This window comes from Anas platyrhynchos, chromosome 5, assembly GCF_047663525.1.
Source record: "Anas platyrhynchos isolate ZD024472 breed Pekin duck chromosome 5, IASCAAS_PekinDuck_T2T, whole genome shotgun sequence".
NCBI classification, from domain to species: domain Eukaryota; kingdom Metazoa; phylum Chordata; class Aves; order Anseriformes; family Anatidae; genus Anas; species Anas platyrhynchos.
In genome coordinates this window covers 16535755-16823654 of record NC_092591.1, presented here as the reverse complement: position 1 = coordinate 16823654, position 287900 = coordinate 16535755, and the positions used below count along the sequence as shown (strand labels likewise).

At 41.7% G+C, this 287900-nt stretch overlaps 4 protein-coding genes across 10 annotated transcripts in view; 3 read left to right on the top strand and 1 right to left on the bottom strand.

The window, feature by feature from the left end:
- Positions 1-66232: 66232 nt before the first annotated feature.
- On the top strand, positions 66233-160901 carry SLC24A4 (solute carrier family 24 member 4). Of its 3 annotated transcripts, XM_038180274.2 has the most exons (18): positions 66233-66751; positions 68916-69026; positions 120532-120608; positions 121713-121787; positions 123843-123927; positions 125921-126024; positions 126794-126868; positions 128553-128578; positions 129037-129090; positions 130111-130253; positions 135157-135326; positions 137386-137530; positions 147605-147771; positions 150018-150132; positions 151957-152069; positions 152725-152790; positions 153363-153421; positions 154531-154689. In XM_038180274.2, exons 1-18 carry the CDS (start codon positions 66604-66606, stop codon positions 154547-154549), a joined length of 1752 nt encoding a protein of 583 aa, XP_038036202.2. In that variant the 5' UTR covers positions 66233-66603; the 3' UTR covers positions 154550-154689. The 3 variants fall into 3 exon arrangements, with proteins under 3 accessions (XP_038036202.2, XP_027315072.3, XP_027315070.3); XM_027459271.3 differs by lacking the exon at positions 153363-153421 and having other exon boundaries at positions 66236-66751; positions 130111-130196; positions 154531-160901; XM_027459269.3 differs by lacking the exon at positions 153363-153421 and having other exon boundaries at positions 66239-66751; positions 154531-160901.
- Positions 160902-163852: 2951 nt separating this feature from the next.
- Positions 163853-232391, top strand: RIN3 (Ras and Rab interactor 3). Its single transcript, XM_038179419.2, has 10 exons — positions 163853-164171; positions 182730-182916; positions 187310-187424; positions 204900-204972; positions 207874-207965; positions 212773-214260; positions 216612-216920; positions 226049-226180; positions 229027-229190; positions 231129-232391. Exons 1-10 carry the CDS (start codon positions 164125-164127, stop codon positions 231435-231437), a joined length of 2916 nt encoding a protein of 971 aa, XP_038035347.2. The 5' UTR covers positions 163853-164124; the 3' UTR covers positions 231438-232391.
- Positions 232392-237476: 5085 nt separating this feature from the next.
- LGMN (legumain) lies at positions 237477-263116 on the bottom strand. 2 transcript variants are annotated; one of them, XM_027459274.3, is made up of 14 exons: positions 262979-263116; positions 257596-257777; positions 249782-249879; positions 248840-248921; positions 247719-247804; positions 245805-245880; positions 245439-245501; positions 244475-244541; positions 242669-242787; positions 241913-242002; positions 241057-241254; positions 240160-240330; positions 238985-239052; positions 237477-238233 (listed from the first exon to the last, which is right to left on the bottom strand). In XM_027459274.3, exons 2-14 carry the CDS (start codon positions 257731-257733, stop codon positions 238194-238196), a joined length of 1296 nt encoding a protein of 431 aa, XP_027315075.1. In that variant the 5' UTR covers positions 257734-257777; positions 262979-263116; the 3' UTR covers positions 237477-238193. The 2 variants fall into 2 exon arrangements, with proteins under 2 accessions (XP_027315075.1, XP_071894464.1); XM_072038363.1 differs by lacking the exon at positions 262979-263116 and adding an exon at positions 261607-261630.
- A 10161-nt stretch (positions 263117-273277) lies between these two features.
- GOLGA5 (golgin A5) overlaps positions 273278-287900 on the top strand; it is a 17688-nt gene continuing 3065 nt past the window's right edge. Inside the window, exons 1-11 of one of the 4 annotated variants that reach the window (XM_027458426.3) lie at positions 273278-273416; positions 273917-274526; positions 277277-277498; positions 278500-278719; positions 279273-279396; positions 280194-280397; positions 281555-281725; positions 282378-282506; positions 284423-284521; positions 285567-285792; positions 287041-287146. In XM_027458426.3, coding sequence (XP_027314227.3) covers positions 273968-274526; positions 277277-277498; positions 278500-278719; positions 279273-279396; positions 280194-280397; positions 281555-281725; positions 282378-282506; positions 284423-284521; positions 285567-285792; positions 287041-287146 — 2060 coding nt within the window. In that variant the 5' untranslated portion in view covers positions 273278-273416; positions 273917-273967. The other 3 variants (XM_027458425.3, XM_072038362.1, XM_005021448.5) reach the window with 3 other exon arrangements.

The window sequence follows — 287900 nt, the reverse complement described above, 5'->3', positions numbered from 1 at the left end:
GGAAAGTGGAGTGTGTTGCTTGGGGAAAACACTGCAACCACTAACACTTTCAGAGACTTCAGCAAAAGAAATTTTAATGTAATGATCTGAAAAATGGTACAGTGTTCTGTTTCATGGATGTTACATGTTTTTGTAGTTTTAAAAAGTTGGTGGTGATGAAGATGATTAACAGTCAAATCTGCTATCCAGTAAACAATTTTAGGTCTTGATCTGAAAACTGTGTAAGGAACTGATGGAAGTTAAAAATCCATTGAAATTTATTTTTTAAAACACTTGATTTTTAAAAATACTTCAACCGGTTTTAGAACTTATCCTCTGAGACTTTCTGATTGTTATGACTCAAGGAGCAAAAAGTGCATCAGTAATACTCACTTGGTAAATGCAACTTGCTGTCGCATGCCTTTTTTGCTGTAAATGCAGACCAGGATAGTTAGCTAAGTCAATGTGAGCAGCACTAGTCTTAAAAAAAAATAAAAATACTTTTGAGGTCTGAAATACTTGCTTAATGTAGAAGGAAAATAGAGAAGCAATATTTTAAATACCCATTAATTGACAAGTATTTTGTCTTACATGTAGATAGAATGTGAAAGCTTGATAAATATGGGAGGTATGGGAGAACTATATTGTTTCATGCCATGTGCTGTAAATTATATTTTCCTTGCTAGGTTATATATTACCACTGTGATACAAAGTAAAATAAATTACAGCATTTCTGTAGAAGAACGTAGTAGAACTTCCAATAAGCCACAGATCTGTTTTCCTTGAAAAGAAGGGTCCGTAGAAGCTCAAAACGTTACAAACAAGCTAGTTCAGCATTTGAGCTGTAAGCAGTAATAACCTGCCTGTTGTTGCATAATCCTCTTAGGTGATGCAAGCTGGATTTGTGGTTCAGCAGCTGAATGATAATGAGCTAAGCATCTGCCAAAAAGCATAGTCTGTCACTGCAGGCTGGTATTCACAAATTTTAGTAATGAGCGCAGAGTTGATTTCAATAGCATACTTGTTTTCTCAGATATTACTCATTTTCAGTGCAGGTTTTCTGAAGTGCTGCAAACCTTTCCAAGAGGTATTTCTGTGGGAGTTCCAAACAATTTTGGAAAGATGGTAGTTTCAGTTTAAAAACAACAAACAAACAAACAAAAAAAAAACCAACGCATTTCTGTCTGATGCAGCCCAAGGTTGGTAGCAGTATCCTAAAATTGGGTTTGGAGAATTGCATAAGAAAATCAAAGGGGACGGTTTTTCATGTGGTAGTGGCTATGGCGCCCTTGCTGATATTTAAGGTGAGGTAAATAAAGCCTTGTATTTATTGTCAAAAAGCAAAGGCATAACTTCTGCAGCAAATTAACTATTCCATCTCCAGCGTGGAAAGGATTTTTTTTAGATACAATTGCAATTATTTCCTTTGTGGCTAATCAGATGTTAGAAATATTTAAGGTGTCAGTTACAAAGACTTAACTTTAAAACACATATATTAAGTGAGAGCTAGCTCTTGGAGTGTTCAGTTTCTTATGGATGACATCTTTGTTGGTACCTTCTCAGAGTTGTCATTTAACTCAGTTGGCCTTTCTGCGAGGAGCCTGGAGTAGTTGTCTCACCAGGTCTAAACCGTAAAATTGTGACGCCCAGCACAGTGACTTCCTTGGCCGGTTTACAGCTATGTAAATCAGAACAAAAACATGATCTAGCGTGAGCCAGCTTAAGTCGCTGAAAACGTGTCCTGCTAAGAAAAAAAATGTTTAATAGCTGAGAAATTGAAAGCTAAATTTTTATTAGGGCTTGTTTAAAGTTGTAGTTTTATGGAATGCCATTGCAGGTATTCTAATCTGCAGAAACTGCTGCTTCCTCTCATGATGTCTCTAGTTTAGCAGGAAGAACAATCAGCTGCAGGAGTTCCTAGTCAGGTTTCAGCGATAATACTTTCCTTGAAAAGTATTTTACAGTATTTGCCTCAAAGTTGATCTTTCTCTCCCCCCCCCCCCCCCCCTCTAAATCCAACCAGATAAGCTCGATAGCGTGTGCATCTCAGTGTTACTTGCAGTGTTTCTTAGAAATAATTCTGAAGAAGGGTGGGTAATCTCTTGTTATCTTTAGTAATACTCAAGTGGTTTAGAAAAATTGCACAAAGGATTTTGAAAGATTTTTGAAATAAATTGAATGTAGATAGAACTTGGTCGTCCATAGCACTCAGTAATTGTCACCTGTTTCTTTCCTCTATCAGTTAAGATGCAGTGGTAGAAAACAAGCCTTTAAGGGTCACTTTCTGATGACATTGTACAATGAGCTATTCAAGTTTTTTTGTTTGTTTTTTTTTTTTTTTTTTAAAAAAAAACAAACAACAGAGTTTAGCTAACTGGTCTGCTACAGATGCTTCAGGATGTGAACCTGAAAATGTTTTCATGATACAGATTCTCTTAAAAAAAGTGGGAGATAGAACATATGACAACATTGCCACCTATTTTGCAATTTTATTGCATGCCTGGGCAACGGTTGTAGCTTATCCAAGTAATTGTTTTTATTAGGACAATGTTGGCATCTTCTCCTGTTTCCAAGGAATGTGTTAATTCCTTGAGGTGGGGAACCCTGAGCATGGTGTGATCAATACTTGATACGTTTTGCTGCTCCTGAAGAAGCAGCACAGCTGGCGGAGCATATTGCCCGTCACCATGCCAGGCTTGGCACTTGAAAGTCCGCCAGATTGCTTCGTGCTGTTGGGCTAGCCACGGATCTATCGGCAGTGTGCAACGGCACGAAGGTAACAGGCATTTCGTTTTTTGCCTTGTGTAGGATCACAAGAGTTAATATTGCATTTGAAGAGAGTCCAGCCTACTTTGTGAACCTAGTAGGTATTTGCATTGCATTACTTGCTTAGGCCAGCCTCCATGCTGCAAGAATCTATAGATAAATTCTGGTTTTGATGTATTCTGGAAAAATATTCTGTTAACATCAAGGTTTGGAGTCACTCTGTATAGCCAGCTTTTCATGTTTTATGTAATTTTCTTATGCTTCAGTATTTCTTTCATAATCTCCCTGATTTTACTAATGCACAATATTGCAAATGCAGTATAAAACTAGTCAACAGACTTTAAATCATTTGTGTATCTCTAAACCTCTTATGCTGATTAAAAGTGTTAAGGCTATTAGTATTTTTTATGTAACTGGGTCTAAATTTAGTTTGTTAGAGTCAAAAACCACTCTGGTATTGCAAGCCATGATCCTAATCTGCTTCCTGGGAGTTGATGGCAACAGTTCTTCAGTTCAGCTTCTGTGTCTGTGAATCGATGAGTTGAGCAGTTAACATCGTGTTTGTCAAAGAAATTCATAGCGACTTTTCATAGTTCGCGTTTCTCTTCCAGAAGTGTCAAAATACTACTTTTGCTCTTGTATGAAATGGCATTTTAATTACTTCTTGTACTGTTTTCATTAGTTCTCGATGTTTTTGAAATGTGCTCTGAGTTTCGCTGTGCCCATAGGCTATTGCTGGGAGGAGGGGACTGCTGAAATTTTAGCTTGCGTTAAATTCTTCTGGTTCTTGTACAGAGCACACAAAGAAAACAAAATGCTATACGGGAAAAATTAGAAATTGTGTATAGTCCATACCTTCCAAACCTAATAGCTGAAAAGTATCGGAATGGCAGCCTCATCCTCTGAAAGTACACTTGTTTGTTCATTCTGTGTAGCCTGTTTGTACTGTTTTAACAGCTTAATTATAATTAGATTGCTTTTTACATAATGCCATCATAAATTAATGACCTTATTTCCTTTAATATTGTGTGTTGCCTTTGGTCAGTCAAGTTCTGTGGTACTAATAGCAAGTTCTATGTGTATGAGGAATTGCTGTAAAAAGCCAGCTTAAAAAATAAATAAATCTGTATTGGTAATCGAGATATTAAAATGTGTAGTGAAGTAAGTGGTCAGCTTTATGTTCAAGGCAACCATCAGAAAGATTGAATATTTGACTAGTAGTCTGTGGGTAGTTAGGGTCTGGCGGCCGGAAGATGTCGTGCTGTACGGAAAGGTGGAGCCCCTCCCTTGATGGACAGTAGCGTGTGGCCTGTGATGTAAGCAAGCGGAAGTGACGCTATGGGCCTCGGGTATATAAGCCCATGTGACTCGACAATAAAGGCCATTTGCCATCCACCACATTGGTGTCTGTGAGCCGATGGACCGAGCGGCCTGGGGTTGGTCGCCGTGCCGTTCCTGAACCAGGTCGCCGCTGCCCCCTGAAGGCAACAAGTGGTGCCGAAACCCGGGAAAACTCCTGATTCGGGTGAACGGCGGCCGGAGCGGCGGGACCAGCCCGGCGGGGAGGAAGCTCCCGGACCAACAAGGAAGATGGAAACCCTTGTGAAGGTCGTATCAAAGTTGTGGAAGCTGTGGGGTGGCTCGGCTGAGGAAGCCAGGGGTGCCGGTGGGGAACCAGAGCCTGGGGAAATCTGGGAGAGACCACGGCCATGTGTGCCCCAGTACGGTGCTGAACTAGAAGACGAAGAATCGGGTGAAGAAGCCTCCAGCGGGAACGGGGATGAAGCGTTAGGTTTTACTAACACGTGGAAATGCGAAAAAGAGAACGGTTGCGGGGACGACCGGGGAGGAGGTAGAAGCGTGAGAGAGGGGCAGAGAGCCGATCGGAACGGCCATCCGAGAAAACGCTCCTGTGGCGCAAACGCCTCGCTGAGCAGGCGGCGGGGCGAGCCACGAGGCAGGGAGCGGCCCGCCCGCAGGGGTGGGGGGCAGGGCCGGAACTCGATGGGAGGGGACCGGGACTCGGAGGTGAGCAGTCAGTCAAGCTCTGACTCCGGATCACATACCGATTCAAATTCGTAGGAGGAAATGGGGACAGATAGCAGAAATATCCCCATCCGAAATAAAGCTGCACCGCGAGGCAGAGAAATTCCTCTCACAGATTGGAGGAAAATTAAGATTGCGTGCACCATCTTGGCTCTATCGGCCGTGCTAGCGTTCCCGGTCTGGGTGACAGATGGGGGGCAGAGGGTTCACTCACCAACAAACCCTAAGGATGTACAAGCGATTGTTAAAGCTATTGTGGATAAAGGGCTTCGTTCTGCAATGGTCTCCACCCTCATAGATGGTGTTTTCAGGGGAGGCTACATGCTCCCGTTTGATATCAAACAAACTTGTAGACTGATCTTTGATGGGGGTGGGATGATCATTTTTAAAACGAGAATGGGGGGACAACTGTATGAGACAACTGGCCCAAGTAACTGGGACGGATCACACACTGTATGGCTCTAGCCTGCAGCGGCGAATGGGTACGGACCCAACAGTGATCACCCCCCAGGCGCAAGTCCAGGGCCTGAGGGCCCACGAAGGTATGGCAACTCGTGCGGCCAGAGAAGCTCCAAACAGCCAACGCCCCAACTTCAGAACAAAACTAATGAAAACTGAGTTTCTGTTCACAGGAACGGATCATCGGACACCCCTGTAATCTGTATACCCCGGCGATATGAGAAGACAATAAGTCAGCAAGCGTCCTGTTTAAGCCTGAGAGTTCCACACTGGCAGAATCCAGACACCAGCGAAGCGGCCTCCGTGGGTGGGGGGCTGCAATGCGTTTGTGTGATCTTATCTTTGGACCTTGTATACTAAATATGCTTGTGTTGTTTGTTAAAAGTTGGTTAGAGAAAGTTAACATTATGTTGGTAGAACACCAACAACTACTTTAAGAGTGTATTTACTCAGGGTTACCAGTTACCTCCTAGTTTTCTCCTGGTTATTGTGCCTTATGTTTTTCAGTTAAGTTACGATGTCTACATCTTAAGATTGTTATATTTTAGCTAATTTGGTTGTGCATAGGGAGGGGGGAGATGTGGGTAGTTAGGGTCTGGCGGCCGGAAGATGTCGTGCTGTACGGAAAGGTGGAGCCCCTCCCTTGATGGACAGTAGCGTGTGGCCTGTGATGTAAGCAAGCGGAAGTGACGCTATGGGCCTCGGGTATATAAGCCCATGTGACTCGACAATAAAGGCCATTTGCCATCCACCACATTGGTGTCTGTGAGCCGATGGACCGAGCGGCCTGGGGTTGGTCGCCGTGCCGTTCCTGAACCAGGTCGCCGCTGCCCCCTGAAGGCAACAGTAGTCTTGCTGCTACTTGTATATATGAGTGCCTTTAAGCTGGTATACAGAAATGAGTTATTCACAGAATTGCTTTTAATACAAAATTCAAGCTTATTTCTTTAATGCATGTGTGTATGATACCAGAAACAGCTAGAGGCAGCATGGTGTAACCTGTATATACAAGAGTTAACAGTTGTATATCTAACAGTACACAACTTGAGTGCTTCACACTGCTGGTAATTTCACTCCTACATTTGCAAGACTATTCAGCCGATTGTTTTTTAAGAAAGAAATAGCTTCCAAATTATATAGTTATTTCTTTGATCTGTGAATGGAATTTTTTTTTTGGTTGTCAGAACGTGTGCTCTAACAATTTTGAAATTGTTTTTGAAATAAGCTTCCTAGCTACTGGGGGAAGAGTTTTTCCTTAAAGTTGAGCAGCTTAAAGAAAGTAAGCATCTCCTTGAGGCTGGGGAAGGATATTTGCCTTGGTGCTCTTGGTTTGGAAGTAAGGTATAGATGTGGTGAACAAAGAGCCCTAGACAGTGTAGAAGGTAAGGAGAAATGACCAAAACTAATGACTTTTCAAGGGAGACGATGTTTTGCTTTGCTTGAGAGGGCTATGTATGTCTTGCCAACTCTTATCTATAAGTTAGGCATGGGTTTAAGGTTTGGGAGGGGAGACTTTTACTGGAAGATCTTTCAGTGTCTGCAAGCCTATCAGCTCAGGAGAAAAGCATGGTGTATTATGCTTTCCTACAAGACTTGTTGGACTAAGATATTTACTCTTTTATCTGCTGCATATGCTTTTTTTCATTAACTCTTGATAATAGCATTCTGTCACTTAATAATTCATTAGGTTGTTCAACCACTTGCAGTGTGATTAAAAATTTCCCTTAATTCCAGATTTCATATATAGTTGAGCTCCTAGATAATGAAAAATGCTGAAAAATTTTCCTTATATTAAGTGACTTTTCATGATGATGATCAGCCTTTTTTGAAAATCCTTGAGCTTCCTAAATTTGTTTAAAACAATAATAATTTCTTTAATGTATACTTCAGTAAACCTTAATTTCTTGTTGCGAGTGTTCTGCCATATTTTCTGTGTATTGTAGCTCTAAAATGGTAGATACATGGGTATTGCACTTTGGAAGTCTGCTGTCTACTTGTGTTTGTGCAAATGTAAAATCTCTCCCATCATCACTGCAGCTGCACCTTACTGCGCAGAGCTTTGACTTGCTTTCTGTCACTGATAAGAACTACTAAAGTGCAGTGCTGGTTTAGTTATTTGGAAAACTGTCAAGTGAGCTGCTTGTCTGTGATTCCAAGATCACTTTTGTCATTGCCTAGCTAATTCATAGCCCTGGAAGTGGTGACTAGCTCAGGACTCTGTGTGAACAGGTGAGAATTGGTGAGCAAGGCATCTTTAACGTCTAGTATGGTTGGACAAGTCTGCACCAGCAGAATGGTGGTGCCTCAAGGAAGACATGAGGGAAAAGAGGGAACTGGTGAAGACGGGCAGATCCCAATTTGATTGTCTAATTATGCTTACGTAGCATCTGCAGAAGAATTATTTTCTGGATCACCAGTTTTACGCTATTTGTGATCTATGTTTATAACACGCAGTGTAATTATCTCCTCCAGCACAGAGTGTTTTCTGTGTTGCATCTGTACAAGTCTTCTACTCTTTGATCTGCTACAGTGCTTGGGAGAAGAGAAATTACTCTTTTACTAACACAGGTATGTCATTTAGTTGAATAGGAGCCTAGGGTTCCTATGCTACCTATGGAAACTGGAGGATGTGTTTCAAAACACGAGAACCTGAGGTCTTTGCTCTGTATCCACTGGGTATCTTGCACCAGGTCCTGAGATCTTTGCACAATTCTCCCCCTTTAGGAGTGTCTGTTCACTGGTTGTTCACTGGTGGGATACAATGGATGAGTGGTGCTTTTGTATAGTAGAGGGACTAAGCTTGAGAGAAGAGTATATTAAAGCAGTACGCTTTATTTTTTTTATCCCAGTTTACAAGCCCATATATTCCGACTTTGTCAGGCACCTCAGTGAGTATTTGCAGGACACTGAGCAGCTACCCAAGACTTCTATAAAGCCTTTTACTCAGCAAACGATGCTTTGTTGTTTCTGCTTTGCTAGGCTTTTCAGCTTGTGGAAATGGCAGTTCTGAAATCAGGTGTAAATTAGGATGTATAGAGTCAGTAGCTCGGAGGGCTTGGTGGTTATGTCCCTAAACTTGTAGGGTATAGACTGCTGAATGAGAGAAGTTGCTGTTCTTCAGGGAAATGTGAATGCCTGTATGTGACTTGGCTGTACTGTATTTGAATTCTTCACTCCAATGGGATCTCTTAGGTTAATGGAAGTTACATGACTCTGCATTGCTGCTTATTCCTTAACCTTGTCTGATAAAACTAGTAGAAATCATGGAATAAACATCCCTGTGATCTAGTCAGAAAATCTCTTGCATAGAAGTCATGAAAGATTGTGTTGTGCCATGTTTGAACCATGAATTTTACTCCTAGAACATAACTGAGGGGAAAAAAACTATTGCTTTCTGTCTTGCTTCTGATGAAATGACATTCAGAACTGCTAAAACCAAGTCTTTTCAGAACATTGCATTCCTAGCGATAATGTGGAATTTTCTTTAGCTGTCTTGAATGATAAAAACATCAAGGATGTTACAGATTTTTGAGTACTCTTTGTCATATCCAGTAGCTATAAAAATAATTTATTTCACAATTCTCTTTGCTAGTTACTATTAGCCACATCAGTAAAGAATATTGTAGAAGACATTGTAGTTGGAGATGAAAAGTAATTTCTCTTGCAGCAGTCAGATGAAATTAGAAAAGAAGAGATGTTTGCACAGAAATTCTCTATGTTTAAAAAGAAATTCCAATACAAATGACTGCATGTTCAAGTCACTGCTTCAAATAAAATATTGGCAATTATTTTGTGTTTGTTGAAGACATTCACACACCTTCTGTTAATTTTTTTTTAATTTCTGTCTGTACTTAATGAAAAACTGTATATGCTGGAACTTAATTTCAGTTTACTGAAGGCAGATGTGCATGTCAGCATAATGAGCATTATTTAAAGATCTTTAAGGAGACAAGTGATTTGTATAGTGAGGTTATTTTTAGAAGGTCAACTTTAAAGGCAGGTTGATTTAATATTCCTGAAGCTTTGTTGGCATGATCTGTGCAACCTTTCTAATACTTACCAGTTTTTTAGAAGTGTGATTAAGTAAATATGTGCTACAATAACACAAAAGAGTTGGCTGCTGATTGTAACAGTTCAAATGACTAGACCTTTATATCACCAGTTACCTAATGTGAAGTTTATGTGGTGCAATCAGCTGAAACTGTGCAATGCCAAAACAAAATACTGACTTTTCTTTGGCTTTTATTCTAGCTATGATTTCATGCAACGCAAAGAAGAAAGGTGTTCTTTTAGTATCTTTCTGTATGTCCTATTAGTTGCATTTTGAAAGGACATTTCCAATACCCACTCTATACCCACCTGAAATAAAAAAAATATGGCTGATGTTACTGAACACCAGTCCTGTGTCATCAACTCATTTGTATGTACGTGACATCTGGTTGTGGTGTCTTGTCTGTTGTGTCTGTTTCACCAGGTACAGGCTCCTTTCCCACCTCTGTGCTGTGATATGTACAGCACTGTAATGCAAAGTCTGTGCTTGCAGGCGTGGGTGTGTGCGTTGTTCCAGCTGTGGACTGAGACTGGAGCAGGACATGAATGATGTATCTTCATGTATTCATAAAGAAGCTTCTTTGGAAAAGCAGGATGTATATGTCTCTGTGACCAGAATAAAGTCTATTTTCTCGAAAGCGCGTAATCTGGAGAGATGATATTTTTGTGTTTGAAATTGCATTCTGTGTCTGAACAAACTGTTGTCCTTTACAGTCTTCAAGTAGCTTAAAAACTTGCACCCACCTAAAAGGGTGTAAGTTTTTCCTTTTTAACTCCCCTTTATGCAGATATTTGAAACTTCCTGCAGCAAATGTTGATTTGCTTTCAGTATGTATGTTTTGAAAGCATGAATTCCTTAGCTTGTGTAAAACAAACAAAAGAATCCACAAAAAGGAATTGGACTGAAACAATTCTCATAGCAATAGCAACCTGGTTTCGGTATGTATGCTAAAACAAATGGAAATTTGCAGGAGAAAATAAAATATCCCAAAGATGTTCTCCTAGAAGAGAGGAACAAATCTGGAATAATTAGAGGATTTTCCACACTTTTTGTGTCAAAGACTGCTGAAATGCTATTCTACCTAACATTACTTCAGCATATTGACTTACCTGGTGATGTAGGAGCAAAGGTAGGTTGAGGTTTCCTTTTCAATATTAGTAGTAGTACTAGCAGCAGCAGCAGTAGTTGAGCTGTAACAATTTGAAGCTGTGAGATGTGGAGCACCTTGTGTCCCGGTAGCTGGGCTCTGGCAGAGGCCTGGTGGTGCACAGGGTTTCGGCGGCTTTGAATGGGGTGTCCAGTGGGTGGCAGCCATCCCCTGCCCCATGCTGGTGGCAGCCACCAGCTCAGGAATCAAAGGCAAGGATACAAAGATGCAGAGAGGCAATGGAAAAGCAAGAGGAAGGGAAGAGCCATGGGTGAAGCTGCTGCCACAGCACTGTGACCAGCTGCACTGCCCACGGGGCAAGCTGGGAAGGGCTGAGTGGAAATGGCCCTGGTCGTAGGAGGAGAGGAAGGGAAAAGCTGTTTATGTGAGTGTGCTCTTTGGTTTGACTTTTCCCAATACTCAGATCAGTGGTCAGAAGTCAGTGTTAACCGGCAGTAAATAAAATTAAGACAAGCTCCTTGAGCTAGGCCTTTGTGTCCCCTCAGCCCTGTGGAGGAAACCCTCTCAAGGCCCACTGATGTGAGGGAGGCGCAGAATTACAGGCTTGTGTCCATGTCTGAAATGGCACCTGCAGTTTATGTTTAGCAACATTATGGCTCCCATCAAGCAGCATATTTGCTATGAAACCTTCAAGAGGTATATGGGGTATATGATTTTTCCCCAGATAAATAAGTTGGACGGAACATAAAATTTCTTGAAAACAAACAGCTCTTAATTTAGCTGTGCTACTTGCGGTATGGTTAGGCAGGCAGGAGCCAGCTAACATCAAGAGCAACAGAGAAACTTGTCATTTAGGAACAGATACTATCAAAGCGTGAGCTGCAACCATATGTGGAACAAACATCTTTACTGTGTCAGGCGTGACTTCTATTTGCTCTTGTCGAGCTGAGCACCGCAGGGCACCAAGTGCTCCAGAGGGGAAGCATATGGAGAGGTTCTGGCGGAGGTCAGCCAGATCCTGACTAGGACAAAGGGCTGGAAGCCCAGAGTGAACACCCAAGGTTGAGTAGACACAGGGATTCTGATGAGAGTTGCAAGAGAAAAATCTCCTTTTCAGCTTTTGTTCAGAGCCTTGGACATGAGGGATCTACCTGCATTTCTGTGTGACCAGATCTGTGGGCTGGTGGGAGTTCTTTGTAATACGGTGTGCCTCACTGGCTGATTAGAATTGCATTATTTACTCTATTGTTAAATGTCAAAGTACATTAGCTGTGCATCTCTTGCATCTTTCATGATACTGATGCTTTTCTTTGGTATTTCCTTTGGCATATAAGCCATTATTAAACCTATTAGACAAAGAGCTAATATTTTCCTGGGATTGTGGATAGAGAGAAGAGTGTGTTTATGGGGGTGGGAGGCTTTAATCTGGCTGCTGGAAAGCCAGAACCTGTTCAGGGGGGACCTCATCCTGCAGGGAGGGGGATGGTGAATTGTGGGTGATGATGAAATGTGGGATGGTGCTGGCTATGCTGGTGTACACACACCCTGGTCTGAACAAAATTCCTTTTTTATCTTTTCTGTTAGCAAAGTAGATGCATCAGCTCCAATGTTCCCAAGAAGAAAGGGGAAGAATACCAGTCAGACAGGGAGAGAAAATATGGAGAAACTATGGATTTTTAGAGTGTATTAAATCATCTAGTCATGGCCATTGTAAATGGCCCGTACAAATCACCCATTTTGTTTCGCAACAGAAACAACTGCTTATGCCAATTACAAGAAGAAAAAGATTGTGGAAATCAACCTGATGGTTATAGTGATGGGATACAAGTGCATTTTTATTTCATGTTGTGGTTGGCATCTGAATGGACTCTTTTTCTCCCAATTTCTTTGCTTGCCTTCTTTTTGCTACAAGATTTTCAAATCGGGTATTCCTTCTGATGGAGCAAGTTTTCCAACCTTAGAGTGACAGTGTAGCAGATCATTTGCTGGGGACCAACATCCGTGTTACAGTAAGGTTAGAGTATAACTTTTGTCCCTGATTCCTACTGCCATAGCAGGGAATTAAAATTTGGTGAATAAATTCAATGAGGGTGTGAGCCCTTTTCCTGATACGTTATTATGTGATGGCTCATGTAGTATTAGTGATCCGATTGTACCTCAATTATGTGTTGATGTGTATAAAACTTTTCTTAATGAGCCTCAATTTCCTTTGAAAATGGTAGGGGATTGGAGAAAGGGGAAAAAAAGTGACCAAAAAAGTCAAACTTTCTTTGGCTCTGAAATCAGAAGCTTTAAACCTACAATGGCATACAGGGACATTGATGTCAGAGCATTTTCCCAGCTAAAAGCAAACACTTGTCCATTCACCCCTTGGGTAAGGGAAATTGTTAGGGAAAAAAATAAAAAAAAAAAATCATAAAAAATTGAAAAACAAGGCCGCACAGTGTGCGGAGAGTGGACTTAATTGGTTGCACTGGGAAATCATCAAGAAAAGTCCCTTCTTTTGATTTGACTCACTGCAGACTGTCTTTCTCAAGTTGTCACTTGGCTGTATGTGTGGTAGATTGAATGGCATCTGTTTCATTTTGCTGTAGAAATATGCCTGAACATATAACGTGAAGTGTTTGGTTGATTGCATTTTTTTTCTAGCGCAAGGTCTCCAGAGAATCATCCAATAAAAACTGGCAAGTGCTACTGTTAGGAATAAATGCAGAGCCCTTGAAATCAAATGAAGCTTACATGTAATTATAAAACCCACACAGAGATGGAAAACCAAAGCCAATTAGCAAATGCTATCATTTGCTTCTCTCTGGGAATTTAGCTTGCAGTCTCCACTCCTCTTTGTTAATGCTAAACATGAATGTAGACTTGATTGTTGGTAATGCTATCCCATTGTGCCTTAAGAAATAAGATGCTCCATGCTTCCATGTGCCTATTTTGAGACAGAGGTTCCCCAGATCCTCTTGTGGTGGGTTGACGCTGGCCAGCAGCTGAGCACCCACACATCTTGGTCAAAGCTCCAAGCATGGCACCCTAGGGTTTGCTATGAGGGAAGCAAACTCCATTCCAGCCAGACCCAGTACACATCATTTGGATACCATCTTTCAAAATTATGTCCTTCCTTGATAGAGGAATTAGGTGCTGCAAGTCTGATGACTGATGAAGATATTAACATTTCTGGCTATCTGCAGCAAGGTAAAATGAGGCTAGAGTGGAAAAAAAAAAAGTAAAGTACTGGAAAAGGAAAAAAAAAAAGTCAAAGAAAGAGTCAAAGTTAGCTTAACAGCTTTGTGGAAATAACTTACAAAATGGGCCTTAATCAAATGTCATGATGATTAATAAGAGACTTTCTTATAAGTTTCTAAGGATAAATCCAAAGAGATTAGGTAAGATATGAGCACTGAGAAGAGGGAAGGGCTCCTGTATTTATTGCTTAAAAATCAAGGTTGAATAGGAGGCAAAAAGAGAAAGGAGGGTGACGGAGGAAGAAGAAAGCTTACCTGATTAATTCTTCCTAATCATTCTGAAAGTGTGACAAAATATCTAATCAGAAAGGCATTGAAATACTGCCTAGGGAATGGGAGATAATTTTGTTGAGAGATCTAATACTAATTTTCATCTAAAGGTGGCACTAGCCCTTTGCAGTTGGAGTTTTTGTTGAGAGATGGGAAATGCAGATACCAAGAAGCCCTCAACTAATCCAACGCTTACCATTAATCCCAAACAAACCATCATTAGTATCTGGTTTTATCCTGATAAGTCCTTGCTGGATCGTGAATTATGTAACCTGTGTTTTATTAACACGTAATGGCAGCTTATTATCAGGCTGGTTATCTCAGAAAATGGGAGTGGGAAAATGCAAATGTGCTACTTTCTGTTCTTCATTGTTTGTTTGAGGGATTTTTCATCTTGAAGAAGTGAGCATATACTTCCTGATTGTTACATAAATAAAATTAAAACTCAGTGTATTGCCTGGCAAAAACAAACAAACAAACAAACAAAAAAAAACCTGTTTGGAATATTACTTAGACCTTTTCTATTTAGCCAGTATATAATGTTGATAAACATAACTTGAAAAATGGACTACAAAACCACTTCATGGTATGAAGGAACTTGATCTGATATTCAGGAACAAAAATACATACTTCAGTCTTTTCTATAAGTTCTCTTTCTTGTGCCCTCATATGTTGTTTCAGGCAGATTTAGTGGACATTGCATGAACAAGATAAAAACTCAGCGTGTAGAGTGTGACTCACTGTGATCAAGATGCTGGCCTTTTCTGGCAGGGCAGGAGTATCTGTGTATGTATATAGCTTATGTATAATATTTGTTTAAATGTAATATTTGTGTAAATATATAAATACATGCATATAAATACATATATAAGACTCTGTTTTTACCATCAGGCTTTACCTCTGCTATTGTTAGATCATCATAGCTACCGCAGCGGTATATAGCCATGAGAAAGGCGGTGAATCATACAGAACGCTAATGAAAGTGTTTTGCTGGTATCTTCAGGAAGTACAAGCTTAATCTGTCTACTGGGGAAGAAAAAAAAAAAGTATGCTAACAAAATCAAATCACTGAATGATTTTGGGGAAAAAAAAATCATGAACTAACACAGCATTATCTGAATTTTCCTGTGTCTGCTTTTGTCTTTGAGCATTGAATGTTCATTTAGTTTAGTTTGAAAAGCTCAGAACAAAAAGTAAAATTAGCTCTTTTCCTAATACTTCCAGTGGTTGAATGCATTTGGTGACAGGAAATGTGTGATAGGAGGCCTAGAAAATTGGGCATTCAGCACTCTGGGTAATTCAAAAAATCCTGATGTTGCATTTGATTCTCAAATTAACGAATCAAAGAATTTTTTCTACAAATAACTAATTTTGATTTGACCATAATATGCAGCAAAGCTTATAATGACCATTCTGTATCCTTTCAATCACAAGACACCTTTTTATTCATCTGAGCAACGTTTCCTAGCTATTTAACAATATTCAAAATACTGTTTTTTCTAAAAACGTATATTATTCCAGCATCTATCCCCTAGTGTGCTTGGACTTTTTGAACACATACCAGCTTGTTGTGCTGGTGTTAAATAGCACTGGGAGAGAAGCAGAAACATCAGATTGTGCTTAGAAGAAAGCAGTGTTAGTGACGGAGGTCTTGAGTATCAAGAATCCTGCAGGGCATGCTTGACTCTGCTATTGACTTGTTTAGATTTCAGTCATATCCCTTCTTCCTCTTTATCAATTGGAAAACGGAAAAGCAAGAGTGATAAAAATATGGCTAGCTTAAAGGAAAGGTTAAGTGATAATTTATTCAGCTGATAAACATCCACATTGTGACACTTCTGCTAATAAAGTGTGCTTGGCTCGGCAGCCGAAGGGATGATAATAGCCCATCATCTCTTGGAAATGAAATTACTCTGGAGGTAAGATGCAAAACGTTAACAGTGAAGGTAATTAACAATTGAGTGCAATAGCAGTTGACAGGGCAGTTTTCCCACTGGGTAGAATTTCAAATTGAACCTGAATATCTTGTGAAAGCCTGTTTCAACTCAGCCTCCTGTCTTGTAGATGGTGGATTTGAAACTGGAAGGACCATGTGAAATTCTGTGTGCTCAGTGCTTGCCATAAGGTAACGATAGTGTGGGGATCTCCCCTTAGCAGGGGACCAATCCTCAGTGCTTGTAGTGTAATTCAGGAGCCTTGGCCTGAGAGATACAAATAATCACTTGTTGCAACTATTTCACCCATTTTTATATCAAACTAGATAAACTAAGGTGGTGTGAATTGATCTTGTCTTTAAAAATATCCAATGCTCTTTGCTTTTTATATAAACTTTATTTTGCTTTTTTTTTTTAATTTTCTGATGTACATGGGTACAGGGAAGAATTAAAAACAGCACGGACGGTTAAACCCTTGCACCAGAGCACCGATCAAGTTCTGATCAGTTCATTCAGAAAGATTTATGGCTTAATCTTAAAGCACCAGGACCTGGCTGATTCTGGGGCCATACTGAGGAATCACCAAGGATATTCACATAGTTAAATTCCCTAATAAAGAAACTGCAGCCAGAGAATGTGAAGTCGGTTGGGGTGTTAGGTTGTTTCCAGCAGGTGGAGTTGGTGCCAGCAGCATGTTTGGATGGCAGTGAGCTTGAAGTCGCTGGCGGTATGCAGCACTCTTACATGGGTATGGATGAAAACAGTGTTGTCTCGTGCCAAGTCTTACCAAGGTCTCTGTGTGCCAATGTTTTGTTGTCCCAAAAATGTGGGGTTTCTTTTGGTTTTAAACAATTCAATAAGTGCCAGCAGGAAAAGTGCTAAAGTATGAGTTTATTCCTGCTTATCTCTTCTTTTCACTGTCCCAATACTACATGCATTGCAATAATGGAGAGGACATCCTATAAAACCCAGAATTCTCCTCCTCGACGGTTTTGGCCTTCTAGTAAAATACAGAAGACATTTTCTTGCTGGTATGGACTTCCAGACAGGTTCAGCAAATGGAACCCACCATCTTCTAAACTCACAACTTTCTACGGATGTTATTTCCATGGGCGTCATACCTATTATGTTTTTAGAGAGTTATGCCATACTCTGTTTTTTACTTTATTTCCTAAGTGTTAAGTTTTCTCTGCACTGGCTTTGACAAGTTGGAATAATGCTGCAGCTGGGAAGAACCCCAAGGTAAAACCCTCAGGGAGGATTGCAGAGCAGTGGCTGCTTTGTCAGCACCAGTGATGCGCATGGGCTGTGCTGGGCTGCAGGGAAGAGGTGAGAGCAGCACAGCCCCTGCAGCCGCTATCAACAGGAGGCGCGGTGCTATTGAGACCCTTACCGAGCAACACGTGCACGTGAAGTAGCAGGTGGTTGTCTGAGCCAAGTTAAGAAAGATGTGCCTAGGCACGTTAAATCCAACTCGAATAATCTTCATCAGTGAGGACAGCAGATTTATGTTTCTATGAACAGGCTGTGTCTGAAATAGCGGACAAGGCTCCCAGAAGGGATTTTCACAGGCTTTGGCAGGCGGCCTCCGGAGGGATTTTCACTGGGTGGGTGTTCCCAGAACAGATCGTTCACATTATTTTAAGGGAAAGTTAAGAAATGAAAGCATTTCCCCTCTAGTCCAAAACTTGGCCAAGTGTGAGACTGTTCCCTGTTGGGTTCCTGCTCTGCTGACCCGACTGCAAGATGCCCAACAACTGTAGATGAGGGGGGGGGAAATCTCTCACCATCTAATGCTGGCTGGCTCTGTGTAGGTGTCCAGGGGCTATGTGACTTCTGTATACCAATGTGCACATATTCTGATATACCAGTGAAGCTGAACTGGGTGATGCTGGAGGAATGCTGGGTGCCTTGTTCCCCCATCACAAGCTGGGTGTGCTACCACAAGTGTGCACACCCAGCTATCTTGAGAGCACGTATAAGAGCACTGAACAGTGACTCATCCCCAGGCCCGTCAGCACAACCTGTGCAGGAGGAAAAGAAATTCAGCCATGGCACCGTGCACAGAAGCAGCAGAAAGGGAGGGTGTGTGTCCAAATGCCACAGCCTCCCTCCCTCTAAACACGTGGGAAACTTCTTACCAGTGGCTGCTTTCCATGGCTCTGTCCCCAGCTGGACACCATTTTCTATGGTGACTATGGAGACAGAAGCTCCCAGCCAGCACCACCAAGCGTTCTTCCTGAAAGAGCCCTGCTCCTGCTGCATCTGCACGCCGTGGGTCCAGCTGGGGCTCTGAGTCTCTACTGTGCAAAATTGGATCTTGTCCTGGTGGGTCAATGCGATTGACCTGCCAGGCACTTTTCAGGATTGGTTCTGAAAACGCCGGTCTGGTGAGGCAACACAGACTGTGGGAAGCCAACAGAGTTTGGGAATTGTTAATGCTTTTCTTATGGGTCTGAGGGAATTTATGAAAGACTTCTTCAGCCTAAATCTGGTGGCTGCTTAATCCACTCTTGTCTATATGGTAAACGCAAACAGCCCCTGGAACAAACCCTTGTCATGTGGCTGAGCAGCAGATGGTGTGTGGCCCATGTCTGTAGCTCCCAACAGTGCAAGAGGTTCCCACTGCAGCATCTGAGAAAAATGCATCTTCTCTGAGCTGTGCATGGCTCTATTTTGTTATAGTTTTAGGAAACCTTGTTAGTTTCAGGAAAAAATAAAAAGTTTGTTGTTTTGTTTCTGTAAGGACTCTTGCTGTGCCATCTGCTGCCTTTTATTCTTGAACCTGGCAGGTGCTGCACAGCTAATCAACGATGAGTGCCTCTGCTTCACCAGTGGAGGTGAGGATCTGCAGCTACTCACCAGTGGTCCTGATGCCTCCTACCTGGAGAAGCACTGACAGGACTCCCCTGCTTCGTGAGAAGGGTGGAGAGAGTTTTTCATGCCGCATGGTCCATAATTTTGTCATTGCTCTCACCTCTGCTTTGAGGGTCTGGCACATATGTTGATGCTTAAAAATACAGTGAGCCTCAATGCCCTGCTGAGGGAAGCAGATTTGCGTACCTTGATGCTGGGGAATGCTGGTTTACACAAGTGCAGATGTTTTAACTCTTAAAGATTTGGAAAATGGGGTCCGGGAGGTTACACTTTATCCATGAGGACTGTTTGGTTCCACATGTCATGATCAGTGGACGTAAGGTGAGAGGGCTTCTGCCACTCTCGCACTCACGTTACCTGCGTTCGGTGTCACTGGCTGTGGCAGAACTACCCCAGGTTTGTAAGAGTGTGGGACACACGGGCTTCTGTTCTGCCCACAGTCACTCAGCGAGACTTGTACTTTAATTTAACCCATTTAAATCCTGATCAGAAACTTGGGAAGCAATGACAGGCCGCTGTGCTCTACCACCCACTGCTGTGGTTTCTCGCAGTAGTTTTATTCCCTGTTTATTTCAGGACAGAGTTAACTGCTGTTTAAGTGAGATTAGTTTTAAACACGTTGCTGGTTGGAGAATGCTTCTGGATAATCAGGTAAAAACAAAACAACTGTCAGGCTTCTGAGAACTGACTGACAGTCTCTCATAACAGTGGCTTTCCAAATGAAACATAGATTTTTAGTGAAGTGGAAATATTAGAAAGTGCCTGTACTTGAACAAAAACAACATTCAAGTTTATTTTTTAACAGTTGTCTTCCTATGTAGCAATTTTTTTTATTTTTTTATTTTTTGCTAGTTTGATCTAACCTTTATTAGCTTGTCTCCTAACCACTGTGTGGCCTAAGAAAACTTGCTGGACAGGCCAGAAACTGACAGAATGGTGCTATAGAATTTCTGTCCTTTAATTTTGCATGGTAGAAGCCTGATTCCCACTGTGTTATTTCAGTATGAGTCCATAGAAAATTGGCCTTATCCTCTGTTACATGTACTAGGAGAATCTTCTTAAAGGTACCCACATTAGGCGTTCATGTCAGGGTTGTCAAATACTTGGTTTGGATTCTTTTAAATCTGCATTTCAGTTTGTGAACATGCTGCCTAGGGAGGCTGTGTGATCTCCGAATTGGAGATTTTCAAGCCTCAGCTAGACAAAGCCACAGCCAAACGGCACCAGTGTTAAACACGGCCCTTCAGGTGAGAGATGAGCCTAAATGGCCAGAGGTCCCTTCTGACTGGCATTTCTGTTATTTTGAATCAGAATCACATTCATGAGCTTTTCCCACACTTGTGAAAACTTAATGCTTACTTTTACATGAAATCATGAAAAGATGAAGGATAACACCCTAATGTTGAGACCTAAAATAGCAAGCGTGGCAGTGCTAAAGAACAGTGGTGTCTAAGGTTCACTTCAAACTAACTTGAACACAGTCTCAGTAAGTTTCCAATTTGGCCTTGAGACCTAGCCCCCAAAAAAGATATTTTAGAAGCTTATTTTAGGAACATTGGACTTGACAAAGTGACTGACCTTCTTGAGTGGATCAGGTACAATAACAGAGATCCCTCACAGCTGCAGAACCTTAGGATTCAGCCCTGTAAGGATTTAGCAGGAATAATTCCCTGAGTAACATGGAGCTCCTATGAAATCCCTTGCTCTTTATGAAAGTACGTGGGAAAGTAAGGCTCTGGGCTATATAATGTGCTGCGGAATCACCGGCATAACAATTCTGATCAAAGCTGACACCTCCCATCTGTTTCTATATGCAGTCTGTTCAGCATAAATCATACACAGATGGTGTCGTGGTGTCAGCGTCTCACAGATCATGCTGCAGTCATTGGGTGTTAGCTAGGGCTCAGCTGATGCCTAACTTTGCCACTTTACCCTTAATTGTTGAGCGTGTTTCATCCATAGAAATAACCTTTCATCCATCTGAAGCCAACTGCGTGCTGGTTTCCATGGCGTGGGTGGCCAGAGAACAGGTTTTTCTACCAGCCAAGCTGTTCAGCTTCCAAAGCTGCCTGGCTGCAGTACCATTGTCAACAAGTTTTGCAGAGGATCAGGGGTTGGTAATGCATACCGACTCCCTTCAACCCATTTCCCATCTATGCCACCCACATAGCTCGATTCTCAGAGCAACACATGCTTTCACTCGTTCTTCTTACCAATTTGTTAGCTGGGGTAGCTTGTCATCTTGCTTTACTCCGCTTGATCCCACAGGGGAAGCAGGCCAGTGGAAGAACAGCCTATCTTCACCTAAAGAACCTCCCATTAGTCAAGGATTTTGAAGGATTGAATAATGATGATGTAGAGCTCAACCCTTATTATTTGTGACTACTGTTGAACATCTGGCATTTTAATAAGAGTTGTTTCTGGCTCAAAATCCAATCAGTTAAATTCTTCCTCTGATTTCTCCCTGAAGTTGCAGCTGAGTATGTTCAACTACATTTGAATGAGTAAAGTTCATTTTTCTCCTTTGTGGTTTCCTCTTTGGCTATATCAGGGACCAACTTTGAAATTCAGTCTCTCTGTCACTGTGATTTAGAGCCCAATCAGCAAAACTGGAGCAAGCTCCAAAATTCCTTAATTCTCCTTGAGATTATTGAGAACCAGAGTCTTGTCTATGTCTGGTTCAGAGAGAGGTTGTTGCATCAAAGCTTGGACGTAAGCCTGGACCCGATCTGCACAAGTGGCTGGGAATCATCTGCACCTCAGTTTTAATGAGACTTCTATCAGACGACTGGGCAACCACTTCTGGCAGTGCAGCTGCAGCTCTGTGGTGCTGAGCGACATTCACTATCGGCAGCTCTGGCCCCAGAGCCTGTGGCATGAGAAGGATTTTGTTCAATGCAGAACAAGTCTTCATTGGAAGAGACAAAACTTCAGGAAATTAATTCCTCACTTCAGCAGCAGCTTCAGCGCTTCCTGGGTTTCTCTAAAGCCTATGAGTAAAACACCCTGTGAGTGTCAACACCTGACTGTCTTGAAAATCAGTACAGCCAAAGTTCAGCTGCTGTCTTCTCGCTTTGACATGCATGTCAGCGTGCTCAGAAGTGAGGTACCACATCAGTGATTTATTTCAAATAAAGCAACAGCAGACAAAACTCCAAAGCAATTTTCAGCCTGAGTAATCACTGCAAATTTGCTCCAAATGTTGAACAGATGGAATCTGTATATGACTTCTCTGAGTATAAACACAAGCACCCTGTCATATTTCAATTGCTGATGTAACAACACAATGTGGCTCTTTCTAAAGGGAAAGTACATGAATTTGGGGGTCTGATTATTTGTTTTCTCAGTGCAGTGAAAGATCTGGTGTATTCACTTGCAAATAACACATGACAATTGCCAATTGGTTTCACTCCATCCAAATATTTGCTCAGCAAAGTGGTAATATGAGTTCTCTGCAAAAGGTGTATCCTTGATATCAAAACCCATTTATGCTTAATTTGGCTCTGCTGTTGCCATATTTGGTTACTTCCAACATGCAGAAGGGCAAAAAAACACGCTGTAGAAGTGGAAGGGGTATGTGTGTCTGTTCCTTGGTTCTCACCTCCTCCTTGGCTGAGTAGGAAGGAGGCATGGTGGTCCTGAAACAGGGCTCTCCTCCTGTTTCCTCACTTGCTCTGTGATCTTAGGAGAGTCTCTTGCCAATTTGTGCCTGTATGTGTAAACTGGGAATAGGTGCTTATCTTCTTTCTGCAAAATATTTTGAGATCTGTAGATGAAAAGTACACAAATTAATATTCTTACTGTTATGGCTTAAGATGGGGATTTCAAATGAGAAGAGTGAGGTTCTGTTCTTCCTCTGCCACCTGTGTGATCTTGGATAACCACTTGTAGCAAAGGAGAAATAAGGGGTAAGACCTTCCTTGTTCTTGAGGGAATGACTTGAGGCCCTGCAGGCTTTCTGTAGGTCATCTAGGACAAGTTGGCCTGTCCCTTCACAGTTATTCACCACGAAGGACCTGGGCTCTCCTCCCTGCTGCCTCCAGCAGGTGACTAGGACCTCACTTTCCTTATGAATGTGTGGAAACTCCATCACTATTCCCTCCCTTGTGGCCTGGCTTTAACCTCTCTATACTTTCTTGTTACTCTGAAGGTGCTAGGATGTTCCCTGTACCTTCTTCCCATGCACTGGTATGGGTTTCCCAGGGCTGTTTTCACCCCTCTAAGTGCATGGCATCACTACTCCTTCCCCCTCTGTCTGTTCTAGATCTGGGTGATGGGAGCCATCCCAAGCCCCTCTGCCTTGCTGTGTCTCCTGTGCACCAGGGCTTTCTTCAGAAAAGTTGCACTGCTGCAGATGAGTCCCTTGAGATTTTCCTGGAGCCTTTATCCCAACTCATTATGTACAAAAACCATCCTGAGCAGAAGAGGGACCTAGCATCCAGACAATTGCAGAAGCTGATTGCAGCATCTGCTAGAGCCTCATTAGTACCTTAGCTTTTGGATGTAGTTGAAGGATAGATTTGCTAGCTTCATTTGCTTCCAGCGAAAGCTGCTTTAGGCTTACACATGTAGCCAAGAACCTGAAGGAGGATTTAACATGGCAGGCCTACGTGTTAAAGTTTTACATAATGTTTAATAAGAAAACCAGCTGTCATTTGCTTTCAGTCTGACTGGATCTTCAGCAGTTTCCAGTACTTATGGCAAACTTCTTTGCTGCTGGAGTTGCCAAAGGTGTTAAAACCTCATGCACAGCATAATGTTTGGGAATGTGTGATCTTCTGAAAAGTGTGCAGGAATTTCCAGCTTCCGCTCTTTCTTTTTAGATCCTGCTAATATAATCTACATAAATACACAGACATGCACATTTTCATGCCTTAAGCTTCCTTCTACTTCTCTGTGTTAGCCTCCTCCTCTCCTCTTTAATAGATATTTTAAAAGAGTTTTAAGGCAACTCTTTGCCGTTGGCAGATTCTCATCAGCAGCCTCCACTCGATCCAGTTTTATCTGCCTGATTGTTTTTTGTTTTTATTTTAAACTCTCTTCCACCTTGTTCCCTTCACTAGAAAAGGAGAGGAGAGAAGAGGAAGGATGGCTACAGCTGTGTTCACAGCACAGGTCTCCCAGGGGACTTCTCTTGTGCTTGTGGAAATCAGTTCCTGGATTTTTTTTTTTTTTTTTTTTTTTTTTGCCATCACTGTCACCAAGTCCAGAAACTGGTCTATGAACTTGCTGACTCTGCTCCTGTGAGCTCAGGGTGATCTGATATTTATCACAGGGGCTCGCAGTCTCGCCTTTGAAATGTATCATACTGAAGAGCCATCAAAATGTTTATCAGTAATAGCAGTAACTGAGAAGTGTGTAGTCTTGGGGCTACAACGGTAATTGCAATACTTCTGCTTTGCCAAGTCTGTCCCGAGTGTGTGTCCTCTCTGACATGTGAGCAATTGCTTTCAAACACACAGATTGTCAGATTTTTGTTGCTCTGATTTTTTCTTTTCTTTTTTTTTTTTTCTGTTTTGCAGTGATGGGTGGTGTGTCACAGCTCACAAGTCACAGGATGGCCTCTTGATTCTCACATGATAAAGTAAAGGAAATCACTTTTCGTGCCCCAAAGCCCTGCTGGTCTTTGCTTGCTAGGTAACTTTTTTTCAGTTGTGTTCTGAGTGGCTGTAAGGAGCTTTGTAGGCCATGTCGCAGCTGTGCCTCAACATCTTTAACTGGAACCTCAACACCCTGAATACTCTCTGATCTTTGCTGGTTATTTCCATTTGACATGTTGCTGCTGTGAGTTGGGAACTGCTGAGTTTCATCCCACTGTCACTATTGACTGGATTTGATAACACTTTGCACTTTGATACAGCACCTTCCCAATGCTAAGCCAGGTAATTCTGCTAGTTGTGCAGAATTCAGTATATAAGAATTAAGTGAAAGCACATTCAAAGACAGTTATATTCTAAGTGGCAGAAAAAGATGCTTTTGTTTTCTCTCCACTCTTTGTTCTATTGTGGCTTTCTCCATCAAAAATGCAGATTTTGGAAAGTGAGGGTGATAAAATCTTGTGGAAACACTGGTCAGTGATATGTTCTGGGATAAGCTTTACTTTTGGACCTTGTGTAATGAGCTCTGTGGGGAAGGTAGTACTAAATGTCACTGTTTTAGAGCTTTATCTTTCCTCAATATCTCTGTCTGGAGGGGACTCTCCAGTATCATGAATCTAATTCATATGGCTTGCAACAGGAACAGACTGCTACCCTGCATGTCTTTCAGCAGAAGCTCTGCTCCTGAGGGACAGGGCATGCCTTGTGGGATTGATCTTGCTTAAGTTTTTAAGACCCAGGTCATGAGCAACATTTTTACCTCTCCACTGGTGCCACTGAGAAAGCCATCACTTTTTCTCTCCCAGTTTGGTATCAGATGGAAGAGGCTTTACTAAAGAGAAAGGGCATGCCGCTGGGGACCTGACCTTGGTCAGGATGTGATATTGTAGATGATGCTGAAAGAGAGCCTGACCAATTGAAATATCATGAGATCTGTGTGATGGTTCATAAGCTATCTGCTCATTAATCTGCGTGAAATTTAGGTAAAAAGGTCACATTGCATTTGATTGTATCACTCTTCTATGCTCACAGTACAGTTTTCCAAACCACATAAATTGCTCTGATTAAGTTTTGTCATATGAATACTATTTTGCACCATTGGCGCTTTTTAACTTTCTGCATGTTTTAAACTACTGCAAATTTTGAAATCCTGTCTATTTCATGGAGTTTCACCATTTGAATCCTTGGTTAAAAAATAGATTTTCCTTATACTTACACTTTTGAGAGATGAAGCTGTGCCAGTATGCCTTCACAGATCCTGAAAAAGGTAATTACAGAAATGGGAGTTGCATGTATGCACCAGGAACCTGGGGAGCTGTGGTGTTTTTAGCTGCAAATAGATACACAGCCTAGGAAAGTTTAGTGTGGTGACTCTTGTTAACAAAGGCATGTAGCACATTTCAACCATAGTGAGTGCTTTTCTTTCCTTTCTCATTATAATTGCTATTTTCAGTATTATTTTTTGTCACATCTTCTCAGATGAAACCCCCACTTAGTTTCTTGCTGGTCTCTACTCTCCACAAGTTTATGTGACAATCTTGGAGAAAGAGAGGCTGTAGTGGGGAGAACAGGACCTGGGTAAGTGCTGCTGGGTAAGTGCCAACTTAGACACAATGAGAATCTCTCTCTCTCTTTGTGAAAAATGCTAATTAAAAATATATATATAAAGATTGCTTTTTTTTTTTTTTTTTTTTTTTTTTTTCATTCTCAGCAACTGAACTTCTGGATTTTGTTTTTATTATTTGTTTATTTATTTATTTACTTTAGCCAAGTTTATCTGGATTTTGTCTTTCCAAGGGAAAAAAATATTTCAAAAGAGACGAGATTTACCCAGAGAAGTATTTGGCTGAAGCATACTGTCCAAAAAGTTTTGAAGGAAAAGTTATGGTCAGCTTCAGCCCTTATACTCATGAAGCAGCTGGTCTGAGCCCTAATATCGACTGGATGCAGACTGCAGCAAAAAGCCTTCTTCCAACATTTCTGAAGGCTGCTGGCCTTTCACACAGTATTTTTGTCTTGGTAGTTTCTAGCGTTTGGCAGCTTTGCACGTTACTGAAGCACCTCTCCTTTGCTGTACCTCACTAGTGCCATGAGTGCTGTATCTATAAAGGTAAGGAAACAATCTGCCTCGGAGGATGAAAACCCAAGGCCCAGACATCAGCTGAGGCTGAGTATTACTTGATGAAGGACTCTAGCATGCATTAATGTGGCCCACTACAGCTTTTGTGACTCTCAGAGTGTTGAAGTTCTGGCAAGTGTGAGAGCAGCCTCAGTGCTGCTCTGACTTGACCTGGCTCATGACTGCTCTCAGAAGCATGCTTACGCTGGTTCGATCTTCCCCAGGGGCTCTTCTGCAAGCATTTTTTCCCCGCAGGGCTTGTAACCCAGGCATTAACAGTGTTAAGAGTTTATCTCACTTCTCAACGTTACCTGGAGATTTTTCCATGCAAAGACAATGTGTACCTGCTTCTTGGCAGAGGTTTATGGCTTCCTTGTGGTGCTGGAGATGTGCACAGGTACTACTTTGAGAGTCAGGATCCAGTCTAGAGGATCTGGTAAGAGAGCCATGAGGCCAGCTTCTCTCCGTAGTAAGGAATTTATATTAATGTTTTTGTTTTCATCAAATATATGACTTAGAGTGAAAGGCCACACATGGTCTCTAGAAACACAATCCAGTCTTTGTTGAGTTGTGAGGTCACTGGTGAGGAAGGTCTTGCATTGCTGATTTCAGACGAGGACAATTTCTGCAACTGATCTTTGAATAGGTGAGCAGATCCTTTGCCAGGCACCCTAAACCACATTTCTGAATATTCAGGAACAAATTTAGTAGCTTGATATTTTTCCTAGCAAATGATGAATTATTTATGATAATTAAAGCAACTGTTTTAGTCCTCTTCCCCCATCATCTTTTTGTAAATCATTTCATTAATCCATCACATCTGCTGAGAGCATTAAAAAGTGAAAAAGGAAAATCTAAAACTCCACTGCACCCAAAACTCTGTTCTACCTCGCTGATTGTTCCCTCAGCCATTAGCTGCTTGGTGCCCCAGTTCAGCAGAGAGGGCCTCTGAAAAGATTTCTGTTGTTTTCCAGAAATCTTTCAGTAAGAACAACATCAAAAAGATGACAGGGAACATCCACATATATTATGCACTGTTAATAGCTGTACCCTCTGTTGGCCTTTTTAAAAGCGACACCAGGTGAAGAAATCTGTGACGACCTGCAACAGAGCAACCTACTTAGCTCTGCTTTGAGGTAGGCCTGTTCTTAAGTAAAGGCCTGCTCAAAACTTTTTACAAACTCTATTCAGCAACTTCTTTTTTTATATCACAGAGAAAGCGTTGGGTTTTGCAAATGTCCTGCTTGCCCGCAATTGCTTTTCAGATTATGGAAAATGGGGCTGTGTGAGAAACTCATTTGCTGTTCTCTGATTGCTTTTCACGTTTTGTCTGGACAAAATGTGTTTCCTTTGTAGGACCATATGTCCCAGCACATTCATGTCTGGCATGCTCCTGGCTCTGCATCATTCAGCTAAGAACCATCTCAGAAAAACAACCTGAAAAGATCATTTTAGATGCAAAATCAACCCTTTAGTTCTAGATAAGTCCTTTTCCACTGTAGGTAACTAACCTAATAGAGGTTTTAGGTGGATATTACAAAGGTGAGCCTCATTCCTTCCTTTAACAGTAGAAGCCAGGAGTGGCAGAGCTTCTACCTTGTTTGACTCAGTTACATGTCTGAAGTGGGATGGGTTGAATTCAGGTTACTGCCTCATGCCGTTAGTGCATCTATACTGGAGTTAAAAACAGCATCACAGAGCACAGGACCCACTTCATAAGCTGGAGGCTGCTCTTGTTATTCACAGTAGGGTTTGCAGCCTTATTTCCTGTCATCTCTCCAAGTTCCCTCTGAAAGCAGAACTAATGTCTTCCGGGCAAGCTTCTGCCTGGTGCTTATTGCCCTCTCCATGCTCTGTGGACTCCAGTGAACCGATTGCCCCATCTCCAACTGATGAAGATTTCCTATTACCCTAATTTTGCCAATAGGAAATTAAGGGAGGGAGAAATTAAGGGCAAAAATACCCATGAGCTTTGGGCTCTTTGGGTAGCAAGATTATCTACACTTTTAGGGTTAGTCCATCTTTTGCTGATACACATGCAGTCTGTTTCAGGGAAAGTGTTTGAGTGTGAGGCTCTGTGTCCAAATAGCTAAATAAAACAGCATTCAGTAGTGACCTTAAGCACTGGATAGTAATTATCCATATCACTTAATTCCTCCCTGCCATGGTTGGGCTATGCCAGCTGGCAGCCTGTGTGACTAAGGGAAGATGATTCCCCCGAGACCATCCATAGCAGGCAGGATGGAAGATGCTGCACAGCATCTGGCTCCCTCCTCAGCCCTCTGATGTGCTCCAGCAAGCCTTGCTTCCTCAAACTCTCCTGTATGCTCTTATACCGTGCTGCATGGCACACATTTCACACACATTTGCTCTAAAATTATCGCTCTGCTGATGGGGTGTATTTAAATCCCATAGTTCCAGACATTTTGAATTAAACACTATTCCCTGTCCCAATAATGTAAGACCACAAAACATCGACTTGGCCCCAGAGGAGATGCAAGGCCAAGTCTGTGCAGTGTGGATGTATGTGATCCTCTCTAGGTCTCCCGGCCTCAGTCTTGGTCCTGCTACTGTTGAGCATTATGGATGTAGGCAGAGAGGGGGTTTGGAGCCAGGTACCTCTGCTGGGAAGCGGCAGGTGATGGAGCTGCAGACTGTGTCTTGTGTCCGACCTGGAGCTGAGGAAGCTCCTGGTGGTTAGGACAAATGGGGAAGAGCCTCCTGGAGCACAGAGGCACTGGCAAAAGGCTCTTCTTTGGGCCAAGAGAAAAGCAGTTTTGTGATTTAGGCAAGCAGATGGTGTAGCCAAGAGGTAACATCCCAAAGGGAAAGCTGGAGCAGCCATTGCCTGTTGGGATGAGATCTGCACTGCTGGTCCACGTCTGCAGTCTAGCAAGAGTTGCGTGATTCATACGCTCTATTTTAGGTGTCTAAAAGATGTTTAGAGCTTAGTGAAGCAAAGCACATGCTACACAAAGTAGGTAGATAGTTACACTGAAATAAACGGCTTTCCTCTTTGTGCCAAGCTTTCTGGGGAATGTTGACAGCCTGAGCCTGTTTTGATTTTTTTTTTTTTAATTGCATTTGGTGCCAAAATTAAATGCAGCAGAAGTTATTTCTGATAATTATTTTTGATAATTTTCCTTCATGCAAGTCTGCAAGGCTTCTTCCTCACAGAAACAAAAGATGGGAAGTACTTATTGCTCTGTCAATTCAGTGGTTTGTGTTTCTCACAACTGCAGTTACACACTAGCAACAAGTTGCTACTGTTTTCTATTGTTATTTTTGGAACCTAAACATAAATGGTGCAATAGATGTAGAAGGGAAAAACTAGCCTACTGCTTCAGATTTGCAATGTTTTGAAACCAGTTCCTGAAGTCAGTAGCTCATGTGCTGGGCCCTGGCAATACCAGCAGGAACCGGGTACGTGTGCCTGCCTGCCTTGTGGGGAGCTAGCAGCAAATCTCAGCTGACAGGTCTCGCAAATAAGCCAGGCACAACATTTGTACCTCACAACCTGTACCAGCCCCAGCGCATCCATTTCATGTGACACACCAAAAGACATAAATCTGACATTTTTAGTAGTAAGCCATTAGCCCTAGGCTCTAATATTTGAAAATAATGGAGACTCTTGTCAACTAATGAATGCAAATTTGGGCCCTGTCAGCGGATCACTGAATGCTAATTCTTTATTCCTGGCTTTACCCCTGCAGTGCTGGGCAGCACTGAAGATCCATCTGTAACTGATTTAACCTTTGTGACTCTGTTTCCTTGTCTGCAAAATGGCACTGTGGGTGATCACATTTGCAGAGAAGATTGACTGATGAGAAGAACCAGATTACAGCTGGGGGAATGTGGGCAACCCCTTTCTTGTTCTTGTTTTGTAATGGCCTCTTTGTCCTTTCTTTTACATTTCACACTGGGTTCCTCCAAAGGAAACTAAATGGGAAGGGCCATAAGAGACAGCTTTGTACTCATGTGTTGAGTATCATCTGTCAGCTGACTCTAAAAGTGTTTTCACTCAGCCCAGTGGTAGGGTCAGCAAAACTCATCAGATGTGCCTTGCTCTCTTCATTGATGCAGCAGTTCATTCCCTCTGAATGTGGCCCATAATGTCAAAGCAAAAGCCATTGCCATTATTTTGCTTGTTTCATGAAATCTGAATGAGAATAATGTTTGTGACTTTCATTCAGAATCTGAATTCTGCTAGGTTCGCTCAACTGTTTCATCAGCATTGCTCAAATATTTTAGCAACTTCCTACTGAACCTCAAGACTATAATGAAACCTGAAACTGAGTAATTTATTTGCAAGCCTTCCAGACAATTCAGAAAATTATCTCCTCTTCAGAAATGCATCCTTCAGGAGCACGGAAAGTAATAGCTTTCCATCTCACTTGCAAAGAAGAATTAAATTTCATTTTTAGTTAGAATTTTACATATTCACATCCTTCCTCTTAAGGGAACTCAATTTGCTAATAACTACATAGCTAATAACTACAAAGCTTTTCAAGCCCCAGAAAGAAGGCAGAAAAGGCCGTAACAAGCAGACCTTTCCATAGGACATCATGGTTAGCTACATAACACAGACACTGCCCAGACTTTGTGCCTCACCTACAAGAACCCCTTACCCTGCTGGGCTAGCAAACAGCAGTGTCTGGCATTGTATATTTGTATTTATACAAACATCCACTAACAACTAAGCACTGCATCTACAGAACAATAGAGGGCCAAGACCCTGAGAGCAGCGAGGCAGAATTTTGATGCTCAGCCCCAAGCCCAGCAGGAGTGGGGTGCGTCTCTCTTTCCTCTCCTTGCTAAGCTCATTCTTAACCTGGAGGTTTCTGTTACTAAGGTGTTCTGCAGAAGCCTTCAAAAATTATTTTTGCTAGGGGTAAGCAGGAAAACTGCTGTGTTTAAGTGGAAGGCTGTACTGGGATGGAGTTAATTTTCTTCACGGCAGCCCATACAGATTGCTCAGAGGATTGGTCTGGTGGTGTATTGGGTGTAAGTGGCAAGGGTTTTGTACTGTGGGGGCTTCAGAGGTGGCTCCATGAGCAGATGTCTGGGTTTCTGCTGTGCCGGACACAAACTGTTCCAACTGGCTCCACACTGGGCCCGCTGTATGACACAGGTGAGACCTCAGCCAAGCTGGTCACAGGTCTGTAAGAACTTATTTAAGAAGGGGCAGAAAATGCCACAGAAAGGGGTAGAGGACAAAAAGAATGAGAACCTGCAGAGGGGACACTAAGATGGCGTGGAGGTGCTTCTGGTGCCAAAGCAGATCTCCACAGATCTGGCCAGGGAAAAGTGGGAGAAAGAAAGAGCAGCAGAGAGAAATCTCCAGGAGTGCTCTGGGTGAGGACAAGAGACTGGAGTGCAGCAGAGAAGTTGAGACTGGGAGAGTGAGCAGAAAAGGTGCTAGCCTAATGTCTGCCTCCTTGTTTCTTACTACCTGAATTAGTAATTAAACATCTATTTTAATTGCCAGCATATGAAGTTTATTTTTCCCAAGTCAAATTTATTTTGCCTATCACAGTGACTGATACGTGATCCCCCTGTCTTTATCTCATCCCATGATCTTTATTGTTCTTGGGTTTTTGCTTCTGTTTTTCTCTCTTGATGTTCTCCCTCTTCCTTCTGGGGGATGAGGAGAGAGTTGAGTGAGCAGCTGGGTGGGAGTTTGACTGTTGGCCAAGGCTAACCCACCAGCAGCAGCATCCTTGGAGCACATCCAAAATACAACTACAGAACAGTTTTCTGCCAGAATTTCTCCTCTTGTGACTGGAGTGTTCGCCTGTAGCATACACTCAGTGCCCTTCTCTGCTTAAACAGAGCCAAATTCTTACCTCTCTGTATTGGCTGTCTGCTGCTTTGACCTTCTGCCTTGCCTTGGAGCAGGGATCAGGATGTGGGACATCCCCTCAGCCACCTGTGCAATGAGTCTGCTCAGCAAGCCAAAGAGTTGTATTCCCTTTTTCTCTCACGGACTGTTCAAGTGAGTCTTTGGTTCAAGGGCTAATAAGGCAGGGAAATTATTTGGCAAAAAAAGTATTCTGTTTTCTAGGGACTAGAATTTCCTAAAGTGTCTTTGGCATGTAGCAAAGCTACAGACCTCAAAGAGATCATGTAGGCTTGCATCACTAAGTTCAAGTCCTCACTCCAAATCAGCCAAAAGTGGTGATATGAAATTGTCTAACCACTTAGAGGGATCTGTTTCTTTCTGGCTTTAAACAGCAAATCTCAGAAATGGGCTCACAGATGACATTTTAGACCAAACGTAACTGCAATTCTTCTTAACCTTCCTTGTTGGCTAGGTTCAGACAGCTCTTTGCTTGATTTGCCCATTTCCAGCAAAGTCAGCTCCACTTTCTACTGCTCAGTGGCATTATCTGGGGAGCCCCCAACACCCTACCCATGACTGCGTGGTCTGTCTGGTGCTGACTAATTGACTAATCTGTTCCCCTTTGGATTTAGCCCTTCAGTCCAAGTATCAAATTTGACTTCCTTGCGATTGACCCGAAGCTTAAAAGCAGGTTTCTAGAAAGATGAAACGTGCATGTGTTGTATCCTTTAACTTTGCATGTTACACTGGGACAGATTGGAGACTGCAGCCTCTGAGTTAACAGATCTGAGACAAACTTTTGCAGAGACATAACTGCATCTTCAGAGTTCCCTACAGGGTCTTCTTTCAGTACTAATCTCAACACAATCTTTTACAAAAGTCAGAAGTTTGTGTTCCTCTTAATCCTAACAAGACACTGCTATTCATGATGCATTTCAATACTCTGGTCGCTATCTGAGTATTGTCTCCTCATGGAGAAAGACAGATCTTTCTTGTATGACCAGCAGTCCTGGAAAATAAAGCAGACAAGGTCCACTAATTAACTACTTTTGCCATAGCTAGACTAGGAAATACCTCTACTTAATTAGCTTGATGGATTATAAAATTTACTCAAAATCACCCATAGAGGTGCACTTGGGTTCACGAAAAGGCTCTGTGTGTGTGGAAGATTTAAACTGAATCAGTTCCTCCTGCAGAGAAAACAGATGTAGTTGTTTTCTTCTCTGGGCAAACAAACCTGGCTGTAGCCTTATGAGGATATAAATCACTGTGAAGACTTTCTGGGAAACTCAGCAGTGTAGGCTGATATGGTATCAGCTTTGTGTCTACTTGATCAGCTGTGAAGACAAGCCTGGTGAGGATGTGGTCTTGTGCAACCTGAGACTTTGTTATTTTTAGGGGGCTGATTTTTTGACTTCTTCATGTCTTCATTCCAAGTTCCTAAGTTGAGTTTAATTGTTGACTGTAGACCATTAGTTGAAGTAGTAAGGGTCTGTTTTCTCTGTGTTTCCTCTGAGTCATGGGGAGTTGGACAATAAAGCAGCAAGCACTGGAAGAAATAACCAGAGTTTCAGCCTCATCAGATTAATTTTTGAAGTTGTCTTTTTAGAAGTTATCAAATATTCAGATACTAACAAAACCAATAAAATATATTTTAAACTATTGAGTTTTCTGTTCTTTCAACAGTAACAGCTCTCTGTACAGGTACAAACAAACAGAGAGATCGGATGAAAACCAGTGCAAACAAGAAAATTAAATTTCAGCCACTGGTGATTGATCAGATGAGCATGAACAGCTGGTCCATATCTGCTATTATTCCTTCTCAATAATAATACATCTGGCTGAAATATTTGTTCTCAGGTTTTCTGTATGGCTTGAGTCCTGTCTCTGGGAATGTGCAGTGCTGAGCAATGCAGCTGATTATCATTTTTTATTTTTTTTTTCTAATGAAAAAAAGGAAATCCTAAGCTGTCCTGATGGTGTATGTACATGTTCTGTTGTCCTCTTACCTGGCTCTGATCAGGCTATGTAAGGATCAACAAATACACCTGCTCTCGGCCTTTGGCCCAAACCTGTGTTCTGCTCTCTTTAATTTGGATATTTGGGAGAAACACAAAATCTCTGTGACATTAACTTGGTGAGTACTTTTAAGTTGAATTATTTTGAAAGGCAGAAGTAGGCTAGAACTGAAACCTCATGACTGAAATGCTATTTTCCTGGGTTGTGCCTTGCCTAAGGGTAACTTGGACCCACTGCATTTTCAGTTGATACTCAGAGAGTCAGAATTACAGCTGTGTTGCAGAAACACAGATCCAACATCACTGCTGGTAAGATTTCTCTTCTGTCTTCTTCATCTTGGTTGTTTGAGAACTTCTGTTATTGCCCTGCATATGTCAGATGATAATAAAAAAACATAATTCTCTGCCACATCCACATGAAGCATGTGGAGGATGTTTACTGCCCTTGGGCTGCAACAGTAATTATGTATCATATGGCAAAGAAAGAACCCTCTGGAGACTGGAATTTCCTCTAAAATACGAAGCCTCTGGCAATGCATGTCACCTTCTAACCATGTGCTAATCACATATGTATATATGAACTTCTGCCACATCCAAATTTTATTTGGATGTTTAAAAGATTGTATTAAAGCTTGTTCTGATTTAAGTATTAGTTCTTAGATGTTATTTCTGGCAGTCAGTGCTACAATTCTCACCAAACAAGGAAATGCTTTTGACCCAAAGTACAGATGTGGAAACTGCAGCAAAGAGTTCCTGTGTGGCTGCCAGCGGGAGGACTTGGTACATAAGAGGCAGCGGAAGGCCATGCAGATGTATGGCTGTGCAGGAACTGTCTACCCAAGCAGAGCTAATAGGTTTTTACCTGAGGTGTGGGGGAATTGCTGGTGCTTATATGGCTTGCAAAAGAGGAAACCAGGAGCTCTTGTTCTCTGCTCTGTTGCTCTACCTTGTAAACACAGCTTGAGGACCTGGATAGTGCAGAGCCGGGGTGATTTAAATTCATTATTTAAATAGATACAGCAACTATATTATTGAATATCAATGAACTGTTTATGTATGAACTTCCATTTGAAACATTACCCGTAATCAAATGCCAGGAGAAAAGGAGCCTTTGTGTTTTCATTGAGCTCCATTGTTTCATTTTATCTCACAGTAACTAACAGTTTCCCCATCTTATTTCCTTCGTATTGAGCCTAAGATCAAAGCAATAACTCTGATAAAAAAAAGCAATGAATTGTAATCAATTTAATAAACAGCAAAGGAAGTGCTTTGACTAAAAGAGAAGCTTTTAGCCACATCTCTGGCTACTCGCCTGTGCATGCTGGCTCTGCTCTGTGCTGCATGTCTCAGCTCCCCTTGGTCTCTCTGCCCTGCTCCGTCCCTGGGCAGCGCAGGGCCTGTCTCGCTGTTCTGCCAGTATCTGCTGCTTTTCCCACTCTAGGAGTGTCAGCAGCTTTAGTTTATTCAGCTCACACGAGAAAGGCCTAAATAAATACACCTTTGAGACTTTCCTGGAGCTGAGGGTAAACACCAGAAAAGCAGAGTTTTATTCACTCTTAATCTAAGCAGAACTTATCTAGTTCTTGGTACCCAGCATGGAACATTTCAGTTTATGACTTTTTTCACTTACCACTGCCTGCTCCAAAAGCAAGCAGTAAGTTGGTGCCTGTGCTCGGGCCATTTACTTCCTGGGGCTTTCACATACCAGGGCCACATTTCTGGAATTCCTCCTATAAAGCTCCAGTTATCTGCAAGCTTCTGATATTAACTATGTAGCAGGCATCAAACTTTACTTTTTGCAGACCAGTTAGGACAATAGAATCAGAAAATCCTGAGCTGGAAGAGATCCACAAGGATAATCGAATCCAACTTCTGGCTTTATGCAGGACCACCCAAAAACCAGACCCTATGTCTGAGAGTGTTGTTCAAATGCTTCTTGAACTCCAGCAGTCTCAGTGCCATGACCACTGACTGCCCTGAGCAGCCTGTCCCAGTGCCCGAGCACCCTCTGGGTGCAGAACCTTCCCCTAACCTCCAGCCTGACCCTCCCCTGTCCCAGCTCCATGCTGTACCCTCAGGTCCTGTCACTGTCCCCAGAGAGCAGAGCTCAGCAGCTGCCCCTCCGCTCCCCTTGTGAGGGAGCTGCAGGCCGCCATGAGGCCTCCCCTCAGCCTGCTCTGCTCGGGGCTGAGCAAACCAAGGGACCTCAGCTGCTTCTCATAAGTCTTGCTCTTCAGACCTTTCACTATCTCAGTTGCCCTCCTTTGGACATCCTCTCATAGTTTTATGCCCTTCTTATACAGTAGTGCCCAAAACTGCACACAGTGCTCGAGGCGTGGCCACACCAGAGCAGAGCAGGACAATCCCTTCCCTTGACTGGCTAGCAATGCCAAGCTTGATGCACTCCAGGGTACTTTTGGCCCTTTTGGCTGCCAGGGCACAGTATTGACTCATATTTGTTTTGCTGTTGACCAAAACACCCTAGATCCCTTTCCACGGGGCTGCTCTCCAGCCTCTCCTCCTCCAGTCTATACGTATACCCAGGGCTGGCCTGTCCCAGGTGCAGAGTCTGATACTTGCTCTTGTTGAACTTCATATGGTATATGATTGCCCAGTCCTCTACTTTGTCAAGATCTTTTTGCAAGGCATCTCTACCCTTGAGGGAGTCAACAGCTCCTCCCAATTTAATGCAATCCACAACCCTACTCAGTATGCATTCGAGTCCTGCATCCAAGTAATCTATGAACACATTAAAGAGAACTGGCCCTAAAATGGAGTCCTAGGGAACCACACTAGTAACTAGTAACTGGACAAGATATTGCTCTTGGGGAGGAGGCTGCTGTGAGCAAGGCAGACTGCAATTCACCAACTGCTCACATTGTGCTGCTGATCTGGAACACCCAGTAGGCAATGACTGGCAATTGTGTCAGCATTGCCTTCAAGACAGGACACAGCCGGTGCTGACTGGTTCTGCCTATTCACTTCTAAAAGCTATTTCTGATAGGTACAAGGCTGCAAGGAGGACCAGCACAGAAAAAGAGGGAAGAATAAAATAAATATGCAAGACAAATGCTTAGCTGTACAGAAACTTCCCTTGGAATTGGTGGTGCTGTCTGGTTTCCTCCTCTTTCTTTACCTGCCCTCAGCTTTTGTTAGGGGAGCGGAAGGGATGTACTGTGTGTCCTGCCTGTGCTCTGTTCTTTCCATTCCCTGAGGCAGTTCACAGTGCTCGATATACAGGAAAGTAGGAAGATGGGTCCTAGAAGGGGTTCTTCACAGAGAGAGTGGTTGTACACTGGAACAGGCTCCCCAGGGAAGTGGTCACTGCACCGAGCCTGACTGAATTTAAGAAGAGATTGGACTGTGCACTTAGTCACATGGTCTGAACTTTTGGGTAGACCTGTGCGGTGTCAAGAGTTGGACTTGATGATCCTTAAGGGTCCCTTCCAACTCAGGATATTCTATGATTCTATGATTCTATGAAGATGAGTTAAGTCTCATTGTGGGCATTCTTTCGATATCCCATGGGCAAGAAGACCTGTGCCACGGAAGGACAGGCACACGGGCAGAGTGGAACCATATTGCTGAGGTTTTCCTCTCAGGTTGTTCAAAGAGATGTAGGTCTGCAGTTTTGGTGCAGGTGTCTTTAGCAGCAATTTATGTTCAGGGCAGGAAGGCAAAAGAGTAGGTAGGAGGTATGAAACATCTCAGCCTCCCAAGAGGAGTATGACCACTCTGTTGCGATACTGCTGTTTGCTGGGCTGAAGCTGCTTGTCCCAGAGGTCTGTGCTTTGTGCAGAACACCTTCACAGAGCTACAGGTAGATGTGCTCTTTGTCATAGCCAATGCAAAATGCTGTACCAGTGTATGCATGTATATCCTGGTTACACAGGTAAAAATATATGTTCAAATGATGAGCACTTTTATTTCACAGCTTCAGAATCCCTGACAGAAGGCTGCCCTCAAAATTCATTCAGGACTCAAATCTGACTATCTATGGACCTCAACACTGTTTCTAGCAGTGAGTAAATGTGATGTTTTTACCTTTCTGGGCAGCTAAACTCCATCACAACTGCTCTCTTACTCCCCCTCCTCAGAAGGATGGGGGGGGGGGGAGCTCTTTTTATGAAGACGTCTGTCCTCCCAAACAACCACTAAATGCAGCGAGGCCCTGCTTCCCAGGAAGTGGCCGAACATCACTTGTTGCTGGGAAATAAAGAATAGATATATTTTTTTTTTCTCTGTGCTTCCAGGCAGCCTTTGCTTGCTTTTTTCCCTCTTCCTCTTCCCTTTAATTAAATTATCCTTATCTCAACCTGTGAGCCTTTTTTTTTTTTTCTTTCCAGCATACTTTCTTCTTCCCCTTTTCTTCTCAGCAGTTGTGGTGGAGCTTAGGTGCCCTGCAAGGTAAAACCACCATAGTAAAAAAAAATAAGAAAAGGAAAGGAACTTTTCAGTTTGGCCTCTTTTAAATTAGAACCATATTTATCAGGCCTCAGATATCTTTGGTACGAAAGCATGATTTTTACAGTTTTAAAATGATGAACTCTGACAAAAACATGGTAGGAAATGTCCTTATTACATATTCTCACACAATCTCAGGAGGACACTTGAGAATGATTATAATGATCTATGGAGCTTGTACTCAAAGGCAATAAATTATTTTGGTTCTTGAGCAGAGAGCAGCCAATATTGCATCCTCAAAGGAGGCCAAAGAAGTGTTTTAAATGCTGTCAGTGGTAGTTTTTAATCCACTCAGGACTTTGTTAGTGCTTGCATATTTTGTTAGATATTTAAATATTACAGTGATGAGCAGCAAGATAAAAACACAAAACAAAGTAGTAGTAATAGCTACTGCTGTAATAGATGTAGTTGGGTCAAGGACAGACTAAGTCCATTTACTAGAGGTAAATTGGTAAGAGTTTACACTCACCTGGACTTATTTGATCTAACAGACTTTTGTGGTGAGCTGCCACTAAGGCTCTCAGAAAGTAACTGTAGAGGTAGAAGCCCCATCTGCTTTGTGTTACAAGTAGGCATTTCAGAAAAGCTTATTGTTATCTGTACATGTTTCCATTGCACAAACAGGTCTCAGATGCACACAAGAAGCAAATGCCTTGTAAAGGGAGATTTTTTTCATTACATAGAAATCAGTTTTCAAAAAAGTATATAAATAACCAACAGAATATATTGAAGGGATAGGTAGTAATTATCCTATTCCTACCTCTTGGTTTTCATGCTGCAGTCTTCAAAACAGTTCTTAAATAAGAAGTATCTATTACCCCCAAGGTGAATTGGAAGTAGTCATGCTTTAAAAGCTGCCTAATTACATATTTAATCGTGAGGCTGGAACCTTTCTGTCTCTTGAATGATAAAGCTGCCTAAAGTACATATTGACACAAGATACAGTCTCTTAAGTAAATAAAAGACAGCTTAAACATTTTCACATTGGATATTTGCCAATGAGACCAGAATAACTCACAGGGGTCTCATGGAGAACGTAGTAATAGGATGGAAGGAGGAAAAACAGGAAATGAAAGCAGGAGACCCGAATGCAGAAAAAAAGATCTTTGTTCAACGGCCTGATCTAGCTATGCTTAATGAAGGAAAGTGTCTTACCAATGCTTCTGAATTGAATTCAGATTGGAGAATATTTGAGACAGATTTTGATACTGGTGTTACAGCTTTTAATCCGAAAGGTAGGCTGGTCTGACAAGGAAGTCAGTAACAGACTGCATGGGCTCAGCAAGGGGAAGCCATGCTTGAGCAACCCAATATGATTAAATGACTGGCTTGGTAGGTGAGGACTGAGAGCAATAGGTCTTGCCCACCTTGATTTCAGTAAGGCTTTTGATACTGTCTCCCTAAAGACGAGAAGAAGCTGATGATGGGCTGGATGAGTAGATAGTGAGGCAGCTTGAAAAATGACTGAATAGCCAGGCCCAGAGGGCAGTGATGAGTGGAACAGCCTGTTTGGAGGTAACTAGAGGCGTACCCCAGGGGCCAGTAGTAGGTCCAATCCTATTCAGCATCTTCATTAATGATATGGATGATGGGGCAGAGTTTATCCTCAGCAAGTTTGTGGATGACGCAAAGCTGGAAGGAGTGGCTGATGCACCAGAGGGTTGTGCTGTCATCCGGTGGGCACAAACTGGAACCCAGGAGATTCTGTCTGAACATCAGGAAACACATTTTTGCTGTGTGGGTGGTCAAGCAGTAGAACAAGTTGCCCAGAGAAGTTGTGGAGTCTCCATAAAGATATTTAGAGATATTCAAAAGCTGACTGGACATAGCCCTGAGCAGATGGTTCTAGGTGACCCTCACTGAACATGTGGGTTGGGCAAGAAGACCTCCAGAGATCCCTTCCAGCCTCAACCATTCTGTGATTCTGCGACCTTTTTCTGTAAGGTGACTGTGAAGGCAGAGAATGAGCTTGTAACTTGATTCAAATTTAAAATAAAGCATCTGTGCTGTAGCTAACTCAATGAGAACAATTTATTGGTGTATTTTTTTTTCCCCAGATCAAATAGTTTGAACTGGGTGCATTAAAGGAATCATATACCTGAGACTTTTGGGAGTGAAGCAGCCACCCACAGGAAGAAGAATGCCTAAAATTAGATGTGGCTGATGAACACAAGCATTTTTGTGTGCCAGATTACATGTTATGTAATCATGCTCATCCTTTGCCACCCACGACTTCCCCTGGAAGCACACCTTGGCTTGGGCAACATGAGAACAGCACTGGAGATCTTGCATCCTCCTTCTTCAAAAGGAAAATGTTTAAAGGAATTCAGCAAAGGGTGAATCTCAGCTGGAGCTTGGGGAGGTCCTATGATACAAGGTACAGCAGGGTACTGTGAGGCAGTCTTAGGGAGGGCAGAGCTGTGCACAGGCACTGAGTAGTTCTTTACAATATTACAGCTCTTCCGGACATGGCACTTGGACTGTCCTCTTCAAAGCACACTCTCCATAATTATATTTTTCACTCCAAAGCCGCATGGAGCTTTGGTATAGGAGTATAATCAATAACCTCTGTCTTTTCTGATGTTTGCTATCTGCTGTGACATGCTGTGTAATATGAAAGCTGCAAGTGTCTGCATCATTTCTACTTTAGCTTGGCACTGAATAATCTGATAAATATCTTAACTTGTTCAGTTGTCTTTAGTTTGTCTAAATGCTTCAATCTAGGCTGTGAATTATTTTACTTAGAGAGCATTCCTCCTTTATAAAACAGAGCACCCTGTATGTCTTCCTTCTTAAATGCCTTTACTATGAAATGGTCACAAACACTAAAGCAAATCAGCATGACATTGTGGAAATCATCAGGTGAATACTATTATTTCAAAGTTACTTTCAGATACTTTTCCTAACAATATCAGGGATATATTTCTTGTATTTGACAATGCACATCTTGCTGATAAGCCAGGTACTACTAATGAACGCACCCCGCATGTAAGTGACAATCAAGGAACAAAGGTCTTGGGAATGATTAACAATAAAAGCTAAAGATAACCGTTGACTTCAGATCAACCTGACCTTTACCAGAATGCATTTGGCTACAAAGACATGGAGTAACCCCTGTAATCCTTTAAGTGAGGTTACTTCAAACATAAAGAAGCCATAAAAATAGCACTTGAAATTTAAGAGGTTTACAGTGGCCAGCTCCCTAGACTAGGTGTTCTGAAGAAACATCAAAGAAAAATATCCGTTACACATGAAGCCTGCTTAGGCTCTGGAGGTCATTTAACACCTATAGCACAACTTTCAAGCTGTGAAAAATGCACTTCTCTTTGCTATCTTCTACACAACTGCTTACATCTCAGTTCCATCTCTCCCTCCCCTTCAATAAAAACAAAAGATCTTATACAACATTTAGGCAACTTTCTCTGCCTTCCTTTCTCTCCTGGGTGCTGTTGCACTCCACTGTAAATATGATCACCGCTCTGCTTTTTCACTTGAACATTCTGCTTTAACTATGTCAAATCCTAAAGCATATTCTATTTTGGGAGCAACCTAGCTTTTGGCATGCTTATATATCCAGTCCTCAGCAACCTGAAAGTAGAGTGATGGGTAGTGTCCAAGGCTGCAAATCAGCTTAGCTTGGTTGCAGATAGATATGAGAGAAACACGTGTCTAAAACTGCTTGTAATTTTCTCTTGCCAGGACTTCTTAGAGAGGAAAAATGAAGATCTTAACATATCCCATTGAAAATCTCTCTCATACAGGGTATCTACATCTTCTAAATATACTGTTCTGTTGCTGTTGGTGTAAAAAGAACAGGAAGAACAATTTATACCTTACTGCAATACAGCAAATTGGATTGTGGCTGCTAAGTTCAAGTGAAAGCTTCTTGTATATGAAGAGCTTACAACTATTTGGTTGGCAGAACGCCATATGATCTTATAATTAGAAGGGGACTTCTAGACAGTGACAATTCTTACTTCTCTGCTGGTTGCATGTTTGCAGGTGCAGAATCACAGAGGTACTGAAATGAATAGTAAGGGATGAACAGTGAGGAGGGAAGGCAGGGTGCCTCTGCTCGCTTGTCAGTGCTGCCACTGGCTCCGCATGTGACAGTTTTGTTATGGTAATTTCCAGTCTTATTTATTACCTTGATGTCAAAAGGCTCAGGAATGATGGACTAGGGTCCTAGTGTGGTGGGCACTCTGCAAACACAGAACAGAAGGCAATTTCTGAACCGAACCCCAAGCTTGCCAACTAGTAGTAAAATAAGATCCATCAGGATGCAGACAGATAAGTGGGAATACAGGGTGTCCAGTGGAAATGTTATGCTTAGTATCAGAGGCAGGAGGCTCCAGCTACCAACAGCCTAGCTAGCTGGTAGCGTTTTGGTGATATGATGACAAAAGAGAATTTAAGCATGTCTGTGGAACTTCATAGGGCTGCTATCTTATGTGAGGAATGAGATACAGAGAGAAAATGAGTATTTGGGTTCCAAATATGTAGTTCCTGACATGTGGTCTGGTTAGAGGCATGTGTTGATCCCACTGAGAATGAATACAGGATGAGCTAGGACAGGGTGGAAGGCTGAAGAGCTGAGGGTGAAGAGATGAGAAAGAAAAGACATTCCTGTAATTCTAGAGGAGGAGAAACTGAAGCATTAAGACAGAAGCACAGGAAAATGATTTTCTCAGAGGATTTTGAAAGAGACAGGTAGCTAGAAGGGATACTGGTAAAAGCAACCTGCCAGGCTGAGATGTAGCTGGGGCATGGGGACAGAAGATGAGACCCAGAGTGACAGGGGGAGGAGAATGGCAGTGTTATCCCAACCAAACAGGGAGGAAGGAGATGGGTTGGGAAAGACTAGCCCTGTTGATTTCAGGTTAGTGATCCCATATATTGGTAGGTACCAGAGAGAGAGAGTTGGATTTGCACACAGACAGGCCCAGGTGGGATAGACTAATTGATCTGTCAAATATCTACACACAGACAGCAAGTGAATTGCTTTGGCTAGTAACTGATGAGATTACCTGGGAGCAAGTGTTGAAGGACAGTAGACAGTTGAAGATGAAGCCCTGAGAAGGGGGCTCAGGTGTCTGCTGCTGCAGAGGATATGAAGGAGGAATAATTAAGGAGGGAAGGGGAGAATCAGGAATCACTGAAGCAAAGCTATGATGAAAAGCGTGGTCAGCAGAAGCAGGCAGGTTGCAGTGGAGAGGACTGTCTCAGAGTAGGTCCTAAGCTGTGCCTTGAGCCAGGCAGTTGGACATCCCAGTCCTGCCATATTTTTACCTCAGACACCCTCTCTTTCCTACCACACTAAGTTCTGCTGGACATGTTTTTAGCAGGAGCAGGCATCAGGCAAGGCCTTTTGCAGGCAGAGAGGAGGGCCTGTCCCCAAGACCTGAGCTCGGCCAGCCACAGCAGGCAGCAGAAGTTTTGTGGGAGTGATCACAACAAAGTCCTTGCACTCTTCTGCCAGCATCTGCTGGAAACAGACAGTGGAAGAAGAGAGGGAAGAGAGATGGAGAGTGCCCAAAACAGAGCTGCTTCCCGGCAAGTTTACCCACAGAAAGCAGCTGTTTTGACCAGGACCAAGGAGAAAGATGAGTGGGCAGAACTATTTGTGGAGAAGTGCTCCTGAAGTGCCACAGGACAACATGGGTATGGACAGAGGCTGAAAGGACAGGTTTGGGACCTTCAGTTTTAGTCCGAGTCCTGCTCCTGGTGTGGCTAGTGAGTCCTTTACCCTCCCTGCCATGCAGCTACCTGTTTATGGTAAATGCAGCAGTAACTGGATGGCATGAGGTTTAATTAATATATCTGCAGTGCTTAGAAATCTCTGCATGATTTCTCTGTTCTCAAAGTGCAAAATATTCTTCCCACTTTTCAGAATTTATTTTGGAAACTAGAGATTTTTTTCCTCTTCCAGGCTCCTGTTGTTGTTTCAGTTCAGGTAAAAAATAATAATAATAATAATAATAATAAAAATAAAACTAGCTCCATAAATTTCAAGAAACTTTACTAGTCTAAAGGAACAGTCTGAAGACCATGAGGTTGTGGGGGGATGAAGGTCTTTTCAATTTTCTTGCTGAAAGACACCTTAATCTAGGCAAACTTCTTACATGCATTAAGCCAATAGACTTTCAGTGGTTTCCCAGGTTACAGTTCATTAGTGTCTGTATCACAGAGAACCAGGAAGCACACTAAAATAAGGACACTGCAGATTTCATTGTTGCATGGTGCTAACAGAGAACTCGCTTCTTGCACAGGCGATTAGACAGGCCATGGTACTTCAAGTATTTTTAACTTGTGATCTGATGAGAGTTTTAGAAATAGGAGAGCTGACATAAAGGATCAGACGTAATTCCACAGTTTGGAGGATAAGGTGGTGCTCTTCCAAGCTGATGGCATCTATCAGCCCCTGTAATATAAATGATACCCACGGAGGGGGAGGATTAGTTTATTCAACACCCTGCTGGGTTTCTCTTTCTAGAGCCTGCACGCTGACAGGTTTTCTGACAACAGAAGGGGTATCTTCAGGCCTTGGAGACCTCTGGAAAACTGGTACTGTGGACATCAGTCGGGCTGAAACATCTACCAAAGTGTGGTCACAGAAAATAAATGCCCTTAGTGCTCTCACCAGCCCACCCCAAGAAAATACCTCATTCAGCTACACAGCAAACTTAATATGCCATTTGAAGGTCACAGGGAGATTGGGGAGGTTTTCTGCATTCTTGTGCATTCAGAGGACTCAATCCTGAAAGGTGCTTCCAGAGGGAAGCCCATGGGGTCTGTGCAGGGCTCCAGAGGTCTCAGTGGCCAACTTGCAGATGCAGTGATCCTGGCATACAGGCCATCTTCCAAGGACCAGGGCCACCAGTAATCAGTCTAGGTGGTGGCCTCTCATCTGCTACAGTCAGTGCCTGTCATACTGCCTAGTGCTGCTTCCTGGCTCTCTGTGCTCTCCTCCCTGGGTGCATCTCACCAGCTGTCTTGTTCTAGCTCCCTGGGGCATGCAATCTCAATGGTCAGTGTTTAACAGTGTCCAGCATTGTGGGAGCCTGGCTGTCAGAAGGTGTTCCTGGGCTCCAGCACAATATAACCCTACAGCAGCAGCAGTAACACAAAGAGGCAGGAAGGGACAGTGCACATTTTGTGCTTGACAGAGTTGCAAAAGAACTGCATAGTGAATATACACGAGGTAGCATGAGACCGACTTCAAAGACATTAATAAATAAGCTTCATAGTGATATTAAAAGCTACAGGGAAAAGGTGAGCTTGGAAAATGAAAACCGGTTTCCTCAACCCCTTTTCCAACTGCTCTGCAGAGGAGGAAAAAGGACCTTGGTAGAAACTAGAGTATGTTCCTCCCCCAGTTATTTTCCTGGCTTTGCTGATGGATAGCACAGCTCACTGAAGAGGTTATTGGTACATTCAAACATCAGTTACCTAAGCCTATTATTACTAGAATCTGTGGGCTAATTAATGCTTGCATCAGAAGTTAATGAAGGACAAGAATTCTTTACTGCTGATGGTCTCACTAAAATGACTGTCTGGAACACATGAAAAAGCTATTGTCAGTGGCAAATTACCATTACAGACAGCTACATGAATATAAATCTCTCAGAAAAGGTGACATGCTCTTTATTTTGTGGGTTTTAATCTGATAGTGTCCCTGTGGTCCCTGTGCAGCATCTCCCTGATCCACCCATGTGGCTCCTTGGTGGAACCCTGCTCGGTCCAATGTCTCATCATTCTGCAGTTCACGGGGAGCCCTGCATGTTTATCTGCCACCCATGATGTCTTCCTTGTCTCTTCTCAGCCCGATTTTTCTGTCATGACTCATATTATCTCTAAGCCAAATACCCAGATGTAATGCCAGCATTTTAGGCAACATTACTGTCGCTGTGTGTTCTCAGTACAGTCACTGCCTGCCGTAAGGATTTGTGCTGCACTCATCTCTGAAGTAGCAGTGCTGCTGTGTACCCCAGGCACAAACTACTTCTCTTTCAAAGGCAGAAAAAAAGTCACCACAGGAGGAGTGACTAACTCTGGATGAATCTAGAAGAAATAAAATGTCCATCAGCCATTAGCACAAACAAGCCCTGCCTGAAGGTTGCTTGATTTGGTTCTGGGGGCTTGAATAACTCCTTGGGAGACTTGGGATTCTTACTTAGCAAAGGGAACTTGAAGGCATTTTCACATTCCATTTTTTCAGCTGCACTGAGGGTTCTTCAGCTGTCTCAGAGGATTTGATTTAATGTGTTTTAATTTCCACATAAATTGTTCTCTCATACACCTGGTATGAGTCTTGGTGACTGAAAGGGACATCCTCACTTTGCTCCACAGCATGTCAGCCATGCTAGGAAGGCCTCAGAGAGGTAAGCCTCTCTGAGCAGGCACAGGCCGTGTGCCCTCCACCTGTGCAAGGTACTTCTGTACAGGGTTGCTAACTTGGGCTTTCATCTGGGTGGTAGCTTCATCCCTCTGATGGATGAGGGCCAGCAGGTCCTTGATCATGGACTTGAAGGTACTTTAACTCCTCTCTGGTATATCAGGCTGGATAGGAGTGTGCTTTAGAGCACAAACGTTGCTTGAATTCGGGTAAACTAAGACTAACAGGATAGGGTAGTATGAGGCTGGTCAACAGTACTAATATCTTCAGATGGGATTATATTTGCTACTCATTTTAGAAGAAATGTGCCATAGAAGCTAGATGTCACCAGAAGCTACTGCATTTTTAATTCCTTTTGTCCTCTCTAGAACATTTAGGGAATTGTTATATAAAACAGAATTTATTTTCTTCCAATAAAAAAATATAATTTTTGCTGAGTTCCACTTGACTGTTTGATGAAATTAATTTCACAATGGGTTGTGACTACCTGCCTGGCTGGGTGTGAGCTGTTTCTCATCCCATCAGGCTGTGGTTCTTCTGAGATTGCTACAAATCCCATGGAAGTCCATAAATCCTGATTTTTACCGTTAGACTTCAATTAGCTTAAAGTTGTATAAACCTGTCAGGGTAAAGGGAGCTCCTTGTTCAATTCTGTTTGCTCATTCTGTTTTGAGTGCATTCCTCTGGTGAAAACTTCCTTGACTTCGTAATGGCCGTGGTGCATCTGTACCACTGTAAAGCAGTCCGTTCTTGACATGCATTTCACAACCAAGTATTTAGTCATCCTGATACAGACAGGATAAGTGACTTGTCCAGGATCATGCAGGAAATATGGAGCTGAGCAAGGTACTAATGTGTGGTTTTCAATAGGCACTGTTCCTTATCGGAGAAGCTGCTGAAAGATTATGCATAAGAGTTTAGGGAATCCTACTTTCAGGCAGTAGTAGATAAGTGGACAGAGCAATTGGAGAAAAGACTGGCCTCCTGCATGGGCTGGGATGTCTCTCTATCTAAATACTGAACAGCACAAAAGAAAAGAAGGAAAAAAAAATACATATATATATATATCAAAGAAACCTAATTATAACAACACCATAGATTTTCTACCCCTGCAGGGCTGGACTTACGGGAGGATCAGTTTAGCAACACTGCTGTGTAGATAAAATGCAAATCAGAGCAAGATCAGCCACACCATAAGCTGAAATTGTTAAAACCTGTCACATGCTTTAACAGGAGCTTCAAACCAAGACAAACCGTATAAAATCCTAGTGATGCTTTAAAAACTGTTTCATCGTTCAAAAATGTCATAAATAAAAGGTTTCTTTTTGATAAAAGATCTGGAGAAACAATAGACCGGCATATCACAAAATAGTCAGCTCCTGGATTGTCACTTCTAAAAAGGTGAATGTGTCAGAAATGATAGGGACAAGATGAATGTGCTTGACTAAGGCTGTTCAGGGAGCTCACATTAACTTTACTAAGAGCCATAGACATGTACACGTGAGCACATTCATCTGCAAATGCAGAGCATATGTGGTGGAGAGACTGTGGTAATTGGTTTTCTCATGAAAAACAAGCAAAATACACTAATATTTGTGCAAATGCAAAGGCAAAAGGCAAAACAAACAGAATGTGAAAGAAAACATGAAGATATGATGGAGAGTGGAAAATGCTGGTGGAAAATGTCATGTGTATTGGGCCATATGCAGTAATTATGGAGCTTATAAATTAGTAAAATGAGAAACAAAAAAGCAGTGACTCCAAAGGTGAGATTATATCTAAATATATATATTATATACTATAAATATTATATATATGTGTAGTATGATATATAACACCTGCAAATTATTTAATGTGATATGATACGATACAATACGATGCCATACCATTCAATACGATGGAAAGTTAATAATTTGCAAACTCCTGACTGGCCTTAAATGCAGAGGTCAGGCAGTGATACACAAACAAAAGCAGCGGAATTTCAAAAGAGAGTTAACAACTTCTTCAAGATCAAAAAGAGAAACCGGAATTATCACCTAGCAAAAATGATTCATGTAATGGAGAGAAGAACATAGGGAGATAGATTTTGGACCACAGAGAGGATGAGTAGCTTTTACATCAAAGCCAAATAAAAGCTGTCTATTGGGAATGCTCAGAAAACCAATGTGAACTCAACAGAGCCATAGACATCAGGTTCCGTATTGCCAGCAAAATAAAATTCCCCGTGACGTGATGAAGGGTATCTTGCAATAGTGTGTTTCCATGTTAGATTCACACATCTAAGGACTGGGAGCAATTCTGAGCCCTTCAGCATTGCCACTAGGAACAGAAAATGGTTTTGGTGAATGTATTGGAGCTGCAACTCTGCTCCTTTTTACAATAAAGGGAGTGGGACAGACAACTGTTGTCTTATCTAGAGCAGCCTTCTAGCATGGAAAGACAGCAACTGAAGATGAACTATGCAAATAATACAGATACCACCTTCTTCTGAGGTTTCATGAGACCAGAGGGCTGAATACAAGATCTTCACAAGTCTAAACGAATCTCCATACCCAGGTCATTCTTTCAGAGAATATGTACAGAATATGTACCACTACAAACACAAGGCAAAAACATGAAGATGGAAGATGGTGGCATATTCATTCTCTTGAGATGTGAGCACCGGCTCTTAGACCTCTGCCAAACACAGGAGGGAGCGCCCAGCCCAGAACTGCAGAGGCAGACCCGGTGCTGGGGGTTTCCTGCAGTTTCAGGGGACACGCACACTCCTGCTACAAGTAGCTGCTCTGGAAACTACATGGCAGTAAAGCATGAAGGAGCTACTGTTCTAAACTGAGAGGAAAATGCTCTCTGTTGCTAAGGGAAGTCAGGGCTTAGTTAACTCTATTACTTTCATCACAGCTGATGCATATATATGGATATGGAATATGCCTCATGATACGCATTCATGGAATGATAGCTGTAAGAGTTTATTAAGTCCTTTCATATATAACCCCTTTCATAAACATAATCTTTATGTTTTGCTTTGCTATTTACATTCCAGTAGCTGCCATTCTTGACTAGAGCAGCAGGATGTGTTCCTTCCCTGGCTGTAGAGGCTGGATGCTCTCAGCAGCACAGCACACAGCTCAGTGCCAGCTGATGTAGGTTTTACCTGGTCTCTTATGCTTGTGACACTGGGCTGTCCTTCTTCCTGAAGCCATTCTTGACTTATCTGCAGAAAGACAGACAAAAATTCTCTTGCATTTTGTAACTATGCTACTTTTAGGTAACAATTTAGCTCTCTCTAGGCTAATGAAGTACCATTTGGTGTAGAGGAAAGTCCAAAGCACCACTATCATGATAACTCTGAGTATTTTTGGCTACTAGCCTTGGATTCTCACTCTGAGACAAAATGTACACACATCATAAATATAACTACAATGTAATGGCAACACTTGCCTTCTGCCTCCTTGGTACTGAGGAGTTTGAGACTTAAAATAGTGATGTGCTTGCAGTATGGGTAGTATTAGACAGATGGTGTGCTGTTCTCACTTTGTAAGCGTACAGCCCGTATTTCCACAGACCTACGTAGACGAGCACATATCACCTGCTGCCTGGTAGTATGTGAACACAAAAGGTTAACTTGCTAGGTGTACCCTGGTAATTAGAGAATTGTCAAGTGTTTCCTGCACTGCTGGGCTCATTGGTTCATGTAGTTAATTTCCTAGGGTTTGTTACGTATATTTTTATCTCTCTCTCTTTTTTTTTTTTTTTTTTTCTTTTTTCCATTTAATAATTCTTGCTGGAATGGAGAAATATAACAGAAACTGATGTGCATGTAAAAGAGACTTTCTGCTCCCTTTCTGTTTGTACATGCAACTTGGAAATTCTCGTTCCCCTCATGCATTGTAGTTGCTGCGTTAATTAGCAGCGTAGCCTATAAACGAGGTCCAGTTTTCAGGGGAATTGTTACATTCCCTTTGAGGTTTCTGCTAACACAGAGACTTATCTCTTAAGTGTCCTAGTTGGTTCTTTGTTACTCTATTTCATATTAAGAAGACAGTCAATTTTGTAAGTCATTCTCAATGGTGGCTGCAGTGATATCACTGTTTGGTTTAAGCACCTTTTCCCATTTAACTTTATTAGGCATGTATAACTTTCCGTCCCAACTGTGTAAGCTGTGTAACAATTGTTTGTTCCCTTTATTTGCAGCTGTGCTTGTAAAAATGTGATTTTTATTTCTTCATTTCTGAAATTTTACTTTTATTAAACTTTTGCTCTCTTAGATAAAATATGTAACAAACATTAGAGAGGTATGTGGGGAAATCTACCGTATAAACAAGCAGTTTCTTGTTCTGCAGATATGGGAAAACTCTTTGTTCAGGAAATTCCTCAGATATAGAAAGGGGAAGAAACTCTGCAGTTTCTCTCCACATGCATTCTATTGGTTTTGCTGGGGTTTCTCCAAAAGAAAAAAATATAATACCGGGAAATTACCCAGAAATGCATTGCCAGGGCTCCATAGAAAAGTTTTCTTTAATTCCCACTTCTCTAAAACAGTGTTGTTAGATAAGCCTCAGGAATGCTCAGAGCACTGAGAAAACATCGAGGCACATTACATTTGATTTTGTATGTTGCCCTATGTGCAAATTTATCTAATCAGATGGTGATTTCAGAAGCCTGGATCCATCACAGGTGTTAATATCGGCTGAGGTCTGCAGATTCTTTGCTTTCATCTTTCTCAGCTTGTGTGCAGCAATTTCCAAGTTGATCCAAAGCAGCTACTCTTCCTGGGGTAACTGTAAGGAAGAGTTGGATAATGATTATTGGGCAGAATTCATATATTACTCTTGTTCTTTTTGGCACTCTCTTCTCTTTTCTACAGCTTGTTATGTTGTAAGGAAAAGATTTGATTCCTATTAAGTCAGCAAAAAGAAATCCACTGATTTCTCCAGGAGCTAATACAGGTTCTGTGCCCTATTTTAGTCATGACCTCATCAGGGTCCTGATCACAGCATTTGGTGCACTAAAATAGTGTTCAGATGTTACTCACTGAAAAAGTTGCTGAACGTATGAATGAATCCTCAGTCTTATGTTCTTTGAAATGTTTATAATACAGGTCTGGGCATCATTTAAAGCTTCAATGTACTGCTGGCTAGCGAGAGCTTTTTGTGGTTGTGTGGTTGTGGTCACGTGTATGTGATGGTATGGACCAAAGGAAAATATCATCCATGTGAATGACTCTGAGTCCTGTGTATTCTGCAGCACACAGGTCTTGTTCTCTCTGCATCTTCTGTAGGAAAATATTTTAATTCCTACTAGAATTGCTACTGTGAGGCCACTTCTGGAGAAGCAGAACAACTGATAGAGATGAAGAGGCTGATGCCTCTGCCTTGAAGCTATTCTTTGTTTTCCTTTATTGTTGCACAGCCCGTCTAGTCCAACAAAGGTAAATAAGATATTTGAAAAGGTAAATGGTTTCTTTATACCTTTGCTTTCATAATCATAAAGGTCTCCTATACGAACTACTGAACAAAGCCCTTGCCTGTGACTAGTTTAAAGATACCTGCTATTATCTCTAATCTCTGACAAGTGGGCCTGTGGGAAAGAGTGAAAGAGAGTGATTTATGTGGTACTTCTTAAAACTGAAGGGCACTCACTGAGTTCATCCCAGGTTGCTTCCATCAGCCTCTGTGTAATTAACCCTCATTAATATCAGTGTGAGATTGAAATAGCCCTCCCTCCCAGTATTGTTATGGTAAATAGCATTTCAGATACTCTTAATTTGGGAGAAATGTTGGAAGCAATTAAGTTTCTTAGCACTACACTACAGCAGGAACTATGGGAGACATTGCATGAACACAGACGTGCATGACTGGTCAAAAATTAGTGTTTGCCTGGGGACTGACTGTGAATATAGATGCTCTCTGTGTGAGCAGCAGGAAGAAGGAGAATAATCATATGGAGAGGATGAGAAAAATGAAGAAACAGCTTGCCAGAGGGCATGAAGAGGGACACGGGGAAAGACTCTGGGGGTGGAAGGCTGGCCTGGCAGGTGAGTCAGTTGTGTAAGGAACTGACTGCCAGCGGCTTGGGGTTCTGATGTGATCAGTGGGACAAGATTTCACACAGTTCTGTAAGTAAATCTAGAAAGCCTCAAATGTAGATGAATGGCTGCATTCCTGAGCATGTGGAAGAAAAACAACAACAACAAAAACCAATGTACAATAGGAATAGGTAAGCTTTGTATAAATTTTAATAAAAAACTTGGTAAAATCTTTATAGTAAATTTTCCTGTGCATCAGTAAGCTACAATATTTGATACATCTGAAGTTAGCAGTGGATTTGGGTCCAGAATGAACTTCTGAAATGTTTGTGCATATGTGCATTTTGCTTTTTACTGGTCAAAACTTAATACACTAAATTCTTGAAGTCAAATGACATCAGTATAGCAGACAGCAGCAAGGTTTGGTAGGATCAGGATTCAAGAGACAAATGTATTTGAATGTAGTTTGTGTACTGAAATGGAAAGTTACTGAATTAAAATGTATAATTGCAAGGGTAATAAGATGAGAAAGGCGGCTTCCAGAAATAGAAAGATACACATATATATATTTAATTTGCCAACTTTCTCTCCTTAACTGCCATTGACAAACACATCCTTGAACAAACCCATGTTTTTCCTTTTGCTTAGAGGGCAAGGTCACAAAGACCCAAAATACATTCCTCTGCAATCCAGCCCCCACCCATCCTCTCCAAACCACAAAGGCCGGTGCTCAGTGATAATTTCTCAGTGTCTATTTCTCTTTTTCAGTTATGGTGAGAATGGCGTGACTAACCATGACAAAGTAAAATACAAGAATTACTTAGTTCCTAGTGTCAATGCTTTCGCGAGAAATACATTTCACCACTCACGGCATCAGAAATACTAACCCAGTCTCTGACACAACAACCCTCACTGCTACAGTGCTGTGTGAGGTTAGGCTGCTCAGCAGAAGTGCATATTCTTTAGCAGTCCATTAAACTTCAGAGACTTTAAGACTTCAGCTTTCTTCTGAGAAGACATGCAGTGGAGGGGAAAATGTCCAGATCATTCAGGAAAACAGCCTTGCCAAAATTCTCTGAGGATATGCCCTCCTGGAGAAGGTGGCTGGAGCTTCCTAGAAAGAAGTACTGGACAAGTCTGTAACCTTCCGAGCCTGGGTTCCCTAATGTCCACTGAAGGCTCCACTCTAAGCCATGTGCAAATTCAGACAAAATATGGATGCTTCTTTGATAGTGATTCCAGGTACTGGGTTTCTGTGGGGCAGGAAGGAACATCCTGGGCAGGGGGATAGTACCGGCCGCTGCTCCCAGGCTCGCACTGAATCACAAGGCTGCAGAGCTCACCCAGGTGGGTTTACACAGGCTTCATGAAAAGCATATAGTGGAGTTACCACTCCCCTATTTCTCAGTTCTGGATTTCCTTCTGTGCTGTTCTTCTGCATATTCCCCTGTAAAAGGTAATAATCTTGCATATAAATTTTAAAAGTAAAGAGTATGAGATAAACATATGTCTTCAGCAGCTCTTTAGCCTTTCTGTGCAACATTTTATCAATATCAAAACCCAGAACTGTAATTATACACCTGGAGAAAACTCTAGCCATAGTTTCAAAAAGAAAGTACTTTTGCCTGTATGGATTTTTAATGTAAATCAGATCAATTATCATTTCATAAGCAAATATGCATGGTCTTTTATAATACGTTAGCACCCAGGAAAAAATGTATGAAGCCTCACTGGGAGAAACTCCCTGTTAGCTGTACAGATCTTGAAGAAAAGACTAAGAAATTAGAAAAAAAAATTCATAGAGAGGCTGGATATTTATATAACAGGTACCACGACTCATTAGCTGCTCTAAATTGCCAAAAACAAGCAACCCACAAAACCAAGAAACTACTGAAGGATCAAACTTCTCCAAGTTTCAGGATTGGACCTAATCTCCAGCTACCTGGGATTAGAAGAAGCCTTCCTACTGAGATTCAACTTCTTCAGCCTATTTTTGCAACCTCTGGTACTATTTGGTGCTCAAAACACATGCTGGACTGGCCAGATTTTGTATTATTTTCCACCTGCAAATTCTCTTCCCATCTTTAATAAATTACATTCTTCAGTCCTTTGCATGGATGGATGGTCATTAATACTCCTACTAAGCCTGTACACACACATATATACGTACAGTGTGCAAATTACTTTCATTTTCAAAGACATTTACTTGACAGATCTATAGAATGATCTATTGAGACTTGATAGTGTGTTCATGTTGTAAGTAGTTCAAGAGTGAATGAAACTGCTTCAGCCTCCAGAATAAATATTGCATATGACCTAATATCAGATAGAAATTTGATTTCACTTCCTTAACATTCCTCAGGTAGCAAAACAGATAACGCTGAGAAGTTTAAGAAGACAGTAAAGCTAGAGCTAAAATATTTTATCTCCCTTTCCTCTGAGCCTGCTCCTCATTATGGTCTGAGACTGTAAAATGTTTAAATCACTAAATAGCACTAGATTTTTAGAAGCATGATGGCACCTTAGTATCCTTGAGTTCACCAGAGAGATCACAAGCATTAATACCAGCAATTTATTTTATCAAGGCAAAGAGAACAGATTTTCAGTGTTTTGGAATCTATAGTACTGATTTCTTATTATGGCTTTTTATAGCAGCCTGTAAGTAAGAAAAATAGCAGCTAGGACTGCTAGGACACTTACCTGCTTTAAGCAAGCCTTTGAAAACCACCTGTGAGCGCACCAATACATGATGCAACCCCTTCCACAAGGTTCAAAGCCAGAGGCACTGCATCAACAAACAGAAAACTGAGTCTGGATGAGGTGTAACTGTACTCACATTCGTTGGTTCAGATACCTGTTGAAACATGGGAAAAAAAAAAAAAGGATCAGACCTTGTGCGTCATTATTATTCTGAGAGTGACTTAAAGTATTTTTCTTTTTCCTGGAGGACTAGCTTGCTCAGAGACTTGATGATGAGCTGAAAGCTCTTTCTTCTCTGAGGAATTGGTCCAGGGTCCATCAGAGTCAGCAAGCAGCAACGCAGAAACACAAAGAAAAGCAGAAGGGTAGAGAGATTTTTCAGATAAGAGTTGAAATGGCTATTTGTTCATGAGGGGTACTTGACGTAAAGAGTAGTGACATATGTACTTACTAGCTTTCTGCCTGCCACAGGCAGTGCAGCAGTGCAAGCCCTGAAGGCTGGGGGCTGCTGCGTTCCCACCTCACGCAAGTGGGCACGACAGGACGTCTGCCCTGGCAGCCCCAGCACTTGGCAGGGACAGGCTGTGCTAGGCACGGAGCAGGAGGAGAGCAGGAGGCAGCCTCTCTCTGGAAGCTTCTGATCTGTTCTGGGGGACAGAAACAGCAAAAACAAAACTGTGCCCTTTCGTTCAGGTTTCATGGCTAAGCCACTGCCAAACCTCAGCACATTTTAAGGCTGGTTAAATCTTCCAGAATACTTGCTTTTCTTTTTTTTTTTTTCTTTTTTCTTTCTTTCTTTTTTTTTTTTTTTTTTTTTTTTTGATATAATTTATTAGAGCTTGGAAAGCTAAGATAGAAAATGCAGTTCAGTTACACAATAGCTAGCTATGTAACATTCACCACAATGATCTATTTCCAGCTTATCAACCATCTTGATAATTTAGGCAGGAATAGTATGATAGATTTCCAACAACAAGAAAAACAAATTGCATAAAACACAGCCTGTCTCTTCCCTTCCTTTGTACTGTCAATGCCAAGAGCATAACTAATTCTCTGAGACTCCTTCATCAGTCACAAGGCTAAATGCAGCTCAATACTTTCTTTTTTAAAGGATTGTGAAATGGACGGAAGATCAGTTTTCTCCAGATAAACATTTATTTATCCAGATAAACAGCTGTACTGTTATCCTTGTTCAAAGAGATTTGATATCCATTGATGGGCTTGAACATCATGGTCTGAATGGTCATGGAGAGCAACTAAATTTCAAGTCTCTGATGTTCTTTTTCTGGTCCTGTTCTGAACAGAACATTTTGTGTGGCATAGCTAAGCATATTGTTTCTGTGGTCAACTTGCCAATGTGTGAAGTGAATATGCTTTTCATTACTATTTTTATTTTTTTTAACTTATCGTGCTTAACACGTAATTGTAACATTGGATTTTCCTTTGTTACCTTCTCTACAGACAACACGTAGTTCGGTAAAGCTGCACAACCTCACCAGAGATGGCAGAGATTATTTTATGATGTGAGCACTGGCAAAGCCAGTTATTCCTTCCCATGCTTGAGAGAGGTGATTGTGGTACTTCAGGACATAGGGTGACAGACTGACAATGGCATGCTTTTGTATTTACCTGCAGGGTTGATTTAATACCCACTTCAGAGCATTGGGCATTGTGGCTTTGTGTGTTCATTTGTATAATTGGAAGGGGCATGCCATATCTAGCGGCACTTTTACTTCCACTAATGCTAATCTTCTTTTTCCCATAGCCTGATTAAACTTTGTGAGCACCTCAAATCACAACTCAGCGACGCTCACAGCCTGCTGCTAGCAGTAGGATGGATTTGTTTGAGGAACCTAGCATTGCTGACCCTTTACTATACCATTTCAGTTTCCTGACCTTGCTGATAAGAGGACTAGCACCGGTGGCCATCTCCAAGGAGCGGTGCTCTCTCCTATGCCAAAAAGGACCCAACAGACTTAAAATTCCGTACACGGCGACCTTGTTTCCCTGTAACAGGCAAAAAGGTTGCCTCTTGTCACTTGTAAGGAAGCAATAAGTAAAAGCACATGCTCAGCAGCAGCACAATTAATTATACATTTTTTAATTTCAAGTTCCCCCAAAGCACGTCTCTGGATGTAATGTTGGATGACTTTCCTTCATGTTCAGCTGCCTCCTCTCTCCACTGTTTCTATGGTAACACCTCTGAAACATTGCTCCTTTCCGAGGAGGTGAACTGCAGAGTGGCTGGAATATCCGAGTGCTTAAATATTTAAATGAAAACAACAAAAAAAGATGGTGGGGTGAGTCAGGCGTGACAGGTAGGTGACACCCACCATCGCTGCTATTAAAGCGGATGGGGGGGTAGCGCTCCTATGCTGTACTCCTACTACGAGCCGAAAAGAGCAGCCAGCGTGGAGGGGCCGGGCTCAGCATGGGCTGTCCTGGTGCTGAGCAGCAGCTGAGCACATTTATACCCAAGGCCAGCTGAAATAGCCTGCTGCCAGCCTTTGCAAGGAACTGGGAATGGCAAGGAAGTGAATTTGCAGGAGTGTCGTATTTGGATATATTTGCCAGTGATTAACATTTCTTGTTAAAATCAGGAATAATTACTAATTGTCTCAGTATTTGAGTGTGACGTCTGTTAACATGGAAATATTGCAAAAAGCAGTCCTGCCAATGCCTGAAAATACGCCAAAGTTCGCTCTGACCGTGACTTTTCATTGACTACAACAAACGTCGGTTATCTGGTTGGAGGAGGCTGTGCTGCAGACGTTGCAGCTTTGTAAGCTCAGAGGGGACTCTCGTGGAGGGCGTTCTTCCCGAAGTGCTGCAGCCACATCTGTCTCTCCCCTGCTACACCAACCCTTTTCAAATTCGCAGTGTAAGACTTGGTCTTCAAAGTGGACGTGGTGTTGCTCGTGTCCCCGTTTCAGCTTGTTTCACTCGCGCATCCGATCTACTTTGATTGAGGTTCCTTTGTCTGGCGCCCCGGAGGGCCGTGCCGAACGCATTTGCTCAGAACCTTCTCCCCTCTCTTGTTGTACCACAGCTCTTCCTTCCTTCCCTTAAATGCCTCCTTAGACAAACACCTTTCACATCACCAGCCTTCTGAACCAGCCTTCTCTGTTCTCCCCTCTCCTGTCTGATCGTAATGGGGAGCAAATTAACCCTCCTTTCTTGTCCCTTCCACAGAAGACAACATGAAGCAGCAATGAAATAAATGACCTGAATTCCTCATACAAAACACTCCATTGAACACTGTAGCTGCTCACTTGATTCCTCTGATTGCCATTCCCTCCAGACTATCGTTTTACATGATTTTATACACTGAATTTGTCTTCCCAGGGCAAGGTTGTTTTCTTCCTACTCATCTATAAGGGAGCATGATTTCTACTAGCTTTATAGAAATAAATGGCAATAATATTCCCCCTTCTGACTGACAGCTACATTTCCTCTTAGCTTTAACATAATAGATTTTCAATAGAATAAATTTTCCTTTTTGAAAATCTGTGGTCAGATGTGGGGGAAAATTCCCAGCACTCTGAGCTCTGCTCACTAACAGTTAAAAAAAGATGCCAGCCAAAGTAGGAGGTGTAAATTTTCTTAATGTTATTCACCATCATTTTATTTTAAAAGCTTTGATAGGCAGTCAAACAGCAGTTTCAGTATCAAGATGGAAATTAAGTTTCAGAGCAAGCCCACTCAACATTAGGGAGAGTTGCTATTGCCTCAGCAAAAGGGAGTGAACAGGCTGACCCGTCAGGGTTCCTCCAAGCATATGTTCCCCAAGCCTCCAAACACAGGCAGTTCTCACCTTTTCAATGTTGTGGTTTCAAGGACATCAGTTGCCAGGACATACATTCAGCACTTGCTTTTATAGAGTTAGAAGTCTGCATTTATTTATTTTACTGAGGATGCATGCCTACTTTTCTTTCCTTAATGATTTTGATGTACCAGTCTAATGAGGGAAAGGAGCTGCCCTGTTGAATCTTTCTCAGCTTCCCCAACAGGACTGGCACCAAACCTCTTCAGCCTCCAGGCTTTCAAGCACTGACATCAACTGAGGCTTTTTTGTGTGAGAATTCTCCACAGCTTCCTCCTGTGTATTCATAAGATCAGAGCAGTCTGTGGTTTGGGCTAAAACACATAGCTGATTTTTTTTTCTCACTGCCATGAATCAATTTTTGCTTAGTTAATGACCCTTCTTGTTCTGAGGGACTAGCAAAGGGGTTGGAAACAGATCCCGGCGGGTATGAAAGCTGCCGAAAAGCAGGGTGTGGGAAGGAGTTTCCTCAGTATTTGTTTTGAATTTCACTGTATTTCGCAAGCATAGAAAAAAATTCCAGAAAGAAAACAAAAGGTGAACGTTTTATGGAAGTGAATTTCGTTTGTTTTATATGGGAGAGGAACCCGATTACGGAGAACAAATAAAGGTGTTGTACAGTGATGGAAGAGAGTGCTGCAGCCAGCCCGCAGAGTTTGACCAGCCGGAATCACTCACGTTCAGCATGATGCCACCTAACTAGATTCCTCACAGTTACCGTCAGGCACGCTCAGATTTCCTCAGGCCTCTGGGAATAAGGTTTAGAGTCAATAATAGGCTCTAACCCACGTGTAGATTTAAGGGGAGACTTGAAGAGGAGCAAGTGCTGTTTACAGAGAGTGGAACAAATGAAAAGATTTACACGGTGCCTAGAAGGTCAAGAGGTGAGGCCCAAGGTCATGTGGAGCAAACAGAGAAAAAGAGTCAGGGAAGCAGAGAAATAGGCAGAAGAGAAAGTGACTCTGAGGGCAAAGAGGAACAGAAAATCACTGGCAAAATGTAAAGCCAGTAAAATCAGTTGAGGCTTGGATTTAGTGAAGGTAAGCAAGCCTGAGAAACTGAGAAAGACAGAAATGGTGTGTGTGCAGGGGAGGATATGCTGTGTAACAGAGTCCCTGTAATGTAACCCCCAGTTTGATACGGCTTTATGCATGCGCATGAGTTCTCCAAATCTGGCAAGCGTTTAAGCAGATGCCTATATCCCTGAGAAATCCAGTGGGCGTTAAATGTAGATGCTGTGATGAATTTGGAGGGCTCGGATGGTACAGATTTAAGGAGAAAAATACTGTTTTTTTTTTTTGTTTTTTTTTTTCCAACAAACCCTGCTTTTAAGCCAGATATTGATCAAAACCTTATGGGCAGAAGAGCAACAGATTGAGTCCTACCAATATGCAAATGTCTCTCATTCTCCTGCATGTAAATGCTAGGATCTGCCTTTTCCCGGGGTGTGGTGTGGCTGGCAGCTGACATCCTCACCCTGCTCATGTGCCCAGCCTCTATTGCTACATCTCTTGGTGTCTTTGCCAAGTTCAGTGTTGGATCTGAGGAGGAAAGCAGAGAAACAAAAATCTTTACTTGTGAGACATTTTGGTGGGTTTAGAGGTATGAATAGAGCCAACACACGTAAATTAAATGTGTTAACAGCATATGTGGGACATCAAGAGTCAAGTGATCTTATTCTGTTGTAGCTTAAAGTAGATCACATTAAGAGCCTAGATCTGGCTGGTACATTTTATTCTTCTTGTATAGCAAGATTATACGTAGCCGCAGGTCTCCTTCCTGGGCTTGTTTGAGGTTGTCTGTGGCAAGTAGGGTAAGAGGAACTCTTGCTCATCTCACCCCTGCATGCTGTGGGAGAATCCCTTTTCTGCCACTGAAACTCCCAGGTAAGGCCTGGGTAAGAATATGGCAGCTCGCTGAGTGCTGAGCGTGGGGTGTAGCCGCTGATGCTCATCAGAAATAGAAAGCAGCATTACCCGGGATTATTAAAGAAATCAGCAGTAGGAAGACTCCAAGTTATAAAATGACAAGGGAGGATTCGGGTGAGCTAGAGGAAGATGTGGTTCCTTATTATGATGTGAGACTGTCTTCTTTGTAGCTTTTAAATTCCGGTTCAAGGTTAAGTGATGTATAAGTGGAAGTAAAACAAAGGCCCAAGTAAAACTACAGAAATAACTCTGTATTAAGAAAAACTTCTGCTTTTGAAGTCTGCAAAAGTACAACATGGTAACACAGTGGGAACTGCATAGGGAAAATGGATGGGAGAGAACAATCTGAGAATGAGTAGAGAGATGTTGAGGCTGTTAGCACAGGGATGAGTCTGCTGATGGGTACCACAGTTGGAGTCCCTGTATAAATCCAGAAATAGCCCCAGCTCAGGACTTACCCATTGCAGAGACTCCCAACATTGGATCTGCTTTGTAACCTTTAGGTACAGTTCACCAAAGGACCTTTCACCAGTGCTTAAGGAGCTAACTGGATATTCCTGCTTGATGTATGATGGCCTGAGATAAAGTTCAACATTTAAATATGGATGTGCTAATGTTCACTTTTGTTTTGTCAAGTCATACTAGTGTGTGCTCCTTTTCTGAGGACCAGGTCCTAAACAAACACAGGATTGCTGCCTTTTTGACAGGAAGGTGGTTACTGACAGCACCAAGCTAAGGTGTTCTCAGTGTGTCCCTTGTATGAAACACCTCAAACAAACAGCAAGAGCAGGACCAGTCTCCTCTCTCACCAACTCCTTTTCCCCCCAGCTTCATTTTTATGGCTTTCAGGAGATTTTCAGCCTGTTTTTGAGGAAATTATGTTGGCTTTTCTTTGATACCATCTCTTGACCTTGGGAATACTGGGATGATACTGGGATTTTGGCTGTATCAGTTGGAAAACTGGCCTTGCCCAGGTTCCTAGGGCTGGCCGGGTGCCACTCATAAATGATCACCTTGCAGTCCCCAGAGCTTCTCAGCTGGTGCAGTCTCAGCTTTTCTGTGCTGCAACAGTCTTCATGGCAAACTAATAGCATCTCAGTTTCCAGCTACCCTGCTGTGCTGCTGCTGCTTTTCCTACTCCTTTTAGGGGGTGCCATAGAGAATTCATCCAAGCGTTATACTTCTCCTTTGACTCTCAGCAGCATCAATATTTTCTCCTTAGATGAGCTGATTTCATGGATCTCCTGTGAGACACTTCCCTAATTCAAAGCCTTTTGGCTGTTACTCAGTTCGTGATACTAATTGTGCTTGAGATGAAAAACAAGCAAATTTGGCAGTGATAGCTGAAGCTAGCATTAGTCGGTGCTGTTAGCGAGATATTTTAGTATGGGACATACATGAAAGTTAAATTATCACAATGGTAAGCACAATGACAAGAAAGACAGTTCCTTGTGTCTGGCTTTAAGCAGATAAATGCTATTTAATATTTTCTACCTCTGCACTTTGTTTTGATTATATTTCCCAAATACCTCTAATTTCCAACATGTAATTATTTCAGGAGTATTCCTAGATCTGGTCTGGAAAATATTTTATTCCAATTATAATGGAGACAGTGAGCATCTGGAATATCACCAAACCACTCACTGGAAAGGCGTCACTCAGAAAACCATGGGGGGCATCCTACTTTTTTTTTTTTAATAGCATTAATGGAAAGATCCCACTGAATTTATAGACAATTGTTCTTGTGGCAGTAAGAGATAATGACAATTTAAGATTTAAAAAATGAATATAAATGAATGTAATGACACCTTATACACAAAACATTTTCTTTTTTGCCTCTGACATTATCACCATTCATTCGTATGTAACATGGATGTCTCAAATCAGAATAAAGCATTGGGATATCATTCCAGTAATGACCTCCATGTGCTCCAACAGACTCTCAAGGTTTGGGTCCTGCCAGCTGATGGGGGAGAGGTAACTGGATCTGAACTCTGTAGCACATGTCTATCAGACATCCTGTGCAAAGAGTTACCTGATACATTCCAGAACAAACACCAAAATAAAAGTAATTTGGAAATTCTCTTCTTAAAGTTTAGCATTCAAGAGCAATTTTGAGGCTGCCCTGTGATCACCAGACTGATTAAAAATGCTAATCAGAAGCCTGTATGATTAGGAGATTAGTACAGTCTGAACTTTGATCTGCCTCATTTGTGTACAGAGAGAGAAGACAAAGACACACACACACACACACACACACAATTGCTTTGAGAACTGCTTTCATAGGTAGCAGGATTCCCAAAAGTCTCTTCTCCGTCTCTCTCTCTCTCTCTCTCTCCGTTTCTTGCTTTCAGTTCCTCACAGGGATAGCCCCAGGGTTCCTGTAGTCATTAGCTCTTACCTCCAAAACAGACAACTTTTTAACAGCCAGAAAAGAAAAAACAGCCTATGTCCAAAAAGGCAATATTATACTTGCATTCCTGTAACTGACCATGTGCTTTGATTTGACCCATGTGATTTTCATAGGACCTGATAGAATTGATGAAAATCCCTCACATGCGAAACTTAGGACCTCTAACAATATTTCAACACCATGCTCTTTGGGTCAACAACCTATAGACAGAAATATGGAATATCTGGGTGTCACAGCCTCGCCTCCAGACCCAAATTTACATCAATTCCAGGCAAACTTATCACTGTGTGTCTTAATGTCAGTAACTCTTCAGATTGGGAATGTTGTGGCTTTGATATGGAGCAAAAGGAAATGTTCTCAGTATAAAGAGCAAGTAAGAGAAAAAAATTGTTGAGCATAAAAATCACAGGCAACCTCAGTGAGCTGTGGGAAGAGATGCAACAACCAGGACAGCCTCTCCAAAGCCCATGGCCCTGATCTGCCTTATCAGTGAAGCAGATAATAAGCTTCTGACATGTGGATACTGAAAAAACAATGATCCTCAGCAATGCCTTCAGTGTCACCACCTTTATATTGCTAGACATAATCCTTGTGCAGAAGACTACATGCTTGTCAGCACCTCAACTCTTATTAACCACCAAGTAAGTGGATGGCAGCCTGATGTGCACATTGCCATTTCAGGTAGAAGCGGAGGCTTTAGTACTAGAAAAGAGGTAATAAAAAGCCACACAAAGAACTACCTCTCAGGCATTACGGCATGCAGTGGCATCTAACCATGCAGTGGCATCTCTACTGACATGGCTAACCAAAAACTTCAGTGGAGCCTAGAGGGTTCTGATGAAAAAAGTCTATTACAAATAATGGTCCTGAGCTAAAAATCTTCAGTTGCAGACAAGGTAACCTAAGTGAGAATAGCCTATTAGGTGTTAAAGGGCCCTTGGCTCTGCTGCCTAATTAGACTGTAGGTTCCTCTGGTCAGGGGTGGCTTTCATTATTCTGAGTTCAACTGTGAGATTTCCTACGTGGGCATAGAGAGAAATAACAGGACACAAGCCGACTTGTAATCTTCTCTACTGCCTTCCTCGTAGCAGTGTGCTGTTACTTCTGCTCTCTCAGCAGCTGTAAAGGGAATGAAAGACAAGGAGACCGCGGCGTGTCTTCGTGCCACTCTTCTAACACACACTTGTCTTCCTCCTTCAAGGTAAATCACTAAGTCAAAGGCCCATAAGAGCCTCGGTGCCCTTTCAGCCTGGACAGTTAAGGCTCCGATTTCTGTACCTGTGTGCGCACAGGCAAGCAACAAGGCTTAGAAACTGCTGCTCTTTGATTGTCCTGCTTGAGCAATCCCTTTGCATTGAGACAACCGGGCAGCCTTCTGCAGGAGTCTGGAGCAACTTCACATCAGGTCTGCACCACAGCACCCTCAGCACTCTGTGACTGCTTCTCTGGGGCAGAAATAACTCATAAAGAGAAACAAACAAACACATTAGCAGGAGGAAGGGGAAGCGCAGAGGATTAGTGATACCCTGTGTGTCAAGGTTTGCTGTTGTAGGGTATTTTTATTATTTTTGATTAGAACTGCATTAGAAATAACGCCAGACACCAAACGAAGCACTGAGGGAGATCCAAGAAGAAGATTGCGTGAGATCCAGGGGAAGCTCGTGAAACGCCGTGCGCTGTAATGCAGAGGCCGCACGGGGAAGCCCGGACGGGTTCGCGGTGGTGTGCCCGGGGTGGACACCCGCAGCTTTTCTGGGTGCCCCGAGGGGTGCAGAACCCGCGCTGCTCCCAGAAAGCCTCTGAGACGTTCTCGTTGGGTAACGGGGACCGCTGAATTAATGAAAATACCGAATTTTAGCCCCCCCAAAAAGAAAAAAATAAACCCTGGTTCGGGACAGCCCGGGACCGACCTCCGCTCCGCACAGGGCTCGTTCTGCCGGCCGCCCAGGTCAGGCGGGCACGGCGGGGAGCAGGCACTGCCGCCCGCAGCCCCCCAGAGTCCCGCTCCGCCGCAGGGGGCAGGATTAATTAATTTGGCCGCTTAATTACCCCCTCGGGGACGCGCGTTGCCATGGGCGCCCGGGCAGCACCCGGAAAGTTGCCGGGGAGAGGCGGGGAGGAGAGGGGCGGGCGGGAGCTGAGGGGCCGGGTGCCCGCTGCTCGCTCCGCTCCTTCTCCGAGGGCAGCAGGGGAGAAACTTCCGAGCCGTCCGGGCGGGCAGGGGCCGCCTGGATGCCGCCTCCCCCCGGCGCCGGCAGCGGGGCGGCCGCCGCTCCGCTCCCTCCTCCCCCGGCGGCCGCGGGGCGTGCGGGGCGCGGGGCTCGGCCCGGCCCCTGAGGGCGCCGCCTCGCCGCCGCCTCCCGCCTCAGCCGCCGCCGCCGCCCGCCCTCCCTTCGCCACCTGCCGCTCCCTGCCTCGCCGAGGCGCCGGGCAGCGGCTTCTCCCCATCGCCGCCGCCCGCCATGGAGCCGCCCGCGGGCCGCCGGCAGCCCTGAGCCCCGCTGTGCCCCGCCGGCCCCGCGCCGCCCGCCCCGAGCCCGCATGGAGCCGCCGCTCGCCCCGCCGAAGACGGCGCTGCCCGTGCTGAGGAAAGTTCGCAGGAGGCGGGAGATGCTGCTGCAGCAGCTGGGCTTCATCTGCGCCATCCTCTTCTTCGCCTGGTGCATGTCCAGCCTGCTCTCCAGGCTGGGTGAGTGGCCCGGCAGCGGGCACCGGAGGCTCGGCGCAGGGCAGGGGGCGGCGGGGTCGGGAGTGTGCGGCCGGGGGTGCCCCGGCTGCCTCCGGAGGGAGCCTGGGGCTGATATTGGGGTCTGGGGGGTTTGGGGCCGCTCAGCACGGAGCCCGGTCCTCCCCGGTCGCTCCTGGTCCCGCCGGCCGTGGCCACCTCGCCCCGCTGACCCCGAGCCCCCAGCAGCCGCGGCTGCCGCCTCTCCATCGCCTCTCTCCCACCCACCCCAAATCGCAGCGTGGGTTTGACCAGAAATTCGGTGTTTTAGGCAAGGAGCGGAGCTGACTTCGTGTTTTACAGAGTCCGTTGCACCCGCTGTGCGAGTGCCATGTCGGTGAAGTGATGCGTTTGTCATCTGCATCGCTCCCACTCGTGGGCTTTTGGTTTTGTTTTTCCACCTGCTGGCACGGTTTGGGCTATAAACCAGCTACTTCGGGCCCTTTTCCTGCAGCGTGCTTCGCATCCCCCAGCTGTGAAGCCTGAGGTTGCTGGGACACCTCTTGTACCCCTAGGTAGGACCGCCAGCCTTCCTTGAGGGTTTAATCAAAATCAAACCAAGCCCAGAGCCCATCTCTGCGTTTCATACAACCATTCGGATGGGCCACCTGCTTAAATTACAGTTGAAGGTAAATTGTGACCTTTAGGAAAAAAAAATCTAGTGGAACTTCTCATATTTTGTAATGCTCTTACCCGTAAATTATTACCTGTTTGAGATGTATCTGGGATGGCAACGAGCCATCCATACAAGAATTTAATGCCTTACACTATATTAGCATATAGCTTATCTTAAAACTTTCAGCATTTTTTAACTGAGGTTTCAGAATATACTCCTGCTTTATTTAGAACGGTTTGTCATGCCTGTGATTTTTTTTTTTTTCCCCTCGCAGTGGTGATATATTTTTGTAAATATACTGGTTTGTGAAGGCAGCGAGCTGGGTTATGGTTACGTTTAGATGGTTTGAGGTTTTTGTTCCAGATAAAGGTTTTCCAGACCTTTTTTGGGCTTGGGTGAAAAATGTCATGACTAATGAAAGTTTTTAATCTCTGTGGTTATCAGCTAAATCCCTGATAACCTAATTTTTGATGGTATGCTGCATCAGGCAGTTTTTTTTCTTTTCAGCCGGCTAATTTACAGTATATTGTATCCATAAACACTGACCATCTGTTCTTCGTGTTCCTTAGAACTGTGACAGCAGACTATTTTAGCAAATACTCTAGCCAAACTAACTTTCCCAAGCTAGATTTTTTTGTAACAGTCACTGTAGCAAACCACAAGCATTCCATGCTGACTGAGCATAAGTTGTAAGATCAGGCATGGAAGATTTCTTGTTATTAGAATATGTTCATTTGAAATAGCTCAGGTTGAAATGGAAGTGATTTAATTAAAGAAATTTGTTCTTCCTATGATTATTATAATTGTATGCCCCGCGTTATCACAAGTGCTCCTCATGCACTGTATTCAGTAAGTGCTATTGAGACTGCTTCAGGAATATGAGTTTAGGCAAAAGCTCCCCTGACTTTTGAAGATGTTTCTCTTTCTTAAGACCTGTGGGGCTTCACAGTGCTGTTATTTTTCATCTTCCTCAACAAATTATGCAGGGATTGATGTTATCATGTACACCCAACTGTACCGAAAAGACTGGCCCGTTAATTCAGATTAAGGCAAAATACAACTGCAACTTGTGAATATGCATTTTTATGTTTTAGAAGTCAGTGATGTAATATATGCAAGTGCAGATGACTAAGATTATTGCTCATGTCAGCATAGCTGGCCTGGTTTCATCTGTAGGATCTGCGAATGTTGAGTTTCAAGGGTACAGGTTTCAGCATTTGCTTGCTGCAGAATTATTTTTGGGTTGTGGGTCACAGCCAGGTACTCTGATAGCCAGAACATGCCGATGGCTCTGATACCACACCTTCACAGGCCCTTTTACCCTCTGTAGCTAGGAGCACCTGGCATACACATGTAGGCATGTGCTGCTGTGGCACCTTCATTTTGTCACCTTCACCTTCTGATGGTCTGTCCATGGTCCTGGCCAGCAGGGGCATACAGCCCAGTTAAAGTGATAAAGGAAAAGACTGGTGACAGCAGACCTCTAAAATAACCTCTTTGTATTTAATATAGGCCAAGAATCAGCTGTTGCAGACAGACATGTATTGTCAGAGACATGGAGGAATAGAAGATTAATGGCATCACCTAATGGGACACATGAAGGAAAGAACTGTACAGAGCCAGGTAAGATGAGAAAACTTTATGACGTCTTGTAAGCTCTTGAGATGTATTGTGCGAGGCGATCATGATGAAGCTGCAGGAAACAAAAGCGGAAGCTTTAAACAAATAGTAATAAAAGCGGGAAACTTTAAAAAAATAATAAAAGCACAACTATTCTATGTAGAGAGATCTTGTGTGTGTGTGTGCGTGCAATATAATATGATGACTTTATCTATCAAAAGTAAGAGTCAGTATTCAGATGTATGTATGTTTTGGGGTTGTTCTGAGACTTGTGTTGACAATCTGATTTCTCAAGTTTTGTTTCTTTTGGTTATTACTCCTCTCTAGCTGATGCTGTGTATATTGCAATGGTAATGAGAGAAGCACTCTTCTTGATACTATAGGTAGTGAAACATACAGTGTTTGAGATACCACCTGAGCACAGTAATTTGTACTCATTACCTCTGTGAATTTAATCATGCTTTGCTAGTTTAGTGATAAACTCTGTATTCAGAGTAGGAGTTCATATTTTGTGGAGGGGTATGAGGCAAGTAATATGGAAACCCTGAAACCCATTTTACTTCAAGTTATCTATTCTGGCCAGGGGATAATAATTGATTGAGAGCAGGGATAGATGACGCATTTTAATACCAATGTTAGTCCACAACACTTTCATCTTCCCATCTGTCTTTCCAGTGTATATTTCCTTTCTCTCTCTCCTTGCTTCTCTGTGGTTTGTGGTGTGTGGGAGATGAGACATTTTGCCAATGGCACTAGCCAAATTAATTTAAAGTTCAGATTTTTTTTTTTTTCTTTTGCAATATGACTCTTTGATCAACTAGGGGATGACAGCAGAGTCTGTACCTTCTTGCAAATAGTGACAGCGTGAGTTCTGGGATCCTTTCAGTCCCAGGCATTGAGGACTTTGGAGCAGCATTCCCTTCTCTCAGTTACATGTTTGTTATAATACTGAGGCAGCTATCGTATAGAGTCAGGGTTACTGCTGTGCTTATGCATTTTCTGAGAGGAATGGAAGAACATTGCTGAAAGTATGGGCATCCAAAAGCTTTAGCTCTATTGTCTTGATGTCCGAGGGCTTCTCTGTACTTCTGTTAAGAATTTGGTGAGTTAGTTTACTGATGTTTGCATCTGTAACCTTATGACATTGTTGGTTTATCTGTCAAAGTTGTTCACAGATGAGAAAGAAGAGATACAAGACACTTTGGAAAGACGCAATTATTCTTGAATATTCAATTGTTCTCTGCTATTGATGAATAGCCAGTTAATTCTATTCTTTCCCATTCCTATTACGTTTTCCTCTACATATGTGGATGTATCAATGTGATCATGTGTGGACACATACTTGGCGGCACACTCAAAGCCAAGCCAACAAAGACCACAAAGTTGCTGAAGTTGGATCAGAGAGATGACCCTTGAAGTTTTTGATGGGGATTTTCACTTGGAAATGAGAATTTATTTACAATGAAATGATGAAACTGTTAAGGGAAAACGTGTTTGTTGCATAAATTGCAATACTGTGAGCAGTGCTGACTTCTCCAGATGTTTGAAACAAATCATAGGATCATAGAATGGCTTGAGTTGAAGGAACCTTAAAGATCATCTAGTTCCATCCCACCTGCTGTGGGCATGCCCCATCCTATGGTTCAGCTCCCTCCGGTCCTTAAAAACTCTAAGGTCAGTTTAAGAATAACTGGGTTAAATAAATCCAGCTGGATCATTTAATTTACTTCAAATTCAGGTAGCTGAGGTGCACTTTTCAACCCCAAGAGCTGGACACATGGAAGCTGGGAGGCCCAAATATGCTTCAGACTTCTCATGTTTTTAGAAAACTATAATGAGACTTGTGTTAAATTTACAGTTTCTATTCACAATGTTGGAATATGTCTTTCTTTTTAATAAGTGTTTCTCCAGTTAGAACACAGATTTACAGATCAGACATGTCACAGGTTTACAATTGTGGCATTTTTAGTCACTTCCTGTTATTCTGTAGCTACGTACAGCTTATCTCTCTGGATCTTCTGCAGCTGAAGGGGGGATTGTTGCAAGAGTGGCTAGATGTAAGATAGCTACAAATAAGGGGAACATCTGAAAATATCTGAAACTGATGCTTGTTGGACAAGAACGGGTTTGTAAGAACCCATGTTTGTTATTGCTCAGTAGTAACTTCTGCAGATTTTTTTTTTTGGTTCCTATCTGGTAGCTGGAGATAGAGATTTGCAGTGTGATGAGAAGGTACAACGACCTAAAACCTATCAAAAAGGAACAAGTAGAATAGGTCTTCTCCATGATAATGCGGCTTGTGTAATCCTGTGACTACATTTGGGGAAAGTAGTCACAGGTTAAGTGACTTGGCGAAGAGAACAAGTGAAGTGAAAGGCTAAGAGGCTTGATTGAGATCACATGGAAAACTGGTGAGAAAATGTGGGTTTTCAGTTGGGCCAAGCAAACTTTCACTCATCCCAGAAAACCACCCTTCTAAATTTAATGAAAATCTCAGGAATGTGTTTAACATTTTAAATGTCTGGTTGTTTATTTTTTTAATTATTATTTTTATTTTTTCCATCTTAAGAACATATAGTTATTAGGCACATTTGCTATATGAATATGGTGTTCTGTATGGGCTCCCTTATAGGAAGTACTTATTCTTACCCAAGCCATTTTTGTATCTGCTTTAAGCACTAGGGGCTCTACAGATGCATGTGTGTGTGTGTGGTACATAGCAGTTTCCTTGTGTTAGGTGGATGTTTCTCTATATGTGTTTAGGATACAAGAACTTCATACCTCGGGGAACGCAAGTTCTTGCTGAGAGCCTGTTAATCCTTTGTGTCATTGCAGTGCTGTTGCTGCGCTCCCTTTTTATTAGCTTCCCACACAAGTCTGCAGCTTCACTTCTCTTTTCCCAAAGGCTTTCAACAAAGTTAATTTATTTACCACTTCATCCCCTTTTCTTGCTTACATGCAAATAAAAAAAATCCCCAGTTGTCAGAAGTTGCAGCTATAGAAGTTTATAAGACCATGAAAGCCTTTCAGTTCATGACAGTGGTAAGAAATGCTCATCCTTGGTTGAATACATCTTGGGGGGAAAAAAACTCCATAAGCCTCTGGTAGTAATGTTAGAAGCCCTTGGAAACTGCTGTCTGCTAGAAGCTCAGATGGCCTACGCTGTATGAGATTGTCTCATTTACAGGAGTAGATGATTTTGTATTGTGTTCTTCTGGAAATGTTATTAATACTTCTGAGGCTATTGTATCACAATTAAAAAAAAAAACAACAACCTTTGAAGTCTTTGCAATGTTGCTCTAAATAAGAACCCCAGTGCTCTGACAAAGGAAAGGAAAAAATGTTTTTGTGTGTGTGTCTTTGTATGTAAAGAAGGAAGGAGGATGGGGAGAAGGTAGCAATTTATTTGTTAGCAAAATAGAACTAGAGGGGAAAGGTTTGTCTGACATTAGGAGGCTAGAGGGACTGATATTCATGAATATCTTAAAGGATGCTACACACTTTTTCTGACGGTAACTGTTCTGCAGTCCTAGGCAGTTAAAGATCCTACTGATCCAATAAAGGCAATGAAAGAACTGCAGCTTGGCTGCAGGAAGGAGATGGAGCACTCGTGAACACCAAGCCAACCCCAGTTCTCATCCGGACTAGGACCAAAGTTAGTGTGCTGTACAGCAATTTTCCATTAAAGATTCTGGCCTGAAACTCCCTGTTGGAAGCTCCTCTGCCATGAAAGGGTACAGCTGGTGGTGGCCAGTGCCAGGACAGTGGGCACAAACTGGAAGGCAAAAGGCTCTGACCCTGACCCTTCAGCTGACCACTTAAAGTGATCAGAAAGGGAGAGTCGTTGTCATTAGTGTCTTCACAGATCTCGTTAGTTTGCAACCAATTTTCTTGCCTTACCCAAGCTCCCGGTTCCATCTGCCATCAGCTCACTAGCTTGTGGTGCCATCTGCCCAGCGAGTCAGATTTATAGCTTCCCTGCTCCTGTGGCTCGCCTCTTGTTTCACGATGTTCCCACTATCTCAGTGTCTTCCAGAACTCCGAGTAATGCTTTGAGAGCTCACCCCGTGAGCAGGGGTGACCAGGTGCTGCGGTGTTTGGAGCCACGTGGCTGTGCTGGATCGTGCTAGGCTAGTAACAACTGGTCTGGGCTCCTTTCCGTTGTGAATGTTTTCAAGTCATCTCTGTATACATCACAGAGAATACTTTAATGACTTGCTGTGATTTAGAAATTTCTGTTAGTCTTCTGACACTTGTCAGTGGGCTGCCTTGAAACTGGAAGAGTCTGTGGGCTTTCCTGTCCGGAGGTTTGTCAGCCACGGACAGTTCATGAGCTGCATTGATTTTAAGCAACCGGGGATTTGGTTCCAGCGTGCTCCTCCTATTGTTATCGGTGGGTAATGATGAATTGTGGGTTGGGGGAAAGGCAGAGGTTAGCATTTCATTCTGAGTCATGCTGCCTTTTTACTTTAGAATTAAAAGGCACATTGTAGCAATGCTTTCTGTTCCTGCAGCGAGAGAAAAAGAATCAGTCCTCTACAGCGAAATAAAGTGTGTTTCCCAGCAGCATGTGTGTAACTTGAGTTCAGAGTCAGGATCAAAAGTCATTAAGTCTGTGTATATTTTACACTGCTAGTTATTCAAACCTCAGGGACTCATGTAGAATGTGATGCATTGTAGAGAAACTCCAGAAGTCTCTACGTACCGTAGAGAATACAAGAGCCTGTTACTTTTTCTGCAAAAATCAATGATGGTGTTCTTGCTGACTAGAGGAGACAAGACTGACTCTTCCAAGTAATTTTCCAAAATGACAGAAAAAGCTGCTTTTTGTACAGTCATAGTCAAGACACTATAGGAAGCATTGTTTTCCCTCATTTTTTTTAATAAAAAGTAGTGCTTAGTTAGATGCATCATTCTCAATGTGTGGGATTTATGCCATTTTTTTCTTAATCCTTATAGACTCCTTAGTGTGTAAGATCATAAACTCTGTGTTAAGTGGTGATCTAAACATACTTTTATTGCTGGTGGAATATATCATTTTGTGCTATGTATTTTTTTTAAACAATGTGGTAATGTATATTTATTTTAAACAATTTGCTCATGATCTTCACTAGATCAAAATTCTATTTCTTAACAGAGATAAGTGCCTTAGACCCTCATTTTAAGGTGGTATTACTAATAATTTCACTGTAACCCCTTGTTTCACAAGCAGTCTAAATTGGTAAGCTCAACATGACCTGAAGGTTCTTTCACTGTGCATTCACACAGTGCCTAGCACAGCAAGACTACGTCTGACTGAGGTAATACAGACAATAACTGTGTTATTTGCAAATATTCCTCCCCAGCCTTTCATAATCAGTCAGACTTTTTCTCTGTCCTGATGCATAGAAAATGTGCAGCTGTCGTGGTATGACAGATTCACTGATAGTGCATACATTTTGACTTAAAATATTTCTTTATTCACATATCTTATGTGAATAAAGAAAGAACAGGAAATTTATCAGCCTTAAATATTCTAGTCTTGTGTTGGTCTAAAAGAAAATGAAAATGAGGAAAGTTGGTTTTTTTTTTTAAGAATCTTATTTGCTCATATGAATATGGTATTCAGATATATAGGTGCAATGTCCAGCAAATGTGTATGTACACGTGCACAGATGCATGTATTTATGCAGTGGAAGACTTACTAACCAGCTGGCATGTCACTTATTTCTGTAGCCAATTGTTGTATGCTTGTAAGGTTTCTTTGCTTTGTTTTTGTTTTGATTAAAAACAAAAAAAAGTTGCTAGACTCACTCTTGTCCCTGTAGATGCTGAGCAGTAAACTTTATTGATCGTGATCTCATTTGGATGGTTCCTGTTTGCAGGGGGAGATAGATGTGTGATGATTTGAAACCATTTTAAGTGGACGTGTTGAGGGCAAATGACAAACGTGTAATGGCAAGTTTTCCATGTGTGGCTCCCAGCATCTCCTGTTCAGAATTCACACCTACATTTAGGTTGAACTTCTCACACTCTTTGCCTGTCTTATTGATGTGAGCATTTGAAGGGCTGGCAGGTGGATGTCATTTAAGTTAATTAGGATTTTAATTTTTTTTTGTGAACCAGGTTAGGTTTGCTTTGTTTGAAGCCGAAATTTCAAAAATAGCCAACCTTCTCTCTGAGCTGTTCATTTTATAGCAGTGTATTAATACTGATATCCAAAAGAGTTGAAAGGAATGAGACGAACATCTCTCTGTGCTTGGCTTAACCTGCCTGTGGCATCCCCTGGAGAGCTGAGAACAGAAAGCGAACTCCAGGGTAATTTATCCATTTCCCCAGGTCTAGGCGCCAAATTTGCAGGAAGTAGTTTACCACACAGTAAATAAGTGTCTGACTAAAATGCCAGTAAGAGATGTAGAAAACAAGCGCAAATGAAGCAAAATGAAATACGATTTAATTTATTACTGTATATTCTTAAACCCAATTAAGACGTTACTTCCTATAATCTTTATTTCACTTGATTTAAACTTATTTACAGTTGGTTTTGCTCCAGTTAAAGCACACTGGATTATAGTTTTTACAAGGTGTGTCTTTGCTCTGAAACATAGAAGTAGGCTTGAAGTGAAGATGATGTTTGAGTAGAAGGTTGGATTAATCTGACCTCTGATAGGTCCCTTCCAGCCTCTATTTTCCTCTGATCTGGTACATTAACCAAATGAGCTACGTTTCACTTGGAACATATTTGAAATCCTGAATTGGAGATGTCAAAGTTAACAAGACTGGTGCAGCCATGTCTCCATGTTGTTGCTGAATATCCCACCCTTAAAGTGAGACTATTCGCGTGAATTTGGATCCGATTCTCACTTGTATGACCGTGCAGACAGACCTTTCTATGTGGAAATCTGCTCCATTTTCCACCCACAGAAAATCTTTCTGTTGGCACAAAAGGCATGTTTAAATTTACCCATCCTCATCTATGGCAATTTCCTTTTCACTCCTTACTTTTCACCTTACTGTCTCTGATGCCTTGCCACGTACTGCAGCTGAGACAGAAAGAGCTGCTCTCGTACTTTGTATCACGCACAACTGTCACCACACTTTGCTCTAGTCTTGGAGGAGACGGGGTGGAAAGGCATTGCAAATCAATCTGTGTGAGCATTAATCCATACCCTGGGGGCTGGTCTAGGGCAGCGTCTTTACGAGACACTGGATTGTTTGATGTTAAAACACTGGCTTTATTACTTGCTAGTGTAATTTAATTGACTGGAGAGAAAGAAAAGAGAATGTTTTTCATGGGAAGTTGTAAGTGGACACTAGCCATGCTTAGGTGGCAGTGCTTTGTAGACAATTTTAGGCTAGCTGACAAGTCCCATTGCAAGAACTTGCTTGAATTGCTTGTAATTTTGGCAGACTTAAAGCATTTGATGCTGATACAGTGAGTGTTTGCTTCATATGGATTGCTAGTTTAATAGGAAGTGTAAAAGACAAGTGTGAGTGCTTTTGTGTGGCCAGCTTGATAAATTTTAAACAGCCTTTAAGCTGTATGAAAAGCAACCAAACAAGCAACCCCATTTTCTTCCCTTCAAAGAGCCACTTGTTATGTTACTGATGCATACATAATTGTAGACTAAAACTCAAAATTACCAGCTTTGAATTTCTTCTGAGTCACTTTTGAGGCCATCTGAAGTTTCTGAAGCATCTACCTTTGAGTCTGAGTTTAGTCCCGTGAGTTGTAGAACACCATGGAGAGCAAAGATGCTGTCTCTGTGCTTTCAGCATCTCATGGTCCATAGCTTGGACCACACCACGTGGAGGATTCAGGTGAAACTGGACAAGAACAGAACTGGGCTGTGGGGAATTAGGTTGTAGAAAGGAACTGCAGGTAGAAAATAGTCACCAGAAGTTTCAAGAGGGATAGAGAAACTTGGGCTTTAGAGTTGAGTGGTAGGAAAACTAAGGTTATCCACAGCTGGAGAATGGAGTTAGAGGATAGGTGAAAGGGATGCAAAACCAAGAGTGGAAGGAGGCTGAATTTGGATAATGAACTGTGGGAGAATCCTGGCAATAGCAGGGCAAGGAGGCTGGCCCTGGGAACTAGTAAGTAGAGAAAGTGATAAAAGGGGTAAGAGAAATGAAAGTGCAGTGAGAAGTTTGGTTTAGGCTGGGCAAGGAGTCCAGAATAAAAAGCAACAGGAGGCTCTGAAAAGAGCTGGAGTTACAGAAGGGCTACGCTTTAGCATTGTGTTTGGCACATAAAACTGGAAACATTCACAGTTTATATGCATATATATATATATATATATATATATATATATATATATATATATAAAAATGGGTTGGGCATGCATTTTCAGAGCCTGTACTAGTGGGAGCACCTAGGTACAAAGCTATGTAGAAAGCTCCACCCAAACCAGACCTTCTTGAGCCTCAGTTCTGCCTCTGAACCTCAGCGTTTGTTTCAAGGGCCAAAATGACTGATTAAAAAATATACTTAGGCACAGTGCACAATTTCATTACAGTAAATTTTAAACTTTGTTCTACTAATATTTTTGACAAGGACCCTCATTAACTGAATTATTTTATCAGAAGTTACAGAATTTTCTTATACATTTCTGTCACCATATCCATTACTAGATGTGGTTATCCACCTTAGCAGGCTGAAAATATTCCATGAACCTGCTGACAATTAAACTGGCATCACTCCTGTTATGCAGCAAGGCAAACCCCTCAGGCAATAAAGAGTGATGGTTTCCTTTATTCTTTAAAGTTGACAGACATTGAAGACATTATAGCAGAAAACATATTAGCCTTAGAAAGTGTGAGTCAAATTCATTCCTGCTGGGACTCTGCTGATAAGGTGAAGTACAGCAGAGCAGACACTTCAGGTAGGATGCAGTCTATGTGTCTATCTGCTTGCTCAATTGTTTCCTTTTTTACCACATTAAGTTAATGGTTTAACGTTAATGACAGGTGCTGGATTAACGACTTTAAGAGAGTGACATTCTCTACCCGTGCAGGGGAGCGGTGGCCAACGTGCCTCCATCGTTCCTGCCAACACAAAAGATTTAGACTTCGCCTGTTCAGTTTCCACCCATGCTTGCTTTTTAGGCTATTCTCAGAGCTTGCTGACACCTGATGACTTTTTTTTCCTTGCATATGATGCAGTCACTTGTTCAGTGGGTTGAGGGTAACGTGACTGCATCCATTGTGCGGAGGGATTTGAACCTTTGAATAGAGAGATGTAGCGAGATGTAAAGATTCGCAGATGGTGGGAAATTTCTCAACTTTGGGAATGGCGAAGTTAAAATGGATGAAACTATGTTTAGAAGCTCAAAGAGGCTGAAATGGGAAAAAATAGATTTATTTTTTTTCATTTATTGTGAATCAGCATGTGCTTTGAATTTTGAGTTCCTAGCCCAAAATACAGAGAGAGGCATTGTTCGTTAAGGCATCTGGGAGCATATCTGCACTGCTGTATGCTGCCTTAACTCCACCGTGTCGCTGCAGCCATGGCAGCTACAGCAGAAGAGGTTCTGCCCTGCAGATCTGTTGCTGGATGGTGAGATACAGTTTCTGGGTCAATTCTCTGAACATAATTATTCTCTGGTGAGAATCATTTGTTTAAACACTTTCCATGCCTTCGTAAGGGTTGCATTCCTAGCCTGCTTGTGTTGCACTTCTCTAAATCTGTTGGCAGGATCTTTGGCTTCTGTTGTAGCCTAAAATTGTAAGGCTTTTACTCGCCTTAGGCTTTTCACAAGCCTTCCCCTTCCCTGTTGCTGCTAGCCTTCCTCTGCTTCCTTTACCTGCACTCAAACACTGAGATGAATTTCCAGTATCCGTTTGTCTTTTCTTACTGTCCTGGTGCTGCAAAGTATCAGTATGTAAAAGAATGTATCTGGAAGGCTGTAATTCTTTCCTTTTTTGAATCCCTGTTCACCAGCCATGAGTATCATGGTGCTCTCAGGAGATCAGCCTGCCAGGATTGGCTACACTGGGAACAAGCCAGAGCTGGCGTAGGAATTAGTCCTATTTTAGCCATATGCAGAGTTTACGGTGGAGGAAGAAGAGGAAGGTCCCTCTAGAGCTATAGTGTTGTCTGTATAATATAAAATGAACACCCCTGTTGCTTGCAGGCTGGAAAGAAAGGAGGTTCAGCAATGGTTTCTCAGCAATGTGAGCAAACCTGGGCTTGATTCAAAGGGTTTTGAATATTTCATTTTTGAATTTGGCTTGGGGAGCTTTGTATTGACTGGAGCTGACTTCTGAGGGTGGAACAAGAATAAGTAAAAGTAATTCAGATTTGAAGTGAGTTAGATTTTTATTTATTTATTTTTAATTCTGTATGTGTTTACGGTGGTTACTTCATCTACCAGGGTTGATTAGTGTGACAGCACCTGATAGGAGAGTTCTTACTTGGAAAGACTATCTGGGATCATCTCCAGAACTGCTTTAATCTGTGGATATTCAGGGCAACTAAGTTTAGTAAGTACTGCTTAGGTAATTAAAGGTTGGAGCTGGGCTGCTTTCTCTGCAAGACAACAGACTGGTAAAGGGAAGTTAGTCAACTCGATTTACTGTTACCTGCTGCACGGGGCACAGTCTGTTCCCACCCAACTCCAAGTTTGCTTTTCTAATGAGCTAAGGGGGGTTGATGGTAAAAATACCATTGTTCTTCATGTACTCTTGGAGGCTGCACAGCAAGCACAGTTTGCTGTTGAAAGATGTATTTATAACTGCTTTTGAAACAATGCAATCTTGACTTTAAAAATTTTGCTTTTAAAAATTGCAGACTGGCTAAAGAATAATTAGGTCTCTGCTAAACATCTACTTGTGAAATTCTCTTTACTTACCACCTGCTGCACTAGGTGGTACCTATAGATGATTGTAGAAGACTGATTTGTACATGCAGGAGAGAAGTTACATTGAAAAAACAACAGTTGCTGTGATTATACAAGCTCTTCTGGGCCTTAAAAAGAGCTGTGTTTCTACAAGCTCAGTGGCTTTTGAAATTGTTTACATTTTGTGGACATCATTAAATTATTTATAGAATATTTTGATGTTGTTGAACACTTTCAAAATTCAATGTTTTGTCTTCCATTCCTGGCCCTGCACGGTTGAATGCTACCTAAATGCCACTGGCAGCACTGGTCTTCTGGGATGAGATTGTGGATGGGATGGGAGTAGCGATGCATGTGTTATGTGCTTCTTAAGGAAAAATTGAGCCTCTTCACAACTAGAATCCTGCCCTTCCACCCAGTAACTGCTTCCAAGTGTTCTGGTCCTACCACGTTGCTGACTCCGGATCAGACTGTCAGAGCTGAGCACTGCTGAGCAGCTCTGAGGGGGAGAGATTGCACCTCTGCCAGGTACTCCTCACCTGGGACCCAGCTGTGATCTGTGGGTCAGTTCCAGCCTTCTTCAAAGGGTTTTCAGCTATGGAGACTAACTGAGCACATCTGAGGACTTGTGGAAGAGGTGAGGACCTCCTGCATCCAAAGCACAGGGTGGAAAATGGCTGTTTGACAGCCTTGGCTCTGTGCCTCTCTGAGCTACGGAGCTTAGCCTTGTGGCATCTCACTGTGCTCAGGCTGTGGTAGGGGATGATATCCCGTGATTTTGGAGGGTCTACAGTCTACAGACCTGACCTCAAACCAATGTCTTTTGTTACAAAAAATAGATTCTTATCCTTTATTTATTTATTTATTTATAGAAAGCTAGCTTCCATCTCTGTAGTAAATGAAGATGTTTTTCTGCTTGTCTCATTTGTCTTATTTACTGCCGAAGACCAGATTCAGGTTTTCAGCGTGGCAAGAGGACCAGGAAATTCTCAGTTCCAGCTGTGGCTGCAGCAATGACTGCTCTCTGTGATTCTGCCTATATTCCTTCACTCAACAAAGCAAATTTTTTTTTTCCTTCCCAGGGAGCAAAAAATTAATTGAATTCCAGTTGGGAAGCTAGATCCCTTTATCCCTTTTACAAATATTATCCAGTTAGCTTGGGCTCTGAACATGAAAAGCATCTTCATAATACTAAGCCTTTCTCTTCAGAGAGAAGGAAGATGATCCTGGATTCCCCAATGGCAGATTGACACCTACTTAGGTGCCATGTTATAGTGTCTGATTTAGAGTGAATCTAAACATGGTGTAGCTTGTCAGGGAAACGTTTATCTCTTTCCCTCAAATTATTCAGATCATTGCTCTGATATATATATACATATTTATTTATTTATTTATCCTAAAAATGTAATTTTACAAGCAGAAAAAGGAGGAAAGGTATCTTTAGTATGGGAAAAACAAATGGATTGTATGTTTTAGAATAGTGCATCAAATTAGGTATTTACAGGAGTAAAAAATTCAAAGTTTTACAATCATTATGTTTACAATGAGTGCATTTATATCTGGTAGTAATACATCTGTGTGTTAAAGACACAGTAGTCATTCTTTTATAAGGGTAATTACTAAAAAATGATCTTTCTCTTCTTAATGTAAACGGCATAGCAAACCCTTCCGTGACTTGCTATTTTAGTTGCAGAGTGACTTTATGCACTTAATCTTGGAGAGGCAACTTGGATCGTATTATTTAACAGCCATGGATGAAAGCCTCTTGCAATTATGAGATTAACCGGAGTTACACCATGTTTTGATTCCCCATGTGAATATGTGTGTGTTTTGATGGGACATGTGTCTGACTCCCCCCCTCTTTTTTTTTTTTTTCTCCTGTTTGCTTTAGAAAAGGACTCTGTTAGCTGAAACTCTTTCTTAGAATCTAAAAGGCTTAAATTCCACGTGTGCTCCTTCAGAGGCTGCTGTGAGTGCCAGGCAGCTTTACCACTGCAAAGTAACAGAAGCCAAGAATAGGAATTTGGCTTTGCTGGCTGGTGAGCTGCATGGTCTATGTTTTATGAGAAAATGCTTCAGATCATTTGATTTTCTTTGAAACAAACTTGGGAAAGGGGTGTGCTCCCTCTCTCTTCTGGGAAAAAGTTGACTCACCAATACATAAAGATTGAAACACAAAATTGCGAGAAAAATCATACTGGTGTGCGACATATACAGTAAAGATAAAAATCTTTAAAACTTCTGCCCTCCTTTTTTTTTTTTTTTTTTTTCCCAGGCTTGCCAAAAGTTAATGCTAACTGTAAAATAGCTCTGCCTTTATAAAGCATAATGCATCATTTTATTTGTTTCTGTCGAAATAACTGAACTTCATGATCTAAAATAATTTTTTTTATAGGGAAAATATCTGTTGATTCCAATGCTTGAAAATAGGGACAGGCTGGCTTTTGTAACACCAGCACAGCTAGTGTTTCTGCTGTTGTGTAACAGCTATTGATGTGACACTAGAATTTAAACTTCAGAAAAAGCTGATTAGTGTAAATCTCCCACGTAGTGTTGAGGACAGGCTGGAGTGACATCGCTGCTAAAGTGAAATGACCCTCACATACATGATTGCACTTCAGCATTACACAAATAGTCCTATCTCTCAAAGTTAATCTTCTAAATGTATGTCTGGATTTAGAGATTTATATTTATTTACTTTTGGTGTTTGGATTAATTTTTCATTTGATTGATTGGCATCTTGCTTCTTTACTGAGAGGGTTGTGAGGAATTGGAACAGGCTGCCCAGGGAAGTGGTGGAGTCACCATCCCTGGAAGTCTTTAAAAGACGTTTAGATGTAGAGCTTAGGGATATGGTTTAGTGGGGACTGTTAGTGTTAGGTCAGAGGTTGGACTCGATGATCTCGAGGTCTCTTCCAACCTAGATGATTCTGTGATTCTTGCTGTGATTCTTTTTTTTTGTCCACATTTTGGAAACTGAGACTATGGGGTGGACTTCTGCAGTGGTAGCAATAGGACACAGCAAGATAGCAGTTCCTGAAGATCTGTTTTTGTCCCAGGATGAAGTTGTCAAGAACTGGAAGTTTGTTAGGCTATCCAAGACTGAAATGAATTCACTGTAGTTTGAAGGACAGATTTTAAAGTATACTTGTGGTGGATTCATGATTTCACTTGGCTGACTTGAGCAAACCTTTTGATTCAATACCACATTTATACACAAGTCAAAAAGTTAAATGTAATTAAACTGAAGTCAAAGTTGTTGGTCCTTTCTTGGACTGGGACATTTCCACTGCTTTGAGTATTGGTCAGTAAAAATCATTCAAGTTTCAGCCTGTGTTCAGGTGAAATAGGGTATCAAAGAATTGTGCAGGAATCAAGGATTTTGAGTTTTGTTTTTGTTGCTCTTGTTTTCTTTTAAAATAATTCAGTGGTGTGGCCCTGCTGGCCCTTTCTATGCTGTTGTTAACATCAGTAGGACTTCTGCATGTCCTAATGCAGCAAATTGATCTGCTTCATCTAGCAGGAGCTAGGGTCTCTCTGCTGGTGTTTAAGGACAGATGCATGAAAGAAACATGCATCAGAATACGTCAGTGCATTAAATGGGTTTTTAGTGATCCTCATTAACTCCTCGCTCTAGCCCAATGTGATGGAGCATGGTACCACTTGAGTTTCACTCTGTACAGACACAAGTCAGGCTAGTGGCAGTAAGAGCATGGTAAAAATGACAAGAACTGCCTTGACTGAGTCAACCGAGTCAATATCCATCTAACTCCTCACAGTGAAGCTGAACATACAGTCACAAGACAGCCCTGAGTGAAAGTAAGTGGTGACTCAAGTTGTCAATAGCTTGAAACCAGTGTGACTACTGCTAGTAATATTATCTAGAAGTTTGAGGGGAAATGTGTGTATTTACCACATGTATCACTGTTTTATCAGTAGTGTACATTAGGTGCCCCTAACTGTCCTGACATTATTTTTTTTGTCCTGACATTATTAAGAACTGTTACCTAAACTGGGGGGGGAGGAGGGTTTTTATGTTTTTCTGTCTCCTATATTTACATGATCTGTATAGCTAGCGTGTGAGCTGACCATCTAATGACCTTTAGAAATGCAGCCTTTGGAGAGATGAAGAGGGATTTGTTAGTTGACAGATTTGAGCTAGCAAGCCCCAGGTTATTTACGGAAGTCTGGAATTTTGTGCTCTTGGATTTAAAGAATACTGTGTAATTCAGATCAAAGGCAAAGCATTAAAATCTTAATTCCACTGAGAGAAATACCCTTTTTTTTGGCGTTCTCAGGGACATTATTCTTAATTCATGTTAGCAGTGCACCTTACAAATGAGAGAGAGGAAAAAAAGTTTCCCCTTAATTTTGGAGTAATTTGTTGTGTAACCATTTTTCTTTCACAGCAGGACTGCCTAGTAGCCTGCAAAGCTTATTCGTCATTATAAATAGTGAATCCCTGTTCTGACATTAGATAATAATGATAAAAAAATCCCAGTTTGCAGTCAGGTGTGTGATTTCCTCAATCATAGTTTGCAGCCAGGTGTCATTTCCCCTACTAATTACATAGCAAACACATGGGCACTCTCAGTTTTATAGATAAGCACTGAAATATCCCTGTGTCATCAAAAGGCTTAGAGAGGGGGGAGATAAGTGGGAGGAAGGAGGGGAGCGAAGGGAAAGGACATCTCAAAACTGTTTTTGCTGCTTTTTGAGAAGAGTGCTTAAATCAGTACAGACAGAAGATGCTAAACTGAGTTTCTGTGGACTTTTACAACCAGTTTAAAATTCATGTGTTGTACTTTGCAGAAACATCACAGTGAAACTAATTTGGCTGGTGGAAAGCAAAGTAGCCATGGCTTGATTTGTTTCCCTCTCAGAGAGAGAGATTATGAAAATGAATTACTTGCAGGCAATCTTCTTGTGCTACCTTTTGCATAGAAGTACCCTGAATCATGGTAGATGACTTTGGGTGGTAAAATAGAAACTGTAAATCTCTGTGCTTGAGGCTCTTTGCTGTCCCTGGCCTGTGGAAAAGTGCCAGAAAATGGTAGCAAGTGTTGCATGTGGTCCAAAAGCACCGTGTGCCTACCCCCCACATTAAATTGTTGACCTATTTCTGTGCATCCAAAGTTATGGAACTGACATCGGCATCTTAATAAAACAAAATATTACTGTAGTGTGGTTTATAACCCTAACAACTGACATTGTTTCTTTGTTGGTGAAGTAATTAGATGTATTATTAAAAATAAATTTATTCAATTTTCATTAAAATCAATAAGGAAAATTCCCTTGAACAGAAGAGGGAAAATGGGGTGCAAAGGGGAATTTACCTGAATACTTAAAAATATAGACAGATGCTCAGTGAAATCTTTGGTTCTCTGGACCTCAGGTGGAGTTAGATGACTTTGGCAATCTCACTAAGTGAATCCTTACGTACCTGGACATCTTGACACTTAGGAGAGAAGCTACAAAAAACTTTCTGCCATGTTTTTGAAAAACTGTCTCTTCTTTCAGGAATGCTGTAGGCCTTTAAACCCAAATGATGCTTGCAGCACTCTCCGAGAAGTTGGTGAGGGCTTCTGAACACAAAAGGCTTGTTATTTTGACACCTACCTCAGGTAGGTCAGGATGAGTTGTCCTCACCACAGAATCTCTTACACTAAACACAAGGAGGTACTGAGGAGGGGGAGAGAAAAAAAGTCTCTGACTGTAAGAGTAATCATGTTTAAAAATTAGCAGCTCTGGTGGAGCAGGTTGGTAACCGTAGAGCTGTTTTGTCTTGCTAGCAACACTTCTCCACTCATTTTGGACTGGCTTACTAGTAAATGTGCAAAGATGCAAAACTGTTCTGTTGTATGCAACAGGTCTGTAGCTGGGATAGTTACAGTCTGTACCCTTTGCTGTAGGGAGAGGTGGTACTGTTTGAACAAATGTCTGGTGAGATGAGAGCTCCAGTCCGGGAATTGAGGGATCTAAGTTTAGCTTTTTTAATTAAAATGGCCACAGTAACTACGGCTTATGCTGAACTCAGCCTTACTGAGATGTGTAAGGAGTACTTCGAGCATACCTAATGGATCTAGCCTCTCTAGGGCCTTTGGCAGATTTTAATACCGTTTCTCCCTGCTAGTGGAGGGTGGCGTTGCCCAGGCAGAAGCTAGCTGCTGCTTTCCCCCAGGTGAAATTGCCCAGGGAACCTGCAAGGTAAACAGGGAGGTGCTGAATTCCTGCTGTCTCCAGGGATGGGTAACTACTGGTGGAGACTCGCTGGATCTTTTCTTGAGACTTAGTTGCTCAAATTCTGTATTACTCCAGACTTAACCCTAAACTTTGTGGTTCTGATCTAACTCAGTGTCACAGGCCTCACTCATGGAGTTGGACTAAAAATACTCTTTTGTCTCAAAAAAATGTAATGAAGTTGCATGCATTAGACTGAAACATTGTGCTAAAGTAATGGAAGCTACAGAATGCCATCAGAAAGACAGCCATAACGACAAAATAGAAGGCACCAGGCAATTTTATATAGCTGAAATACACTTTAAATTGTTTCTCAAATTGAACATTGCATTTGAAATAACTCCTCCTTGAAAATATTTAAGGATAAAATTACATACCCTTCAAATGATATACCAAATATTCTGCTACAGATATCAGGTCTACAAATATAAAATAATATTCACTCATTCAAAAACAGCGATAACTGATTTTTTTTTATAATCATCATATATTTGTCTTTTCTGACAGTACTGAGTACTCATCATTTAAAGTTTAGTTTCCTATAATATAGATCATGTTGGTTGTTTATGATGCAAGTAACTCCCATGTAACATTAACCACATGAAGTCCAGACTGAGCCATGCAGACTATGTTTACTCTCAGTGGAGATTGGTATTCCAAATACTTTGAGCACTGATGGTTGGGTGAATCTGGTGCATCTCCCTTTTCTAAGACAAGCTTCCTTCATAGTTGGTGTTACACAAGAGAAATTCTATCCCCAGGGACAATTCTAAGTACATCTTGGTAAAGGCCCAGCTAACATGGTAGAAACACAGCAAACTTCTTCCTTCATTTATTGTGTTATATTTCTTTAAATTTTGCCCAAGACTTTCAATTTTGTTTTGTCTTAAGCTTTTGTGAATTGCTTTTGTTAAGAGACCTTCCTACTACCAATATGATGTTGGAAGAAGTTGTGTATGTGTGACTTTGAGGGGAATTTATTTGTCTCATTTGTGTTGCTGCAAGCATACATCTCTGTCTTATGAAACAAGTGACAATGGGTTGTTTGGTGTAACTGGACCTTTCCATTATTCATTTCTTGTTGATTACATGTAGCAAAGAAATTTAGAAAGTCAAAATAAGGGTACTGTGTTTACTTTTACCATTTGTGTGGGGGGAATGTGGTTTCAAAATGCCGGCTGATTCTTTCTCTTGGGGTCTGGCTCTGATACTGGACACACTGAGTGTTTGGGGACTTTTGCCCTCTCTTTGCTCTTCCAGGACTTGCAATTACTCACTAAATGCTGCTATGGAGTGCTCCAAATTTCCTTTTCCTACCAAGTAGGCATTGCTGACTCTCACTGAGTGGCCAAACTCTCACTAGTTAGTGGCCAAACTAGTCAGGCAGTTCCCTCAGTGAGGCGGCCAAGCTGCTGCGCTGCGCTGCGTGTTGCTCAGTGCCCCAGGCAGCAGCTCAGCGCCCTGCTTGAGACTGAAACCTGTGCTGGAGGATTCGGTTCTTCAGGAGTCCAAGTCTACAGAGCCCAGGATTTGTCCTTAGACATTGTATCCCAAATCATCTGACTGGTTATCTTTCACTGAGTACTGCTTGGGCTTTTTTTTTTAGCGATTTCCTTGTTCATCTACTGAGCGTGCACACAAGGTCCATCAGTAGTAGCATTCTGTATTTTGTTCATCCATATTTTTAAATTCTGGTTTTGGATACTTTCCAGTATCTATATTCTCACCATACACTACCACTGGTTGCTGTGTGAAACATCATTTAAAAAGTGCCTGGACTGTAGGCTTTCTGCCTGTGGCACTGCTTACTGGTCTCACGTGCAGTCTGTAACAGCTGAGTAACAGATGTAGCCATTAGACTGCATAATTTTGGGGCAGTGCTTTTTCTACCCAGAGAACATAAACTGTGATAAACTCAAAGCTCTTTTCGTAGCATGTACCTCTTTTTAACTAGAGAACTTGAACTGAGAGTATTTTTCATGGCAGTCGTAAGGAAATTGTACCACGGCGAGATTGATGGGACACCGTCTGGGCATCTCTCCCTCTGCACTTCCAGCCCCCTCTAGTGTTCACTTATATCTTAGCCCTCTTCTGGGGAATGTCCATAACCTTCCAGTCCCATATTTGAACACCGACCTGGTTCCGTTCTCCCGGTAGTATAATAATATTTCTGAAGTTGTATGTTATGATTGCGTGTAGTTGACCAGAAAGCAAAAATTACATCTTTTCTGTAAGAATGCGTGTTTGAAAAATCAAAGGAGAAATATTTTGTTCATTTTCTTTTCTCTAGTCCTACCATATTGTGTGCTCTCTCCTCATTGTGAAAAGCAGCAAGTCCACCTCACAGCAGTCACATGGGTGCAGTGTAACACAGGAAATAGAAAATTGGCTGACCATGTAAACTGATAAAAATAAATGAAAACATGCAGCATGTGAGTAGAGACACTCAAAGAAAAAAAAAAAAAAAAAAGGAAGTATGAATTTTGAATCATAAGAGACAGGCCTGCAAGAACAAGTCATGTTACTGTGGCATAATAACCAAAACCAAACAAACAAAACCCAAAACAACTGAAATAACCCTAGGGCTAGAAAACCCTATTGAGAGATGTATGGTGTGTGTCATGTGCCTTCTCTTTGATGCACAAATGTGTGGTGAGTGACCGAAGCAGGAGCAGAACACACGGTTGTGTTTTGTGTAATGTGAGCACTTTGAGTAGTGCTTCCAGTGTTTGAGTACGGGGGAGCAACAGAGGTTATCTCAACTGAATGCTAACAGAACCTGTATAGTTACTGTATCCATCTGTGTTTTTGTTTGCTCTACATATTCAAGCAAAATTGCTATAAAATGTCTAGAAGGTTGTATTTTTGTCACTTTTTTTTTTCTTTTTTCTGTCCCTCTGCTCTACTAAGGCAGACTGCTGCCTCAGTAACTATAAGTCCAACAGCACAAGCTTCCAAGTGACAAATTACTATTAGTATGTTTTTGCAACCTCATTAAATGATCTAAAATAGCTTAATTGTGTAATTCTACATCTGTGGATGTTTTTAAGGAAATATTTTAAATTTATCTGCCAGCCTGATCCCATGCAATACATAATCAAATTATGGTCCTAATTCAGGAGAGCATTTAATTGCATTGCTAATGGGCTCTGCTGAAGTCAGAAATTTTAAGTGTTCTTTAACTCAAAGAAAAAAAAAATTAACTTCTGATTTTGAACTGATGTTATTGTGAAGAAGGGATACCCTTTCGCAAACTGTAAAACAATGCTGTTGAAAAGAAATACTGCTTTTATAAACAGGAATAATTTTTAATTATTACCTGTTCCATGCATGCTTTGGAGTACACTCAACATTGACAGAGAGCAGTGCCTTGAATCTTAAGGAGCGAACAGCATGTCACCGCCTCATTTCTTTTGTTCTAAATTTACAACTGGAGTCAGAGGTTCTGCTTGCATGAACCACTGATCTCATCCCAACTGTTTTCTCCTCACCTGGACACTCCACAAATAAGGTAGTATCTGCAGAACTGGTCAGCAGGCATTGCTCCAGCCTGAAAGCTCAGCGTGTTATGTTAAAGTACCATTTCCACGTAGGTGGCCTGCAACGTTCTATTCTCATGTGTGAGCACTTCATTTATGAGATCTAATAAAATGAGTAATATTAAGTAATTTGTTCTCACAACACCTCTCCTCTCCCCAGAGGCAGAGTGCTATTATTGGATGTGTTTTGCAAGTAGAGACCTGACATCCAGAGAGCACAGGAGCAAACTTAAGTACATAAAGGACTTGAGGCCATGCAGAAATTGAAACAAGAAAGGTTCAAGTGGGATATAAGGCAAAGAATTTTCACCAGGAGGAAAGCCAGGCATTGAACCAAGTCGTCCAGAGAAGTTGTGCAGTTTCCACCCTCGGAAATATCTCAAGATGTAAGTGCATGAGCACTGAGCAATCTGGTCTGATTTCAGAACTTACCCTGCTTTGAGCAGGAGCTTGGACTGAAGACTGCACAAGGTCTCTTCCAGCCTGAATTTTCCCATGATCATGTAATCCACAAAGCCCAATAAGAGAGAAAAATGCCAAAATGTATAGCAGAGTTCTGGCATGAACAAGTAATGAGTATTGTCTGTGCTAAGTTCAGTATCCACATTATTTGCAAATCTGAGGTTTCCCTGCAGGAGTGTTATGGAGCATATCATTCCACTGAGGTTAGCCCAAAATAGGGAACACATGGCCATTTTCTCTCAAAACAATGGCTAAGGGAGATAGCAGTCCTTGTAGTCTGTGTAGCAGCACAGGAGTGAGAGGCTTACTTGGGGAATGCATTGCGAACATTGTGAAACAATCCTTGTTTCCATCACAGCTCTGATGGATTCACAGCAACCTTTCCTAGGACCTAGAATCATGCCCTAATGACAGGAGGGATGTGGGTTAGTGATGGGGCCCCGAAGGTCAGTTTGATGGTTGGACTTGATCTTGAAGGTCTTTTCTAACCTAGGTGATTCTGTGATTGTTGAGTAGTCTGTCACTGAGTGCAGTCCACTCTTCTGGCTAAAATTGTATGACTGCAGTCAAGAAAGAAGTACTGGTGTGCCTAAGGGTAAACGTGGGTAAAAGATTAATTTTTACTTAGCACAATGTAGAGTTCACTACTGCTTCTCTTTCCTGAAACAGGATAGATTAATCTCTGATAAAGAAAGATAGCAAGCAAGTGGGGCACCTTACTCTGTAGACTCTTGATTCAACCAGCAAGTTGTGATGGGGAAGGCAGAAAGGGAATTAGTTTTACTTACCCTAGGTACTGTCACTGCCACCTCCTCTTCAACATCTGTGTCCAGAACAGAGACAGACTACAGAACTTGGGAAAGACGGTGCTTACTTCACTGGTCCACCTGTGACAACACTATTCCTACTTCTAGGGCTGGTACTTGGTACATCGATACGGTGATGGCTGGTGTCATACAGCCTAATCATCTCCTCAGCTATGGGCTTAAATAACTGAACCTTCATCTAGATCAGAAGCTCTTAATCTAGATCTGTTTTTATGGCTGAAATTAAAGTTCACCATCTATGTTTTCTATATTTTAAGCAATCCAGAAATAATTCCTTGTTCTTCATGGGTTGTTTGAGTACAGAATGAGGAATCACTAACTTCTTCCCTCAACTTTTTTTTTTTTTAAATGTCTTCAAAACATTCCTCTGGGCAAAACCAGAAGCTTTTTTTTTTTTTTTGCTAAGACATTAGTTTTGTAGGTGTATAACTTTTTAACGCATCTCTTAAATTCCTGCTATATTAACAGTAATAGGAATTACACCTACCCAAAACATATGTGATACAAAATGAGCAAACAAACAAACAAACAAACAAAAAAACAACATTTGGATCTAGTAAAAAAGTAAACAGTTGAAAGAGCACACACCTTTTTCTTATTACAGAACTACCACAGGTATTTTTTCTGTTTTTCACATTGATTTTTCTATTAAGCAAAAGTACTAAATAAGTATTTGTCAGAAACTGAGTCATCTGTGAACACATGCTAAAAGAGACAAGATTGCAAAGTACATTTTGATCTAAAAAGCATTGTAATTGTGAACCATCAGAAGCTTTCCCAAACATCTCTTGAAACAGCATACCTACTGTACTTAGTTGTGAACTAAGCAAGATAATACCTGCTGTTTGTTGCTACTAGAGATTACTAGATGTGCTCTCTTATGGTGTTAAAGCATCTAGCTGAAATTTTGTTCCCAACATAATAATTTTCAGCTGCAAGCAGAATAAGGGGGGTATTTTGTTTATGAAAGGGAAAAAAAAGAGGAAAAAAATATTCTCTATTCTATGATGAAGCACCGAATATTAAACAACAAATTTGTAGATATATAATAGGCAAGAGGATGATTTGCTTGAGGACACTGTTGCTATTTTGAAAATGAGCTTAGGAATGATGTTGGTCTGGGAGTTGTCTACTAGGAAATTGTCTTTTGCTTCTTGATACTGGCCTTCTCTGCTCATCAAAACTGCCTTAGGGCCTAATTCAAAAAAGCTTAGAGATATTATTTGAGTTAGTTTCCTTCTGTTGATTCAGCTCAACATGCTCCATAGGTTTTTGCTTTGGACGTTTTGCTTTAGATTGGGAAAGAAAATGTGTTTCAGAGAGTCATCTGGAAGATAGTATAATTGCAATTCTATATCTGAGAACCACTTTTATTGACCAGATTACATGTAAAGTGTTGGCTCTTCTGTTGCAGTAGTCAAGGATTTCTCCATCTAAGCAGGATTTTCTAATTATTTATATCTAAATATTTAAATATATTTAATATATATTAAATTTAATATAAATTAGGATTAAATATAATATTAATTATATAAATACAAATAAATTTAAATATATTTAATATATACTTTATATTTAAATACATTCAATATATATAATGCTTATATATATTAAATATTTATATCTAAATATACACAGTTTCCTGACAAACTTTCCTCAGCATCCAACATACCAAAGTCATCCAAAGAAATAAGGGTGAGAGACAGAACTCTTCCCACTGCTCTCATGTTTGGGTGTTACAATTACATACAGTGCCTCCAGCATTAGATGGCATCTGTCTGCTGTTGTTTCTCACGCTTATCAGAAAGAACGTGAAGTTCGTTATCAAGACAAAAAGCAATTAGGCCATAAGAACTTTTTGAATCATCTTTTGTAGTAATTTTAGTCATGATGTCATCCAGTTCTCGCCTAGACACAGGAATTAAAGACAATTCCTGTACATCCAACTGAAGAGACCGGAAAGAGTATCAGGACAAGAGGAGTGAAGAGCAGAATCTCTGCACCTGTCCTCTGTTAAATACACTCCTTTGCAGGGCCTTCTCACAACATGTAAATAACGTGGTTTTTTTTTCGTTTTGAAGTACTGTTGATTCCAGGTTTCTTTGAAAGTCATTTGCCCCTGCTGTCATCCTCTGGGCTCCCTCAGCAGTCTGTCATGGGTATTCTTTTTTCTCTTTACTCTCATCCCGCAGAGACAGCAGTGACTCACATCTTTCTTTTGAGTTGTCCTCTGACTGTCACCAAAACCTAGCAGCTCCTAACCTGTCTCTTCTCCAACTGTATTGGAAACTTTCCTTTTATTAGCATGCTGTCAGCTGTTGTGAAATTTCAGGACAGACACAGCCTAAAGCTTCATGGTTTGTAGCCAAACACATTTCCTTTTTTAACATGATTATTAGGTAACAATAAGGAGCATGTGCACACACACTACCAAACGTGTGTTAGAAAGGTCTGTTCCTCAGCAAATCTATGGTTCATCTTTTTCTCACTCTCTTTTTCATCCGAAATGTAGTTACTAATGCTGAGCTGCAGAATCCAACCATTCCCCTGTTATCTCTGAATTTTATTCTTCCTTCATTCCCAACATGCATTACCCCTGTGCTGCTCCTGGGTCCAATACTATTAATGCATGCAGCTTCATTACTGCTATTTTCGGGTATGGTAAACAACTGAAATCTGTAAACACAACAGTGACCTTTCATGTGCATGTTTTTGATTTGTATGTATATTAGTAATAGTATGAATAAATGCTAATCCAGATACATTTATTTTTTTTCTTGACACTGAAATCCTCATATTTGAAACAGTCTTGTTCTTCTGGATATGAAGAAGGCTACTAATGACATTTACCATAGCCTTTGGCTTCATTTTCCTTATAGAAATTATTCATAAGTATGTGTTTGATGGCAGAACTTGACCTTTTTTTCTTTAAAAAAAAAAATCTTTTAAAATGTGCTATTATCATGCTAGCCTGAGATGACTCTGAGTATACATAGGGGCTTTTTGGATTCAGCTCTTTTCTTCATTATTCATGATATGAATTCACAGCAGTATTAAACTGTTTTGCATTCCTGACACCTGGGTAGTGTAGCTGGGGTCCAACACCTTGCCATCAGCCAGACAGGATCATATGGTAAGCACTGGCCCTTCATTTCAAGAGAAACTGCAAGCCACGGGCTGTTCCCAGCCTTAGTCATTGTAGCTGTTCCGTCGTGGTTAACCTCTGTGTCTGAATGGTGAACCCCAGAGGCATTTGTACAGCCCAGGAAAGGTTTTCAGGGTATTCTGAAAAGATGTGGTGAGGGATGTTGCTTTCACTAACTAGGCTGCAGCAGGTGCTTAGCTCTGGTAGAGTACCAAGCAGTGGCATCAGTCTTGCTCTTTTTGGAACAGCTTGAGATTGATTTGTGATTTAACAGCACTGGTGTGGGCACGTACACCTAATAATTTCCCTTGTGAAATAATGAAGAAAAATGCAGGTAAAGTTACATGCTTCATATACAAAACCTGGTAAACTGCTCTTTTACCAAAATAAGAAGTGGGTTATTTTACATTTGATAATTGCTTTATGTTTACAAAATGATGTCAAAGTACATTTCTGGGTCTAAGATATTCTAGCATAATAGAAACACCAGTAAAACAAGTGTAATGTTTATGTCTATAATATGTAGATATACTGCAGTGACCCCCCAAAACCCCTGTCAGGAACAGAACCTGCTTTTTGTAAATAGTTATGGAGATAAACCCATGTCTGCTTCTGTGACTCAGGAGCACCTGTCCCTCTCTAAAACACCCCATCATCCTTTTTCTTGTTACAGAACAGATTGCCTCAATTCCCATATGCTTATCAGCAATGCAAAATAATTTGTTTATTAAATAAGTTTTTGGAAGTCTTGCTGGTTTGTATCTCATCGTGTCTTAAAGAGTAATGATGCAGAACTGTGCCCAGGCATATGAGATCCTTACATCCTATAAGCCAGTATAACTACTGTAGTTTTTGAAAAACTACCACTTTCATCCCTCAGAAAATGGAAATTACAAGGAGGTCTATGATAATTTCAAACTAAAAAGCAAATAAATGTTTTAACAGTGAGTGTAATCCAACTTCAAGAAAGATTTCTTAGAAACATAATGTCTTGTCTTTAAACCAAGAGTGGATTAATAAATCCAGGATTATGTGGGGTTTCCTGGCATAGCACAACCTGCAGTCAGTTAAGTAGGCAAATAAAATACGTGAATAGAAAGGTCCTTTCTAGCTTCAAAATGTGTAAATCTATTAAAACTGATTGGAAAAGAGGAAAAAGCACTTGCTGTGACAGAAATTTATGCTAGGATTTCACCTCTCTAATTTTTGCATGTTTTTGGGGACTTGAACTGGTAGGAAATACTAAGAGGACAGTGTTGTGTTTCTGAATCCAGCATTGGGAGAGCACTGAAGAAATAGTCCCTTATCGTTAAGAGATAACAATTGCTTTTTGGAAGAGCACTAGCTACCATTTAGAAATTGGGTGGTAAAAAAATCTTGTCCAGTGTGTGAAAGTTACTGCTGCTTGATTTGATTTTAAAGTTTTTGATTTGGTTCTTAGGAAATGGGAAAACATGCTGAAATGAACTTGAAGAGTAGCTGAGAAACTGAACATCCTCCCCCTTCGTGTTTGGGGACTACAGATGTTAAGATTCTTGAACATATGAGCAGTCGTATCTGAGTTTTTTTGCTTAATCATTTCATCCTTCCTGAAGCAGGATTGCCCACAACCGAGGAAGGGGATTCTAATAATAGACTAAACGATTTTCACTTTCTCCTTTATAACATCAGAAAAAAAAATAGTAATGGGTAAGCGGGAAGGCGTATTGCCAAGATCCCTCCATGCTAGGAGTTACCTGGGTGTTTCATATGGCCCAGCTTACACAAATAGGCAAAGCATTTCACTGCAGCTGGTTGGACACCTACATACATTCAGCAATTCCAAAGTCAGTTGGACTTTTCTAACCCTGTTTTCGCACCTATTTGGTGTTATTAGATAAATGTTTAGATTCTTCTGGTATTTAAGTAGAATGGGAGCCTTCATTTGAAGCACTTTTCTGGCAGTTTGTACTACGTTTTGTATAAAATCATCCTTATCTGACTTTTGTGGTAACTTGGAAGGTATGTTTGATAAACTGTTATGCATGGAAGTTTGGATTTTGACTATTGATTATATGGCTTGAATAATAAAATACATTATTCATTACTATGAGTCCAAAAGTACTTGATCTTTTCTCTCTTTTTTCTTTCTTTGCTTTGTATTTGGATGAATCACATGTGACACACCAAAAGAGAAATTAGAAATTTCCAAGGCAAATTGGATCTTACAGCAGAGGTGAAAGGTGCTTGTCAGCTTACTTTATCAAAAGCATAGATCTAATTAGTTTTTCAGGCTAGTGACAAGAGGTTACAGGTATTTTGCTCACTTAATTTTCTTGCAGAGGGAGTAGTTCCTTTGAAAAGGATTTTCAAAATTGCCTGATATTGTCTTACTTAATTTAATTGCTGGCAGATGATGATGTTCTGGCAACGCATACTTTCAACCTTGAAGAAAAGAAATTGAAAAAATAGGCATAGACTGGTCCTAAGGGAAACTTTAATGACTTACCTACACATGAAATGAAAACTGAAGGGGATAAAACACACAGTAAAATGAATTTTCAATCACCACTTGAGCACTGTGTATGTTTGTGACTAACAGTCATGCTTTTTTTTTCCATTGAAAAGGAACCCTCTGTGTTTCAGAAGAACCTGGCAGGTGGTGCCTTTTGGGGAGCAGATCTTCACAGTTAAGAACAGAACAGAGGAATTTTACTGGTTTCTTTAGGCTCTTTCAGCTTGAGTGACAGCATTAATTCTCAGTCTGTTTTTAGGGGGTTATCTTACCAGACAATGGGTGGTTTGTGTGCACAGGCATTTTGCATATGGACTCGGAACTTGTGCAAGTGATGTGGCTTTACAGATTCCATTTCTAATGGCATGACAATTACAAAAATATCTATTTAAAAATTGCCAAAAGTGTCTGGCAGAATTTGAGAGGTAATTAGAAACTTAGCAAGCCTGTGATTGTAAATAAAAGCCCGCCTGCAAGTTGCTTGACCTTTAACCAAACTTGTGACAATGACATAGCAAGAATTTAGATAATATTATTATTTAGTGCTTTAGAAAGCAGTTGTGTTGATCCTTTAGTGTTAGTTTCACCTTTTCTTTTGTACACATTTATAGTGCGATATGACAGTGTGTAGTGCGATGTGCCAGCTTTTTTGTGAAAGTTGAATTGTGATTGGTTTTCAAGAATGATTTTCTCGTTATAGGATAGGGACAGCAGACAATTGTGAACATGGTCTTGCAGAATATATAGACACCAGCCTCTGGCAAGATTAAATAAGAGTACTAAGTTCTAAATTTCAGCACTTTTGTATGACTACATAGATGCTAGCTTGTACTCTGCCTACCCAGAGATGCAACCCCTACCAATAGCCTGGGACAAAAAATAAAAATATGAGCACTGTAACATCTGCATGTTAAAAAGAGTTGGTGTGGCTGAATGCATCAACATGTATTTTGTCTCTTGCTGATGGAGCGAAAGCTTTGAGGGCAGATTTTCTGGTTCAGGATAGGATTGCCTTCTGGGCTGCAAGTGCACATTGCCAGCTTGTGAGCCACTTCTGCATCAAATCTTGAGAAATCTGATTATACATGAATTATGTCTTCAAAAATCAACAATTTAAAATGAACTAGCAAATGAAAAGCACCAAAAGCATGTTGCAGTGATGAATTCCGCACTGGCTGACAGGTAAATTAGGTGAGCTGGTAGGTTTTGTCCACTTGAAATTTGTATCCATGGCAAGCCACACCAGGTGGTGCTGTTATACATGAGCTTTGTAATTCTTATTCGTAGCCAGTTAATGCTTTCTTGGGAGGATAAGATGTGTATTGGTACTTTTATTTTTTATTCAAAATTCTCTTAAAAGGGAATAGTACAAGTGGTAAGGGACTCACCTGGAGTCTTGATCATATTTTAGAGATGATTCTTGAAGCCTAGTTATTCTGCTGAGATTTGTACAGGAATAGATTTCTTAACATTCAGTTTGACTACCTCATTTTGGAAGCAATATATTTGGTTCAAATACATGTTTAAATGTGGTGTACACCAGCTATTAATAGAAATTATTTCTATTAATATTATTCTCATCTTCTAAGCACCTAGATTGTGCTGGAAGGTCTGTCTTTGGCCTTGCATCAGCTAGGGGACAGAGATGTTAGAAAAGAGTGCACTGGATACAGCCAGGTAATAGTAATCACACCTTTTATGACTGGAAAACTTTCAATTTTTCCAGGATTCTATTTATTTTACCTTCATCTCCTTTCTCTATTCTTCTTCATCACTGTCTTTTCAAATGTTATATACTTTATTTTTCCTTTCTTCATCTTTTGAGGAAGAAATGGATCAATAGAAATTTTGAAGTCTCTTTGATTTTTAAATACAATACTTGAAGCTGAACTTGAAGCCTGTCAATATGGCAGCTTTTCAGCTAGAGAGAATTATTCTGTTTTACATAAAGTTTGCAATTGGATTCCAAGTTAATTGGCATGTTAGAAATGTTTAAGTTGAGTATTTTACTCAAAAACACTCAGAGTAGAGTCTTAATGGATTTTTTTTGTTAGATCCACTGATTGTAGTATCTCGTATTATACTTCATATGGAAACTACAGAATTTCAGACATTTTCCCCCTGGTATCATGGAATCTGAACTGTCTAGCTGAGATTTTCAGTTGATTAAGGGATTTGGACATAGTATTTCAAGAAAATCAAGACAGGACTAAATCCTTCAGTCATCTGTGAAAAAAGTTCCACCTTCATTCTGTTGCTACTAGGTATTCCTCCTCTATTCTGTGGGTTTGTGAGACCAAGAAGGATGCTTCTGGCCTCTTAATTGCTTCCTGTTATTGTATGGGGTAACAGCTGTTGATCTCAGTTCCTGTTGTGACCAGAGTTGCCTTAAAATAATTGGTTTGGAGAACTTTTAAAAGATGTGAATAGAAGGAGAAGGGAGAATTATTATTTACAGCTCCATTGTAATACAGGGGGGAACTGTATATTGAGAAGGCTAAGAAAAATGTATAGGAAAATGTTATTTACCCTTGCTCTGGTCAACAATCCCTTAAAACAAACAGGCCCCAGAAAACAAACAAACAAACAAACAAACAAACAAAACCAGCAAAGTCTTAATTATTTTCTTCTAGCAATGCTTCATAAGTAGTTTAAACTTTGTTCTAGTTCAATAAATGAAAAGGGACTTTGGTCATTGTTCCCTCTTGTATTTTTCTTATTTCTGGGGCTCCATAAGTTTATAAGGTTACAAATGGAATACCTAGAAATGTTTTTATTGCAACTGAAAAAAAAAACTCGCTTTCCCAGACCTTGGGAAAGTATAGCAAATACTTGCTTAGTATAGTGTACGTTTATGTTTATCCTTGTTTGAGAGGACATATTTACCCGTGCTGTGAGGTACTTCCCTACGTTAGGGCTGGAAACAAAATGTAAGAAAGTGACTGAGATGCAGTAAGGTCCTACAGGTACTGGACCTGAGACAGGAAGGCTGTGGATTAGAAGTGAAATTTGCATATTTGAAAACCTGAAATCTGAAAACTGAAAGCAAATTTGGTGCACAGAGAGTGAGAGGCTGCTATAAGCATGGGTGTCAAGAATGAAATGTGAAGCTGAAAGATGGAGAAGTGACAGCAAATGATCAGGTTGGTTAATTACTCAAGTAGGCATCTATGACCATGATGTGCAGTCCTGGTTTCGGACAGCTATTGAGTAAATTTCCTGGGTATAACTTTGAAAGTAATATTTGAAATTCTTCCCTTCTTACTTTGATATGCAAGTACATGTTCTTAAGGATGGCTGTTCGTTACAGCACTGTCTTCTAATATGTCTCCACTATCTCCATGTTATTTCTTGCTGTGTATTTCAGTAAAGGCTAAAGAGTGCACATAATTTTAGATCAAATTCAATGTGATCTCAGATGATTGAATTCTTTTTCTATCTTTCCCATCTTCAGGAGAGGAGCACAGTTTATAGGGTTGAGGTGGGGGGAGGGAAGATGTGTTATTGGGTTGAGTAAGTGGGAGTTCACTTGTACAACTTGGTAGCACAGGTGTTTCGTACCTCAGCTAACGTGGTATCTTTCCTGATTATGCAATTCAGGGAAGTCAACGTAGAAGAGGATGCTTCCAGTCATTCAGCTCCGTTTGTTACTCAGTGCAGTCAGTTTGCTTCAACTTCACCTGATAAAAAGCAGTATTGGTTTTGGTACTGTAAAAAAAAATAGGTTTTGGTCCTGCAGCTCAGTGATTCTTTTTGCTAGTGGAAAGGCAGATGCTAATAGGATCAAATAAAGTGTCAGAGTTTGTGGGATTCAACACTTCAAAGCATGAAATGCAGCATTGTCTAATATTGTTTTCTCTAAAACCACAGTGGCTGTTTGTTCCTCTGATCAGCATGTGCTCACGTTACAGCGTATTTATTTCCTTTGTTGAATTTCTATTTAAGAAAAAGGCAAAATGTTGAGAGCATTATGTTTGGTATCACTGAAGTCTGAAACATTTCCAGCAGAATCACCAATAAAATACTCATGCCTAAGCGTAAATACAGATACGTATCAAAAGCAGAAAACCACAGCTAGCTTATGCCTGTGTGATATTGTTAGCTAAGCTTTTACAGATTGAAGTAATACCAAGTCCAGCTAACAAATATCTAAATGATCCAGGCCTCCTACATCTTGTCATATTCTTGAAATTGTATTCTTTATTCTTACTGATATGTTTGTCTGGTAGCAGGGAAAGTATTTTTTTTTGTCTTTTTGACAATATCACGATTTTAAAAAATTTCAGCTTGCCATGTAATGTAGATACTATTATTTAATGAATATTTCATTGCAAAACCCCTTGGAACCCAGTCATTGGAAGAGGCAAAATGGTGAGAAGGGAAACAGATGATCTGGAGTGGTTTATTCAAGGTCACGTGTCAGGCTAGTGCCAGAGTTGAAAATAGAATAGTAGTCCAACTGTTATAGCTTATTAATTAATGCTGTTCAAATGTCAGCCAAAAAGTAAATTAGATTTTGGCTGAGAAAAGATTCTTAAATCTAAAGAAAAATGATGTCAAATTGGGCCACAATGTGCAGTGATTTTTTAAGGGGAAAGCTACCATGAAAATAATTGGGATTAGGTAAATACTCCTGGGTTTATTTTACTGTGTTTTAGAATTCAGTATTGCAAATTATCGAAGACTTGCAGATCACCTGCCCTCAACTACCAGTTGTACTTGACTGAAGGCTCTTTCTACATTACTTATTTTTGTGGGTTCTTTGCTGGGAATTACAGCTGGGCCATTTCAGTTAAAACATTCTGAACACCTGGGGCTCCCATAGCTTCACTCCTAAGGAATTACAGGGGCCAGCTGCCATTTGTTCATGTGCCCATCTTTTTAGGCAGATCACGGGGACAGGCTGTGATCTGTCTGTATGCTTCCTCTCTACCTCTGTTTCTTGCCTGCTCTTGTCTTCCTTTTTATTTTGGCATAATTCAATTTCTTCCTTCTGTTGCCTTCTCTCCTTTATAACATCTTCAGCTCTGCTCCAATGTGTTCTTAACTTTTCTGATGGTAACTTCCAAATATGTTTATCTCTGCCTCCTATTCACACATTTTTCTCTTCTCAGATTGTGAACCTTCAGACATTTCTTCCTGGATGTCCTCAAGTCTCGTTAGCACATCCCTCTATGTTTAGTCAAAATGGTACATCATTTTTTCTCTCAGTAGTTATTCCCTACTGTGCATGTTTTGTGTAATTTCACACTCCTCATTTTATTTTCTGTGCTTCTGTCTGTATGCGCTATACTTATTTCAGTCATCTTTCTTAGCTGTCTTCACAAAAAGTCTTTGATTTCTTCCCTGTTCCATGCTATTTTTTCCTTGAGACTCTTTACTGCCATAACTCCTTCTTTAGCAGTAATCTCTTCGTTTTTATGTAATGTAATCAATGATTTCTTGTTGTTTTTATGATATTAACTATTATACTTAGTTATATTATTATGTGCATACCTTATACAACTGGTGTATATACAATAATTAGTTTTAAGAATGCTGTGGAGATAATGCTCTAGTTCAACTTCTCCTAACAGGGCTCGCCATAATGAAGGGATGACTTTTTTGTACCCTGATTTACAACTCTACCTCATTGGATTTGAATTGGGAGAAAGTGCTTGCAAATTAGGCTATTACTTCAATTATTTTTAACGTTTGCATGCCAATTATCTCACTTTCATGTCTCTGGGATGTCAGTGTGGTAGCATTTAAAAGCTTACTGGAAGTGCAGCTGGCATTTAGGCCAAATACATGTAAAATGGCTTTGTGGAATTTGTTCACAGAATCAGAGAATGGGTTGGTTGGAAGGGACCATAAAGATCACCTAGTTTCAGGCCCCTGCCATGGGCAGGGACACCTCCCACCACCAGGTTGCCCAGAGCCCCATCCAGCCTGGCCTTGAGCACCTCCAGGGATGGGGCAGCCACAGCTTCTCTGGGCAACCTGTGCCAGTGCCTTACCTCCCTCTGAGTAAAGAATTTCTTCCTAATATCTAAATCTGTCCTCTTTTAGTTTAAAGCCGTTCCTCCTTGTCTCATCACTGCACCCCCTGACAAAGAGTACCTCCCCAGCTTCAGGCCCCCTTCAGGTACTGGAAGGCCTCTATAAGGTCTTCCTGGAGTCTTCTCTTCTCCAGGCTGAACAACCCCACCACCCTCAGCCTGTTTTCACAGGGTGTTGCTGCGCCTTGATCTTTTTTGTGGAACAGTCCCTTGCTGTAGTCTGTGTTGCTTGACCCAGAGCTATGCCAAGCGCGGGAGCTGCAGCTCCAGCTCCTCATTTGTGTTATTGGGCAGACAAGTGGAACTTTCTTCTTGTCAGATTTGTTATTAAGGGAAAATTAATTATTTGGTTGCATTCTTTTTTTTTTTTTTTTTCCATGGAAGGTGTTTGGTGGAAAGCATGACTTGGTGAAGTGTGTGTGCATGTGTATATTTTTTCTGTGGCTATTAACATTATTCTGTATCCTGTATCTGGATTATGATGGTGCTCCTGCTGTCATTACTTGTAACGCTGCTTTTTCACTGAAGGTGAATGTTCTGATGCTTTTATGTGGCTGCAATTATTGGCAGGAAAATCCTCAACTCATCTTGTGATTGTTCCTGTCAGTTATTCACAGGTGCACAATTCCCTCCTTAAATGTTGTGTGAACAATTACCGCCCCCTCCCCAGCTTCTTCCAGCGGTTGCGGCCACCTCCTCAGCCTGCTGGCACAGCTGTGCCACCCTGCTTTCCTCGGCAGCAGCTCCAGCTTTTGGTTTCCAAACAGATTTCCTCCCACTTGATGTGGTGGCAGAGCAGCCCTATGCACAGTTTACACCATCAATCCTCTTTGGCTGCAGCCATTTCTGTCAGTTCTATACGTTACTGAGACTTGTTAAAGTCTGCAGTTACTCTGCATGTGTCAGAATCTGTCATTTCCTTACATTTTCACCACTTGCAGCTCAATCTTAAGTGTAATGTGCCTCGTCCAAAAACTAAGGCAGGCTTCTTTTGCTGTGAAACACTGTTTATGTCTTAGAGTCCTCTGATGAGCTCCTGTATTCCAAATATTTCCAAAAATAACTGAATTTATTTCAGTCTAACAGTCACATTCCTAACTACTGCAGCCCTCCGTGATTAAGTAGGAGGGGTATGGCTTGGCCTGGCGTGTTATCGGTGCATGTTGTTGCGGAATTCTGGAATGCTTGGCCATAACCATTGCTTCTTTAAGGATTTATGTTCAGACTGCTTTCTACGAGGAATTTATTTTAGGTGTGGCAGCTCTTTTGGCATCATATTTAAAGAGACTGCATAAGTAATTCAGATCACGTCTGTCCAGGGGGATTACCTCCGGTTCACCCAACAGTCAAGGGGAACATAGTGACAACAACACCCAGATTACAAAACAGAACAAGGAGCCTGCTCTGACAATGAAGTCCAGGTACTCCTCCCCACTAGCTGTGTAGAAAGCAGTACCTGGTGGTTCTCACCATTACCTGCTAGCTCAGCTTTATTTTGCCTGTGCTGTTTTCAGAGTAGCCCCATGAACTGGACTTCTGCTAACCTTGCTTGTGTGAATCCAATAGGAAAGGGCACCAGTGCCATTGATTTTAGATAAAGGCTAAATGTAAACATGTGTTACTCAGTGCATAGGGCTTTGTTTTGCTTACCACTGGTAGTTCCTTGTGATTCTTCGGTGTAAATACTGCTGTAGTATAGTACTAGAGCGTGATTTTGCTGTTTTGTTACGGCTTGAATTGAAATCTTCAATTCAATCTTCAATTGAATCTTCAGTGAAATAATCAGCAAAGATAAATATATATTTTTTGTCCTTTTTAAAAATAAGGTAATTATGAGCTTCGTCAGAGCACTTAATAGGTACCTGACTCCAAATACAAGAAGAGTCTACTTGAAACAGGACTGGTATTACAGCAAAAACTTCTGTAACTATTGGTGTGGATTTGGGCCGATGAACTTACAGAGGCACACAACTTGTGGCCTGTTACAGAATCTGGGTCTCTGATTTGTGCCTTGAAGGTGTTAAGAAATGCAATGAAAAAAAAATGTTTCTGTTTTTGTTGAGATGTACCATGCACACAATTTTTTTTCTACTTTGGGATCTTTTGTCTAATTCTAAACTCATAGTTAAGAACAACGTTGTACGCTTTATGTTTGCACTAGTTATGTCTCTGAACCTTTGTAATTACAGAAAAATTTGTGGGCTAGAATCTTAAGCTGATGTAAATCAGTAAAGCTCCATTAACTTTAGTGGAGTTATACTTCTTGTTTTCATTATTAGCCCTTCAGCAAAAATATGGTTAAGAGATGAGAGTTAAAGAAAAGAGAGATTGAACTGAAATGAGTTTTACTGGGATTTGTTATGTCTGCCAAGTACAAATATGATAAAATCCCCATGTTGACAAAAAAAAAAAAAAATCCATACAATTATTTTGCTCACTGAACCATTTAAGCTGTTGATTCATCTGCAGACCCATTTCAAAATCTCCCAACTGTTAAATTTAGGGAAAAAAAAAGCTGAACTGAAAAAAACGAGCTGTTACTTGGTCATCTGCCCACTTTGTATTAAACGAAAATGTATGCAGTAAAAACAGGGAGAGGCTTGTCTAGTGGATGGAACAACTGGAAATCAAACTGGTATGTATCATCCCAATTTTGGCATTAACCATCCCATGCGGTTGGGAAAATCATTTAGCTTGTGTCTTCAGTGCAAAATTAACTTGAACAATCTATCTCGGATTAGTTTAGCATAGATGTGAGTGATTACGCTGGAAAATAACTCAAGAACTTCACACTATGATTGAATGACTACAGAGAGGTTGTGTTAGTGGCTGATGAGAAGCGCTCTGACTAGTGCTTTCTGACAGCTTGAGTTGAAGCACTGCCATGCTCAAGTAAAGGATTGTTAAAGGTATAATCTATTATTAAGCAAGAGAAGTTTACCAGGTCTTACTGTTTTACAAACCAGGTGCATTCTGTGTACAGTACCTGATGATTACAAGGTAGCAGAAGAAAGATTTTCCCAGAACAAGAGAACAGGAAAATGGAAAGAAGCAAAGTTGAAAATTCACCTGGTAATGTCCCTCAGTGTTTGTAACTGGCTTGCAAATTCTTCAGCCCAAGTAAATTAAAATACTTTGGTCAGCCAGGTCGCTGCATTCCTCAGCTACATGCATCCAGGCTGTTAAAAGAATGTATTAATAGAACAGAATAGAATAGTTCTGGTGGAAGGGACCTTCAGAGATCATCCGGACAACTGCCTGACCACTTCAGGGCTAACCAAAAGTTAAAGCACATTACTGAGGGTATAGTTCAAGTGCATCTTGTACACTGGTCATACACAGACAGTTTGAGGACTTTACTTGTGTTTAGTCTTCCATCTGACTGGGAAAAAGATTGGTGTTATGTGATGCAGTGGCACTATAAGTTAACTTAATAGATTTAGTAATCCAACATGGGCATATAAATAACTTTTGAAGTGCTAGCTCTGGCTACCTGGGCAGGTCGGGTGTGATCAGATCACCTGTTTGAAGCCAGGACTCCTGCTCTGCTTTCTTTCCATCAGCTGAAGACAGGTGGTGTTTGTGGTGAAGCTCTTCTCCAAGTACTCTCTTTGCTAGTCCGTATTTCTTATTTTGTGACCGTGCTGGTCTTTCACATTCCTGCTCTTGCAGCATTTTTCTATGAGATTTCTTACTAGGATTCTGGCTCTGTTTTCTGGCACAGAAGCAGAACTACCAGCCACCACCTTAATTCTACTTGGCAGCCTTTTTTTTGCCTAACAGTTTGAGGCAAACATAAATATATATATGAAGACAGAACATATATATAGTCTATGTGTTTCTAATATATATTAAGAGGTGGGTTTTCCTCTTGAATTCAATCTAAACAAGTGGTAGGAGAGCAAAAACAGTTTGGGAACCACCTGATGCGATGTAACGAAGATGATACGTCTGTATTTGAAGAAAGAATCACAGAATTTCTAGGTTGGAAGAGACCTCAAGATCATCGAGTCCAACCTCTAACCTAACACTAACAGTCCCCACTAAACCATATCCCTAAGCTCTACATCTAAACGTCTTTTGAAGACTTCCAGGGATGGTGACTCCACCACCTCCCTGGGCAGCCCGTTCCAGTGCCTCACAACCCTTTCAGTAAAGAAATTCTTCCTGACATCTAACCTAAAACTCCCCTGGCGTAACTTTAGCCCATTCCCCCTCGTCCTGTCACCAGGCACATGGGAGAACAGGCCGACCCCCACCTCGCTACAGCCTCCTTTAATGTACTTATACAGAGCAATAAGGTCACCCCTGAGCCTCCTCTTCTCTAGGCTGAACAAGCCCAGCTCCTTCAGCCGCTCCTCATAGGACTTGCTCTCCAGGCCCCTCACCAGCTTCGTCGCCCTTCTTTGGACCCGCTCAAGCACCTCGATGTCCTTCTTGTAGCGAGGGGCCCAGAAGAAGAGCGGTGCAGCATAGTTCCTATCTGGGCAGGTGTGAAAGCATTCTGTACATTTTGCAGCTGTTGTTATCTCACTTGGTTGTACTGCACTGAGAGGCACTGTAAAGTGAGATCAGGGTAACACTGGAATGCAGCCTCATTCACAGCAAGCTAAAAAAAGATCCCTTGAATGAGCTATTTCTAATGACATGGATTTTGCTGGGCACATTTGGTTGTAATTCTTCTTGAGAATATTTTAGATGGTACTCCTAGGGATCTTTTAATTTGCTCTGTATGGTCCTAGAAAGTGCTTTATAATATGTCTGTCTTAAATACCTGCTGCTGTTTGGTGTGATTAGGTGAATGCTTCGTTTTCTTATTTCTTCTCTTGTCAAGAATTTAGTGCATATATTTAACTATTTTTTCCTTCCTTAACTTTCACACAGTGTTTCTTTTCCTTCCATGTTCTGAGACTGCATAATTCCCTGTCTTCATTTATATAGTTATCGCGGTGATATTTATAGACATGATTGTTTCCCACGGGTGTCTTCTTTCTCAGACTCCAGATAAATGTACCTTTCTTGCTTCTCAGCACCAGACAATGTAGTTCAGTGCCTGTGGAGCCAAGTGCAAATGTGCATTGGATGCAAATCCGTTTCTGAGGCCCTGATTTGAGATTTTCTGTTACCCCTTAGTCTGCATGCATGTAATATAGGAAACCAGTGTAGCCCATTCTGGAGAGGATTCTAGATACCACTTCCATCAGTTTGCCACTCAGCCAATTAAATCTGGAAATAAATGAGAATCTGCTGGTACTCCTTAAATTCGTTGCAGTTCTCATGGCTGCCCTGGCTTGAGAAGCACTGTTCTTTGACTCGATTTCAGACAGTGTACATGTATGCAGGGTCGTGACAGTGTGATGCTTGTTTTTAGAAAGCAATACTCCAAGCCCACACCTAGAGTATTTCTGCAGTAATGGAGGAATTCCTGAGCTAGCTTTAAGTGCGCTAGCTGTGGTACCGCCAGTGGTACAGCAGAAGCTCCAGCTGCAACCTAGGTATGTTGGGTTTAGACCACGTGCACTGAAAGTTGTGCTACTGTATCACCCTCATTGTTAGTAGCTGATCAGGCTAGATTAAACTATCGATGTGTTTTATTAAACTTTTCAGTCTTCTGTGCTTAAGTCCTGAGGTTTAAAAAAACCCTTGTGCTAATCTATGCCGTGACATCACTAAATCAATTTACGTTTTGTTCTATCCCTACTTTTGCTTTTGTTAATATCACATACTGTTGAAGCCTTTGTCATTGTACTCGGTTTAGCATATACGTTGCTCAGAGTAAAGATTATGTCTTTCCTTTATGTGAGTTGGTATGAGCTTCATGGCAAGATTCATTTACAGATACCAGTTAATCACAGAATAGGATTTCATGTGGACAAAGACTGCACGAGAAGGACTATAAATTGGGATTGTGAAATTACTGTAGTTTATCTTTTTACCTTCCAACGGTGCTCTCTCCAGCTATATGCCTCTATTCTGGATTAAGGTCATTTTTATTCTGGAATAATGACTATTCATTTAGAAAAAAAAATATCTTTCCCTCCAATAAATCTTACTACTGCTTAATATGCAGACATATCTCCAAATCTGTTAAGAAGCTGTTTTTTACTTACCAGATTCCATATCAAATAGTATCTCATTAAAAGCAAGGTTTCTGCCCTATGTGGTAGAAGCTGGGACTGAAAAGTGATCGTTCCTGAACTCCTCCAGCAGCAATTACAGCTCCTGATCGTATTTCTAGAGCAAGCAGGAAATGCCCCCAGGAATATTGCCTGGGGGGGGGGGGGAAGCACAGGACTGGGGAAATCTGCCATTTGAAAAACGATTTATCTAGCAAATGAATCATGACATAGAAGCTGGCCAGTCAATTCTTGGTTGCCTTAGATGGGATTGCTTGTGTGGAAAAGGTGAGTAGGTTTCAGCCTATGGTAAAAGAAACATGTTGGCATCATTTTACATCATCGGGCTTCTGACGATGTAAACCACATGCTGACACACACATGGCTGTGACTGCTGAGCTGAAGCATATGAACAGGGGAGTAATGCTGCTAATCCTGCGGATTCAGGAGGCGTAAACCTGGCCCTGCAAAACAATGATGTGTGCTTAAAAGGAAAACAAAATGCCCATGGCACTTTTGTTTCATTTGTCTTCTAGGATTAATTCTTTTAGATTTTTTGGGCTTGGGCTCTTTTCTGCAAACACAAAGGCTAGAAGCAGATTTTTTGTTTTAAATGAAAGCCGAGGTTCTTACATAACTGCCTGATTCCAGGGCTTTGGCTTCAGGAAATGTAAAAAAAGCAAATATCATATGGTTTACAATAAAGTAATGAGAATTGGCTACACCACATGAGCATGGCTCAGAGGGAGAAACTGTTGTGCTTCTGTTTGTCTGTATGAAAATGAGATTTTCAAATCACCAAGGGGTACTTGAAAAAAAAATCCTAAACGTTTGACTCCAAAGCTTGAATTCTTGATAAATTCTGGGTTTTCTAATGCTGCTTTTTTTTTTTTTTTTTTTTTTTTGAGAGAGAGAGGTTATGATGTGCAACTTGAAACAATTTTACAGAATTCTGCTTCCTTCCAAAATAAAAGCAAAATTCAAAGAATTAATCAGCTGACCTCAGCTTGTGGCATTAACAGCCTGCTTTTTGTAAGAGCTGGGCACAGGGTCCACAGTGAGTGAATTTTTTGAAAATGTTGGCTTGTCTGTGCTGAACCTTTTTGGGAATCTGGCTCCAGGAAGGTCACCTAATGAACAACCTTAGAGGGGTTTCCTTTGCCTTATTATTGTGTCTTTGTGTTTCCCCTGTTCCTTCTTGATTGAGGGAGCTTTTTGGATAAAGCACATGAAAATGCACAGTTGGAAACAATCCTGAATTGTCAGGGAGTGGAATAAATGTTTCAAGAGGTCTTTTTACTTCTGCCTCCTAGCATTTTCCTTCCATAACCAGAAGGGGGAAAAACACATTAAAAAACCCTGCTTAGTATAGAAACTTGAATATAGAAACATTATCCATGCCTGACCTTATTTTATACCCTTCTCTGTTTGGTCTCTGTAGGCCTGACTTTTTGAGTCTTCTGTTCCTCTATTACCTCTTGCCTGTTTGTTTCTAGAAAACCAGTCTATTGAACTTAATATCCACTTGGTAGAAGACATCAGCTATATCTTTTGTGCTATTTCAACTTGTAGAGCGACACAATTTTCCTGGATGGCTAAAATTCCTGGTTGGATTGGATGTCAAAAAAAAAGTAAAAATACATATATTTTAAATGTTTTATTTCATTTTCTTTTCCATGCATTTGGGGAAAAAGAATGGTGTGTGCCAATACAGCTGCTTTTAAATGAACCATGCTGCAGCTTTTACTGAAGTAGAAGGGATTCAAAAGCCTGTTATTATGCATTAACTGTGCCGAAGGCACAATAACACAGTTTCATTTAAAGTGCACTTCTATTCTGAAAGATAGCTCTGGCAAAAAGACCTCTTGGGGTTGCTTATTTCTTCCTTTTTAGTGTTTTCTGTATGCAATCTGTTCACTTGTCAAGCAACTGGGGAGCTTTTTAGCTACCAGCAGGTCAAACTTATTCTGTGGTCTGCCTGTGATCAAGTCAAATTTTGCCAGTTTGGATGGGGCTGTCACTTCTGCCGTGGATGTGTCAGGCAGGGAATAGCCTCACGTCGGTGATGTATACCATAATATTCTGTGTTAGTTGAGGTGTCTCTCCAGCAGGTATGAGGAGGTAGTAACACCCTATCTTAGTCACCAAAGAAAGCTAGGAAAATAGAACTTTGTTGAATAGAGAAATATGTTTATAGTGAATGTGCAAGTAGAAATGTTCATTGAACAGCATCAATGGTATTTTCTAAGGAAAATAATTCCTTGTACTCCAGGTATATCTGTTCATACAAATAATCATCTTTCATATTCAATCTAACACTGTTATCAAGCTTTTCTTTTTGACTTTGAAGGGCAGTTTTAATCCCATTGTTACAAGGTGTCACTGGAATAACAATACAGCTCAGAGTTAAAATGGATGACATGCCAAACGAAACTCTCCAGATGTTTAAAGAGAAAAAGGAGGCTTCAGCCTTGGGCCAGATTCCCCCTAACTGATCCATCTTACTTGCATACTGCAGCAGCTCAGAAGAGAGGTTCTCCCAGCTATGAAACTCTGCTGTGTAGAAAAATCTGTCGAAGACATCTTCTGTGGTGGCTGTTCCTTGCACGCTTGCTCAAAGAGTTGTTTTGGGAGCAAGGCAGGAGGCAGTGGCCTGCTCTGACTGTCAGGCTGTCCTCTAGGCAGAGTACAATAAAGATAAAGGCAGCTGCAGTGTATATTCAGTGAGAAAACCAGGGAGTTACAGCCCACCTTCTACAAAAACCTCGTTCTTTTGTGCCAAATGGAGTGTTGTTTCAAAGGGGCTTACTAGTCCGCAGTGTCTTAAATTTGTTATACTTTCTGTAATCTTTTAAGTAAGTGCCACAGCGTGCCTGGTTGATTTTCAAAGCCCTCTGGTATTGAAGCCAGACTATCATTTTCCCTGGTTTTACAGCTTACTAATAGATTTTTACTGAAGTCCTCGCAGACGTCGCTGACATTGCAGACACCGCAGCCTCTCCTTGGCAGCAGACTTCTGGCTTTGTTGCACAGAGGTAGCAGACGAGGTTTGTAAATGGATAGGCTGAACAGTGCTTTCTGTAACAAGAATAAATGCTTTCCATCCTTTAGTTCTGGAAGATATTTTAAAGTCTGAGTAGGAAGGAAAAAAAAAAAACACAAAACTGAGACCTCTTTGAACTTGAGGTTATGTTACAAACAGCTCATAGAAAGCAAGTGATGTTTGATCCTCCAGTCTGCTTCCATCTGTAAGGTTTGCCTGTGAAAAACATAGGAATGATTTATTTTTTTCCTTTTGGGATGCCAGGCCTTTTAATAACTGTCCTTTCATATGGGAATCACAGTACAGGTAGTTAATCCACTCATCAACACTTTTCCAAAACATTTTTTCAAATCAGCTGGTGATCTTGCCAGGGATCTACCGTTCTGTGTGGATTTAAGGACACAGACAAGCGGAGTCCAGAACTCTGCATAGCCAGATGGCTTCCCCCTCAGATAAAAAAGCCTGTCGGCCAGAGAAACCATCAACTTTCAGGAAACAAAAAATAAGGGAAAAGTGTATGGGAGAGGGGAGGTGGAAGGTGTAAAGTTCAAAGTGAGAAGCCAGAGGGATTAAATCCGAAGTAGAAAACAGTTTCTGTTAATGGCTGATCTCTGTAGTTAATGAACAGAACAATCATCGGGTAGTCCCATTTAAAGCTTTTTACGTTATTCCACAGTGGTTATTCAGTCCTGAATGGATTATAAACCAAATTATTCTCCCCTAAGATGGAAACTGATGTATCTGCTGAAACACCACTAGTGCTGGACCCTGCTGCTGTCTGAACCACTGTGGCATCTTTGGCTCCGAGTACTGTTAACATAGCTCAGGCAGGATGAAGTAGTAATTTTAACACACACACACATACACAGGAAAAAAAAAAAAAAGTTGAAAAAGGCTGTAATATCCTGGCTTAAGAACATGAGGTGTACAATAAAAGGGACAACAAAGGGGTAATTGATAGAGGTTTGGTGTCCTGGGATGGTGTTTTGAAGAATACATGCATGATTTGGGGAAAAACCATTACTGTGGTCATAGCAGATGTTTGCTGAGTTCAGAACTTCTGTGATTAGTCACTGAGACCAACAGCTTATTTCACAGAAGCACAAGCTAGCTGTGAAACTGAGGCAAGTTTAAGGCATGACACTACACTGAACTCAAATCTTTTAATGTAACGTGTTAGACTGCACCAAAACCCGGTGTGGGTAAGTTCCCCTTTGTTCTGCACTAATTTGGAAATGTTCATGTTATTAGTTAATTTGAGTGGACTTCACTGAGATTGTGAATCGTGGAAGATATTTTCCAGGAAGATCCCAGATGTCTTCTGTGGGACTACTACTTTGCAGTAGTAAGGCTGAGATGCAGCTGTGTGAAGGCAACAGGCCAACGCTACCCGTAAGAGAAAATCAAGTGAGATAACTAGCTGTTCCCAGAGAGGAAGGGAAACTAATCTTGAAGCAAATGATCTCTAGTTCTTTAAAGGCAGCTTCCAGAGGGCATATTGTCTGGAAGCCAGGGGAAAAATAATGCCAATCGCAGACCTTGGGGTCCTTTTCGAATTACCTTGAGGACATTAAAAACGTTAACACAAGGCTCAGTGTACATGAAATGATACACTCCGATGTGCTGATGCATCCTCATGTTACAGTACTTGTGCATCCATGTGTCATCCCTGACTCCTGTGTGTCATCACTGTCTCCCCAGCAATTTTCTTTTTGTTGGCAGATAATTGTTAATGGTTTTATTTTTTTTGATCCTTTGACGTTGCCTTAATGAGTGCAAATACTTTCCTTTTTTTTTTTATAAAAGAGAGAATAAATTAAATACAAGTCCAGGTGAGGTATTAATGTTATTTTTTATTATAGCTAATCCATTCTTGTGTGGAAATTTTCCAGTTTCATACTGATGGAAGGAGAGCTTTGAAGGATATTTCATTAATGCACCATCCTATTACAATACATACATTAAATGGATTTAATAGTTTAGAGTTGAGTCAGTTATTTGCTTCATAAGCTGCCACTTACCATCCCACAGATAATCCTATTTGGCAGGTCTCTTTTAGTTGACCAAGGCAAATTGAATTACTATACTACAAAGATAAAAATTTGCTCATAATTTCTACTGTTTGCGAGGTGAGGGCTATGGAGGAGGATTCTGACTGTGCCTCCTGCCATCTGGTACTTTGCCTGGAAATAGAAAGCTTGATCTTTGGCTTCGCACAGCATTACACTGATTATGCACAAATGTCTCTCACAAAAGTTAGGAGGTGTTTCATCTCCTTTTGCAGCCCTTTGCTCATAGGCTTTGTTGCTGTTCAGGTGGTATCATCTGGGAAAACAGTGTGCTGAAGAGTTATCTCTAAAGGAGTTTCCTTGCAGATTTGTTACAGGCAAATGAGCACATTGCTTTGAGTTGTCCCTTCCTGAATTGCTCTAACTCTGGTGCCTAGATTAGTATCCAGCAGAATCTGAGCTGATTTGAGGGAAAATCCACATCCCATCCTGCTACAAAAAACTGGAAACAGCTGTTAATGTGAGTGGGAGCTTAAAGCTCAGTAAATCGTGTTGGTTTTTTTTTTTTATTATTATTTTATTTTTAAATTTTATTTATTTATTTATTTTCTGGATGACACCCAGGATTATTAGTGAATTGTGGTGGGTTTTGTTTTCTTTTAGTTTTGCTCGTTTTAAGACTTTTATGTTACCAGCTTTCATGCAGAAAATGTCTTACTGAGTATACTGTCTTCTCCCCTGACACTTCAGAGCTAGCAGCATGTTAGCGAGTGGAGTTAGAAAGGGTTATTTTAAAATTTGAGTTGTATGTAATGCTTTTCATGAATTTAGTTTTCAAGTAATTCTGAAAAAAAAAAAAAGTTTTCAGGTACTGTGGCACACTTATGATTTTCTAATGACTATTAAAATTTCCTCTACCATTTTAGGGAAGTAGTGTTAAAATCGAGGACTTTACGTGACATGTTTTGTATGTAAGTACACTAGTTTCAGTGTGATATTATGATCTTCAGGTTGACTCCGTTTCAACTGTTAACACTAATGCATAAATAAAACAAGTCAGTACTTTCCTATGAGCATAAGGGTCCCTGCACAGAGTACAGAGTTACAAATTAGTGTAAGTTACAGTACCGAGGTGGCTGTCACAAGTTCACCTCTTGGTGCACAATCTGCTGGCACGTTGGCACCAGCTAACGATGCATCACCTGCACGAGAGGTACCCACAGAAGCTCCTATCTGCACGCAGTGAGGAGCTGGTGTGCCGCAGCTGAGGCACAAATCCACGTGCTGGAGTGCAACACCAGGCCTTAGGAAGATGCGGCTCTGCAGTGTTAAAAGGGAATTGCACAGAAATAGAAATACACTAAGTGTGGAGTTGGCTAAAGCTGCTTGCAGTGCTTACACAAATGGCATGAAATTGGAAGATTCAAGCTGGCTTGTGAATGTGGTTATAGAGAGAGTTTAAGTGAAAATGCTTAATTCTGCCTCCTGTCCATCCTTCCTCCCTTACACCTCTGCCCTGGGTGAGTCCGATGGTGGACACCCCTGGGAGACAGGGGTACGTAGCACAGCTCCTAAATTTAACGTGTCCTGAAGTGTGCCCCAGGACGTGAGCACCAAGGTGCAGGCATTAAAAGCAGAAGTGAATTTCTGTGTATGTCATTAGCCTAACCCCCTTCCTTGCAGAGGCAGTGTGGAGCCGGCTGCATGCGTATTGTCAAGGAGCTACAGCTCCCTTCTCCCTGGGAGGAGAAATTAAGGGGGTGTGACAGGCTTGAACGCTTAGCAGGTATTAAGAGGCAGCATGTTCCTTGCCTCTGCGAGTAAACCGAGAGCTGATAAGGTGAAGAAATCACGTGTTGAGGCAGGTTATAAAACCACCGCTCCACGTGGCTGCTGAGATGTTCTGTCGGGCTTAGGAGATTTTGAAATTTGACTTTGCTGGCAGGCTGCCTCGCGCAGTGTGCACAGGGCATGTGGGAGCAAGGCGCCGATGGCACCAGCAGAAAGCTGCTAACAGCCTGAGCATGGGCAGGTGTCCCGGCGTGCCTGGGTCATTCCTGGCTGCTGCAGGCCACATCTGCACCCCAGAGCCATGCAGGCAGCTCATGCCCTGCACCTGCTGCTGTGTTCAGCTCTAGGCGTGCTGTTTGCATGCCTTGGCCAAACACTTGCTTCTTTGCCGCAGGCAGCTCAGCCAGAGCTTTATAGCAAAGGTGAGGCATCCTTGTTGTCGGGGAATAATCAGGGATTTTTTAATGTTTCATCACTCAGAGAAAAAGGTGGCAGTGGCACCAGTGTCATGCTGGTGGCTGGATAAGCTTCCTTTGTTTCCCCACGCATTTGGGGTGAGGGAGCAAGGTGCAGACTGATCTCAGTTCCAAGATAGATCTGGCTTTCTTGGCGCCCTCCCTTCCCCCTCAATAAATCTGTGCTTGATAAGATGAGCTGCAGGAGTCATGGGTTCGCAGCAGTAGCAGCAGGATAAATATTTCTGTATTTCTAGCTGATTTGAAGATGATTGGTGTATGTTCTCCTCCTTTTTTTGGCAAAGGTTAGCCCCATTAGATGTACCACCCTTCATTTCAGCTCCTCGTCCCATCTGTTCTGTCTCTTTTCAGTGGAAGCCGAGGAGACGCGGCTCCCACTCGGGCTGCCTGATAGCTCCATCTCCCATCAACGAGAAAATATCTTGGCGTGTAGTGGAGTGGTGCCCTCCTGCACAGACATGTCAGGTTGCACCGTGTGGGCAGACGAGGCTCTCTCAGGCTGTGACAGTGACATGTCCCTGGGGATGGCCTGTGGGGATGAGAGAGCACCGCTGCCCTGGGATTGGGGCGAGGATCCCCAGCACTAAGCTAGGAACCAGGGGAACCCAAACAGCCTCTGCCTGAGCAGCCAGGTTATCAGAGCAGTAGGTAGGAAAAATAAATTTGTGTTTAAAATCTTAAAAGTTCGATACAATCAGTAAATAAAGGAAAATACATGTAGGTAGGGGATACAGAATTTAGAGATGACCATCACACAAAACTTATGATTGTCTGGGTAATAAAAACATAAAGCAAATTCTTTTGCTGAAAAACTCCAGAGTTTGCCTTGGAACTCACTGGCAGGTGGCCTTTTCATTAGAGAGGGAATCTTATTCACCAAAGCCCGGATTCTTGCTTCATTTCCCTGACTTCCAAAGATTGTGTAGTATCTGTATACGGGCACCATGGTACTACATCAGTTCTGTTTAGAGAGGAGCATTGCCTTTGAGAAAAGCAGTCTTTGGGTTAGTTGAGGTAAAAATACCTCTTTGAGGCAAAGAGATATTTATTCCAAGTAGTCATTTATTAGAAATACCACAGCGCCTTACTGTGTACAAAGCAAGCTGTTTTGCAGTGCAGCTGGTTTGCTTTTGCTTGGCGATCAGAAGCCTGGGCTCATTCCTCTCGTCTGGTTCTTACTACCGGTAGCAGTAAGGGGACCCATGCTTCTGGCACCAGGCACTCGTGATGGTGGGTGCAAACCTGTGCATTATACACAAAGATGTACCCCATGTTAGTGTTATGTTAGTATTGCTAGACACTCAGGTCTGCTTTGTTTTTTTTGAGGGGGGGGGGAACTGTATTTTTTTTATTTTTTGTGGATGCCCCATCCCTAGAGGTGTTCAAGGCCAGGCTGGATGGGGCTTTGGGCAGCCTGGTCTGGTGGGAGGTGTCCCTGCCCATGGCGGGGGGGTGGGACTGGATGGTCTGTGAGGTCCCTTCCCACCCAAACCATTCTGTGATTATGATTGACGATTTTCTCCCAAAGAAGAAGACTCCTTAATGCTTTTTTAGTTAATTATAATTTTAGTTAACATGAATTGTTAATAGCTGGATATTTATTTAAAACCACATGCTCAGGGCACTGATTAATTATTCCCATACTTTATTTCATGTGGTGGGGAATAATTCCTGTGAGAAATTTTGCTTTTGGCAGCTAGTGTAGCCGACAGGAAGTGCTTAAATTTGATGATATTCCAATATTACCCCAAAAGGATATTCCTCCCTCACTGCCATGTGGGGGGAGCGATATTACTGAATTTTACTATATTGCATGTAACTATAATTGTACAGTATATATTTAGAGTACTGTGGATATACATAGTAATATTGTAATAAGTGATATAGAATATTAATATATTGCTGTAGGGAACCTGGTTGGCTGTTACATGTCTATAAGGTTCTTTTGGCATCTTAAAACGTTTATCTGTAGATAGAAGCATTGCAGATCGCTGCATCTTGGCCAACAGTTTGTGGATTTCCCTGCACTGCCTTCCAGTAACAGTAAGAACGTCTGCTCTAACTGCAGGGTCTCAAAACTACAGTGCAACCAGTTTTCTCCCAGTTACTTTTATATTTCCACTATCATTTCCCTTGTTTTAGGGTACATGATGAAAAACCTATGTGAAAGGAAGATGGTTTATTCATATATTTTTATTTTAGAAATACTTGAATTTGTTTGGATTGGTGGGCAAATGTCTTTTATTTCTAGTGTGGTTTGCCTTTGTAGAGCAACTCTGTTTTGTGAGGCCACAAATCTCCTCAGAGTGCAGATAACAGGGCATGATGACTGGAGATCTCTAGCAACGCAGACCCACTTTCTTGGAACTGCTGCTAAATACTGATGTGAGAAATATCTTTAGGCATGGAAGTACTCTGTGTACTCTTGAACAGCATTGTGTTATCCAAGGAGTGATTGAGTATTCTTGTGCTATTGTGCTGATGTGTTTGTGTGTTTATATCCACTGTTCCTTTCATTTTTCCTGATTACAGAAGGAGGACCAAGAATAGAAGATTGACCTATCATTTGGAGTATCAGAAGTATTTAAACAAAATTTATTATAAATATACATTTATAACAAATGTATAAATATACATTTTTTCCTCTGAGATTTAAAAGAAAAGATGAACCTTTATCTTGGGAAAGCTCTGTTCATCCTATTAAGTGTTGATATTAGTTCCAGTTGGAATACAACACTAAGAGCGGGTCTTATTGAAAAGCCAACTGAAAATCCGTAAAGGAATTGTAGTTAGTCATCATTGTGGAACTTTTATTTTATGCTAAATACTTTGCAGACTGTTAGCAGTTTTAAACAAAACTGTAGCAGTTTTCAAATAATAGGATGGAGTATTTAGAGAGGTTTTGTAAAATGACAAATTTGACTTTTGGAAGGAAGGTGACATTTATGTATATAAGAACTTAAACATTGCCTGCTGCCAAAATGTTCATTCAAAAATAATATATTTGTGGTAGTGGACGCTAAGCAAAACCAGATTAAATCTTTACCTTGGCATGTAGGCACTGTTCAAGTCTTTCTCAAGCCAGGCACATGCAACCTGTACAGATGAGAAGGGCCATTTCTATATTTATATAAAGCTCAAAGACTGAGGAAGTGAAAAGTAATTCAGGTCTGAAACTAGAGGATCTTCTCACTGCAGCTAAGAAATACAGGTGTGTTTGGTGATTACAGGTAATTCAAACTTAAGACACTCAAAAGAAGTTTAGACACTCAAAAGAAGTTTAGCCTTCAAAGGGTCACAGTGCAGCATTTCCTGCAAATTCAGCTGTTTTATAGTTCTTGAAATTCAGTATCTAAAAACATCACCCAAATGTTTGTGATTTTTTTTTTATTTTTATGTTCGTGGTTACTGTTTGCAAGATTGTATCAAGCAATTGAGAAAATAAGCCAACTGAAATTGAAAATGGATCCACATTAAGTAATATATTGTACTTTTCTCAAGCTTATCTTTAAGCTCACAGACTTGAGTATGGGGAAGATGATCATACGTCACCTCTGTTTCCTTCGCCAAGTTTCAGTATGTTATGCTAAGTTCTTAAGAACCTTCTGAAGCTCACCTTGTTGTCAATCTCTGCAATACAGCTCCTTGGTGAAAGTAACACCTAGTTCTGAATAATAATTTAACGACTTCAATGCATTTTGATTTCAGTGGCTGAAATAATTTTCACCCTTAAACATCCCAGGCTCCTGCCTGAGTCACTATAGATCTCTATTCCTGTCTGTCTTGTCATCCTGGAAGTTCTTATCTTATATCTTTCTTCAGCTCTTTGATTTATTTGTTGTCTTTGTCTCCAACATCTGGAATCTATTTTTTGTTCTGTTGCCTCTGTGTGTAACACAAACTCTTTAACTGAGCTCCACACATCTTCACTGTCACCCAAAATCAATCCCCAGTCATGTCTTTGCACATTCCTATGGTCCACCTACCAGTTCTGTTTCGTCCCTTCCTTTGCCAGATATAGATACTAGACTTTATGAGAAAACACTTGAAATCACTTTTAATCTTTGTGAAACAGTTTGTTGTTTGAACTGTGGAGCTGCAAAAAGGTTTGTATTAAGAAACTGGTGGAGAGTTACAATCATTGCACAATATTTCAGGGCAAGGCACACTTAAAGCCAAGAATGTTATTTCTGGATGGGTTTCTGTGCCTGTGGTGATCACTTCAGAAGTGTATTAAGAGGAGACACAGTAAAAACAAGGCAAAGAATATGAAACTCTTAGTACACAGGAGGTTGGTTTAAGTGGTTGGAAGGATAGTACTCAGTGACACCTATGTATCACTTCTCTGTTTCTAATAGAGAGCAGAAAAGAGATTCTGAGGTGGCAGGCTGTAATGTACTAAACTGGAAGATACATTCATGTTTGGTCATATATTTCTACAGATGTTATTCTTCAGTCTTATAGTCATTTATAGATGCTGTAAAATATGTATGTTTCTGTTTCAGCCATTAATGAATTTCCTGAAGATGTATTTACAAATAAAGAACGGCAGCAAGGAGGGGTTCTGCTTCACATCATTGCTGTAAGTTTTCCTCTACTGTGCTTAATTTTTGTTTTTCTTGTATTTTTTTATTTTTTAAGATGTCAGTCATCTTAGTGCCCTTACTAAATAGACATCTGTATTAAGCAATCTAATAATTTGATTTCATTCTTCTGGTATGTCTATATGGTACAAATGCTCAAAAGGAAATATTTATTTAAGAAAATGACGCGGGTCTGAATTTTCAGTGTCTGCACATTCATCCTCTTGGAGATAAAATCCTGGGCCCATGGATCACAGAGGGATTTCTTCCACTGACTTCTATTTGTTCGCATTTCATCTTACATAAACAGAGTTTTGAATTCCTTTGTTGATGACATCATCCACGATGTGGAAGACTCTTGATTCTCCTTCTTTTCTATTGTGCCTCTATGCAAAAGATGCAATTGTAATATAAAACAAACAAACAAAAAACAAACAAACAAAAAACACCACCAAACTGAATAATATAGAAAAAGTCATGTGGAGGTTTATAATTTATTACAGAAAAATCAAAACAAATAAGGCCTGCAGGGTCCAGCTTTCCTTTCCAAGGTCAGGAAAAAAGAAGCTGTTTTTGATGGGTAACAGAAGGATTAGGCCTACTATGCAAACAAGAAACATAAATCCATGTAGGACAGTGGGAGAATCATGTGTATGCATGAAATCAGGGTCAATACTGAGAGGTGTGGTGCGATGAGCCATGGTCAGGTGTGATTATTTCTTTTGTGTTGCTAATCAACAAAGTGTTGCTTTCTCTTCAATTGTTGGTCCAATAATCAATTGAAAATATTAGGGAGGAGTATGTAACTTGGTAAAGCCCCTACTGGTACTTTGCTGTCTATGAATTCTTTTGAGGCACCCTGTTCTTACAAACTGTGGTATGTCATATTCTAGGGTCTGGAAACCATTCTTGTCCTACATGTAACCCTGGTACAAAAATCTGCTTTTATGCTGTAATTTGATCAGCAGAGATATTTTTATTTGGAATGGGGTAGAAAATGAAGCTATATATTCTTGCTAGTCTGAATAAATATAGCATTGCATTTTTCTTCTTTTTATGTAGAGGAAGTATCTGAAATATTTCCTGAATTTATTTTCTTACAGGCTCTGTACATGTTCTATGCTTTGGCTATAGTATGCGATGACTTCTTTGTTCCATCCTTAGAGAAAATTTGTGAGGTATGTTAACAGACTTTATTCCTCTTTTGAAAATTCACTTAGAGAACATCAGAGAACTAAACATCTTGTGCCTCCATTGTTTGGAGTTCCTTCCTCTGATTTTTTTGGCCTCAGTGGTTTTCAAGTGATTTGGGCTTTCCAACAAAAATCTAACCTGCGATCTGGGCATATTGGTCCCCCTGGCCACATTTGGAGAAAAATTGAAAGATTTAAGGTGATCAGCTGGCAAAATCCATTCTTAAATACCTGAAGCATGTAGATAGGATGAATATGACATATGGATGAATTGAGTTTATTGCTGTACTCCTAGTTTTGAAATTTACTTGTGAAAAAAATCATGCATAGACAAATTAATGTGTTGGCTGTGCAATTTTAATTGCACATCTGCCACTGTATCAGGATGGGAAAAGTGCTTATGTGTCCTAGGATGAAGTGGAGAAAAGAGAGAAAGGATAGAATGCATGAAAAATGCTTATCTTGGTTTGATATAGAATGAGAATACATATTTTTATGTCCAAAAATTTAGTAAATGTCTTTACATAATTGTTGAGAATATGTTGTAAAATCACATGTAGGTTTCTAATTAAGGGAGATGATCAGAGAGGGTAGAGTTTGTACTTGGCAAGAAAATGTTATGTTAAGTAAGGCTTTGGTGAACTACTACAAAATGCATACAAAATACAAAACCAGATTTTGTTTCCATTTTGATGGCAAAGTGGAAGACTCAACTCCTTCACTTTTAAACAAGTGCATATGACCATTTTCTGAAAAACTCCTGTAGCTAGCAAGGGAGGTCTATTTTCTTATGGATAAATGCACTGAATTCCAGTTAATGTTACTTGGAGCCATGTACTTCTACCTCTCAATAGAGGGACAGATGGAAGAATAAAGGAGGCAACAAGTATCAGCAAAACGTTCAATAAGGATCTTTCCCTTTTCAGATGTTCTTGTCTTCAGCATGTACCTTATACACTATATTTAAGTTGTACCAGTTGAATTGTACCAATTAAGTTGTAATTGATCTCTCTAAAAAATCATTGCCTCTTTTCTCCTATTCTGCTGAACACTGAGACAGCTAAGAATTCAAATAGTTAGCATGCTTATGTTTGAGCTCCTTCAGCTCAAACTGGTTACACTGATCTGGTTAAAGATCACATGGTAGAGTAAGAGCTTGTGTTTCTGTTTTTTCAGGTTCTGTAGGATGCCATTTTTATCAGCTTAAAATGTTGCATACTGACTGTGAAATCCACAATTTCTGTACTTTTCCTTATGTCACTAACCACTTCTCTGTCCTTGGAAGAGAGGTGATGTACTAACAATGAGCCTGGAGACTCTCAAAACAAAAAGCTTCTCCATGAAACCTTCTTCATAGTTCAAGGGAAAGATCCTCAGTATGAAATTGATGCAGCTCACTTGTGGAGTTAAATGTTTCTACTGGTCTTAGAAGTCTGAAGGATCTATATCCTATTAGAGTTTAAGAGACACTGTCATAAAAATAGATCTAACTACTGTGCGCAGGCCTCTCTGTGTCTAATTGGACTAATTTTGTGTGTGTCAGTGGACTCACTTTTGATTAACACAGTCGTAAGTGAAGACAGAATTAGGCCTGCTGTTAATAAGATTCATTCACAGAGATTATATTTTTCTCTTGTCAATTTTGAAATTATAGAGACTCCAGGAATTGGCCTTAATTCTTGAATGATTGTGTTTAAAGTACCAAAAGTGAATTCATGAATGCAATTTGAGTTTACAATCTTTCTGAGTCTGCAGAAATGCTTTTCTCTAATCAGCTACAACTAAGCCACAATCAGATAATCGGTTATTTATAAGTATGTAGTATTTTCTGATACCTCGCTGGCTTAGGGTAAAAACATTTTACTTCTCCAAAAGTCTATTTGCCTTCCCAAGAGGCAATGTCTGTTTCTGTATCGCAATGACTGATCATTCTTTAATAGCACTGTGGCCAAAAATGATGGGCTTCTATCTTTGCAGCTACAGAACTGTGCAATAAAGGCAAAGTACCAATTGCTTACATAACCAAAACTTCTCTTCCAGAAACTACATTTGAGTGAAGATGTTGCTGGAGCCACATTCATGGCTGCAGGGAGCTCCACGCCAGAACTGTTTGCATCTGTTATAGGTATGGAGACCACACACTAGTTTTCATGAGATCTGTTAAAAAAAATCGTCAGCAGATCAAGAAGAGGTATCCAAAAGTAATACTATTCTTCTGTCAATTTATAATCAGCAATTGCAGCTGTCAGCTAGTCTGTGGTTCATGGTATAATTAACTACTCAAAATATCTCATGAAACTGTGAATCTCCTCTCAAAACACAGGGAGGAATGGCTGATTCTGAGCATAGGAAGTAAAAAAAGAGATTTATTGCAGTCCCCTGAGAGAGAATTTGAGGTATTTGATGCCTCTTTTGCTTCTTTCTTCACAAATAAAGGGAATTAATTTTAGCAAAGAAGTAGGAGAACAAAGAACAGTGGAAAAGAACAAATTAATGTACAGATAAGTCAGATCTGTTAAGTCGGAAGGACATGATGTTCTGTGTACATTACTTACGGATTTTTTCAAGTAATCTCTGTACTGTTAAGGATTATTTTTATAGAAAGGAGGTCTAGATGGCAAAAACAGTAGCTATTAAGAGAAAGAAGGGCATTGGATTACACTGGTAGGGAAGGAGGAAAGCAGCAAATATGATACATCTGTTTTTAGTAAAGCTTTAGTATTTTTCTGCTACTATAGTGACTGACATTCTTACACACTTTAGGGGAATACAGTCTAAAGGAGTGCACTATATTATGTCTAAATTATTAAAAAGCGGTTTTCAAATATTAGTAATTAAAAGCTAGATTTAAAGCTGGAGATGGATCTCAAGACATACTAAAAATGTCATGAATAACTTATTTTTATGAATAACTGGATTGAAATGATGGGAACTAGATGGAAGGCAAAAACAGGATGAAGAAAGATCGTGATCAATTTGAAATCAACAAAATGAAGTTTAATATCAGCAAATGAGAAGCATAAAAGAAAGGGAAGTGAATATATATGTAAGGGGAATAATAACTGGTTGGAGAGCTATATATCTAACAGCGCCTTGATGTATTGCAATAGAAGCAGGTGTTGAGGAATAGTTGATGGTGGGATGTTGCAAATAACAACTGATTATATGTTGGGCCCATTTATAAAGCCTAAGTGTTATAAATTATCCTGCTTTGCTCAGTTCTGCTAGACAGCACTTGGGATATTGCATCCAGTCTTGTTACTGTGCTTCAAGAGAGTTGCAGACAAATCAGAAAAAGTGCAGAGATGAGGAAAAAATGGTAAGATGTTCAGAAATTATTATATTGAAGTAAATCTTGAAAAAAAGGTGAGCATAAGTCTTTAAGTCTCTCTTCAGTGAAAGATTTAAAGTACAAGTAAGATACAGTTTCTAGTGCATTCAAGTTATCTTCTGTCCTGTCACAATGCTGAAGATTACTCTAGGTAATCCGTGGAGATCTCTTCCAACCCTTAATTTTTGTCATTCTCATACAATTATGTTACCAATAGGTATTTTAGGGATTGGTGTGTTCAGTACTAAAGGAAATGTGAACGTTGGTACTAGAACACATTAAGTTTGAATCCTCATTGCCCACTGAAGTCAGAAGGCACACATTACTACACACAGATAGCTTTCCATTTTTTTAGGAAATAATCTATTATTACCATGAGACGTTCTGAGAAGATGCTAAATATTGAATGCCTGAGAGAAAGGTTTCTGTGCTTTGTTATACTGTGTGAAATGAATTTCATGCTCCTGATGTGATTGAAAATGTTTTTCACTCATTTGAATGGATTATTACACCAGTAGCAGCCAACCTGTGAAATGCAGGACTTGGTGTAGAGCTACCTAGCTAAGAAAATTATTTAATTTTAATAAGCATATATGTGTAGAGATGTTCAGCCAAAAATGGGGAGCTGCTAGCTAGACTAAAACCACAAAATATTCCATGGAGAAGTGAGCATTTATTATAAAGCTCGTTTTCTAAAAATTCCAAATGATCTGTTATTCTTGGGTAGTACGTGTTCTGAATAATTGTCTGTGGCCTAAAAAGAATGCTTATTTTGCTCATTCTGCAGGTGTATTTATCACTCACGGAGATGTAGGAGTAGGGACCATTGTTGGTTCAGCAGTTTTCAACATCCTCTGCATTGTTGGTGTCTGTGGACTGTTTGCAGGACAGGTTAGTAAAACGTGTATGTTTGTGGAGTTCAATTGCTTATATTTTAGGTGTTTGCATGAACAAATATTTAAAACATATTTAACATATTTAAAAAAAATAAAGAAAAAGAGAACCATTAATTTCAACAAACAAACAAACAATAAACTGGCATGGGGAGAAATGTCAATTTTGGAAAGAATTTACATATACCGTGCAAATAGCAAATGTTTCCACAAAGTTCAGCTGAAGTTTCATCACTCTGAACATATAGTATACAGAGGAACCTGATTCTTTTTCATACAAGACCATGTCCACTATGAGCTGATCAGTTGCCTCTGTTAATCCTTCCTGGTACTGATTGTGATCAAAGAATCTGGGACTCAGGCATTAGATTTAGTCTATCTACTCAACGGACTGTTACACTGTACATCAATTCTGTTCTGTATGAAGTCCAATATGTCCACAGCTGGAATGAAGTGGGAACCATTGTTCTGCTGCATTACAATGAATTGTACTTCAGAGTTGAAATTATGGCAAACTAAAATATTATTAGTAAAAGAAAAAACAAACAAACAAAAATGTATTAGTGGAAGTTTCTATATGATTTTTATCAGTGGTGGTTATCATAGATCCATTGTTTAACAAACTCCTAATAGCATAAAACTACTACTTGTTCCAAAATTGTTAGTTGTAATTCTGCTCACATACCTAAGTGATTTCAAGGTGGAAACCTCTTTTTTTGTCTTTAGAATCACTTAATTCTGTTGTCTAAAGCTGTGATATTTTTCAGGTGGTTTGTCTCACCCAGTGGGCTGTGTTCCGGGACTCTGTGTACTACACGTTATCTGTTATTGTACTTATTGTTGTAAGTAGTTTTCTTACCAATTAAAGTGTTTCATTGCTTGAATTTTTGGAGACCAATCTGCCAAGCACGCTAGTAAACAATTTTTTCCCAGCTAGTTTTAGTGGCATCCAGAAGTGAGTGCTAAGCTCTACAATGTGATACAAATATGAAACCTTCATACAGCCCCACAGAATACATGCCCACCACATCTGTCAGTGTCCATTCATGTTGTACCTACAGCCTGTAAAGTTCTGCAGACTAGTAGGCTCTTGTTACATGATGCAGTTAGCACTCTCTTCTGACTGAGGGGACAGCTAGTGGAGATTAAAAAAAAAAAAAAATTAAGCTGCACCTCTATTTTAAATAGACAACGTGGCTATACCTTGCTTCTACAGTAGTTTTATTTTACAAGTTCAGGGTAATTTTTTCTAAATAGAGCAATGTGAGGTATCACTTTGTTTATCTACAACAGTGTAGTAGATCCTGAACGTATGCTTTTATAGTGTCCGGTAGCAGGGAAGGGAAGAAAGCCTGATTTGTAATAAGTATAGATCACTAGCAGTCCAATCAGTTACAGGAGTTACACAGCATCATAAAAACATAGAATGGTTTGGGTTAGAAAGGACCTTTAAAGATCATCTAATCCAACCTCTTGCCATGGGCAGGGACACCTCCCTCTAGACCAGGTTGCCCAAAGCCCCATCCAGCCTGGCCTTGAACACCTCCAGGGATGGGGCACCCACAGCTTCTCTGGACAGCCTGTGCCAGTGCCTCAATACCCTCAGAGTAAAGAATGTATTTATATCTAATCTAGATCTACCCTCTTCTGGGTTAAAGTCATTACCCCTTCTTCTGTGTGCCCTTGAAAAAAGTCTTTCTTAGAAGCCCTCTAACTACTGAAAGGTTGCAAAAAGGTTTCCCAGAAGCCTTCTCTTCTCCAGGTTAAACATCCACACTCCCTCAGCCTTTCTTTGTAGAAGAGGTGTTGCAGCCCTCTGATAGTCCTTCTGGCTGTCCTCTGGACCCACTCTAACAGGTCCATGTCCCTCATGTGGCCCCAGAGCTGAACACAGCACGATCATGTCAGTTGCACCACTCAGCTTGTCATTCACATCTTCCTGAGGGTGCGCTCAATCCTGCTGTCTATGTCATTAATAAATCTATTAAACAGTACAGACCCCGGGGACCACTGCTCATCACTGATGTCCACCTGGACATTGAGTCGTTGATTGCAACTCTCTGGGTGCAGCCATCCAACCAATTCCTTATTCACCAAATAGTCCTCCCTTCACACCCATATCCCTGCGATTTAGAGACAAGAAGTACATAGGGTGGAGTAAAATGTGTGTAACCACTTGGTCTAAAAGCAGAAGTGAAATGTCTTCCTCTTTTGCTAAAACTAACTGTTAAAAGGACTCAGAGCCATGTTTCTTCAAAATACATGATTTCACTATCATTTGCAGGTGCACAGCATGTATGTCTTTCTCACACTCACACTTTTAATAAATAATATTTGTAAGAACCAATTAAAAGATCCAAGTATGGTGCTTTGGAGCTGTGAAAGTTTTGATTAGAAAGGGTCCGAGGGGGAAAAACTCCAGTAGCTTCTGTGTAGACATGACTGATATTTATTAAATAAATTTGAATGCTTTTCAAGATAGATCAGAGACGTACATTTATGTTTCCTGTTTTTTTCTTCTTCTAGTTCATATATGATGAGAAAATAGAATGGTAAGTTGTATAAGCTATTCCTTAGAGTGCCATATTCACCATGAGACTGATCAGTTAACAGAGTTGCAGTGTACCTAGATTTCATTCATGCACCGTGTACCACATCTGGATTTGACACCTAGAAAATCCAAAGTATTTTCTTTGGTTATATCTTTTATGATGATCAGGAGAAACTAAGAACATTTTAAAACTTGGAAACATTAACTAAGGAAACAGGCTATACATGAGACTCACACGTGCAGGGAGTTTAACCACAGTTCTTCTGTTCTTATCCTAGTTGTTAATGTTTAGGGAGGTACTAGGTGTCCTAGAGAACAGTACAAGGTGGGATCCTAGTGGAAGATGCCTGAATTGTACTAGATATTTAATGCACATTCCTACATAAAACTTATGAAGGATACAGCTGTTTGAGTGGCCTTTAACACTTTTTTTTTTCCTTTTTTTTTTGTCTCTCTGAGGTGGGAAAGCCTTATACTCATCATTATGTATTCATTCTACATACTTATCATGAAGTAAGTGCTTTTCTGTTCCATGTTCCCTTTAAGTGTTGATTGACCATCATTCTTTTGGTGTGTTTTTATCCTTGGCCCATGACAATGCAACTAGTCATGTTTCTGTTTATGATTCCCTGCATTTTCATGCTTTATCAGTTTTGTTCCAAGTATGTGCTCAGCCAACAGCAAATATTTTCATGCATCCTTTTCATAGTGCACTGAGGTGAAGTAGCTTGCAGAAGCAGTTGAGAGGAAGTGACATTATACAGAGATTATTGAAAAAGTCCACAGGATTGTAAGTGCACAGCATGTCAGCAGTTACACATATGCTATAACCTCTGGAGAACAAAGACAGATAGACAGCTAAGCATGCACTGATCTTCAAACTATTTCATACAAGATTGTGTATGACATCCTTCTTGTGTACTCTCACAGCCTCTTACAGGAGAGTCAGAGATCTGACTGCTACTGCAAGGATCTGTGAGTCCACCTTTAACTGGAAGTTGCTGAGACTTCTCCCTTGGTGTCCTGCCCTGACAAGACACCTGTTCTGGAACCTCAGCCTCCCATCTCTCCTACCTCAGGTCTTAGCAGAGTTCATTGACAGCACTCTACAGCCCCATCCTAGTGCTAAAATTCTTTAGGTTATGGTCAACAGTCCCAGAAACACTCAAGTGCCTGCCATGGGGAACGCTGTACTGAGAGAGACAGTGAGGTGAACTGAGAGCTGGTGCAGGAAGAAAGAGCCCATTGTACACTGAATGTCCTGACTCTGAAATCCACGACTCCAGTGTTCTGCCTTCACTGAATCTGCTCTTGTCTTTTCACATTCTGCTGTATCTCATGAGAGAGGCACAGCTCTTGCTTTGCTATTATCCTGCCAATGAATTGGATAGTCCTTTCTCTTAGCTTCGTATTAGTTGTCAGAGAACACGCATCTACGCTTTGCTGCTTGCCTGCATAAGTTGTTCTCAGACACTTAAAGTTTGATGAGGAAATGAAACAATCCAGCCTTTTCAGACCATTTTCCACTTTCAGGTACAATGTGAGGATGCAAAATTTCTTCACGCTCAAAAGCAAGAATGTTGGAAATGGTGACACGGTCAACAATGAGCTGGAAGATGGTAATAAATATTATGCCTCTAGTTATGATGACCCATCCATTCCATTACTATGCAAAGGTAAGGCTGAGCAGACAGGACTTGGAAAAAAATAGTTCACAGGATATCCTTTTTATTTCTCTCTAATGCTGATTAAAACAGTGTTATGACTCAATCTTACATACAAATATTTATTGGATTAACTTGAAAATTCAGTCAGATCACCAGTTGAAAAAAAAAATCAAAATGTTATTTCGTGGAGATTGGAGATTCTGAACACAGGCTGCTTTGCACATGGCCAGTTTTGTTTCCTTTTTCTCTCCTGTTCAGTGATGAGCATACAACACTGTGAAAGAAATATTTATTTATTTATTTATTGCCAGGAAGAAGGTTATTTTCTCTTAAAAAAACAAACAAACAAAACTAGTTTTGGACTAAGAGCTGAGGCTTGGGTCTTGATGGAAAGACATGCACAGATCAGTGGGCAAGAGGGATTACATGTTGAGTTCAGATTTTCAGGAGACTGGTTTTGACATGACTAAATAGTTCTGCATACATTGCCAAGCACATATGTAAAATTGAGAAATGCAGGTTCTTTGCATTCTGTGTCTTTATCATAAAGGGGAAGAAGATAATACCTATCTTTGGGTACTGAAGGTAAGGAAACATAACTGGGTATATTTTTTTGTAACTTTGTTTTTATCATTGTCTTTACCCCTTCTCTATTCCTTTCCCTTTTTTCTCTGTAGAGCAAAATCATTGCTACGTTAAAAGCTCTAACCATATAATTCAGTGAGCTGTTGAGCTACTTTTAATGAGTGAGGTCTCTTTGCTGTATTCTTTGCAAGCATCTCACATTCTGGGAGACTGAACTCAGCAGAAATGTAGACAACGTTTGGAAAGGTCTTCATTTAATAAAAAGTAGTGGCAAACAGGAATTTATAGCATATGCAGAGAATCCTGCTCTTTCCTGCTTTTAGTGTTTAGATGGGGTTTAGTGTTTCAAGGCAGGTAGTATCAAAGATTTATACAATGACAGCACAAATACTCTGGTCTCAGTTATGGTGTTTAGACAATAGTTTAATGTTGATTTAAAAATACTTCTCAAAGTAGCATAATTAAGTTAAGACCTCTTCGAAATATTTTGATCTCATTTTACAATGAATTTTTGTGCACATTGACTGTGATGTAAAGGAGTTGGATATGGAGATATGGTCATACAAGGTTTAGAAGATACGTGCTAGGGATTTTGTTACTGATGTATTCCAGTGGGGACACATGAAAAAGGTGATCCAGCAACAGAATACAGATATTAATGATTTTTACTTTTGAGGTGTTTGTTGGGTTCTGATGTCTTTAAAGTTGACTTAAGTCATACACTTTTAAGATTCATTCCCTACAGCCACTCTGTGGTAAAGGTATGATAACACAGACCGCTTGCCTGTCCACCTATTTCCTTTCTAGGAAATGTGAAGGTTATTTACTGCTTGTGAAGAACATGTAGAACTTCTAGGAGAAACAGCAAGAAAGCTAATGAAAGCCTGGGCTCATGAGAGTGATTTTTCTATTAGTTGCTGTTCACACCAAATTTCTTCTTTAATTTTCTTAAAAGATGCATTGAGACTGCAGTTCAATCTGATTCCTTTTGCCTTCTCCAGTACCCATTACACAAATATACGCTGCATTGGAGGGACCATTGTTTGCAGTGTGAGAGTGTAGATATTACCACAGGTAAAGAGTGGAGGACATGAACAAGAGGCTAAGGAGATTATGGGGTTGGAGTAGGTTGTCAGAGAGGAAGACGGCAGTGTTAGCCTAGCTGCTCTGTAGATGGGCGCATTATGTGTCAAGAAGCTGTTCTGGAAAACCATCACATGGCTCCCTGTTCTCTCTCTCCTGTTGGATGAAAATCTGCCATGTGATGTGTGCTACATCAGTGACCCGCTGTTAGTTGACACCTGGCTGGTTTCACAAGCTGAGCTGCATTTTCTTCAGCAGCAGCTTTCAGAAACAGCAGCAGTGCTAGTAACTGGGAGAGAACAACTAGAGCTGTCCTCTGCCTTCTGTCCAACCAGTGATTAGCAAGTTTCAGGATCCACTGAAAAACCTCCCTTGGCTTCACCAAGGTGTAGGTCTAACCATAATGATTTTCCACAGCGGTGAAATCTGATTACTTCCCCACAGAAAACAGCTTTTTTGGGAGAGGAACATTTGTCCTACCAAAGATGGTTTTTTTCTGTTGCTCGATGTGCACATAAAAGGGGAGTTCACAGTATATACTATATAGCTCTCTTTTATGCTTGTAAGTTTTATTACTTTCCATAGCTTCCAGTAGTACATTATAAAAGCTCCCACTACTGGAGTTTTGCAGAGAAAAGGGAGAGCTTTTCACCAATTTCAAGGACCAGTTCTACACACATGGGTTAAAGCAAAGTTTTAGTACTTTTTGTATAATAATTCATTATAAAATGCAAACATGTGGCTTGGGTTTTACTATATTGACCCAAATTTCCACCAGGTGGCATGGTTCGATGTCTGCCTAAAAAGAGAAACTTGGAAAAATGTGAGTTTCTGAACAGTGTGATGTAGATACTGGATCGGGAGTCAGCTAAAGTCAGCAAGAAGCTTTCTGTTGACTTTGACAGGGCTGTTGGTGATGACCCTCTGTGGTGAGGTGGAAGTTTAGATACTCTGTTAAAAGGAAAAGCTGTTCTCAGAAGATATTTGTCTGAGGTATATCACAAAGGAGAAGTGAAAAGGCTTTTCACTGTCACACATTTGTAAAGATGTGGGGTTTTTGCAATTTTTAGATGGAGCCCATTTGTTTTGTATGGGGCCAAGATATGTATATTTATGGGCATATGGAGTGAGACTGAGGAGCTGTTAAGAAAATATATGAGCAATTTGCTGCAGAAACTCAAAACAGCTGCAGTTAGTCATATATATATATATATCTATATATAATATAGTGATATATTTTGCATCATATATATATAGTGATATATTTTACATCATTGCTGAGGTTTTATCAAAGCTGAGTATGTTTTGTTACTGTCTCCTTATTGCTTTAAGAAGCAGTTCCAGAGTAACTGCAATGCTTTCATGCTTTTTTCATAATGCTTTAAGATAAAGAAACACTGTGCAGACTTGACTGAAGAAACTCACTTGAGAGCAATTAATCTGATGATACTGTTTAAAACATGTCTGACCTTTTCTCCTTAGCAGGATTGCTGTCAGACATTGCTTTTTCTTTGTCTAACTACATACAGCAAATGCTAAGCTACTGTGCTTGGGTCATCTTTGTCAGGCCTGGTTTCCAGGTAGCTTGCCCGGCTATATTTAGTCTTTCACAGGAAAAGCTGCTATGCACTAGCTGTAAAGTCATTGGAATGGCTGGGCTTCTCATTTGTATGATCAGTTGCAGTACTCGGCAAGGTTAATTTGTTTTAAATGTCAGAAGGGGGTGGATAATTGCTCCTTTATGTTTGCATTACCAAATGCAAAATGACTACTAGTTCTGTTCTCCGTCAGAGATTTAGCTGCAAGGCGATACTACAGAGTGCCTTCTTGGAGGACACGTTTCCTTGTGGAACCAAAGATCTCTTTATGATTCCTCAGGTGACACCAGCGTACTCATTGAAAACTCCTTTTAGTGAAACAAAGCAAGACACTCAAATGCAAGAGGGTAAAAGATGTAGCCATTTACATCTTCATTTAGCTTATTTAGAGGCTTGCTGGGTTCTTCTTGTTGAATAATGATGGAAGGATGCTTTTTTTAACTTCAAATATGTCAGAAGATGCTTTGAGACAGCAAAACCTTTATTGCATGATGTGATTTACATGCCTGCATGGATCCAGTCTTCTTCCTGAAAAACAAAAATATTTCCTCACTGTAACAATGTGAACAATAACAATGTAGATTTGTGTGTTTAGAATAGGTCCATTTTAATTTCTTTGTTTGAGTTGAATGTTTCCTTAGATTTCCTTTGCTTCCTGGCTGGAATCATGCACTAATAATTATCTTTCACTTCTACCTCCTAAATTCTCTTCCTCTTCTTAATGTAAGTAACAATATAAAAGGGGAGTGGGAGGGTGAAGCTAAGCTAAGCAAAGCAGTAAAAAAAATCAGCAAAGAATTTTTTTTTTCTTAACATATTGTTACTTGTGAAAAGTATTTATTGCAGTCATATACATATCTTCTGCCCTGCTTTCTAACACCACATGGGTATGTCTCCTGTCTGCTGAGCCTTGCTCTACGTGCTACGTGTAGTCTGTAGCATTTGTGAGAATATTGGTTTGTTGTTAAGCTTTCAAAGTCCTTGCCAGTACTTGTGTTGATTCCCAATATAATTTTGTCTCTCTGTTTGTGTTCTTACATCATAGAACAAAGCTCTTAATCTTGGTACAATCCTTTATATTAACAAAGACGTATTTAAGACATGATTTTTTTTCTGGACAATTGCTGTTTATCATCATTTCAAGTCTCGTCATGTTAAAGATACTGATAATATTATGTGAATTCCTTTCCAAAAGGAGCGAGTACAACATTAGGGACTCCTGAATGTGCATCAGTAGCTATTAAGCACCCAAATCCAGTAGGATACCTTTATAGGTTTCGGGAGTGCAGTCTATGTTTTCACAGTGCATGTGCTTCTGGAGAAGGCTTACAAAGCTGTAGTGGGACTTAAGCACAGAAAACTGGTACTACAAAAGGAGTAGCTGGGTAAAAGCTATTCCCACCAATCTGAGAGTGGGTTGGCGGCTGCCTTAGTCGAGTGAAACCCCCTTTCAGCATGTGGTCTAAATGAGGTGCTCCTCCAATGAACAGGTTTACCAGGCTGCAGAAATATTGCAGGAAAGTCAATGGATTTGCATTCAGGCATTCAGATTAATGTTAGCCTCTGCCTGGGCCTGAAAACAATGAATCTGGGTGACAGGAAGCATGGATCTTACTACAGCTAACTCTGTCCATTGTGATCATTAGTGAAGGGGATGCAGCAGTATGGCAAAAACAGTGTTGTGATGGTGGATGAGATCATCTGCTCCAGTCCTCCCAAATATCGGTTCCCTGAAGCTGGGTTACGGATTATGATTACAAATAAGTTTGGACCACGCACCAGAATGCGGATGGCAAGCCGACTCATCATTAACGAGGTAGGTTCATTATGAAAACAGTAAATGACTATGAAGCAGAGAGGGTCATGCTCATTCTGGAATTCAGATTCTGCACTGTTTCTAGGGCCAGTAGCCACGTCACAGCAGATGTGAAGATGGGTTCCCAACTGGTGGTACTGCTTGTCTTAATAGGAGGGAAGTCACTGAGAGGGACTCCCTTCTCTCCCTGCCAGAAGATATTTGTTTCAATGTGTGTGTGTATGTGTGCACATTCAGAATTTATCTGCAGCAGAAGAGTTGGTTTTGACAATTACAAAAGTGGTAAAGCTAAGAAAAGGTAACGGACAGGCTAACCAACAAGTGGTAAGAACTGCTTAGCACTACGTCACATCACATCAGGATGTGATCACATCAGGAACACATCAGATATTTGCCTGCCTTTGTAGTCTTCGTAGTTGTCAGCTCAAAATTAAAATGGACCAAAATCTTTTCATGAGGGGAATTTGCTTTGAAAGGTTTCAGTTAACTCTTAATTAATATACTGTCACCACCATGTATTGCTAGTTTCATACCTTGCAGCTGAACTGACAGGATTGGCCAAGTGACACTGTTCTCAGCTTGCGTGAAATACTTTGGATGTAATTTTTAGTCCTGCCAACCCTGGCTTCTTTGAAAGCATGATTTTATCCTTTGCTGCCTACAACATCAAATATGGGAGGTTTTTACTCTGGCAAATAAATTAATTTAAGTAATTTAGGAAATACAAGCTTTAGCAAATTCCTAGAAAGTAATTTAGGAAATACAAGCTTTAGCAAATTCCTAGAATCTGAACATCATAACACAGTTCATGTGTCTCCCCAGCATTGTGAACACCCCACCAAAGGAATGCAGCACTAGTATATTTGTAACAAAAGCTCAATTTAAGAGTAAAACAGTGAAATATTTTTAGGTAGTCAGCTTGTTGGTGTACAGTCAACAGCAGGGGAAGGTCTGATAGGGCACACAACAGCAGCTGTCTCTGTTAAAAAAATTTCTCTTTTTAAAGTAATTCATTGGTCAGAAAAAAATATATATTTCTTAATGGCTATGTGCCCAGAGAGCTGATACTTGCTTGCTGTTCAATATCTGCAAAAGGTATTCTCTATACCAGGATATTTTGGATCTATATTCTTATGTATTCTCACTACCAAGGTGTTGCAAAGTATTCAGATACAGTTTTCTCTATTTTTAATTACTACGTGTTAATACTGGTTTCAGATTTCTTTCTTTTTTTTTTTTTTTTTTTTGGATGTTGTGTGGTTGCTTTATTTTTCAAGACAATTGAGAGGACTTCATAGAAGTTGCAAAAATTTGTCATCAAAATAACAGCACTTACCAATCCTGCATTATCTCACCTAACAAACTAAATTCTTTTTATTTTCTGCAACAGTGTGAAGTTACTGTTACATCTCACATTCTCCAGTGTAGTAACTGGTATATATAACAACATTTAAAACCTATCATTGTAATTGTACTACATATTGTGAATGTAACAGTCCTAAACATGTCTGTATGGGCAAAATACAAGCTTTGTGAGAGCTTATATACTTGGACTAGGACAACAACAATTAATCTTTCTTTCTGAACTAGTACAGTAGGGGCTTTACATTTACCTCAAGGAATGGGGATGGGAAGGAGGCAGAAGAGTTTGACCTGACTAGGAGAGATCTCAGACAATGAGTCATTTGTAAGCCATCTTTAGTAGTGCAGAAATGTCTTGTTACCACTAGATTATGGTGCTGTCACTGGTATGAGTAGGAATTGCTGAGTGAGAAGTGCTTCAGAATAACCATGTTCATTAAAACATAGTGTGTAAGAACAGATACTGCAGCTTTGTCAATCATGGTTTGAAATGCTCATGCCGCTAATTTTGAGTTGCATGGTTAACACTGACAAAAAGACAGAAAGGCCACAGATGGTTTTGTTTGTTGCTGAAAGAGGAAGGCAACACAAGAGAAGCATCACGGCTCACATGACTGGGGCTGGACAGAAAGCATAACCCAGGGTTAAGAAAGTCAAGAATAAAACTTACAGCAGTTTTGTCTTTTACACTGTGCAGCGTCAGCGGTTAATCCAATCTGCCAATGGCTCAGGCAAACCGCTTCAGAATGGGAGACATGAAAATATTGAAAATGGGAACATCCCTGTGGTGAACCAAGACGAGGAAAGTGAACAGGACAATCTGTCTCCGTTTTCATTGCCAGGTGAGTTTTATTTTCCAGATGTTTAGAGCAAAGAAACAGAAAAGAATTAAAAGGCCAAACACTGGGTTATGGGAGTAGACAACATATGCAGACAGGAGAGGAGGAAAGGGTTTGATTTGTCTGTCTGGAGGCTGGATTTGATGACAGTAAAACAGGACCATAAGCTACATGATTAAAAGGAGATCTCAGGAAAGTGTTTTCCAGCCATCATGCACCATAGTGGTAGAAGTGCTGGTTTGCCAGAGGTAAAAAGAATGCATGTAAGGCAGGTGTATATTCAAAAACTTGTCACGCCAACCTGACAGTCATTGCACTGCTAGTAATTTTGAATTGAACAGTTAATACCAGCCTACTGGAGATTAATGGGACAGAAGTAACTAGGTATATAAATATATAATAACCTGACATTATAACTTGAATGTACGGGAGGTTTGGACAAAGAGAAAGAAAGATTTAAGGGGAGAAATAGTGTTTAATGTTTTTTTAAGTTGATTAAAATTCTTAGAGCAGCATTATCTAATAATACCTTCTGAAATTTTTTGGAAACTCTCTGGTGTGAAGGGCTATATATAACCAGTTTCACTGTGTTGGAGACCACATTGTACATTACAGGTTGACTCTCCCTCAGCTGTTTTGGAGATTAGACAGCAGAGATTAGATAACCTATCACAGGTATGTAGTCACTAGTATTCCCTTACACACTTACTGTTTAACCGCAATATTACTTGGCATAAATGATTATCTGATGCAGAGAAGAAGGAAGAATTTTCTACATCTTACATGATTCTAATTTCTTAGAGGTTCTATTTGCTTGACTTACAAACATCTCTTCCAAAATGATGGTGAGAGAACAAACATTGAAGCATGCTATGCAGAGATTGGATAAAAACATGTTTTATTGTGTTACTGGACTATGTGCTCTTACAGGAGCTTCTTACAGACAGCAGTTACAGGCTTTCATAGGGGATGAAGAGTGGAAACAAACTGATTCATAAGAAACGCCCATTAGATGAGTTTCTGATAATAGCAGCGTGAAAAAACTATTAATATTCTATGGCAAAATAAGTGGTTCCATATCTTAATAAAGCAGATGTTTAATAGACCAAATGCTTTGAACTAAGAAGGGAGTTATGAGTTCTGTCATTGACCTTTTTTAATGCAGTTTTCCTGTATTTTTGAGAGTCTTTCAAGATAATTGAGATGTAACAGGCCAAAGTGGAACCATTGTTGATACAGTTCACACTGGAATGGAACGAAAGTTCAGCATGAACTCAAACAGTTTGTGTAAAAGTAATAAAGTGATTATTTAAAATATTCATCATTATTTTCAGGTTTTGTTACTCCACTGTTTTCTGCAGATGATTTTCTATTGGTTGGATCATCATTCCTCAATTGTTATGCTGTATTTCAGTGCCTGGTAAAATTATGGAGAACTGTGTGCAGTTTTGGTTGCCACAATATAAAGACTATTAAAGCTTGTGCAAAGGAGGACAGGGTGAAAGGTCTGGAGGGCAAGACGTAAGAGGAGAGGCTGAGGTCCTTTGGGGCACTACCGTATAAGAAGGACATAAAACTATGAGAGTATGTCCAAAGGAGGGCAACTGAGATGGTGAAAGGTCTGAAGGGCAAGACTTATGAGAAGCGGCTGAGGTCCCTTGGTTTGTTCAGCCCCGAGCACAGCAGGCTGAGGGGAGGCCTCACAGCGGCCTGCAGCTCCCTCACAAGGGGAGCGGAGGGGCAGGCGCTGAGCTCTGCTCTCTGGGGACAGTGACAGGACCTGAGGGGACGGCATGGAGCTGGGACAGGGGAGGGTCAGGCTGGGGTTAGGGAAAGGTTCTGCATCAAGAAAGTGGTAGGGCACTCAGACTCCCCAGCAACAGGCCGGCTGAAGTTCTAGAAGCATTTGGACAACGCTCTGAGAAATGTAGTTTAATTTTTAGGTATTCCTATGTGGAGCCAGGAGTTGGACTTGATGATCCTTGTGAGTCCCTTCCAACTCAGGATATTCTATGAATTTATTCTGATAGAGAATTCTTCTAATTTTCCTTTCAAAAGTACATTTGTAATAACCTTGTGGAAAATGTAAAGAAACAGCATTATTCTTTGTTGCTTAAGTACTGTGGCACAATCAGTAGCCTAAAAAAATCCTGACATTTGAAACTGGCTTTAGAGAAAATTTTCCCAGAATCCCCTCTATTTTTCTTTTGATATATTTTCAGGCCAGGAGTAAGGCACATACATTTTCTAAAGATCAGAACTTCATGTATTCTTTCAATACATAAATAGCTCTATGAAGAATAAGCACTGAAAGGACTTTCTGCATCAACTGCTTGCAGTGTGATAAGTAGAAAATTCACTTTTTTTAAGAACTGCAAGAGAAGTGGCTATGAATTGGCCCAACCCCCCTTTTTTTTTTGTTCACTTCTTTAGTCACCTTTTTTAGCTTAGTTTGGATTTTGACTTTCTTTCTTCAAATTGTATGTTCTATATGCTTTTGAAAGAACAAGTGTTTTTTGTTTTGTTTGTTTTTTTATTGTTTGTTTTGTTTTTTGTTTTGTTTTGTTTTCTGAAACAAAAATACACATAGATGAAATTTAAAGCATTGCATCATCTTGAAGTAATGCCCTGTTATCATTTGCTATCTGTAAGGTTTGCTTATTATTCTCCTTTACACCCTGTAGTGGTGCTTAGTAATAAAAGTAGGGCTTTAGCATACAGAAACGGAGAAAAATAATATACAGAAATAGAGAAAAAGAATAGTACATGAAAACAGACCTAACTAGTCTCTTGCCTAGATTCCATATGTCAAACATCCAGAGATATTCACCCCCAGGGTGTGGCTCAGGCCTGTCTTGGAACAGGAGGAAATACATAATTTTTATGGAAACTACATATGTTATCATGCAAACCAGCCTTTGCCTTTGGTTTCTATGTGGGAAGAAATGTTCTCTTTAAAAGAGGAATTCCTTTCTTGACCTAACTGTAAGGCCATGAGTAATTATCTTCCAAGACAAAGGTTCATTTGATGCTCTACTGTTCTATTACTCTACAGTTGTTTGGAAACAGGTCTTAAACTCCAGGGGAAAAAAAAATGAAAAAAGGATAAGAATAAAGCAGGATGAAACCAAGCAAACATATGTTGACAACAAAATGATGTATAAAAGCCCTTGCATAGCTCAGTAGTGTTTTAGAGCCCAGACTCAGAAAAACATTTCTGTGTAGCTCTTAATGGATGCTTAAATCCCATTCATTGTCACATGTTCAAGATCCTTTAAAATACTCGGTGTTGTCAGCTCCTGCTGGTTTCACAGAAATGAAGAATTCCTTCTCTTATAGGATTGGACCATGGATGCTTTATGTAAGTCATGATGGTGTTAGCTAAAATAGGAATATTAATTCCTGGAGCTAAAATAAGATAGCAATAAAGGAGATTAGCAATCCTGCGCGTTTTGATATGGATCCAAAATACACAGACAACATGTAGGAGAGAAGCAAAAACTAACAGCATCTACTAAAAATGTAGAAAATGGTCCAACCAAATGTTCATCTACCCCAATATTCCAAATGCAACCATGACTTTATGAAGAAGTCTTGGAAAGAACGGGACAGGACACGTTTATGTGATATTACCCTGAAACACATTCTGCCCTTCAGCTATTTTCAGCTCAAGGAATTTCCTGGACTGGGTGTGATTTTTGAGCATTAAAAAATCCCTAGTGTATTTCTTCTTCGTTAATTTGCCTAGTTCTCTTTGCAAACATTAACACCCACAACATCCTTTGGCAAGGAGTTTACAGCCTCCTTTTACTAGCATTGAACCTGGCTCCTACTAGCTTCATTGGATGTCTTCTTTTATTGGAAAAGACAGTGAACAAAATAAATTCTGTGCAACTCACTGACACTTGGGATGCTGTGGACCTGTATGATATCCCCCATGAAATTATATGTCTTTGAGGCTGAGCTAGAGACAGAAAGCAGTTCCAGGTGGAAATCTCTCTAGTTTATATCACTGCAAACACTGATGCAGAGAATTCTCTGCAACATCCCTGTCTTCTCTCGGTGCTCCTTTATACTTTGTTCACCAGTGGGTCCAGCACACTTCCAGCTCCTAATGTATTTGAAGTAAGATTTACTGAATTTTTTATTCTTCTTTGTAGTTGTTTCCCAGACTGTTTTTTTCTCCTGTGTTATGTGCTTTTGCCTAAATTCAGAAACATGACTGACTTAGGAAGGAACTAGTTCCCATAGCTTCTTGCATAAGAGAGAAGTTCTTCCAAGAAGTTATTTGAGAGCAGGACTTCACTGCTGTATTCTGAAACGCTTTTTTTGCAAGAGCTTCCTCTTGCCCACTGGCTGTGTAGTGGTACATCTACCACAGAATTTTATTTTACAAGTGTGTTTCTGGGGCAGATCTCACAGTTTTTTGCATGTACTGCAATTTGATTTGCGTCATATTCTTGGAGCTCACGAACCAAACTTCGTTTATAGAAAACTAAACTGGAAAGTGTGTTCCAGGGGAGCAACTAATGTGTTCTATGTAAGAGGAGGATATGCAGGAGAAATTGGCAGAAAAAGAGGCACGGAATTAATTTAGTAACTCTATTATGTTTTTGCTCATCACTTCACTCTGAAAGAGTGAAAAGGAACTTGAGAAAGTCTATAAATCTTATTTCTCCCTTAAAAATATTGATAAAGTAGGCAGCAAGGTTAAAACATAAAAATAAATCCTGCCAAAATCTGAAGTCAAATAAGGTATAGTGAGCACACTGCTCAATTACTTTTCATTGCTGTTCTATATTGTCCTGTGTAAAGCTATAGGAACTCTGAGAGTAAAGCTTGTTTCTGCAGATGGTGCAAATTTTTTTTTCAGGACCAGTTCCCAGTGTACCAAAAATGTGTTTTGAAGAGAAAATTATTGGCATAAATCTGGGTATGCAAAGTGTGGTAAAGGCACAGGCTCAGAATAGAAATCTGGGTTGTTTTGGGCAGATCTCATGGTCTGGAATTTGGAACTTGTATTCTGGAAAATGAAACTTCCGAGAAGAGTGTTAGTATTTTGGAAAATAGTCTGTTTTGGAGGAGAAGTAAAACCTCGGTATTTTTCACAGGAAAAAAAAAAAAAAAGAAAGAAAAAAAAAGTTTTCAAAGCTCTGTTGCCGAAGAAAGAATTGACATAAGAATGTTTGTTTTAACATGTCAGCTGTCCACTTGGAGGGCTGACAAAGGTCAGGCTTTCTTGGACACCTTTCTATCCACTGTGCAGGCTGGCTCCAGCATGTTAATACAGAGTCTCACTTCCACGCTGCCTAGGGAAACTTGCAGAGCCGAAATCAATAAGGATTTTCCAAGAAGGCAGAGGGGCAACTTCTGTGTCAATTTGCCTGACAGTGAATTAAAAAACATTTTCTTAGAAAATTTTGATTTCTCAACAAAGGCATTTTTCAGCGGAAAATAATTCTGATGGAAAATTCACAGTGGATCCAGTTTATTATATCTCTTTTGGTTGCTCCTATGTTAAGTCCCATACTTGGACAAAAAGATATATTCCTCTATCGTGTTTTGGATAAAGCACATGCTGAGGAATGAATTAAGCTTTCAGGTTGGCTAATTTACATATACTAATTTTTTCTAATCACTCTCAATGCTGATGAGCCACAGCACTTTCTAGCAGAAATGTGCTCGCTTTCTGATTTATTACAAAGCTCCCAATGTGGAGGTGTGTGTATTGCAGCTGCACATTTTCAGGTCAAGATTTGAATTAATATTGCTAATGATACGTGGATGTAAATTTAATCTTTGTAAATATAAAGCCTAATTAGGACCCAGGGGATGGGTGATTTAAAAATCACTTTTCATTGGGAAAAAAAAAATGTCTTCATTTTTTGCTAATGAAAAATAGTAGAGAACTGTAAAAAGATAAACGTTTAAAAAAGGTAATTTAAAAATTAGGAAGTAGAGCACTGAAAAATTCTACAGCAATAAACATCCTAGGCCAGCTGGAAGTGCCTTGTTTTTATTGTAATTTTACTGTTGTCAAAAGCCAAAACAACAAACAAACAAACAAAATCAACAACAATTAAAAAAAAATCAGAAAAATAGAAATCAGCAGCAAACTCTAGGAAACCTTCCTCATTTTGCAGATAGATTAAATTAGAGAAAACCTTTCCTGTTTCCAGCTTACTTTAAATTAGGAATGTATAGAATTTCATAACAATAGAGTTAGGAAAAATCCTATATGCCAGTTAAACTCATTCTTTTCAGGGAAATTATACCATTCTTTAAATCGTTCATCTACTAAATTGTGTACAGAAGACTTCCTTTTCACATTGAAAGGTGTAGACGTTCTGAAGTAGCTAATATGTGGAGTGAAGGTCTGTGCTTGATTGCTGCCCTTTTAAAGGGAAGGCTAAGTGAAAAAGCTGTCAAATTTAAGTGATTTAAATGTTTTAAAGTAACTTGGATCTGCTCCTGGCAGCATAGTTGCATTTGGAAGTTCTGTTTGAGGCTAGCTCTCACTTGGTCCCGTGGGCTAAATGTTCATTATTATTTGGACCATTTTAGGTGTGTGCCTCTGGTTCAGCTATAGACAAATGGGATTTCATTGGTGTGATCGAAGGCAGTTCTGCATCGCAAAAAAAACTCCAATAAATGGGGAGAGTCAGGAGACAGAAGTCATTGTACCTTCAAGGGTACAATCCTGATCTGAATGGAAACACGGGGGTAGTTTCAGGCTTTTGCTCAAAGTTCACCTCTACTCAGTGTGAAGATTGCAAATAGGATAATATTTTTCCTACAAAAGGCAATTTCAGTAGTGCCTTAAGGAAATATTCCTTTCTTCTCAGTGCTACAAGGTGTGCTGTTAACTTCTTTCACCAGTACGCTGTGTATATGCAAAAGCAATTATTGTGATCAACACTGGAAAGAAGAAGGGCCCAAAATGTACTAACATTTACCAAAGGGCTCTTTGTGGTAGGGCTGCCCTTTATTATATGTTTTCAGAAACATTGTAATCAAGCTCTTCTATAATGATGTGTTCTGTAATAAAGCAGAAATATTCTCTCATTATAGTCGGGGTGGGGGCTCAGCAAACAACATATGCCTTTCCTCAGCGCTATGAGCTGCTGGAGGAGCCTTCAGGCCCACGGCTCACAGGAGTGCCATTAAAACAACTGAGCTCACATCTTGTAATGGGACTGTTTGTGTATTTTTACAGAGCAGCAATGTATTGAATAATAGCCTTAATGAGGAGGATAATTTTCTTCCTAAGCAACAATCACAAAACAATTTGTCACGAACTAAAAGCCTAACACAATTTCACAAATTTATTGCTAAATCACTTTAATGATTATTTCAGAGTGGGCAGTCAAAAACGAAGAGCAGCACAAGAAGTAGTTTCAAAAGAGCGAAAGAAAACAAAATTTTCATGCTGGATATGGTTTATGTATTCATTTCAGCCAGGTGAAGTGAATGGAAGGCATCAAGTTCATGAGGAAATGAAGTTTTGAGGTTGCTGCTAAACTTACTAAATTCTTACTAAACTACCATGTCACAGCATAAGAGTAAACTTCAGCATTGGGTGCCACACAGGTTCCATGACCCAGCATAGTAGGAGGTGAAAAAAATGGTCTTGGGTAGAACCAAGGCCAGCTCCATTTAAGGCTTTATCTGAAGGCTTTTAAAAGCTGGCAAGCCCTGGCACAAAAGAGAAGCCAGTGTAAGGTGTGTCAGGTAGGTGTTTTGTTCATGATAGTTCAGAACTACTCCAGGCCAACTGCCAATGGCCAGTCTCCTCTGTTAACCCTACAAAATTATAATTTCTGTTCCCTGAAGTCTGACACACATCCATGCAATCTGAACAAAGATACGGGACAGGCAAGTAATTCTCCACCAATATTTCTGTTTTCCTGGGTCTGAGCAAGAATAGCAATGCCAGTGATAAGGCACTGTGAATTCTCGCAGTTAAGTGTTTCTTAGGTAATTAAGGACATTAGGCAGGATCTCTGACACAATACATATTCTCCAACAGAGGCTGAGAACATCTGTTGATTCCCAATTTGTTCTGCAGGCAATTTTGTTTCTCTTATCTGTGTTATCGAAAAGACAAATGGGCTGAGTCTCCTGTGTGTAGCACCTCTGAAGTCAGTCAGATTAAGCCAGCATCAGATCAGAATCAGATCCATTTTTTTTTCCTGTCAAACTGTCGCCCACTCACCCTGCATTTGGAATTAACTGGGGAAATTACCAGCCTGGGACATGCTGACTTGTTTGACTATGAACCAGGCTTAGCAACATGGGTAGACAAAGAGTACAAATTAACCAGCAGGAGTCTTTTAATGATCCAAACCAAAACAAATAAAACAGAAGGAGGTATGAAATACCATAGGATATTTACAGTCTCATTAACAGAGTTAGTGAGATGTGAGCTAACAAGTGCCATTTCTTTTTCTGGACAGAACAGAACGATTACTGTTTTTAAAACCTGTATAGCAGTATATGTAAGCAAAAGGAAAAAGGACTTTCCTGTAATATCTGTTATGCTTCCAATGTCATGTACAAATTTAGAAGCAGAATTGATGAAGGAGACTTTAGTAGTTTTATGTGGTGGAAGTTCTACAGCCACAAGCTAAAAGGGAGTAAAGAGCCAAGCTTAGTCTAAGGTTTCCTGGTGGGCTGATGGCATCCTAGAATTTACAAGAAATTCTCAAGTTAAGGAGCTTATTCATACCTTAGCCCTAGAATACATACCTAAGTAAAATGAAGACCTGCATTTGCAGTTTAATTCAACTATTACGGAGTCTCATAAATTACAAAGATGTTATTAATTTTAAAAGGTTTAACTTTTGATTTCTTTATATCTGGTGTACATTGCTCCAGAGGACAGATTTAATTCTAACTGAATCCATTGACAAAAACTTGCATTGAAAAATCCTTAATTCCAAAGTTTTTGCAGAAAGAAAATTCCTGGTGAAGTTGATGGGAGTTTTGTTAGCTGCCCTTTATAATTGAATTAACTTCACTGAAAGATGTATCTGATAATTTCCTTCAGTGTGATTACCCGTTATATTAAAAATGGCATATTTTATCAGATCATATACATATCACTGTCAGTTTATGACTAAAATCCTTACTAGCAGAATTCTAAATCTATGTAAGGAAAACCCAAACAAAAACCTCTGTGCAGTTGTCTGTGCTACTTGGATTTATCCTGATTAACAAATTTGTTATCCTACTTGCAGGATACTTTATGAAAGGTAAGTAAGTGCCACAGAGATTTATGACCCAATTGTAAAGTAATTCTCTTATTTGTATTGAGAATTACACGCACATTTACAATAATACACATTTTTTGACAAATAAGAAGGCATGTACTTGTCTTCATCAGTAGTGACATTTGTCTGGTATTGCTCACCTGTTGATTTCAGGGATCTGTACGAGGGAAGTCATTGTCTCCAGTCTTATTTTACAGAGGATAAAAGAGATTAGCCCAAGGTGTGCAGTTGGAGGGAGTAATGAGTATAGGTCTCCTAAGTCCTAGTTTGAATTTCTTGCCCAAGTGTCCACAGTTGGGTATGTGAAATGAGTTTATCGTGTTCACAGGTTGGATCTGTGATTCTGTTTTCTTTGAAATTATTTTCTGTTGCTGCACAGAAGTTGCAGGTCATTTTAACTACAAGGATTTCCATCTTCCTTCTAAAAAGTCAGGTTTCTTGATTGTTTGTTTTTATTTGTGCCTCTGAATTAATAGTAACGGAGGTATTTGAAAGAGCAACAAATTGGACCATTAATTTTGGTTTTATAAGTAGCCATAGTTTAAAATCCTTATAAATCCTTCTTGGATTTACATATACTTAGGGAGGCTTAGCATTAAGATTCTGGATGTGCATGCAAGGGCAGAATTTGATTGAGATTGCGAATAGAGAGCAAGCATAGATGAAAGATACACTGGAAAATGAGCTGACGTGCACGGCTGTAACCAGCTTTCAGAGATCTCATCATCTGCTGTATTCAAAGAAATGTGAGCCTGGGATAGTGATGAAAAAAATAAACTGGTTCTCTCCTTTCTTTGTCCTGCAGATGGAAAAATGAACAAAGTTAAATGGATTTTGACGTGGCCATTGATATTCTTGCTTTTTTGCACCATTCCAAACTGCAGCAAACCGCGCTGGGAGAGTTGGTTTATGTTCACATTTGTCTTATCCACTCTCTGGATTGCCTTGTTCTCCTACTTCATGGTGTGGATGGTAAGCACGTGTGGCAAGGCATACTGTGCTGAGTGAAATGTGCATCACAAAACAGATTGTAGATCTATTGTATATTTGTTAAAGACATATAGTCATAGTGTAGTCTCTTCAGTTTACACTCTTTATTATTATAATATTAGTTTTATTCTACTCTTTTCTGCACAAATGTTTGGGCCTTTCCTATATAGGGCCCAACATGGTGCATGAAGGTGCCAGCTCAATTTTCAAAACAATGTGGGCATCCGCATCCTACTAATGAAGGGGAATCTAAATGGCAGCATTCAGTTCACAGTAGACTTCCTGAGACACCTTCAGAAATTTGGCTGTAGGCTCTGGTATTGAAACATGCTGAAAAGGCAGATGGATGGAAAAAATTGAAGTGCTGTAAAACACCTCAAGTAGAGTGGAATAACGCAAGAAAGTTTTTCTTAGTGAAGAGTATTATGCTTGCGTGTACGCTTCCATTTGCCCTAGATCTGTGAGAAGTTGTATATCAGATGTAGATCTGTAAATTGTGACCAAGGAGCACACTTACTTGGAGATTTGAATAGCTTCCTTTTTTTTCTTTCTTTTCCTCTTTCACATTCTTAAGTTTACATTTGCAGTCAGAGAAGAGACATGACTAAGAAAGCTTCTCAAAGTAGTTTCTGTGATGGAAACAAAAATGACCGTAATTTTGAAGTACAGAAAATTACCTTTTTCTATTCCAAAAGATGCAAACCCAAGAAGTTGCATATACCTATCACTAGAAGATAGGTAGGATGTGCTGCCAAAGAATTCATATGCTCATTTTTCCTTTTAAAGGAAAATATAGTGAAGAAACAGCCAGCTTGCTTCGTGCTGAGACTATGCATACATGTATGTCTTATATATATATATACTCATAGCCATATATATATATATATATATATATATATATATATATATATATATATACTCTTATAGGCATATATACGTAAGACTTTTTGTTCATGAGCTCCTTACCTGCAAAATATTTTTGGACAGAAAACATCTCTGCCTTCTCCAAACGTGTCAGACATTTGCAGACTACTTTACATTTATGCTTCCTCTCACAGAAGATTCCGTGTTTTCTATATATGTGATGCACAATGTTTTGCATTATAAAGTAATCCCCCACTCTCTTAATGCTGAGAAATCCATATGCCAGCCACTCATTCCGCCTGGTATAATGGTGCCAAAGCCACACATTCATTTCGTACCATATGTCCTTTGTCAGACCATGCTCTGTACCTTGGTTCCATTTGCAGAAGTCCCTTTCACAAACAAGAGACATACACACCAAGGCTCCTACACCTCTTATTTTAAGACACACACAGACCTTAATAATCTGTTACCACTTGCAACAGAATGATGCCTACTCTTCTGAGCCACAGCTTGCCCCTGATAATGTGAATGTTTGTTCATGGGTTCCTAAAGAATACCTTTTCCTTGGCAAAGGGTCCAGTCTTCCTCATGTAAGAGACTGGCAAACTACTTCAAGAAAACAACACAGAGACTTAAAGGCTTTCACCCTTAGCAGTCTGTGCAAGGAAGCAGCTGCCTGTTCCTGCTTCAGTCCTCTCGCTATCACAAGGCTATTTCCTTTGCATGCTTGGCTGCCTGTTCAGCCTTTTTTCCTGACTCTTTTTCAGTCTTCTTTGGATGTTCCAGCTAAATACTATTCCCTGTTCTCTCCCAGGAGTTCTGCTACAAGTTTCAGCCCTCCCCTAAGCACTTATAAAGCTGCATCTGGATTCTCAGGGGATAGTGTAGCCAGACACGCTCACTTTGGGATTACATCAGGAGTCATTCAAGAAAGTGTTTCCTTCTTCATGTGTTGGAATATAATAAGTTCTTCATATTTCTGGCCCTATATCACAATATAAATTGACTCCAGTCCTCACGAGAAAAGAACCAATACGTATCTTGCCATTTTGGGAATAAAGTAAAAACAAAACCATGTCTGTGCTTTTCCTTAAAAAATCAGTATGTCCTATTCAAATTACAGAAAATGGTGCTTATTTTTTGCTCATGAAATGTTGAAGAGTATGACCGAAGTACTTTTCCTTTTTACAAGGTTGATTTTAGGCTGGTTATTCCACAGTTACTTCATTTGCAGAAATGGATTTGAGTCTAATTCTGCTAGGGTCCACATCAGAAATCAAAGTTAAGGGTCTGCCACAACTGTATTGGATTGAGGAGACTTTCCAAATATGAGAGGTTAACCTACTTTCCTCACTGTTCAGGTGACCGTGATTGGATACACGCTCGGGATACCAGATGTGATCATGGGCATTACTTTCCTAGCTGCAGGAACAAGTGTCCCAGACTGCATGGCCAGCCTAATAGTAGCAAGACAAGGTAGTGTGCCTGCGGGAGCATTCCTGCAATGTTACATACTTGCTCTATTATTTGCTACCTCCATACAAACAAATCCTCAATGCAATTTTATTCTTATTTAGTTTATTATTTATTCTCACTGTTTCAGGGCCCAGATTAAAAAAAAATTGCTTTGTTAAGTATGGTGAACTAAGAAGTCATCCCTGTACTGTTATCTTTTGCTTATTGAGACTGGGCATGGCCTAGCATTCTTGAAGGTCACTCAAAACTCAGATATCCTATGCATGGTATGTATCAGTCTGGGTAAAAAGATACAAGCCAGACAAAACTGGCATATCAGCTATTAAAAAAAAAAAAACTGCATAGAAGAATATGTGCTAACGAGCACTAGCCCATGTAAAACTTGTACTGATTTTTAGAAGACCTCCTCTACCCAGGGAAGTGAAGTGGTTAAGATGATCAGCTCCTAATTGTATTCTTTTCCACCATTTGTATCTCCATAGTCTGTTTTTTCCCAGATAATGAGATCTCCAGAACACATCGCTGGGCAAATAACAAGAGTTCTGAAGTGATAAATTAAGTACCCCAAGGTCCCATATTTGTAGTTTGAGATAGAAATAATGCTCTTAAATGCCACTTAATTAAAAAGAATGATCTATTTAAAATATTTCATTCTTGAGTTTCTATTACCTGTTTTGTGCAGGAAAATCTCACAAAAGCAGAACAAAAGTATTCAGGATTCTTATGGAACAACCTTTCTACTAAATTAGCTTTCCATATGTAGTATTAAATGAACAGCTTTTTGAAAGAACAGAAGGAAAACATTACATTTTTTAATTAACAGAGTGCTGCTTTAAATCAGTTCTTTAGTATTAGGCAAAAGTACTGAAAGAATTATTTCCTCTGAAAGTGAAGCTAAGCAGTAGCTTGGGAAAAAGCAACCCCTCTTGTTCAAGGACAGTGTTTTTGCACTACTTGGAATCCAGGAAGATGGTTACAAGACAGATCGTAGACAAATATCTAAAGAGTGGAGAGGGACACTGCCATAATACGGATTGAAAGCACAACCTTTCTATGAGCATCTCCCTTCAAGCAGAGACTGTACTTGTGATCCGGCAGTGTCTGTCTGTGCTCTCTGTACTCTAAGTATTTGTAGGATGTGTCCCATTTATGTCAGAGTTCCTCTTCTTTCCTGGTGTGTGTTTTGCAGAAAGGAGTTAATAGTTAAGCCAGTGCCTTGGGGAAATTAGACAGAGAAGAGTTCTTCTGCCTTCCTCACGTTTATTGATACTGGTGCAGTATGAAATGGCAGCCAGTGATAGGCATTAGGACTGGATTATGAGTAATGCCTAGGGACTTCATCACCATTCACTCTTTTTTTATTTTTATTGATTGTTCCCACTTGATTGTTCCTAAAGTAGAGTCGATGCTGATTAAACCCATACCCCACAGAAGGGCTTAATATCTTTGACTCCCATCTGGTTGAGTTCTTTTCTGGACCAATTTTCATCATTTATGTGAGCTGCGTGTCCACAGACTAAATCCAGTAGACAATCTCCAGTTTCCCTGTGGCTGCAGCCTGTCTAGAACACAACAGCATCAGCTTCATTTTTGAACTGGCATTGAACACACAGGCTGAATGGATACCATGCACTCAGTAAAGCTTGCCAAGCCACAAAGAAGATGCAGTTGGAGCAAGCAGTTATGGAAATGATCTCCCTACCTCACTCTGGCCAGTCCAAGAGGGCTTGGATCAATGCCAATCATTCCCCTTTAATTTCCTCTAGAAAACGAAATATTGATCCTATCCTTTGTTTTTACCTGAAGGTTGTTTTTCCTTTGCAGGCCTTGGTGACATGGCAGTATCCAACACAATAGGAAGCAACGTCTTTGACATTCTGGTGGGCCTTGGTGTTCCATGGGGTTTGCAGACCATGGCGATTGATTGTGGATCAACTGTATGTATCCTGGACATTTTTGTAATGTGTTCTTTTTCTCCATTAAAAAACAAACAAACAACCATATCCTTAAAAGAAAGCATGTAAATTACCAACTAATGAAAGAGCAAATGCTGAGCATGTATTGGTTTCTGAATAAGGTGCTATTTCTTTGCCAAGGAACCAGAAGTTACATAAACAATTTTCCTTCCACAAGCTGTAATTAATTCACAGTTTGCCAACTTGAGTACATTATATTCTATAGCAAAAAACAGGGCCATGTATATCTGTTCATGGCACAGTCATTTTCTCACTGCAGTCTCAAGCACATCTGCCTTCCTGTACCTTAGTATTCTTGTAAGGCAAGAATAACGACATACCTCCATCATGAGGATCTCTTAACAGAAAATCCATTAAAAATGCTGATTTTATTTACTCATTTATTTATTTCTATGGAGGAGGGATTTCTTACACGTTTATTTTAAATCCCAAACCTTCCCATTCTCCATTATGATAAATCTGTCACAGGTTTGTATAGTTTCAAATGTGTAAGTCAGTCACTATTCAAGGCAGAAGGTGGACTACCATAAATCAATAAATTGATTTCTGATCTCTAAAACACAATTACTGTATTCTGAATGTTTTTAATTATTTTTTTTTTGTCTAATTCCCACAGGTTAAGATAAACAGTAAAGGACTGGTCTATTCAGTTGCACTTTTGCTAGGATCAGTGGCGCTGACTGTAAGTATACGTGTTTCCAAATGTTACTCTTCAGAGTATTCTGATTGCAAAATAATCATTAACTATTTACTTTACATAATCTGGAAGGAAAATTTTAAAGTACTTATTATCCCCAAAGTATCCATTTTTATGTGCCATTCTTATAACAGTACCATGAGTAGAAGAGCTTCCATTGTCCTCTGTGAGGACTGAAATCTGACATTTGGGGCAGAAGAGATGACAGATGTATGTAGGTTCCCATTGATTTCAGTGCCAGTGTTGAAATTATGTGATCCAATAATACTCCTTTGCTCCTGTGTCCAGCTGCATACCCCAGGCCTGCCTACTTTATGCTATGGCAAGTCCCAGGTGTGTTTCATCCCTCTTTTTATCCCTCCATCTCTGATTTTCAAACCAGCCTAGACTAATGAAGTGTTGTAGCCAAAACCCGTCATGAAGACGTGTCTGTGAGGACTGTGAACTTCAGAACTCTGAATAGGCATGCTAAATGTCACTCAGTTACCCTTAGAACACAAGACTTGTTAAGGTGAAACAATAGTTCTGTTTCAAAAGTCAATTTTGCTGGTACTTAGGGTTCTCTGATCCTGCTGACTCCCAGGGAGGCATCTGTGGAAAGAATCAAATCCCAAAGGTATAAAAATACCCATTTATATTAACATCTTACACTGGCTGCCTGTGGAGGCTCTTGCAGAGGAGGGGATCATCACGGGAGTTTCTACACTGTTGCATGGCTAGGTCTTAGAAAACTCCACATCACCTGTGCACGACTTAAGTGGTGGAATGACTGTTCACTTTGCCACTAACTTCCTAGTGCATCTAATAACGTAAGTGGTGGGAGCCTGTTCTTTTCTTTTCCTATCTCCAGTTCCATCATACTGCACGGCGCCTGTGAAACAACAAAAATGTTTTTTAGACACTTGTATATGACGTTGCTGCATGCTTACTGGTAACCAGCACTTTGGAAAATATGGGAGGATTATGCAGATGTGTTCCTGTGCTAGCTGCTCAGGGTTTTCTGAAAAGACTCTTTTCAGCCATATCATTTGAGTTCAAAGCATCTATTGTTGTCTCATTTGTTCTGCTGGATACCCTGATTCCCCCAGATCCTCCCACAGAAAAACTCTTTGGAGAGTAATTGTTCAGAAGCACTCAACACCACAGAAAATAGGAGCCTTCATGCGGATTTCATTGCTTTGCTGCTTGTAACTTGTAACTCCCCTTAGTTCTGGAGCTGAGTAAAATATCAAAGAAAGCAGCTCTTCTGAAGCTGTTGAAAGAATGAACATTAGGTGCTGGTGATCTACTGTAGGATCTGTAGGGGAGCACTTCGGGGAGAGGCATATTCAGGGCATTTCTTTAGATCATAGCCAGTCAATGCTGCCTGACTAGAATGTGTCCCACATACTGAAAATGCTCCACATACTGAAACTGAGCACCTAGGGTCCTGTTTCTCTGCTCCATGAAGAACTTCTGAAGTGACCTTAAAGCAGGTTAATTTAATGTTTTGTAAAGGAATCTTCAGACAAAAGAAAGGCCAGAGTTTGAGTCATTGGACTGTGTTTTTATATTCTTTTTCTTGATCAGGAAAACATATGTTGCCTTTTTATTCTGTAAAATACCAAGAATATATTTTTATCTTAGTTCAGAATCTCTAATTCAAAAGGCTCTCATTTTTAGCTTATAATTGTCTCCAAAAGTCTCCTTTGTGGCTTAATTAACTAACACTTTGTTTGCTTGCAGGTGTTTGGAATCCATGTAAATAAGTGGAAACTTGACAGGAAATTAGGCATCTACGTGTTGTTTCTTTATGCTGTTTTCCTGTGTTTCTCTATATTGATAGAGTTCAATGTCTTCACCTTTGTCAACCTCCCTATGTGCCGAGAAGAACTTTAAACTACAATAAGGAGAGAGACTGCAATTCTTCTGATTACATGTGCTGTAAATGACAGGAGACATTTCACATTTCTACCTTCTTTCCATCAGTAATTTGAGTGTCATTCCTGCTTCTTCAGCTACCAAGCACTTTTACCTGTGTGGAAGGAAAGCATACCTTTCTTGTAACGTGCTAGCTCAAGGCAACCAAAGCATTTTCCTTCTCTTTGGATATTGCTGCTCAGTCATAAAGCTGTGTGGATCTTACGCAGAACTCTCGAATGTCCCCATGTATGGGACTTTCTGTTGTGATTTTCATTCTCCTGTTGCAGACAATCAAACACCACCTCCAAGGTTAACAAGAAGACTGGAGAAAAATCTTTATAGTTCTTTAGCTTTTGACACTTACTTTCCGTGGAAGGAAAAGAGGCAAGCTCGAAACTTTTCTTGGCTTAGTCAAAATGTCTCAACTACAGGACCAGAAAGTCCAAGGCACATATCATGGCATGCACTGTTGAGGACATCATTTCCCCTTTCAAGTGCTCTGCTTATAGAGGAACTGCAAGGACAGTTTTGATGGCAGTGTTGCATATTTATCATTCTTTTCAATGAAGATGAACAATGCAGCAGAGAAAGAAGAGGAAATGGTTGTATGTTGTATCACTTCTGATGATGCACACTAAAAGTTTGACTATCTGCATATCGAAGAAGAGAATTACATGCAGAAATTTATACTTGAAAAATAATGTTTTACCATTAATAAGGAATGCTGTATATATTAGTATAAACTAACATTTGTGGAATATTACATCATGAGAAATATTTTGCATTGGCCCTCGTATGCCCATTTTGTAAATTTAGAAGAATCTAAACAAATAAAATACAACTGGGTGCTCAGTAACTAACAGTTATTGTTATCAGCTGAGAAAAGTATCTGAACATAATCCAGGCTTTCTGACAACAAAACCCACCCTGGTTATGATTTGATTTGTTTGATGGGGGAAAGAAGCTTATTTCATCAGTCAAGAAGCTGGTGTATTCTCTACTCTATTTATTCCCAGAAGCTTAATGAAGGTGGGTGTCTGACACTGAGCAGTGCAGATAAGAAACAGGTAGACAAAAGCAAATCTGTCAAGAGAATGTGGTCTTTGATTTGGTTGTATGCAAGTTTTGAGGCATGATATACTTCTTCTTAACCCCCAGTAGAAGCCAGGTTTTGATATCCTATCCACCAGCATAAATCTGATATAGGGAACTACTCTGGATATAAATGACAGCAGGATCTGGCCCAGAGTATTAAAAATAATGGGTAACATTCCATATTGTAGTAATCATAAGACTGCAAATCACCAAAACAGTGTGCATATTTTGCATTGCTACTTCAAAATATTTTAAAGCTGTATACGAATGAAAGATCACAGAGTTTCTAAAGAAGCACATTTAACTTTATACATAGATTTTTTTTAATTTTTTAATGTTTATAAACCAAATCTGCCAACTAAAAGTTGATGCATTTTTAAATATATTAATATATTTTGCACTTAAGACTACATATAAAAATTCCCATTACTATGTCAATGAGAACATACTAAAGAACCTTAATAAATAAGCACTAAATCAAAAAAGTTCCTTATCTTGGCATATCTGACAAATAATTCCGTTCAACCAGCTCACACATAGGACACTGTTTACACCAGGCAATGTGTTTACAATTAAGGCTATTTAAAATTTATTTTGATACAAATCAAGGAGTGTATTCTGCTGTTAAACATTTTTTAGGAATTGAATCCTTTCAATGTAATGCTAAGGAAAAAATAGCAACGTCTTCATTATTTGCTGTACACTCCATGACAAACGTCAGTATTAGCACCCGTTTAGAGTTTTTCACTTTAATAAGGTAGTTAGGTAGTTAAACTACCAGTCCTAAAGATGGCAACAAATACAGCATTACTAAAATGCTTTATTGAATAGGCAAGCATGACAGTAAACACATTTGTCCTCAAGTATGCAGATGACCCTGTTTCCTGGCATTCAAGACATTTTTGCTGTGCTGTAGCAGCAAAGCTGAAGAGGTGGAATTCAGTCTGTGAGTTCGTGGTGGAATTCATCTTGGAGTCTTCTGTTGCAGAAAGTCTGTGAAGGAGCATCTCTCTTTACTCTTACTCTCTTCCCTCCTCTTTCAGGAGCACAGTTTGGTGCTGATACTCCTGTGATAGCTTAGATATGAGGCTGAAAGGAGCAGAGGTAGAGGCAGGGCTTGGAGAACTAGTTGCCTCCAAGTAAACATCTGCTGTTCTGTGCACAGTTCAGGCAGCTCAGGTGTATTTACACTACGGAAGAGTGGTTCCAAAGCCTATTGAATGCCGACTTATCAGCTGAGTTGATTCTAATGAGGACATCGACATTTACAGTTCCAGATCCAGCAAATTGTACTGTACTACATATTTCTGATTCAGGTAACTTTAAAAGACTAGGGACACCCATTTGTTCCCTAGCAGCTGATCCCCAGCTCAAATATGCATGAAATTGTGTTTGCTAATGCCGTGAATCATTGAGACATCATTTGGAATTATTTTGCCTAAATTGAATATCACCTGCTCCAAAAACTGTGAGTGTTCTGTTGTAGGAAGAGACGGTCTTGGAGGGTAATAGTGACCTTAAATCACATGGCTGGTCCTGGCATTTTATACTCCTATGTAAAACACAGACCAACTTCAGGACTATTTCTATGGATTGTAATGCTGCGTTTCCTGAGGCAGTCTCGTATGCATCTTGTGTTATGAGACAGGTGTCATGCCATGCTTGTCATGCTTGACATTAGTAGGATTCTCCTCTGACATAATGATGTGACCAGGGATATATTGCTTGCCAAAGAGATATTAGATGCTGTATCAGGGCCTTGATGACACATGATCGTATGAAGTAGTTAGAGTCTCTATATAGTCATTACCAGTATGCTAAAATGAATAAAGATGGTAACTATAGGCCGAACCATGCAGATAAACTAAATAGCCTGAGAAAGATCTGTTGGACAGGTTGTTGTATGTCAGATACCCACTTCAGAATGTGTCAGTAATTCAGGAGAATATTGCTGAGTAATAGCAGAATAGTGCCTTTCACACGTACAGAAAACAATTTGCTTGTGTGGTCAGGAAACCACTACAAATTTTGCCCTTTCCCAATCAAGATAAGGGGTGATTTGCACTTGGCTCTCTGAAGTTACTGCAACTCTACATTGCATCTGTTCAAGTTGTGTCTGCAAGATTTTGTAGCCATATTGTTTTACTGTCCACTGTAAAAGTTAGCTGGCTGAGTTTGGCATGTGTGCCACAGCGGTGTGTAAGTTAATATTCAGTTCAAGAGTGAAGAGAAAGCTGGTGGTTGTGAGAGGAAAGCTGTTACTGTGATCTGAAAATCGCCAGCGTACTAACACTGAAAAGTAATACAGAACAGAAAAAGATATCCTTTATCCAGCAAAGCTTAACTTCAGTAGGATTGATGCCATGCTTAAAGCTAAAAACATATCTAAGTGCCTTGCTGGATCGTTTCCTAAGATGACAGCTGAGCATGGTTTCTGGGGTTTCTATCACATCCAGATCTTTTCATATGTTACTGGTTTCGTAGTCTACAATTTTAATTTTTCCCTCAAGTTAAAAGCTTTGGCCGGAATCTATGGACCTCTGCTCTGCTGATACCACTTTATATTCCCACTCATGTAAATAAGAGGAGAACAGGTTCCTTGTCTCAAAGGTTTCAGAGCTGTCCTGGTGTACGAACAGGACCATAACTGAAGTACAGCTGGCCAAGCAGAGCTCCCAGCAGCTCTTTTCTGCTGCAGTTCCACTGGAGTAGTACAGTCCCACAGAGATGATCCATCAAGTTCAGCAGTGTCTGATCCCATACAGACCATAACACTCACACTGCATTATAAAGTTGCGTGATCAAAGTTCAGCTGCTGCTACTCTGAGTCCCACTGAAAATATTGCCCAAATTAAAATTTCAGGCTTGGGATCTACATGCCTAAATCTAATTCTAAGAAGCTACAGCTATGGTTTCTCAATGACTACTGATGATCTAAGGGCGGCTCTCTGGGCTTGAGTCCAGCCTAGCAGAACACCTGAAGTCTTCCCAGCAGGTACAGCAGAGTCAACATCCTTCTCCTGGCTCAGTCACTGGCGTGCCAATGTTATTTTACTTTATTTTGATATGTTTGCTGCAGCTGTGACTAATGCATAATTAGTTTCTGGTTTTACATTATATTTGTAAACATTCTGTCAACATGTAAACAAACGGAAAAGGTCTTTCCTACTCCGATACTTATACAGCAATTATAGAGAAGGCTCTATTCTTTGATTTCCTTTGTGACTGTGCTTTAATTACACACACTTGTTTTTATTATGTTTGCTCTAGTTGCACAAATCCCTCATGAGTTTGGGTGTCTTCCATTTTTGGATCTCTTGCAATTGTAATGTCATTTATTTGTGTACCGCTGTTAGATTTATTTATTTATTTTTTTTTTGGTAGAATGCTTTAAGCTGTATAAATACTGCCTGATTATTCATGCTAAGGAAAGATCAGACCTAATGTAATATAAAACAGACACTAAAGTAACACTGATAGCCAGGTGAAACCAAAGAATCTTGCAGATTGAAATGCAACACCTTTGGACATAATGTTCTGTCATTGCAAGTCTCAGATCCTTCAGTTACTTGTGTTTAAGCACTCAGAAGAAAAGCTCTGCAGTTCACCCACTTACTACACATTTGGCTTTATATTTCTTTGAATCTGAACTCTAGATTTTTCAGTCTGTTGGGTGGTAAGATTTATATGATGGTTACACGGGTAAATGACAGCATTTAGTCCCAGCAATTCTGTACCAAGCCCCTTATTTCCCCTTATTACTTTCTTGAACTATTTTGAAAACTGTATGCAAGTGATCAATGTTCTGCTGAAAAGAAGAATGTCGTTCAACTGATAGGTGCATTCCAGTTTCTGACCTGATATGCACAAGTTTAAAAACCTCTTTCGAATAACTTGAGAATGCATTTTCTTATATTTCCCTTGCGTGGTGTCCTCATATTTTCTCCACAGAGAAAGCTGTGAGATCCTCTACATCCCTGTCCCCAAATTTGAGATACATGTAGCTCCTTCTCCGTAGGCTGACCTGTATAATGATGGTGACAGTCTGTACATCCCACGTTCTACTTGCTACCATACTTCTGCCATACAGTACACTGTCTGAAAGAAATGAAAGAGCATAGGAACCTAATAACAGTTGAATATTTTCTTACGAGAATTACTGAATTTAATTCCATTTCTTTCTTACTTGCACAAAGAATGTATGTGATTGTTGCTGTCTTATCACTGAGATGATCTTGGTAAACTTGAAAGACAAATACAATGGTAGGTTTATAGCAACAGGGAAGTGTGACAAAATCTAAAGGTTATCAGAATATATCAAAACCAGACAGGTAAAGTCTCTGGAAAGCCTAATACCAACTGTGATGCTTCTTTTCAGCGGGTTTTGCAGCAAGATTATTGCCTTCACTCATATCCCAGTTGGGTATGCAAAGAACACTTGTAGGTCTGCTTCCCCAACAGCATCACTGTTCCAAATGGCTGAAACTGCAGCAAAGTTACGACCAAATTCTGGCCTTCTCGTTCTTGGAAGGGATGCCAGCACTCATTCACGTCCTGGTAGTTGGCACAAATTTTTATCAGTGGAACTGAGAGTAGAATTTGGCTCCCGCTATCTCCTCCATTGCAAGAAAGTATTTGAAATCATTTATGATCACGAAAATAACTTCTGAACCTTTTAAACTTCCCTGTGTTTCATACTTGCAGGCATTTGCAGTGCACCCTTAGGAGGTTCAGTACCTCTTAAAATATTATTACAACTTTCTAGAACTGCTTATTTGAAAACAGAAAGGGATGAGTTTGTAAACTGTAAATAACACAAATCTATTTATCATGTTATTTATTTTTTCAATGACTGTGACCTTATGCACTGTGAATGCTCTGTGATATGGGGTCCTTTGTACAGATAAATATGTCATGAAATCCAAATGGATTTAATGTGATAATTTGTTACAAAATGTTGGCATGATAATTGATTATTTTTGTTGTGAAAATTTTAAAAAAATAGTTAACTAAACATTTATAAAAAATTCTAGCAGTCAGTATTGTAATGCACTATATTATCAACATATGTACACTATCAATAAATTATATAAGAACAACTTGAGTGTTTGCAGTATTCTTCTCAGATGCTGAGAACATGTGAAGGATTCTCATATATATTGTTGAAAATCTAAAATTTCAGGACCCAGCTAGAATATGTGCCTGCACTTTCTTGGTGAAATTTGGTCTCTGCTGAACTGAATGACAGAAGGTTCACACATTTTCGTCTGTTCAAGGGAGTATCACCTGGATCAAGCTAATTTTGGGGTAAGTTAAGTTTATCAATTTGATTCACAGTGATTCCGAAATGCGTGATTTGCTCTTTTGGGACAAGATATGTTCATCAAGAATGTTTCAAGAAACATTTAGACAATGTTCTCAGATGTATGGTCTGATTTTTGTGTGCTCCTGTGTGGAGCCAGGGCTTGGACTCGATAGTCATTTTGGGTCAATTTTAACTCAGGATATTCTGTGATTCTATGAGCTGTCCATCTCAGGGTTTCAGATGTCTTCTGCTATAGGTATGCGGTCTTTAAATGCAGTTCTCTGAAAAAAAGGAACCAGGAATTACCTTGCTCATGTGCTAGTTTATCCACAATTTCATTAGATGAGAGTCCTCCCATTAATGCTCCTATCCAGTTTACTGCGAGGAGATAAAGTGTGACCTTATTTTTCTGAACCGCAGTGCACGCTTTTGGAATCCCTGTTGCTGTATAAACCTGTGATTAGCCACTGTGTTTCTGTACGTCAACAGAAGAGCCCTTGTGAAGTGGAGAAGAGCAATACCATGCATTCTTTGACTTTTGCACAAGGGTTCATTCTTTGGTATATGCTAGGCGAACTGTTTCTAGGCTGGGGAAGGGAAAAGATTCCTTCTTCCATACAGAACTAACTTCTGAAAATCGAAATCTGAATATAGAAAGTACCCATTCTTCTAATCCCCCACACATTTGACCTCATGACCCATCGTGATCTGTTATGTAATAGGCTCTATGAAAGGCACATGATGTATGGGTTGGTGACACAACAGGCATGACAGTTCCTACAGGAATATACCATATTATTGGTGCAGTCGCGTCCTACTGTGTGGAAGCAGAACTGCTGTATAATCTGTGAATGTGCTGAAAGCACTTGATTACAACCAAAGTGCATGTTGCACTTAAGGGCTTCCATCATCAACCATTTTTAAACCTTCCCAACTCAGCTGCATAAAAAAAATAATAATAAAAAAGAAAAGGGCTGCAAAATGGTGTGGTTTAAGATGGATAGGGTGAATCAGTCCTAGAAAAGCCAAGAATACCCCCTCTGCCCCTAGCACACACTGAAATTCCAGTAATTTTTAGGCTGAAAATTAGCTTCATAAGTACATTGCATCTAAATATCCCAAATTATTGAAAAATTCAATTCCTTCTCTAAAACATACTTGGCTTGGATGAATTACAGAGAAGTGGCATATTGCAGTGTCTGAACATAACTTTGTCAATTAGCTTTTGTGTAATTCTATACCGAATACAGTGTCAGGCTCCAAACCTGCCCAATCTCTGGCTTAAGAAAAATACTCAGCGAAGCTCCCACAAAATCTCTTACATAAAAACTTGTCTTCATTTTCATATTTTGAATATTCTACAGAAATGCTTAACTGCATTGCAAAGATACTAAATATTTTACAGAGGAAAAAAAAAAAAAAGAGAGAGAGAGAGAGAAAGAGACTTTGAAAATAACTTTTGCCCAATATCTTTAACACAAATAATTTCAAAACTTTAAAATTCTGAAAGTGTACATTCTTTAATCTGCAAGTTGTGTGAAAGATTTCACAAGAAACAAAACAAAACAAACAAACAAAAAAAAGAGCTCCCAAATTGAGTGAAACTGAAAACTCATATTCTGCTGGAAGAAACTTAGTTCTATTCCATCATGAAGCCTTCCAGTCAGGCTTTTGGACTTTCTAAATGAAACCCTTCCAAAAGCTAGAAGATACATCTTCTAATGCCAACAGGTTTGGTTGAAAAACTCCTTAGAAAAGTTCATCTTGAGATGCACAGGTGCATCTTGATGATGGTAGTGGTCCCTCACACTCCCCCTAGCTCAGTGCCAGCAGAACTGGCTCTGTGCTGTACATTGAGATGTAGTTGCCCTCAGACTGATACGCTGACAGCTGCCTGGCATTTCCATTTCCAGTGTGGGCTGCATGGCACAGCCTGCTTACTGGACAATATCTTCGAAAGCTGAGAAATTCTTTCTGAAGATAAAAGGAGCAAAAAGGTCTCCCTCTCTGTTCCATGAATTACTTTTCTCCGCCTCTGCTGCATATTTCTGCTGTATTCTTTTCCATTATGCATTCTTCCAGCATCCAGTATTTCCTGAATGGCAGAGCTGCCAAACAGGAGTGCCACCAGCCCCGTCTGACAGCACATCTGTCAGTCCCCAGCCTCCACAGCTGGTCTATATTTAGTTGGGTTTCCAGTACGGCAAACACCAGTCAACCACTTAAGTAACTCCAGGTCAAATGTGCTCCGAGACTGTCCGGAGCTTCACGGCTTGGATAGCTACTCATTTACCAGCAGTCTCACAGCCTAACCATTACCTTTTGCTTCAACTAGGAACTTTTTTGCATTAACTGTCCTCTGCCTGTGTTAGATATTTCACTTTCTCAGGTCCTGTGTAAATATAAAGGTTTCCAAGTTCCATCTGGTTCCAGTTACTCAAGCAGTAGAAATACACATGCTTCAGGAATTTGCAGACGGAGACTTACTGCCTTGCTGCTTATAAAATCCTTTACAAAGTTCACCATGCTCTGTTGCCTACTGATATACCTGTAGTCTATAAAACAATTTCCCGCAGATTTGCTTACATTACAGAAACAAACTGGAAGCTGGCACTCTCGGGCCCTTCTCTCTAATAAGGCTAACCTGCCTTCACTACTAAATATGGCTTTATAATACACACGCGCACGCACACACACACACACCCTTGACCACCAAAGACTGCCTCTTCCTGAAATCCCCCGTTCATATAAATACAGGAAGTAGAAATAAGAGAGGCTAAAATCAGACCTTCTTGGCAGTTTGCTTTCATTTCAGTGCTTGTTTAGTTGTCTGCCCTCCGATACTACCGAGCCTGAAGCTGGTTTCACACATCCTCCCCCTGCAGTCCCTTGAAATACCATCTTCAGTACAAACCTAAGGATGTGGAGGTTCTGCTCAGCGATGGCAAGGAATTGCTTTCTTTACCAAGGAACTCTAAAGCCACTGTGAAACAGAAAGTATCTTAAAGTTTGCTGTAATGATGAAAACATCAGCCGGAGACAAGGGAGCCGGGGATGACTCAGGGTAAGTCCTGAAACTTAAGTCACTGTTTTTAATAACTATGTCGCTTTGCTTTGCCCACTTAACAAAGAGCTCTTAACTGCATTTGCAAGCTGGCTGGGGGGGTTTCAGCTACACAATCGCTATGGTGCGGCACGATTGTGCTGTAAGTTACAGTATTTCCTTTAGCTAACATGTTCCAGCTGAAAACAAAGTGCGATACCTTTGTTTAACTCCAGTCTCAGCTATTTAGGGAAGAATAAGCACAAATTCCAAGCTGCAATTTAGGGGAAAGGACAGAGTAAGGGAGTTCTGTGCTATTTGGAAACGTGACAAATCCTTCCTGGGAGGCTTGCTTTGTTTCTACTGAAATGCTGAGAATTGGGTAAGGGCTCGTCCCTACCAGCTGGTGCTCACTCCAGCCCTACCTAGCGAAAGTTCACACAAACCATGTCCGCAGACTCCCAGGAGACTTCAGACGTACTTTTGGTTAGGAAAAAACTCCGGGCTTTCCTTGCTCCTGGCAAACAGGCACGGCACCTTGCAGGTTCATGCTCCAAGAAAACATAGAGGGAGAGAAAATAGGTTTTGACTGGGAGGACAGTCAGCTGCCGGGGCTCCAGGATCAGGCTGGAATCTGCCCAAGGCTCAGTTATATCATAAAGCTGATGCTGAAGCCGAGCGTTTCTGTTTCCTGTTGAAAACAATCAGGGGAAAATGACACAGCTGCTGGAACTTCCAGTCACCCCCTTGGAAAAACACCTAATACCAGATATTAAGAGTGCTTTTTATCTGCCTGACACACTTAGAAAGACTTTTTCCCACGAATGAAAGCTCCTAGCTGTGTCTGTGATGGGTGCAGTAGAAGGAGCTGTATAGGTGGGTGGTTACAGTGTACTTGCATTTTCAGTCACTGAGTGTGCTGCAACTCTGTCTCCTTTGGCTTGCAGCACACACAGTCAAAAAAGAGATAGAAAAGCTGCTGACAGGCTGCTATAGCTCCACCATAGCACTGTCCCAAATGTGCACATGGAGTGCAGGGGATGGAGGGAAAACCCTACATTGCAACTGTCACTGCTTTTGCCTTCAGATATTTACTGAGTCGCAAGGAACAACATTACACCTGGTCCAAGGTACAATTACTCAGTTCAACTCAATGCTAAACACAAAGGGGCAAGGATCACACAGTCATAAGAAAACAAACAAACAAACCAAAAAAAAAAGAAAGAAAGAAAAAAGAAGAACCCAATCCCAGCTCACTGACAAGTAGATAGCAATCCAAGGAATAGGTACTTTGCAGATATTCCCTGCATTTGTGATAGTTGAGATGCCACATACTGAGAAACTGAAAGATTTATACTGTTTATCTCTTTCTTAACTTGGTTGAAAGTTAACACATGCTTACAAAGATTTGCTTTCAGTTTAGCGTTGCAGGAGAAAATAAGCCACAAGCCCTAGATTTGGGCTGTAAATAAGTAGATGAAGCATGAATGGGCACAACGCATGTGTTCTTCATAAATCTATGAGCATCTGAATAATTTACCAACATACTTTTATTTCATTACCTGATTGTCTTTATTTACAATCTATCTCCCACTCTTAAATAAGGACTTAAGTAATTAAAAAATGTGTTTCAACTTTGTTTGCATGTCACAATATTGCTGAAGATCCTAAAAAGAATTACACTTCAGCGAGCATAGCTTGTATACTTGCTGTGCTGGTACAGAAGTAGAAATGTGACTAACTGATTAAATGTGACTTTTTGGTTATGCTCACGTGGAGTTAGGCACATATTCACAAAGTATTTGTAGATAAAAATAGTAGCTCTCAAAAGAGATGGTAACAGAGGTAAACTGATGATGGAGAATTTGGACCCAATTTAAAATTCTGTGCACAAAAATTTCATGAGCAATTGCTGAGATAGTACCTTTCTCCACCTGGGTTTTAATTATTTAATTAATTAATAATTTATTGTGAAAATTGTGAGTTATGAAATGGGAAAACTTCCTTACATGCACAGAAACTACGGTTGTGCTAATTATCATAGGAGTACCCTGGCAACTTGGAAAGTGCCTGTGTATCTGGTCCTTGCAGTGACCAAAGGGTCTGTTTTGCATGTAGCAAATCCCTAAGGAGGTTGTGCTGACTTACACCTCTGAAATGGCAGGAAGATGCTGGGAAGAAATCTGCATCCAAAACCAATAGCTCCTCAGAGGCAGATGTGGGGAGAAGGGTAACAAAGGGCTGGATAGAAATCAGTCTAATCAGATTCTTCCAAAACGGGTTGGAGAGGAGCAAGGAAATTATAACCAGTTATCCTAAGCTAGAGTCAGGCTAACTCAGCTAGGAGCGTTAATAAGTGATGAGATCACAAAACATCTGGAGAAATGTGAGCTGATTGAGCCTGGTGACCACAGTTTCATGAAAAGGTATATGCCTTCATTCCAACATCTGGGAAATGTATGGAGGAGATGATGAGAAGAGCAGACAGGAGCTGAGACAGACATAATCAGCAATATGCAAACATTAAATAGTCATTGAGGACAGTGGCTGGTGCAGGCAGTTGGGATGGGTTACAGCAGTTCTCACTTGTGGGGCACCAGGCTAGCTAATGAAGTGATGACTGTACATCTTTTTGGAGACACGTCTTTTTGGCACAAAACCCACATCACAATTGACATTGATTTCATGCAGTGAATGTAGAAAGAAGAGGCCAAGAACTGGAGGAGTCTGGGAACCAAACGACTCTCATGGGCTCACAGATCTGAGCTCCAGAGGGGACTGATTTGATTATCTAATCTGATCTCCTGTGTAGAGAATGCCAGAGAACATCTCTGGTAAGCGTCCTGTCAAACCCATCCTTTATGCTTGAATGGGAGCTTTTAAATCCCTGTAGGCTGAAAAAGCTCTCCTGCCCAGGTTACACACCTGGCTCTGCAGTGGGGTAAGTCTAATATGAACATTTTCAGGCTTGAATTGAGAAAACAATTTTAAAGAAAAACACAGCTCTCTTTGAGATCTGTCCTATGAGAAGAACTATAATCTAGGATGGTTTGAATTGGTGAGCAAGTAGTGTTGGCCTCAGAAGGTCTTAGGCACAATGCAGAGTGCTCCTGAACAAAACCCTCAGCCCAGTACATGTGGGGAGCTGTGCTGAAGCGGGGAAGGGACAGTTCAGGTAGCTGGAAACAAAACAGTGTTATCAAATCTCTCTGATGTCTGTCAAGCTCTGATAAAGGGGGAGATTTTCCTTTCCCACAGGATGGTGCTTCTCAGGAAGGAAATAACTGTGTTGCACCAGGATCAGGATATTATTGTAAAGATACAAAGAAAGAGGTGTTCTCTAAAGAGGCTTGGTGCATTCACAGAGTGGACTTATGTCTCCCGAAATTCAATTAAGAGAAAAGCGTGTTTGCGACCACACTGACTCATCGTGTGATCGCCAGCCTCAGCAGGTGCTTTGAGCACTTTGTGCAGTGGTGCTGGTGCTAGCACAGAAGGTGACTGGCCCTTCGATACCTCGGGTGCAGACCACACTCAAAAAGTTGTCCTTCAGCAGGGAGCTCCTCGTCATTGCAGACAGTCCAATGCCAGCGTTCATAGGAATGGGGGCATGAACGTAAGCCATGAGCAGTCTTCTCTTCGTCTCTTCTCCACTACAGTTTCAGCTAAAGATAGTTTCTCACTTCCTGTCCTAAATGGCTACGTGCTCTCTTGATTTTCCAACCTAGAGGCAGCATAGGCTGAAAGATGCACACGTGTCTCACTCTGTGTACAGCTATCTGCGCTCAGCAGTGTGTCCAGGAGGGTGGCTGTGAGGATTGCTTGGCGCAGCTTTGGGTTGGCTCCATCCCCTGCTACACCACGTGCACATAGTTCATGTACCTCAGAGAGGATCTATTTTGTAGTATTTTTCCTACTAAAAATATAGTAGGGCTATATTTTTACTTATCCATGATTAAGTATAGATGGTTTCTCAGAGATCAGCAGCATAGGTTTGTGAGACTCAGGAAGATCTCTAAATTGACCCGAAAAACAGACATTAGATACCTAAAACCTGTCTATTAGAAAAAGAAGCTGCAGCAAGGTTCAATTCCCAGAGCCTTAAGTGCTTGCCTGCTTTGATTGCTAAAGAGCACGGAAACCTGAGTTAGTGAAACTAGGACAACATACTGTCCATCGCGGATCTTTAAGCATTATAATTTTGGAAGGGAGTTGATTTATTGCATTTGGGAATAGAAATAAATAGTTCTTTGGGGGGGTCATTAGAAAGAAAAGGCAGCTGTTTGGAATGGCTGACCAAATTCTGGTCACAAGAATAGTGACAGAACACACAGATGGCTCTGTGAGCAGAGGGTCATTGAAAGCCCTGTGTCCCTGAAGACTAACTACACTTTTCCAACTAAAGTGTGAAGCATTCATACTACCAAAGAAGATTTCAGATTTACTTTTAGAATAGTTATGCATCAAAACAGAAAACAAGAATGGGCAAAGTCTGTTTTACTGCAGAAAAGTGTCTTTAAGGCTTTCAAAACACAGTGGAAGCAGTTAATGCACAGCCATGCTAAAAAGGCACTTACGCAGCAATTCTTGGCGAGAAAGCACTGGTCTAAGGGGTGGTCCATGATCCACCATGTGTCCTAGATTACTTTCCACTTTTCAGATATTTTTTTCTCTGTGGTGCTGAACGGGTATTTCATCATAGGTAACTAAAGTGGAATCTCCACAGTAAATCTTAGGCCCAGATTTGCACTAGGAGTAGGACCGAGACTGAATCACTTGTTTGGCTTTAATTCAACTTCTGTCCACCCCACCCACCCCTTACACACATGCCTTGCAGGGTTCAAAGGAGCTCCTGTGACCTCTCACAGCTGGGTACAGTCCCTAGAGAGTCACTTCTCTTGTCACCAAGTACAGAATCCACCTGCCTCCTCCTCCTCCAGCTTGTCCACCCCAGGGCTCTGGCTGGCTGGCCATTCACAGCAGAGCTAAGCCCCAAGGCAGTGGGATTGTGAATGGGTTTCTCGCCAGGGGCACTGCAGCCACATTCGTTTGCCTCAGCTGCATTTGGATTACTGAACCAGTTTGAGGCAGGGGCCCTAACCAGCAATGAACCTGCTGGTGCTCATCCGTACAGAGGACTGGGGATGCTACTGCAATACAGATAAGTAAATAAGTAGTCCCCTAAATAAATGATGCTTATTTTCAATAATCACCCAAAAAGTCAAGACCTGCTCACTGATCTTACCCTCTCTGTACCACAGTTATCCCAGATATAAATTGTAACTGAGTAACAGCACTATATCATCCAAGCAACGTAGGAATTGGTTAATTGAAATTTGTTAGGAGTTTTTAAGGTGGCAAAAGGCAAGATGATACTGATGTTTAGGAGAAAAGCTTGAAAAACATTCTTCTGTTTGGAGGAGGTCCTTTTATCAGTTTCTCAAGGCTGCAAAGTCTGTAGTAGAAATCCTGCTGGCAACTAATTCTGTCTGGCTTAAGAGAAATAATTTGCTCTTACAGGAGGTTCAGTTTGAGGATGGAGAGAACAAAACCCTGCTAGTCTTTGGTTCTCCCAGTTACATTTGCCCAAACTTTAAGGGGTTTGTGTGTGGAGAAAGAAGTGATTTTTTTTTCCTTTGTGAATATTTGTGGTCATTATCTCTGAGCTGGAGGGGGCTGGAGTGCTTGTTGTGTATTTTATAATGCTAAAAACCTTCAAACATTAGTATTTGTGCAGGGAAGTATGTGACAAAATTGTTCTTAAAACTTGGGCAAAGGTAATACATAAGAGATTTTAAAAAGGTTCTTTCTTCTCCAGAATTTGCTGAATGAGAGGAGGCAATGCCCTTACAGCCCTAGTGGGAATGGCGTGGGTCACTGCTTTTGTTATCAGAGCTGTAGGACTTACTCAAAGCTGGGCAAAATTACTGGAATTACTAGCCATGGACTGTAGGGGTCATAACACTGCATTAATGGAGTGAAACCTATAGGGGCTGCCCTTGAATTTGAAGAGCAAATTGCTCTGGAAGGTATGTATATATTACTGAGCCCTAGCCGACATACCCACCAGTCAAACGAAGGTGGGCAGTGCTTCCAGGAGAGCCAACCAGCAGGGGAATACTCTGAAAATCACGTTGACAGGGGCACAGCACATCAATACTTCAAAGCAGTGCGTGTAAGGGTGCTGGGCACACCCAGGCTCCAGCATTGGTCTAGGTGGCTTGAAGAAAAACTGCAGTGAGATTGCTGACCAGGGGCAGGCCTCCTGGGGGACTTACCACCAGAAAGGGTGCACAGCATTTGCAGGGGTTGAAACCTGGCTGTCAAATCTCTGTTAAGCTCCTGCACAGGGTAGAGCTGTGTGTCCATGCGTGAGGGTGGCACCCCACCTTCTGTGGAGGGCCAGTGGAGGCTGGTACATGAGGCTGCTTATGCATGTGCTGTATTTTCTGCCAAGACCCTTGGCACCCCACTCTCTCCCTGCAGCACTCTGGTATCGACAAGCTGCTTGAACAGTGTAGGAACACGTGTACAACCCCCACCTCCCCCTGACTGAAGCAATCCCCAGGCGTGCACGTGGCCGAGTTGGAGCTTTTTGCTGGTGTCAGTCCGGAGCAACTCCAATAGAGAGAAACTTAGACAGAAATCCCTTCCAGGCTCTTGGGTTCTTGCTTCTCAGACAGACAAGGCAAGCTTTCAGCTGGTGTTTTTTAGCTGTGAAGTTTGTGTGTGTATATGTGTGTTTAAATGCATAATAAAACAGCGCTGCAAAGCAGCTGTGGTCAAGCAAGCAGAGTTATTTAAGCTGTGCAAATATAATAGAGCAACAGGCGTCACCCAATATGGTAAATATCTTAGCCGCAAGCCTTTCCTTTGTCCATTTTGTGCCTCTCTGAGCTATCTAAAGTAATTCTACCCACTTCCAGAAATGGGATCTCTAAATCAATGTATCTCGCCAGAGTGGGAATGCTAAGGTAATGCTTCCCTCGAGGTTTCAGCTGTGAGAGGTTTGGAGTGCTTAGCTTCTCTTACCCTGCACCCAAAATAGTATAAATCTTTTTGCAAGTGAAGATGATTACTTGAGCAGCAAAGGATTAGCAGATGTGAGCACTGCATAGCTGGTTATGCTAGTCACATTTTCCTAAATAGATATTCTATTAGATGCACACGAGCCAGGGAGTGCTGAAGAATGTAGCTCTTTTCAAACAGATGAATATATACATGCGTATCAGTGTGCCTTTCCCAGACTTTCCATCACCTTTCTGCTGAACAGGGAATATGTTTATGGTCAAGTTAAGGATTTCTGCTTTCTGCATTACTGATACCTTTAAAAGGGACAAAGCTTATTCATTAATCTTAATGACATTTTATGATTAATATAAAGCCCTTGTACGTATAAAGAGAGGATCACAGGATGTTTCACAAATGCGAAACAGCAATTAGCTGAAGACAGATATTTACTACAGCTGCTGTAGGAAGGGAAATTGAGGCACAAGCTTGTGGAGCTGATTTGGTTATAGTCACTCACTTAGTAACCCTTCAATCCTTGTAATGCATTTATTCCCTGGACTTGCTCTCTACCATCCTTTAAGTTTGGGGTAAGGCCAGAAACAGAATCCAGTTCCCATAAATCCTTTTCTTTTCAGTTTTCTGCTGGATTAGGGTGCTGAACCAATTTCCTTAGTGGTTACTCTGCCTCTAGATCTGAGGCAAGAGAAGCAGCAAAAGCAAAGAGGGGGGAATGTGTGCAAGTGCGGTCCGGGGACTGCCCTTTCAGCAGTATCCTTGCCATTGCCCTGGATTAAGAGGCGCATGAAACTATGCTCTAGGGAGTTGTTCTCTGAGCTGGACTGCAGTCCTGGCTCAGATCTGGTCCTGCAAGGGCTGGGGCTGCTGGCATTTGCTGTCTGCAATTTGTCTGTGGGACAACACTGTTTCTGGTGGGGTTGAAAGACCTGTCTTAATACTTGAAGTAATTCCTTGACTATGTTAATTAGTACTTTCCATTTGCTTTTGCGAGGCTAATGAATTGTTTGGGAAATTTAAATGTTTTGTTGAAACCAAGTAAATATGTTCAGCCCTTTGGATGCTGGGGAAACCTTGCCAAATGTAGGGAGTCCTCACAACTCAGGTGCACTCCTCCTGTGGCGCTCTGGAGAAAGCCAGTTTTATGAAGCCTCTGTCTTGTAAAAGCAGCTGCTGGGCAGAACTGGGAGCAGTTGCTGCCCCTTATGAACTCAGTTAAGTTGTGTGCTGCTTGGGAAACTTCACCAAGGAAACAGAGACCGAAAAATAGCAGTCTGGAGACTGGCAGCCCTGCTGGCTACCTGCAATGCTGTTCTGCAAATTGCTAGCAGACTTGTAGGCAAAAGAAGGTTGTCCCACATATTTGGCTAAATGACAGCCCGGGACCTGGCCCAACCTTTCATCTTGCCTGCCAAGAATTTTTTCTCTCTTCTCTCTTTCCTTTGTTTTCCCTTGAGTTCCCTCCAAGGAATCTGTCACTCATGATACCCCACACAAAAAAAACAGAAACCAGGAAAAGCCCAGAACTTCTCCTGCTGAATCAGCAGACAGGAGTGAGGTTGGCTTTGGGTCACTTTCCTTTCTGTCTGGAGAACAAACATGTAACACAGGGCATTTTAGTATAATTTTGTACTGAGTTCCCATCCTAATTCTCTCTCTGGCAACTTACTTTAGACTGGAGCTCATTGGTAACTTTTACAGCCAAAACCTAAAGTGACAGTGGTGCCCTCCCAGCAGGGATGGGGCCTTGGGACTGGGAAACTGTGGTGGAGTTTGCCTGAGGGGCTCTGTGAAGAGCTGGCTGTGAGAGGGATGGGTGGTAGGGGCCGCATGGTAGGTCCCTGGACCTGGGATTCTGGCATCTCCCGCTGTAGCTGGACCTAGCTATTCAGATCTAGCCTGGGTTCATCCTGCCTGACTTTAGGAGCTAAATTGTTGTGTTTGATTTAGGAACCTGTGCACCTGTGAGCATCTCTGGCCTTACTGGAGGAGAAGCAACAGCTCCAGGGAGTAATTCAGGGTGCCTGGTGCCAGTGGGGTGAATCCCTTTCAAATGTCTGTGCTTCACTGAGCTGAGCAGGGAGCTGGGCCAGAGAGCTGTGTCTAACACGAGGCCTTCTTCTGCCCTCTCACCCCCTCAGTCGGATTGCCTCAGGTCAGAGACACGATGGTGGCCTGGAGGGCAGGGGAGAGGAGAGGAGGGTGGGTACAGCACTGGTGTTTTGGGGAGGACATAACCACGGCAACGCTGTTATGGATTGTCTTCAGCTGCTGTGAAGCCGCAGCCTTTGGGTCATGGTTTATTTATATCACAGCCCTGGTGGCCAAGTGACTGTAAGCACTGTTAGATGAACAAGCGAGGGTTTAGCTGGGGCTGTGGGAGCTGACAGACCTACCTTGCTGCTTGGCAGGTTTTGCAGCCACACGCTGAGCTCCCAGCTGCCGCAGGGACAGATTGAGGTGTCTGACACATCTCCAGAGCCAGCCCTTTGGCCCCAGGTTGTCCAAACAGCACAGGATAGTGAGGGCCATGCCCACCGGCAGGGCAGGTCACTCAGCTTAGCCCTGCAAGCCAGAGCACCTCTCTCATCCTTGCACAGGGGGACCAGCACTCTTCACCACCTTTCCATAACCCTGAAATCCCCCAACAAGACATTTTCTTCTTGGTCTTCTTCCCCTGAGAAAGCAAATCCCTAACTTCACATCAGTGTGAATGCAGGCAGGGATCCTGTCAGATCCCTGATAAGCAAGGAATAAACACACTTCTCCAATGCCTAATCAAAATTTAATATGTGGAATCTGAAATTGCTGGAGTAAGGATAAAAGATGACAAAGAGTAAGTTCATAAAGTTAGATATTATTTTTTTTACTAACAGCACCATGTGTTGAAATGCATTCACACTGAAATTGGAACAAAATCTTACCCAAAATATGAAAATTTGTGTTTAAGTAAGTTTGCAGATCAGTGACAGAATGACCGGTTTGATGACCCTTCACCCAACGGGAGGGGCACCTGCCTTGAAATGCTGAAGGCCCATTTCTGCTCCTTGAGATATCACAGGACAAGAGTTCAATGGATTTATTTCCCTTAGTGAAATGATCATTTCTATTTGCAAATCAAGACTGAGATAAACTTTTGCAGGTCTTTCTTAGAAGAGGGGAAGACTGCTTAGCTTCATGCAAGTCTGTGTGGTTAGTGCCATGTATCTCATGTATCTCATATGACTACACTAAATTCATTCACAAGGTGAGGAAAGACAATGCATTTATAACTGTTTTTTAACTTTTATAACATTTTATAACACTTAAAGGAGTTTTTCCTCTGACATGTTATACAAATTTAACTCATTTTTAATATATAGGATTTGAAACATAAAGGTTCTATTTAAGAAAAATTGCAATATATTCTTAACTAATTTTGAATTTTAGAATTTCTCCTTTATTTTCCATTTCCCTTTCCCCTCTTTGTTAAGTGAACACAATTTAGAGAAAACATTCCCAGGGATCTCATTCCTCTCTTCCTTCCTGGCCTGATGAGCTGGGAAAGGGCGAGGTAAAACCTCCAATAGCCCTGGCCCTTCAGTCAAAACAAGGTACTCTGTGCTTCCAGCACTTCACATATTTTTGAAAGGCACAGAACAAATTCATCTGTCTTCTGTCCAGCTGGTGGCTCTGCTGGGCCCTTCTAGTGCTCTGACGCCACAGGGAGAGAAAGGTTGCTGACTTTCTTTTGTTCTTACAGCCTAGGAAATTGTTCCTTTTCTTCCAAACATTTGTTTCTGGTTTCTGCACCTCAAAAACCTTTCCAGAGAAGTTAAAATAGAATTACCCAGCAAATACTTTTGCAGCTTTTTGTTAAGGAAAATGTGTTTTATTTGGCTTCTCTGGCCTTGGCAGAAATGACTTCTGGCTAGTCCTTCATTTCAGAAGCTCTCTTCTTTGCAGTGAAAGGGCCTTGCAGAAGTACAAATTATTCTTCACTGCATGCACACAGAGAAAAATCTTCAGTTTTGCTGATATGCTGAAATTCCTAAGAGAATAATTTGGGTTTGAAACAGGCAAAGGTCAAATGACCTAAGAGCTCTGATTATGAATATGGGGGAGAAAGACTTAATACAGCCACTGTCTGTTGAGCAGTAAGAGCAGTAAACCTTGCAAAGGGGTAATTTGCTAAGGCTGGAATGTATGTTTTGACTGAGGAATAAGAGAAAGACGGCTGATTAGATTGAGTCAAACTGTGGAGAACAAAAAATTGTATGTGCAAGGTTAAATAAAGATAACTAGCATTTGTGAGTTAAGTACAAGCTAATTCACATTGCACCAACAGAACATGTTCGCTCAAGCTCACTGTGGTGCTCACATGCATTAATATCTGCATTAATTTCTACATTAATAATTGCAGGAAACAAGTGGACTGAGGAAAACAACTTGGACTGGGTTTTGAAAGAAGGCCTCTTCCTTCAGGGAACTTTTGACGTTTGTTCTTATCTTGTTTCTGCCCGGGTCATGGCTGTCAGTGATGGACTGCTGGTTTGTTAGTAGGGCTGACCTGGGTATTAGCAGCAACGTGAATTAGTTTGCATTTTGTTTTGTTTTGTGCACATGCAATTCCTTATAATATACATTAAATGGAGGGGCAGGCCTAATGAACCTAAGAAGCATAGTGAAACTAGTAACTTAATGAGCATTTAGGCACACCCTCCTACTCCTTGAAAGGACTCCTGCAATTCACATTGGCTGACAGGACCAAACCAGAGGCTTTGACAGGAGTTTTGCCACTGCTTCGTTGTGGTTGCTCATTACTTGATAGTTTGATACATCAATTCCTGATCTTCCAGCTGTACAACTAGTGGTTGCACCAGTCCCTGCATGGAGTATAATAGTACTTTCTCATACTTTGTGATTTCTTGTGGCTTCTGTGACCAGGATGGTGAGTGCCTGGTGATTTAATAGCAGATGAGCTCTCAGACAGGGTGATGACTTGGCCAACAGCTATGAACATATACAGGTGGGGTCCAGCTGGGGAGAGGTGGATACCTGCAGTCTGTGTGTACAACCCCCTGCTAGTGTTCACAGAGGGGGGCATTTTGGAAATCCCTGGTGGGTAACAAAAAGCTCACCGAAATGAGCCTTTAATTGCAGGGTGCAAACCTTCACTGCTGAAGCTGAGGGTGTCTGTATCAGAAAGTGAAGTAAGCGATCAACAGAGATGTTTGGTGAGCTATGAGGTGCAGGGGATACTGGAGGAACGGACAGTATTTAAGGGACCATTGGTTTGCCTTACTGCTCACCTTTTGGCAGCTGGAACAGCTGCTTCCTTGGCTATTAATCATGGTGATTTACAGGCTGGGAAATGCAGGGCATCAACTGTAGATCAAAGACCAAAGAGATGGAGGGTGGACATAAAAGCTAGAGTGGAAACAAGGAGAGCAGTGAGCAAGAGGAAGTGCTCTGCCAACCACAGGTTGTCCACAGACCACAGTTTGAGAAGCACTACTTCCTGAGCCACACATACATCACTGAGCCAGACCAGTAGCACAAGCCTCCTGCAAGGTATGAAGGGCTACTGAACAGCCAAACCTGCTTCGTGGGACACACTGAGCCTGTCATTGCCACTTCCATTATCCAGTTTTTCCATACATCTCAGAACTTTGCAATGCAGGAACCTCCTTGCTTAACTACCTACATCTTTTCTCTGACACTTGCCTGCCCACGCAGAAACTTGTTTTATATTTCTAACTGAAGGGCGCCAATCAGCTAGGTGTGATCTCTGAAGACCTCAAAAACTTTCTTCTATCACTGTTTTTTTGTTTCTTTTTTCATCGTTTTTGTTTTTGTTTGTTTGTTTGTTTGCTTTCTGTTTGTTGGTTTAATTTCTGTCTGGTCTCTTGACTCTATTAAAAAAAACAAAACAACTTTCAGTAAAGTCCAAATTTACTATGTGGCAGCATCAACTTTTGATGGATAATGTTAGTTCTTTTGCTATGGGTTTTTCCATGAGTCACTTTTCTGCCCTCCCATTTTCTTAATACTCTGCTTTATGATTAAATGACTCAAGAAGTTTACAGATGATGGAGCTCTCTCAGTAGGTGTCTGGGGTACCAGACTCCATTCCATCAGCTTTTGGGAGATAAAACAAAACTTAAGCAAGGTCACCTAACACAGGTCCATAAATTAAATGAATCCCTCTCCTCCATTTTGGATTAGTTTGTTCTGAACTGATCAAAGGAGCAAATATGGACTGACTTGTGAAAATGAAGAGAGGACATTGAGAAATGACCACGTCTAAGATGGAAGCAAAATACGTTTTGAGGCCCTTTAGCTGTGGCGCTGCTTAACTTCCAGTAAGCTGAAAGAACAGCACATGAATTCACAAGTGTTGAAACAAAGATTTTTAATGAGTCAATCTAATTGGAAGTGATATTACACCACAAAAAGCATGGGTAGTTAAGTATGTGGAATGGGTCTAGCTAAGGAAACCTTGTTGCACTTTTTTGCTGCTACTCTTCTAACTCTGATTATCCCTTCTTCAGTGGGCTAGTTCAGAACTTCATACCCTTTCCAGCATGAAAGTGACTGGGAAAAAATAGATTCAATGATCTGCCTCTATCACCAGTGGCAGACTGAGTCCAACTGGGCTGGTTGTGACACATGGTATACATGTAGAACAGGGCTGTGAGTTTTCTGTCAGTCTTTTTAGTTGTGCGATCTCAGCACTGTCATCTGATGCCTTCCATGAAGCTCCTTACTCGCAGCTCTCTCTTTCAGCCTCAGGAATAACCAGCATTGTCCAGCTCCTTCCACCAGGACTGGTGTGCCAGCCTCAGGAGATTCTACCTTTTCCTCCCTCTTCAGCTCCTTTGAGCTTTGTAAACCGTATTGCTGTACTTGAAGGGTTTCCACACAGGTGAGCTTCAGACACAAACTGGCTTGTTCCGAATAGTATCCCTTCAGGTACCAGGAGGCTTTGGTGCAAAAAATTGCTCTTTACCTGGTACACGGAGTTAAGGTCTCTTGTCCTTCTTCAGCTCCCCCAGTAACAAGCCCACTGGCAGACATTTTAGCAGCTGTGGTGCCTGCTCCGCCGTGAATACAGATATTCCAGTGCCTCTTTCCTTGAGGACAGCACAGCAAAACACTGCTCTTGCTCTCTCTCTTAATGGCTTCTAATATTCAAAGGAAGAAGCAGAAGCAATAGTAATAATAAGTAATAATAAAAGACTAGTTGCTAATTCTTATACCTGGTTGATTTAAACAAGGAAAGGACCTCAGTCATTAGTAATCAGTGCACTGCAGAGCATTTATTTTCCAATTTAAGGTTCAGATTTAATAACACCTGGTACATCTCAGACCTGTTCTGGTGGCAGGGAGAAGCTGCAAATGTACAGGAGTGCAGATGCTGGTGGGGGCTGGCATGGACGGAAACTCTGACCTAACTCATCTGTCAGTCACCACTGCTATTGCACACAACTTCTGTGCATTTCAGCTCCCTCTGGGCTGTTCAGAGTTTACACGGTACGGCCCAGAAGCCCTTAGCATCAGCAAGTCCATAGAAACGTTTCTGAAATCCCTTGCAAGGGTATACCCAGGCCTGCATGAAATTTAGTGGCTTGAATCTCCTTACAGTTCTGATGATTTCTGGGAATATTCAGCTGGCAAGTGTGGCCCAGTTTCTGAAGCAGAGGAAGCATTTTGTTGGTGCACAGTCACTGTGCAGTAATCCAAATCACCATTGTCATTATTATTAATCTCAACCAAGCAACCTAATAACTTCTGCCAAACTGGGGCAGGTGTATGCATGTAATCACTGTGCAATTAATTAATCTGTGTTGCCAATCAATATGCAAAACGTATTCCCCTGCATCCCAACTGAGTTCAATTTAGCAGAGCGATTTAGAAGTTCTTTGCAGGGAGAACTCAATAAAACTGTAGAGCTGCCAGCTCTAAGGCCAGCTTTGCAGCTTCACATCACACGTAACAAAAATGAGCACCTGCCTGTACCAGTCAAAGGGTTTTGCAGGACAGTGGGAGAAGAGGGAAAGAGTTAGTCAAACAGCATGTTGTTTCTGAAAACTGTGAGCTTCAAAATCATCCAACGTGTGAATTCTGAGTGAGCGAAATAGCAAAGGCCGTCTGCTTACCGCCACGGCCCCGCAAATCCCTTCAATTGGCAGCACAGCAAGAACCCGGGAACTGCCTGTGCTCCCTCCTCTCTCTGCAGCTACCAGAGCTACCAGGGAGCCAGATTAAATTGGGGGATTAAGCAGTCCCACAGCCTGGCATCTGGCTCTGTGTGACAGCTGCACCCAGGAAAGAAGTCAGGCACTGGTGCCATAACTGCGTCAACTGGTGTGTCATGGGTCACAGCATCACAGCTGGAAGAGGTCTGTCAGGTCATTCACTCCCATTTCTTAGCCAGCACTGGATTTGGCTCAATAAAGTGTTTGCTAGTGCTTTAAATATGGTGTTTTAAGAGATTTGGGCAATGCAGCTCTCTCCCCCTTCTCTTCGGAACTTATCTATCATCTGTTATAGCTCACTGTCAGGAAGCGTCTAGCCTAACATTCCCCTGTTAATATGACCTCCGTAATGACTCCTCTCTTCTCCCTCTTACCACAGCCTCCCCTTTTGCTGGGCTGTCCTTTCCTGCCCGGGTACAGGTATTACAGCCTGCTTCCTTCTTCTTGGTAAGGCTGAATTTTGTGGGAAGGGTACCCCACGACAGGGCTCTCATCCCTGAGGGTCCCCAAAAGGCTGGGTTCCTTTCCTGCCAAAAAGCCTCTTCCACTGCCTTTAATTATCTGCACTGAAAATCCCCTCACACTCAAATCACAAGATGTTTCCATTAAAACACATCTTTTCTGACTGTTCAATTTTTATTTTGCATGTCTAAATCTGGAATGATTTTCTGTTTTTCATCTGTTCTCTAAAGCCTGGATTATGAGCCCGACACACATCCACATGCTTTGCAAGTGCAGTTCTGTTATTTTTCCTCACCAGCCAGTTGTTCCTGGTGCCAAGCCTGCATTGCTGCTGTGAGCAGGGCTCCGTGCAGGCGCTGTGCCTGCCGGAGGGAGCAGAGGGCTGGGTGCCTCTGCCTGCATCAAGGCTGAGCTCCCCCCTGGGGAATGTTGGGCCTGAGCTCATCTCTGGGTCCAAGCCACTCTGTATCATTTCCTTGCCTTTGCTGATACCCTCAGTTCCCTCCAGGTGATGGGATTCATGTGTATTGGTGCTTTGCTGGCCCTTTTCTTTTCCCATTACATTATTAATGGGTAATGAAGTTCAGCATCACTGGAGCTAGTGCAATGCACATCACCTCCTGGTGACACAGGAAGGCATTATCAGCACTGGCCTCCTTTTGTCCTCAGTTTCACACATCCTTGGCAAGAACAGATTCACATTTGCATGACTAATATGTGGAGTAGCTTTTGCTAACAGTGTTATGGAGTATTTCACTATAACTCACCTGCCTTTTCCTTCAGCTCATTACTTCTTTCCCATTACCAAATATGACTGTTCCCATATAGCACACACTTTCTTTTTGCATGGTTACTGGGAGTTTCTTTTAGTTTCTGCTTTAAAGAAAGAAACCAAGAGGTGACAGGGGGTTAACTTCCAAAAGCTGCCCTCCACTGTTTAACTCTGTGTTTGCTGAGATGATGCTGATTAAAATCATAAGTTATTGTATCAAAAAGAAATTTCCTCATCTATGTGACAAGCTGGGTGTTTAGCACAAGTGAAAAGAAAGTTATTTCTATTTCCTTTTTTAAGCATAGTTCTCTCATTCTTTTTGCCTTTGCCATAACATTGAAAATGTATTGATTAAAATCATGAATCTGTGGGCTAATATTCTGAATCAGCAATTGGGATTGCAGAGGATCATACATTTTCTAAGGAAGCTGTCTCCATAGGGTTGCAAAAGAAAAAAAAAATACTAAAAATAAAATCTCACTTGGTTTTGGGATTTCAAAGGCTATTTTTATAAAAACTAAATTTTGGGCTAAGCATGCTGTGTTAGATTAGGCCTTTGAAGGGACTCTCTTTTAGTAGTTTAAGTCTGACCTTGTTTGAAATGCACTACTTTAAGATCCATATCTTTTTTTTTTTTTTTTTTTTTTTAGAATCACCATTGTCATTTTTAAATCAAGGAAAAAAAAAAAAGGAAAATTAAAAGACTTGAAATAACAGTAAATCAAAAGCAAGAGTCCTGCTTTTTCCAACTCTGACATCTAAGCAGCAAAACTGAGACAGAAGATCTTTGTGCATGTTCTCCTACATTTTCTCTACTGTTAAAACCAATTAATCAGATGAGTGATGAGCACATATCCATGCATCTATAGCTTTGTTCAGTAGAGCTCTTAAGACCAGAACTGTCAGCAGTCCCACTAGCTGCAGTGTTAAGCACCCGTATAAATGCCTTGTTGAATCAGTGCCGCGGCTAGAAACCAGCATTTGATACCATTCTGCCGTTAGACTGTGGGGACTAAAAATGAACAGAATTAGCTCTTTGTCTCTCTGATCAGGACAAAGATCAGGACGCAGAGCATACCCCAGATCTTTAGGATTCCCAACAGCACAATTTCAATATTCTTGTATCTTGTCCATAGCTGAGAATGTCTGACTGGGTGTTGCTAATGTGGTACCACAGGATGGCCCCTCTCTTGTCATGCAACATTTGTTTTTATTTACTTGGAACAAACGAACCTTCCAAAAAGTTCACTGTGTTTATACCCTCTGCGTCTTGTCCTGCAGGACTTGCTGGGTCGCACCGATCAACCGAGCCCTGTCTGTAGGGCTGGGCCCGGAATTACTCCGATACCTCTTCTGTAGGGGACAAATTTCTGCTGAGTGCATCCTCACACTCTCTCCTCTGAGCCCTGTGCCCTGCAACTGGCAGCACAGGTGGAGGACTTCCCAAAGGCAGCCGCAGGCCCCACGGGGCACAGGGGCAGGGACGAGTCCATCGCTGCAACCACCAGCCGCCGCCTGCAGCACAGGCCCGTGGTGCAGCCGTGGAGCTCTCACTGCTATTTTTAGTCAGCGAGATGTCTTGGTCTGCCTTTCTGCAGGCTGCCGAAGGGCAGCCTCACTGGTTGTACAGCGGGGCTGCCAAAAAGGGAGAACAGCTGAGGTGCCTCTGGCTACTGCTGGCAGACTGCCCCCGAGGGGCTCTGAGAGTGGGCGAGGCACCACACGGTGCCTCTTCACAGCTCCTGCTGATCTGCCTTGCCTGAGCACCGGTACCCTTGCTCAGGCAAGGTAGGCAGAGGAGCCGAAACCAACAGCCCGCAGCAAAAAACACCTTGCAAGCTTGTGGTCTGAAAGCCAGGTGTGTATTCTTAGTGTGAGGCAATGTTCCTTGGGACCTGTCTGTCGGGGCCTGTGTGCCCAGTCTGCCTCTGTCGTAGCACGGCATCTTCAGTCTGATGCCCCTCGTGCATAAGTGCCCTGTGTGTGCATGTCTGCATGCGTGTGTTTGCAGTCCTCACTCCCCCGGAGATTTCCACCTGCCATTCTGCTTTTACAAGAGACTCCCTTGCTGTGTTTCAGCCCCAGCAGCGATACCAGTGAAGACGGGAAAGAGACACTTCTCTGTCAGGCCACTGCCCTGCGAAACTGCCTCTCGCTTCCAGGAATCAGCATCCTTGATAAACTCATCAAGACCTGTCCTGTCTGGCTTCAGCTGAACATGAACCAGGAAAGGGCTGGGGCGATACTTGGCAAAGAAGCAGCAGGGGTAAGTCCAAAGTGGTTTTTGGTTCAGACAACCACATTTCCTGTCCCTGGTAGAGCTGTTTAGGGGAGCAAGCAGTGTTTCTTTTCATGTGGAAGCAAAAATATTTAGCAACTTACACTCTGTTTCCACTGCCACTTGATGCTTTAGCCACACACAGTGGCACAAGACAAACTTAATGGCTTTGGGGAGCAAGAAATTTTGTCTGCTTTTATTTACTTAGCATGTAGTTTCATGGGGATGCCATCTTATTCACCCCAAAACCAAGCACCTGTGCCTGGCTTTTCCTGGGCTCATGCTTCTCTGCAGACACCCTCTCATCCAGCCTCCTGCAATATTTTTCCTACAGCTGTGCTTACATTTTATTTCAAGCAAGAGAATTTTTAAATGAATAGTATAAAAATAATAAACAAACAAACATAAATGAAACAGCCTTACTTTGCAAGAGAGAAATATTTCCAGTCAAGGCTGTATCTGGATTGAGGAAGGCCATACAATTCTCCAAGATCTGAAGATTTTCAGAGACATTGGCCAGGTGCAGAATGGGTACAAGGAAGTTGTGTTTTGTTTTTCTTTATTAACCTCTGGCCCTCTGCTAGGCACAAGGATTAACTCTGGAGGGAGTACACGAGCACTGTGGTTGCTCAGATGTAGCCTGAACTCAGGGAACTGGAGAGAAGGAGCATGAAGAGCCTCCTTGGCTCGAGTTTGAATCCATAAGGATTATAGGAGGTCTTCATGGGGCATAGTGGATGAGTGCATCAGGAAATGAGCAGAGCAGAGAGACTTTTCTTAGGTCTTAGGCTAGGCTGAGGAATTGCAATGGAAGAGTTTGTATGTTGACTATTCAAATTTGGAGCAATAAAAAAAAATCCCTGAAGAAAAGGCTCTGAAATTCTGGAAGTAGCTGGGAGTAGTTTCTATTGCGGTAACTAATATTTGGTGCCCATAAGCTAAACATTTGGAAATAGCAAACTTCTGAAAAGCTCAGAGCTTGCTTCAGAAAACCAGCTCTGCAGGAGAGGGAGCTCCCCATTCACGGCATCTTGGTACGGCGGGTGTCAAATGGACCAAGCTGATGCCAGAGCACAGCAGGAACTCACTGCTGATCTGAGGAGGTGTGGGTCTACCCCTTGGCTGGGTCAGGGTAAAATCTGTCACAGGGCTAACAGCTGGCACTGCTGAATGACCCCAGTGGTGGGATTGCCTGACCAACATGGGCAGCAGCTCAGGGCCCTGCACCTCACCCTAAGCCAGACTTGTCAAATCAGCCAGGCAAATTATGCTCTAGAAATCTTTGTCCTTCTGCACCTGCTAAAGAGGGAGACCTGAGTTACTCTGACAGAGCCATGTATGGCCCTGACCTCCCAGGCTAGGAGCCACTCCCTGCAGGCAGGGCTGTTCCCCACCTCTGACCAGCTTCAGGGCTGAATCTTGTCCCGGTTCCTCCTCCTCACACCTTCCTCCAGCATGGCTCTGTGCAGGGAGGAACCGAGCTGGCAGGTCAGAGGTGTCCCACGGCAGGGACTGGCAGTGGGCAGCGCCTGCTGTGCTGTGGGTGCTGTGTGGGCCCTGCCACCCACCTCCCAGAACACAGCCGAGGCCTTTCCCACCGCCAGTGAAAATGGAAGAGACTGGTTGGCATGCCGGTACTGACCCGGGCAGCAGGGCTAGGTACAGCTCAGAAATCCCACCTCCCTCTCATCTGAGCATCTGTGGTCCAATTTTAGCCTTTGGAGCCATGGCAACTAGGCGCGCTGATCAGAAAACAGAAGTGATTCATTTCTATGTTTCACTTCTCTCCTTGTTTTAATTTCAAATGAAACACTTGACCACTGCAATGTGAGATAGTGCTGTCTAAGACCCAAGGTAGCAGCAGCAGCAGCCTCTCGAGGTGGGTTGGATGGACCATTCTGTCACACAGGTTGTAAGACCTGAGGAATGGAGAGCCTCTAAGGCTCGTGCTTGCAGATACTCTCTTATGTGGAAGGTGGGTGCTGCACTGCATTAGAAATAACCATGTTTCCATCATGAACCTTGAGCCATGCATTTACTTGGATTTTTCTGCACTGTCAGTGGACCTGAGCCTATGGGATTTCTTTTGCATGGTAGAAGCCAAGACCTCATTGTGTGAGGTTGCAAACCTGCTGCAAGGCCGTGTGTTTAGCATGGTTGCTTTAAAGTGCCTTGGGATGACCTTAAGACTGCAAGTCAAGCATAGAAAAGTCCTGGCTTCGAGAAAAGCTCCTTTTAAATTCCTCTCTCAATGAATTAATGGTTTCTTGTTAGATTTTCACTACATTGTAATTGATTAATCATTTTATCAACTCACACTTCTTTCTAATATTAATATCCAGACTCCAGAATTAGCCGTTTTTTTAATTCCATTTTTATGAAAATACTTTGACTCTCTCCTGCTATCAAAGAACAGATAAGAGTGCAGATTACTTTGTCTTTGTATCTCCAGCTTCAAGGTACAAGCTAAAAATATACTTCACAATGAGCTCTAATTAGAAACATGGTTGGGAGCTCACATAATGCAAAGAACAAGAGACTCTTATTTTTCTTTCTCCTTTTCCTTTCTCCTTTTCCTTTTTCCTTTTTCCTTTTTCCTTCTCCTTCTCCTTCTCCTTCTCCTTCTCCTTCTCCTTCTCCTTCTCCTTCTCCTTCTCCTTCCTTCCTTCCTTCCTTCCTTCCTTCCTTCCTTCCTTCCTTCCTTCCTTCCTTCCTTCCTTCCTTCCTTCCTTCCTTCCTTCCTTCCTTCCTTCCTTCCTTCCTTCCTCCTCTCCTCTCCTCTCCTCTCCTCTCCTCTCCTCTCCTCTCCTCTCCTCTCCTCTCCTCTCCTCTCCTCTCCTCTCCTCTCCTCTCCTCTCCTCTCCTCTCCTCTCCTCTCCTCTCCTCTCCTCTCCTCTCCTCTCCTCTCCTCTCCTCTCCTCTCCTCTCCTCTCCTCTCCTTCCTCAGAATCATCTAGGTTGGAAGAGACCTCCAAGGTCATCTAGTCCAACCTCTGACCTAACACTAACAAGTCCTCCACTAAACCATATTGCTAAGTTCAACATCTAAACATCTTTTAAATACCTCCAGGGATGGTGACTCCACCACTTCCCTGGGCAGCCTGTTCCAGTGTCTAACAACCCCTTCAGTAAAGAAGTTCTTCCTAACATCCAACCTAAAACTCCCCTGGCGCAACTTTAGCCCATTCCCCCTTGTCCTGTCACCAGGCACATGGGAGAACAGGCCAACCCCCACCTCGCTACAGCCTCCTTTAAGGTACCTGTGGAGTGCAATAAGGTTGCCCCTGAGCCTCCTCTTGTCCAGGCTGAACAATCCCAGCTTCCTCAGCTGCTCCTTCATTTCTTTTTCTTTTTCTTTTTTTTCCTTTTTTTTTTTTTTTAAATATATTTCACTGGTCCTGTTGGGGTGCTCCCATCCAGAGGCACCTAGGCAACCTGTGGGGATGGGGCTGGCAGGAACCTTATGAAATGGGACAAATGCCAAGCGCTGTCCTGGGAAGGCAGAGCGTCTGGCAGCAATCCAGGCTGGCACTGCCCAGCTGGGGCAGCTCCGTGGTAAAGGGCCTGGGGGTGCTGAGCACAGGACAGCGTGCTCCTGGCAGTATTGAGTGTCAGTGGCATCCTGGTCTGTATGAACAGGAGCATGGCCAGGAGATGCGGGGAAGTGGTCATCTGCCTTGACTCAGCACTTGCTAGACCCTGTCAAGACACTGTGCCCTGTTCTGGACTTCCCAGTACACAAAAGACATTAACAAACTGGAGCACGTTCAGCAGCAGATCAGGGACTGGAGTGCTCATCCTTTGAGGAGAGGCTGTAGAATGGGATTTGTTTGACCAGGAGGAAAGAAAGCTTTGGGGACATCCCAAAGTACCTAAAGGGAGGTCGTAGGAACTTCTGGACCTGTGATAAAACTCCACTATGAGACACTGTGGTCACCAGAGCCTTTGGCCTTATGTTCTATGTATGTACACTTGAATCCTTTCCTTCTCAATGTACAAGTGATTCTCTTGCTTTAGACATCGACTGAGACATTCAGGGTGAGTTCTCCATGAATTAGGGCACTTATGTGAGAAACATCACTTGGCAAATTGGGAGTGCTCCTTTCTGCTGTTCTTTTAGTGAAACAAGGGGCTTAAGTGGGATATCAGCGATGCACAGAAATCTTGCTGGCTCCTTGGCAGGGCTGAATTTCACCTGAATAAAATGTCCCTTTAGTCATTATTTTTGTCATGTAAAGTTTGACCAAGTGGAATGAAGCTAAAGTAAGAACATTTAAAGGCAGATTGAACTGATAAGGGACTTCATTGTCAATGACCTAAATTAAACTTCAGAAACTCATGTAACATAGCTAAGCTCTTGATTCCTTTTCTCCTTTTTCAGATGTTCTTGGTTAGGAAAGAGGGCAATGTGAACAACATGGTCCTTGCAGTCCGCCTGCCAGTCCAAAATGAGGTTCCTGATGTGCTGGAGTACACCATTAAAGAAGAAAAATCAAGTAAGCTCTTTACATTTTTTTTCTCTTGTTCTGGTATTGTACAGAATCCTCTTGTGATTACCATGTGATTACCAGCATTTATGTAATCTCACTTGCAACGCTCAGGTTCCTCTTGTGAGGGGCAACAGATTTTGATGCTCTGGTGTAGTTCAGTTAATATTTCCTGCAGCTGCTTTACCTCAGCTCCTCTGCGGTTCTGCACCTTTTCTTATCATTTACTGACACGCAACAGAAAAATAAAGCACCCCAGACAAGCAGGCCAGTGCTTTGATCAAATGAAAGGAGCTGCTTTTCACCAGCTGGAAGTCCTGGGCAAAGTGCAAGGCCCTGACAGACTAACCCTTGTTAACTCAGCAACTCTGCTTCTATTTCTGCCACTGAATTGTTGACTGCGAGCTGTCTGACGTTTATTACATTCCCTTTGCACACATCTTATATGGTCCTACTGAACAGCTGGTTACTCCTAAACTGTTTGACAGTTCTCAGTGCCTCTCTGACTCTGGGATGCAGCTGGATCTTGGACCTGGTAGTATCAGTGCTGCTCCCAGACAGCCAAGCCTGCTGCAAGGAAGCGAGGATGAACCTAGTTCACAGTCAGGCACATCTGCTGCAGCCCTTGGTATAAACGGATGTGCAATGCATGTGATTTCCACTTTCCAAGTAATATTTGCAAACATGGGAATTTTAGGGTAGTCATACAAACATGTACTTGGAAGAGTTCATCAAAATGTCTTCAGATGGATCATTTATATGAAAACAACCAAATCGTCCGCCACTCTGCTCCTAAGCCGTCCCCCTGGGGTGTATGTTTTACTCTCTTCTAAAACACCGGCACTTCCGCTGGTCAGTGCTGTGGTTTATTTGTTCCCCCTTGCTACTTGCTCAAATTGTTTTTGTCCTTGCCATGTACATTTCTTGACTTGTGATGCCCCTGCATCACAAACAGGTGTTAAAGCCAGAGGGACAGCTGAATCTCCTGAACTGCTCTAGTATCAAGCAGAGGCCAGGGGCTGCCAGTGTTGCTCCTGCACAGAGCACAGCTGCCTGCCTCCTGGAAACTTTCTGTCCCATCTGTGTGCACCTCGGAGCATGCACTTGGGGAGACAGCACATGCGTCAGTGCTCCTGAACAAGGACAGGGGGAGCAAAGCTTTTGCCACAACTTCAGGTGCCCAGATTAAGAATGCAGGAGCAACGGTTAGCTGCAGGATGTGGAAACTTTTTTTTTATATACACTTATTTGAAGTTGAGCTAGGGCTTAGGTTTTACATTGCGGAGAATTACTTTTTCTTTGGGGATAAAAGTTGAAAATTTGAATCTTGCCATCCTAAAAATGTCATTTATAGAAGTGTTACTGCCTCACTTGTATCCTATGCCATAAAATTTGATTTCTTTGAGGACAAGCAAAATGAAGTGTAGTATAAAAATTTCACTGTGAGTTAGTCTAGTTGGAAAGACTTTTTGTTGTGGTTTTGGAACTTATTTGCTTACTACTTCTAACTTATCACTAACTTAACATGAAGGACGTGTTCAAAGACACAGCTCTCACAACAGTCTTTAGGAACAAGACTAAAATCAGTTTCCACTGCTTTCATACAAGTTGCAAAGTATGTGGGACAGCGTAATTAAAAATTAGCTCTCATTCTAAGAGCAGGAGAGCTGTCACTATATATGCAACAATCGCTGCAGCCATGAGGCTGGTGCATTCCTGTGGAGGATATTCACATTATTTTTAGCTTGAGTTCAGTCACTGTTGAACTGTAGAAAGCATCATTTCTCCATACTGCGCCATTTTGACAGGAATGCACTGGGCAAGCAAATGATCGTGCTTTTGCTTCCTTTCTCATTTAGTGTAAGTAGTTTGGCTTTTGAGTTTAGAGGAAACAGAATGGATTCTTATTTGTAAAGCCAAAGGACTATATTTGGTGCAAGGGGAGATTTACATCTGTGGTGTCTCAGAGTAACCTAACACATTAGCTTTTATTTATGATTTCTGCGCAACTCCAAGCCCTTTCTAAAGTTTCTTAGAAAATGAAATTGTATGTTTTCAGAATGCTTTAAAAGAGTTACAACTAGAATCTGAGCTTCCCTGCTAAAGACACTGCTATGTTTGGATGGCCTTAGCTTAATAACGTGCACTTCAATCTTCCGTGTTGCTACATAACACTGCGTAAGGGTAGGAGAGCTCTGAGTGTGCGCAGTGAGTAACTGCAGACCAAAGATGTTATCTTGCTTTGTAATGCATGTTTATTGCAAAGTGCTACAATTCCTAATAGTGTGTAAAATACACCAGCTGTATAGCTGTATACCACTGTAGACTGGCAGAGATTTTCCAGGCATCTAAGTCTTCAGCTTCAGAAAGTTAAGGACTTTTTAGTTCTTCCATGCTTCCTCAAAGGAGGCTTCAGCCTCCCACTGAACATCACAAGGAGGGAGACAAACCCTCGTAATAGCTACCTATTCTTTGAGTCTGTATGAAGTGCAGCAGAGCTGGTGCTCTCCCAGTGTTCAAAGGGAGTAGTTGTAATTCCCCTGCCATTCAAGAATCCCCTTTCCCGGCTGTGTTGGGGACAAGTGGCTTCATTTCTGCTGCCTGGCTCCTAATATTTTCTCTCTGAGTTGACACATAAGCAAAGAGCTCTGTAATCTACCCCATGGAGAGCTACTTACCCCATTTTGACAGCTGACTCCTCATAGAGGGGATAAAGAGGTGGGAACAGGTTCTTCTCCCTGTTATGTCAGTGCGGCCCATTCGACTCCACAGATTTGATTGTTCTCAGCAGGACACAGTCAGTTGTAAAGTGAAAGCTGAATTTGCCTTGACATACATAACTCAGACTTTATGAAGATTCTCCCTTCCAGTTAAAATTCAAGTTGCAACCCACCTCAGCTTGCTATTTTAGAGCACCTTGCCAGCTGCTTCTTGTCCTCCTTATGAGGACTCAGCACAACCTCAGCATCAGAGGTGACACAAAGGAGCATGCTCTGTCCTTAGAGGGATACACGCAGTGATATGATGGTCCTGTGCCACCTCTGCAGTGATACCTGTCCCTCATTTTCAGTATATGCAGCTTTAAACGGCAAGTTTTACTCCTCAGCTTTTAGTAAAATTCTACTTTCCTGCCATCCTACTTTCCAGATGATATCTGAAGAGGTTTTCCCCAGAATTGTAATGATGCTACAGAGGTTGCAACCCTGATATCTGAAGAGGCTTTCCCCAGTATAGTAATGATGATACAGAGGTTGCAACCCAGCCTCCAGGGTCCATATATAGATGGCCATTCACTGAAGCACAAAAAGGGAAGTTTCCTAGCCAAATAATGGTGCTTCATTGTTTTGCTCTTTCCCCATATCAGATCTGCCTTGTTGATATTTGATGAAATATTTAGGGAAGTGTATTTTTTTAAGGGGAAACCCGAATTTAATTGTGATTTATTTATTTTTTATGGAAATCCCCAAAGAGCCCACTAGGTAGGAAGGTCAAGAAATCAGTCTTTCCATTTTTTCCTAGGGAGTTTTCACCTGCTTTATGAAGTAGCTCTCAAAATTATAAAATAGGAGAATAAAGAGAGTGGATTTAAAAAATTTCCTTCTCATCTTTGGTTGTCCTTCCTTCAGTGACAGGGAGGCCAAAGTCTGGTCCAGCAGCAGGTGTGTTAGTGACCCAAGAGTAGATGCCATGTGGTTCTTCAGAAGACTGAGAAACCCAACAACATTCAAAGTCTTGGATCTCTGTGGTTTTGCTTCTTGTCCTGAAGGATCCCTTACTTCTCACTCAGATACACCATAGCACAATGGAAATCTTCCAGAAAGAAGGCATGCTACAATATTTCTTCCATTTAAAGATACAACTTTGGGAGATAGCTCTCAAACTCTGCTAAAATCTCAACCACTTTGGGTGCTTTCAGCCACTTCACACCAAAACAGAGCCTTAGCCTCACACACCTCAAGACCTGAACACCATTTCCTTAGATTCTTACCTTCAACTATAATTTCATTTTTTCAAATTCCCTTGTCAGCTAACAGGTCATAACCTCAGGTCTTGATTCTCCTTCCCTTTACATGTATCTGGCCAGAAATCATGCCACGTGTCAGTGACGTTGCAGCAGTATTAAAAAGAAACGAATCAGATGTGAGTTGACAGTATACTTCTCAGGAGCCCTGCCTATATGCTTTAGTGTATAACATGTAGTATTTGTTTTCTCAGCTCTTCTGTACCAAAAAAAAGAGGATGTGATTCCTTTCCAGATATGTAAAATGAAGGTAAATAGAAGAAGTATCTGCCGTTGCAAAGAATAGGGGAGAGCTTATTATTATCGTGTTTTATAGAAATAATTACGGAATTAATTTGCCAAGTCATTACTGCATAGTGAATGCTAGACAATAAAGGGAGGTGACAAGTGTGAAAATCAGAGTACTTCTCTGCTGAAGAAATTCTTTTCAGAGGTGTGAAGCTACATGCAGAGAGGAGCCACACAGACTGACTCCACGTGGGTTCCTCCAACCTATTTCCTTCTGAAACCTGCTCTGAAATCCCAGTGTGGTGCTTCACAGAGAGGGATGCTGGACTCTCAGATACCCAAATATGATGAATTCAAATTATTTTAAGCATAAACTAGCAAGAATTAATCCTTCCCAGGGGACCTGGATTCCCAGGTCTGCTCCTGTAGTCCTGACGCACAGCTTCAAGCCTAACCAACTGTGGAAGAGATGCAAAATTGGAGTTTGGGTTTTTAAAGATGAAATTAAACAGCTATTCTTCATTTTTCAGGCTTTACCTCTATTGGCACAGAGTACTGAAAATGCGTTGTTGAATCTTCTCTTAAAAATATCCTTTGCAGTAACATCTCTCCCTCTGGGAGCTCAGTCATTACAGATAGACAGAGGAGGCAGGTGCTGGACCTGTCACGGTGGTGACCCTGAGCTACAAACACCATTTTCCCTTGAAGTCTGTATGAGCACATTTCCCCTTGCATTTGTGAGCTTTCTGTTCCCAGCATGGCTTCCGTGCCACCTTCATCTATCCCTTGGTCATCACACTGTACTCCAAGTGATTCATTATTTTCCTTTATTTCTCCCTTCCCACCGTCATGGCTTAGCTGTTTCATCTCTTTGAACTGGTTTTATCTCTGCTGCTGTATTTCCCGCTGATCTCAGCTGGACTCAGCTTTGCCATCCTGCAAGGTTGTTCACAGGGACAGTCGCCCACCCACTCCTGCAGGAAAACCCTGCAGTGGAACCTAGAATCTCCACAGGGCTATTTGGGCATCAGCAGGTTTGTACTCTGCAGTGTCCATGGCATTGCCTTTCTCAGAGCCTTCTCACTTGCTGGCAGCCAGTGACTTGTCCTCAAAACATTCTCTTCCCCCAGGGGAAGTTCCCACCAAGGTGGAGGTGACGCAGGGAACAAATGATATGGCCTGAAGCGGTTTGTCACTCATAAAAGTGCTGATGTGGCAAAACACCTTATTTGGCCTTTCTTAATTTTAGATTCAGCTGAGGAAGTGCAGGCTGGATCCAATGCAAAATGCTTGAGGCAAACAGATGAGATTTAGAAAACTGGAATAAAAGGGGTCAAGTAAAACATACAGCACTGGTTTACCTGCCGAGTTAGGTATCTGCTTTGACCAAAGGAAATCTGCTTTATGTGAAAGTTCATGAGAAGCTGACCACTTTGTGCATCCACCTGCTGAGTCCTGCCTGTCGAGACAGCGACAAGTCACACGAGGTCTAGAGGCAGCAGGCCCTGCTGGGGTGCCAAAACAACAATGCAGGCAAGCAAAGGTGTTCCTGTGCACACAAGATTTTAGGAAGTGTGAACTGAATCAGAAAAAAAAAAAAAAAAAAAAAAAAAAAAAAGAGGAGGAAATTTAAGGGCTAAGCTTTCAAAATCTACTTTCTTGCCTTAATAGACCCAATTACATGCAGTCCCTAATGCCATGAAAACCAGCCTAACCCTCAGCAGACAGCTCTGTCCATCACTGCAAAGCTACTTCAGCCACCTCTACATTTCCATTCCTCCTTGCCAAGCACAGATGGGAAACTTTTTGATAATTAGACCAAGCCATTTGCACAGGATAAAAAGGGCATATACAGTTGTTCTGACTGGCTTGTATAGGTAACAGATGGTAATTAAGCAATAGTAATAAGGCAGGAGTGTGTTTACAAAGGGTCATTAGAGTAACATGGGGATGGACTTTGCACATTTCTGCAGGCTTAGTTCTAAACAAAGCTCCTGGAAGCCCAGTGGGCATGCCTGGCACAATGGCAGAGCTTAGACACAAAGGGTGCAAACTCCTCCTATGTCCCTGTGTGGGTCGGCAGGTCCATGTGTATGAGGGCACTCACTGGGTGATGCTGGGCAAGGCATGGAGGAGGAGGCAAACTGACTAGCAACAACTCAGCAGATGCTCTTCGTTGGGCCAGATCCCTTTGGATGCTGGTAATGGACTTGCCTATTGCTCTTCATTGGCACCCTGGCCACTGTGGCCAGACATAGCCTGCTATGGCAGATTTCCCTATTTTATTTTGTTAACATTTTTTTTAATACATGTTGCTGAGGCTGGATTAGCAGCTTTAGGGCCCAAATCCTCATTGTTTACCTGGCATAGGATGGTCAGCAGTGTCTTCTCACACAATCTCCAGTAAAGTACTGCTCAGATGAGGTCATGGGAAAAAACGGGAGGATGTCTCAGTCACTGCAGCTCACTCACAGTTTAGCTTCTTCTTGAGCGTAGAAAGTTGTGTGCATGATCTTTGTGATATCAATATATCTGTGGAAATGTTGGCAGCTTTCGCAACAGCCTCATCAGTTTTGCAAGTCTTTTTGTTAACACCCTGTCTGCTGGAATCAGGAAGCAGAGTGAAGATACGAAGAATTAGGGTTTTTTTATTTTTTTTTCCTCAGAAAGAAAGCAAGCTTGTAATCCTCACAGCTGCAGAGTAAAACTAAAAGATGAAACCAGAAAATTTTCTGTAGACTCAGAAAACAGAGCATATAGGAAAATAACCTATAAGAAAACAATCCCATTTTAAAAATTCATTTTAATTGCATTTAATTTTGATCCCTTATGATTTGACATGAAGATGGAAAAGATGGAAATCTCTGGTACTGACTGAGGTCGGAATCTCCAGATCTTCCACTTGTTAGGTACATACAATGAACTGAAGTATGTGCTTATATTCCTGACAATGACTTCTAAGATGAAGCCATTTATTTGGGTAGCACCTTCAGATTTTCACTGGAAGTAGAGTTGTAGGTTTTCCAGACATGGCTGAACGAAGCCTTGAGCAACTTGGTCTGACCTCTTGGCTGACCCTGTTTGAGCAGTTGGGCTTGGGCTAGAGGCCTCCTGGGATCCCTGCCAGCCTGATGGTCCCACGAGAAGGAACTGAGCAGTGACGCTGAGTCAGCCCACAGGCGAGCTGAGGGCAGATGGCACGCCTCAGAAGGAAGAGCAGCAAAAGCCGTTCCCACCCTCTAAGACCCATTTGCTGGGAGAAATAGCATGAAGATTTACAGGGGGTGATGGAGAGGGGTGGGCGTGAAAAAGAATAAATAAATATTTCCTAGGTTAGTGTACCTCCTGTGACAGCCACAACGCATAACCTTCCTTTCTTTGGTAGATACCTTGTGTATGGGGGAAAGGAGAGAATGTGCTCTGCCTACCCGATCACTGCGCATTTCCAGTTGAGTTAGCCCACATGACATATCTCAACGTGCTTGAAAAGGCCCAGTAATGACCTACAGATGAAGTTTAATGCCTCTTGGCATATTGCAGGCTGAGGCAGACTCCATCATGTGGCGTTGATAGCACTGAAAGGTGTCTGGGCTGTTTTGTGCAAGTGCTAAAGGGACTTTTCAGATGTTTATCCTGTCCTCTTTGCAAATAGAGCCTCTGGAGACAACCTCTGACTCATCAAAGAATGGGCAGAAAGGTCCGCCAGAAAGCACATGCAGTTATTTCTGTTCCCACAAGTCCTTCTCCAAAGGGTCACTTCAGCCGAAGTGGCCGGCCTCCTCGAATGGAAACCCTGCAGCTTTCAACACCGGAAAGAAGAATTCTTCGTACTGTAAACGTGGGCATGAAAAGCACGGTAGGGCTATTTATAGCCCTGATTTCCTCTGAATAGATGTGAGGCTAAACCTGACATTATGGACTGAAAAGATAAAGTTATTTATATTTTTGATGCCCCATGCTGCTAGTCGGTGATCAAGCAGACAAAGAGGGGACTGCCATGGCAACCACTTCACGAACCACCATGCAGACTTGTCTACCGGCCAGAAAGGTCACTGAGCATCTCAAAATTCAGGTTTACTGTAGAATGTGATTTTAGTGTATATATATAGAGAGAGAGAGAGAAAGAAAGCAAAAATGTTTGTAGTCCCAGTAACTAGTAGCTAGGGTACTGCAGTCACGACCTCAAGCAGATGGAAACAGGTGGGGGCACTGATCCCAGGAGAGGCAGGGGCCAGGTTTCAGTTGAGTTCAGGCTGTAACACTGTGACAACACCATTCTCACAAGAAGCACTGTCACTGTCCCTCATTTGCTGGGTACGTTGTGTCTGTATCCTTGTGCCCCTCTGCTCCCATGGTGCTCTCCCCCATGGCCGTCATGGAGTGAGCAGCACAGGCGTGGGGTGCAGGAGTGGGGCAGCATAGGGGGCAATGCTTCTTTAGCCAGTGGTGCTGCCATGTGCTGGGCTATGTGAAATAAACCTAGAGGGAAGAAGGAATCGATATTGGGATGGAATCCCACCAATATGAGGGACATCACAGCTGTTTCATAGGCTGAAAGCTGGGGCATGGGTTGCTGTAGGTGTCCACCACTGGCCCCAAGCAAGCCCAGCTTGGGATCAGTGCTGTATTTACAGGGCTGCAGAGAGGTGCTTTGCCTGCCAAGCACTCAGCGCTGTAACCCTGCCTTGCTCAGCACTGCTCAGACTTCTTCCTGGGCTTTCTGTGTACCCTGACAGGCAACTCCGCTGCCATAGCGGGAGGGAAGCCAATTTTTCCAGCTTACTTCAGAGGGATGTTTCCCTTTATTGCTGTTTGATGGAGTGTGTGACTGAGGCAAAGTAAGAAATTATTGTCAGTTCTGGACGTGACTAGCTGGAAAAAAGCAGAAATGTGTGGAGAAAATAATAACAGACTTATCAAAGCCCGCGGGAGAAAAGCTCCCTCCTCTCTTCTCTCACCAAAAATGCCTGATTCCCCTAATTCCATCCCAATTAATGAAATCATACATTTCAGCAGCAGAACTTGTCCAAGACTTTTTTTTTTTTTCCAAGGATTAGTTGTTCAATGAATAATAAAAGTTTGTGTATTTTTAGCAGTGGTAGCTGGAAAGGCTGAAGACGTAGTTCACCTTAAGCTTCAGATTTTAAGCAGTTTAATTGCATATAAGGAGGCCTTGGGGCATGCAGGCTAGTATCCTATTTTCCCTATAGTAAATGAAATTACTCCTGTTCAGCGACGTAGGTGCCTTGCCGTTAAGGAGCGTAGACTGCCGAGTGCTACCTTGTCAAGCAGTTCCTGTTGCTGCCGATGGTTTTCTGCAGTACAGCTCTGAAGACATAGAGCTACCCTACTTATCTTCAGATTGGCCTCGCTCAGACACAGATAACAATCTGCCTGCATCACCCAGTGTGCAACATGGGCTAATTTCCCCTGTTTATGTGTCGTTTCTTGATAACAAGAAAAGTCTACCATCATTTACACAGCTTCTCGGGATGAAAAACTTAACGTCAAAGTGAGTCCGCCCCATGGCACAGCATCACTGGGCCCCAGGCCTGACCCCAGCTCAGGGCGTGCAGTTTTGTCCTTGCTTTCTGCTGGATCTCAGCTGCACCCACAGCCTAGATGTCTTTCTCAAGGTTAGTCAACCTGCCCATGGCAAGGATGAGCTCTCTGTTAACCCTCTCACTATTAACCCTGAAAATCAATTCGGTTTCAAGGAGTTCCCACTTGGGAGACCACTCTGAAGTAGGAGCCCAGAGTCTTGGTTTGGTAAGAACCATAACCGAGGCTTTGGGGGATGTTGTAAAACATGGTATGAGGACACATTTTATAACCTGTTGTGCAAGTTCATCATTTCTCTTCTAAATGCAAATGTGCACAAGGAAAGCAGAAAGTCTCACGAAGACTCCCTTGCCTGAGCTGAGTTCCATGTCTGTTTGACACACCGCTGATTTTAAACATAAAACACTTGTGGGGCTGCTTTTTCAAGATGTAACACTGCCAGGTTTCTGTGTGGTTTGCAAGTTGTTTTGGAAACATTCTGGTTACTTATAGCGGTCGTTAAAAAAAAAAAAAAAAAAAAAAAAAAAAAAAAAAGCTCTCATCCTGAAAAGTTACCTCCCCTCTCTCCATGCAAACATTTTCATTTTTAGCCTTTAAACTAATAGGATTGTAGGGAAAGAAGCTCTCAGAGTTTTGTTAGCCTTGTTAATCCTCACTTTTTTTTTGCCTTGTTTTGCACTCCCAAGGGGCATAACGCAAAATCTGTGTGTAATCAGAGCTAGAGAATACGCATGCTGTTCTAGAACAATATTGGTTTACCCCACTCTGCTTAGTACCTTGAGGATTACCTCAAAATTAGCTTACCTGTTTTAAAAGAGCAACTCTAAATCTGAACCCACAATACCAGTGCCCCTATCTGAATAGCAAACCAGAACAAATGATAAATATTTTTGCCTTTGAACAGTTTGCTATATGAAGATGTTAAAGAAGAATTTAGGCTTGCAAATGCAGTAAATAAGAAGTACTCAAAGTACTATGAGAGCAGTAAGGACCTCTTACTTTGACCTTCGAGTAGGATCCTCCAAGTCAGTGAGAATACAATCTATCCTACTGAAGAGTTTAATCAGAAGACCATCTTCAGCCAGGCTCACAATCAGGCAAGATCACTGCCCTTGGAAGCAGACGTATCACTTTGTACATCTATTGCCTGCCATGCTGCCTCTGACGTTTCAGAGTGGGCTCGTCCCTTTCTTCACTCACCTTTGCGAAGTGTGGTCTTTCACCCTCTTCCTGGAAGTCTCTCACACAGAATGTGGTTCTGGGTACCAGATGACTTCCCTTAAAAATTTTAGAAAACTTCCTTTTTCTATATGATTAACCTCAGTCCTACAGTATTTCATGATGCACCTCACAGCCAGAGAAATGATCTTTTCTCCATTAACAGGAAAAAAAAATGGTGCTTGGTAAAATGTGTATGTTTCATAAGATGTGTTTTTCCCAGAAGGGTCGACTCTCAATATTATCTATACAGCCTAGAAATCGCTGCTAGGAACTAAAGCCCCAGAATTACAAATAGCAGCATCCTTTCTTGTTACACAGGCCCTTTGTATATATGAAAGCTTCATTTACCGCACAAGGTTTTACCAAGGATATTTGCCATCTGAGAGCAAGTACCTACACTCAGTTTGACTTCTCAGCCCCGAGCCCTGGCAATCTGAATCACCACGCTGAGCAGTGTAAATCTTGTGCCATCATTGTAATGTCTAGGTGGATGCTGAGTTACCCGTGAAGATGTGGCTTCTCCAGGAATGATCCCACAAAACTCAACTGCTTACAGCAGGGAGCACTCCGATGAAAGGTGTCACCCTACCCCCTGTGTGTAGGGTGACACCTTGGAAGGGTGGTCCTTGGAAGCCACCTCAGTCCTCAGCATTTCAGAGAGGCCACGTTTTCCTCCCAGTCCCTGCTGTATGAGAGCAAGAAAACAGACCCTGCAAGGCTACATCTGAAACTCCAGGTAATCTCATGTTGTCGTCTGGTAGAGGGAAGGAGTCCTGGATTTTCCCAGCTTCTGGTTGAGGGAACATTGCAAACCAGGTATAGGATTTCCACTTTAAGATGTTTTTTTGAGTTCTGCAAAAGAAACACAGGCTGAGGATCTGACAAGAAAAACAAGAGCTTTGAATCTCAACAGCCATTAGCCAGATAGATTGTGCTCTGCTCTTAAGCCCTGACACGATGGATAGTGCCCATGGGTCTGCCAGGGCTGTTCACATGGATACTTGCAAGGAAAGCACTGAGGAGCTGTGACACTTTTCTTCTGGCAGGGTTAGCTGTGCTTGAAGTACCCTTGAGAGCTTGAAGTACCCTCTCAGCGCCTGCTGAAATCCTATTCACAACAAGGAGGAAATAGAGCAGCGAAATGACTGTAACGCATTCCTGCTCGAGCATCCTGCAGCAGAGGCAAGGAGTCCAGGCAGCAGCAAGAATTTGTGCTGAACTACAGGCATGGAGTTTTAGTGTGCACCGAGGGGCTGCCCATCTGCTTGGGTGAATGTGGGTGAAGCAGAGCACAGTGCGGTGGCTGAGACCCCCATGGCTATGAGACGTGAGGACGGTCTTTTTTTCTTAACACACGGTGCAAAGAGAAACCATGCACTTTGCAAAGTGTCCCTTCCACTCCACTCACCTCTGGTGTGACAGAACTGCAAAGGCCTACATTTTGCACCTTCTTTTTTTTTTTTTTTTTCACTGAATATTCATAATTTCATTCTTTCTAATACAATTACACCCTGTGGAGAACGTAGTTTAAAGGCAGATTTCTCTTACAGTCTAGACCCAAGCTCATTAACACTTTATCACTTTCATAATTCATTAGTTTCAATTTCCCAAGAACCGCCACCAGCAGTGATTTTTTTCGTCATTGCCAGAAAGATTAAACTCTGTAGGAAACCATAGAACTGTAATCCTGTGAGAAAGCATGAGTTGGATGCACAACAGAAGACTGTCAGAAGTCCAAAATAGGGAAGTTTCTGGTTTCTGCTCTTTCTCATTGAGGAAAAAATAATAATAAAGGAAAGAAACAATCGTCAGCTTCACGAAAGAGTCACTAGAAAAGACAAGAAAGACAAAATAATCCTGGGTTGCCTAAGACAGGCTAGAACTGCAGCAAAAAGGAAACTACATCTTAGACATCAAATGGAAGAAGCAGAAACAGCTGATTACAGAAGAAAAAAAAAATGAAAAGGCCTTGAGAAAAGAGAACAGATAAGCACTGATGGCGTTTTACAGGAACACAGCATGGGTCATAGAGTGCCGCTGAAAAAGTCTTTGAAAGGTAATAGAAGAAGCAATGTTGGGGACAGACACAGGAGCTCGCCCACAGAGCTCTTGCAGACATGAAGACACCACGAACACCATAAGGACTTCTGCCAACATGATCTAAATCTCCCTGTCTCTAGCTAAAGCTCTTTCTCTTAATACCACCAGCAGCCTAGTGCATGAAGAGGAGCCAGCAGGACTTTACGTGTGCTCAGGGAACAGGAGCAATGATGTGAAGGGTTATGTCACCCCCTGACATTCCTCAGGAGAGCACAACAGGTATGAGAGCCAGGCCTGCGCAACTGCTCCTGCCACCGGCTGTGTTCACGCCTTCCCTTGGAGGCGTAGGAGCATCGGCATCTGGAAGCAGGGCAGTTGGTAACCTCTGCCTCGGAGACATCCCACATTTGTGACAAGTAGCAGAAGGTTCATGGCTGAAGGTAGCTGAACAGGCAGCAAAGCCAGTCGGTGCTGTTTACTGGCAAAGGTCAGAGCAAGCAATGTCATGGCAACTGAGGTATCGAGTGAGAGACATATCAAGAAGAGAAATGCCTGGGAGAGGTCTGGTTAAAGGACTGTGGAGTTATCATCTTAAATCTTAAAAAATGGAATCACTCCCATGACACCAAATCTCACAGCTTGCCAGAATCTGGAAAGATACAAGCACATCTCAAGCACATTGAGGCTGGACCTCTGAGGATGGCTGTGTCCTCAGTAGTCCCATGTAAACACAACTGCTGTAGAATAAGAAATTCACATCTTTGAATTCAGATGTCTCCAAAGGATTACAGAAATATCAAAAACAGTGAATGGGACTAACAGCTCCATTAGAGAAGAAGAAGTTGAGGTAATTGGGTCCCATGAGCCTGTATAAGCAGCAAGAAGACGGGAATTGGGGTGGTTTGTCCATGTGACCAGAACAACAGGACTTGCAAATGCAAATCTGCAGGGAAAAATCAAAGAGGAGAGGAAGGCAGAATGCCCAGGGACAGTATGACTCAAAGACATCAGCATCCAGATAGAGAAATGATGGGGAGTTCAAAAGAGAGAAGGAAACTGGAGGACAGATTCCAGTCAGTGCCCAGAGATGACATTCTTCAGAGCATGTTGGTGAAGTGAAAGGGAAGATGAAATGATCATAAATATTTATGGCAGTGTGTAATCTGGCTATGTCCTGCTCTCTTACCACTTAGTAACAGGGCAGAAAACAGAGCACAGTCAACAGAGAACCACTAGCACATGTTACTAAAGTTTCCATCACCCCTAAAAAAAAATAATTCTGGTATCTTTGTTTCAGGCTGCTTAAACCTGATCTCCACATTTCCCCTTTTGTTCCCTGAAGGTGACATCTTTTCTGTGGGCTTCTAAATATTAGGCAAAACTCAATATGCTGTGACAATGTCTGGCTCACAGAGCCCAGCCTATTTTTGCTCTTCTTTTTCATCATATTTTTGTCATCCTGATGCTGTTCTGGTGAGAGGTGGAAATCTGCTTTTACTTCTGGTGCCCTGGGTGTAGTTCATGAACCCAAGAAGGGTGGATTTTGCCTGCTGCAGTTTTCAGCAGGATTGTACCAGCCTGGCAGAAAAGTGCCTGCTTGTAGCTTTTGTAGAAGTCATGAGTTCCTGTGTGTGACAACACCGTGATCCCTCCTAGAGCAGCAGTGCTCACGCCAGTGAAACGTCCCCAGCTGATCCCAGCACATCCACAGGCAGAGAAGAGCACCTCTCCCGGCCTGTCTCCTCCAGGCAGGGTGCCTTGAGGTGTAATGGCACTGGGCGAGAGAGGCTATTTCCCCAGCAGTCAGCAGAGCCCTTTTAGCTGTACAAACTTGCTATTTTCTGCATCTTTCCAAGAAGAAGAAACACACAGAAGGACCCACGCTGCAAATTTCTCCAGTGGTCTCTACAAGCAAGACCACCAGAGGTGCTCCCACGCTGAACCATCACCTGCCCCCAGCAGCAAAGCCATCAAGAAGCAGCGCTTGCTGGGGTCAGACAGCAGGTGATTGTGGAGGAAAAAAAGCAAGTTAAGGAAAAACTCTTGCTGTTTCTGTGTGTGCTGCAGCAGGGTGTGTGCCCCCACACCAGTCCTCACGGTGCTGTGACCCTGTCACTGTTCAGAAGCAAGATGGGGCAGAGTACTGGTCCTAATGGTGGCAGTGTCTTGAGTAATGAGACATCTAAAGCAGTGCCTTTCTGTTCTTACCTGTTCCTGGCCACCCCAAAGTGTCCCATCAGAGCTGTGCATCTCTGTATGATGAATTCTTTGACACCTAGACTGCCTTAGCTGTATAATGCCTGGTGATTTGTGGCGTTTTGTGCTATGTAATTATATATGGGAGGAAATGTAACTGTATGGTGACAAGATGCTTCTATGTGGATACTCCTCTCCTGACACTGAGGTGCTTGGACTAATCCTTTGTTAAAATCCAGCTCCCAAATGGCAGCTTCCTGGCACAGAAACAATCATTAGTCCAAATCTGAGCAATCTGCTTGCGTTTGTAAACATCTACAGGTGCAGCGTGCTCTTTTACATCCACCTGCAACTTGGGATGCCAAAGCGAACATGTGGCTCTCCACAGAAAAATGTCCTTAAAGCCGGTGTCTGCACAAAGGGCTGTATTTAATTGCTGAGGATTTGAGGGAGTTCAGAGACTCTTGGGTTTTGCTTAATTCTCTGAAACAGCACTGTTTTTGTTGTTGTTGTTGTTTGTCTTTATTTCAGTTTCCTGTGTCAGAGCTGCAAAGCAGATGGATTTCAAACTATTGGAATTGCTCATGGTAGATGTTTAATGAAAGTCCCTGACCGAAACATGATTCTTATTAAGCAAAAAGAAAAAAGAAAAACAAACAAAAAAAAAAACTTGCTGGATATTTTTTTTCCCCCAGTTATGAGAGAAATGTAAGGAAAAGGGGTTGTTTTGCTCAAACTATGTTTTAAAATCCACATTGCAGCATGGTGTGAGTGTGCATGCTGAGGGTGATCTGTTTGTGCTGATCCAACACACGCTGATGGTAAGGACAACTTCTGAGAACCGTGCAGTCTTTGCTTCTTTAAAAAAATGCCGACATTGGTGTATTGAGCCCAAAATAGCAACCTGCAGGGTCTGGGCTAGGACAAAGTGAGAAGTAAAAGGAGGAAATGCCTTGTTTGGGGAATGAACTGTGAGGCTGAGCAGAAGGGACAAGGCTTGAGCACTTCCTTCCCATGGGAATCTCTGCCTGTGGGCCAAGGAGAGCCAGTGTCTTCCTACCCACCCGTGGATAGAGAGAGGGGAGCCAGGAGCTGCCTAAATACCTCCCCTCCTGCAGATGCTGAATGCCTTGCTTTGTAGGGGAAGCAATAGCCAGGCAGGGCAAAGAGCTGGAGAGGTTTCACAGGGCTGTGAATCATGGAGAGCGAGGAAGCTGAATCACCACATCTGAGCTGTGCATGGCCCAGGACACAGCGCCAAGGGCGGCGCAGAGCAGCGGCCAGCACTGGTACGTGGGTCCAAGCTGGTGCTACTCCCCAAGGGCTCCAGATCTCAGCAGACAGCTTTGAGAAACCACCACAGATTTCCTTAAATCTGTACGTTTCTGCTTGTGATTGTGTGCTGGGTACACACATGCACAGACAATTTGTAAATCAGAAGCAAAGATAGACACTTCTCTCCCGCAGATCCATCACTTTCTCCCTGCATTAGGTTCTTGGTCAATGTGAAATTTTCTCCATCAGCCAGGGAATATTTTTCTAGTTTAGCAGCCAAAATCTCCCTAATAATGTGAGATTTGGGCTGCACAATGCCATAGCATGCTGTTATAAAGGAGGTCATAGTGAAGAGCTCTGCGTCATGCTGTAGATTGCATTTTGCCACTTAAAGGAAAGTGCTTTGCCGTATAACACAAAGAGAGGGGAAAGACAGGGGAGCTAGGAATATGCTGTGCTCACACTGCCTGTGTGACCCAGGGCAGAGCCCACACACATCGAATGAAACAGTAATTTCCATTTCTGAACTTGAAAGCACTTCGTCCATCCAGCCCAAAGCAGATTGCAGCATGGAGAGTTGTAAGGACAGCCCTACATAGATTGCAGATCTGCTGTTCCTTAGAGATAGATGGACTTGTAATGAACCATTTGGCTGTGTCCTGTTTTTTTTCTTCCCATTGTTTCTACTACTGTCACAACATTCTGACATATAGAGCTAACTTTTCAGTAAACCAAGCTGAGATGTCTTTTCTCTAGTGTTTCCCTGGAGAATCTCAGTGTGCTTGGCCATCTGAAGACAATTCCTTATGCCTCTTCATATTATTCCTTGCGAAGACTGGGCAATCACACAATGCAGGATGTGTGACTGAAACCCAGCCAGCTTTTTGTACCATACACCTTAAAGCAAAGAGTTGATGACTGTCTCTTTTGTTTTTCCTCAGTCCTGTACCTGGAAGGATCTGTCCTTGTATTCGAGGATATCTTCAAACTGGTTGCCTTCTACTGCGTCAGTAGGTGAGTTGGATTCATTGCTTCTACAGAGGGTTGCTTCTTTCCTGGGGTGGCTGTCCCTTCTGTACTGCCTTTGCCCATAAGCCTTTCCCACAGCACAGCCACAGCTGTCCCTGAGTTTGCTGGCGGCTTTGTCTGAGGACGGTCTGTAGGGCTGCACTCACAAAAGACCAAGGCATAGGACAGGGGCTAGCAGGGTACCAGGAGCATAAAGTTCCTGGATTAACCATCTCTTACTAAAAGCACCTTTAAACATCTACACACACCTGGCAGCAACTTGGCAAGGCTGCTGGCAGACTGTTGCCCATGAGAGATTCGGAGCACTTAGTCACTCTCAAGAAAAGCTGTCCTGAAAAAAATAACAATCTGTTATTTAGCCAAAAAAATAAAATAAAGTGATAAAGAGCAGACATTCCATGTTTTCACAGTGTAAAAATAGCAAATGTAGTGGGCACAGAGATGGGGAAGACCTGTGAGGTCTTCTTCATTCGAGCGAGGTTTGCTCACCAGCTGTTGAATCCCGCTATGTGATTACACCTGCGTGCCTGCAGTCTCCTCTGATCTGTGCGATTGTGCCAAGCACATTGCAGCAACACCTACACACCAGGCTTGGCCTGTCCCTGCTTTAGCAGGCCTGGTTTGGAGCTGGATGTAAACTTCTGGCCTCATCATATAGACTCAGATTACTCTTAAAGAGGTTATTTCCATTTAAGAGAGGAGAGCAGACTCAGGATGTGTTTACAGGGCAGTCGTGCTATGACTTGTTTAGCTCACATGGCTGGAGCAATCTATCTATGGTATGACACAGTGTGCTGCAACTTACCCAGAAAGACACTTGCGCTGTTCTGGGGGCTGCTTCTGCCTCCAGCTGAGTTCAACACTGCTGGAGCAGGACTCCTACCCGCACCCGATGGACTGCACTCTCTCAGCACCATCGATAAAAAGTCATTTAGCCATCTAGATATGCATAGGCCCTATGGAATAGGCATAAATTACCCTGAACCCCACATAAAAGACTTTTGTCCTACTGAGGGAGCATGCAAGAATGCTGGGCATTTCCAGGCAATTGGCTTGTGGCAGGGAAAATTCTGCTCGCTTCTGCTTTCCTGCAGAAAGGATCGTGGTTTGAGAATGAGCCCCAGAAAACAGAAGAAGAAAAGCTTTTCTATTAGTTCCTGTTATATCTTGTTACTTTGGAACGTCAAATATGCATTCAGATGCTTGAGGAGATTTCTTAGCTTGCTGTCAAAAGATAAGGTGAGTCGGGAGTCATTTTCCTGACAGAGCCAGGTAATGAAAAGGCTGCTTAGGCATGGACCTGCTATTTCCTGGCAGCTTGTAGAAGCAATCTGTGATAATGAGCGGAGAGGCCTGTTCTCAGGGCTGTAGTAAATAGTAATCTATAAATATCTGGAAACAGTTTATCAGGCCTCACAACCTCTTTCCAAAAGAAAGTTTGGCCTCTTCTACCATGATGGGTAAATTACCTTACATCACAAAAATTACACCTGTAGATAACAGGTGACATGGTGGCTTATCTGCAAGCTGCTTGCCCCATAAATAAAATCACAATTTTTTTCTACTAATGTAAAGTGTTCATGCTTCTTTACTTTAGACATATTTTTCTACACACACAGAAAAAATTGGGCACATATGACTCAAGCATGTAACAATAACAAAGAAAGGAGAAGGCCTGTGGGCACCCCCTTCCTTTTTTAAACCTGGTATCTGCCATGAAGAAAGCTCCTGTGGTCAAATCTGTTAATGCCAAATAATGTGACAACAGAGGGTTCAGAAAAATGCAAAGAACCCGTGGTGTACACGATATATCAGTGAAATACATATCTGTTAACAAGGCAAAAATAAACCTCCTGCCTTCCTTCATCTCTCCACAGAAGTGTCCTCAGGCATGCAGTCATGGTTTTTTTTTTGCTGTGTGTGCTCACATAGCAGAGACTACCAGCTCACATGACCAGCTTCTTCTAAAATAATTTTCTGCAGCTTGCAGAACATTTTTATGTGCTAAAACTTAAAAGTGGAAATTGCCCCTGCCCCATTCCAAGAGGCTATGATTGCCAGCTTTTTTATCCTTGCTAGAACAAGGACTGAGGTAGGAAGAGGTTTAGCAAATTGTCATCGGGCAAGAGGCAAACCTAAGCACTTGACTGCCAGCCCAAGAGCTCCATTAAATTATTTCATACACAGGGTGTGCTTCAATGAAGCCCAGCTACCATCCTCTGAAAAACTACGTCTTTTTTTCAGTGCAAATACAGCATGTTTTAAGAAACCAAACAGTCATAAATCCAAGAGCAGAGAGCTCTGTGTGTTTTCTCCGCACCACACAGCACCTCACCGCTGTCTGACCTTCACCCGGGGGTCTCTCCTGCTCAGAGGGGACTTTCCTAACCCCACTGTGTCTCACTGTGTTGCTCTGCCTCACGCTTACACTGACTGCTGAAAGAGGAAGCAGGGTGAGGAGAGAGAGGTATACAGAAAAGAAAAAAAGACTGCAAATCTCCTCCAGGCCAGAAAGAATGGCTTTTCTAATGATACTTCATTTTCTAATTACCTTCACTTTTCATGGAAGGTATTTCGAACCCTGCAGTCTCCCCTGATGTGGCATTACTGCTGTTTTCAGAGGGGGAAGCCAAGGCACCGTGATTAAGCCAGCGGCAAGGCATGAAGCATCACCACAGGAGCCGGTGATCTCTTATGAAATCAGAGCAAGCCAGGCCAGCACAATGTGCACGATTCCTTGCTGGCCTCAGGCAACTTTCAGTACTTTTCAGAACAGGGCTGAAATTGTCAGCCAATTCAATCACTAAACCAACGGTGAATTATGGAGTTCCTAGCAATTGTGGGGTTTATTCTTTCATTAGTTTTTCACTGTTTCTTTTTTTACAGAGATTTGCTGCCCTTCACCCTGAAGCTACCACAAGCAATATTAGAAGCCAATAGCTTTCAAGATCTTGAAATTATCTCTAGTCTGGGGATAGGTAAGTCCCTCAAAGCACTCAAGGTTTCTCTGAGGCTTGTAAGAACCACAGTGCCTTCCACAGATATAATGCAACTGGTGAACAGATGCGCTATTGTCTCCAGAAGAGATGAGGAAGCCTGAATGTAGGAGAGAAAATATTTGTTATCTTTAGGTTCATGGAAGCACACTGAAAAAAAGCCCACACCACCCCTTTGGACTTAAACCTCCACTGGACTTCCATGTAGGGCATGGTACCTACATTTTCACCGTATGAGCTAGGGCAAAAATTTCAATAGCTGAAGCATGGCACAGCCTCTCAGGATAGCTTACACACATTCAAAGTAGCTGACATCAGAGGTATATGAAAAGAGGAAAACATCTTTGTAATTTCCCCTTCTGATAAGTCGGGGCAATCCTGATGGAAATGTGATATTTTTCTATTTTGGTATGTCCGCTTCCTATAGCTGGATTTCTAGCTGGTAGAAAAGTGCCCCAGTGTGTTCTCTTGCCTCACACCGATAAGATACAGAACAAAATGTTATTTTTAGTGACAGCACCAAATGAGCAAATTTTAGATCGTAAATATAAAATTAAAGAGTTGAAAAATGCAGTTGTTAACTAAAAGCACTCTCTTTCCTTCCTATATCTTCCCATTAAATGCACTCCACCTGAGATGACTGTTGCAGATAGCAAGTGCCTATCACGTTCCTATGCTTTTCAGTTTCCATTCAGCTGTTGAAAACAGTGAAACAATGCTGGAAGCTGAAGAGTTTGCTCACTTAGAGATACTCAGAAGAATACCTTGGGGCTTTTGGGATCTATTTTTGGATCTTCTGCAATAAACCTCCCAGAAGGGATGGGCAAAACCCTCTGGTTTCAGTTCAACCAGCTTCGTTGAATTTTACCAGCAGATTTGCCTCTTGACACTCTCAGCATCCTCTATTTTGAATATGTTCCAATTCTTGAATATGGGAGTCCAACCAGCAACTTGAGATAACAAGTTGAGAACTTACTATTAAGTTCATTATAACAGGTGTAAACTTTTGGATTAAAACATAAGAAGTGCATCATGATTCGCCAACCTTCTCTCTCATTGGAGAAGGTTGTGATTCAGGGAAGTCTCCAGCAACTTCTGAAAGGATTAACCAAAGCACAAGCACCAAAGCAGTGTTGGTTGTATTCTTCTCTCCTGTACAATGATGGTCATAAAAGTAGGGATGTCTAGAGTTTTGTTTGCCACAGGACATTGCATGCTAAGGAAGCTTTTGACAACTGAGAAAAAATGCTATTGTGTAGAGATTTTCTGGGAAATTATGCTAGCTTCTTGGAGTGTCGTGCTGTCTCAGTGAGGTTAAAGAGGATGAAGTAATGAGTGGTGGTGTTTGCTGCTTCCTGGAACAAAATCTCACGGGTACAAACAATATATGCTGCCTATTGTGGCACTCCCAAAGGAACCCCAGTGTTGTTTGAAATTCTAGTATGTTGATTTTTATTTATTTCCAAGTGATGTGAGTTTTTTGGGGGGGAAAGAGGGAAGGGATGAAAATAAGAAGTCAATCTGCAAGCTGGATTTTTCCACAAAGGGCCTGGTTGTAAAATATCTGTCAAAGCAGATATACTGCAGGGCCTGTAGTCCTGACCTCACTGGTATAAAAGGTGTCTTCACAGCAGAATTAGTGTGACTGCAGTGCACAGAGAGCACATATCTCCTTCACACAAGTGCCAAAGCCTCAAAGAACTTCTTAATCATCCCTCCCAGGATGTAAGGTAAGGGAAGAACCAGGACAGCAATGGGAGAAGACCAGACTGCCCCTTCCTTTTGCACAAAACAGCATGGCTGGGCTGGGGAACACCCTTCGTGAAGCAGCTGTGTAGCCCTTGAGAAGACCGCCACAGCTTCATCTGGTCCTTCACAGACTGAGTGGAGCATTGCATTTTTGTCACAGTGTTTTATCCTTGCCTACTACTGAGAAAAATAACCAACTTCCCTTTTGTAGATTGGTTTACTCACCATTTCCTCAGCCCATGAGATTCTGCAGCATTATATTCTGACTTCCAGTTCTCTGCATTTGCTGATACCCAAAGGATTTAAAGCAAAGGAAATCATGACCTAGACAGTCTCATGAGGGGCTTGGTAACATGGTACCATATGTGCTGTTGCATCTGCATGTCTGCTCCCGAATTCTGTTGTCAAGAGTGCTGCTGTTCCTGGCAACACTTTTATTTTAAGCTTCTTTATTCTCCTCTCTCTCGTGGTAGGGAATCAGAGAATAAAGCTGTGCTAACCTCAGCCTCCTGAAGAAAACATGGGTACTTGCTCATAAAGTCAAATTAGCCATGGATACTAGCCTGGGTTGCAAAGGGCTAAATCAACAATTTCATCCTGATAGGAATGGAAGAGCTGGTATGTAACACTAGCTTCTTGCATCCTTAGACTACCAGATTTTTTATAAGAGATGCTGTTATCATCTCCATTTTTCAGCATGGGGAAACTGAGCCACGGGCAGTCTGCTGCCTTCCAGGGACAGAGTCAGAGCAAGTACAACATGCTTTCAGGAGAGCACGAGACACAGAAGGTGGCCAATGGTTTGACTTTAAACATCAGGGCTTCAGAGGGTTTTTCAGAATTTGCATTTTTTGAGCAAGGAAGGGGCTGTGGACTCAGAATAACTGGCTTGCTAATGTAGTACAGAAAGACGGCTGCTGGGTTGCAGTGGGTAAACTGACACAAATAAAATTAAAGGCTCTTCACCGCCCTAACATGACAGTCATGGAGGAGCCTTTCTGCTCCAAGTCTGGCACTGCACGTGACCTTCCACTGCTTTAGTGACTTGTGGCCACATTCTTCACTTGGCTGTGGGTGCCCTAGCTCTTTCTGTAATGGCAGATGCAGTCATTGAATTCACTCATGCATGTAGCCTGCTCTGTAGGTATTCTGTATAAATGCCTGGTCAGAGGGAGCAGAGGCAGCTAAGAGCCAGCTGCTCACCCTGCTCTGCCTGCACACCCATGGACTGTGCCTGGGGGTGACATTTCTGGCAGAGGGAGGCACTGGAGGGAAAGGCAGAGGCTACGTAGGGCGGGTCGTGGTGGCAGCAGAAAGAAGATAGCTTTGCCAGAGACTGCATTGAGTTGGCTGCAAGCAGGAAGCCACCAAGAGTCACGTCTGCACCGGGGAATACATTTAGGAGAAGTGGTCTCTCTTTGGGGATGTAGTGGAGAGATTTTATCTGAACATGTTTCACTCCACAGTTCAGTACTGGCTTTAGTGAAAGTGTTTCTTTGCTCTGTTCTAGGCTCTGCTGTAGCCTTCCTACCTGAGAGTCCCTCCAGGCGTTTCTGGGTGCTGGCTTTCAGGAGGAGGCCCAGGGCTGTAGCCAGCCCAGCCCCGCATCCTCATCCCTGTGATGGGCTGGGGGCTGCACTGCTGCAGCTGACAGGAGAGCAGGGCCCTGGCCAGGCTCGGCTGAAGGCAGAGTCCTGAGAGCTGTGCTGCAGCCCCAGGACTGCCTGCTGGGCACTGGGGCCATCCCATGTGTCCCCTCCTGGGCTTGGCAAGTGAGGTTTTTGCAGCTAGGCAGCTGCAGGCTTGGCACCAGGCATGCTGGAACAGTTTAATGTAGTTATCTGCATCTCTGTGTTTTTGGGATTTCCCATCTTCCCCTTGTCCCTAAATTCATAGGCACATATGCAGTCCTCAGCCAGGGAACACCCTCATAGGATTTTACCTCTTTCCTTGGTTAGAAAACAAAGAGGTTGGATCCTCTGTTTCCTGATATTTCCAGTAGTGGACCCTGAATTAGCAGCTGTAGGAGTGATTAAAAGCAATCAAACCAATAAAGCAAGCAGTTTTGAAAACACACCTCTGGGAAAAGGAGAAGAGGTCAAAAATATACTGAAACTGCTCAGAATACATACAAACACTTCATAATTTTTTAAAACAATTTATTGAAAGACAAATTCCAATAATAGATTTATGACACGTAAAATGACTTCTTGCATCTGAACCACTTTCTTTTTCCAGTCACAGCTGATGGCACTGACATACATAACTGTGCTGTAGTCCTTCAGTATAAAACCCTCCTATGTACACAGTCCTGTGCACCATCTTTCCTCTTTCACACCTGCAGGCAGGCAGTCTCAAGGCAAGGTGCAAAACCGAGCCTGGGCACGGCTCTGGATAATGGTCATCCAGAGCTGTATAAGTTAATGATAAACTTGGTCTGTGGAAGTAATACAAAGTCATGTATTTCTGGAGTGGTTGTAATGCAAGGCAGGATCAGACCCCACCACATGAGCTCACTGCTGGGTGGAGTCGTCTTCATCTGATGACTCTGGTGCTCCCGGCACATTTGGGGTCCTGGCTGCACATCCCAGCCCCACACCTTCCCACGGTCAGCAAGAGGCAGACAGCAGTGGCCTGGGGTCTTCACTCACCTTTGCATTTTGAAGGCAGTGATCACTGAACAAGCCCCAGAACATTTTTCTCAAACATTCATATTTGCTACTTGCACCTTCCTGCTCATACTGCACAGGCTGCACATTAATTTCTCTCACTAGAGGAGCATTGTGAAGAAATTGGCAAGAAATTCATCAGTTTTCTGATGAATTTCTGATGAATCTTCTGAAACTTTCCCCTGGTTTCATACATCTCATGCACATAAAACAAGCAACCCTTTCTTCATACTGCTTAGTGCAGAGGTGTGAAAGATGTGTGCCATTTCTTTTAACAAAAAGTAGGACTTCCACATACAGTTAGCAGCTAAAATTCTCTCAGGGAGTTTTTACATTCTTCTTCTTTTTCAACTTTTTTTTTTTTTTGACAGACTTCTGGGATTCCTCCTTAAATCGTGGAACAAGAGGCGAGGGGTTATTCCACCCTGCAAGAGACTCTGCTTTCAGCACTGCCCAGGCAGACAGTTTAAGATCTACCCAGTGTTTTGCAAGTAGCACAAACCACTGCTCATGTGAAATTGAGCTGTCAATAGGAAATGACAGGCTGTGGTTCGTGAATCCTATTTTTATAGAAGAGTGCAGTAATCCTTTTCCTCCAGATGTACCTCCTCCTAAAGGCCGCACTGTGAGCGTCGATCTGCCCCCTGACACCACGCTCGCCGAAAGGAGGTCTCCCCGCCGCCCCCCCCCACCGCCCCCTTCTCACGCTCACAGTCAGAAGTCTTCTCTGAAGCTCCCGCGGGATCCGATGACGGCCTGTGAAGAAAACCAGCTGCTTCTTCAGCCACTAGGAAAGAGCATCAAGGAAATGAAAATTGAGGGCGGTGACGGTGAAGAAGAAGAAGGGAAGCAGAGCGGCTCACTCAAGGAGTCCCCGGCAGCGAGCCCCAAGAAGGGTTCCCAGCCCTCCGTCCCCCCGCGGAGACGGCTCTGCGAGAGGAGCTCAGAGGAGAGCTGCTTGGGTAAGCCTGGAAGTTGTGAAACGCTGAAAGGGGAAGAGGGAGAAGGAAAACAAGACGCGAGTACAGAGAGCAGAGATAAAAAGCTGCTGTGCAGAAAGGCTGTAGAAATGCCTGGGGAGGTTCCTGAAAGGGCTGTGTCACAGTTTCAGGAGACAAAGCCTGAACCTGCAGAGAAGAAGGAGCACATGCCTGATATACAAAGTAATGACATTAAGAATGGAAAGTCACCTCCTATCCCTCCACCGAGAAGGAAGAGGCTCTCCCAAGTACCGAGGGTCCCCAGCTCCTGCCAGTCAAAGCAGAGAACGGTGGTGGAGCTGGCTGTGTCTGCAGTGCAGGTGCAATGCACGAGTGGCTCAGCACCTGCGGCAGGTGGTGCAGCTTGCACAAACACTGAGACTGAACCAGGACGTGGCCGCAAGTCTGTGATCTCAGCCGAACTGAAAGGTTCCCACTTGTCTTTGGAAGGCCTGGGAGGCAGCGCTGTAGCTCAGGCATCAGCGTCCGAGCCAGACTCCTACTCCACCAGCAGCACTGAGGATGACTTGGACATGCTGAATAGCTCATCTGGTAAGAAGACACGCTCCATGATATTGGACAAGGCCAAGAACAGGCTGTCCTTTGTCAGCCTGTCCAATGTCTTCACAGTCTTTTTGTCGAATGATAGAAAGCTGCAGAAGAAGATAGTGGAGCTGGCACAGGACAAGGATTCGTACTTTGGCAACCTTGTGCGGGACTACAGAGTATACAGTTTGGAGATGATGGCGAAGCAGAGCTCCAGTACAGAGATGCTACAAGAAATACGGATGATGATGACACAGCTAAAGAGTTACTTAGTGCAGAGCACTGAGTTGAAATCTCTGATAGACCCAGCCACCTACACCGAGGAACAGTTAGGTAGGTGTTTGTGCTTTACTCATCCTTGGGAAGGATTTGGGAGAGTGAGGAGGGAGACAGAACTGTGCAGACACAAGTTCTGCTTTACAGAAATTATAAGACATCTCCCAAAAGCTGAGGGGTTTAAACTGAAGTCTGCTCTGTGGTTGCCAACATTTGGGGGAGCATCTTTAAAAACCAGGAGTCCAATGAGGGGGAAAATACCATTCTGAATGTTTTAAGGGGATGAGTTTAAGCAGGAGAAATGTGTGTTTGTGTGTGTGAGAGAGATGTGTGTATGTAAATATGCATAAACATGCATAAAAATATGCATACAAATATATAGCTATAGAGGCATGCACAAAGAGCTGTGTTCACTGCAAATACAAAAGGCCAAGACCCTGCACAGCTCTGTTCCCCCTGGCTTTCCACGTCCCCTTCCCCACACTGCAGTGAGGATGGAGAGCTCCCTGCCTGTGGCAGCCAGCTGGGGACCAGTCGCTGTCCAACAAGGAGGGACAAGACTGCAACAATTTTGAGTTCAGGTTGGAGGAATCATTTGATCCAAGTCGGTCTTTGAGCCTCAGCACTGAGGCATTGAAATGCTGCATGCTGCAACACTGCTGGCTACACAAATGCAGCATTCACACCTCTATGCTACAGAAATCATGTGCCTTTGGGGAGAAAAAATAATAATTTTTTTGGGTGTTTGAGGGTGTTTCACTCAATCTGCTGTGAGTCATAATTTGCCATTTATCTCCTTGCTAAAAATAAATAAATAAAAATAGACTGGCCTGGCCATTTTATGTGTGTTCAGGAGGGAATACACAAAGGGGTTCATAAGGGAATACGCACTCTTTTGACTTAAAACTGTTTGCTCAGGACCTGGGAACCAATGCAGAGATACTTATAAATCCCTAAATTGTCTCAGAGCAATGTGGGAGCTGGAAGGCTCCCAGCGCAGACCATGGCCAACTACAAAAGTGGCCAGGGTGTCCAGGCGATCCTGCAGCTCCAGTGTTGGTGGGGGGGGCAGCTCAGTGGTGACCCAGAGGTGCCCAGCTGTCAGTCTCAGCAGCCCCTGCTGACTTCTTTCTCACCCAGCAGAGGCCTTGAGATGACCCTGAAGCCTTCCCAGCAGAGCAGACCTGCTGCCCGCCCCTTGACGTAGCTCTGACAGAGGAACTACAGTTTCACTTCTCACACACCTCGTATTACACCTGGGACTTTTCTCCCAGCAACCCCTTTCTTAGAGGCAGAGTGGGTGTCAGCACAGAAAGTTCACTATGAGTCTTGCTTGGGGAAGGTGGAGAGGAGGCAGAAAGAAGAAGTGTCCTTGTTCTGCTTGGTAGAGCTGTGTGTGTGCAAGGATTACTGACATACTTGGTTAGATCCAGCCCTGTTCACTTGCAGTTCCTTAGCAGCACGATACGGCCCAGTCAGCCTTCTGTAGAGGACAGGGATTCCCCTTACGGATGATTTACCACTCAAATCCCTCCTGCCTCAGGCTGATTTTCTGAGTCTTTGAAATCCTTGCACTTTGTATCCCTAAATGTCACTGCCTTCTGTTTCATGCCTCACTGACTGAGCAGACGGCTCCCTTGGCAGTGACCTTTTTGCCACAGTGCAGGGGTGACAAGCAATCCTTGCAGCCCTGCTAGCTCTGCCACTGGTCTCTAGGAGGTGGACAACAGACTGAACGGCACTTTCTCACAGTCTCTCATGGTTCCTTTTGTCTCCTGCTGGACGTTAAGCAAACGCTCAGCCCACACAAACAATTTCCTCACACGCAGGTGGCGTAAGAATTGACTTAAACACCAGTAAAGTAGAGCTACTTGAGCAGGAAGGGTGAGAGGCTTCTGACCAGATGTTGGTGTCCGCCTCTGAGCTGGTGGCTACAGCTCCTCTTCAGTCAGTGTGGAGAAAGGGGCACTTCAAGGATTCAGTTAATTTCATCCCAAAGTAAACAGACAGGTGAGAGAGATGTCTGAAGGGACATGAGATGAATCCCCCCAGGACTGACTGTGAGAAGGAGCACAGTTAGCTGGGGTTCCTCCTCTCTGCCCAGAGCTGGCTTTCCTGTGGCCTGGCGGTGCCACACTGCTCAGCAGGCAGGCAGGGTATGCGTACTGGGGCTGCTGACAGCTGGAGCTCTCCTATGGCTCCAGCAGCAGAGACTGTGCAGTCATGTTGGTCTGCAGCCTTTTCAGACTTCTGGTGGGTGCCAGTAACGAGCCATTTACTCTCTGGGTTGTAATTTCTGTTCCCTGCTCATGGCTATTCAATAGTACATGAATGTTTTCTTTACTAGCACCTGTACTTTGGCGTTGATAATTTACCATGAAATTTTGTGTTCTCCCATCTCTATGCAGATGCGATTGCTGAGTCATCTTTGTACAAATGTGTCCTTAAACCTTTAAAAGAAGCCATCAATTCTTACTTGAAAGAAATCCACAACAAAGATGGATCTTTACAGCAGCTAAAAGAGAACCAAGTTGTGATACAAAACACAACTACCACTGACCTCGGTGTCACAACCAGTGTGCCTGAAACTGTTGTGCTAGAAAAGATCCTTCACAAGTTCACAACCATGCACAAGGCCTACTCTCCAGAAAAGAAGATTGCCATCTTGCTGAAGTCCTGCAAACTCATCTATGACTCCATGGCTCAGGGAAACCCAGGTACAGCACTGCTACTGACATGGTATTCCACACGGGTCCTTTGCCAGGTACCGCAGGAACAGGGTTTATGTTACAGTCGATGTGGTAATATCCAGACTGTGTGTGTTTGGTATCAACTCTTATATCTTGGTGTGTTTGGTATCAGCTCTTCACAGGTTGTGTTCAGATTGCGCTGGTTAGTTTCTGTGAAGTTCTCTGCACTAATAGCAGATACAAGGTGTTTCTTGGTTAACTTTAAGCTCCATAACTCCAGGGATCAGATAATGTCTGTAAGTGTGTACTTTATGGGGAACAGCCATCTTGCACAAGCCTTCATGCAGCTCTCAATAAATCCCCAGAGCTCTGTCCCAGCTCATAGCAGTTTAATGGTAACCTATAGGCATGGGTCTTTGGGAAGGGTCTCTTGATTTGGCCTTTACAAAGTTTTGCCTAAATTGAAGAGGAGATGCAGAATACTGGTACCGTTTGTTATTAATTCCTGATAGTCCGGTAAACTCCAAGAGCCACTACTAAGCTTCTGTGGTGTGAGGAAGTCCGTACTCCAAGTATAACTATAACTTGGGCCTCAGGCCAACCGCTAAATGCACGTTAAGCCCTTGGCCTGAAGACAGGATGCATTTTTGCAGATAGACCAAAAAACCCTTCCTCCAGGAGCCCGCCTTACCCCTTTAAGAGCTTTCTTTGTGTGTTGGGGAGCTGATGAAGAGTCATACGTAATTGGGAGAGTAGCCAGATACTCATTTGCAATGACCTGCAGTTTTTCAAGAAGTTACCATCCACAAAGGTTCTGCTCTGCTTTGTTCTGTACCAACAACAGCCATGGGGCGTTCACTCAGGAATTGTCCCTTGAGCTTCTTATAGGGGTCCTCCCTTGGACAGCATGCAGCAAAGTTCAGCAACTGATCTAGACACATTAACAGCAGAACAGGAAGCCACACTGGGGCTGAGCGTAAGCTGCAGGGCAGATAGGACCTTTGACTGCCTTCACCTCATATGAGAAGATTTTGGCGCATGTAGGGCAATTTGCTGTAACTTTCTAAAAACAGCTGTGTTACTTCAAGTCTGAGAGAATATCTGATGTAGATCAAAGACTCAAACACCTCATTAAAACCCACATAGGAGACACAGTCTCCTTCCGATGGCGCTGGCACATTATGTATCTGCCTCAGCTGGCTCAGGGTTGGAATTTCTCTGTTGCAGGAAATGCTGTTGTGTCATTCAAAAAACCTGAAATGTTTAAAAAGGTTGGCATTCATGAAATTAGATGATTGTGGTTTGTTCTGCTAACTGAAGCACTTCATTTCAGCCATCTCGAACTGTTTTCTCATGTCGAGTGCTGCTGCAAGTGGGATGGGGCTTAAAAGCCGGATTCTGCTGTGTGCATCCAATTCCCTGTCCAGTATACATGATCAATACTGCACATCAGGGTCTAGTCAGAATAAAACTGGCCTGGCTTTAAGGAAATTTACCCATGTGAATTTATGCCCTGAGAACAGGGAAATGCTATAGTCTAAGTCATGGCAGAGACTGCACTCAGAGACAAATCCAGCGAGACATCCTGTAGATACGGTTAGAAATGAAATGTGCGAAACCTTCTCACCAGAATGAACTGACCCTAGATCACCAGTATTACTTTGATTTTCCACCTGGCAAAGACAAACTGTTCAGCACACTGAAATATTTTTCTGATGGAAGATTCCCAGCCGGTGCTGTGCAGAAAAAGTATGCTGTGGGCTGCTCAGACCAGATGTCGTTGGGTAGGAACCCTTTCTGCTCTCTGCCCACCTCGAAAGCAGCCACCCAGGGTCCCTCTTGCTTTCAGGCAGCCCCAGGGCAGTGCACTGCTCTTAGCACCGGAAGAGTAGCGGCCATGCTCTGTTTCCTGTGCAATTTGTTCTTCTTTTAGTTCCTTTTACTCACCACTGAATTAGAGAGTTCCCCCCTCGTAGAAGGTCCGAGCGTGTGGAACACAAAACTAATAATTCCCTCTGCCACAGGACTAAAATCAGTCTACCTCTGTCAGAAAAATTATCTGCTCCATGACATGATAATTACTTACATTGTCTGGTTTAATTTGCAATTCGGAAGTTCAGGCCAGGCCTTTTTCCACTTTAGGTTGACAATAGAACAACTGGCCTAAGAATATGGTTTCACATCTCAAAGAAAAGCACAAATACCACCAAATCAAACACCGTTTTTTTTTCAGACCCCCTTGAAAACACAAATTTTTCAACCTATTGGGTTGAAAAACGGCAGTTGAGGTTCAGCCAAGGTTTACCAATAGGTACTTCAAAACTAGGGGTAGGCTCAGTGAGAAACATCTGCCCTTGCAGCAGTGCCCATCTTTGTACTGCTGCAAGAGTTACAACATTTTGAAGTCAGCCTTGTCTGACTCCATGTTTAGCCTGCTGTTTTGAGAGAGGAGGATTTTTCTGCTTTGGTTGTCGGAGTTTTAATAGAAGGTTGCAATTTATATTAGGTAACACAATCTGTCTGATAAGTTAGCTGTGACAATTTGTCTTAGATCCTTAGAGTATGGGCTCAATGGGTCAAATTCTCAGCTGGCATAAACTAACATTTCTCCCTCAAGTCATAGGCCATCAGTTTGTGGGTCTGATTCATCAGAAGGAATCAAGAAGGCAAGTCCACTGTCATTTTCAAAACACCTTCCTCCTAACAGACCTCTGAGTGCAGCTACAAGATGTAGGTGTACATTGAGCAGGACTCATCTACAGCTACATCTAGCTGTAGGTGGCCACAGATGGGTATCACATCTAACTTCTCATTATAGACAACGGGGACATAGTCGATAGAGTTCAGTTGATTCATCTGGCTTAGATGTAGGTGTCTGTTTTAGGGTGAGATGACTCATGGCAAACTCCACTGACGATATTGATTAGTTCATCACTGGCTATAAAAGGAGTTTAGGGGTACTGGTTCAGATGCTCACATACACAGTGTAGGCAGCAGTATTAGTAAGTGTATCCCCCCCAAAGGGACAATTATGATAGCACTGTGGTGTCTCACTGAGCTTTTCCAAGTTCTGTGCAAACTTAAATAACTTCAGCATATGCCTCCATGAACGCAACCTACAATTTAAAGATGTGTAACCTGCCTGCTAAAAATACTAGGAGTAGTTAGGGAGAATAATATGCATTAACAGAAGAGAAGAAGGGGAGTTTGGATCTCCTTTGCAAACTGGCTGGCATCTTTTACTCTACACACTAGAAAAAGTAAGAGGCAGGACTCGGCAGGCACTGTAAGCTTCCAGCAGTCTGGCCGCTACAACATTTGGAGGGCATGCTCCAGTAACCACAGAGAGGGCTGGCCACATATCTCATTTATACAGAAGCATTGTAATCATACATAGGAAAAGCTGCTTGTTGTTTATCTTCCAGAAATACCTTTCCTCAGACAAAATGTCAAGGGGTATTGTATGTTAGGAGTACAATCTCTGCCTTTTACTATATCAAAAGCACAAGTGACACTTGTGGAATGATAATTACATGCAAATTTGCAACATGTGTGATGTGCACTGGCAGCAGTAAGAGTAGAGCTCCAAGCCCTGTGCTACCTGAGAGCTGCTGCTTGGCAGAAGAGAACTGATGGAAATGAAAAAATAGACGAGCATGGACATCAGTTTATGAAGAAACACTAGGCAAGACAAACAATCCAAGCTTGGTCAGTGTGTGACCTGGGAAGATCAGAAATAGAAATGCTCAAAGCATGAGTTGGAAGTTTGAAAGATACTTTATAAAGCCTGCTTTATGATGGAATTCAAAAGGAATGAGGAGAGGAACGGTTTTCTTACTGCAACTTTTTAAAGTTGTGGACTAAGATTACGAAGTTTCATTGCTGAAGTATCTTAGAACCTCACAGAGGGCTGGACTACAGTTCAAACCCAGTTCTGTACTAGAGTGACGTTGGCTAGGTGGCTGGCCCTAAAATGTCCGATTTAATCATTTCCATTGCATAATTTTACCTGGTTAATAAATAGTCTTCTTTTGGAGGAAGAATATAGATAGATTATATATATATTCCACTGCAATCTTTCTATTCCCTAGATTTTAGGATGAAGTTTGTCATCCTCTGTGAAACTGAGCAGCTGGATATGGTTGCCCTGATGTGCTTCTGTGTGGCTCTGCAATTGGCAAAGGCATGGACATGAAGCAGTGAGCCTTCAGTGTGGTAGCTGAGCCTGTGGAAAGGAAACTGGCCTCAGTCAGCAGTGTGCCAGTGCTAGAAACTCTTAAAATTAAGTCAGAGCAATCCCACTGCATTGCTCACTAACACATCTCACTCCTAAGGAGGAATATAAAGCTACACATTACAGTTTTGCTTTGCTATCTTTGGGAAAATGGTATTTCTATTTAATTTACTCTTAATGAAGGTTGATGGACTAGAGATTATATCTTTCTTCTGGCTAGTGCAATTGCTACATTTGAACTAAAAAGTCTGTTCAAATTTTTCCAGGGGAATGAATTTCCCTGATCTGTAGAGCATATGTTTTTGAAATGGATTCATTCTGTCCGCACGTTTTAACTCTCTTAATTCAACTATACCACAAATCAAACCTGTCTGAAGTAGTATGAGACAAGAAACAGTAAAATGCTAGTCAGTGGAAAGATGGTCACAATCTTTTCCTATGAGCTTGAACAAGTCCCAGTTAACCTTTCTGTACGTTAGGTTTCCCAGCTATAAACTGAGGCTAAAATTCATATTTCCTGGACAGCTGTTGCTAGACGTCATTCTAGTGGCTATAAAATACTAGAGCAAGATGTAGAGCATCATCACTGTCTGCTGGTTGTCAGGATACCCATGGAGAGAGAAGAAATACATGAATGTGTTACAACAGGCTGTAATTTCTTTATGGAGGTTTGGGCAGAATTCCAGTTGCTTTAAATCATGTATTTAATTAATACCCATTCCATTCAAGCGCTGCATCCCAGCCAGGAGCTGACGTTGTATTTGCTTTGCTATAAACATAATAGGATGAGTTTGTGGCAGAAGAGAAGGCTTATTTTAAGCTCCTTACAGATATTTATGAAATAAATGTTTCCTGATCCTGCAGGAAAGGTGGGCAAATAAAGCAAGCAAGTCATATCTGGAGTAGGACAACACCACCTTGAACGAGCAAGCTCAGTCCCAGTGCCACTGCGAGCACTGGCAGGGTCAGGGCTGGGTTTAACCCCATCAGCTGCAGGCCTTCCTCTCTGTGAGAGACCCCAGGCCAAGACAGACACACAGGGCTGGGGAATTGGCTCTGACCCAGACCGAAAGTGGAGCTGAGGAGGCAGCAGCTTCAAGCTCTGCTTGAAGCTTCTGGTCAGATGTGAACTGCTGACAGCAGCTATCATCCCCACAGAGGGGCTGAGATATGGGGTATGTCAGAGCTGTCCTCACTGCCCACTGTACATCTCCAAGGTACTCCCTGAGCCTGCTGTGACAGCCAAGGCCAGGAGAGCTTCAGCCCTGCCCTCTCAGGCACCCAGCCCTGGCAGTCAGTGGCAGGAAACCATTGCGACACCTTCAAGGAGAAGGCATGATACCTGCGTGGCCTGCCCAAGGCAACACGGGATGCCCGTGGCAACACATGGAGTCAGAGCTACATCCTGGGTGGCCAGCTCTGCTTCTCCCTTGGTGCTTTTTGTTGGTGCTTCACACCTACAGCTTCTGCTGACTTCAGCTTTAGCTACAGACATAAGTATTTAAGATTCAAGCTTCATATTCCCACACATGGATTAAAATAGAGTCTAGGTTTTTTTTATTATTTTATTGTTTTTCTTTTCTTATTTTTTGTATTTATATATTTTGTATTATATACTTCTTATTTTTTGCCTTATAAACTGCTGGGACTCCAATAATGTTTCTGTGAAATTTAAAGTTGAGAAAGGGTTGCAATAACAAGGGCTGGTGGGCAGAGCAGCTAAATCAGCTTATAGAAATGAGATAGGGAACAGTGAAAAATAATGGACTCAATGCCTGCTTGTAAACACAACCACTTCTCAGACAATAAAAAAGAAATAGAGAGATTCTGTAGATGTTCTTGAAAAGTTCTCTCCATTTCAACTTCCATTTCAGTTGACACTTGTCGTGGTTTAACCCGGCCGGCAGCTAAACACCACGCAGCCGTTCGCTCACCCTCCCCCCTCCCTCTCTGGGACGGGGGAGAGAAATGGAAAGTGAAGCCCGTGAGTTGAGATAAAGACAGTTTAATAAGACAGGAAAATAATAATAACAAAATAATAATAACAATAATAACAATAATAATAATATGGTGATAATAGGGAAATAATAATAATATGTACAAACAAGTGATGCACAATGCAATTGCTCACCACTCGCTGACCGATGCCCAGCCTAACCCCGAGCAGTCCGGCCCCCTTCCCCCGGCTAGCCACCCCTATATATTGTTTAGCATGACGTCAGATGGTATGGAATACCCCTTTGGCTAGTTTGGGTCACCTGTCCGGGGTCTGTCCCCTCCCAGCTCTTACTGCACCCCCAGCCTGCCCGTTGGCAGGACAGAGCAAAAGGCTGAGATGTCCTTGGCTTAGTATAAGCACTGCTCTGCAACAATTAAAGCATCGGGGTGTTATCAGCACTCTTCTCATCCTAAGCCAAAACACAGCATTCCACCAGCTACTAGGAAGAAAATTAATTCTGTGCTAACTGAAACCAGGACAACACTAAAAGTTGGTGGCTGGTGACACCAAATTGTTCGGTTCCAAGTTCCAGTTTCCACTATGAAATGGCTGACAAATAACCTGTTGTCTGGTTGTTTATCTCTTTCAATGATTTAAACAACAATAATAACAATAATAAATCAGCAGATTTTTTCTCAGTAGATAAGAACCCATGTTGTGAACTGGCAACTTCCTTGGATGCCCTAGTAGATAAAATACGGATTGTTCATGGAGGAGAAATGGTAGGAAGATAAAATTCTGCAATGAGTGCTGCACTGAAAATCTCTTGGCTTTCAGGAAATCAGGAGCACCAATTCCATGCCACTTGTCAGTAACTACTACATAGAAATAAAAAGTTTTTAAAGCAGGGAAAAGATGAGCCCAACAAACTCTAATGTATTTCATGTTCCATTATACTGTGTCTATACAGAATTAACTCCATTGGCATTTGATTTACTCAAGTCAAAAGGAAAACAGGGCTTTTCTCAGTGTAGTTTTTCTACTGAGCTTTCATGTTCCAGTTGAGCCATCTTTTTTTTGCTACACAGTACTAAATAGCTGTAATACTAAGCTGATTCTATTGTGTTTACATATATGACAGTAATGAACCAGACCCTTCACTGAGCTGAAGCTTTCGCAGAGATATAAGCCAAGGCAACAACAGACTAACAAAACCCCCATCCAGATGTTAATGAAACAGTAGAGTCCTTTCGTAGTTTGGGTGAAGACCAAGAGCTGTGTTGTTTAACTAAAGACAGCCACAATAGAGCAAATAGAGCCGAAAGCGTTAATCCAGCTTTCATTCGATAAATTGTCTGTGTTGTGGCACATACAGACTCTGTTAGAAACAGATTGAATTACAGATCTGAGCATCTCTTATCCTCCAACACTTTGTTTTAACTGGATCAACTCTCTGTTCACTAGAATATTACTGGGTTTATTTTAAAGCCACTCTTTTTTTTTTCTTCTTTTTTTAAATCAGGGTCTAAGCTCATGCTTATTTGAGGCTTTAAAAGAATATCTTTCTTTGCCAGCAGAGAACTGCGTCAGCTATGAATGACAAAAAAGGGAAAGCTGGCTCATGGCAAGGATTTGAAATAAGGCAGTGGGAACATTTGAGAAATAGGAATTTATTCCTCACCGTGGAAGGGCATATGGACTACGGGTCAAAAATGGCCAGGGCATAACTTCACTGCAGCTACGTCAAGAATTGCTTTTATTCTTTGAAATGAGCCAAGGAGTTCTCAAGTGAGACACACCTGGCCAGTTCCAAAGTGGTGAAATCAACACCTCAGATGAGTAAAACTGCTCACAGTCTGAGGGAGATCATTCAGAATGAATGCACTCTGAGTTTAGCTTCAGAAGAATGGTCAACCCTGAGTGTTGGGAAGATAGGCCTGTTAAGCAGCTTGGTATTACATGTTGTCCGTGATGGATTTGTGACCTGTTGGCAGAAGATGAAAGCATTATATACATATTTCTGTGAAAGCATTAAGGGAAGTTCTCTCTGTTCTTTGCAGTTTATGTGGTGAAGCTTCTGTTTGAATTTCAGGATTTCATTTTAAGTAGTAATTATTTATGATAACTATTAACAAGTATGCTTTTTTTGTCCTCAGAGATCCCAAAGAGCTTTTATAGATTACATGTAAGATCACTTTGTTGACTTCTTTGTTGTTTTAAGCCCAGGAAATCTTGAGCCCATTAAGATCTGTTCCTGTAACCCCTTCTGAACATCAGCTCCAAAACCTAGTCTAAGTCAATGTGAAGGACTTTTTGTTTTCCCAGCTAGACACTACATCTGGAAAGATATTTCCTTTTAGGTCCTAACTCGTGGGAGACTTTAGTTAATTAGGAACATGTAGGTGAATTTTTGCCTTCTGAAGGAACATAAGCACAAAAGTCCTCAGTTCTAAAAACTGCTGTCTCATATTCTCTTTTTTTACTCTTCAGTCCAACACAAAGAGCAAACCTAAGAGAATAAATACTCCTAACACATGTATACAGCTTTGCTGTCAATATTGCAAACATGAACTGCACTCTTAATGGCAGTGTCAAATCGGAGGGACAAACTGGCAGGATTCAGCCTTTGAGCTCTTCAAGAGTTGTCCCATGTCTGCGATCCATGAAGTTTAAGTTATTCTCTCTCTAGTTAACTAAGAATGACTGAAATAGAGCCCACTAAAAGTGTTCCTTTTTGTTAATAATAATATTTTTATTATTAATAATAATATTTTTATTATTATTTTGGGCTTGAAGCAAGTTTACTCACTTTTTAAAGTGAGCTAACTTTTCTTGCCATTTTTTTCTTTGCTGGTAGTTTCAATCTTTAACTCTTCAGATAACTTAAACTAAAGTCTATAAAAGACAGTTGGGTGAGAAACTGTCTCTGTTGTGCCTTTGTGGTGAGTTTATTGGGACCACTCTGTGTTTCTCTTTGCTCAGGAAAGCCATATGGTGCAGATGACTTCCTCCCCGTGCTCATGTATGTGCTGGCCCGCAGCAACCTGACTGAAGTCCTGCTGAATGTGGAGTATATGATGGAGCTCATGGACCCTGCTCTGCAGCTAGGTGAAGGTAAAGTACAATGTTTGCTCCTTGAATATTCTCTCTGCAAATTATTATTTACCTTACTTTAGTGTTTTTGAAGGTAGGGCAGCAAGGCTCTGGTTTTGTGGATAAGCTTTGGGCAAGCTTTTCAAATCCGAGGCTTTAAAATGACTGTTAAACACTTCAACTCTTTTTAGCAGTGTCGTGACCTCAGACACAAACAAGAAAAGCAGGGGCCCAGCACAAATGAGATCTGAATTGCTGGATTAGTAACCTAAACAGGGACATCTAGTGTTCCTTGGCTGAAAGGCTGAAAAGTCAAAAGGTCTTTGCCTAAACCTAAACTGCTGCAATACATTGTGCAACTTTTATTTACTCCTCTGAGATAAGAGAGCAGTTCTTAAACTGCATTGTATTCCTATGGCCATACATCATTCTCATTCCCTATATGAGTAGAGCGACCCTTTGACAGTGTTCTCTGGCTGAGTATCACAGCAAGGTAGAGAAAAGAAAGTGAGGTTAGAGAGAAATATTAGTTTTGGATGTGAATAAAGACCTCTGCTATTGGAGGGGTAAATATCCTAGGGATCTGTGGGCCTTTAGCATCTCAAATACAGCTTGGGAAGCAAATGCTACTTGCAGTGACAGGGTTATAGACTCTGAATTAGATAATTTTTCACCAACTAGTCACTAAAACAATATGAAGGACTTCATTTTAGAACTTGTTTGGGTAAGTACTGAGGTTGTAGAAAGGAGTCCTGAATGAACAACAGCAGACCAATTTTATTTATATTAAACGAAAGTGTCAGTCTGTAGCTAGGAGCACATCTACCCAGCATGGTGCAGAGGTGAGCAAAATTAAGTACTAAGAGAAATAACAGTAGCATACAATTGCATTAGTGAGAGGTTTCTGCATAGGCTGATATTCCTGCTGAAAAAAAAAAAATGTTAGCAGAAAAAAAATGTTATCCTAAGCACAGCATTTTGCTGACATAACCAAGCTGTTTTTGGTAACTACACTGCCCACAGGTTCTTCATTTCAAAAGGGCACACTACTGAGCTGTTTGCTGAAGTCAGCTGGATCGAGGAACTCAGCGTATCAAAGGCAAAGCTGGGTGGAAGTTCTTTCAAATCAAAGATGCAAAGCCTATGTGAAATCTATACTCCAGCTGAAGTGGAAAAAAATCTGTAGGGAAGTTCCAGATCACACTAGCTGAATAACCACTTCAGAAATGGTACTGGGAATAACTGCAGACACAAGGAAAGACAAAAAATAGAATGGCTTAATGAAAACAGCTCAGATTGCAAATGGAAACTGTCAAAAGTCAACTCGATTTGGGACTTCCAACATTAAATGACAATAGATTCAGGCACAGAAATAAAATAAAAATTAAAGGAAAGCAGAAGTGAGGAAACTGTGAAAATAAGTCAGACAAATATATAAAATAATTTAAATCTAGCCTCCAAATCAAGAATTTACTTTGATCAAATTTTAATAATACTGATGTTGGCTACTGGGGAAAAGGCAAGGACAGGAGATGGGGAACGGATGTGTGGAAATGAAGATGCTGAAAAGGGAAAGCAAAATTAATTCTTATTAAAAAAAAAAAAAAAAAAAGTAATGAATTCCTCTTGGGGGGGGGGGGACGGGACGGGACGGGACTGGAAGATCCCCCCTGGACTCTGACCAAAGGGAAGCACCAGGTCACCAGTCTGACCAGGGGCACCCCTGAGTCTGCCACAGCAGGAGGAATACTAAAAGGGAGACAAGGAAGGGTATATTTAAGACGGGGTAAGTGGCACCTGCAGGCTTGCAAGCCTGTTCTCAGATGTGCTTTATGGGAGAAGGTGGAGGAAAAAAAAAAAAAAAGAGAGAGAGAGCGTGCCATGTTTTCAGCATGTGCAGTCCTTATATACCTGTGGGATGTTCTTCATTGGATCCGCCCGAGCATGGAACGATAAATGACAGCGTCTTTGTCTCTCTTAGGCTAATATTTAATGTTTCTCTAAAAACACTGCTCAGACAAAACGCTCTCAGCCGCCACTTACGCAACCAGCTGCAGACTGAAGCTCGCCAAAGCCCGAGCGCTGCGAGCCCGCTGCGGGCAGGGGCTTTGGGTGATGTGGAGGCGCCATCTAGAGGCGCCGCAGCTCTGATGAAGCACTAAAGCAGAGAAATTGCCAGCTCAGGGACAATTTCCAGCGCTCCCTGTGCTGCCGGCAGCTGACGTGAGGGCAGGAGCAGCAGGAGGCTGCAGCGAGGCCTGGCCCGGCATGGGGCTGACCGGTGACACGGGCACAGCCGCGGCCTGAGCCCTCGCCCCGAGGGAGCAGAGGGTGACTTGTCCTTCCTTGCAGGTCTGAGACCTCCTTCAGAGGTGCTGACCCCACAGGGAACTGGGGCTCTAAACATTTCATCAAGGTGGCTGAGGTCAGGGGATGAATGCAGGCCTTGTGCTCTTCCTGCAGAGCACGCTGTGATTGTTACCATTGCCTTGCATCGTGGGGACTGCCCAGGATCCCACATTACAGACCTACTGCATTGGCCCTGTTGAACACTTCAAAAAGATGAACATGTCCCAGAAAATAAATCATCTGTGGTCAAAGGTGGCTGGTTGGGTTTGTTTGTCCAAGCTGCTTTTGTAGTAGCTTAGCTTTGGTCTGTGGTGCCCCCTAGGACATCTACAATCTCAGGAGCCTGGGCAGCTGGCATTGCTGTGAAGCAGAACAGGATGGAGGCCACCACGACCTGCCTGCAGGCATGGGCAGTGCAAGCATTAGACAGGGCCTCTGCATGGGCATGGGCAGGAGAGAAGGGGAAACGAATGGCCCATGCAGGTGTGATGCTCATCCAAGACCTTCTCCTTTTGCAGGCTCCTATTATTTAACCACCACCTATGGGGCCCTGGAGCACATCAAGAACTATGACAAAATCACCGTAACTCGGCAGCTGAGCATGGAGGTGCAGGACTCCATTCACCGCTGGGAGCGGCGGAGGACACTGAACAAGGCCCGGGCTTCCCGCTCATCAGTGCAGGTAGCTGGCGAGATTTCCCAGGGAAAAGGCTTGCAAGATGAATGTGCTCTATCCATACATAATCATTTTAAATATGATAATTATTTAAATATTAAATCAACACACATCACTATTAAGAGAGAGCACACACTGTGCAAGATTTCCAAATCTTAAACAAGCAAACCTCATTTGAACTACATACTATATACAGAATGCATATTGAAGTCTTGAAGTACTCAACTAAATCATTTTAAATATGACAGAAAAGTTATTTCATTGCTCATTCTCAAGGACTGTGTGTGAGGATCTTCATATCGGGAGAACTGCAGTGGGGAGGGCCGTCTTCTTCATGGCCTTTAGGGCCTGGGGAAGCCAGGGGCTAAGCTGAGGAGATGTGAGCAGCATAAAGATGTGAGAGGACCAGAGCAATCCCAAGGGCTGGTCAGACAAGCAACTTCCAAAACCTGTCTTCTCCTGCTCAGCAGTGGAGCAGACCCAGCACGGGCTGATTAGCTGAAGAAGTGTTAGTTGTGAAGCTCACACTGTGAGTAGCCCAGTGAAGATGTCCCCATGCACCAGTCGTACAGGTGCCTCTGGTCCTCCAGCCACAGCGGGGATGGAGGCAGGAGCAAGCAGACAGGGTGCCCTGACAGCCCCATGTCCTGTGATCAAATTTTCACCCACAAGGAGGCAGCAAAGTCCACGTCTCAGGTTCTGCAAAGCCTTCACGGGGCAAAAGCAAGCAGTGTCAGCACTGAGGTGAAAGCCTCAAATAAAAATGTTGAAAGAATGCTGAGTGGGAGACTGTCTAAATAGCTGTGTAGCAGCACGGTGGAAATATGCTTTCCACAGTGCAATCAAAACAGTTCTGGATGATCTCAGAACATACGAATGGTGGATGGGACACATAGTTATCCATCCATCCCTAAGTGCTGCTCTGACAGTAGCTCATAGCAGCTACATAGCATGGAGCATAATAACTGGGCCAGCAAATGCCACATTTTTCCCAGAATGTTTCCACAGTTTCCAGCAGCACAAGGGCTGTTTTTGCTTCCTCTGAATGATGTGCGATGTCATAGACATGCGAGCCCGCCCTGGCAGGGGTAACTAGCTTGCGGGCATGTTCACCATGCCCCCACATGCCCTACTGGCTGCCTTACTCATCTATAAACACAGTTTGGAAGCCCATAGTCCAAATATTTGGCAAATGTGTAGGATTTAAACAGTCTGAGAGTCCGCAGCTCTCTCACTTCTTCTGGGGAACAGGAGTATTTTCTAACAGAAATGGCTGGGAATTTTTTGAATGTCACAGATACAAATTAAATACACAGGTTCCCCCCCTGGCCAAAGGTACTGTAGATTTCTGCACCTCATAAGTTCAACAGAAAGTCTTCCTGTCAATTGTTACTGTCTGAAACAAGATACAAGTAAATCAGCCTCCTTCAGAAGAAGCACAACTTCTGCTGTTTCATTATTCATGAAAGGAAGTTCGGAGGCCACTCTCTCAAGATGCTGCTTAGGTGACAGTGGAATTTCAAGAGCCACTACAACACCAATCCTTTCCTGTTTCTGTTAAATGCTGGGTTTTCAGGCCAAGTCTCTGAGGTCTGTTATTTTTTTGCATCCTGTTTCTTCAGGAGCTGTAGAGACAGCTGCACACTAAAGATAGTCACCAAAATCAGAAAAAAAATTCTTCATTGATTTTGACCTTTAATCATATGTCTTTGTGGGACTAGTTATTTGGTTAAGTGCTTGCTAGTTTAAGTATTCACTGATTCAGAGCTTGTTCTTCAGAGGAGAAAAAAAAAAATAAATTAAAAAAAAAAAAAAGCATTGGAGGATGACTGGAGGATATTTGGGAGCATTTATGTGTTCTAGGTAGCTAGAGATTTGGGGCTGAGTATTGTCTCCTAAAGTCATTGTGTTAATTACAAGATCTATCCTCATATTCCTCTTCAGGATTTCATCTCCATCGCCTTTCTGGAGATTGGTGCTCAGTCAAGGACACTTGCCTCTCGGAGTGACACCACAGCTGAGCAGCTGAGCCAGCAGTGTGCTGAAAAGTTTGAAGTCTCCCATCCGAAGGACTATGGACTTTTTGTTTATGTTGATGACCAGTGGCTGCAGCTGGACAAAGAAGCCCTCCCCCACCATATCAAAGCCTCACTGCTGAAGAGTGAAACCAAGAAAGATTTCCATTTTATTTATAAACCAATAGACCATAAAAAAACACCAGTTCCAATTGTCAAAGACTCTTACTTTTCCTAAGGGCTGTGCTGCTCTTTTGTTGAGTTTGCCATCCTGGAAGGGCTGGATAGTTTATTTCATGAGATCCTTTGGTTTCTGCAGATCTTAGAAGGCCTCTGGTGCTTGGCCTTCGACACAGGGTAGATATGCTAGTTGTAGATGCTGTCTGAATACAGAGCATTTCTCAGTGAAGTTCATTTGCAGAAATAAAAGGAGCATTCAGGAGAACATTCATCCTGTGGAAAACTTGAAGCATCAAACCTCAGAACCTCCTGCTGACAACCAGTTGTTGTCACAGAATGTAAATGGACAGAGAAGAATGAACCCAGAGGTCTTATGAATGAACCCAGAGGTCTTGTGAATGAACCCAGAGGTCTTGTGGAAGAGCGGACATTTACCCCAACATAAATTATGGCAGGTGTGAACCATGCCTGTGCACAAGGCCTGTGAAAGGCCTGCACACACCTCGATGCTGTTTGGAGGTAAGACTGCATTTACGCCACGTAACGTCTGTTCACCCTGTTTGAATAAACTGAGTCTTGGCTGATGTGTTTGGTGGCGTAGGAGTGCCACCTGTAGCAGAACTCCATCTCTGTTTTGCCATCTACAACATGTAATTGCCTTTAAAATCCACATCATTATAGACCATGCAAGAGGATCCTGCACATTCACTAAGAAAATATTTTCTGCCATCTATTTGTCACTAAAATCAGGTGGCTTAGGCATTTTCAGCAATGTGTTTTTTTAAAGATTGAAAGTCATCACCATAAATTTTACATGTATAGCAGTTTTAATCATATTGGTTGCACATAAGTGTTTGGTTAATTGTGTATTTATTTCCATGTGTGATATGGTGCAATTGTTTTAAAATAAACATTTGTAAAGAACTTAATAATTCTCCCAGTGTGGCAAACTAGATTAAAATAATCTTGAAGTCAAAAAAACAAGAATAAAATATTGGTCCCTTTTTGCCCAGCTGCTAGTTTCTCTAGTGTTTTCATATCTGCAAATCCCATGAGGTTATTACTTTAATAAAATCAGGCAGTTGCAGACAGAACTTGCTAATTCTCCTCTCTACCTCTGCTTTCAGTCATTCGGTCACTGCAAACTTACATTTCCCTGCAACCTAAATTTCTGCAGAATAAACTGAAACTGCAAAAATTCATTTCATGAACTCTGAAAACAGCTTTTCAGGACTGGATAATGGCAGTGGAAGCCTCAATTGTGAGACAGATCCTTGTCTTCCGGGTGCCTTCCTTCAGGCAAGACTCCCACTACCAATGCAAGAGACTGGCTTTGTATGCGGGAGGTAAGCAGCCTCCACTGCAGCGAGGCAAACATGGGATCAGGCCTAGCAGAGCTGTGATGAGAAAGCAGGGAATGTTTTACTGTGGGCTTGGCTCAAAGCTGCTGGTGTTTCCTCCCATCCAGAAACAGAATTAGAACAAGTTGGGCCATGTTGCCTGAGGTCCCTGCCTTACATCTGAACCTCCAAAGGGAAAATGGCATCGCCTGTGGCTGATCACGTGCTCAGTCTCTGGGGCTGGAAACGTCCCCGTCTATGTGCACTAGCAGTATCACACAGTGGCCAAACGTGCACCAAGATGCCAGACCAGCACTGTGCATCTGCTGGCCTGGGCTGTGTGCCCACAGCATTGGGCAGGAATAACAACCAAGAATGAGGAAGAGTGAACAGCAGCAGCCCTGGTTGCCAGGCCACCACATGCAGAACTTACAGGGTGTTCCACCAGCATGGAGCTGACTCCGCTCTCAGTTTTCTGGTTATTTCTACTCGTGCGCAGCTGTCGGCACCCCCATGGTGCCTCCGGGCTGCCCACCTGCAGGGGGCTGTTGCTGAACCCGCGTGCTGCCATCAGCCTCTGGTGGGGCAGCCTGCTGCTGCCTGGAGCCACTTACAGCCCCCTTTGTTCTTTTGCACCCACTCTCCCAAAGGTGACCACCACCGCCTCTCGCCTCCTTTCCCACCCAGCCAGGGCTGGGACGAGCTCCCCACCTCACTTCCACCCACCTGCCCATGGGTATCTCACTGGGACAGGTCCGTGTGTGGTGGGTCAGGGGGATTCATCCTGCCACAGAGGTCCTGCACCAAGCAGCAGGCCCCTGGTGTCACAAACAACTGTGCATTCACCCAACGAGTGGAACACGAGCTCACAAGGTGAGGTGTGAGTGATAACATTGACCTAGAGCAAGGTCTGGTTTCCACAGGGCACAGCCAGGCATAAAACCCATGCAAAGATTTGCATGCAAAGCCTGAGGATGTGCAAATCAGCCAGGACAGAATGAGTTATAGCAACTAATGAATTACGCCGTGCCCTTCTTGCTGTCCGCTGCTACAAGTTATTTAAGTCCTGGGAGCAGGCTTATAAAAAGGCTTTCAAATAGCACATGCAAAACATTCATTACAGGTGTTACAGCTGCAAAGAGCTCATTTGGTTTGCAAAGGTTTCCATGGATCCTCCTCCCTTCCCTGAACTCAGGGGATCCGTCGCTTTGACGCGAGCTGCCTGGGAGGAACGCCCCATGCTGGACTCAGAGGGGCTCTCAGAGGCCACGGGCCCCCAGCCTGGTTGATCACACTGTGCAAACCACCTGCAGACTTTGCTAAGCACACACCCCTGTGGTGGAGAGACCTGGCTCCTCCAGAGCCCTACCACTGCTGCCCCTTGCCTGGGCACACAAGCTGGGAGATGACCTGAGTGGTGAGATCCTGGAGGACCAGAAACTCTGGACAGAGACCGCTGCCACCACTGGGCTCACAGCAACGTGGTGGGAATCAGGCTCTGCTTGCCTGATAGCTCATCTGGACAAACTCACTGCTGTTTTGGGGACTGTGGGAACAACCTGAGTCCCCATCAGCATGTCCCTGCCCCGGATGGTGGTTCCTGGGCTCCTGCACCAGTTTCTGCTGGTGTCTGACATTTCAGCTGGTGGATAAAAACATCAAATGTGGGAATGAAATGAGCACTTTTAAACACTCCAAGGGATTTTGTCCATTTGCTTTCATCCTCGTGCTGCAGACCAGGTGAAGAGGAAGTTGTGCAGACTGGTGATCTGCGGCTTCCCCTGGTTAGTCAAGATGGTCACACTGTGACTCATGCCCTGGCCCTCACATGAGCCATCAGCAGACAAGTGTTTCAGGAGACTTTGACCAAGAAGGATTGTGTAATCTGGCCAAGGCCTCCTCAAACACTCATTTCCACAGGAAGGTTGTGCAACGATCACCCCTGTACGTACGAGCAAAGGATCCTGGTGTGAGAAAGGAAGAGAGACCCGCTGAACCCAGAAACCTCTGTAAAGAAAAACACAAACATAAAAACCCTAAGTGGTCGCTGTGTGCCCAGGGAACCAATCTGTCAATAATTCACTGAAATAATTACGCTGGTAGGTCATGTATGACCTGAAATACAAGCCATTGAAACCAGAGGCAGTTCTGCTGAATTCAGGAGCTTTGGGCACCAGCACACACCAGCCCCCAAGCTGGACTTTGAAAGCCAGGGCCGGGCTGTATTTTCCATCAGCTCCTGGGGACATTCAGGCTGGAGGCCTCCAGCCCAAGCCCTGCCGAAAGCAGGGCTCCCCGGGGTGCTCAGGGCCTTGTCCTTTTTGTGCTGCTGAAGGCCCCACAGCCCCTCAGAGGCCCTGCTCCAGCACTGCCACCACTGCTCTGTGAAAAATGTTCTCCTCAGCCACTGTGAAGCCCCCGACTGCCCCACCAGACCCCTCCTGGGCGGGTGCTGTCACAGCAGGACACGGCCTGCGTGGGAGTGATGTGGCATTTCGGTTGTCCCCTGTCTCTTTTAGGGTATCCCATCCCTAGGAAGGAGGAGGCATCAGAACTGCCCGTGTGCCCTGGTGTGACGTGCTGCTGAGTGGGGAGGTCGCCCTGTGAACACGGGAAGCTCCTTTCCCTTCCCTGCTCCTCCAGACCTTTTCACGGGGGCAGAGGCAGCACAGGCACAGCAGTCCGGTGCTCATCTTAAGCCGTCCTCCCAAGGGAAGACACGGCATGGTTTGGGCAAAGCTGAAATCCTACTAACCTGCTGGAATCCATAAAATAAGCCATCATCTCCAACCCCATGTGGACTGCCACTTGCTTTAGCATTAGTGGAAAAGTAGGGGTAGTTACGAGCCCTGAAAAAACCTGCATCTGTGCAGGTCTGCATCACGTCTTAATAGCATAGCCTATACCTGCTGATGCCCTCCAGGTCCTCGCCAAGGAAAGGCTGTGACAGTTGCGTGGTTTGGCACAGAACAACTGGGAAAAGGGCCCTGGACTCTGCCTCTAGCACCTGAAAACGAGGGAAGGAAGAGCTGGCTGGTGAGGAAGGCGCTTTTCCCAGGACTGGGGCGACACTCAACCATTCTGCTTGGGAAAAGTGTTGTTTTGTGTTTTTTTGGTTTTGTTTTGTTTTCTCTGGACAACCCAGCTTTAACTTCGCCCTGTTCTGGTTAGTGATGACAACAAGCTGGGAATTCGCCAGTTTGGCTTATTTTGCAGAAGCTGTTGCAGCGCAGCGTTCTAGGAATTGCAGCCTGAGCAACCGCGTGCCTGAAGGAGGAGTGAGGGCGCCTGAGCTTGCACAACACACCACAAGCTGCTCTGCAGGACAGGGAGCTTGCACAAGCCTCAGGTCATTTTCTCATCGGGTTCTAGCACCATCCCAAAATAAACAGCCAGCCACACAGGCATTAAGCCAATCTGATGCTATCTGGAGACCTTAAAATAGATGTATTGATCAGTGCAGGTGGAAGTTGTTTGGCTGGTTTTCTTTGTTTGCTTGTTTGGCTGTTTTTGTTTTCCGTTCTGCGGAGTTGTTTTCCTGTGTGACTGCAAAGGCAGTGGGTATCTGGATACAGGCTGGCAATTCAACAGCACCTTAATGCTTTTTGTGGTGTGCAGACAAGAACCTGCTGAGTCTCCAAGGCCACAGCAGGATCTCCAAATTGCCTCTTTTAGTGTATCCCTAAGGGAAGGGGTAGCAATGCCACAGGGGGTAAAGTTCAGAAAGGTGAATGTCTGGAAATCAGTTTTGCAGGAGGAAAATGGACAGAAGAAAATCCCCCACTTCCACATTTCGGCTTTGCACCCTCACAGCTCCAAGGGTCTGCAGGAGATGATACCAAGTGCCTGAGAAGCAGGCTGGATTTTCTAGGGTAGAGAACAACTCTAGTGCAAAGACGCGTGACACTCCGCAGGTTTAATATTTAAACATGGCTCTGAACGAGTCATTTTTCCTGTTCTTTCAAGGTGACTGGGGACTCTTGGTACACTCTTTTGTGATAGCAGCCAGCCTGAAAGCTGTCCTGTGTGGCCAACCCTTCTTCCTGCTTTCAGGGGAACATCTGCAGCACATTTGGGCACTCGAGAATTTAATAACCTATTATTTTTAGAGCCCTATTTTACGTTTTACAACTGAAAAGAAACTAGCTTCTCAAAAAAGCGCAAACATCTGAACTTTCAATGACCCTCAAAGCATAAACTTTAATTTCTTGGTTCAGTAAAGCTGAATGATTTTTACCCTGTCCCATCCATTTTGATATTAACTGTGCTCTTGTTCACTTACTCAGTAAACAACTGAAAGTGCCAATACGCTTGGTTTTATCTGGTTCTTCTTTACATAAGTGTAACTTCAGCTTCTCCTCCTCTGCCCCTCAACTCCTGAGTGGAGCTACCCACAATTCTCACCATCTTGCAAATACTGGTTTAGTTTTACCCAAAGCCTGTTCTTTTTCCAAGAAGATTAGGTAATTTTGTGCATTTTAACACACTCTGGAAAGATCCCTCAAGTGTTTCTGCATCCTTTTGAAGCACCTCATAATTTCTAATTTGTTCCCCTGCTTGTTACACACAGAGCCACCTCTAAGGAGTGCTGCCTTCAAATGTGGTTTGGGATTTCTGTTTTTAATTATGTTTTGCTTTGTTTGTACAATTTGTCTCAAAAAAGCTTTACAAGGGCTAAATAACCTTTTAGTACAGTGTCACAAAAAGAAATAGCTCTCGTTCATTTTCAGGAAAGAAGATGCCCAACACTATTGCCCTGTAGGTTGATGAAACTGCCAACTTTATTTTTATTCACAGACAATTCCTGAACTGTATGAGGTTTGTGTGTAAATACATTTAATTCTAGCATACTGGCACTCTATTTACAGCATTAGATACTTGTGGTTTTTCTTTGGGAAACAATGCTTTCTACCCAAAAAGGTTCTTGCAATTCACAGTTGAACTGCGCTGTTAACATTTGATAGTTCTTGAATGCAACACACTTCTTTAAACTGTTAAGGAGTTAAAGCTTAAAGAACAAACTTTGGTTTCTTCACTCAAACTGTAAATTAGTCACTGTAATGAATTCATTAACATTGTTAAAAAAAAAAATAAAAATTAATGCTTAGCAACAGTATACTTTTTTTTCCCAAAAATTTAAGTCAATGTTTAAATTTCACATGGATTTCAAATCACTGTTGGTGACTTGTAGTGTTCATCCAGAGATTCTTAGAGCATTACACTTCAAAACAAATCATCCATCTTGAAGCTCCACGTGGTCTGACAAAAGGCTCTGCCAAACCACCGGGTTGGCGGCAGGTGGGGATGCAGGGGAGAGCGCTGACAAGTGCCGTACTGTGTGTGGCCTCAAGTCCCAGCACAGCTCCAGGACAGTGGCTGACTCTTCGTGGTACATGCATGTGAAGTCTGGATTATTGCAGTTATGAGAAGTTACCACTTGCAGTAAGGGTTACACTACAAGGCTGCTGTTTCCATCAATATCCACGGCACACTTGATCCATGGCCAAGTGTATTCTGCAACAGAGAACAGTAATAGTGAGAATCTTTTCAAGCTCTCTCAAATTGTTTCCCAAACTGACTGGCAAAACAGCTCCTCGTCTTCTGGTTGCGTGTTCACTGCCTAAACTACCAGTCCTCCCTCCCATTCCCTACCCCTCTGATTTTCTCCCTCCCTTTTCTTCTGTGTGCGTGACTCACGAGGTTCCCGTCCCCTCACATGAACTACACCCTCCCGAATCAGAATTTCAACACCATGCTTCTCTTGCCACTACCACAGCACTTCAGCCTGGACCCTTATTTTCCTGTTTTCCTGCTACAGGATGAGGACCCAGAAGTGCTGTGGTCTTCTGAGTCAGCAGCTGAGGGGGCATAGGAGAAAACACAGCAATTCCCAACTCATTTTCACTGTGACATTGTACAGAAGTTGCAGGGCAACACCCATATCCTGTACAACCCATCAGTCATGCTATTTTGAAGTTATACCATGCAGTGGGATCCTCTGACTGGCTTTAATTTCACCTGAGGGTTTCCAACAAGGAAATTAAAGGCTTACTGGGGGGTAAGGCTTATGAGTGGGAGGGAATAACAATGTCGTGTCTTCCAAAATTAGCATTCATAGCTTTAGAGTCAGAACTTCATTAACAGAATGGTCAACAGAGGAGAGAATACACAAGAAGCCAGTAGCGTTAGGCTTCATCATCCTATTAGCTTCTGCATTTTAATAGCCACAGACAAAACTAGGCAGAGTGCCTGGGAACCTCCTTACCTCTCAATGGGGTATCCTCCTTCACAGACGTTGACCAAGGCGTACAGCTGTCTCAGGGCATACTCATACTGAAATAAACGTTAATAATTACCAGGATGACGAGCAATTGTTTATGCAAACTAAGTTGTGGAAGTACTTCAGAGATGCTATTGACATTCAAGGCACTTATTTGCAAGTCTTGACAATCTAGTACTAGACTAAATAGATCTTTCTTCTGTGTTCTTTGAACTTCATTAGGTAAATTCAGCTGTTGCTACATGTTACCCCTTAAGGAGGGCCCACCTATCTAACCAATCGCACTCAAAAAAAACACACAACAAAAACTCAACAAAGAACCCAATCAAACAACTGCCCCTTCCAAAACACTAAAGAGGAACTAGAAGTTTAACAGAGCTGTGTGACCTCTTAGCAGCCTTGCTGATAAGAAGTTCCTGCTAAGAGATTGCATCTGCTTTTGATTTGCAAATAGTACTTACATCTTGTTCAACTGGCAGCTAATCCCATTGTTTTCTGCTAAAATCAATCTTTTTTGCTGTTGATTCATCCTACCTGTCTGCTTAGGTTACCTTGCCTGACATTGGGGTTGGGTTTTCTGGAATGGAAACTGACCTCTGTTATTCTTGGCTAAACAGTGCCTAGCACAACAAGATTTGGTTCTCAGCTCGGATCCCAGGAAGAATAGACAGTAATAAAAGCCTTAAAACATACGTTGTTCTTGGGAGTTCAACCCCATGGTATCATGGATATCTTGATAGTATCAGCTAGGCTACTGCAAGGAACTATGCAATGTGCAATCAGAATAGAGAAATCTGAATGTACTGTGAATTCAGAGTGGTGCTGCTGCTATGTTCCTGTTTAGTAGTGATGCTTTAAGCAGAAATACAACGTGGCTTAGTTAATATTGGGATTTCTGAGGAAGGAGTTCCTGAAGGGATACCTTTACCTATTAGGGAGTATTTTTGTTTCCTTTTACTAAAGGTATTTTTAGTAATCTTCATCTACAAGCATGGTGGAAGTGGTTTCCTGCTTCCAAAAACATCAGTCGCCCTTTCTCCAAAACTAAGCTGTAAGACTGCCCCAAGCTAGCTTTTTAATAAAAGCTCATTTTGCAGACCTGCTTATGACTACTTGTTTTACCAGTATGTGTATCAGGTTGTATCTAACACTTTACTTACCAAGGGAGAGTGCCAGTTGAAGCAATGAGCTTTGAAGTGGTTCACCGCTGACTGGTAGCAGTCATAATTGCTGATGGTTGATCTGTCTGACAGAATTTGGTTGGTCTGTTCTCTTGATCCTGTTATTAGGGTAATGATCTTCCGCATGGATTCCTTGATAAATTCTTTAGCCTGAATATAAAACAAGAAGAACTTTAAAACATGCTTTTTCTGAGCCCCAATTTGAAGACTTTGAATTAAATTTCTCATTAAACCCTTCTTGGCCTTCAGCTCTTGGGATCTTTAAAGGATTCAATTTTGCCTCTTATATTTGGCTCAGTTGTCTGGATCTGTCTCTTAACATACAAAAGAAAACTAGGGAGATGAAAACACTCCTGGTACACAAAATGGCTCATTCTCCTTCTGGAGTTCTGCCAGAAGACAGTACCAATACTGGCTACACTTTTGCAGGAGCTTTTGATCTGGAAGACTTCACTTCTACTGTGACAAGAGTTTCTCTAATACCAATGAATAATTCCTCCCAGCAAGAATTTCTATGGAAGGCAATTGGGAATTTCCTGGCAATACAAGCTGTAAGGTTGACTACTGCATTTCCTTACATCTGTCTTGATAATTAGTACTTAACACGCAGGGAACAGATCCTTGAATTTTAAGGAAGAATAAACCATCAAACAGAGGCTACCAGTCTGAAGAGTAATTTTGTTACAAATTGCAAAAACTGGAAGAAATCCCACTGGTTCTGGGGTGTGACTTTGCTTTTTATTGACATAATAAAATATAATTGACATTATATTTTTATTTAGTATTGTTTTTTACTGACATAAATCTGACCTTACATGTAGTGTAGTGGAGTTTTTGTTGTTTGCTTTTCATTTAGTTTTGGTTTTCTTTGCTTACCTCCAGGTGCGTTTTCATCTCTGCAGCAATCTTCCTAGCCTCATACATGTCATTGGTAGCCATCAGCTTTCGTTTCATGATAGCAAGAGGCACATCAGGACTAGGTGTGAGGTCGTAGTGTTCTACAGGTGGCAGTGAAATGGGGGCAGCTTTCTTCCCCATGCCCTGAAACTGCATCACTTTCATAGAGGAGATACTCTGAAAGTTAGAAAACAAACAAGTAAAACATCAAGAAACTCCAGCAAGAAGTGCATCTTGGCTTTGCTGTGCAAAGCTAAATCTCTAAACTTGTTTTATTAGAAAAAATAAAGCAGTTCATAGGGTTGGAAATGGTGGTTTTTTATGTGTTTTTTTTTCTTCTGTTTTTTTCTTTTTCCAAGATCAAGGCTGCCAAATATCTAGGAACTTTTATTTCCAAATCTCTAAAGGGAAAAATACTGTCATGTTAACTAGCCTGGTATTCTGACAAATATTTAAAGTATTTCTATAAACACATTGAATAAACAGGACTATTATAAATGATGTATCACCTCTTAGCTCCTCCCGTTCAAGGGAGGAATGTGTTTTATTAACATTACAATAATATTCACAATATGCCTGGAAGTGGCTACCACACTTCTTATACTTGATTGATGTGAAGAGTTATATCACAGGCAGAGCTTGAAGGACAACTTGTATCCTGTATTTCCTTTAGCATCAGGATCATCAGCTCTTCGATGCTAAGTGATTTTCTGTGTGTGTGATGAACAGTTTCATTTCCGAAATCAACAGATTACATTGTTTTTAAAGGGACAAATGTGTAGGGCAGAAAAGGTTCTAAAATACATCTGACCAGGAAGCCCACTCACATATGTACCTTGTTTCCATACTGCATCACATGGCTGGTGTTGGTGCGTTTCTTCACCAGCTGAAACTGCTTGTGGAGCGTTTCTTTTCTTAGATCCTCCTGCATGAAGAAACTTCCATGTAATCACAACTACTTAAATTCAGCTATTATAAAAATGTGAGGAAACCTAGAAAAGGTCTTGGGTGCCAGCTTGTAGAAGGAAGTACAGGGCATGAGCTATACAACCTTTGAAACACATAGAAGTAAAAATGGAAGTGAAATTTGATGGGGTATTCCCAAATTGCTTTTAGTGAGCACCTAATCTCCCAGCAAATGTGCAAGAAGGGAGAGGGCTCACATAAGAATCCCGGACTTGTTTCAATATGCTATATTCCATGCAATATTCCATGATGCTAGCAAGTGGGTTAGCTACAGTTCAGTATGTAAGGAGCTCTGATGAAGAGGTACAACTTACTGAACTGCCCAATTTGTTTAACAAATTTGGATATGTTGTCTCGGATTAGTAAATTAAGATGATGTAAACTTGAAACTAGAAGCTAGACAGTTTCTAATCTTACTAATAATATATTTAAATACATTTAGTTGCCCAAACAAAAATTATATGGTTCTGAATAGTAGATAGATACTTTTATTGACTCAATTTGTTGATTTCAGTCTCACATGAAAACAAAGATTTTCATAAATCCTTTAAAAGAACTTTTATTTTTTTTCTAAGGCTAGTGATATTCACGCAGGGAAATGCAGAAACTTTATCTACTAACTTACCATATCTGAATCTTCCATCCAATTCACGCTGTACCAGTCACCGAGATAAGTCTGCCTTTCATCATCATAATAACATGCGTAAGAAGACTCCCTGGGATTGGCAGCAGTTGTTGCATAAACTGTAAGACCAGTGGAAAGCAGGTTTTGGTTTTGTTTTATTTTTAAACACCCCAACCCTTCCATGATTTATGATATACTAAATATATAATATATACAGACAATATATTTGCTTAAGGATTTTGGTTGTCAATCATTTACTTCTAAATAACAGGAAGAAGAGAAACCTATAAGCCATTTCGTTCATCAGCGTCAGTGCTGTTTAAGAGCTCCTTCCTTGCTGCCAACCGTGTGGTCTGGGGCATTTAAACAAGAATATGCACTTCTTGGGGGAAAAAACTGTCAAAAACTACTCTTCAAAGAACTACCTGACAATGCACACTGACAGCCTATTTACATTTTCCTACAGACATTTTCCTAATTACAAGGATCAGAATTTGTTTCCAAGCTTAGAATAAATCCTATAAATCATCTTTATTCTAGAAAATTCTTTTTCTAAGAAACATTCTCTCCAGGATAGCACTCTACACAGAGGGAAAAGCTAAACGAACTTCTACAAGATCTGACCCAAACACAGCATTTCCAGTCCTCTCTTTCAGAACAGAAATATTTTAAACAATTCCTTGTAGATATTAATACAAAAGCTATTGTGGCTTTTTGCCAAGGTCAACTCATTGCATATTTGCATGACTGGAGAAAAGTCCAAGTTTCAGAATGAAAGAAGTTGTGCATGTTTTTCCTATTGCTACTGTGTTGCTTCCACTCGGAAGGTATCTACAGTTTAAAAGCCAAAAAGAGTCTCAAATCCTGTCTGTGCAGTAAAGTGCTCTTTCTTAGCATCTTTTACATGCTTACTAAGTAACCAGTTAAGGTTTGCAGGCCACAACTGAAGGCCAGCAAAGACAGCTTCCTATTCTAATACATGAATTGTCAATTTTCCACCTTTGTAAATCAGTAGTAGAGCTAGTAATGAAACCAGTCACCAGACTGGAAATTCCTAACAGAATAAACTTTGAAACATGCTGATTCACTGAGCATTTTTGAAGAACCTCTGCTATGAAACATTCTGTGTGAACTTTCTGCAAATCCTTGACAGGGCTGTAAGTCCAGGTGGCTGCTAGCCAGACTTCTGAGCAAAAGACCCAGGAAGCTGCGGACAGGCCTGTGCTTGGGTCTTCCTTCGAATCAGAGCTTCAAAACCATGAGAAAGCCAGAGCATCTGGTCTCTCAGACATGAAGCAGAGCATGAAAGAGTTGTGACTCCTCATGCTAATGAAGGCTTAGCTCACAGCTCTACAGCAGAGAGATTAGAAACCCTGAAAAATCATTGTTGCACTTCCTGTATTACCAGCCAAATCAGGGTAGCAAACTGCTTGGCAATCGCGTACCATGGTTGCCTTTGCTACTCAACGAAACCGTCAGCAGGAACTTCATCCCTGCTGTTAAACAATGCTGAAGCTGAGAAATGTCAGTATAAGCCAGGTGCTACCTGTTAAGGGCAACCATGTAGTTTCTGAAAAGAAGTACTTTTTCAACTTCTCATTTGCAAGAAACCGAAAGCCTACACGGTCTTTCTAGGACTCCGTTAGTTCTTTAGAAGGAACTTCTCATAAATGGAAAACATTTATTTCTCTAACTCTTGTGCATCCCTGCTAAAACTGTACATGCAAGTGCCTACAACCTCTCCTTGATACAGTATCTGTTTAGGTCTTGCCTATGACAGGTCCATTCAGCTAACTGATTGCTCACCATTGATATGATCAGCCAAATGATTCATCATAGATCCAGACTCACATGCTTCAATGTAAAACACCATCTATAAAACAGATCAGAGACCTTAAGAAATTCGATGAGCAAATGGATGAAAGTCCTTCAGTATTTTTCAGCTGTAGTTAAATGGCCTGTCCTGATATTCCCAAAACAAAAGCTATCCATAATGCTACAAAAACAAAACATGAAAGTAAATAGATCCATTTTTCTTTTTTGGGAACTAACTATATAGAAAAGAGAAAACAATCACAATAAAAATACGCAAACCATCCCTATAGAATCCATAGGAATCTGATGACCAATGTAGAAAGCACAAATCAAAAACATGGTCAATCTTTAGACCCAGCAATGTACCACTATTACATGTACATTTCTGGAACCAATGGCCACTTACGTGGTCCTAAATACAACAGCCATAATAGACAGATTACCATGGAAAGTTGCTTAAAAAAAGCTACCAAAATGTTCTAAATATTAGTTTTTCAGTTTAAAACAACTTGTGATGAAATAAACACACAGAATTTTCTAAGAAAAGGTACAGTCTCTTCAGCTACATTAGTAACTGTACGAAAAACATGAGGCATATCAAACTTCCTGTAGCAAGAGCACAGTCTGAAGTGAACAAAGCACAGGAAGGACAAGTCAGGTACACATTATGAGGGTGCGGTAGTTAGAGATGTTGTTTCTCCACTGCTGGTCAGAATATACACGTTATCGAAAGTCTGGGCTACAGCTGTGCTGCATCAATTGCAAATAGCATCAGTGAACTAAAAGTGAAAAGGGAAGAATTGGAGAGGATCAGTCCTGTAAGTTCAAAATCCTACTTCAAGTTTAATTGTGCGGTATCAGATTCCCTGTGCTTTACATGACACTGGAACTGAAGACAAACCACGCTCCTCTGTGCCAGCCGCTCTTTTAATCACACAAAGACATGCTTCTTTACCTTTTGGTATTTCTTGTGATGATACATGTACCAAATAGTCTTATTCAAGTCCTTCACGTGAAGCTGTAAAATAAGAAGGCTTGTATTAAACTTGTATTAAAACCACTGATGTTCAGCACACACAATTCATTTAATAGTAATAACTACCAACTGTTGTAAATACATTTGTTCCTTCCCTTTAAACATATCTACAGTTTTGTACTTTTGAAACACAACACTCTAGTATTTACCACTAGAAAAAATGGGTCATGGTGCCAAATGATGACCCAAAAAAATGGAATAACGAGGAGAATATTGCTCCGCATCTTTATTGCATCAAGATTTTTTTTTATTACAAATGTCACAGTACTCCCCCATAATACTTACATCGTCATCAGGAAAAGCTAGAAGTCCTGGAGCTCCATGGTCAGTGAAATAAACAAATACATGATCCTTGGGACCACTGTAAAGAGAAAATAGCAAACAAATTTTTCTAACCCCTCCAACCTAATTTTTACCACCATAAACACTGTCTGCTTATCAATGCCAAGGCATGTCAAAAATTGAAAATAATGCAGCTGAAACACCTCCTGCTCTCGGTAGTAGTTTTTCCTCCTAAAACATACTACTTCATATGCTTATGAAAAGAAATGAATATCTGGAGGAGCAATAAAAGCAGGAGTATATGGCTATTCCCCCAAGCATGGGGGATCAGTCATTTACACCTCATGTTTCAGACTGAAAACTGGTTGCTGATCAGGCAGAGGCTAGTACTTGGCAGGAGTACAACTGTTTTTTAATGCTTGTCTGAGGAATCTGTTTTACTGTGGGCATTTTAGCAAAAATGAAATCATTTCATAACTAAGTTATGGTAAGGCACCAGTAACACGTGATAACCATAAAAACTTTTAATAAGATCCTTATGTGTATTTATGTTCTACCTTGTTGTGATCCATATGGCATTAGATAGCCAGCTCAGCATTGCCCTATGTCTTCACAAAGAACTGATCTATAAACAAACTCACCCATTTCACTAGACTGGTATTTGTCCTATCTGGCTCTGCAGATGGTTGAGCACTGCATGCTTTGAGGCATGGATGCCCTAAGGTCTGCGTGGCACACTGTTTGCAGTAGAATTTTATTGCAGTGTAAATCAAATAGATCATGTTTTTGATACTAAGAACTTGTCCTAACAGCCTGATCTGCAAAGGGATTTTTCTTATGAATCACCTGGAAGATTCTCTAGAAGGCTTTCAGGCAGAGGAAAACAGTTCTTGCCCCACCCAAGAGCAGAAGTCAGGGCACTGACTGAAATTCATAGAACAGAGCTTACTTAGCAAAGGCTGGGAGGCATTTTTCTCTCTCTCACTCTTGACTGTAAGTGCAAAAAATTGGGCCAAGGTGAAATGTAAATAACTAAGACTTTTGTAACTGGGTTCAAGTTGTCTTCCTGAGCAGCTAAGAGTCTTTGGCCTTATGCATATCCACTCCTTTATTTGACTTATAATTTCAAGGTTTTACAGGCGAGGTGTGTTCTGAAGTAATTTTTTTTTTTTAATTAGGCTAAAGAATGTTCTATATTTGCTGCTTGGCTCAATGTAGATACTAGAAAAGAACAATCTTGTAACTGTACAGTGATTTATTAACTTTTAACCTATGTGACTTGCATAGATTATTTTCTATCTCAGCTCTTCATGAGGAAGTTTAAACAATTGAGAGCAATAACTTATTCAACTCTTGCCCTGCTCCTTCACTGTTTTTATTGTCCCCAGTGCCAGGGCAGTACTCTTCTATTTTGTTTCATTGCTTTGTCTCTAAATTGAACTGTTGGATGAAATAGGCACTTATGTGATTTTACTTACTTAGGCTAATTCTTCCAAATGGTCAAATTCATATTTTAAAGTTTTTACAGGAAATAGTGTAAATAGAAAATTATAACATGATATAACTGTCTGCTAACAGTACTGTCAGAAATATACCACACCTTAGAAAATAGACGTCATACTTTTACATCTTACATTTGTCATCTAAATGACAAATATTGTAATATAGCTGACACTGTCCTCAAGATTTTTTTTATATTTTCACTTATACTGGACTCAATACCAGTCAAATGTCAGCAGTTGCTTGTTGGTGCTAGATAGTTTCAGAAACCAGAACCATTGTATCTCTAATACGAATGACCTGGAATTGCTGCATTCACGAGTTGTAAAAGGCTCTAATTTACGCTCTTCTTTTGCTGAATTCAGTGCCAATGTACAACTACACATGCAATTATTTTCTAAATGAAACTCCTCTTACCTTTTCAATACTTTTCCTGATCCCACACCTTTCATGGCTTCCTCATCCCCTCTAAGAACAGCAAGGAAGTTCTTTGGAGTAACATCCTAAGAATTTAAGAGGATTTAAATTAAATGTGATCATAAAAACAAGAACACAATCTTCATTCAGAAAGATGGTTTCTGAAAGTTAGAATCCATGCATAGATAGCAAGTTTAGCTGGCCCTTGATGCTCAGAACAGTACTTCTTCAGTTTCCTGTATTGCTCATACTGGAAGTAATTCCTGTTCCAATACTTCAGCACTTAAAAAAAATAAAAATAAAAGTGCAAGCCAAGCTGAAAAAGTGTTTTTGTATTAGAATGAATATTTACTCATTCTGTATAGTTATAATTGGAAATCCACATTTTTGTTCCTACTTAAATTTCTGGGGATAAAAGAAAAGTCTTACTGCCACTATGCAACACAATGTTCATCGTTTCTCGAGATTTTTGTTCTGGTGGTAAAGCCAAATAAAAAGCTCCTGCCTTGCCCCACTTTCACCTATCTCTTCAGCCCTACATTCAGGTCCCTACCATTACATTACGCTGGCAAAAGAATTTCTGGATCTAGTCTTAACTGTATTACTGATATGGTGTGGAATAAATAAATAAATAAAGATCCCTAAATAAATAATTTTGATTTTAGTTTCACTGACACAGTTTCCCATCTTGAACTTAACACTCCACCCTCACCCTTAACTGTTGGGTTGCATGCACAGACCCTTCCTTTCAACCTATCACCAATAGCACATTAGGCACTGATGACTCACTCAGATACCGAATCATGAAATCACCAAGTGATTGCATTACTCTTCTGACTTAATGAAACAATTCATCTTAAAAGAGCTGTTCTTCAGATTGAGTTATAACAATTTTGAATGAAAGACAATGTAAGGATTTGCTTTTATGACCACTGCTTTACTTCCAAACATCTAGTGTTTACATTCATCTAATGAACACGGAACTTTATGCCAAATCATGCATGATGGGGATTTTACACTATGTACATTTTAGTGTGCAAGGTACAGTCTAAAAGGATTTATCCAGAGCACTGGCTAACACTGAATCTTAGCTTCCTTGAGGAATGAGGTTTCATTCCTACCTCCTTCGTATAGTCCTTTGGCACTCCAGCATACACATCTGTGCCATTAGGTCTATTGATGACAATGCCTTTTGTGGGATTCCTGAAAGTTTAAAGGGACATAAATATGAAGAATTAGTAATGAACTACACAACAGCCACAGAACAACTAGAAAAACATTTAAACTGTCCTGCCTGGCAAGCTTACCTTAGACAGTACGAGTACTTGTGCCATGTGTTGTTAAGTCAACACAGAATGCAAAGAGCTTTTCCCTTCAGTCAGTTACAGATGCTCAGTTTAGGTGTCTTTGCCCTCACAGTACCTTCAAGTATCCTACCTCAGATTGCGTAGATTAATTTGAGGATACAGGCAGGTGGTCTGTTATAGTATTATTTCCCTGCTTTCAGTCTTGTCTTTAATGCCCTTTATTCTCTGCTCCCACTGCTGTTGTGCAAATGAAATCTGCTGATTTCTGCTCAAGTTTGTTTCAGAATTAAAGGCTGTATAAGTGAACAGTTTTATATCAAAAGCAATGACACACTCCAGACAGTGACCAAGGATGTGACATATACATTTCTTTGTTCAATCTGCTTTCTGGGGATTAATCAATCTGATAACATCTTTTCAATAGAAGCTCAGTCATACAGAGCTTCCCCATGCTTGTGTTTTTAGGTTATCTGCTGAAAACTGTTATGCCTGGAAGCTAAGATCAATTGCTCTCATAACAATGACGAACTGACAAGGAGCTCTGGAGTCCTCAGTATCAAAGATGCTGAGCTGTGGATAAAGGCTTAGAAAGCTCAAGAGCATGTTACAAAGCAGACCTACTGTGCTGATGCATAAAACATCTCTGTGCATATCTCAGGCAGTTTTAAAAACTGGTCCTACAAAATTACTACAAACTCAAACATATGGCATATTTTAGCAAAGATAGTTTGTTACCAGCTCATGTTCAACACTTACTCATCATTATCTGCAATGTCATCATACATCATGACAATGATCTGTTCATCTGGAATTCCATTTCGGTGTACGATCTGGTACGCATGGCACACGTCTGCCTAGAAGTAAGCAGGTTTTCATTACTAGCTTTAATGGAGACTTTAATGGACCTTTGAGAACAGAAGAAACAGTTTGCCAACCTAAGATCATGCTATTGTCCAAAAGAAACTCCATCCTAGTATTTTAATTTCAAATTTAAGAGATTGAGGGTTGTTAGAGGGCTGAAATGCACAGGTTCAATCCAAAACTCAATGTCTTTCTCTAACTAGCAATAGCTGTATTAATAACAAAGACTATGATTAAAATCTCTCCATCTACCTTTTTCAAATTCCTATTTATACAGAATCCAGAAGTTAACTGATACTTGTTATAAATAACAAAATTTAACAAAAAGTTCTCGGCAATGTTCTGAATTCTGCAAGGAAATCTAAACGAAAACATTGTGCACTGACAGATTCAAAGCAGAGGAAGGAGGAGTTGGATTTCCACCAATTTCAATTAGTTCTGCACCAAGCCTGCATGAATAAGCAATAAAGACTGTCCTTGGCTTAAACAAGTACAGTTTACCAATCTCAACTCTGCAAAGATTTGGTTTTAGTTTGTTGTTTTTTTTTTGTTTGTTTTTAATTTTGTTTTACTACAAAACAAAACTTTGTTTTTAATTTTAGTTAGGGAAAAATTCCTTTTTAATTATGTATTTCTCATAAAGCGACACCACAGCAAGTTCAGGGCAAGAAAACATTTCCGTGGAAAACAGAATTGCAAGCTTTCTATTCAGGCTGTTTTTCTGACCTGTAGAGGATATGAATAAGCACATTTTCTTTATAGAACTGTCTTCTGATGGCACAGAAACAGCAATACTCATTAAAGCACTACTACAGTCAAGTATGAACCTCTGTCAGAATGTTAAATTCATAGTGACCTCAGCACATACTTTTTTTTTCTTTTAGACTTGCAGCCTGGGAATGACTGAACGAGTTATCAGCAATCACACTTAAACTCCTGAACTACAAAACCCAGATGCAAGAAAACCTGTGCAGATTTAACAGAAGAAACCTCACCTAACAAATAAAAATTCCAAATGTAGGCAAGAAGTAAGCTTTAAATCTTACTTCTGCAGAACTAGTCTAGTTTGCTAATTCATACACCAAACTAAAGGGGCTTGTGTGGTCCTCCTAAATTTTAGTTGACTTAGGTGCATTAGCGATTTCCACTAGTTTAACTAAAAAGATGCTGTAAAATCCTGCCACTTTAAAATTCTTCATCTCCCAAGTGTGGCTGAAAAACAGCTGGCAGTTGTGCAAGACTCCGGGAAGGGCGAGGCACATTCACTGTTAAGGAACTCTCCCACAGCAAAATCTCTTCATGCAACTAACCCTGAACATTAAACTATCCTTCCGAAAGCCATTCCATTTCCTACTCCGTGAGTCAGGCTAGGCTTTCTCCCACCTGTCCCAAGCAATCCACACTGTTCAGAGTTCCCCATTTCCTTGTACAGCACTATGGCAGCTGCTGCCTCGACAAGTCAAAGGCAGAGGTTAAACCCAGTTATAAGGGTACCCCGTGTGATACAAAACACTAGAGTGCAGATTTGACTATACATATATTTGATTTTCAGAAACAAGCCAGGCCAAAGTAGTAGAAAACACTCATCTGGGCTTCTCTACACAGCCTGATGAGTAGATAGATCATGGCTCTCCTCTCACCCTCGAGACACAGTACACTGCTTCTGTTAGGCTGACAGAAAGAGCTGCAGGCTGGCAACACAAGGAGATGCTGAGGCTTATTATAGTGACAGAATGCCAACATATTCAACTAGCAAGTGTCTGTGCTCCCATAGATACGTGTCTGGCCCACAGGAACTTCTGAAGTACTCTAAATTAATACCAAAGTACCCAAAATTAGTTCAGCTTCATAAATGAATGTCAACAGCCTTTTTTGGTGACTTCTTTTCCTTCTGATTCATTGACTGTTTGCTCACTATGTCTTGTCTCACTCAGATCTTGGTGGTAAATTTAAATTCCCTACTGTGCATGAAAACACATGAATTCCCAACAACCTTGACTTATGCCTGTTTGGGGTTTGTCTCAACCTTTTAAGGCTTCTGCTAAGAGAATTGTGCCTACTGGTAATGCAATGGTACCACCAACATAGGCTAGAGTAGCAAAAATACATTTTGCTGCTAAAATTCCTTTGGTTTAGCTAGAATAAACATTCAGGTTTTGAGCAAATGACTTTTTGTGTGTAAAGTTAGCTGACCAGACAAGCCACCTTTGATGCTGGTCATATGCTTGTCCTGTTTCCTCCCACACACAGAAAAAAAATAATCTCTATAAAACCAGAATAGAAACAGCCTGCTGCTAGAGTAGGGAGGCATATGTGAATCTATTTCCTGTTGATCAGTAAGTGCCTATCAAATATTGCTGTTTAAGCCTTGTTTCTTCCAGAAGTATTTGTGACATGGCTATACATGTAAAACCACCCTAAAAGAGACAACTAACGTTGTTCCTAGTCTCTAGTTGGTGTTATTCTTGTTGATTTTGTAAGTGAAATGAATGCTATGAACATTTGCTGTATAAAACCATCACTAAATGCAAGTCATGATTTTGTGGTCATGATTTGGTGTGGGTAGCAGCTGTCCTGTTAGCAAGAGCAGAGAAGAAGGAGAAGGTATATATAGTTGTACAGCTGCGCCTGCACAACCCAGCCCAGGTGCCAGTCGTAAAGGAAACTGTTAGTGGGACGGTTCAGATCTTTTATTCCCAAGTTCCTCTAAACCTGTTCCTGTATCAGCAAATTGCTATGGAAGATCTGTGCTTAAATTCACTTCAGTAATTAACTCTTAGCTCTTGAAATCATAGGGATCAGAGGTGGAACTCCCCTGTTATCCTGGAATGGGCACTGGGAGAAAACTCTAAAAGAAAACAACAGCAACAAAAAAAAAAGGCAACCATCCTCACTCTCATCTGTCATAAAGCTGTTTAAACATTTCAGTGACACAGCTTTTGAGCAGAATGCCTTTTTTTTTTTTTTTTTTTTGACAGGTCTGAGAGTGTTGTCCAAGTGCTTCTTGAACTCCAGCAGGCTTGGTGCCATGACCATTGCCCTGGGCAACCTGTCCCAGTGCCCGACCACCCTCTGGGTGCAGAACCTTTCCCTAACCCCCAGCCTGACCCTCCCCTGTCCCAGCTCCATGCCGTTCCCTCGGGTCCTGTCGCTGTCCCCAGAGAGCAGAGCTCAGCGCCTGCCCCTCCGCTCCCCTCATGAGGGAGCTGCAGGCCGCCATGAGGCCTCCCCTCAGCCTGCTCTGCTCGGGGCTGAAAATGTCAGCTATGCTTCATTCCAGCCCTTAAACACCAGTCAATCAGTCAACACCCATACCTGTATTAAGGATTTAGGAAAGCTTTTCCCATAGCTTCACTTATAATTTGATAAGCACAGTGAGGAAAAGCTAATTGAAGCCGAGTAGCCAAGGCATCCTTTATGTCCGTTACCTGAATGACTGGAGAATTAATACGGACTGTCCTGAACTAAGGAACTGCTCTGCTTCATAGTGCCCAAAACTCTTCATAAGCACAACCCCTGACCCATAAAGCTCACTAAATGCAAGACTAAAAACAGTGACCAGAAATAAAACCATGTATGCAAATTTAGAAGCTTATATTTTCAGCATTTTAATTTTGCCAGATTTTTTAAAGCTATTTTCCCTCCTTGAGTATGTGCTCTGCCTTTGGTAGGACTGCATTTCACAGCAGGCTTTTCCACTGACACTGTTCGTTTTTGCCTTTTGGGGTATCCAGACAGAATTGGTCTGTCTCTCCTCTTGATCTACTTGTAAAACCAACTTTAGGTTAGAGTTAGCTGGTACAATCACAGCAGTAAGAACAAGAAGCACTGGTTTTGTCTAATCAAAAATACTAAAGATATGGCTAAAAACACTGAAGAACGGAGAATCACCAAGCATAAGTCTATATGTAGGCTAGCTCTGTAATAACAGGGAGTCTATCACATTAGACTGTATACTATACAAAACATTTAACATTTATGTTAAGAACTTGATCAGATAACTGTAAAAGACAAGTTTTGCTCATCCTGGTGTGGAAACAGTCCCAGTTTAGGCACCAAAACGGAAAACAAGTGCCCTGCAAGGTGTGAATCTGAAGCATAGATAAGTGCAAATAGTGGTTTTTTTCCTTATCTTGCCTACACTTGAGGTTTGCACCACTGACAGCGGATTCTGACCACTGACAGATAAGTCTTAGAAGGAGTTTCAGATTCCTTGAGGTTACAGGTGCAAACTAACTTTCTGCAGGGTCTGCACAGTCTTTACAAACTTACTGCTGCTGGAGTCTGTACAGTGTTCAATGATGGACTACTTTCCCAAAAAATTTTCATGTATGAAATTAGAGACATTTTTAAAAATGAACCTTCTCCCCCTCCTTTTACGGTTGCGTAGTCAGACGAACACATCCTGTCACCAGGTAACTACTGCGGAAGGCAGCGGAGTACGTTTTGACTGTGCTGTGTGCAGACAGCATGCAAAGCAACTGGAGCTCACAAAACATGAAGTGTAATACATACATGCAGTGCTATGTATTAACTGTACACCGAACAGCTGAACTGAGCAATTGAAACCCAGATACGTGTCAGCTGAGGTTTCAACTTACAAAGGGATATTATGAGTGCTTAGTGGCATTTAGGAAATAGTGTCTGGTCTGGTAATAAGTAACAGTCACATTGAGTATCTACTTACGGGAAAATTCACATCTACAAATTCTTTTGTATGCAGGCTAGATCAGAGAGGTTCTGAGGAAGAAAGGCAGGGGCAGGAGGATAAAGTGGATTAGAGTACAATGTATTTTCTTCTGCAATTTCTCCTTTGGAAAGTAGAAGAATTACAAAGAATCAAGCAAAGAAATCATCAATTCTGAAGCACTGCATAGTTTTCTGTTAGTACAACTATTGCTCTATTGAAAATTATTATTCTACTGAAACTTGTATGTTTACTGTAGCACAACTTTCATGACGGATGAAGTATAGAACTGGAAGTTCAAGTCTGGTTCGTGGTTCCAGTGAACACGTCATTTAAACACAGTGTTTTTGCTTCCTTAGCTGGAAAGCAGGGAGTACTAACACATGCAAAGACCTTAGTGATCACTCTGCATAACATTTCTAAAAGTCTGTAAGAACTCCTGAGTTCTCTGCAGTACCTTTCCTCTTCTGTCCAACTCTCCTCAAAAGTATCTATTGTTCTGCCAGTTTTCCAGGGAAAAAGTTTTCCTAAATTTCTGATATCCCAGACACCCTTTTCCAGCTTACACTTTGTAGCACACACAGTTCCCTGACCAGCTGCTGGGCCTGTCGCAGAGTATGCCCTCCTGCCAGGGCTGCTCACTCCTGCCCAGCCCCTGAGGTTGGCCAAAAGAGGCAGCTAGACAAGACAGCACAGGCTTCTGACGTGTTGCACCTCCTGGGAACTAACTCTTTTGTAAGAAGCTAGGCACACTGACTTGCCCAGAGCAGCTCAGTAGGAGCTCAATCCCATTATGAAGGATCCATCGTGCTGACTCTTATTTTATAGCTGATTTTACAACTTTGACGGGATTCTTAATGGTGTTCTAATTTTTGTTCCAAACACTAATACTATACCTGAAACAAGAGGTAGGGGTTAAAATACAGACGTTTCTAGGATTTAAATATTACAGGTATTTTGCATTGCTAGTCAATGTTCTCTCCAGAAATGAAGGTATTCAAAGAAACCCCATTCTCAATTTTCTAACCCTGAAAAGAATCTACCTAACTATGAGCAAGTGACCACGTTCTGAAGTTAATTTGCTGGTGTGAAATTCTGACTTAGCACTGGACACAAATACTTAAGGTTACATCTGGCATCCTTCATAACTTCCTTATACCTGGCAGACGTACTTGCTATTGAAGGCCCACCAGCAGAACTATTTAAAGCCCTGTGGCTGGGCCACTGTAGAAAAGGAACTCTCGTGAACCACAGCTTCCAAAAAGTGATTTTATTTAAGAACAAATATTGCAGCATTAACTCCTCCTAGAGGAAGTGAGCCAATAAGACTGATTATACAGCAACGCAACAACCAAAGCACGACTCAGAATAATTACATTTAGACATGCCAGGAGGGGCAGTGATAAGTACAACACTAGTGGTTTTGCAATTGTTTTCTGTTGAGATTTCAGCTTTAAAAATACCTTCCTTCAGATTTCATTTGCAATAGGAATAGTCTATGATAGGGCTAATAATACATCACTTATGGCTATCTGGTAATGGTTACAGTTCAAGGAGCTGCCCAAATCCCTAAAGCCAGTTTGTCCAAACATTAAGCTAGCATTTGCCAGTAACAGGTTCTTCTTCAAGTGCAAGAACGCTGTCAGTCTGGTTCACCAAGTTTTATGCTCATTACTGCACAGAAAGTACCAAACCAACTGTGAGCAGAGAAGGAGGAGAGGCATAAATTTAAAAGCCAGCATGCACAACGAACACATAGTAGGTTTGTTTCTCTCTCAGTCAACAGAAATGAAGAAGATAAGGTCTCTATATCTTACAGGCAGCTGCATTAAAAATAATCATTACATAGCAAGTTTCAATTGTTCAGCAAGTCAGTTTGATATATGTACCCAGAACATTTACTACAGCCTAACTTCTAAAATACTGGTATTGTACACTAGTGTGTCAATCTCTGTTCCACCTTAACTAACAATAGTAAAATATTTTTCTAACATTTAGAAACATACTTTATGTTTCTTTTTGTATGCTTTAAGTCAGAATTAAATAGACTGTGTTCTCTATGGAAGCAAGATGTTCCCATCTAACAAAGACCATGTTTAAGTGTAGATGAAATCTGTTTAAGGGATTGCCCAAGAATTCCCCAAAGGAAAAAAACTGCTCCTGACTAGTCTCCTGACTGCTGATTATAAGCCTTGAACTTAATCAGAGTTAAGTCACAGTCCTGTCCATCCTGACACTCGCAATCAGACCATAATTCCACAACATTGCCTTTGACAGCAGCGTCAATTTTCAGAGTTCCTGTTTCCTTTTCTCCTCTTTCCACTCTGCACCCCAGTGCACTGTATCTTGTTGTGGCAGCACAAGTCTGTAGCCATGAACTGCTTGCCTTAGAAAACAGTGAGCAAACTGATTCAGGCTAAAAAGAACCCTTGTCCTTCACCCCACAAAAACATACTGTAGATATATAGCCTTAGCTAAGACTTTCGCTGGCAGAGAAGAAATGGAGATATTTCATGTTATGATATAAGAAATCAAATGGACAGAAACATGCATGTCTCTCAAAAATGAGGTTTAATTCTAGACATCACTTACTCACCTGCAAGTTGAGGTCAGATGCTCTAGCATGGTAATGGAATATTTAGCCTAAATGATACAGGTGTCCCAAGATACAGAAGTGTGTCTAGAGGAAGAGTACACCTCCTGCTGCTAATGACAACTTTTCAGAAGATGAAAGGCTGGACAAAGTCTCAAGCAAATAAATTCATATTTATTTGAATTTCATAGGAAAAGCAGAGGGTAATTTTGGGGATGAGAATGACAATAAAAGAGCAGGCTGTGCATGAATCTTGTTGCTGTTCTTTTAGAATACTCCACACACTCCTGGAAGTCCAGAAGTGGAAGCACTTGCTCAAATGACGTATGGGCTGAGCTAACCTAGGTAGCTACCATCTCCCTGCACATCCCAGAGCAGGCATTTTCTGGAGCATGGTCAGTGTCAGCATGTGGGACCAGTGGTCCTTACCTGGTGTCGATAGTTGTACCAGCCATTTGAGCCTGCAACAATCACCACCCAGTGCTTGCCTCCATCTTCAGGTTCTTCCAGGGGGAAGGTGCTGATGCCCAGAGCACAGCCCAGCAGCACAACCACTTCCAATATCATCTCTCTCCTTTATTTATTCTGCCAATGGGAGGAAGAAAAAATCCCTAAAGAAGTTTGAGAGAAGTAGATCAGAGGACATCAGTCAAAAAAAAACAAATCCAAAGCAAACACCAGCAGTACCACAAGAAGGGCATCTAGTTTCAAGGACAATTCAACCCACAGTGTAATTTCTGGTCAGATCTTTCCTTAGCACCAAGCTGCTGCTAGTTACAAGACTTTTCTGTCAGCTTTCAAATCTAACTGAAAGCAGTCCTGAACAGTACAACCATGTCTTTCAGCTCCCTCTGGTTGTTTTGTTCTATAGTAGCTGGCAGTGACTAAAATCTCTAACACAGGACAAGCGCCACTATCAAGCATTTCATAGATGATTTTTTTTCAGGGTAATACTGCTCTCTTGGTCTTTTCTGCTTGGATAATTTACTGGTTTCTGCTGACTGGCAACAAGCCCATTATCATGAAGTCAAATCCCTGGTGATGTGGGCACAATGATGCACAGACACGGAGAACTGCTTGGGAGTGCAAGGTCAGAGGGCCACAAAAGCTCTCTGTACCCACAGCGCCAGCAAGGGTGGGGACAGCCCTTAGTGCTGTTTTGCGCAAGATACAGCCCTGCTGCTGAGGCTGGGGGGAAGTGCAGGCTGTGAGAGCCTCGTGCTATTTGTGCAACCTGTTATGCTGGTGGAGAGCAAATGTGAACGGGTACCACATGAAAGAGCAGTATTCTCATCTATTTTGCACAATGGTTAAGCGTATGCACAAGCTGCACGGTGACAGAGTAAGGCCTGAGCCTGTGAACCCAAATTCAGAAAACCAGAGCCAGAGAAGAGTTTCGAATCCAGGCAGAAATGGCATTTTCTGCTTTCTTGAGAGGACTTTCTTGAGGGACAGGTAGCGTCCCTACTAATCGGCTGCCTGAGCACCTCAATTGTCTGATTAAGTTTGCTACAAAACGAAACCACTTGACCATATCTAACAAAAAAGTTTGCTTTTTTGGTTGGGGGTGAGTGGGAGGAGGGTTATGTTCACCTGTCACACAGTCTGCTGCACCCAACGTGCCATCCTAAAGCAAAGTCCCCCTAAGAACTGCATGATCCTGTGTGGGATTTGATACTGGTCTGGTTACAAAAACAGATTCTGGAAGTTGATCATTGCTCACACGTACATAAGAGGTTTTGTAAGAGTGGAATAGTCAACTTAGCGTGGCTTTTACTGGAATAAAACCTGGGAATTCCCCAAACATACTGTGTCATCAGAAAGCTTAACGCCAAAGCTACCACTATGCCAAATAACTAAACAGTACCAAAGTCAGTATTGGGTTACCATACTACGTAGTATCAGCTCCACACAGCCAGAAACATCCATGTGCAGCTCCTCAAACGGGGCTGAACCAGAGAAGTAACCAGCCTGCTCCCAAAGCAGCTGCGTGTGGTGAAAGCTGCTCACGTAACGCGTAGTATGGCTCTTTCTGAGACTGGATCTCCTCGTCACCACGAGAAGCAATGCAGGTGGTAATAGGAAAGAAAAAATTATACATATTTTTGAACTTTTTTGTTTTCCTTTTTGATGGAGCTAGCACAAAGTGAAGGAAGTCATGTTAGCACACTGTTTTTTCTACAGGAAGAGCTATTACCACACCAGTGAACTCCAGAACAGAGAGGGGAAAAAAGAATTGTTAAGTGCTGTGACAACACTTCTTCCAAAAACTCGTTTGAATCTAGCACACTTATCTTTCTGGAATAAGCCTCTGCTGGCACTGCCTGCAAGTGTGGGATTTTGGAGCAAGAATGATACTTGATAACAACACAGGGTTTGCTGAATTATTAGCTACTTTAGCAGTTAGATGTACATGAAGGAACGAGCAGTAATTTCCCGTGATTTGATAGAAAACTACAATCTCTCATGTTGAGCTGCATTTGTGAATTCTTGTCATGGTGCTGCCAAAGAATTTGTATGCCAAGTCTGCCTTGTCTACCTTGTCACTTCTCCCGATGACTCAGATAACATACTAACAACTGCCTTGAGGATGGGCTGTGCTTACAACATCCAGAAACAAACAAAAAAAGGCACCTATTCTATTGCCTATATCATGGCTGAGAGTCATATCAAGTTGTTCAAAACTTTTGTCAAGTGCCAAAATATGCCATAGATGAACAAACCTATTCCTCCCCACTATTCGGTTTCAGGGATACCTGACTCCTGAAATAGGAGACAAGAAGAGAAAAATGAATGTATTTTAGACCGTACACATAGAGATCTTAACTGAGTTTGACACGCTGGAATATAAAGCCAAGTTTCATGCGAACAGATCCCTCAAAGCTCAGCATTTGTTTCACACGAAGAAACCTCTTCCATGTTAATTAAAGCACAACTTCTCACTTCTCCAGCTAAAATCATTCGTACTTACAGAAGCGCAAAGAGGAACTAACCAGTTCAAGTGATACTGAAGGGCTGGAGATCCTGGCACATGAGGCTTAGTTCTTGGAGATGCAAACCACAAACTCAAATTCAGTGGGTACCAGGAGAAGCTGCGGCACTGGCAGCCGCTCGCTGGTCAGCACAGTGCAAGGGCAGAGCCCAGCAGAGAGGCACCCGGCGCATGAGGATGGCCACTGCTGGCACGCCACGCAACCGAGTGACTTCAGAGAAAACACGCTCCGGAGGGCTATGGGCTGAACTGGAAACAGTGTGAGTGTCTCAGCTGATGGATTCACAGCCTGGACCACGCTAATGCAGAGCTCTTGCTGCCAGGACCCCAGGTGAGTAGGACGGGGTGCTCCAGCTGCCAGCCCCGCGGAACAGATGAATGAATGAAGACTGAATATGGAACGAAGTCTAGGTTACCAACCCACCCAGGCGGTCCCTCCACGAGGAACTGAACAGCCTCCCACGCGGCACAAGGATACGCGGATCCTCACATTTCTCATCTCTGCCGACACGAAATTGGGAACGATACAGAAGTGATGGGAAAAAAAAGTGCCAAGCGATGTTTGCACTGTTATTAGAAAGCCACCCGTGTTTTGTCATGGATTATTTAGGGTAGAAAACACTCCTCTCTTATAGTCTCTAATGACATAATTCCACTTATCTTTTTCCTTTGCTATAATTAAATCGTATTAACAATAGAAAGGGAAAAAAAAAAAGCCTAGACACACCTCAGTGCATTAACAAGCCACAATTAAGAAATGCTCTGTTCCCCAAGGTTTATCGAGGAGCTTTTAAGATAGGCTTAACCATTAAACGCATGTGCAGTGGGAATAGGTCTTTCATTCCTCGTTTCCAAACACTAGAGAAAAATAAATACATATTTCTGCTTGGTTTAAAGAAAGAAAGCCTTTGATTGCTCAGGCAGGCAATTTAAAAAGATTGCATTCTGAGTTGTGTTGAAAGAGTACTTGACCCACAGCTGAGAAGAGAAAGTTCCCGTCACATGCTATGTCTTCAGGTTGTATTAGAAGAGAAACCAGCTTGGCTGACCAGCTTACCACAGGCATGCAAACAGCCTTTTTTTTTTTTGAAAGCAAGGAATAAAGTATCTGTCACGAGCCATCCTAACTGCATGCAAAGCAAGAGTCTTACTGCATAAAACAAACATGACCAGAACTGAATCCATCGTGATCGACAGATCAAGCATAGCAGAACTGAAAATTCACAAGACCATTTTACAGCTTTGGTTAACCCCCCAGAAATAGGAAAGCATTTCATCAGCTCTTCTTAGTGTTCCTAGCGGAAGAGTTAACCTTGCTTTGGAGACCATGTCAGGAGCAAGGCACATCTCGCAGACACAGTGGTTCAGCATCCAACCCATGCACGCAGGACCATCGCTCACAGTTCGCACAGCCCCGGTAAGCAGTGTGACCAGAGTAATTCACTCACCTCTTAAAACCTGCACGTCCTCCCTGAGGTCCCTTAACCATTTTGCATTGCATTGCTAGCACACTTCCCTGACTTACCATCAGAGGGATGCTTAGCAGCACCTCTGGAAGCAGCCAGGTCTGCTAGGATAATTCTGCTGGCCAGCAGCCTGCTCCCGCTGCGTTCCCAGCCTTTCCCTAGAGAAGCGCTCCACTAAGATCAAAAGTCTGAGAGCAGCAAGACACCAGCTCACGCTACAGAAAGTAGCTCATGTTGATCAAAGTATTTTCCACTGGTGTTTAGAGAGCTGTTGACACCCCAGTAGCTTAAACTCCAAACAGCTCAAGCACAGCCTCTAAGAGCTGCATAAAGAGAAGCCGTATGCACATTTTCCCTTCATATGAATTAACAGCAGTCCTGGAGAAAACAAACAGCCTTAGCTGGTGCTGATCAGCTGATCACTCCAGTTCTTGGAAATCTTTTTTTTTTTTTTTTTTTTTCCCAGCTGCTGTTCTTATGACCTTTAATTTTCAAAGCATTTTCATGACCTGTTAGTGTTCAGAATCAAGCCACGATTCCTTTTCCCAGGTAGTGCTTGCGCCCAGCCTGTCCCCGCAACATTTAGGTGCTGACTTCTGCAAACCACGCGACCCGTGACAGCCCTCCTCGCAGGAGCCTGGTGCCTGCAGAGCCCTGTCAGCAATATGCTACCTGCTTGTGCCGTCCGGTCCGTGGGCTGAAGCACCGAAACCGCCTCAGCCCTGCAGAGTTCGCCTGATTTTCTTTGTACACTTCCAGAGGAGGAAGGAGAAGTCTTTGTGACCGCAGCCTCCGATAAGCTACGTTTTGAAGGCCATGGAGATTACGGTCTCTGTTGCAATACAATTATTTACAAACTCTGCGTGTAAATACTTTATGAATCAGCTTAATTGATTAGGACTAATGCATCTAGTGGTTAACACACCCTCAGAAGCTGTATAAGCCACTTGCAATGCAAAAGCAAGAATCGATTCCTGCGTTATCCCTGAACAACTCCGAGCATTTCCAGCGCTAAATCAAGGCACCCCAATGCAATGCTGGACTCACCCCGCTGCGTGCGGGCTCCTTTCCCCCAGCAGCAGCGAGGCGGCACCATTTCCCAGAGGAAAAACAAAACAAAAATAAAATACAGGACTCGCCGTGCCGGACCCGCTCCCGGGGTGACTCCGAGCAGCTCCGCCCGGTGCCGCAGCTCCCCACGCGCCTCCCAGCCCCCCGACGCGCTGCCCCGCGCTAATTACGGGGCTAATTAGGTCCCTCAATAGGAGCCCTGAACCCCCCCACGGCGTAACACGGACCCCCGAGCCCCGCTCTGGCTTCCCCCGCCCGCTGCCCGGTCCCGTGCCGCCCTTACCGCGCTGCCTGCGGGCCGCGGGCGCTGTGATTGCTGCGGGCGCGGCGCGGGGCGCACCGAGGCCACCGCGGGCCGCGGCGGGCGGGCGGGGGCTGGCCCCGGCCAATGGCGGCCGGGCGGGGGAGAGGCCGCGACGCCCCCGCCCCGCCGCACTACGCGCCCCGGCATGCCGAGCGCTCCCTCGAGCCCTAAGGGCAGCGGGGCTCGGCGCGCGAGGCACGCTGGGAGTTGTAGTCCACGCGGCTCGCGTGGCGCTGTGGTCAACTCGCGAAGCTGTGGAAGAGGACCAAGGGCCTGGGCTCGCCCCGAGGTGTTTCACCCCCCCGGCTCTAGTGAGGTGCAGGAGTCTGCAGGCAGCACCACACACCGGTGCAGGGCTCTGGCCTGGTGGCTCCCCTTATTCTGTGTTACATCTTCCGAAAAAGCTGAGAAGCTCTGCTGTAAAGTTATCTCGTTTTTTAATGAAAGAGAACAAAAAATCATTTTTTGGGAAAAAAAAAAAAAAAAAAAAAAGAGCCACATGCTACTTGCCCCATTACCCACACAGAGAGGAGCACACCTGCTTCCGTCACACTGGGTATCGGTTCGAAAAAACAAAACGATTTGTGAGCAACCAACCGCATTTTTGAATGTCTGCAGAAAGTCGTGTGTCTGCTCTGAATTTGCCTGTCTCATCTGCACCACCTCAGCTTTGGTTAGGTTCATAAATGTAAAAGGTCGGTATGCATTAATCATCAGTGATTTGTAGAAGTGCACAGTCCTGACATCACACTGTTAAAATTCGGGCTGGTTCAGAGATGGCCTCTTTGACTCAACACAGCCCATCGTGCTGGTTATCCAGCAGGGAGAAACCAGCCCAAAACCTTCCTTTCCCCTCAGTCTAATTTAGGCTTAGACATGTGTCATGCTTGTGCTCTGAGCACTCGCCACCAGCCCTAAAAGCCATCCAGTATTGCTTAATAGCATCGCTGACCTGCCTTCCAAGTCCAAAGGTGTTTTTCAGGCTGTGTGCCACTGCTGAGCTGTGTGGATGCACCTTGTGTCAGCTGTCTCTCCTGAAAAGGACAATGATGTCCTTGACAAATAACTGTCTGTGGATTCTTCACTCATTAAACATCAACAGGATGTTCTGCGCTTTGAAAAATAACAGGTGGGAAGATCCCTACGTGAACCTGCATCTTGGTTAAACATACTAAAGACACTCAGATTTTTACCACCGAGTGCAATTTTTTCTCTGATGGTGTTGAAAAGAAGTTTCACAACCCTTCTTGGATCACTTGGGAAGCTTGTGTAAAGGAGAGGGGGATGCTGTTGCTGGGCACGTAGGCTGAAGTGAGCTGAGAGAATGCCAAGGTACAGCTGCAGGGAGTCTGAAGCAGTGGCTAGGTCTCCTACAGCAGGAATCCAGCCTGACCCTTGCTACCATTGCTGCCATGGAAGAGAAGAAATGAAAGAAATAATGGTTTGTTGATCACACAAACACAGATTGTATTGCTATATAAACAAACATATGTGTAATCTTTTCAAAAAGAGAAAAACATGTATGGAGGTGAAAACGTCATGTGTTTATGAAACATTTTGCTCCTTGCTCTGACAGCTCTAGAAAGCAAAAGTAGCCTTCACCCACATGTCTCATAACAAAACTTCGACTCTTTAATGCATATCCACCAGCCCGCCAAAGCCGCACAACACAAATGAGAACTAAGATGCTAGCAAACTCTGAAAGTGTTGACCAAATGAGAACAAAAAAACCCCACGTGTGAAACTTAAAAACTTGCAGATAAAATGGGTTCTTTCTTAACATTCAGATTTTAACCAGCCAAGGATGGAAAGTCCTACAGACCACAGGGCTGCTGTACAGTCAGGGTGGGAGTTCAGCTCTGATTCTGTTTTGTTAAGTGCTCTGACAGGATTCTCGCTCCTACATCCTACATTTCTGACAGAAGACTTCTCTTAAATTGCTGTCAGGGTAATAGTAGTTCCAGTAAAGCTTTCCCCAAAAGAGGTTTCCCAGATTTCAAGCAGATGCCTGGAGGTGTTTTAACACGTGTATTTATGGTAACATGCCGCTAACTTTACAGCTGACAAATATTGGACCAAAAAGTCATTGGTTTTGCTTTTGATCTGCTGAAAAAAAAAAGTACAGGAAACATTCTGGACTGCACGTTTTATTTCTCCTTTGATAACATCTGAATAGATCAAGACATTTTTTTTTATTATTATTATTTTTTATGAATCGAGGATATTTTTAGCTGAGAGGAAAGGGTCTGTACTCAATGAACCGAGCACGTGTAGGTCATGTATCAGTAAGCCAGCTGCATGGGTTACAAACCAGTAGAGTACATGAATGTGAGTCAGGTGACTGTTAGATTAAAAACCAGCCAGTGAACCAAATCATGCCTGAAAGACTCCACTTCATAAACTCTTTATGGATATTTTTTTAAGGAAAGATTTCCACTTCTTGGAAAAATTGACACCAAATATTCTTGAGCATTTTCAAAGAGAAAAACAGAATGAATCCATGAACATGTCCCATGTGGGTGAAACTGGAGAATAAAAGACAGAAAAGGATTTTACTCATTAGAAGAAGATTAAGTTATTTGATTTCTTAAAAAATCAAAAATCGAAAAACAAAGATTAAGCATGCAGGGGACCAAAACCATAATAGCTGTGTTGAAGCTAGAGCTGGTCAATATACTGTTACTGTGACATCCAGATGCTTATTCAGCCATTCAGCTGCAGATTTGCTCATACAGTCACTTGTTTCAGAACATTTTAGTCTTTAAATTGCTTTGCCTTATAAATCCCTTTATATGTTTGCATAATATTTACCAATGCAATGTCTTGAGTAGGTGAGATAAAAGGCAATCTCACCTCTTCCCTCTCTTCTGTAATGTTTAAAAGGATTTTCCTCAGCCACTCTGCACACAAGCCATCTGGTCAGCCACCCCAGCCCTGACATGACAGCACACTGCTTCTACAAGATCATCAAGTTCTATTAACAATGGATTCTTAATCCAATTTGAAATAATTGCTTAACATTAGTCCTAGATTGCAGATATTCAAGCAATTGTAGGCTTCTCTCATCTATTTTTAGAATATTTTAAGGACTTCTAATTCTTTGTAGGTGCATTAACTTGCTAACTATTAAAAGAAAATAAGAAATTGTATTCTGAAAAAAAAATAGCTAGTTTGTAAGATAAAGAGTGGGAGAGATTTCTGGTTAATGAAACAATGTGCTGAGCTTGGTCTTTCAAAATCTTCACCAACAGTGAGATTAGATTTGACAGCCTGGTAATGATGCATGACTAGCTGGCTTGTAAATGCAAACATCAGGCATGGTTATCCCAAGTGTCTGAAAAGAGGGGAAACTTACTTCAATTAGCAAAACTAGTAGATTGACAAGGAGCTGATCTCAGTTATCAAAAATTAAAGGGAAAAAAGTTTGTATTCATTTTGGGAGGAAAATGAGAGGAGACTTACATGAAGTAACCTTAATTCTGAAAGAAATTTAATGGCAGGCATATCATCATGGAGATAAACTGAGATAAGCAAGTCTGAGAGCCAAAGGGGTATAAGGGTTTAGTTCCCATACATCACTGTGGGAACATACACATGTACATTTTGAGAGGGAATGAGGGGAAGCCTTATCCCTACAGCTTCATACGTGCTTTCTTCAACTGTCCTGATGGATTTAACTAAATTTGCCAGCGTTCAAGATACTGGGTTGCTGTGTTTTCCTTGGAAATAGGTAGCCAGGTGGAGGGGAAAGGCTTGAGACAAGGCAGGAAAACAACGAACACAATGCACTTAGAGGTTTCGTGTATATTGTGTCAATAAATAATTACATGCACTGCCGTTTAGAGAGGAGCTAATGGAGGTTTCAGAAAGATTACTTGCAAGAAATAATTGAAAGGCCTGGGGCAACTTAGTATGGACAAGCGAAGATCCAGGAGAGCCACTCTGACATGCTTCGAATAAGAGGAAAATAAAAAAAAATGCTTTAACATCTCCAGGAAACAACAAGAAATGTCTTAAAGTCTGTGCTGGGAAGGAGGGAGTGATGTCCACTCTGTGAGCCTTTGTGTCCATTCTGTTCCAGTTCTCAGCAAAAATAAATAAGCACAGTGTACCGAAGCATGCCAGTAGTCTAAGTCACTGATTTCTGCCTAATTGCAGAATGCACCTGCACAGCTCTGGCTCTCAGTGGAAGCCTAACAACACAACTGAAACACACCACATCATTGTCTTAATGGTGGACGTCGAAATTTGAGGGAAGAAAAAAAATAAATAAAAAGAGGGGGTGTTTACTTCTATCTTGGCCTGTATCAAGGGCAAGAGAATAGGAAAACCTACAGAAACATATGTTGAACAAGGCAGAAATTAGAGCCATCTTGTTTGAGGATCTGCCTAAACATACCACCCTGTTTTATATTTGTATCTGGGAAAGTCTAATTAAGTGTGCCAGAAAGCCTTGGTGTAGGACAGTGAGGTTAGTCCACAGGCATAAAGAACAGCATCAGCTTCAGACCAGGAGAGGCTTCTTTGAACGTCTCTTGCACAGACAGCTGAGAAAAGGATCAGTGGAAAATGGTTTAGTTTTTATCCTACAGAAAACATGAAAACTACTTCTGACCCTTTGTGCATCTTCTCTGCAGATAATTGCATTTCTACCTCTGTAGCCAGGTGTTAAATGGGTTGAATGCAATAAACTAGCAGTTGGGATAGACTGAAGTAGATGTGAGGTGATAGCCTCAAATATCCACCTGACCAGGAATTTCAAGGGAAGGACAGTGTGTACCAGACAAAGCAAGCATGGGGGAGGGAAAAGGGAAAGAAGTCTAAAGGTTAAAGGATTGCAAACATATCCTTGGAGACAGCAGACTTCCAAATAAAGAGTGTGACTACACAGTGGGAAACAGATTTTTAAAATTGTGGAATATAGTAATGGGCAGCAGTCAGCTCAATACTGTTATTTATTGCCAATATCTAGTTCTAGTTCAGCCATCTTCTTATAAAATATCCACTGGACTGTGAAAACCAATGTCAGTGATGAAGGGTATACACCCAGAGTAGGATTCTCTAGGCTTGACCTATGTTGTCTTTCTTCTTCATCTCAGGCAATCGTGGGAATCCTCGTATCTGACTTCCTAAACATCAGTGCATGTGTCCCCTTGATAATGATTTTTTCCTGCAAATCATTATTGTCTAATTATGTGGTGTGTTTGTGTTATCACTGCGGACATCTGCACTCGGATTAAAAACAGTTGAGTTACACATTGCCTCCATCAAGAAGAATGCTCTTTATCTGCTGGTTAAAGTACCCTTTCCCCTGCATTACATGTAGATTCAGGCTTGCCCGGTCAGTCTGCACATTACAGCTCCAGGATTAAGCCACGTAATTCACAGCAGAGACAGGGAATTGCCAAACTGGCCCAGTGAAGACCTTGGATTCAGCGCCCACATCACCAGGTGCACTTGCCTTTCATGCTGGCAGCCTGTGGAATTTCATGTCAGGCTCACAAATATGAGCTCACAGAACTTCTTATCACCAAGTTTCAAAAAAATAACTAAAAGAACTGTCACGAATCTTTCATTCTTTACATCGAGTTGTGCCCTCAGTAGGGAGGATCAACTGTTACCATTTTTGAGTATTGTTCTGAGTAACCTGAGTTTTTTTCAATAAATAATGAATTAAAATGAATGAAGAAAGGCATATGGCTGAAGGCAAATGAACTCCCAAACCCTCAAATGACATTTGACTCTCCAGACTTCATATTCTAAAAGGTGCTCTTCATTAAACGTCACTTGTCACCTTGGGTCTCCTAACTTGGATGGTTCTGTCAGTGTCCAGGGGGCTGGCTTTGTTTCTCATTTGAAGAATAATGTGGTATCTCTGTCATTTGCATATGGAGAAAAAGGAAATAAGATAGTGAGGACACTGCAGGAAAAGATTCATCATGATTTATTACAGGAAAAGAAAGAAAGAGGAGTAACGAAAGGAAAGGAAAGTGATAACAGCTGAAAAACTGAGAGTGTGTGCATGCGCCTAACACAACTGATTTATACCGTGGGAGAAAGAATGCAAGCACAGCCCAACTCTTGTGCTTTGTTTTGGTGCAACTGAGGGCACAACAGAGAAGGCAGAGCAGTCTTTGCAGAGTGCAAATCAGCAGTGGTCCAACTTGAAATATCCTACCCATGAGCCAGCTTCTGGGCACTGCCTATGTATCATTGCCTGGGTCCAATGCACTGCACCCCCGCGTTTTGTTTACACACATTTACCCCCAGTTAGAGCCATTAGCTAGAGTTCAGAATTTCCATCATTTCTTGTCAAAATAGAGCTCTTTAATCTCCCCCACTTCCCCAAACTCCTATCAGTTTGCCCTAACTTTTTCCATCCTAGCTGTTGGTTTCTAGGTTTGATTTCTGATCATTTCCTGTTTATAAATCCTTCAGTCATTTTGAGGACATGAGTTATGTGCTTGGGCAAAGGAAAACAGAACTGTGTATCTGTTTAAAAATTCTTTAGAGTTGCGCTTGTACCTGTGTGCTTTAAGAAAATAACCCAATTATTCAATAAATTTAAAAAATATATCCCTAAAGGCATATTAATTACAAAAACACCATCTCTCACTCTGGAAGTCAAAATCCCAGGGAGAATGTAGCTGAGAAGTATCTCCTGACCTGTTCCTATGCCTTCCCTCATCAGCTGCATCTGACGACTTTCAGAGAGGGAGTTGTGCTGTGACTGGCACAGCTTCGCTAATATAACCGAGAGGAATTACGTTCAAACCAGGGCCAGGACTTTTTTTGCTGTGTTTGTGACAAGCCAGTTGCATCTGGTCAAGTTACCTCAAAACCCAAAGCCATATGCACTTAGCAGAAGCACGCTGAAGGCTGGTGACAAGCTCTCGGAAAAGTTCCTTACCACTCGGCATGGTCCTTCCCCCACATTTGTACATTTTGACCAGACTGAATCTGGTCTGATCAGGTCTGGTAAAGGACTTCCTCTTCAGTTCCTCCTCACTATACCTCAATTCCCCATCTGGAGCATGAAGATAGTAAGAGCAGGTGGATGTGGCATGCCAGATATTTTCTGGACTGACATATGTATCCTCCCTGTAAGCAAACACAGATAAACTAGGGCATTGATTTTGGCCCTCCTTGTTTCTATTTCCAAGTTGGGGAATAGATTGTGTCATTTTGGCCTTGAATGATCATCAGACATGCAATCACATGTGAATTTTCCATTGAGGGATTTTGAAAGGTGTTCTGAAAACCAAACAAGTGGAATAAAAATAGAACTAATCTTTAATTAATAAAATCTCTTTAAAAAAAATCTGCCCTTGTATTAGTTTAAGGGAAAATTAACTGATCCTATTGAAATCTGAACAGATGGTATTATAACACTTGAAAACAAGGCATTAGTTGTTGAGGTGTAAAATATTACACGAAGAGAAGATACTCCACAGTTTTTTGGTTCCTTCGGTTCCTTCCTACTGAAGGATAACATGACTTCTGTGGGGCCCTGAACTCTTTTTCTAAGTAGTGTCTGGGAAGGTGATAGAGGCCCATGAATTGAAATGATGATGATTATGTGCAGCATGCTGAATCACGTTATGTGGAAGTCAAAGGTCATGAATTCAGTATTTCCACTCTGTTGTTTAATCAGTCATGAGGCAGGATGGATTTTCTATTAACTCGTGACAGTACGAGCTCTGTGAGAATGTTCGGAATAGGCAGCAGGGCTGGTATCTCCTCCTGGGGCTTAAGTCTTAATGAGGCCTAATGAAAACCAGTAATACATATCCGTAGATGAACATTTGGGACCTTTGCCCTATACTGCAACTCTCCATAATCTTCCCACACCTTGTGAGTTCCCTATTGTCTTCATTTGAATTCTAGCTGTTGTATATCAGGCTTGAGTCTAAGTTGTGTGTGGTGAAGTTATCTGCATAGGGGTTAGTTGTAATGTGTCTGGTGTAGAAGATAATAAAGAAGTAAAGGGAAAATGTTGTTTTGTATGGAGAGAGGTCCATCAATTACCTTCACGGCGGGCCTGTTACTACTGACGATGTTGGGACTGTGTGCCTTAGCAGCACTAGTGAGATGTTTCACTCAGAAGTCATCAGATTCCTAATTTGGCAGCTGGAGCTTTGTGGGCTAACAGACAGTTTTTCCAAGGTCTTGTACTATCCTGTACAGAAGAAATGCTGGAAAAATTATTCCTTTTAGGGCTAGATGCCTTCCTTTTAATCACCAACTACTCCATCATTTCTGTGAGCAATGTGACAAGAAGGAATGGATGATCGTGTGATGATCTTTCAAAGTTCTCTTTAAGTAATTGTTCCTGGTGTTCCACAGTCTCAGGAATGACACATGGACTTTGCCATTAAAAATAATTCATGCATATGTTCTCAGCTTTCTTAATCATACTCCCTCTGGAGTATGATATTAATCATACTGCCTCTGGGTGCAAAAGATATCCTATATTATAGAATCATAGAATGCTTTGGGTTAGAAGGGACCTCATAAGGACAGAATATTTCTTGGAAGCTTTTTATTCTTCGTCCAGGAAGATTAGCAGGGTCATTTTTAGGTAGAATCTAAGAGGAAGACAACAGAAGAAACAAATAAAGGGGTGAGGGTGGGAGAAAGAACAATAACAAAAAATCCTAACCTAATATTATGTACACTTTAACAACTATCCTTATTAAGATTAAGCATTTACAGAAGAAAAGGAACAGCCATAAAGCTTGAAAGTGTTCTGGTACTGCAGGTTTGGGACACTGAGTCACAGATAATGAGAGGGAAAGAGGTTGCTGTCACGAGTGTGAGGACATCTAAGGTGTGGAGGTCCCTCCAAACACTAGCCAAGTGTCTTCACCCAAACACCACTGTTGAGAGGGACTCTAAATAGTAAAACGTGTATGGATAAGAATGTGAGAGGGATCTTGTGCTGTCACGTATAAATCTGACATCCACCAAAAGGTTTCACCCTGAAATAGTGACTGAAAATTACTGCAAAAACCATCTCTTAGTCAGAGTAGACTTTCTTGTTAAAAATAAATAAATGTGAAGTTGGTGTTGTCTTGGAAATGTGCCGTATTTTACTTGTGTTTTTAGGACTGGAGCAATTGTGAAGGAAGAGCCATTCTTATTCTCCTGCATGTGACATGAGCCCTATTCTTTGGACATTTTTCTCCATCCCTTGCTTTAAGTGACCTATCAGTTAACAGAAGGTGCTCTTTGGCTTTCCACAAAAAGTTTTGGTTTTCTTCTTCACTCACCATCATGTGCTTAACACGCAAAACAGATGCCTCGGGCCCCACTTCCCCTTTTAGCTAATGAGAACAATAACTTTGAGACTGATGAAACAACATCACGAGAGAGGTATTCTTCTTACCCAACAATAAACACTAGTCTGAAATTATCTAAGGTGCTTGCTGGGTACTTCAACCCCATATACACACAGTCTCCTGTTTGTACAAAAACTTCCTTCCTCCTGAATGTGCCCTTTATATATTTAACAATAACAAATACTCATAAGTATCCCTCGCTGCTGGAATTGTATGTTATTCCTTGTAGTTTTCATTTATAAACGTCAATTTTTACATGTTTTTTCTCCTTTGGTTGGAAGTGAAACTTGCCCAATAAAGCAAATCTATCTAAAGAGAGTGCTGAAGATGTTCTTTATACCAAATCGCTTGGCTTGAGCGTTCACAAGACCCTTCTGTGTCATGCAGACCTCCACATCACGGGGTTTTGAGAAAGGAAATGGGCTGCTTGAATTCATCGAGGATCACGATGGGTCACCAGGAAATAGCCTGAGAAATCCTGAGACTTTATGAAAAGGAAGTCGAAGACTGGCAATAAGCGGGTTTAGAGTTTGATTATTTCTTTACCAGTGGGAACCCCGGGGCACTCCTATAAAGGAGTCCATAAGGACGTGGGGAGCCCTGGGTTGCCCTGGGCTCACGCCTGAGGCATGTCGCGATACCTCAGGTGACCTTTATCTGAAGAAAACCAGGACAACGCCAGGCTGTTTACCCGTTACCCACATCACCCTTGCTCGCACAGCATCTTTAAAGTCCTTTTAGGCGACTTGAGCCTTATCGTGCAGGACATGTGTGCGGGAGGGGCTGCTGAGGGCGATAAGGGGCCCGCCCCCCAGGCCCGGCGGGGCTGGGGCTCCCCCTGCCCCCTCAGCGCCGCACCGCAGCCGGGGGCGGGGCCGGCCCCTCAGGGGCGGTGACGTCACCCCGCGGGGGCGGGGCGTTGCTGGGGGCGGGGCGGGGGCGCTCTCGCCCCGCCCCTCGTCCCGCGTGTGGGCGGGGCTTGGCAACGCCTCCTGCGCATGCCCGGGGGGGCGGCCCGGAAGGCGGCCACGTCTACCGGAAGGGGTTCGGCGGGGCCCGGGCCGCGGCCTGACCCGGTGGGTGGGGGCTGGGGGGGCCGTTGGGGGCCGTTGGGAGCCGTTGGGGGCCGTTGGGGGCCGTTGGGGGCCGTTGGGAGCAGGGAGAGCCCCCCTCTGGGCCCCATATCGAAATCTGCAGGGCAGGCTCGTAAGGAACGGGGTTTGTGTGTGGGGCTGTGGCTGTGGAAGCGTCTGGCCGCGTCTCGTCCTCCCGCCGCTGTGGGTGCTGCCAGCTGCCCGCGGGCCTTGCTGGCTGTGATTACTGCAGCTGGGCCGACCGGCTGGGCGCTGCCTGGCAGCTGCTGGTGCCAGGAGCAGGTACAGTAAGGTTTTGGGTTTGTGCATTGTGCTGAGAAGCAGATATACGCCCGTTCGTTATCCAAACACCGAAACACAAAGCTGTCAGGACAGAAGTTGTAGCAGAATTACAGCCATAACACATGAACGCAGCGTTTTTTCAGGTAGCTCACGCTCTTTGTCTTATCAACACCTGTGTGATTTTTCTCTGTCTTTTCCAGCTCATGTTCCTGAGATTTTAACTTTGTAGAGGTCATCGGCAGGCATCGATCATGTCCTGGCTGGTCGATCTCGCTGGAAAGGCAGAGGATCTCCTCAACAGGGTCGATCAAGGTGCTGCATCAGCTCTGAGCAAAAAGGACACAGCGAGCAGTGCGGTTTATGATAACAAGAATTTGGGCACTGCCAATGAGTATTCCGAACTGCAGCAGCATACGGGAGAGCTGAAGTACCAGACGTCATCCAAAGCAGCCTACATTTCCTCAGCAGCTGATAATATTAAACACCAAAAGGCTACAATCCTAGCAGGAACAGCAAATGTTAAACCAGCACGTAGGACGTCTTCAGAAGTTGCTTCTTCTGCAGAAAGCGTTTCTGCACCCAGAGCTTCCTCACATTTTGTGAGGAGAAAAAAGTCTGAACCTGATGATGAGTTGCTATTTGATTTTCTCAACAGTTCTGAGAAAGAGCCTAATGGAAGGATGGACAGTAAAAGAGAGAAGAGCAAGGCACCTGTTACTCAAAATCACTCTCGGACTTCAAGCATTAGTTCTGTGTCTACGAGTACGCAGAGTGGAAAAACAACTGAAGATAATTCCACCAGGAGCCAAGGCAATGGTAGTTTAATAATATTGAACCTAGTGATATTTAAAACCCACATATGTGTAGGGTAAGGCTAGGCAGTGGATTTGCTGACACTTGAAACATTCAGCATCAGTCAAATGTGTGGAGTTCAGCAGGGCCCTTAACATTTTTCATCACTGGTTTTGTCACACAGATTTGGCAAGCTCTAAAGATTTAGGGTACCTAAAGATCTAGGCTCTAAGGATTTAGGGTACCGCCTAAATCCTGTGGTTTCTTGATACACCTCAGTGCTGCTGCTCACCTCGACCTCCCCGAGCTGTGGGCTGACCCTGCATCAGCTCCTGTGCGTCCCCAGGTAGAAGCATAGGTTCTGGCGCTGCTGCCTTTGTTCCATTGCCCAGGGCTCTTCCCTGGTGATGCCATGTCAGTGAGGCAGTGACATTTGCCACAGGTGGTGGATGGTGCTGGATGTTGTCCAGTGCCCCACCTGGGGTAGTGTGAGTTTTTCTCCCTTCTACCATGAGGGGGTAAGCTGTCAAACTTGCATGGCTTGCAGAGGGGGAAATGGGATGCAGGCAGGCTGTTGTAGAGCTACAGGCTTTATAGAGTGAGATGGATGAGGCCTTTGGGTTTGCCAGAAGTAGTTCGTTACTGCAGTCTGTGTCCAGAACCTGCAATAGCTTGCAGGCCAGGTGGTCAGAACTTGGGGCTACTCTCAAGTCTCTTCTAAGGAGAATGCAGCTGGAAAGTGTCAGGAACTCATGGTCTCTGTCTCCAACCTATATCCTTACTGTCATTTTCTATAAAATTGAAGCAAAGGATTGTATTCCTTAATTACATAGTTAGAATATTACTTCTTCAGAACACTGAGCATGTGAAGCACTGTATGTGCTAGTTTTTGGCTAACTGTATTAAGTATGCTGAAGAGTGGAAGACGTAAAAAGGAGTCACTTCCAAAAAGATGTGACTGTTTAGTATTTCTGGGTCTGTAACTTTTCAGTAAGGCTTCATAGTCACATATGTGAAACGACACCATGGCATACTCTGTGTTGATAATTGGTGCTCAGGGAATACGCTTGTTTTGCTCAGTGTGGTCCGTTGAGTTTTCTTCTGAGGGTTTTTGAGTAGTTCTGCATCTTGGAGCAGCCAAGTGAGGAAGTGTGCAATTAATGCATAGAGTTGGAGAACACTAGTTTCAAAGTCAACTGCATAGATACTGCGTTTAGGTAGCCGTTTAACAGTTGTTGGAATAGATTATGGTCCATTAGCTGTAGACAAAAACAATTAATGCTAAAGTTTGTACATTGCCCTGGATGCAATTCAGTATGTGCTGTAAATAGCTAATTTCTTGCTTCATTAGCTTCATTAATCTCTTGAGCTTTCCAGACAAAGGAATGAAGATAGATTGTCTGGTAATTTGGAAGTTGTGTGAGTTGAAAGGAAGGAAACAACATTTTGTAGAACCATTTAAATAGTAAAGAGATTTGAGAAAACGTGGAATGAATTTTGTTGTCACTGCAGCTACTTGCTGGGACGTTGCTCAGCATTAACACTGTCCCAGCTCCCTGGGCACCGGGTGATACAGCCTGTTGCAGTGGTAGCCAGAAAGGTGGAGCAGGTTGGCTGGAATCACAAAGTGAAATAAGTAAGACAGTGGCAGCTAAACTGCCGTCTTGTGTAGAATTTGTTGCGGTCTTTCCCCATGGATTTTCATGTTACATGCCAGGGATGTACTGAATTCCGAAGTCGTGGTTTTGGATCACCTGCTTATTTGCTCCTTGCATGACACGCTGTCTTATGTTTACACTGGTGCAAAGCTTCCAGCTGTTTGCACATTGAAATCAAGACTGCCAGCGTGGCTGCACGAATTTCAGTCTCGATTCCAGTTTGCATACAGCTGGAAGAAGTGCCCTGTGTATGTGTGCATGCTGGAGAGGGGCTGTAGCTTCCCCCATTGTCACAGGGGATTCTTCAGACAGCTGCCAGGAATTCCCTTGCTGTTCTCACTGTGGTTCTAAGATTAAAAAAAAAAAGTAAGAATCTGCATTGTGGTTTTCATAATTGAGAGAATTAGTTTCTGTTGGCAGAAAGCTTTTAACAGTTTGACAGAGTGTATCTACCTTACATTTTCCCATTAGAGAAAGGAAAGGTTACGCTTCTGCTTTGAGTCACTGCAAATATTTCTCATAGTAAAAGTACTTTTAAAAAGCAGAATTGTCAGTTAAATGATGTTTTGACTGAAGTGATTCTTAAAATGCTTGTTTACATAGAAGTAACTAAAACATGTAGTTGTGTGGCTGAATTACATATTTAGGCTTGACACCAAAGTGATAAAATATGGCCATCTGAACAGATTTTTTAAAAATAAAATCTGTGTCTGTAAAATCAAACCCTTAATGGAAAACCAGATGAATTTATACATAGCAAGTACTGCAATTTTTAGTATTTTTAGTATCTTCTGCTATTCTTGCAGCTTCTGAAGACATCTCTGGGCAGCATAGTCATAAAAAAAGTGTTAACATCTCAGAATCCAAATGAGAAATTTAATGACTTTTGTCTTGCTTGGTTAGCAAAATCGCTGCATGATGCCTATATACTGTCTGTTATGTGCAAGTCCGTGTGGAGAAGCAGTGCCATGTTCCATTTCAATATAAGCTATTTTGATTTTTTTTTATTGGATTAAATGCATTTAACCACTGGTGCATAACGTGAAATTACTGTTTGTGTCAAGGTGATCTCCAAATAGGTACAGTTCTAACTTGTCTCTCTCTGTACAGAAACTCCAGACAGTTCAGATTCTGGTCTGGGAGCACAAGTGGATGGCGTGAAGGATTCCTCGCTAAGTGCAGTAGCTAATCCTAGCCTTACAGCTAATGATGATCTTAAATCACACGAGCTATCCAATCTTCGCCTGGAGAATCAGCTGTTGCGGAATGAAGTGCAATCTTTAAATCAAGAAATGGCATCATTAATTCAGAGGTCCAAAGAAACACAAGAAGGTACTGTAGTTTGGAAACTAAACTATATGATATAGTTAAAATGCTAGTAAGCCAGAAAATGATGCTGTTACTGTGTTAGTGTTCTATAACTATAATAAAGTCTTTCTAGTGAATTAGGATGTATGACTTACCAAGCAAAATGATTCCTGGATTTCAGAATAATGGTCTTAGAGAAACTAAAAGTCTTGTTCAACTATGAAACTAACACAAATGTTGACAGGAATGATGTAGTTGAGTTAGTTTCACAACTTGCACCTTCTTAAAACAACAGATGTTAACATTATTAGAATAGTCTCCCTGCCTTTCAAAAGTCCTGGCAAAATAATTATGAGTAAATTTCTTTAAGTACTTGAAACGTGATTACTCTCTGGCTGTAAGCTATGATCTCTAAAGCCTGTAAATTGACATTTAAAATACCAGATGTAATATTTTTATATGATTTTGCTAGCTTTTTCAATGCCCCATGAAGTGGCAAATATAACAAATGAGTATAAAAGCACTTCAGTAATAAAATGTTTGTCAAACTGCTACAGTTAGGCACAAGACAGAGGGACTGTTTTTGTTTCTCAAAGTAACTGTATGAGCCAGAGAGCTTTCGTCTCCATTGAAGCTTAACAAGTAATCTTTGATTAAAAACAAAAGTCTAGGTGAGTATTCAGGTGTTATTTAAACAATGATGTATTTTTCTGCTGACTGTATTTCAGGTTGATCTTACTGTCACATTTAGTTGAACTGGATGCTTTATGCAGAGGTTTCCAAAGGTTTGCTCACACAAACAGGGCTATTCAATAGTAGTTCGTTGCAAGGGATGAGGCAAATAACAGTGTCAGAATGAGGATGCCAGTTTTGAGACCATGTGTAAATGGTCTGACAGCCGGAGTCTGGCATTTGTTATGTCTTGGTAGCTCACAAAGTTTCAGCACTACTGACGTGCATCCTGGCCACTTACACTTGGAATTCTCTATTTGTAAAAACTTCAAAAAAAATGTTTTACTTTGTAGAATTGAACAAATCCCGGGAAAGAGTGGAAAAGTGGAATGTTGATCATTCGAAGAGTGACAGGATAGTTAGAGAACTTCGAGCTCGAGTTGATGATCTGACGGAAGCTGTTGGTGCCAAGGATTCCCAGCTAGCTGTGCTGAAAGTACGCTTGCAAGAAGCTGACCAGCTTTTAAGTTCTCGGACAGAAGCTTTGGAAGCATTGCAGAGTGAAAAATCACGGTACATCATAATTTCAGACTTCATGACTTTGCAAATAGTAGTAAGCTTCAAAATTCAAAGTAGAATAGTCTCTTTAAGAATAAAAACGACTAAACTAATGTGGGTAGACTGCATCAACTTTTGAAATATGAACGTTTACGTTAAGCCCATTACATCATAGCTGGCAGTGGAAACTGGGTAAATAAATACGAGCAATTGCCACCTCATCATTGAAATACGTTTTGTATAATGTATTTACATTTATGTCACAGGCCTGAAGCTAAAGTTCTCAAGAAATATTTACCTTGAAAAATCCAAGTGCTTATCCACACATATAAAGACTTTTTGACTTATGTCAGTGCTGGGATATGAGTCTGCCCTTGGATGTTCCAGAATATAGGTCAGGGAGGGGCTACGTGAGTTACTGACTCCACACCTCACCACCGTATCCAGCCATGTTCAGTAATTTACCGTGTAAATTTTTGAGGCTGGTCTTAAAATGAGGTAGTCATATTTCTGCCTTAAAATCACACTAGATTTCTTATTTCTCACTTAATATGTGTATCGCTTTCAGGATAATACAAGACCACAGTGAAGGGAGCAGTCTGCAAAATCAAGCCCTTCAAACCCTTCAGGACAGGTTGCGTGATGCAGACTCTGCACTGAAGCGAGAGCAAGAAAGTTACAAACAAATGCAGGTTAGATGGGAAGATTAAAGAAGAGTTTCAGACTCTCCTTTTGAGATCAAATCTGTGAGGTTCTTACTACTGTCTTTTTCCCTTGACTCTATTTCCTGCTCAGGGTACTAAGTGCTTGGAAACATGTGCTGCTTCTGTTGCACTAGCATCCATGATGCTAGTTTACTTTCTGTTATTTTGAAAGCTTTATGATTAAAAGCTTTTGAGAATTGATGCTGATTTTTTTTAATGTTATATTTGATGTAAAAACATATTTTAAAACCAAATCTGTAATCAATTTAATTTTCCATGTGTGGGTTGTGTCCCCACCCACTGTCTCGCAGTTTTAGTGTGCAATCTTAAGAATATTAGGCTGAGTGATTACTGCTATTGTAAATGTGGTAGTTCATGTTGCTGGAGCCCGTGCATTCCACATTTAGCGTGCCTTATTATACATTAATAACATCTATGAAAATCCTTATTGGTGTGTTTTTTTTTTTAATTACATCAAAATGTGGCAGTTGAAATTTGATAATATTTTTTTCACAAAGACCTTGCTTTTTGTTTACCAAGTATATGTAAACCATAAGACCCACTTCTGATGTGGGAAAGAAATTTATATTTTTACTGTTCTCATTCGCCATTTCCTTAAGCTAGCAGGATTTCTTGCACATAGCACTAATGCATCTTTAAGTTGGAGGCAGTTGATGTGAGGTGTTGTTTCAAGAGTAGTTGCTTTTAAACTTTTATTTCTTGCTTTCTAGGTTAAAGTTGAGATTGTGTTTAAACACAACGTATTGTTTCTTTATTGCTAATAGAATGAGTTTGCGGCACGTTTAAGTAAACTGGAAGCAGAACGTCAGAAATTGGCAGAAGGGATAACTGAAGCAGAAAGAAAGTTTTTAGATGAAAAAAGGCGAGCTGATGAGCTTCAGCAGCAAGTCAAAGTAACTAAAAACCACCTAGAATCTGCAAAACAGGAACTGGCAGACTACAAACAAAAAGCGACTCGCATACTCCAAGTAAGCATTTCTTCAAAGAAATCCAGTTTGATCTGTACACCTAAGTTTTTAATGTGCTATGCCTCAAGTAATTCAATCTGTGTTTTTTCCATGTAATCTGTAATTTCCTTTGGGGTATACGATACCTGTACAGAACAGCTACCAATCTGCATTTTGTACCTCCAAAATTCAAGTTTACAGGTTGGTTTTCATAATTAAAATGGAAGCTTGGGTCCTGAACTTAAAGAAATACCCAAGTGAACCATTGCACTTACTGTGCAATAGCTGTCAATGTGTGCCTCATCAAAGAGCCTGATCTTAGGCAGATAGATACATAGACGTAACCTACAATTCGTTCCACACCCTGTGTTCTTGTGTCAAGAAATTGCTCTATTCTGCTTGAGGCTGAAGCACAGCATGCCATGGATGGTTATGTGTAAATCAAAGAAAATATTTTTATATATACTCAAAGGTTGCACTATATAAACAATGGCAAAATTACATAATTTGTGCAGTACTTCGTAATTTATCAAAGTTAGAAAAAACAAACTTGGCTAATTTGAGTTTTGTTTATGAAAGTTAGCAAAATGTTAAAGGTAAAATCTATTTTAGGTTCATGAATTTAGTCTGATACCTGAGGACAGTATTTAAATCATCATGATGAATACAAGACGCATGAGATCAGGAACCAATGTCAAGCTAATGTTAGGTTGATTCTGAATAAAAAGGTTCATTTTGTTTCCCAGAAGAGTTATTGCTGGTTTTGGTTCTTACTTGGCTCTGCTGGCAGGAGAAAGGATAGACTAAAGCTTTGCCAGAAATGTCTGTCTGGTCTCGTGTGTTACCTGGAAAGCCAGAATTTTTATCAGTGACATGTTTAACAATCCATGCACTAAAACCAAAAACGTTACTCTTCTTCAGATAACACAGGCTTTCAGTGAACCCAATCTAATGGTGTGTAAGAAATCAGAAAAAATAACAGTAGAGAACCATTTTCCATTTTAAAATCTGTAGGGTCATTAGTAACTTGGCTAAAAGAACAGATAAAGCACTTCATTTCACAGATAAAGTACTTCAAGTGTACATCTACATACGAATTCTAGAGCAAAGCCATTTTGACAAGTTTTTGAGCACTTGTTAAATATTGCTGTCAATAATATATTGATTTGTTATTTCAGTCCAAAGAAAAGTTGATAAACAGCCTAAAAGAAGGCTCTGGTATTGAAGGTATGGATAGCCATACAGCAAGCACAATGGAACTGGAAGAACTGAGACATGAGCGTGACACGCAGAGAGAAGAAATACAGAAGCTAATGGGGCAAATACAGCAGATGAGAACAGAGCTGCAGGTAGCTATGATTACTACGCGTCTGTGTAGTTAACTATGTACAAAGGTCTGTGTTCTTGTGTACTTTAGGGCTGATGCTTCTAATATTTACTTGTTTACTTGACCTAGTATTAAAACAAGCCAACTTTTTCTCAACGTGGGGCAAATACCTGTAGATACCCAATTTCTACCCATGTTCTCTCACTCCTGCTGGTGGGAGGAGTACTGTGGATACCATTCTTTCTTTCCTCACTATTACACGCTCCTTTTGAGGTAAGCATTTCTTTCCAAACAAGCCTGGTGACTTGTGCAGAGATTACAGTTGCTTCAAGGATTAGTAGCCCTTGCAGAAAAGGATATAGGTAATCTGAGTCTGGGGCATAATTGGCTTAACCCAGCAGTTGCGTGTGAGCCTGCTTCACACACTTGTAGCCTCTAAACAGTAGAAGGGAAAAAATCACTTGGAGGCTTCTCATGTTTACAAAATGCATTTATCTTATTTCTATTATAATAAAAATAATCTGTATAGAATGAGTGAATGTCACTTATTTCATTTACCATCACAGTCATTGTTCTTGGAAGGATTTTTGAAGATAAAACTCTTTGCTGTTACCTATGACAGATTGCAGTATTGTTTAAGTGTTAGTGAAATGGGAACATTCTGTTAATTTCAGGATATGGAGACTCAGCAGGTGAGTGAAGCTGAGTCAGTGAGGGAGCAGCTTCAAGACCTACAAGAGCAAATAGCAGCACAGAAAATGGCCAAGCAAGAGACAGAAGCTGAACTAGAACGGCAAAAACAGGTAAGGAATTCTTGAAAGCTGATTGGGCTGTCTTATTTTAGGCCCCATTTGGTGTCATCAGTAGAGCATTCAGCTTAATGAAAGAGTAGCTTATATGGTATTTAGATTATTTTTTTCTTCCTGTATTCTAAAGAAATCCCCTTAAGTTTAATGAGTGTCACTAGGCCACAGTGCAACCAGTAAGAAGCAGTACTCCTGATAAATGGAGATCTCAGTGATGTATTAAAGAATAAATATGACAGTGGGGAGTGCACAAAATTGATGGTGATCTTGAATTTTATTCAGCAGGGGAACAATTCTACAACGGGGGTATAGTAGGATTTGTAACTGTTATTTATATCAAGAAATTTAAATACTAAAAATGGTTACAATAGGACTTCCTGTGCTCAATTTCTACATAAGACTTAGCTCTTCAAACAGTGTTATTGTAATACCAAATTCGTAGTCTTTTTAATCTACTCTTTAGTCAGTTCTGAAGCTAGAGTTTAGTTTCAAAATGCTGTATAAGAAAAATAGCTGGTAAAATGGTACTAGTGAATTTTGTCAGATCTTGTCATCTTTTTAAGCAGTTTTGTGCTAGAAAGAGGGGGGGAAGGCAAACTCATATTTTAAACTAAATATTTAGTAGAAATCGGACAAATGATTTGCATCCTATTAAAATTTCTGTTTCAGAAAAAAAGCTCATGTAAGGAGAATTAATAATGAGGAAAGCGGGAGAGTACACTGTATCTGCTAGGAACAATTTATCTTACAGGATTATCTGTCCTTTCAGAAATTACATTTTAATGAGATGCTAGCAGCTTGAACTAATTAAAAGGCAGAAGTTGAGGTCTGCTGTTGATGGATAGCTGATGTTTATTATATCATAGCAGATGGTAGTCTGTATTATGTTACTCCTGCCGTTCTGAAGGGTATATTTTATGTCAATACTATGTATAGAAAAAGTGAGGTAAAATCTTTTTTTTTTTTTAAAAAACAAACAAACAAACAAAAAAAAAACATTATCAGTTATTACAGAAAACGAAGTATTCCTTTTGATGACATACAGGTACATGTGCTTTTAAGGTAATTGTGTGCATTGATAACTTAATAGAATTGTGGTCTGTTCAACCTGGGAATTGCTTTAACTTGGTGTAAGGTTTCTGAGATTGAAGATGGAAAATAAGTAGAGGTTATTTCTTGTGTATCTGATGGTTTGAAGGAAAAATATAATTATCTGTCTTCTGTAGCAGCTTATAGCTGAAATACAGTGATTCAAAGGCTGTCTTAAATTAAAAGACAAGTATGGTAGGTATTTAAGTAGGAGTTAACACAGCCACTAAATGCTGGAAGAAACAAAACTTACAGTTAGTTTTTGCTGTTCGGTAACTTGTCCCTTGCTAATGTTCCTTCCCATTTCCCCTCCCCTCCATTACATTCATTTATCCTAAACTTTTAAGGAAGATCTGTGTCGTACACAGACATGCCAAAGTTGTTGTTTTTTTTAACTTAAAAAAAAAATATATCTTCAGTTGATGGGTTTGTTTTAGAAATACAGATTCCTCCAAAGTATTTCCTAATTCTTTAAGTTACATGGCATCATTTAAAGACAGCAATATAATAAACAGAATATAAGGACGATAAATCATATTCCCAATGAAATCTTGTGAACCAGTCTGGACTAGTGTTTGTTAGGTCAGTTTTCACAAAAGAATTTGATAGTCTTCTAGGTTCTATCCTCATACTCTGTTCTTTTCTTTTTTTTTTTTTTTTTTTTCTTTCCTTGGTGCTAGACAGACACTTCTAAAATTATATTAAATTTCAGTTTATATTTGATTGAAGTGTATTACCTACTTGTGTTCTACTGTGAAACTCTTGATAAAAGAACGTCTCAAAGTACACATGTATGAAAAAAATCTTTGTGATCTATTTCGTAGGAACTCCATTATACTGAGGAGGAATTGTATCGAACAAAAAACACTTTGCAAAGCAGAATAAAAGACAGAGAGGAAGAAATTCAGAAGCTCAGAAATCAGGTACTGTATATAGAAAATAACTTTATTACCTTTACTTATGAAATCAGGGTTGAAAACTATTAATTTGCTTAAGCTGCACAAAAGACACAAAAGTTCTAGTAATGGGTTAGTGTGTACTTGTTTGCAATACGGAGTAGAGCTTTAAATGGAGAGAGTACAAGAATGCAACCACGAAGTAGTAAATAATGTAATTTTATACTTATATGTGCTTTTGTCTTCAGAAGAAAAAAAATCATCTGTGACACAACTAGACCTGTTGGGGTGGTGCTGGATCAACACTCTTCTTTCTGAAAACTAAAAAGTCATTGGTATTTGATTTGGTCATCACTATTTCTGCAGGGATCCTTTTAATTGGGCATGGGAAAATAAGATGTCCTTCAGACTAGTTACCTGTCTAGCCTACTGTTCAATCTCAGACAGTGATAATGAGGACAGAATGTGAGCCTGGCCACTTTCTTCACTCCCTTGTGCTCCTTCATCACCTGCCGTTGTGTTAGACATGTTAGAGTTTTAAGTCCCTGCTAATTTCTGCCAGTATGTTTGTGGAACTCTTTTCCTTAAATCAGTCTAATCCTTTTTAGAACCTTCTGATAGTGTCAGCCATCATCAGCCTCCTTGGACAGTACAAAGGCATCAGCCTTATTTTGTGTAAATTATCTTAGCATAACAAAAAGTTGTCAATATTTAAAGAAGCTGATAACCTAGGGTCGGCTGTGGTCAGCTGTACAGTTAGTGTCAGAAGATTTGAAAACTTGTGTAGTGTGATACAAAGTTTGTGAGCCTTTTGGCAGATGATTTTTCCGGTAATGTTGGTTTCAAGAATACCTGCTACCTGCCCTGGTACATTATATTCCACTTGTATTTCTTGATATCTCACTGCCTCTGGCTCCTGCTGATTCCACTGTCTCATCATTGAAGCTACATCTTAATGGTATATGATGGATCGGGTCTAAAATGGGAGCGAATAAACGGGTTTTGTAATATGTCATGTTTGTCAGATTTTGCATGTGTTCTGATTTTTTTTTTCCTTTGCTTTGTTTTTTAGCTCACAAACAAGGCTCTAAGTAGTAGTAGTCAGACTGAATTAGAAAATCGGCTTCATCAGCTGACAGAAACACTTATTCAGAAGCAGACTATGTTAGAGAGCCTGAGCACAGAGAAAAACTCACTTGTTTATCAGCTAGAACGGCTTGAGCAACAGCTGAAGGCTATCCAAGGCAGTAGTTCTAATGGACCTTCCATTAACATGTCGGGAATTGATGGTGCTGAAGGTAAGTAGTGAATGCTAATATTTAAAACTCCATCCTTTCTGCAGTTCAGCCTTCTGTATTTCCTAATGTCTTTTCCTGTAGGTCTTGAGTTTATAAAGGGAAAAAAAAATATGAAAATGGTGCTTATAGCAGAGACCTTGTTAGCAACAGCCAGTATCAAAAATAGTTAAATTAAAACCTCCTTTTTGTCCGTAAGTGCTATAAGTAAATTTAATAAAGCCAATTTAATTCTTAGTACTGTGACATTATTAGAACAGTCTTATTTACAAATCCTGTCACAGGTGCAAATAAATCTGTCTTTGGGGGTTTAAACGGAATCTTAGGAGCAGGAAGTATTGTTCCCTTTCAGAAAGGTGTTGGGAGGTGAGCATTAACATGGAACTTCTGAGACCTGATAAGAATTTCCTCCTTTCTTCCTGTTCTTCTTGAAAAGCAGCTTAAAATATGGGGGTTCTACTCTTAGGTGGGTTTATCTGTACTGTGTAGCAATCATCCTGTCTATAGGAGAACCTCAGCAGACAATACATGGTTTTGAGATGTTACTTCTCAGAGTCAGTTTGAAATTTTATATTTACATATATGAGAAGTGATTTCAAAAGCAATGAATGAATTTTAAGAGGTGTAAAATGACAATCTAGGCTTTTGTTTCTTTGCTTGTGAAAGACCTTTAAGAAAGTCAGGAGAAACTAGCAAATTTCCTTTTGGTTTGTTTTTAAGCAATTTCAGTAAGTTTCTTTATGCAATTACAATTAATCTGAGAATCCTTTTTTAATAAAGTTGATGCATAGTAAAAGTATAAATAGAAATATTTGGAATATACAAGTTAGTATCATAAATGCTGTCAAAATTTTACTGTATGAGAATTAAAGGCAAAAAAAAATTATAGGATCAAACCTGTGATTTTATATACGTAAAAAATTATTTTAAAGAATTAAAGAATTATTATTGCTTAATAGAGTTAGATACCAAGCTTTTGGTATCAGTATTTTGTCCTGGGTAATCTGTCCATCTTATTAACGGAAAAAATTAAGTGTACTGAATTGAAGAGATGCTTAACTTGATTGTAAGTTTATCAGGAACCCTCCCGTCACGCCACACATCCTTGCCTCCATCAACATGGAACTAACAAATCATGAATCACTGTTTCTGATTTTTATATATCTTTGTTGTAAACTATTTATTTTACTTAGACAATAACTTAGCTGGTTTTAGTTTAATGAGATGTTTTGTTTTCTTTCCTTCAAATAGGTGCTCGTATGCGTAATGTTCCTGTCCTTTTCAGTGACATGGATACTAACATGGCAGGAATGTATGGGAGAGTTCGCAAAGCTGCCAGTAGTATAGATCAGTTTAGGTAAGTGTGTGCTAAACGAATACATCTTCTAATTACTGGAGTCCTTTTGCAGTTTTCTGTCACGCAGCTTCTGTTTTGAATTGCTTTTATCACAGCAAAAGTAAAAAATAATGAAGCTAATATACTGAGTACAGTATAAATTACTAAATATTGACCTAGTTCACTTGTGCTTTCCAAGGATATTTATATCCTTGGGATGTTACAAGCTATAGTAAATTATTCAGACAGTGCTCTTCTATCCTGTAGGTTTTGATACAGGAGGATCATTAAACTTTATACAAAAAAAAACCTTTTTCTTTACCAACTCCCACATTTTTCACTTTGAGGTTTTGATTGTGTCTGGGTACTGTATGAGTATTAGTGGGGGAATGTTATGTATGCTTGGGGACTGTCAGTTTCTTCTCTTTAGGCATCCTAATGAAGGCAGAAGGCAGGATTCTGGGTTCAGACCTGGTACAACTGTTTACTGTAAAAGAAAGATGACTAACCGTTCAAAGAACTAGTAGACAAAAATCATGCTGGACCCAGCAAATGACTTACTTTCATCCGTTTTCTCAGCAGTTAGTTTAATTATCAGTATTCACAGCAAAGGTGTGCCCCAAAACTTCAGCCAAATACCAGTAGAAAACAAAATTAGGTAGTGCTTTTTAATCCTCAGGTATCTTAACAGGAAATCCTTTGCGCTTTCATGGTACTGTAATTTCACTGTGAAGAATATTGGGATTTCCTTTATTGGAGCCAATTATCCGAGATG

Excerpts from the sequence above, each read along its gene's own strand:
- LGMN (XM_027459274.3), bottom strand. The coding sequence starts at position 257,733 with ATGATATTGGAAGTGGTTGTGCTGCTGGGCTGTGCTCTGGGCATCAGC. Across the intron at positions 245,502-245,804 it reads TAGCTTTTCCTGATGACGAT|CTTCACGTGAAGGACTTGAA; the intron begins GTAAGTATTATG and ends CTTATTTTACAG. Across the intron at positions 239,053-240,159 it reads TCAACTGGCACTCTCCCTTG|TATGAGTATGCCCTGAGACA; the intron begins GTAAGTAAAGTG and ends CGTTTATTTCAG.
- RIN3 (XM_038179419.2), top strand. The coding sequence starts at position 164,125 with ATGATGAAAACATCAGCCGGAGACAAGGGAGCCGGGGATGACTCAGG. Across the intron at positions 204,973-207,873 it reads GCCTTCTACTGCGTCAGTAG|AGATTTGCTGCCCTTCACCC; the intron begins GTGAGTTGGATT and ends CTTTTTTTACAG. Across the intron at positions 214,261-216,611 it reads CTACACCGAGGAACAGTTAG|ATGCGATTGCTGAGTCATCT; the intron begins GTAGGTGTTTGT and ends ATCTCTATGCAG.
- SLC24A4 (XM_027459269.3), top strand. The coding sequence starts at position 66,604 with ATGGAGCCGCCGCTCGCCCCGCCGAAGACGGCGCTGCCCGTGCTGAGG. Across the intron at positions 126,025-126,793 it reads GTGGACTGTTTGCAGGACAG|GTGGTTTGTCTCACCCAGTG; the intron begins GTTAGTAAAACG and ends GATATTTTTCAG. Across the intron at positions 130,254-135,156 it reads CATTCCATTACTATGCAAAG|TGAAGGGGATGCAGCAGTAT; the intron begins GTAAGGCTGAGC and ends TGTGATCATTAG.